Source organism: Tympanuchus pallidicinctus, unplaced genomic scaffold (genome assembly GCF_026119805.1).
Source record: "Tympanuchus pallidicinctus isolate F22 unplaced genomic scaffold, pur_lepc_1.0 scaffold17, whole genome shotgun sequence".
Taxonomy (NCBI): Eukaryota; Metazoa; Chordata; class Aves; order Galliformes; family Phasianidae; genus Tympanuchus; species Tympanuchus pallidicinctus.
Genome location: NW_026294690.1, coordinates 1,313,277 through 1,585,556, shown reverse-complemented (window position 1 = coordinate 1,585,556; position 272,280 = coordinate 1,313,277). Strand labels below are relative to the sequence as shown.

The 272,280-nt window shown below is 47.0% G+C and overlaps 10 protein-coding genes, 1 long non-coding RNA gene, 4 other non-coding genes and 1 pseudogene across 35 annotated transcripts; 10 read left to right on the top strand and 6 right to left on the bottom strand.

Annotated features, from left to right (window-relative positions):
• Positions 1-21,059: 21,059 nt before the first annotated feature.
• LOC128078632 (PHD finger protein 7-like) lies at positions 21,060-23,510 on the bottom strand (annotated as a pseudogene).
• A 13,430-nt stretch (positions 23,511-36,940) lies between these two features.
• LOC128078631 (PHD finger protein 7-like) lies at positions 36,941-38,623 on the top strand. The gene is made up of 7 exons (XM_052679021.1): positions 36,941-36,983; positions 37,131-37,222; positions 37,314-37,415; positions 37,672-37,796; positions 37,986-38,148; positions 38,239-38,345; positions 38,506-38,623. Exons 1-7 carry the CDS (start codon positions 36,941-36,943, stop codon positions 38,621-38,623), a joined length of 750 nt encoding a protein of 249 aa, XP_052534981.1.
• Positions 38,624-45,330: 6,707 nt separating this feature from the next.
• On the top strand, positions 45,331-97,015 carry STAB1 (stabilin 1). Of its 2 annotated transcripts, none has more exons than XM_052679281.1 (70): positions 45,331-45,430; positions 46,473-46,627; positions 51,843-51,976; positions 53,819-53,934; positions 54,476-54,561; positions 55,563-55,632; positions 56,337-56,432; positions 56,738-56,854; positions 57,349-57,545; positions 57,738-57,871; positions 58,936-59,063; positions 59,775-59,866; positions 61,032-61,154; positions 63,087-63,233; positions 65,006-65,068; positions 65,827-65,940; positions 66,335-66,388; positions 67,416-67,496; positions 67,784-67,942; positions 68,677-68,739; positions 69,950-70,051; positions 71,089-71,175; positions 71,592-71,703; positions 72,204-72,387; positions 72,625-72,718; positions 73,597-73,755; positions 74,579-74,674; positions 75,055-75,150; positions 75,743-75,790; positions 76,229-76,359; positions 76,713-76,824; positions 77,047-77,124; positions 77,487-77,588; positions 78,065-78,172; positions 78,688-78,819; positions 78,970-79,098; positions 79,556-79,612; positions 80,405-80,491; positions 81,585-81,780; positions 82,178-82,273; positions 83,050-83,095; positions 84,293-84,372; positions 85,148-85,273; positions 85,945-86,018; positions 86,398-86,472; positions 86,824-86,943; positions 87,872-87,919; positions 88,032-88,115; positions 88,968-89,114; positions 89,272-89,409; positions 90,007-90,066; positions 90,141-90,317; positions 90,941-91,027; positions 91,446-91,592; positions 91,684-91,749; positions 92,227-92,452; positions 92,899-93,048; positions 93,525-93,629; positions 93,791-93,898; positions 94,006-94,199; positions 94,688-94,832; positions 94,920-95,053; positions 95,327-95,492; positions 95,621-95,727; positions 95,804-95,923; positions 96,014-96,160; positions 96,257-96,376; positions 96,450-96,590; positions 96,694-96,843; positions 96,910-97,015. In XM_052679281.1, the coding sequence occupies exons 2-70, from the start codon at positions 46,547-46,549 to the stop codon at positions 96,955-96,957; spliced, it is 7,797 nt and encodes a 2,598-aa protein (XP_052535241.1). In that variant the 5' UTR covers positions 45,331-45,430; positions 46,473-46,546; the 3' UTR covers positions 96,958-97,015. The 2 variants fall into 2 exon arrangements, with proteins under 2 accessions (XP_052535241.1, XP_052535240.1); XM_052679280.1 differs by lacking the exon at positions 45,331-45,430 and adding an exon at positions 46,270-46,352.
• Positions 97,016-98,503: 1,488 nt separating this feature from the next.
• Positions 98,504-121,457, bottom strand: NT5DC2 (5'-nucleotidase domain containing 2). Of its 3 annotated transcripts, none has more exons than XM_052679330.1 (14): positions 121,117-121,457; positions 117,895-118,079; positions 117,065-117,139; positions 115,373-115,428; positions 113,572-113,665; positions 109,389-109,517; positions 106,485-106,545; positions 105,752-105,854; positions 105,244-105,345; positions 104,136-104,217; positions 100,942-101,028; positions 99,885-100,049; positions 99,600-99,664; positions 98,504-98,853 (listed from the first exon to the last, which is right to left on the bottom strand). In XM_052679330.1, exons 1-14 carry the CDS (start codon positions 121,391-121,393, stop codon positions 98,592-98,594), a joined length of 1,743 nt encoding a protein of 580 aa, XP_052535290.1. In that variant the 5' UTR covers positions 121,394-121,457; the 3' UTR covers positions 98,504-98,591. The 3 variants fall into 3 exon arrangements, with proteins under 3 accessions (XP_052535290.1, XP_052535291.1, XP_052535292.1); XM_052679331.1 differs by having other exon boundaries at positions 99,909-100,049; positions 121,117-121,451; XM_052679332.1 differs by lacking the exon at positions 121,117-121,457 and having other exon boundaries at positions 117,895-118,149.
• A 174-nt stretch (positions 121,458-121,631) lies between these two features.
• Positions 121,632-122,470, top strand: LOC128078332 (small integral membrane protein 4). The gene is made up of 3 exons (XM_052678427.1): positions 121,632-121,729; positions 121,865-122,026; positions 122,170-122,470. The coding sequence occupies exons 2-3, from the start codon at positions 121,876-121,878 to the stop codon at positions 122,235-122,237; spliced, it is 219 nt and encodes a 72-aa protein (XP_052534387.1). The 5' UTR covers positions 121,632-121,729; positions 121,865-121,875; the 3' UTR covers positions 122,238-122,470.
• A 2,898-nt stretch (positions 122,471-125,368) lies between these two features.
• Positions 125,369-186,496, bottom strand: PBRM1 (polybromo 1). Of its 15 annotated transcripts, XM_052678386.1 has the most exons (31): positions 185,381-185,500; positions 184,296-184,451; positions 183,384-183,481; positions 182,706-182,853; positions 180,383-180,514; positions 179,568-179,684; positions 178,905-178,973; positions 178,069-178,167; positions 176,834-176,919; positions 173,890-173,988; positions 171,431-171,522; positions 167,486-167,699; positions 160,923-161,064; positions 160,152-160,249; positions 157,393-157,669; positions 156,050-156,155; positions 153,962-154,604; positions 152,197-152,408; positions 150,480-150,665; positions 149,638-149,795; positions 148,803-149,069; positions 147,311-147,456; positions 146,841-146,998; positions 146,186-146,369; positions 145,319-145,529; positions 140,541-140,742; positions 136,336-136,494; positions 132,438-132,593; positions 130,134-130,204; positions 128,798-129,014; positions 125,369-128,449 (listed from the first exon to the last, which is right to left on the bottom strand). In XM_052678386.1, exons 1-31 carry the CDS (start codon positions 185,417-185,419, stop codon positions 128,277-128,279), a joined length of 5,115 nt encoding a protein of 1,704 aa, XP_052534346.1. In that variant the 5' UTR covers positions 185,420-185,500; the 3' UTR covers positions 125,369-128,276. The 15 variants fall into 15 exon arrangements, with proteins under 15 accessions (XP_052534346.1, XP_052534340.1, XP_052534342.1 ...); XM_052678380.1 differs by lacking the exons at positions 136,336-136,494; positions 185,381-185,500 and adding an exon at positions 186,400-186,496 and having other exon boundaries at positions 184,296-184,448; XM_052678382.1 differs by lacking the exons at positions 136,336-136,494; positions 185,381-185,500 and adding an exon at positions 186,400-186,492.
• Positions 186,497-186,516: 20 nt separating this feature from the next.
• Positions 186,517-194,635, top strand: GNL3 (G protein nucleolar 3). The gene is made up of 15 exons (XM_052678403.1): positions 186,517-186,630; positions 186,725-186,783; positions 186,869-187,006; positions 187,405-187,518; positions 187,701-187,787; positions 188,587-188,722; positions 189,560-189,663; positions 190,612-190,747; positions 191,231-191,318; positions 191,691-191,874; positions 192,319-192,461; positions 193,015-193,151; positions 193,623-193,828; positions 194,163-194,244; positions 194,333-194,635. The coding sequence occupies exons 1-15, from the start codon at positions 186,618-186,620 to the stop codon at positions 194,419-194,421; spliced, it is 1,716 nt and encodes a 571-aa protein (XP_052534363.1). The 5' UTR covers positions 186,517-186,617; the 3' UTR covers positions 194,422-194,635.
• On the top strand, positions 188,781-188,853 carry LOC128078794 (small nucleolar RNA SNORD19). The gene has a single exon (XR_008205805.1). It is a non-coding gene; the product is annotated as a small nucleolar RNA SNORD19 (small nucleolar RNA).
• Positions 191,069-191,141, top strand: LOC128078793 (small nucleolar RNA SNORD19). Its single transcript, XR_008205804.1, has one exon. It is a non-coding gene; the product is annotated as a small nucleolar RNA SNORD19 (small nucleolar RNA).
• On the top strand, positions 191,545-191,623 carry LOC128078795 (small nucleolar RNA SNORD69). Its single transcript, XR_008205806.1, has one exon. It is a non-coding gene; the product is annotated as a small nucleolar RNA SNORD69 (small nucleolar RNA).
• On the top strand, positions 192,168-192,240 carry LOC128078791 (small nucleolar RNA SNORD19). Its single transcript, XR_008205803.1, has one exon. It is a non-coding gene; the product is annotated as a small nucleolar RNA SNORD19 (small nucleolar RNA).
• A 1,431-nt stretch (positions 194,636-196,066) lies between the features above and the next one.
• GLT8D1 (glycosyltransferase 8 domain containing 1) lies at positions 196,067-201,321 on the bottom strand. Of its 2 annotated transcripts, XM_052678423.1 has the most exons (9): positions 201,158-201,321; positions 200,953-201,051; positions 199,863-200,079; positions 199,049-199,166; positions 198,483-198,567; positions 198,155-198,267; positions 197,827-197,993; positions 197,533-197,645; positions 196,067-196,918 (listed from the first exon to the last, which is right to left on the bottom strand). In XM_052678423.1, exons 1-9 carry the CDS (start codon positions 201,171-201,173, stop codon positions 196,728-196,730), a joined length of 1,119 nt encoding a protein of 372 aa, XP_052534383.1. In that variant the 5' UTR covers positions 201,174-201,321; the 3' UTR covers positions 196,067-196,727. The 2 variants fall into 2 exon arrangements, with proteins under 2 accessions (XP_052534383.1, XP_052534384.1); XM_052678424.1 differs by lacking the exon at positions 200,953-201,051.
• A 279-nt stretch (positions 201,322-201,600) lies between these two features.
• SPCS1 (signal peptidase complex subunit 1) lies at positions 201,601-203,216 on the top strand. Its single transcript, XM_052679020.1, has 4 exons — positions 201,601-202,077; positions 202,150-202,209; positions 202,529-202,615; positions 203,070-203,216. Exons 1-4 carry the CDS (start codon positions 201,601-201,603, stop codon positions 203,190-203,192), a joined length of 747 nt encoding a protein of 248 aa, XP_052534980.1. The 3' UTR covers positions 203,193-203,216.
• A 2,584-nt stretch (positions 203,217-205,800) lies between these two features.
• On the bottom strand, positions 205,801-222,318 carry NEK4 (NIMA related kinase 4). 3 transcript variants are annotated; one of them, XM_052678393.1, is made up of 15 exons: positions 222,138-222,318; positions 217,933-218,199; positions 216,720-216,917; positions 215,820-215,927; positions 215,066-215,220; positions 214,238-214,379; positions 212,870-213,289; positions 211,311-211,454; positions 210,838-210,978; positions 210,407-210,473; positions 209,958-210,064; positions 208,657-208,745; positions 207,831-208,036; positions 206,782-206,915; positions 205,801-206,110 (listed from the first exon to the last, which is right to left on the bottom strand). In XM_052678393.1, exons 1-15 carry the CDS (start codon positions 222,228-222,230, stop codon positions 206,018-206,020), a joined length of 2,364 nt encoding a protein of 787 aa, XP_052534353.1. In that variant the 5' UTR covers positions 222,231-222,318; the 3' UTR covers positions 205,801-206,017. The 3 variants fall into 3 exon arrangements, with proteins under 3 accessions (XP_052534353.1, XP_052534354.1, XP_052534355.1); XM_052678394.1 differs by having other exon boundaries at positions 222,174-222,318; XM_052678395.1 differs by having other exon boundaries at positions 217,933-218,213; positions 222,138-222,226.
• A 1,275-nt stretch (positions 222,319-223,593) lies between these two features.
• On the top strand, positions 223,594-247,325 carry LOC128078333 (inter-alpha-trypsin inhibitor heavy chain H3-like). Its single transcript, XM_052678429.1, has 21 exons — positions 223,594-223,731; positions 227,202-227,225; positions 228,295-228,461; positions 229,513-229,617; positions 230,037-230,199; positions 231,054-231,164; positions 231,769-231,894; positions 232,408-232,524; positions 234,063-234,231; positions 234,530-234,655; positions 234,897-235,078; positions 236,027-236,212; positions 236,817-236,956; positions 237,300-237,454; positions 239,711-239,737; positions 240,609-240,659; positions 241,266-241,379; positions 241,991-242,195; positions 243,580-243,752; positions 246,707-246,818; positions 246,936-247,325. Exons 1-21 carry the CDS (start codon positions 223,642-223,644, stop codon positions 247,063-247,065), a joined length of 2,673 nt encoding a protein of 890 aa, XP_052534389.1. The 5' UTR covers positions 223,594-223,641; the 3' UTR covers positions 247,066-247,325.
• On the bottom strand, positions 238,505-242,772 carry LOC128078339 (uncharacterized). Its single transcript, XR_008205587.1, has 2 exons — positions 242,698-242,772; positions 238,505-239,328 (listed from the first exon to the last, which is right to left on the bottom strand). It is a non-coding gene; the product is annotated as an uncharacterized LOC128078339 (long non-coding RNA).
• Positions 247,326-272,280: the final 24,955 nt, after the last annotated feature.

Below are 272,280 nucleotides of genomic sequence, written 5' to 3'. Positions count from 1 at the left end.
AATATCCATTTTGAAGGATCACAGCTTTGGATCTCTCAAAATTTGGATTTTCCTGCTGATGCCCTAAGTTTTATGGTCCAGCCTGTCAGTTCTAGGGCACAGTATTCTTAACCCTTAACCCTAACACAAAAGGGTAATCCTGAATGCTAAACCAAAAAAGGTAATCTTTAACCTTTAAATCCAAACCAAAATGTTCACCCTGAAGCCTCAACCCAAATGGATAACTCTTAACCTTTAACCTTAACCCAAAAGTGTAACCCTTAATCTTAACCCAAAAGATCCTAACTCTAAAGGAAAACCATTTACCCTCAACCCAAATATGTAAGCCAGACCATAACCAAAACCCCCAGAATTCTGGAGGAAACAGTTTGTGAGCTGCTATTCCACCTGTCTGCCACAAATCCGTGCGGCTGATGGCATCCACCTGAGGGCACTGAGGGAGCTGATGGAAGTGATTGCCATGTTGCTTTCCAGTGTTTACCAGCAGTCCTGGTCAACCAGGGAGCTCCCAGGTCCCAGACAGCTGGAGACTTTCTAAAGCGATGCCCATATGCAAGAAGAGTTGGAAGAGAGATGGGGAAACTACAGGCCCATCAGCCTGGCCTTGGTATGGAGAAGGTCATGGAGCAGATTGTCTTGAGTGGAATCACGTGTGGGCCATCCCTGGGATTGGGCCCGGACAGCGTAAGCTCACTAAAAGCAGATCCTGCCTGGCCAACCTCATCTCCTTCTATGAGTGGGTGACCCACCTGGTGGATGAGGGAAAGGCTGTTGATGTAATCTGCCCAGACTTCAGATATGCCTTTAGCGCTGTCTAACACAGCATTCTCTTGGAGAAGCTGCAGCCCATGTCCTGGGCAGGTACACTCTTTGCTGGGTAAAGAAGTGTCTGGAGAGCTGGGCCCAGAGCACGGTGGTGAATGGAGTCACATCCAGCTGTCAGCTGGTCACAGTGGTGTTCCACAGGGGTCGGTAGTGGGGCCCGTCCTGTTCAATATCTTTACTGATGACCTGGACGAGGGCACTGAGTGCACTCTCAGTAGGTTTGCAGATGACACCAAGGTGGAAGGGAGTGTCAATCTGCCTGGTGGTAGCGAGGCCCTACAGAGGGATCTGGACAGGCTGATTGCTAGGCTGAAGCAACAAGACCGCATACTGTGTTCTGCGTTTTGGCCACAGCCACCCCGGGCAATGCTACAGGCTTGGGGCACAGTAAATAGAAGATTGTGTGGAAGAAACTTGGGGGTGTTGGTCGACACTTGGCTGAACATGAGGCAGCAGCGTGCCCAGGTGGCCAAGAAGGCCAGTGGCATCCTGGTTGTGTCAGAAACTGGTGTCAGTAGGGGCAGGGAGGTGATCTTCCCTCTGTACTGAGTGCTGATGAAGCCGCACCTTGAGTACTGTGCTCAGTGTTGAGTCCTTCACTACAAGACGCTGAGATGCTGGAGCGTGTCCAGAGGAAGGCAGCAGAGCTGCGCTGTGGAGCACAGGTCTTACGAGGAGCAGCTGAGGGAGCTGGCGACACAGTTTTATGACTTTGTTATCAGCATTCCACATCATAACATCATGTAAAGCATGGGTAATCAAAGTGTTGATAGTCCAGTTCTGTGAACTGATAACTTTCTGGATACGTGGTACACAAACTTCCTTGGTTCCTCCTTGAGCCCTGGCCAGCATTTCTTTGTGTATGGGAAGAGGCAAATAATTTTTTATGCAGTCTTCATGAATTAGCTGTTATTCTGCAGTTCTCTGGTACTCCTGTGCTGTCTGTGCCACAGTTCTGCAGAGAGGTGGCACATACAGTGCCATTAAGATGAAGGCAAATGCCTTAATTTTCATTCTTCTGTTCATTACTGCATATGTAGCAGCATTGAAGAAAATGGCTGTCATGTCCCATGAACAGTTCAGAATACCTGAGCGGATTTTCCCGTTTCCATGTTACTTAAGATTGCCATGAGGTCACGTTCATCTTTTTTGCTCACACACAATGAAAAACCAAACCAACCAACTCTACCTCCTGTAGTTAATTATTCCTCCAGGAGAAACCCTTCTATACCTCCTCTTGCTGGACTGTTTACTCTGTCTGCCACAGAACTGATGTTTTAAAGTGTGTGTGACTTGCTGGGCCCTGTGGCAGATGGAAGTGGGCTAACGCAGAAGGGAGGGCGCTTGCTGAGCCAAAACCCAAAAGAGATGGAGCTTGATGGGCCAAAAGTAAGAAGGAATGGGGCTTTCTTGTGCGAAACGCAGAAGGAAGGGGACTTGCTGGGTCAATACACAGAGTGTAGGGGGCTTGCTGTTCCCGTACTCAGTAGGAAGAGGGCTTCCTGGACCCTTACCCTGAAGGAAGGGGGCATGCTGGGCCAAAATCCAGAAGAAAGGGGGTGTGTTGGGCCACAAATCAAAAGGAAGGGGTCTTGTTGGACTTGGTTAGTGGCTAGGGTAAGGTTAGTGTTAGGGTTTAGGTAAGGTTAAGTTTCACAATTAGGCTTGGGTTTACGGTTTGGGCTAGGGTAGGGTTAGGGTTAGGATTAAGATAAGGTCGAGTGTAAGGTTTAGGGTTAGGGTTAGTTTTACTGTTAAGTTTAGGGACAGGATTAGGGTTAGAGTAAGGTTGGGTTTAGGGCGAGAGTTAGCATATAGGTTAAGGTTAGGATTAGGGTTAGTGTTTGGGTTAGAGGTAGGGGTAAATACAGCATTTGTGTTAAGGTTCGGATAAATGTGTTAGGGTTAGGTTAAGGTTTAGGGATAGGATTAGGTTTATATTTGCTACATGTTGGGGTTACTTTTAGGTATAGGGTTTGAGTCAGGTTTAGAGCTTAGATATTGTATAGGGTTAGGTGTAGTGTCACAATTAGGGATAGCTTTTGCTTTAGGGTTAGTGTTAAGGTTAGGGTTATGGTAGCATTAGGGTTAGGGTTCGCGTTAGGGTTAGTTTTAGGTTTTTACTGTTAGTGTTTATATCATGAGTAAGGTTTAGAGTTGCAATCAGGGCTAGCGTTTGATTCAGGGTTTGGGTTTTGTTAGTGTAAGGGGAGGAAAAGAGTTGTGTTTAGGTTTAGGGTTAGTATTAGGTTTAGAGTTAGGCTTAGGGTTATGGTTTAAGTTAGTTTTTGGGTTAGGGTTAGGGTAGTGTTATAGGCATTGTTGGACAGAAACCGAGAAGGATTGGGTCTCACTGGACAGAAACACAGATAGAATGGGCTTAATCAGCACAAAGCCAGAAGAAACTGGAGCTGCTGAGCTGAACTCGTGAAGGAAGGAGGCTTGAAGTGCTGAATGCCAGAAGGAATGTGGATTGCTAGGCCCAAAGGCAACCCTAACCCTATCCCTGAATTTAACCCTAACAATTACCCTAACCCTAGCCATAGTACTAATACAAAACCTAATTCCAAACCCTAACCCTAAACGTAAATCATTGACACCCCCCAACCCCTTTTTCTGGGGGGGGAGGGAGGGGACTGTGGGCCTGCTGTTTGACTGTCACAGACACAGAGATACAGAGATAACTTGGTGATAGCAATAGAAGCTTCTAATATAGGCCTTTACTGAAATTGTAACTTTCTTATGAAACTGCTGCTGAAAGAAAGATGCTGAGTAGAAGAACAGAGAAGAAGCTAGGACACAGACCAGGATCAGAAATTAATACAGAGGGCTTGACCAATATGAACCAAGTTCAAGCACAAACACTGAGAGCCTTTGCAAAAAAATATGCAAGGGAAAAACTGCTAAATAAATATAAATACAGAATTAAATTTATACTTGCTAACACAGCATAATAGGGATAATAGATCAGGAATCAAAGAGGGATAATCACCTCCCTGTCCCTGTTGGCCACCTCTCGTGATGGAGCCCAGGATCCATTGGCCTTCTGAGCTGCAAGACCAACGGATTGTATAAAAACCGATCGGTGGCCTCTAAAAATGGCTTGGGTTTTACAGAGACTGGAGCCACTGAGAAGTTCCCCTATAACCTTCCCACTTATATTCTCTGACATTCTGTTGTCATACAAGAGATGGCAGCGGAGGGGCAGCCTGAGAAAATGGCGTCGGACACGGAAGAGTGTTTAGGCAAATGTGTGTTGCTGAACTCGTGAGTGCAGAACAAAGGCGCCTACTGATGTTGATTGATGCTTGCTGAACATTGCTGGAGGCAAGGCAATGCTTGTGAGCACAGTGAGGTGGTGGCTGGTACGTTTCAGCAGTGGCAACAGCAACAGTGCATCACCATGGCTGGTGCACATACTATGAGCGTAGCATGCAGACTGTTGATCATAGTTGCTTTAAATGCACAGCTAACAGTGGAGACCACTGAAAAACAGTGTTTTGTAGCTGACAACTTGCTATATCACCTAGCCTTATTGTGCTCTTTAAACCTGTTGTTTCTGAGGAAATAAAGGAGAGGCGTTACTTTCGGAGCTGGGAGGTGCAAAGCCTCAAGCAACACATGGAAAGACATAAAGGTGCTGTGATTCTGTGAATCTAGTCATTTATTGTAGCGAGAGGTAATGAGCAGCAAGCAACAAAAAGTCACGGGAACAGCTGAGCGCTTGGTTGGGACACTGCTGGAGCCACAGGCCCGGCAGCACTCAGGTGGGGCCAGGAGTGAGGGGCACTCAGGTGTCGCCCAGTGCCTTCAGCAGCACCAACACGCCGGGTTCCAGCGGGGCTGCGTCCGGCACCGGGCCCCTCGCCCTGCGCTGGCTGCAAGAGCCTCCGCCCTGCTGCCTGGGTGCCTGGGTGGGGTGTGATGGCATCACAGAGGGTGGCACGGAACGGCCACTGTGACCTGCGGGGTGCAGAACAGAGCCAAGGCTGCGGGGCCCAGGCGGAGCTCAGTGCGACTTGGTGAGGTGAGCAGGGAGGAAGGGGCTGCCTGAGGCTGCCCAGGGAGGAGGGTTCCCCAGCGCTCGGGGCCGGAGCTGAGAACTCAGCCTCATCCCGCTTCTCCCCTAGGTTGTCACGCAGAGGAGAAAGCCTGGTTTTGCTGGGACAGACACTCTGCGAGTGCTCGCCGTTTGTGCACACGATGTCCGAGGGGACTCAGGATGCCGCCGGCTCGAGGGAGCCAGGTGAGAGCAAAGTATCCCTGCACGCAGCCCTCCACGGCCACCAGCCCTGCCCCTCAGCTGGCACGCTGGCACACAGCAGCCCCTGGGACAGCCCTGGGGACACCTGGCCCTGCAAGCTGCTCACTGCTGTTTCTCTCTCCTCTCCAGCATGCGTGCTCTGTGGCCGAGTGGATAACCAGAAATCCATCTTCGGCAGGAGATACGAGATGTATGGGATGTGTTTCCATGCATTTTGTGTGGTGAGTTCCCTCGTGCCTCCTGACACCTTCCTCCAACCAGTGCTTCCCTTCTTTCTGCATTCATAACATCGTGCTCTTTCCTCCTCTACAGGGATTTGCCAACGGTCTTTGTCAACATGGAATAGACAATCAAAATAAAGGTCTGTTCTACGTTGAAGACCTCATTCGCACCATGAGGCAGGCAGAGCAGACGGTGAGCACCGCACCGGAACAGGGAGCTTGGTGCCAGCGGAGGCATGGCGAGCTTAGCCTGGTGCAAAGAAAGCAATCCCAGCCCTTCCAAGCAGCCCCAAGAGAAATCCCTGCTCTTGCAGACCAGCCCTGTTCAGCAGGCAGCTCTGCAGAGTGCCAGCCAGCCCTGCCCCCATCCCGTGCCCTGCACAGAGGTGCGGGGCCCGCTGCGTAGGCCCTGAGCCTGCAGCTGATGGGAAATGCTCTGCTCTTTACAGCTCTGCTTCGTTTGTGGCCAGCGCGGGGCCACCATCACCTGCGCGGAGACGGGCTGCGACCGCAGCTTCCATTTCCCCTGCGCCAACGAGGGTCAATGCGTCACCCAGCACTTTGACCGACACTGGTAAGGGCTGCCAGGCATCGCCTGCGGGCCTCCAAGCCCTGCTTCAGCACCAGCCAAAGAAGCGAGGAGCGCGCCGTGACGCCTCCCAGCAGCCTGGCAGAGCCAGAGCCAAGGCCTGGGGCTCCTTCCCGTTCCTCTGCCCTCCTGGCAGCACTTCTCACCTTGCCCGTCCCTCCCATCTTCCTCCAGGTCCTTCTGCTGGGAGCACCTCCCACAGCAGCCAGTGGAGACAGCGCCAACGCAGGACACGACCTGCATCATCTGCATGGAGCCCGTGGGGCTCTGCAGGTCGTACAGCACCATGGTGTGCCCTGCCTGCCAACACGCCTGGTTCCACCGCGCCTGCATCCAGGTAGGAGCTCTCCCCTCGCCCAGCAGGCAGGCAGGCGCTCAGCAGCACCAGGCCTGGCTCACGCTCACACTGCTTGTGTTTCTGCTGCAGGGAATGGCCAAGAGCGCTGGGCTGCGCTGCTTCCAGTGCCCTCTCTGCCGAGACAGAGAGGTGTTCATTCAGGAAATGATCAACCTGGGCATCCACATCCCAGCCAGGTGGGTGGCCTTCAGCCAGCTCTCGAGACATGAGGGCACAAGAGCTGTGCCTGCCCAAGGACTGCCCCAGCAGGCCTGGCCCTTCAATGCGGGGGTGGCTTTGCTCAGTCTTAGTCTACAGGCACTGGGAGCTCATCACATTCCCTCCTTTCTCTGGCAGAAAACCAAAGTGGGAGAACAACCGTGCCTACGCATCCCTGGGAGTTAGGCACCGGCGCTGCGATGCCAGCGACTGCCGTTACCCAGGCGGCAGGGAACGAGAAGAGCGAGAGGGGTGAGTTCCCTCAGCAGCCCTCTGGGCCTCCGCGTGGGATCGCAGCCTCACCACGGGCTGGGAGAGCACACACTGGGCACCAGAGCCGTGCCGGCGCTCCCTGGCTCAGCTCACTTTGTCCTCACAGCCACAACCCGCTGTTTTCCACAGGCCCTGGCAGCTGCTCCTCTGCTGCTCCTGCGCTGCACAAGGCACCCATCGACTCTGCTCCAACCTGAGTCACAGCGCAACAAGCTGGGAGTGCAACACCTGTGCTGGAGAGGGCATCGGTAAGAGGCAAACGGCCGCGTGCTGCTGGGCTGGGGCCAGGCGAGGCCTTGCTCAAGTCCCTTTGGCCCAGGAGGGATGAGAGCCTGTCCCACCCTGGGGCTGGACATCTGTCCCGCTCACCTTCCTGCCTCCCCTTACAGCCTCCAGCACCAATGCGGACAGCGCTCAACCCAACACCACCAGCCAGCAGGGCCTGGGGCCATCCCAAGGCCCTACAGGACAGGAGAGCAGCAGCTCCGACACCACCAACCAGGCACCATCAGGACCAGACCACAGCTCCCAGGTGCCTGAGCTGCTCTCCGGGCAGACACGGCGGGCCAGGACTCGGAGCCGCTCGCCTCTGGAACATCGGGCTGCAGAGACCAACAGCCAGCCCCAAAGACGCCGCAGGAGCCGGTCCAGGCGGCGACGGCCAGCCTGGGGCCGAAGCCGCTCCCGGGTTCCACGTCGGGCCCGGAACATCAACCGCCGGCCCCACTGATGCCATCGGAGCGGCCGTGTGCCAGCTCCAATTGCTGTGTAAAGTCATCAAAGTCCATCAATAAAACTGACAGTTCCATCATGCCACTGTTGGTTTGGTTCTTCTCTGCCTTTCCCGAGGTGGGCAGTTTTAGGGGCTGCAGAATCAGAATCGGAAATTCACAGAAATCACAAAATCAGAATCATATTCAGAAGGTTGGAAACGACCTGCAAGATCATCCAGTCCAACCACCCTCCCATTTCTATCAGTACCACAAGCACTAAACCATCTCTCGTAGCTCCTCATCCAGGCGTCTCTTGAACACTACCAGGGACGGCGACTCCACCACCTCCCTTGGCAGCCATTCCAGTGCCTGACCACCCTTTGAGAGAAAAAGTTTCTCCTAATATCCAACCTAAACCTCCTCCGGTATAACTTCTGGACGTTTCCTCGGGTCCTACTATTTGCCTGGGAGAAGAGGCCAGACCCTTTTGCACCACAACCTCCCTTCAGGAAGTTGTAGAGTGCAATGAGGTCTCCCCTGAGCCTCCTCTTCTCCAGACTAAACAGCTCCCTCAGCCGCTCCTCATAAGGTTTGTGCTCCAGACCCCTCACCAGTTTCGTTGCCCTTCTCTGGACACGTTCCAGGGCCTCAATGTCTTTCTTGTAGTGAGGGCCCCAAAACTGAACACGGTACTCGAGGTGCGGCCTCACCAGTGCTGAGTAGAGGGGGATGATCACCTCTCTGTTCCTGCTGGCCACACCATTTCTAATGCGGGCCAGGATGCCGTTGGCCCTCTTGGCCACCTGGGCACACTGTCGGCTCACGTTCAGCCGAACATCAACCAACACCCCCAGGTCCCTTTCCTCTTCACAGTCATCCAACCACTCATCCCCAAGCCTGTAACGCTGCATGGGGTTGTTGTGGCCAAAGTGCAGAACCCGACACTTGGCCTTGTTAAACCTCATCCCATCAACCACGGGCATCTCTTCTCCCCAGCACCCAACCCACTCCTTCCTCCCCCCAGCCCGGTTCAGGCTGAGCTGGGTTCTGGCCCCAACTCCAGCAGGCGCAACGTTTCCAACGCACAACGTGGCGGAGGCCAGGCTGGCAGCTGCAGCCCATTCTGGGGGTGTTTCTGTCATCGTGGGGATGCCGCTGAGTTTGGGACATGCGGGCAGCCCCACGGCTGCTGCCGGCTGTGGGTGGGCCGGGACCCGGGCTTTCCTCCTGCATTTGGGCAGTGCCTCAGGTCTGCTGCCACTGCAGTCCTAGAGCTGGGGTACACATCAGAGCTGCTCTCAGTTGAATACAGGCTCTTTGGCATTCTGGATTCCAGTCCAAAATTTCTCCTTCTCCTTTCACAGCTTCCTATTCCACGATCCTCCATCAGTCCACAGTTTGGTCTCCATAATCTACAGCATCCTGCCGTCCCTAAGGAAGCTTGCATTTCCCATTTATTTGGATTTTGGCTCTGGTATTTGACGTACGGCCTCCTTGCCCTCATCCCCAGGCTTTGGTATCCCCGGCGGATGGTAAAACCAACATAAATCACAGACTGACAAGCTATTGGTGCTTTCCTCGTGGATCCTCTGCATCCTGCAGAGCTCGGACAATTCCGGAGACTTGTTGCCACTTGTGGTATTCCCTCCTTGCCTCAGCACCTATAAGGAGTTCACCTGCACACTGGCGCAGTGTAGCTTCCAGCCGTTTGTGCCCTCGTCCCTCCAGTTCCTTAGCAAGCTGATTCCCAAGCATGATGGGGCTACTTGTAAAGCCCTCAGGGAGCACAGTCCAACACCACGGTGTTTTCCTTCCAGTCTGGGGGTTTTCGCACTCCGACACAAAGGAGGGCATGTGGGTTTTCCATAAGGGGATGTGCTTCCATCACAATTGGACTTACAGCCTTCGATCCTGAACCAGCTGACGTTCTGTGCAGTGAGGCTTTGTGGCTGGCAGAAGTGCGGTACTGCACCGTGAGCAGCATTCAGTGATGGTCCGTGAGTCACAGCACTACCAACCGGAGGCTGAGTTCCTCTCCTACCTTCCATTTTTGGGAGGTACTGGCTTTGCCTTGCGGGCTTAACTCCTGGCTTTAGGGGTATTCAGACTGCCTCTGGTGCTCTGGATCATCCTGGAATTTTAGTAGCCCACCCCAGTGGATTTACAGCAGACAGCACTTCATGGGGTCTACGATTTTATTTCATTGGCAGTTATTTGCGCATTCAATGTGTTCGGTAAGTGTCTCCCAGCGCCAGGTATTGGACACTGAAGGACATACGAGAAATCCTGGGTAAACACCTGGCTTCCAATCCTCTTCTCAACTGCCTTTGTCCAACCAGAAAGTAAGGCTGCATGGCTTTGGCCGTTCAGAAGCCTGCGTTTAGCCAGAGTATCAAACGCACTTAATTGCCATAGCAGATGTTCGCCCTGCAGCCCGTGGCCCGGTTTCAGCCCAGGTAGGGCTAACGTTGCACCGACGTTGGCTTGTTGGTGAGCAATGAGTGCGCACCCGCGGCCGGGCCGGGCCGCTGTGTGGGAAGAGCTGCCACCATGATGGCGTGGGGAAGGGGAGCCCATGCGCCGTGAGTTGGGCACGGAGAAAAGAAACCGGAGCCAGGCCAGAAAGCAGCAGCACAAGCCGCACCCCTTCTCCCACAGCACTGACATCTGCAGCAGCCGCCGGGGCTGCTCCAGCCAGCCAGGCCTGGGACGCTGCATGGGGATATGGGCGCCACGGCGCGTGGGCCTGGGGGGCCGCTGGGCTTCCTCCAAGCGGAACCACTGTGGGGGGCAATGCCTGGTGCCGACAGGCCAAGCGGGCTGGAGGAGGGGAGCGAGGCCAAGGAAGTAGGAATCCGCGTCTGCTCCTGGCGGCCTGTGAAATACAAGACCTGCTCTGAGAGCCTTCCCTGTCGACTGGCTCTAAAATTGGCTTGGCTTTTATTGAGGCTGGAGCCCTTTCTGCTCAGACGTTCCCCCGAAGGAGCTGCTGTTCTCTGGATCTCCTCGCCAAGGACGGCGACTTTGCCCACCGTCTGCCTCAGGGCTTGTGGGACAAACAAAGGCATTACGAACAGCAGGCCTTGCAGATGAGTAAACAAGCTGGGCCGCTACTTGCGCCAGGCGTAAACACACACGAGGCGCCTGGCTCCTGCACGTTACCAAGGGGCTGTGACGGGGCTAGGAAAGCTTGTAAGCACCTGCAGTAAAGGTCTTCGTTCTGCACCAGCAGCAGAGTCCGCGTCTCGCTTGCCACAAGGACCCCAGCCCTTCCGGCAGCGGATTGCTGCAGTTTTCAGCTGGATGCACGCACGGGTGAACATCCAGTTGTTCACGGTGTCTGCGCTGCTTTTCTGGTCGTCAGCTTGTAGCAATGTCAAAAGACGCACGCATTTCAGAAGGTGCCACAGTATCTAAAATAGATACGTACTTCTGCGCCCAGCGGTACAAAGGCTGCTCCAGAGGTATCTCCTCCTGTACGGTGATACTGGCCCATGGCATCAGGGGGGATGTCGGTGGGATGGCAGCAGGGCTTGCGCCTTTCTGCCAGCAGGGAGCACAGCGAGGCACTGGGCTGTGCGGGTCAGCAGTGCTGACAGCCACAGTGCGTTACTCCCGCTGGTGCAGGCTTGTAGGACTGCGGCATGCAGACTGTCCACCACTGCTGATGAAAATGCGCAGCTACTGGTTGCAACTACGTTGAGAAATAGCCCTTGGAAGTGCAGAATTTGCTCTATCAAACAGTGTTATTATGCTGTGTCTGGAGTAGTTTCAAAGGAAATAGGGCAGGCATTATTTTTGGAGTGACCTACCTAAATTTCTAGTCATTCCATACCCACGTGCTAATGACAAGGACGTGCTACCACCAAGTACTGGTGGTGAGTAAAAGATGTGAGTGGTGCTCCAGAGGGCTCCAGACTGAGGCCAGTGGGGAAGAAGCGCTGATCTGCTTGGGAGCCCTGCACGGGGATCGGGATGGCTGGCTGGATGGGCAGAGCCTCAGCAACTGGATAGGGCCAAGAAGACCAAGTGCTGGCTGCTGCTCTTTGCTCACAACAACCCCAGGCAACACTACAGTGCTGCAGCACCGTGCCCAGGTGCCCAGGAAGGCCGAGGGCATCCTGGCTTGCAGCGGAAACGGTGCAGCCAGCAGGAGCAGGGAGGTGATCGTGGCCCTGTACCCTGTGCTGGGGAGGCCACACCTCAAGTGCTGGATTCTGTTCTGGGCCCCTCACTGCAAGAAAGACATGGAGGCCCTGCAGTGTGTCCGTGGAAGAGCAACGGGGCAGGAAAGGGTCTGGAACAAAAGTCCCATGAGGAGGGGCAGAATGAACTGAGGTTGTGCAGTCTGGAGGAGGCTCAGGGGAGGCCTCACCACAACGTATAACTCTGCGAAAGGAGGCTGTGGCAAGGAGGGGGTCTGCTTCTTCTCCCAGGTAGCAGCGTTGGGACGAGGGGGAACGGCCTCCAGTTGCACCAGGGGATCCCCGCTGGATCCTAGGAAGAACGTCTTTGCTGAAAGAGCGGTCGGGCACTGGCACAGCTGCATGGGGAGCTGGGGGAGTCAGCGTCCATGGAGGCGTCCAAGGACCGTGGGGATGTGGCGCTGAGGGCCGTGGGCAGGTGGGGGGTGGACGGTGGGACCTGGGGATCTTAGAGGTCTTTGGCAACCACAGGGACGCTGTGATTCTGTGAATCGAGTCATTTATTGTAGCGAGAGGTAATGAGCAGCAAGCAACAAAAAGTCACGGGAACAGCTGAGCGCTTGGTTGGGACACTGCTGGAGCCACAGGCCCGGCAGCACTCAGGTGGGGCCAGGAGTGAGGGGCACTCAGGTGTCGCCCAGTGCCTTCAGCAGCACCAACACGCCGGGTTCCAGCGGGGCTGCGTCCGGCACCGGGCCCCTCGCCCTGCGCTGGCTGCAAGAGCCTCCGCCCTGCTGCCTGGGTGCCTGGGTGGGGTGTGATGGCATCACAGAGGGTGGCACGGAACGGCCACTGTGACCTGCGGGGTGCAGAACAGAGCCAAGGCTGCGGGGCCCAGGCGGAGCTCAGTGCGACTTGGTGAGGTGAGCAGGGAGGAAGGGGCTGCCTGAGGCTGCCCAGGGAGGAGGGTTCCCCAGCGCTCGGGGCCGGAGCTGAGAACTCAGCCTCGTCCCGCTTCTCCCCTAGGTTGTCACGCGGAGGAGAAAGCCTGGTTTTGCTGGGACAGACACTCTGCGAGTGCTCGCCGTTTGTGCACACGATGTCCGAGGGGACTCAGGAGGCCGCCGGCTCGAGTGAGCCAGGTGAGAGCAAAGAATCCCTGCACGCAGCCCTCCACGGCCACCAGCCCTGCCCCTCAGCTGGCACGCTGGCACACAGCAGCCCCTGGGACAGCCCTGGGGACACCTGGCCCTGCAAGCTGCTCACTGCTGTTTCTCTCTCCTCTCCAGCATGCGTGCTCTGTGGCCGAGTGGATAACCAGAAATCCATCTTCGGCAGGAGATACGAGATGTATGGGATGTGTTTCCATGCATTTTGTGTGGTGAGTTCCCTCGTGCCTCCTGACACCTTCCTCCAACCAGTGCTTCCCTTCTTTCTGCATTCATAACATCGTGCTCTTTCCTCCTCTACAGGGATTTGCCAACGGTCTTTGTCAACATGGAATAGACAATCAAAATAAAGGTCTGTTCTACGTTGAAGACCTCATTCGCACCATGAGGCAGGCAGAGCAGACGGTGAGCACCGCACCGGAACAGGGAGCTTGGTGCCAGCGGAGGCATGGCGAGCTTAGCCTGGTGCAAAGAAAGCAATCCCAGCCCTTCCAAGCAGCCCCAAGAGAAATCCCTGCTCTTGCAGACCAGCCCTGTTCAGCAGGCAGCTCTGCAGAGTGCCAGCCAGCCCTGCCCCCATCCCGTGCCCTGCACAGAGGTGCGGGGCCCGCTGCGTAGGCCCTGAGCCTGCAGCTGATGGGAAATGCTCTGCTCTTTACAGCTCTGCTTCGTTTGTGGCCAGCGCGGGGCCACCATCACCTGCGCGGAGACGGGCTGCGACCGCAGCTTCCATTTCCCCTGCGCCAACGAGGGTCAATGCGTCACCCAGCACTTTGACCGACACTGGTAAGGGCTGCCAGGCATCGCCTGCGGGCCTCCAAGCCCTGCTTCAGCACCAGCCAAAGAAGCGAGGAGCGCGCCGTGACGCCTCCCAGCAGCCTGGCAGAGCCAGAGCCAAGGCCTGGGGCTCCTTCCCGTTCCTCTGCCCTCCTGGCAGCACTTCTCACCTTGCCCGTCCCTCCCATCTTCCTCCAGGTCCTTCTGCTGGGAGCACCTCCCACAGCAGCCAGTGGAGACAGCGCCAACGCAGGACACGACCTGCATCATCTGCATGGAGCCCGTGGGGCTCTGCAGGTCGTACAGCACCATGGTGTGCCCTGCCTGCCAACACGCCTGGTTCCACCGCGCCTGCATCCAGGTAGGAGCTCTCCCCTCGCCCAGCAGGCAGGCAGGCGCTCAGCAGCACCAGGCCTGGCTCACGCTCACACTGCTTGTGTTTCTGCTGCAGGGAATGGCCAAGAGCGCTGGGCTGCGCTGCTTCCAGTGCCCTCTCTGCCGAGACAGAGAGGTGTTCATTCAGGAAATGATCAACCTGGGCATCCACATCCCAGCCAGGTGGGTGGCCTTCAGCCAGCTCTCGAGACATGAGGGCACAAGAGCTGTGCCTGCCCAAGGACTGCCCCAGCAGGCCTGGCCCTTCAATGCGGGGGTGGCTTTGCTCAGTCTTAGTCTACAGGCACTGGGAGCTCATCACATTCCCTCCTTTCTCTGGCAGAAAACCAAAGTGGGAGAACAACCGTGCCTACGCATCCCTGGGAGTTAGGCACCGGCGCTGCGATGCCAGCGACTGCCGTTACCCAGGCGGCAGGGAGCGAGAAGAGCGAGAGGGGTGAGTTCCCTCAGCAGCCCTCTGGGGCTCGGCGTGGGATCGCAGCCTCACCACGGGCTGGGAGAGCACACACTGGGCACCAGAGCCGTGCCGGCGCTCCCTGGCTCAGCTCACTTTGTCCTCACGGCCACAACCCGCTGTTTTCCACAGGCCCTGGCAGCTGCTCCTCTGCAGCTCCTGCGCTGCACAAGGCACCCATCGACTCTGCTCCAACCTGAGTCACAGCGCAACAAGCTGGGAGTGCAACACCTGTGCTGGAGAGGGCATCGGTAAGAGGCAAACGGCCGCGTGCTGCTGGGCTGGGGCCAGGCGAGGCCTTGCTCAAGTCCCTTTGGCCCAGGAGGGATGAGAGCCTGTCCCACCCCGGGGCTGGACATCTGTCCCGCTCACCTTCCTGCCTCCCCTTACAGCCTCCAGCACCAATGCGGACAGCGCTCAACCCAACACCACCAGCCAGCAGGGCCTGGGGCCATCCCAAGGCCCTACAGGACAGGAGAGCAGCAGCTCCGACACCACCAACCAGGCACCATCAGGACCAGACCACAGCTCCCAGGTGCCTGAGCTGCTCTCCGGGCAGACACGGCGGGCCAGGACTCGGAGCCGCTCGCCTCTGGAACATCGGGCTGCAGAGACCAACAGCCAGCCCCAAAGACGCCGCAGGAGCCGGTCCAGGCGGCGACGGCCAGCCTGGGGCCGAAGCCGCTCCCGGGTTCCACGTCGGGCCCGGAACATCAACCGCCGGCCCCACTGATGCCATAGGAGCGGCCGTGTGCCAGCTCCAATTGCTGTATAAAGTCATCAAAGTCCATCAATAAAACTGACAGTTCCATCATGCCACTGTCAGTTTGGTTCTTCTCTCCCTTTCCCGAGGTGGGCAGCTTTAGGGGCTGCAGAATCAGAATCGGAAATTCACAGAAATCACAAAATCAGAATCATATTCAGAAGGTTGGAAACGACCTGCAAGATCATCCAGTCCAACCACCCTCCCATTCCTATTAGTACCACAAGCTACTAAACCATCTCTCGTAGCTCCTCATCCAGGCGTCTCTTGAACACTACCAGGGACGGCGACTCCACCACCTCCCTTGGCAGCCATTCCAGTGCCTGACCACCCTTTGAGAGAAAAAGTTTCTCCTAATATCCAACCTAAACCTCCTCCGGTATAACTTCTGGACGTTTCCTCGGGTCCTACTATTTGCCTGGGAGAAGAGGCCAGACCCTTTTGCACCACAACCTCCCTTCAGGAAGTTGTAGAGTGCAATGAGGTCTCCCCTGAGCCTCCTCTTCTCCAGACTAAACAGCTCCCTCAGCCGCTCCTCATAAGGTTTGTGCTCCAGACCCCTCACCAGTTTCGTTGCCCTTCTCTGGACACGTTCCAGGGCCTCAATGTCTTTCTTGTAGTGAGGGCCCCAAAACTGAACACAGTACTCGAGGTGCGGCCTCACCAGTGCTGAGTAGAGGGGGATGATCACCTCTCTGTTCCTGCTGGCCACACCATTTCTAATGCGGGCCAGGATGCCGTTGGCCCTCTTGGCCACCTGGGCACACTGTCGGCTCACGTTCAGCCGAACATCAACCAACACCCCCAGGTCCCTTTCCTCTTCACAGTCATCCAACCACTCATCCCCAAGCCTGTAACGCTGCATGGGGTTGTTGTGGCCAAAGTGCAGAACCCGACACTTGGCCTTGTTAAACCTCATCCCATCAACCACGGGCATCTCTTCTCCCCAGCACCCAACCCACTCCTTCCTGCCCCCAGCCCGGTTCAGGCTGAGCTGGGTTCTGGCCCCAACTCCAGCAGGCGCAATGTTTCCAACGCACAACGTGGCGGAGGCCAGGCTGGCAGCTGCAGCCCATTCTGGGGGTGTTTCTGTCATCGTGGGGACGTCGCCCGGCACAGGGGCTGCCCCCGGCAATGCGACCTCAGCTGGGGGGGGGCGGAGAGGCTGCATCTGCGTCCTTCCGGGCCGGGGCCGGCAGCTCGGTGGGAGGCTGCCCGCTCGTGGCCTTGGGGACGTCGCCGCGTTTGGCACGCGCGGGCAGAGTCGGGACCCGGGCTTTCCTCGTGCGTTCGGGCGGTGCCGCGGGTCTGAGGGCTGCCGCTGCTCTGGGGATGCCGCCGGGCTGGCGGTGCTGGCCTTGTCTCCTCGCCCTTCCCGTGATGGCAGGGTGGAGTGCAGCTTCCAGACAAAGCTGCGTTGGCTGGCCCTCCTGCCCATCCTCTGCCAGCCCGATTTAAAACCTGGCCTCCCCCATGCCGTTTGTTCTGTGCTTCCTCTAAAAAGGGTTCCGCTTGTGGCTGCCCAGAGTGGGGAGTCCAGTGCCTGGCCTCAGTCAGAGCGCACGTTTGCTGGGGCTGCATGGCCAGCTTTGTTTTTAGGCACCGAATCACCGATCTGAGCGGTGAAGAGGCTGATGTGTGTGCTGCTCTGCCCTCTCTCTGACCTGCTGGCAGCACCGTGGATATGCGCTGTGGCACGGCAGCAGTGCTGCACCCTCCTACTTGTTTAGGGCATCCAGAAGCTCAGGTCCCTGGCTGGTCACTCCTCGTGGCACTTGCCAAGGTCCTAACTTGTCTCAGACCAACTTGCTTCAACTCTGTATAAGATGCGTCGCAGAATCTCAGCATGGTTTGACTGAGAGGGACCTTACAGCCCGCAGTCCCACCCCTGCCATGGTCTGGCTGCCTCCCAGCTTGGGCTGCCCAGGGCCCCTCCATGGCCTGGGGCACCTCCAGGGATGGCACCCACAGCTCTGGACAGCACTGCCAGTGCTTCACTGCCCACTGAGCAGTCAGTGTAAGAAGTCATTCTCCCTCCTATGTGAAAGCTCCCCTCAAGTACTGGAAGGTCACAGTGAGGTCTCCCTGGAGCCTTCTCTTCTCCGTGCTGATCACCCCCATCTCCCTCAGCCTGTCTCCATAGGAGAGGTGCTCCAGCCCGCTGAGCATCTTCGTGGCCTCCTCTGGCCCCGCTCTAACAGCCCCACAGCCCTTCTTTACTGTGGCCTCCAGGCCTGGACGCAGTGCTCCAGGTGGGGCCTCATGAGGGCAAAGCAGAGGTGGAACAATCCCCTCCCTGCCTGCTGCCCCCCTCTGTTGATGCAGCCCAGGATGCTGTTGGCCTTCCAGGCTGTGAGCGCAAGCTGCTGGCTCATACAGAACTTGTTGTCCATCAAGACCCCCCAGGTCCTTCTCTTAGGGCTGCTCTGAAAGAGCTGTTCTCCCAGTCTGTTCACAAATCTGGTATTGCCCCAAGCCAAGTACAGCACCTTGCCCTTAAACTTACTGAACTTTGTTAAGCTCTCATGGGCCCACTTCTCAAGTTCGTCCAGGTTCCTCTGGATGGTATCCTTTCCTTCCATTTTATCAGCTGCTCCACCCAAGTTGGTGTAATCCACAGACATGCTAATCCCACTGTATGTGTCATTGGCAATGATGTTGAAGAGCACTGGTCTTAAGGTGGTCCCCCTGAGGGACACCACTCGCCACTGGCTCCCACCTGGACATAACGCTGCCCACCAGCCACTTCCTTACCCACCAAAGAGTCCTCCCTTCAAATCCATATCGTGGGATAGACTGGGAAAATCCTGGGAAGATTTTGGGCAGTTGGACAAGTGGATCTGAGAGCAGGATTGGCAGCAGTCACCAGCTTTGGGCTCTTGTGTGGTGGCGTTAGTGGGTGCACTTGGCCTTCTTTGGCTTAACCCAGTTGTTTACTCCAGGTGCATGAACCCACGAGAAAGGGGGAAGTCCTCAGGTGGCAGCATCCTCCCCAGCAAGTTCTGTTCTAGCTGTTTTACCTCCGCTCTGGAGCTGGTGCCTGTGAAGAATGACCTCACGGGGTGCTGGGACGGCTCTGTCAAGGAAGAACTACAGGCTGAGCACTGGGCCAGACAAGTCCCAGGTTGCAGGTATGGGCTGAGCACGTATGAGCAGGACTGCTGTGGATCGGGGTGAGCGGGGCCTCACCTGAGATCACCTGCGTTCCAGTTGCACTTATCTTGCTGACAAGAGGCATAGCGGGGCTGAAACTGAATAAATCTGTGAGCTGAGGTGAGGTTTTGGGAGGGCCTTTCCTGCCCTATGAAGGACTCCACCAGCAGCTCAGGTCACGGTGCCCTTTCTTCAGCGATGAGAGGCTGGAGGGCATGGTGTTGCTTGTCTTTGTCCCATCTGACTCGGGGCAGATGGCTTCTCAGGTTCTGAGATCAGTCTTTTCCTTGGAAACGATCTCAGGTTCTGTGATCAGTCTTTCCTTGGTACCTGGTAAGCAGTCCATTTTCTCCTGGACTGACCAGTCCATCAGAATCGTGCGTGAAGATCACAGATGTGGGATTTGAGGGCTCTGTGGCACCCAGAGCTTTGTGACACAAGGGATAGCTTTGCACAGCGAAAGCTGATGTGAGGTGTGTAGGATTAAAGAGAGCTGTGAGTTTAGCCTAGATGATCTGTGTCTGCAAGCCTTCCTGTCTCTACATCTTTAGTGCAGTTAACCTAAAATGTTCCAGGACATCAGGAATTGTAACACCAGTACTATTTGTGTTTGTTTATGGGGGTTTGGTTTTGCTTTTAAATTGGATCCCCACTTTCAAATGTGAAGTTACTTTATCTGGCAGCAGTAAGCAGGGCTCCTGAAGATGTTGTCTCCCCCTGGGGAACCACTGGTAGCCAGAACCACTGGTTGCAGAAATGCACTCGCTCCACATTGCTGGGCTCTAGGGCTGTTAGTGAAGAGAGTGAGAAGGTAAATAACTTCTGTGAGCCATTGGGCCAGCATAACACTTCCCCACCATTGCAGCTCCACTCAGAGCCTGCTAAGACTTGGGGGTACTGCTAGACCTTTTACCTCTTAGGTGAGATCATTTCCTCCAGGACTCCTCAGCTTTTGGAGTACATTCATTTAACAACATACTACAAAGGCAGTGAAAGGGACCTGCCACGACAAACAAACAGAGAGCTTTTAGTCTCACAAGCCCATTTCCACACGTCCACCAATGATACACCAGTGCCGTGGGGTTAAGAGACAGCATGCTGAAAATGGAAGTACATCCAGCTCCCCGTGTCAACCCTGTGCTTACACTTCCTTTGCTTTCCTGGAATGGAGCCTCGCACTTCCCAGAAATGCTAATGCCAGCACAGTTCCATTGCATTTAGTGCAGGGACAGCTGCTGGGGGAAAGTCCACCTCACATGTGCTGCAGTATGTTGAAAAGCTTTCCTGCCAGGCTTGGCAGGAATGGTGCAGAAATGCAGCTCGTTCTGTTCAGAGCTCCCGCATCTCCTCCAACCGCTGTGGGCAGGAACAGCACAACCAGGGAACCCAGGAGGCCCGTGGCCGATGGATGCAGTGCTTCTCTTCTTGCAGCCACTCCATCCACAGCTGCAGCACCACTGCCTCATGCCTGAAGCGCTCCTGCATCAGTGCCCCATGCTCCCGCGGGACATGGAGAGGTGCTGGTAACGCCTCACAGCGCTGTGCTGCAGCTGCCGTGTCCCAGTAGCCCTGCACAGCACCTCCACAGTGCAGCCGCAGCACGTCAGTGCAGCCACACAGCAGCACGGCACAGCAACACCGTAACACCTTTTTACAACCACTTCTCACCTGCAGTCCCACACAGCACCTCCATGGTGCGCTCAGAATGTCTTCATACTGATGCGAATTGCAGTGATATAACTAGCTTGGTAATGCTCATTGATGAACAGCCGTGTAGTTTGTTTAGAAAACAGGAAGAACCTGTGCCCTTGTACCAAGGAGCAAACAATGAAACACTGAACTCCTTATGCCAGGCAGGTGAGGAAGTTCTGCTTGAGTGAGCTTATTTTGTGAAAGCAAATATTGCGCAGTCAAGGCAAGGAGATAATTGAATGTGTGAAGATCGGGTTAAACCAGCAACCACAGTGAGAGAGAGCACTGACTTCATCCACCACAAAAGACCCCCTCCTCCATGTGCCAGCAGAAGGCGTCTGCCTGTTGCCAGAAGCCCGGCTGTAGCTCATCCTCCTGCAGTTCCTCCCATACAGCCAGCACCACGTCGGCTGCCAACTGCTCCAGCACTGAGCTGCTTGGGGGAAACTACAGTGTGCTGGAACCATCACACAGCCACACAGCGTGTCACGGCACAATGAGCATGGATAAAAGAATTACAAGACAGACCAACCACCAAGGTGAACTCCTCCAAAGAGGTGATTGCTCCTGTTGCTGCAGGACACGGCAAAAACATTAAGGATACTGATCGTGAGTCAAGGAAGAAGAATGATAGAGTTAACAAACAGGGGGCCCAGTCCCCAGCCAGGAGGGGGAAGGGGCAATAGAATATATTGGACTGAGTGGATTTGATAGCGTGACACATCAGAACAGAAATATGAGGTGCCGGTGGACACTGGTGCACAGTGCACTCTAATGCCCTCAAGTCACGAAAGGACAGAACCAATTCATATTTCATCCCCAAGATGGCAGAAAAACACCCCCAGAATGGGCTGCAGCTGCCAGCTTGGCCTCCTCCACGGTGTGTGTTGGAAACGTTGCGCCTGCTGGAGTCGGGGCCAGAACCCAGCTCAGCCTGAACCAGGCTGGGGGCAGGAAGGAATGGGTTGGGTGCTGGGGGAAGGGATCCCTGTGTTGCAGCCCCTACAGCTGCCCACCTCGGGAAAGGCAGAGAAGAACCAAACCAACAGTGGCATGATGGAACTGTCAGTTTTATTGATGGATTGTGGTGACTTTATACAGCAATTGGAGCTGGCACACGGCCACTCCTATGACATCAGTGGGGCCGGCGGTTGATGTTCCGGGCCCGACGTGGAACCCGGGAGCGGCTTCGGCCCCAGGCTGGCCGTCGCCGCCTGGACCGGCTCCTGCGGCGTCTTTGGGGCTGGCTGTTGGTCTCTGCAGCCCGATGTTCCAGAGGCGAGCGGCTCCGAGTCCTGGCCCGCCGTGTCTGCCCGGAGAGCAGCTCAGGCACCTGGGAGCTGTGATCTGGTCCTGATGGTGCCTGGTTGGTGGTGTTGGAGCTGCTGCTCTCCAATGCTGGTGAGCCTCAGAATGGCCCCAGTCCCTGCTGGCTGGTGCTATGGCTGCCAAGATCCTAGTTGGTGCTGGGTCCTGCAAGGAGAAGCAAAGAGGTGAGGGGGTGAAACTCCAGCCCCAGGGTGGGCCAAAGGGACTTGAGCAAGGCCTCGCCTGGCCCCAGCCCAGCAGCACGCGGCCGTTTGCCTCTTACCGATGCCCTCTCCAGCACAGGTGTTGCACTCCCAGCTTGTTGCGCTGTGACTCAGGTTGGAGCAGAGTCGATGGGTGCCTTGTGCAGCGCAGGAGCTGCAGAGGAGCAGCTGCCAGGGCCTGTGGAAAACAGCGGGTTGTGGCCGTGAGGACAAAGTGAGCTGAGCCAGGGAGCGCCGGCACAGCTCTGGTGCCCAGTGTGTGCTCTCCCAGCCCGTGGTGAGGCTGCGATCCCATGCAGAGGCAACTCACCCCACTTCCTCTGCCTGCTCCCTGCCACCTGGGTAAAGGCAGTTGCTGGCATCACAGAGCCCATGCCTTCTTCCCAGCGATGCATAGGCATTGTTTTCCTCCCACATTGGAGTTCTGTTACATAAGAAAGAGAATGTGGTTAAAACTCAGTGTCACCAGAATAAGACTGAAACAGACCATATCAGTTCTTCCAGCCCAACCCCATTTCCACCCTGTTCATGAAGCAGCAAAGGGCCAGGCCTGCCATAACGTCTCAAGAGCTGGCTGAAAGACACCAACCTGTCTGGAATTCGGATCCCCACGTTGAACAAATCTCCTAAGAATGTGTCTCTGTCTCGGCAGAGAGGGCACTGGAAGCAGCGCAGCCCAGCACGCAGAGCCATTCCCTGCAGCAGAAACACAAGCAGTGTGAGCGTGAGCCAGGCCTGGTGCTGCTGAGCGCCTGCCTGCCTGCTGGGCGAGGGGAGAGCTCCTACCTGGATGCAGGCGCGGTGGAACCAGGCGTGTTGGCAGGCAGGGCACACCATGGTGCTGTAGGACCTGCAGAGCCCCACGGGCTCCATGCAGATGATGCAGGTCGTGTCCTGCATTGGCGCTGTCTCCACTGCCTGATGTGGGCAGTGCTCCCAGCAGAAGGACCTGGAGGAAGATGGGAGGGACGGGCAAGGTGAGAAGTGCTGCCAGGAGGGCAGAGGAACGGGAAGGAGCCCCAGGCCTTGGCTCTGGCTCTGCCAGGCTGCTGGGAGGCATCACGGCGCGCTCCTCGCTTCTTTGGCTGGTGCTGAAGCAGGGCTTGGAGGCTCGCAGGTGATGCCTGGCAGCCCTTACCTGTACTCTCCAAAGTACTGGGTGACGCATTGACCCTCGGAGGCACAGGGAAGGTGGAAGCTGCGGTCGCAGCCCGTCTCCGCGCAGGTGATGGTGGCCCCGCGCTGGCCACAAACGAAGCAGAGCTGTAAAGAGCAGAGCATTTCCCATCAGCTGCAGGCTCAGGGCCTACGCAGCGGGCCCCGCACCTCTGTGCAGGGCACGGGATGGGGGCAGGGCTGGCTGGCACTCTGCAGAGCTGCCTGCTGAACAGGGCTGGTCTGCAAGAGCAGGGATTTCTCTTGGGGCTGGCTGGAAGGGCTGGGATTGCTTTCTTTGCACCAGGCTAAGCTCGCCATGCCTCCGCTGGCACCAAGCTCCCTGTTCCGGTGCGGTGCTCACCGTCTGCTCTGCCTGCCTCATGGTGCGAATGAGGTCTTGACTACAGAAGTGTGCATTTCCATCTGTTCCTCGCTGTAAAAGGCCAGAGGAAAATGTCTGCAGAAGAGCAAAGTGTGTGATCTTGTTAGGACAGAAAGGCATAAGCCATTGCTTGCAGGAAGGAAGATGGCACTGTGAGGTCACTCACCACACAGAAAGTATGGAAATAGATCCCCTTCATAACGTATTTGTTCCCAGTGATGCCAAGCTCAACGTTCATTCGGCCACAGAACATGCATGCTGGAGAGGAGAGAGAAACAGCAGTGAGCAGCTTGCAGGGCCAGGTGTCCCCAGGGCTGTCCCAGGGGCTGCTGTGTGCCAGCGTGCCAGCTGAGGGGCAGGGCTGGTGGCCGTGGAGGGCTGCGTGCAGGGATACTTTGCTCTCACCTGGCTCACTCGAGCCGGTGGCATCCTGAGTCCCGTCGGACATCGTGTGCACAAACGGCGAGCACTCGCAGAGTGTCTGTCCCAGCAAAACCAGGCTTTCTCCTCCGCGTGACAACCTAGGGGAGAAGCGGGACGAGGCTGAGTTCTCAGCTCCGGCCCCGAGCGCTGGGGAACCCTCCTCCCTGGGCAGCCTCAGGCAGCCCCTTCCTCCCTGCTCACCTCACCAAGTCGCACTGAGCTCCGCCTGGGCCCCGCAGCCTTGGCTCTGTTCTGCACCCCGCAGGTCACAGTGGCCGTTCCGTGCCACCCTCTGTGATGCCATCACACCCCACCCAGGCACCCAGGCAGCAGGGCGGAGGCTCTTGCAGCCAGCGCAGGGCGAGGGGCCCGGTGCCGGACGCAGCCCCGCTGGAACCCGGCGTGTTGGTGCTGCTGAAGGCACTGGGCGACACCTGAGTGCCCCTCACTCCTGGCCCCACCTGAGTGCTGCCGGGCCTGTGGCTCCAGCAGTGTCCCAACCAAGCGCTCAGCTGTTCCCGTGACTTTTGGTTGCTTGCTGCTCATTACCTCTCGCTACAATAAATGACTCGATTCACAGAATCACAGCGTCCCTGTGGTTGCCAAAGACCTCTAAGATCCCCAGGTCCCACCGTCCACCCCCCACCTGCCCACGGCCCTCAGTGCCACATCCCCACGGCTGTGGGACGCCTCCATGGACGCTGACTCCCCCAGCTCCCCATGCAGCTGTGCCAGTGCCCGACCGCTCTTTCAGCAAAGACGTTTTTCCTAGGATCCAACGGGGATCCCCTGGTGCAACTGGAGGCCGTTCCCCCTCGTCCCAACGCTGCTACCTGGGAGAAGAGGCAGACCCCCTCCTTGCTACAGCCTCCTTTCGCAGAGTTATACGGTGCGGTGAGGCCTCCCCTGAGCCCCCTCCGGACTGCACAACCCCAGTTCATTCTGCCCCTCCTCATGGGACTTTTGTTCCAGACCCTTTCCTGCCCCGTTGCCATTCCACGGACACACTGCAGGGCCTCCATGTCTTTCTTGCAGTGAGGGGCCCAGAGCAGAATCCAGCACTTGAGGTGTGGCCTCCCCAGCACAGGGTACAGGGCCAAGATCACCTCCCTGCTCCTGCTGGCTGCACCGTTTCCGCTGCAAGCCAGGATGCCCTCGGCCTTCCTGGGCACCTGGGCACGGTGCTGCAGCACTGTAGTGTTGCCTGAGGTTGTTGTGAGCAAAGAGCAGCAGCCAGCACTTGGTCTTCTTGGCCCTATCCAGTTGCTGAGGCTCTGCCCATCCAGTCAGCCATCCCGATCCCCGTGCAGGGCCCTCAAGCAGATCAGCGCTTCTTCCCCACTGGCCTCAGTCTGGAGCCCTCTGGAGCACCACTCACATCTTTTACTCACCACCAGTACTTGGTGGTAGCACGTCGTTGTCATTAGCATGTGGGTATGGAATGACTAGAAATTTAGGTAGGTCACTCCAAAAATAATGCCTGCCCTATTTCCTTTGAAACTACTCCAGACACAGCATAATAACACTGTTTGATAGAGCAAATTCTGCACTTCTAAGGGCTATTTCTCAACGTAGTTGCAACCAGTAGCTGCGCATTTTCATCAGCAGTGGTGGACAGTCTGCATGCCGCAGTCGTACAAGCCTGCACCAGCGGGAGTAACGCACTGTGGCTGTCAGCACTGCTGACCCGCACAGCCCAGTGCCTCGCTGTGCTCCCTGCTGGCAGAAAGGCGCAAGCCCTGCTGCCATCCCACCGACATCCCCCCTGATGCCATGGGCCAGTATCACCGTACAGGAGGAGATACCTCTGGAGCAGCCTTTGTACCGCTGGGCGCAGAAGTACGTATCTATTTTAGATACTGTGGCAACTATTGAAATGCGTGCGTCTTTTGACATTGCTACAAGCTGACGACCAGAAAAGCAGCGCAGACACCGTGAACAACTGGATGTTCACCCGTGCGTGCATCCAGCTGAAAACTGCAGCAATCCGCTGCCGGAAGGGCTGGGGTCCTTGTGGCAAGCGAGACGCGGACTCTGCTGCTGGTGCAGAACGAAGACCTTTACTGCAGGTGCTTACAAGCTTTCCTAGCCCCGTCACAGCCCCTTGGTAACGTGCAGGAGCCAGGCGCCTCGTGTGTGTTTACGCCTGGCGCAAGTAGCGGCCCAGCTTGTTTACTCATCTGCAAGGCCTGCTGTTCGTAATGCCTTTGTTTGTCCCACAAGCCCTGAGGCAGACGGTGGGCAAAGTCGCCCTCCTTGGCGAGGAGATCCAGAGAACAGCAGCTCCTTCGGGGGAACGTCTGAGCAGAAAGGGCTCCAGCCTCAATAAAAGCCAAGCCAATTTTAGAGCCAGTCGACAGGGAAGGCTCTCAGAGCAGGTCTTGTATTTCACAGGCCGCCAGGAGCAGACGCGGATTCCTACTTCCTTGGCCTCGCTCCCCTCCTCCAGCCCGCTTGGCCTGTCGGCACCAGGCATTGCCCCCCGCAGTGGTTCCGCTTGGAGGAAGCCCAGCGGCCCCCCAGGCCCACGCGCCGTGGCGCCCATATCCCCATGCAGCGTCCCAGGCCTGGCTGGCTGGAGCAGCCCCGGCGGCTGCTGCAGATGTCAGTGCTGTGGGAGAAGGGGTGCGGCTTGTGCTGCTGCTTTCTGGCCTGGCTCCGGTTTCTTTTCTCCGTGCCCAACTCACGGCGCATGGGCTCCCCTTCCCCACGCCATCATGGTGGCAGCTCTTCCCACACAGCGGCCCGGCCCGGCCACAGGTGCGCACTCATTGCTCACCAACAAGCCAACGTCGGTGCAACGTTAGCCCTACCTGGGCTGAAACCGGGCCACGGGCTGCAGGGCGAACATCTGCTATGGCAATTAAGTGCGTTTGATACTCTGGCTAAACGCAGGCTTCTGAACGGCCAAAGCCATGCAGCCTTACTTTCTGGTTGGACAAAGGCAGTTGAGAAGAGGATTGGAAGCCAGGTGTTTACCCAGGATTTCTCGTATGTCCTTCAGTGTCCAATACCTGGCGCTGGGAGACACTTACCGAACACATTGAATGCGCAAATAACTGCCAATGAAATAAAATCGTAGACCCCATGAAGTGCTGTCTGCTGTAAATCCACTGGGGTGGGCTACTAAAATTCCAGGATGATCCAGAGCACCAGAGGCAGTCTGAATACCCCTAAAGCCAGGAGTTAAGCCCGCAAGGCAAAGCCAGTACCTCCCAAAAATGGAAGGTAGGAGAGGAACTCAGCCTCCGGTTGGTAGTGCTGTGACTCACGGACCATCACTGAATGCTGCTCACGGTGCAGTACCGCACTTCTGCCAGCCACAAAGCCTCACTGCACAGAACGTCAGCTGGTTCAGGATCGAAGGCTGTAAGTCCAATTGTGATGGAAGCACATCCCCTTATGGAAAACCCACATGCCCTCCTTTGTGTCGGAGTGCAAAAACCCCCAGACTGGAAGGAAAACACCGTGGTGTTGGACTGTGCTCCCTGAGGGCTCTACAAGTAGCCCCATCATGCTTGGGAATCAGCTTGCTAAGGAACTGGAGGGACGAGGGCACAAACGGCTGGAAGCTACTCTGCGCCAGTGTGCAGGTGAACTCCTTATAGGTGCTGAGGCAAGGAGGAAATACCACAAGTGGCAACAAGTCTCCGGAATTGTCCGAGCTCTGCAGGATGCAGAGGATCCACGAGGAAAGCACCAATAGCTTGTCAGTCTGTGATTTATGTTGGTTTTACCATCCGCCGGGGATACCAAAGTCTGGGGATGAGGGCAAGGAGGCCGTACGTCAAATACCAGAGCCAAAATCCAAATAAATGCTAAATGCAAGCTTCCTTAGGGACGGCAGGATGCTGTAGATTATGGAGACCAAACTGTGGACTGATGGAGGATCGTGGAATAGGAAGCTGTGAAAGGAGAAGGAGAAATTTTGGACTGGAATCCAGAATGCCAAAGAGCCTGTATTCAACTGAGAGCAGCTCTGATGTGTACCCCAGCTCTAGGACTGCAGTGGCAGCAGACCTGAGGCACTGCCCAAATGCAGGAGGAAAGCCCGGGTCCTGGCCCACCCACAGCCGGCAGCAGCCGTGGGGCTGCCCGCATGTCCCAAACTCAGCGGCATCCCCACGATGACAGAAACACCCCCAGAATGGGCTGCAGCTGCCAGCCTGGCCTCCGCCACGTTGTGCGTTGGAAACGTTGCGCCTGCTGGAGTCGGGGCCAGAACCCAGCTCAGCCTGAACCGGGCTGGGGGCAGGAAGGAGTGGGTTGGGTGCTGGGGAGAAGAGATGCCCGTGGTTGCAGCCCCTAAAGCTGCCCACCTCGGGAAAGGCAGAGAAGAACCAAACCAACAGTGGCATGATGGAACTGTCAGTTTTATTGATGGACTTTGATGACTTTATACAGCAATTGGAGCTGGCACACGGCCGCTCCTATGGCATCAGTGGGGCCGGCGGTTGATGTTCCGGGCCCGACGTGGAACCCGGGAGCGGCTTCGGCCCCAGGCTGGCCGTCGCCGCCTGGACCGGCTCCTGCGGCGTCTTTGGGGCTGGCTGTTGGTCTCTGCAGCCCGATGTTCCAGAGGCGAGCGGCTCCGAGTCCTGGCCCGCCGTGTCTGCCCGGAGAGCAGCTCAGGCACCTGGGAACTGTGGTCTGGTCCCGATGGTGCCTGGTTGGTGGTGTCGGAGCTGCTGCTCTCCTGTCCTGTAGGGCCTTGGGATGGCCCCAGGCCCTGCTGGCTGGTGGTGTTGGGTTGAGCGCTGTCCGCATTGGTGCTGGAGGCTGTAAGGGGAGGCAGGAAGGTGAGCGGGACAGATGTCCAGCCCCGGGGTGGGACAGGCTCTCATCCCTCCTGGGCCAAAGGGACTTGAGCAAGGCCTCGCCTGGCCCCAGCCCAGCAGCACGCGGCCGTTTGCCTCTTACCGATGCCCTCTCCAGCACAGGTGTTGCACTCCCAGCTTGTTGCGCTGTGACTCAGGTTGGAGCAGAGTCGATGGGTGCCTTGTGCAGCGCAGGAGCTGCAGAGGAGCAGCTGCCAGGGCCTGTGGAAAACAGCGGGTTGTGGCCGTGAGGACAAAGTGAGCTGAGCCAGGGAGCGCCGGCACGGCTCTGGTGCCCAGTGTGTGCTCTCCCAGCCCGTGGTGAGGCTGTGATCCCACGCGGAGGCCCAGAGGGCTGCTGAGGGAACTCACCCCTCTCGCTCTTCTCGCTCCCTGCCGCCTGGGTAACGGCAGTCGCTGGCATCGCAGCGCCGGTGCCTAACTCCCAGGGATGCGTAGGCACGGTTGTTCTCCCACTTTGGTTTTCTGCCAGAGAAAGGAGGGAATGTGATGAGCTCCCAGTGCCTGTAGACTAAGACTGAGCAAAGCCACCCCCGCATTGAAGGGCCAGGCCTGCTGGGGCAGTCCTTGGGCAGGCACAGCTCTTGTGCCCTCATGTCTCGAGAGCTGGCTGAAGGCCACCCACCTGGCTGGGATGTGGATGCCCAGGTTGATCATTTCCTGAATGAACACCTCTCTGTCTCGGCAGAGAGGGCACTGGAAGCAGCGCAGCCCAGCGCTCTTGGCCATTCCCTGCAGCAGAAACACAAGCAGTGTGAGCGTGAGCCAGGCCTGGTGCTGCTGAGCGCCTGCCTGCCTGCTGGGCGAGGGGAGAGCTGCTACCTGGATGCAGGCGCGGTGGAACCAGGCGTGTTGGCAGGCAGGGCACACCATGGTGCTGTACGACCTGCAGAGCCCCACGGGCTCCATGCAGATGATGCAGGTCGTGTCCTGCGTTGGCGCTGTCTCCACTGGCTGCTGTGGGAGGTGCTCCCAGCAGAAGGACCTGGAGGAAGATGGGAGGGACGGGCAAGGTGAGAAGTGCTGCCAGGAGGGCAGAGGAACGGGAAGGAGCCCCAGGCCTTGGCTCTGGCTCTGCCAGGCTGCTGGGAGGCGTCACGGCGCGCTCCTCGCTTCTTTGGCTGGTGCTGAAGCAGGGCTTGGAGGCCCGCAGGCGATGCCTGGCAGCCCTTACCAGTGTCGGTCAAAGTGCTGGGTGACGCATTGACCCTCGTTGGCGCAGGGGAAATGGAAGCTGCGGTCGCAGCCCGTCTCCGCGCAGGTGATGGTGGCCCCGCGCTGGCCACAGACGAAGCAGAGCTGTAAAGAGCAGAGCATTTCCCATCAGCTGCAGGCTCAGGGCCTACGCAGCGGGCCCCGCACCTCTGTGCAGGGCACGGGATGGGGGCAGGGCTGGCTGGCACTCTGCAGAGCTGCCTGCTGAACAGGGCTGGTCTGCAAGAGCAGGGATTTCTCTTGGGGCTGCTTGGAAGGGCTGGGATTGCTTTCTTTGCACCAGGCTAAGCTCGCCATGCCTCCGCTGGCACCAAGCTCCCTGTTCCGGTGCGGTGCTCACCGTCTGCTCTGCCTGCCTCATGGTGCGAATGAGGTCTTCAACATAGAAAAGACCTTTATTTTGATTGTCTATTCCATGTTGACAAAGACCGTTGGCAAATCCCTGTAGAGGAGGAAAGAGCACGATGTTATGAATGCAGAAAGAAGGGAAGCACTGGTTGGAGGAAGGTGTCAGGAGGCACGAGGGAACTCACCACACAAAATGCATGGAAACACATCCCATACATCTCGTATCTCCTGCCGAAGATGGATTTCTGGTTATCCACTCGGCCACAGAGCACGCATGCTGGAGAGGAGAGAGAAACAGCAGTGAGCAGCTTGCAGGGCCAGGTGTCCCCAGGGCTGTCCCAGGGGCTGCTGTGTGCCAGCGTGCCAGCTGAGGGGCAGGGCTGGTGGCCGTGGAGGGCTGCGTGCAGGGATACTTTGCTCTCACCTGGCTCACTCGAGCCGGCGGCCTCCTGAGTCCCCTCGGACATCGTGTGCACAAACGGCGAGCACTCGCAGAGTGTCTGTCCCAGCAAAACCAGGCTTTCTCCTCCGCGTGACAACCTAGGGGAGAAGCGGGACGAGGCTGAGTTCTCAGCTCCGGCCCCGAGCGCTGGGGAACCCTCCTCCCTGGGCAGCCTCAGGCAGCCCCTTCCTCCCTGCTCACCTCACCAAGTCGCACTGAGCTCCGCCTGGGCCCCGCAGCCTTGGCTCTGTTCTGCACCCCGCAGGTCACAGTGGCCGTTCCGTGCCACCCTCTGTGATGCCATCACACCCCACCCAGGCACCCAGGCAGCAGGGCGGAGGCTCTTGCAGCCAGCGCAGGGCGAGGGGCCCGGTGCCGGACGCAGCCCCGCTGGAACCCGGCGTGTTGGTGCTGCTGAAGGCACTGGGCGACACCTGAGTGCCCCTCACTCCTGGCCCCACCTGAGTGCTGCCGGGCCTGTGGCTCCAGCAGTATCCCAACCAAGCGCTCAGCTGTTCCCGTGACTTTTTGTTGCTTGCTGCTCATTACCTCTCGCTACAATAAATGACTCGATTCACAGAATCACAGCGTCCCTTGGTTGCCAAAGACCTCTAAGATCCCCAGGTCCCACCGTCCCCCCCCCACCTGCCCACGTCCCTCAGTGCCACATCCCCACGGTCCTTGGGCGCCTCCATGGACGCTGACTCCCCCAGCTCCCCATGCAGCTGTGCCAGTGCCCGACCGCTCTTTCAGCAAAGACGTTCTTCCTAGGATCCAACGGGGATCCCCTGGTGCAACTGGAGGCCGTTCCCCCTCATCCCAACGCTGCTACCTGGGAGAAGAGGCAGACCCCCTCCTTGCCACAGCCTCCTTTCGCAGAGTTATACGGTGCGGTGAGGCCTCCTCTGAGCCCCCTCCAGACTGCACAACCCCAGTTCATTCTGCCCCTCCTCATCGGACTTTTGTTCCAGACCCTTTCCTGCCCCGTTGCCCTTCCACAGACACACTGCAGGTTCTCCAAAGCTGCTGCCCTGGGCTTCCGGAGGGCAGGATTTGAATTACTCAAGATGCTGGTAGGGAGGGTCCCTTGGGATTCAGCCCAGACGAGCTAGGGGGTCCAGGACGGCTAGTTGCTCCTCCAGAAGGAAGTCTTATGCAGCATCTGATGCACGGACTCAGATGTGAATGATCCAAAGTGTTTATTACAAGTTCTCACATCTCTTGCATACCTTCATAAGTTTTCTTTTTCTTGCTTTCCCATCCTGCCCTACAACTTTCCCATCCACCCCTCCACATTGACAGAGCATTCTACAAAACACTCTTCAACCGTTCATGCAGACGCTTATCCAATCAGAGCCGTGAGCCGTTCTTTCTTCTTCTAGAGGTGTCCTTGGTTCTCATGCTGTTTATCTTGCTCCACAGCTGCTGCTCTGAACAGGTTTTCCTGTATTCCCAGTCTCAGAGGCCTAGGAGCAGGCTGTTCCCCTGTGGTTTAAAATGAGCCGGCAGAGAAGAGCAGGGAACTTTTGCTGAGGCTCTGGGAGAGAAGAAGAGTTTGCTTCCTGTAGAAGAAGGGACAGGCGACTCAGGGGGAGCACACAGAAGTGGTCAGGATCATGCGGGGAGAAACTTAGAAAGACGAAAGCCCAACATGAACTCAAGGTGGCCACTGTAGGAAAAGAGAACAAAAAACCTTTTTACAAATATGTTAACAATAAGAGGAGGGCTAAGGAGGATTTCATCCTTTACGGATGGAGTGGGGAACATGACTACTGTGGATAAGGGAAAGGTTGAGGTTCTCAGTGTCTTCTTTACACCTGTCTTTAGAAGTCAGACCAATTATCCTCAGGTACTCCACCCCCTGACTTGGAGGTCTGGGATGGAAGCAGAATAAGGCCTGTGTGGGTTTGTGAAAGGCAGGTCCTGCTCAATCAACCTGATCTCTTTCTATGATCAGGTGATCTGCCTGGTAGATGAGGCAAAGGCTGTTGACGTAGTCTAACTTCAGCAAAGTCTTTGGCACTGTCTCCTGCTGATTCTTCTGGAGAAACTGGCATCCCGTGGCTGGGATGGGTAAAGCAGTGGCTGAAGGGCTGGGTGCAGAGCGGCGGTGAATGGAGTTAAATGCGGCTGGCGACCTGTCACGAGTTGTGTTCCTGTGAGAGTTAGATTGTGTTTTTGCCACTGTTATGGTTGTATGATCTTTGTTATCAGTATTGCGCACCATAACAGCACTTGAAGCACCGGGAGCTAGAGTCAGAGCTCCGGTACCACGGGCTGCTGCATTGCCAGTGCCTGGTTCTCACAAGAGAAGAACTGCGTACCCTAGAGGGCCTTGTGTTTCCGTTTTCCATTCAGCAGGAAAGATAAAACTGCTTGCAAGTCACAAGACTGCTCTTTTTCTGCAGCTCGTCTCAGCAGTGCGTGCTCCCCAGCTGTCTTGCCTTCAGCTTTAGAGTAAGGCCTTTGGTTTTGGACGCTCTCATTTTATTTGATTCATTAGTCTCAACTCCAATTGTATGTATTGTATTGTGTTATCTTTCATTCCAACATCACAGTTAGTAAATCAGTGTTCTCCCTCAGCTCGTTGCCACTGTTTTGCTTTTAGGCCCATCTCCCTACCCTTCCCCCTGTATCCCATTCCCCCTTTCCCTGGGCGTGGGTCTGTGGGTCCCCTGCCCCATCAATCACAGAACCGGTCCGAATGGGCCTGTAAACCTTTGACACAGCCCCCCACCCTCTTTTTATTTTTTTTTTCGGGCTGTGGGCCTGCTGTTCCCCTGCCACGGACACAGACAGATCTAGAGATAACTGTGACAGCAGTAGAAACTTCTAATACCAGGGCATAGGCCTTTACTGAACTTGTAACCTTCTTAGAAAGCAGCTAAAGACGAGTTATTAACTGTTGCATGGATTGAACGCCTGGAGTACTTGGACAGTAGGAAACAGTAAAAACCTGTGATGGGAGAAAGAGGTATAATATAGTGTCCATATATATATGTATATATATATAATGAGAAGTGTTCAACTGACCGTGCGCCCAATGTCTCCCTTGCCATAAGGGGTTGCCCACCCACTGTTGCAGTAATGAATAAAAACTTTGCTGCTTCACTGAGATCATTTCCTGATCAGAAACCATTGGAGTTGAGCGCCTCTCACTTTCCCAAGGGTCGGGATTGGGGCCCATCGTGTTTAATATCTGCATTGATGTGCAGCTGAGGTCATCCCCAGGCTTCGGTATCCCCGGGGATGGTACAGCCAACATAAATCACAGACTGACAAGCTACTGGTGCTTTCTTCTTTGATATTCCGCATCCCACAGGCAGCACAGGACTTCACCAGACCGGGAGCATCAGGGTCCTCGGGGGATTCCACAGCAGCCGATGGAAGCCGGCCCAGGCAGGCAGGGTGGGCCCGGACTCGAAGCCCCCCTCAACATCCCTCGCTGCAGTGCCTGTCGCTGCCTTTGTTCGCTCTACACCCCTTTCCTAGTTCATAATTAAGCAAACGCCGTTCTGAAACAACTCCAAAGAAGGATGTTCCACATCAATGGAAACGATTTTGCAGGAGCACCACGCTAAAGTGGAAAGCTTCAGTTCAAGGCTACTTTTGGTGCGGGTCTCTCGTAATGTAGAAGGAGTAGATGGGGCTGTGATCAGTGACACAGAAACGTGGGACAAAGCGGGAGCGAGGCTGTTGGGTGCAGCTACGCGCTCCGACCCTGTGGCTAAAGACCTTTTGGGGCCCCGGAGATCCATTTGCCCTTTAGACACCAGACTGGTGAGGCCGAGGAAGGAACCAGACTTGCAACCCCCCAGTTCACAGGATGTTTGACATATGATCTGCAATAAATATGATATATATGATAAGTAATTTCAGTGATTTAACGTAAATAAATAAATACATACACTTCCCTCTGAAAGCAAGCAAGAAAGCAAGAAAGAAAGGGAGAAAGGGAGAAAGGGAGAAAGAGAGAAGGAAAGAAAGAAAGAGAGAGAGAAGGAAGGGAAGGGAGGGGAGGGGAGGGGAGGGGAGGGGAGGGGAGGGGAGGGGAGGGGAGGGGAGGGGAGGGGAGGGGAGGGGAGGGGAGGGGAGGGGAGGGGAGGGAAGGGAAGGGAAGGGAAGGGAAGGGAAGGGAAGGGAAGGGAAGGGAAGGGAAGGGAAGGGAAGGGAAGGGAAGGGAAGGGAAGGGAAGGGAAGGGAAGGGAAGGGAAGGGAAGGAAGGGAAGGGAAGGGAAGGGAAGGGAAGGGAAGGGAAGGGAAGGGAAGGGAAGGGAAGGGAAGGGAAGGGAAGGGAAGGGAAGGGAAGGGAAGGGAAGGGAAGGGAAGGGAAGGGAAGGGAAGGGAAGGGAAGGGGAGGGGAGGGGAGGGGAGGGGAGGGAAGGGGAGGGGAGGGGAGGGGAAGGGGAGGGGAGGGGAGGGGAGGGGAGGGGAGGGGAGGGGAAGGGGAGGGGAGGGGAGGGGAGGGGAGGGGAGGGGAGGGGAGGGGAGGATGAGAGGAAGGCAGGAAGGCAGGAAGGCAGGAAGGCAGGAAGGCAGGAAGGCAGGAAGGCAGGAAGGAAGGAAGGAAGGAAGGAAGGAAGGAAGGAAGGAAGGAAGGAAGGAAGGAAGGAAGGAAGGAAGAGGTTATGCTTGTGTTTTCACAGGTGCTGGACTGTGATGGGTTCCATCCAGTCATAAAGGCCTACTTAGCAGTACCATCAGCACCTACTGCTGCTTCTTCAGATCCATACCAAGCTTCTGGGTGTCCTCCCAACCAAAGCCTATGGAGCGAACTGGACTGTGGATACTGCAGCCAATCTCTCAGCATCAAGCAGTGCAACAACTACCTCAGAAAATTTCTGATTTGTAGGGCAAAAGCTACATGTCAGAATCTCGTGGGTTTGGTTTGGTTTGATGGGTGATATGAATGTCTCTGTCACTTGTTGCATGTTTGTTGGTAGATATTCTTTCTATTAATAAGGGGATGGACCAAGTGCTTGTTGCTCAAACTAATAAAGAAGGGGAATTTGCAGGACAAACAAAGGCATTATGTACAAAAGACCTTGCAAATGAATAAACAAGCTGGGCAGCTGCTTGTGCAACAGGTAAACGTGCACGAGGCGCACGGCTGGTGCAGATGACCAAGGGGTTGTGACGGGGTGTGAAGGGTTGTAAGCACCTACAATAAAGGTCTTTGTTCTCCACCAGCAACAGACTCTGTGTCTCACTTGTCACAAGGAACGTCCTCCCCTCCCCTCCCTGTTGACCACTGCTGATGAAAATGCGCAGCTACTGCTTGCAACTACGTTGAGAAATAGCCCTTGGAAGTGCAGAATTTGCTCTATCAAACAGTGTTATTATGCTGTGTCTGGAGTAGTTTCAAAGGAAATAGGGCAGGCATTATTTTTGGAGTGATCTACCTAAATTTCTAGTCATTCCATACCCACATGCTAATGACAACGACGTGCTACCACCAAGTACTGGTGGTGAGTAAAAGATGTGAGTGGTGCTCCAGAGGGCTCCAGACTGAGGCCAGTGGGGAAGAAGCGCTGATCTGCTTGAGGGCCCTGCACGGGGATCGGGATGGCTGGCTGGATGGGCAGAGCCTCAGCAACCGGATAGGGCCAAGAAGACCAAGTGCTGGCTGCTGCTCTTTGCTCACAACAACCTCAGGCAACACTACAGTGCTGCAGCACCGTGCCCAGGTGCCCAGGAAGGCCGAGGGCATCCTGGCTTGCAGCGGAAACGGTGCAGCAAGCAGGAGCAGGGAGGTGATCGTGGCCCTGTACCCTGCGCTGGGGAGGCCACACCTCTTCTTCCAGGTAACAGTGATGGAAGGAGTGGGAACGGCCTCCAGTTGCACCAGGAGATCCCTGCTGGATCCTAGGAAGAATGTCTTTGCTGAAAGAGCGGTCGGGCACTGGCACAGCTGCATGGGGAGATGGGGGAGTCAGCGCCCATGGAGGCGTCCCACAACTGTGGGGATGTGGCACTGAGGGACGTGGGCAGGTGGGGGGGGGACGGTGGGACCTGGGGATCTTAGAGGTCTTTGCCAACCACAGGGACGCTGTGATTCTGTGAATCGAGTCATTTATTGTAGCGAGAGGTAATGAGCAGCAAGCAACAAAAAGTCACGGGAACAGCTGAGCGCTTGGTTGGGACACTGCTGGAGCCACAGGCCCGGCAGCACTCAGGTGGGGCCAGGAGTGAGGGGCACTCAGGTGTCGCCCAGTGCCTTCAGCAGCACCAACACGCCGGGTTCCAGCGGGGCTGCGTCCGGCACCGGGCCCCTCGCCCTGCGCTGGCTGCAAGAGCCTCCGCCCTGCTGCCTGGGTGCCTGGGTGGGGTGTGATGGCATCACAGAGGGTGGCACGGAACGGCCACTGTGACCTGCGGGGTGCAGAACAGAGCCAAGGCTGCGGGGCCCAGGCGGAGCTCAGTGCGACTTGGTGAGGTGAGCAGGGAGGAAGGGGCTGCCTGAGGCTGCCCAGGGAGGAGGGTTCCCCAGCGCTCGGGGCCGGAGCTGAGAACTCAGCCTCGTCCCGCTTCTCCCCTAGGTTGTCACGCGGAGGAGAAAGCCTGGTTTTGCTGGGACAGACACTCTGCGAGTGCTCGCCGTTTGTGCACACGATGTCCGAGGGGACTCAGGAGGCCGCCGGCTCGAGTGAGCCAGGTGAGAGCAAAGTATCCCTGCACGCAGCCCTCCACGGCCACCAGCCCTGCCCCTCAGCTGGCACGCTGGCACACAGCAGCCCCTGGGACAGCCCTGGGGACACCTGGCCCTGCAAGCTGCTCACTGCTGTTTCTCTCTCCTCTCCAGCATGCGTGCTCTGTGGCCGAGTGGATAACCAGAAATCCATCTTCGGCAGGAGATACGAGATGTATGGGATGTGCTTCCATGCATTTTGTGTGGTGAGTTCCCTCGTGCCTCCTGGCACCTTCCTCCAACCAGTGCTTCCCTTCTTTCTGCATTCATAACATCGTGCTTTTTCCTCCTCTACAGGGATTTGCCAACGGTCTTTGTCAACATGGAATAGACAATCAAAATAAAGGTCTGTTCTACGTTGAAGACCTCATTCGCACCATGAGGCAGGCAGAGCAGACGGTGAGCACCGCACCGGAACAGGGAGCTTGGTGCCAGCGGAGGCATGGCGAGCTTAGCCTGGTGCAAAGAAAGCAATCCCAGCCCTTCCAAGCAGCCCCAAGAGAAATCCCTGCTCTTGCAGACCAGCCCTGTTCAGCAGGCAGCTCTGCAGAGTGCCAGCCAGCCCTGCCCCCATCCCGTGCCCTGCACAGAGGTGCGGGGCCCGCTGCGTAGGCCCTGAGCCTGCAGCTGATGGGAAATGCTCTGCTCTTTACAGCTCTGCTTCGTTTGTGGCCAGCGCGGGGCCACCATCACCTGCGCGGAGACGGGCTGCGACCGCAGCTTCCATTTCCCCTGCGCCAACGAGGGTCAATGCGTCACCCAGCACTTTGACCGACACTGGTAAGGGCTGCCAGGCATCGCTTGCGGGCCTCCAAGCCCTGCTTCAGCACCAGCCAAAGAAGCGAGGAGCGCGCCCTGACGCCTCCCAGCAGCCTGGCAGAGCCAGAGCCAAGGCCTGGGGCTCCTTCCCGTTCCTCTGCCCTCCTGGCAGCACTTCTCACCTTGCCCGTCCCTCCCATCTTCCTCCAGGTCCTTCTGCTGGGAGCACCTCCCACAGCAGCCAGTGGAGACAGCGCCAACGCAGGACACGACCTGCATCATCTGCATGGAGCCCGTGGGGCTCTGCAGGTCGTACAGCACCATGGTGTGCCCTGCCTGCCAACATGCCTGGTTCCACCGCGCCTGCATCCAGGTAGCAGCTCTCCCCTCGCCCAGCAGGCAGGCAGGCGCTCAGCAGCACCAGGCCTGGCTCACGCTCACACTGCTTGTGTTTCTGCTGCAGGGAATGGCCAAGAGCGCTGGGCTGCGCTGCTTCCAGTGCCCTCTCTGCCGAGACAGAGAGGTGTTCATTCAGGAAATGATCAACCTGGGCATCCACATCCCAGCCAGGTGGGTGGCCTTCAGCCAGCTCTCGAGACATGAGGGCACAAGAGCTGTGCCTGCCCAAGGACTGCCCCAGCAGGCCTGGCCCTTCAATGCGGGGGTGGCTTTGCTCAGTCTTAGTCTACAGGCACTGGGAGCTCATCACATTCCCTCCTTTCTCTGGCAGAAAACCAAAGTGGGAGAACAACCGTGCCTACGCATCCCTGGGAGTTAGGCACCGGCGCTGCGATGCCAGCGACTGCCGTTACCCAGGCGGCAGGGAGCGAGAAGAGCGAGAGGGGTGAGTTCCCTCAGCAGCCCTCTGGGGCTCGGCGTGGGATCGCAGCCTCACCACGGGCTGGGAGAGCACACACTGGGCACCAGAGCCGTGCCGGCGCTCCCTGGCTCAGCTCACTTTGTCCTCACGGCCACAACCCGCTGTTTTCCACAGGCCCTGGCAGCTGCTCCTCTGCAGCTCCTGCGCTGCACAAGGCACCCATCGACTCTGCTCCAACCTGAGTCACAGCGCAACAAGCTGGGAGTGCAACACCTGTGCTGGAGAGGGCATCGGTAAGAGGCAAACGGCCGCGTGCTGCTGGGCTGGGGCCAGGCGAGGCCTTGCTCAAGTCCCTTTGGCCCAGGAGGGATGAGAGCCTGTCCCACCCCGGGGCTGGACATCTGTCCCGCTCACCTTCCTGCCTCCCCTTACAGCCTCCAGCACCAATGCGGACAGCGCTGGCCCCAACACCACCAGCCAGCAGGGCCTGGGGCCATCCCAAGGCCCTACAGGACAGGAGAGCAGCAGCTCCGACACCACCAACCAGGCACCATCGGGACCAGACCACAGCTCCCAGGTGCCTGAGCTGCTCTCTGGGCAGACACGGCGGGCCAGGACTCGGAGCCGCTCGCCTCTGGAACATCGGGCTGCAGAGACCAACAGCCAGCCCCAAAGACGCCGCAGGAGCCGGTCCAGGCGGCGACGGCCAGCCTGGGGCCGAAGCCGCTCCCGCCTTCCACGTCGGGCCCGGAACATCAACCGCCGGCCCCACTGATGCCATCGGAGCGGCCGTGTGCCAGCTCCAATTGCTGTGTAAAGTCATCAAAGTCCATCAATAAAAGTGACAGTTCCATCATGCCACTGTCAGTTTGGTTCTTCTCTGCCTTTCCCGAGGTGGGCAGCTGTAGGGGCTGCAGCCACAGGGATCCCTTCCCCCCAGCACCCAACCCTCTCCTTCTTCTCCGTGGCCGGGTTCAGGCTGAGCTGGGTTCTGGCCCTGACTCCAGTGGGGCACAACGTTTCCATTATGCAGTGTGGGGGAGGCCAAGGCTGGCAGCTGCAGCCCATTCTGGCGGTGTTTCTGTCATCACGGGGATGTTGCTGGATTTGGCAGAGCCGCGGCTGCTGCAGGCTGTGGGGTGGGCCAGGAGCCGGGCCTTCCTCCTGGGCTAGGTGCCACCATCCCCACACCGCGTCCAGGACAGCTCTGTCGCGATCCCGGTGGATTCAAGCAGCCGTAAGCCAAAAAGCCTGGTCCGCTCTGTTGCGGCGCGCATGCGCACCGTCCCGATGCACGCTGGGAGCTGTAGTTTCGGCCGGAAGGGCGGCACCGCCTGTTTCGCGGTTCGCCGTGCCTCCCTGTAGCGCTCCGACGACCGCGGGTCCTCAGGCCGGAACGCTGATAGCAGATGTGGCCCCGGAGAGCCCGGCCTTGTGGGGGGCCTGAAAAGAATGCGCTTCGCCCTTCGGCTGAGCATACGGGCCGAGTGAGCAATGCTGTAGGGCATAAGCTCAGCGGTTGGGCCCTGCAGCCGAGGCCGGGGACCTCCGTGTGAGTGCGTGTGTGCTGCAGAACCATAGAATCACAGAATGGCCTGGGTTGCAAAGGAGCACAGTGCTCATCCAGTTCCAACACCCTGCTGTGTGCAGGTCACCAACCAGCAGACCAGGCTGCCCAGAGCCACATCCAGCCTGGCCTTGAATGCCTGCAGGGATGGGGCATCCACAGCCTCCTTGGGCAACCTGTTCCAGTGCCTCACCGCCCTCTGGGTGAAAAACTTCCTCCTAATATCCAACCTAAACCTCCCCTGTCTCAGTTTAACACCATTCCCCTTGTCCTATCACTATCCACCATTGTAAGCAGCTATATCCCCTCCTGTTTATACGCTCCCTTCAAGTACTGGAAGGCCACAATGAGTTCTCCCTGCAGCCTTCTACAAGCCGAACAAGCCCAGTTCTCTCAACCTTTCTTCACACAGAGCTGCTCCAGCCCTCTGCTCATCTCAGTGCCTCTTCTGGACCCTCTCCAACAGCTCCATGTCCTTCCTGTGCTGGGCCCCCAGGCCTGGACGCAGCGCTGCAGATGGGGCCTCACAGGAGCCGAGCAGAGGGGGTCGATCACCTCCCTCTCCTGCTGGCCGCCCCTTTTTCATGCAGCCCAGCACACAGCTGGCCTTCCGGGCTGCAGGCGCACACTGCTGCCTCATGGCCAGCTTCTCGTCCGCCAGGACCCCCAGGTCCTTCTCTGCAGGGCTGCTTCCAGATCTTCTTCCAGTTTGTATAAACACCTGGCATTGCCCCGACCCAGCGCCCTGCACTTGGCCCTATTGAACCTCATTAGGTTTTCATGGGCCCACTTCTCCAGCCTGGCCACGTCCCTCTGGATGGCTTCCCTTCCTTCCAAAGTATTGACCCACCGCTCAGCTTGGTGTCATCTGCAAAGTTGCTGAGGGTGCACTCGATGACTGTGTCATCGATGAAGATGTTGAAGAGCACCGGTCCCAAGACCAACCCTTGAGGGACACCGCTTGTGACCAGCCTGCACCCTGAGACAGAACTGTTGATCACAGCCCTTTGGCTGTGTCCAGCCAGCCAACTCCTAATCCATCGAGCAGGCCACCCTTCAATTCCACACCTCTCCAATTTAGAGAGAAGGATGTGGTGAGGGACCACATCAAAGGCCTTGCAGAAGTCCAGGTAGATGACATCCACTGCCCTTCCCCCATTCACCAAAGCCATCACTCCATCATAGAATGCCACCAGATTGGTCAGGCACGACCTGCCCTTGGTGAGGCCTTGCTGGCTGTCTTGAATCACCTGTTTATCTCGCATGTGCCTTAACATAACTTCTAGGAGGATCTGTTCCATGATATTTTATTCTTCCTGTGTTTCATCCTTGAAAACAGTTGTTCACGAGTGTATGCACTGCTAAAATGAGATGAACAAGGCAGACTGTGAAACCAGGGATATCATCCTCTGGTAAGATGGGGCTTGCAAATTTGCCACTAATTTATATTATGTCTGCTTTAACACGCTTCTCTGTACATAGTGGAATAACAAAGGAGAGTTCCTGCTTGCTCTGTAGTTTGGGCAGTCAGTTTTTCCAATGTTACCAGCAGGAACACAATTGTGCCTAAGATCACAGAGATATAAAACTTAAAATCTGTCCATTTGGACTTAATAAATGATCTGATTGTTCCCATTTGTGAAGGTTTTCCAGCTGACCGCAGTTAGCTTGCACAGAAAGTTCTGTGAAGTCAGTAGCTTTGTAAGCACTTTTGGTCACGCAAAGCTGTTCTGATTACTCCTCTGTTTCTGCAGGAGCGTGGTGAAGCCCTGCATACTGGTTTCTCTTTGGTAAGCCTTTATATTCATATATGTTGCGCTTTCAAGTCCTGTTCAACATTCAGATACTGAGTTAGGAGTGGATTTAGCATGTGAAGGCACCAACTTTTCCAGAAAATTTCTCAAACCAACTGAGACTTTCCAGCTGGTGTAGCATGTGCCAGCCCAGGAAGACCCATGCAGCTATGCTCTGTCTCATCTGCTGAGGATCTGCCCAAACGTACAACTTCCCTTCTACTGCAATTGGAAAGTTGTAAATGGATCTCACAAAGCAGGAAATTGAATGAGATGCTCCTATCCTGCCTGCACCATGTTCATCGCAGGCTTTGTTCCCAGCACCACTCTGGTGGCTGTAGATGTACTGAACAGTAATATATCAAGCTTTTTAATTTTTTTTTCTTGACAACTTTAATAAGGAACTTTAAAAAAAAACCAACCAACAACAAATAATAATACAAAATGCCACTTCTTGCATGCAGTGTCTGATGGAGATGCTTACTCCTACGGGGTTTATCTTCAGACACAGCTGGTCTCAGGAGAAGCAGCACCACAAGGAAAAGCGCACAGTAGTTCAGAGCAGGTGAATTTCCAGCTTCTGTTTCCTGCCGCCTACCTGATAATGAAGGGACATTTGCTAACCCTGTGAGCTAAAAATGGATGTGGAAAAAGGGGTATGAAACTCATTGCAGCGAGAAGGTGCTGAGATTCAGACGACACCTGCTTATGTCAGAGATTTAAGCTCTGAACTCATGAGCTCTGTGCCTAGTTTACAGCTAGCAGTACAGCTTCGAGCATCTGCAGAGGGCTTTTGTTGCAGCTGGCCTCAGGCTTTTCTCAGAACCTTGTTAATATCATGAGCTTCACATTCTCCCTATCTTCACAACCCAATTTGGCTCCCTGAGATCCTGAATCATGATATCTAACTCATATCAAATAGCTGTGGGGAAATGAGAAGCTAAATCCCAGGAGAATCCCAGAGCACTCCTTACCAGATGGAGAAGGCAAAAAAAGTAAAACCAAGAGATGGAACAGCACAGCAGGCTTTCACAGCAAAAGCATGCAGAAAGGAGCCTGGAGTTGGTAGTGATAGGTAGGACAGGGCCGGCAGCATCTTCACAATTCCTGTTCCTTCCAACTTGCCAACAGAGAAAAAAATAAAACACCAGGACTGTGTGCAGCAGCAGTGGGGTGTTCAGTGAGTACAGCACAGCCAGCCCTGTTCTTACACAAAGCACTTGTGGCTTGGCCTATTCAGTGCCTTGTAAGGCCCACAGCCTCCTGATGCACTTCTGATTCAGACAGGAGAGACCTTTGCTAGCTTTCCCAGAAGACTGGAACAAGATTCCACTGAGATAACCAAAGGGCCATCTCACAGAGAAGCAGCGTGGTATGGCAGCTAGGTGGCAAACCATTTCCCTGGGTTCTCTCATTTCAGAAAAGATTGCTCAAACAAGATTTCAATCGCAGGAAATTGCCCAAGCTAGCCAGGGCTGCACACTGCATGGAGAGGGCTGGTGACACAGCATTTTAAATGCACGGCCCTGCAGGGCTGGAGGGGTTTGTGTGTGAATCCTTTCCTTCACATAAGCACAGGATTTTTAATTTATTTTTTCCCTCTGTGAACAGATTGAGAAGTTTTCACCAGAATGGTTGTTCAGTTCTGAATGTTAAGGTGTTCATGGAAGAAATGTCAGGTCACAGAGACGATGTGCTTTGGAACCAAACTTTTTTACATTTGCCCCATTTCACAAGTTCCTTTAATTGCTAGTCACAGAATCATAGAATCACAACGACTTGCAAGATCATCTTGTCCAACCATCCTCCCATCACCACTGCTACCACAAGCACTAAACCAGATCTCGCAGCTCCTCATCCAGACGCCTCTTGAACGCTGCCAGGGACAGCAATTCCACCACCTCCCTGGGCAGCCATTGCAGTGCCTGACCACTCTGAGAGAAAAAGTTTCTCCTCATGTCCAACCCAAACCTCCTCTGGTACAACTTGCGGCCATTTCCTCAGGTCCTGTTTGTAAGTGATGTTCTTAATGCAGACCTGGATACTTCCCCTGAACATCCTGCATGGTTTAGAAGCATTAGCTTCTGCCAGATCTCAGGATACCTTTCACATAAATTCTTCTTAGCATCTAGTGTTTTCCTGATCTGTATTTGCCAGAAGAGAAAAGGATCAGAGTAAATGCAGCACTAATATGTATTTCTTCCTCCCAGCTGTTTCCCCTTCCTGTCACAGTGTCATCTCTGGCAGTGTTGGCAACTGGACTGCCTGTGTGAGCACACTGCATCGTTCCGCAATGAACTGAGCATTCATTCAGTCATTCTAAGATTCTGTGATTCTATGATTGGTAATGGCTTTTGGCCATCCACTCTTTTGGAGCTGGGTAGTTTCACCTGACACTAATTCCCAGGGTCATGCAGATGCAATGTTGGCACAGCTTTTGGTGTTGCAGAACTAGCAGTTGTGATCTGAGCAGTTCATACCCAATGGCTGGAACATGCTGCCTTTGCCGCTTGGTCAGAAAAGTACCTGGTGATAGCTGACCTTTGGATTTTATGCTTTATGCCCTTCTGCTGTAAAATGAGTTCCCAGTTGTAGGCTGTGTACTGCTGTTTTATCACACGCCTTTAGCATGAATGATGATCAGGTAAAGAGACTGGGAGCCTTTTCATTACTGTGTGTCCTATCTGATTCCACCAAGCTTTCCTTTCCTTTTCTTTTTTCTGTGCACTAGGCCAGACACAGAGATGATAGGCAGCAGTGGAAAGCCTTAGAAACAGTCTTTGCGTGTCTTTTTACTGCTGAAACATTTTTCTTTGGAAAACACACAATTAGAAATCAGGCTGGAGGTTTGGTAAAAAGGAAGAGTGTGCTCATGTGCTTCAGGATAAGCTATCTTCACCATGAAAGCTTGTCTATCTGTGGGTGCCCAGTACTTCCAACGTACCCCCTGTGTGACAGACAGCTCTGCTGAGCAGCGAGTCCCCTGCAGGCTGCCTGTTCTAGCTGCATGTGCCTGGCAGGTAGCACGGAGTAGAGGAGCATTGCTCAGTGCACACGGGCAGCCTGGTGCCGTGCTTGTAAATCCACACGGCGCTGTGCAGCCTCCATCCTAGCGCTCCCCCTCTACAAGCATATCTCAACTGACAGTGGATTGCCTGATCTTTACAGGTCTTTTCCAACCTTGGTGATTCTATGACTCTTTGCAATTCTGATCCCAGCAGAACTGGCATGCATTGTGTTGCCTCCTCCTCATTTCACTGCTCCACAGAGTACAGGACAGTTTTGGAGCTCCTGGCCTTGCCCAGAGCTGTGGTTTGTTGGGCTGTCCTCCCACAGGACGAGTCAGGCTGGGCCGTGGGCTGGTACATCTGCCTCTTGTACTTCCTGCCAGCTCGGGTGTACAACTTGCTTGCTCCTCGTCATGTTGGCTGCTCTGTAGGATGGGGGAAGAGGTAAAGCCCAATTAACAGCACTAGTAAGTACAGCAGCTCTTACATCCTTTCTGTCTTAGCATGCACGTCTGTGTGTTTGCGCAGGGGACGAGAAAATACGAACGTGCTCAATCTAAACTCAAAGTTGCTTCCCATCCTGGTATCATTATGCACTTTCCTGTACTATTCATGGCTCAAAACCAAAGGATACCTCATTGCTCAGGGGGGATTTGCTACTGGGAGAAGCAATCCTTAGGCTCCTCTGTACAGTGGGAAACAAAGGCCACGTAAAATCAGTTATAAATCCGTGGTTGTTTGTAATATTCAAAAGGAGAACTTCCATTTCTGGCAGCATCTCAGGTAGTTTTGTATTTTTTAATCACATTTAGGAATTTTCATCTTCTGAGTGCTATGGGGGAGCTCCTTGAGTTCATCAGAGTGTCAGCAGAGTCTTTGGGGATTAATGTATTTTGCTACTGCTGGCATAGCATCTACAAATGGGATGTTGGTCGTGCTGAGTAACTGAAACAACTTTAAATAAATATCACACGCTGCCCAAAGTGTTTCACTGATTGGTGGCATGTGCTCGTATTACTGCTCTGAAGTGCAACTCATGCTTGCATTGCTTTGTTCACACACACACTGGGATAGGCAATCACTGGGTGTACTTCTGCTGGGGAGGTTCTGGACATACTAATGTCACTGGTAAAATGAAATTGCTGTAACTTCATGAATTCAGGGTATCTAAATTTTGCCTTTTGGATTTGCCTTCAGTTAAGCACACAGTTAACCTCTTTTCATTCCAATTAGTTGAAAACTAAGGATTTCCTTCCTTCTGTTTTGAACTGATATGTAAGAGGAAATCCGTCGTCGTTCCTGTTTTGAGTAGACCTTTCAGTGAGGAGTTCTGCTTGTGTATTAAAAAAACAGAATAGAAAGAAAGAAAAAGGCAGCACTGATTGAGGGGTAACAGCAGAAGGAGTCATTCCACGTACAAAGGCTTTGCAGCCAAGGAGCACCACGCGAAAATGTTCTCACTCTGTTCACTTCTAACCAGTGCTTTGTCTTGGATCTGATTCCTCGTAGGAAGTCTTATCTTACCGAAACTGCAGCCTCTATCACCACCACCCCTTTGTGAAAAGGGTCCTGCCTGTAAAAGAATGAAAATGCATCCTCCTGAATTGCTGCTTTTCTTCTTAGCAGCGTGCTTCATTCCCACAGCCGACTGCGAGACTCCGAAGGTAAGTCTGCCTGCCTTTGTTTAAATGTTCCTCAAACAGCCCTTCACATATGAACGTTTGTGTGCTACAGAACAGTTCTCTCCAACCTCTGTTTCTCATGTGCATTTTGCTAGGTGCAGAATAGCATGCAGAATGGAACTTTCAGCCTGTAAAATACGTTCCTTGCTCATGGGTGGACTTGAAGGGAACAACTGTTTACAGGGTTGGATAGTGATAGGACAAGGGGGAATGGTGTTAAACTGAGAAAGGGAGGTTTAAGTTGGATATCAGGAGGAAGTTTTTCAGCCAGAGGGTGGTGAGGCACTGGCACAGGTTGCCAAGGAGGCTGTGGATGCCCCATCCCTGCAGGCATTCAAGGCCAGGCTGGATGTGGCTCTGGGCAACCTGGTCTGCCGGTTGGTGACCTGCACACAGCAGGGGGATTGAAACAAGATGATCATTGTGGTCTTTTTCAACCCAGGCCATTCTATGTATCGCCTAAAGGTCAGAGCCAACGTTAAGGTTGAAGCTAATTACTTGAATTTTTAGTCAGGTTCAGTTTGTATTTATGATCAGCACTGAATGCAGTGTAGAGCATCACTGGGGATCTTTGTCTTCTGCTATTTTCTGTACCTCAGGCATCTCTCAGCACAGGTCCATATGTGTTCCTAGAGACTTTTCTAAAACACTTCCAAAAATCTCATTGAACTGTTGATGTGCAGCAGGGAGAATACATTTGTTTCATGTGCATTTCCTTGCAGTTCCCCAAGGAAGAAAACCACATACTTTCAGTGGGAAGATTTCCTTCAATTTCTCTATTTCCACTCTTGTGTTTAGCTCTTGTAGTGCTAGGAGTGTAGGATGCCTCTGTATGTCTAAGGTCTTCACTCTGATGTGTATTTGTGTCGCCTGCTGCCCTTGTCTTTTTTCTGCTGTCGAAGGAACGGACTGGCCTACAAAGTCTGAAGCTGTGTGAGGCATCTGGAAATCCTCTTCCTTGGGCATCTGAGCTGTGGGAGGGTTACCTTGTGTTGAATGACAGATAGTTTTGAGGGGAGTGCACAGATGAGCTAACATGATTCTGAGTCTGGAAGACCTGACTTAGGAAAGGACAGAGTGCTGGAAAGGTGCTTCAGTGTGAGAAATTTAGGTAGAAGCTTCTGTTTATGTATATGGCACTTTCATAGGCTAATTCAAGGGCCATACATGGGTAAAAAGCTTTTAAATAAGGTAAGAACCTTGTGAACTTTTCAGACTTCCAGGATATTATGGTGACTTGAGCACAAGTATGGTTTGAAGAAGTGTCTCTACTGGTGCTCACTGTTGGTCTGACAGCATGATTTCCAGACAAGCAGGTCCCAGTGCAGCAGTGCATGCAGAGGCAGGGCTCCTTCAGCTGCTGCCAGCAGAAATGTTGGTCTCTTCACTTCGAAGAGATGTTGGTTTCTATAATTCCTGAGGTGTCTGGCTGGGTGTGAAGCAGTTAAAATGTAGGTAATGAGTGACTGCTCAGAGAGAGGTGAAATATTTATAATCACCTCTTGAACAGATTATTTACTCTAGGAAAAATGACCTTTCAGATCTCTTTTCCCAAAAGCTTCCTTCTCCTGGAGGGAGAGAAGAAACTCTTGAAAATCTAAAATGGGAAGCAAGGAAAAACAAGAGTCTGATGAAGTCTACTCAGATCACTCAGGACGGCCACAGAATGTGACTGTTAGAGAAGTGCTGAGGTGCCACCAGAAGCCTTCTGTTGCCTTGCAGGAGCTTCGCAGGGGTCACTGAGAGAGAAAAGAGAGGCTTTGTGGCAGCTGGTTTCCAGTGATGTTATCTCAGAGCTCTGATTTGATAACTCAGGTCTGTCAGCTTGATTTGGGCTTTGGTGTAAGTTGCAGAAGATACAGCACATGTGAGAACCAGGAGAGTTTCACTGTTGAGAGATCAGTCCCAGGTGATACTGGAGGAAGAACAGAAGTAGCAGGGGAAGGAGAGGAAGGCTCTTTGTCTTAAGTGTCTCCGAGCTGTTTGTCCTCATGCTGAGAAGCACTTTTCTTGGGCAAATGCAAAGTATTGGTATGTCCAGGAGCTGCTGGTCTGCTCAGCTAAAGTGCACCTGAGAACTTGTTATATGATTGTAGTGACTCAAGCAAATGTCTGAAGCTTTGTTTTGTAAAGGGCAAAAGCACTGGAAACTTGGTGATTCATTAGATAATGACTGTTTCCAGAACTGGCTCCCAGGATTGTTGGAGCCGAACACTGAAGTCCAAATATGTTTTTCTTTCTTCCTTGGAGTTTTGTCTTGCAGAAGGATTTGTGTTACGATTTGAGAGGAAGTGATAAGTGATAAGAAAATGAAGGGAATAAAAATAGCCCGTTAAAAAGTCCCCAGCTTATTCTCTTGAAATTGAATAAAATAAACACGAGCACCTGGAAAGTAAAAGAGAAAAGTGTAGGAAGCACTGCAGCATCCAGAAGCTCAGAAGTGTCTCAGTGAAGCCCAGAGGACCACGGCTGCTCCTGTACATAAGTGTGAGTGAGCGCAGTGAGAAAGAACCATCCTGCCCTGGCAGGACATTGCTCAGTGTGTGCAGGGGCTCCATGCCCATGAACCTTTTTGGCTACAGCTCTAAAAGCCTCCTTTATTTTTGGAGCTGATTGAGAACACCAGCTTTCCTGTTTGCTTGCTTTGCACCCGAAGCGTGGTGCAGTTCAGGCTCACCTCATCTGATGGGAGCAGTGCCTGTTGTCACCTCACCCCCTTCTTCCCCTGGCACAGCCACCAGGGGCTTCGTGGGTCCTCAGTGCTATGGGCAGCCGTGCTGCAACACAGAGGCAGACGTTCCCTCCTGCTACTTCATCCCCAGTGTTTTCAGCCTTAGGAGGAGTGGTCACAGATAAGGCCAGAGGAGCAGCATGGCTGTTTTCCACAAGGCTGTGCCCCAGGAGTGCCCTGTGACTGCAGCTGCAGCCTGCCTCTCATCCTCTCCAAATCCTGAGCATCCAAACCACCGCTTTTATGTCTGTCGATTCTTTCTTCTGCTTTCCAAACAAAGCAAACAGAGAAAAATGACTACTTCATCAGTTCTGTCACTCAAATAAGAAAGGACATTTTATTTTTTTTCATTTTCCACACTGCTATTTTCTTCCTCTTTCCTCCTGCTGGTTGCTGCTGACATGGGCATATTTCCTTCCAAAAAGGGGAAGGTCTTACTGGAAAGCTGCCTAAGCTTCACCAAGTGTCCTAGGAATTTAGGGTGGGGGGATTCCATGGCAACTGTCTTGCCTTAGAGGCCTTTGTTTTATTCTGAAAACGAACTGCAAATACTTACAGGTGCCACTGGGTAAGGAGGTGCTCCTCTCACAGCATCCTTCTCTGTTTAGAAATGGGGTACCAATGCTGGACAGAAAAAAAATGGAATGTGTGGCAGAGAACACGTTTAGTGGCCCAGGTGTGCTGACAGCCAGCTCCTGATACCTGGAAGTAAAGATGAGAGAGAAGATTGGAGGGCTTTAATGTAATGCCTTGTGCTTTACTCTTTGTGTGGGCTTTTTAATGTAGATGGGGAGGCTCAGACACCTGATAAGGGTTTGTGGGGAAGTTCTGACAGTGAAAGAGCATCTCCTGCAGTAAGGCATCCATCTGCGTTTCCTCCTTAAGCTTCTCCCTTCTCCTTTTCCTGAGGCATTGCCTGAGCGAAGGCTGAGGCTGGGATTTGAAGGGACCAGATGCACAATTCTGCTAGAACTGGGTGTCTGAGTTCATCTGGATTCTCTCAAAAGCTGAGCTTTAATCTGGAGTCCTACTTTGTGCTAAAATTCACTATTTTGAGCTGTTTCTTTCCTGCCCCATCAGTGGCACCACTGATCGTTCGAGGCATAGTACTCCAGAACTAGCTCCTCGTTTACCCATCTGTAGTGACTGTCTTAGTTTTGCTCCATAAAAGATGTGAGATTTCTGGCTACACTGTGTGCCTGTAGGGTAGAAACATAAGGAATGGCAATGCTGACCTCTATCCTGCTGGATAGAGTTAGTGAAGCTTTGGGTCACAGGGGATGGGGAGATGAATCTGGAGGATCTCAGATTGTTTTCAAGCTATTTATAATGCAGGGAAGGGAGTCCTTCCAAAGGAAGTGGTTATTAAAGCTCAGCAAGGAGTGTCCCACATGCACAACTAGAAATGATATCCACATGAGGGACCATCAGAAGGGTCGGTTGGTTTGCTGGGAGCATCTCTGCACGAATGGCTGCAGGTAACTCCAGGAAGGCAGGAAAAGATCAGCAGCTCCAGGCAGAGGGAACGTGTGTCAGTCAGGAAACTGTTGTGCAGAGATGTCCCTGCAGAGCTGGAACTCCAGGGTTATCTCTCAGGAGGTTTTCCTGACAGGGTCTGCTGGCTATCATATGGGAGGGCCTTCCTGGGCTGCTGATAAAGATGGGAATGGGAAGCTGTGGACTTCCTCCTTTGTTCTGAGGCAAACGTATGCAGTTGGGCTTACTCAGGTTCAAAGGAAGCAGAGCTGGACTGAGGTTGCTGGTGGGAACCCAAAACAGGGTGTTCTGGACAACAGGAGAGCTGCTGGGCTAACGGCGTTGTTCAGGATTGGCTTTAGAAAAATATCCCAGATTGAGATCTCCTCCCAGAATCTGATCTAATATTTTTATTTTTAGAAAATACAGTGCCTGTAGAGGTACATTTGAGGAGAGTTGTGTTTTTTTTCCAACTGATGAGCTTTTGGGACAAACAGAACTCCTGCCTCCCAGCTTTTCCCTGCCATCATCAGAGGTGAACATTTTCTCTTTTTAAAATGAGCAAAGACGTCTCTTGTGCAGTTGCTTGGCTCAAGTTGTTTAGGAATTCGAGGAGAGTCATCTGTGAGCTTCAGTGACAAGCTGGCATGCAATGATGCCTGCTCTCTGTGAGGCTGTATTTTTCTCATCTGCTCTGGCTGCATTTCTTTTGGAGAAGCAGAGCTGGTGGGTACAAGGGTATGGAAAAACCCTGCTAGGATGCCTGAGCCCCTAAGGAGAAGTTGTTCTGGTTAGGTGGAGGTACTTATGCTGAATTTATCACCAGCCATACTGATTATCCAAGTCTCCTCCCTGCTCTTCTTGGTTGCAAAAAGAATGATGCAGTGCTGACAAAGATACTAATAGTTGTCAATATGAAAACCACTCAGTTTTGAACTTATTTCATTTTTGTTCTGCTTTGTTTTTTTTGTTTTTTTTTTTTTTTCCAAGTTAAAATCAATGAAATGCAACGTGAAGATGACATTTACCTCAAGCACAGCATGTACATCTTGTGCTGTGGTGTCTAGGACATCCTGTCCCAAAGGCTGGATGAGGGCCACCGAAGGATTTGTGAGGGGCTGCAGGTAAGGCACTCCCTAGGCAGTCGTGGTTTTGGTTTAGCCCTGCTATGCAAAGGGGTAACAGTGATGTGTATGGTTTGTGAGTTCTAACAATCCAAGCAGTTTTGATTTCAGATACACAAAATGGATTTATGGCCCCCGTTGTTGCTTTTATTTCCTTGCAAATCCCAGGGACTTTGTCATGGTCTGAGGTTCTACATACCGAAAATAAGTTGTACAGTGATTACCTCCACCTTGCCCTGAACAACCTGAGTTTTCTGATTGTGATGTAGGAACTAAACAGAGCTCTGTGTACTCTGTAGAGGTCTGTAGAAACCCATTTCAGACTGCTGTGGTTTAACCTGGCAGCAGCCCAGTACCACAAATTCCCCTCCCAATGGGATGGGGGACAGAGTTGGGAAAGAAACAAAACAGGACTCACTGACTGAGCTAAATACTCAGTACCCTTCCAGTATTTGAAGGGAGCTTATAAACAGGAGGGGATACAGCTGTTTACAGTGGTAGATAGTGATAGGACAAGGGGGAATGGTGTTAAACTGAGACAGGGGAGGTTTAGGTTGGATATGAGGAGGAAGTTTTTCACCCAGAGGGCGGTGAGGCACTGGCACAGGTTCCCAAGGAGGCTGTGGATGCCCCATCCCTGCAGGCATTCAAGGCCAGGCTGGATGTGGCTCTGGGCAGCCTGGGCTGCTGGTTGGCGACCTGCACACAGCAGGGTATTGAAACAAGATGATCATTGTGGTCTTTTTCAACCCAAGCCATTCCATAATTCTATGATAAAATTTCTTTACTAAGGCAGAAAGGGAGGAGGGGAAAAAAAAGGAAAAATAATAATCTTAATTCTTGTCTTCCTTGCTCTTATTCTGTTGAGCATTTCTATAGCTTGAATCTAGCAGGAAAAGGGTGAAGGAAAACTGAATGCATCCATAAATTTTTAGACAATGGAACGCTATAGATTATTGTTTGCACATCTATTCAGTAGTGAATGTTATACAATATAGCCCCATTGTCTACTGTTGTCTGTATTGGCTATTTTGTAGAAACAGTTTAAAAATATCTGTAGCAGTTGTGCAGTAACTACAGACATATACAGGAGCCAGGCGGAATCCACAGCCAATTTCCAAGTTCCTTTTGGGGAAAGATGTTGTGCCAACAATAAACTAAAGTGTGAGAATAACCCAAGTGCAGACAGCTTTTGTGAATGCTGTCAGTTTGGGTGTTGGGGGGGTTGTTGGACAGACCCAAGTGCAGTTCTGCCCAGCACACACGCAGAGCAAGAGACAGTTTGCCACCAAGGGCTTACCTCTGCCTGAAGATAATGGATGAAGGGAAAAATGCTCCTTCTTAGGGATGTAGGGGGTATGTCCTAGATGGCATAGAGAGCCCAGCAAAAGAACACAGCTATTAAATCCAAATTTCCAGCATACCACTGTGGAGTCATTAATGAAAGATAAAAGGCAACAAGTCTTGCAAGGAAACTTTATTCTTTCAAATTTATTTTAGCTGTAGAATCCGAACTCACTCTGGAGAGCATTACTCTGTCTCTATGCCATCTAACCATTCGGCATCTGCAGCTCATGTCTGGATATGGTCAGACTTCCCCAGATCCTGTCTCACATCCAGTCCCTGGCAGAATTCTTACAGCCTGTCTTTGGAGCACAAGTCAGCAGGCATCCCTAGGGAAGATGTGGCCAGAGGGGAAATTCCATGTGTGTGTACTGGGGCAGGGAAGAGTTCTCTTCCGTTCAGAGCTCAGAGCACAGCAGTGTGCTTGCTGAGAAACCCTGCAACAAGTGTGTGGTGTGTTTGTGTGGTAATCATGAACCTTGGATTGTTCTCTTTAAGGTACACTGTCAAGTTAGGAGAAAATACCCTGTCCCTATCAGGGTGCTATCGCACATGTAAGAAGGAAATTGAGGAGAAAAAGTGCTGCCCAGGATTTTGGGGTACAGAGTGTTATGGTAAGTTTTTCATCCATCTGTAATACTTCCAGCTGTTCAGTAAGTCAAAAACAGTTTCAACAGGAGGCATTAAATATGCCTTGAGTTGATTAATTCTCATGATTCCAGTTCCTGCTTTCTAAGCACTCACGTGGTCTCCATTATCTGTCTAGGAGGTTTAAAAGATAATGGGGAAGCAATTTCTTTGCTTCACAGTGGATTGCGTCCGCTTACATTTAGCACGTAACATAACCCCTTTTGTTGGAACTTCCTTTTGTCTCTTCTTTAAAAAGAATGCTTTGGAAAGGGATGTTTTTGTTCCTCTTTAAGAAAGTTTCCAAAGGAAGAGGAAGGTATTTCTTTCTGGTGTCCCTCTGGTCTGGAGTTCTTGTGCCATATGTGTGTTAGTCCAACCCAAGGTGCAAATAGCCCTTATAGGACTTTGCTGGTTAAGAAGCCATTGTGCTTTTGCACAGCTAGAACGCCTAGGGGAAGAAGGGGTAAAACCAGGGATGCAGTTTAGGTTTTTCAATGTAACTTCATCTGTCCTCTTACCTGCTAGAATGTCCAGGAGGCTCTGAAAATCCCTGCAGTGGTCATGGGACATGCTTGGATGGTCTGCAACGAAATGGAACCTGCATCTGCAAGGTCAGCAAATGGGTTCTGAGGGGGTTTGTCACATTTGAGGGAGCAGAGCGCTGTCTGTGCTGCAGCCTTTGATGAAGGCCAGTCTTCTGCTTGGAGGGTCATTAGCAGAGTCTTTTATTCCAGCATCAGTGTCTGTGATTCAACTGGAGGACCATTGTGGTCTGCACCAGCACTAGGGCGCTGTTGGTGAGGTTATGGCATTAAGAAGGATCTCTAGGAAGAAATTAAGAAAGAATTGCATGAATTTACCCCTCTGATCAGTTGAAATAATCAGTGTCTGCCTGTGACTGCAAGAAACCCTGAGATCCTCTTGATGAGCCACACATTTACCAGAATTGAAAGATACAATTCCCTGATGTACTTCCTAAGGATGTACTTCACCTTGGTAGGCAGTTCCTCCCCCTCTCCAGATAAGGAAGAAAGGCTAAAAAGAAAGCTCATTTTGTTGTTTTTTTCCATTGCAGTTCTAGTCTTAATACAACAGAAGCACGAACAACTGCTGCGTGTGTGAATCATATAAAGCAGTGTTTCTAAAATTATTGGCCGAACAGTCTTGAAACTTCCCCCCTTTTTACAGCATCCTTAATTAATGGCATTGTGAAGAGACTAGCTAAAACCCTGCCTCTCAAGCCCCACTTTGAGAAAAGCTGATTTTGGACTTCTATATCAATTAAAATACACAGTTAAGGTCCTCTATCCCTATAAAATCAATGCCTAATGTCCCATGAGCATCAGTGAATTCCTTTTCCAGAGAGATATCAGCAGTTGATATGTTCTTGTCTGTGATCCAGAGATTGTTTCCTCAGAGGCAATCTGAGTTCTGATATTTTGCCCTCTGGGTGTGGGTTTACCCCTCTGTATGGGCTGTGGTACACCAGCACTGCAGGGCTTTGGCTGCCAGAGGACAGCAGAAATGGGGAGATACTTTGAGCTATGGCAACATTTGGAGGAATGCAGTGGTGTAGAAAAATAACATCTGTCACATTATGGCCCCCTTCTAGGAGCAGTACAGTGGTTTTGCCTGCCAGAACTGTCGAGACGAAAACCGTTTTGGCCCAGACTGCCAGTCAGGTAAGGAAGACTGAAACCTCCGCAGAAACACCTGAGAGCAAGTAAAGCAGAGGGGAAGCTGAGTGAGGGATGGTGCTGGCTGAGAGGAGGGGATGACAGCTGGCAGTGTTTAATAGCAGATGTCCTGACATTTTGTCTTCATGCTGTCCCATTACATAAAACGATTCTCAGTGTTTCATTCAAATTAGTCCATTCTTCCTATTGTAAAGCCTCTCTCCCTCTCCCATTACCAGAACTATCTCAGTTTCCTCACATCCCACATGCTCTGGAGCAACACAGGCTCCTTTCCCAGCTGTTCTCAAATTCCTGTCACTGCTCCAATTGTCTCTCAGCTTCCTTCATATTGCGGTCCCTACAAATTAACACAGAAAATACTGTTACTCACATACATCATTTTGAATCAGTTTACAACCAGGGCAGCCTTCCATCTCCTGTTTCCTTTGTATCCACACAGATGACATAAGTGTGATCCCAGTGCTTGCGCTCACAGAATGACCCCAATGCTTGGATCTCTCATACAGTAGATCTTAACACTGCTTCCTTCCACATTGGCATGGCATTACTTTTGATACAAGTTACACCTGCTGTGGATAAGTGGTGGGTCATCAGGGTGCCAGTTTCCAAGGCAGATAGGCAATGTGAGACTGGAGCCCTTCACACTGCCTTGAAGCTGAAGACCAGGTTTGCTTGGACTTTCCTTTCAGTGTGTGACTGTGTGCATGGGGAATGCAACAGCGGTGTCACTGGGAACAGAAGCTGCACTTGCTATGGAGGCTACACTGGCCCCAGATGTGACCAAGGTAAACGCACCACTAGCTGAAGAGGGGCTGTTAGAGGTAACTGTAAGATGGGCCTGGATACATGTGTCCCAAAAGGAGATGGGATTTCTCTGGAAACTTGGTAGATCACCCCTTCCTTCCAAGCCTTGTGGGACCCCACTGCCCAAGCTGCAAATCCATCGCTGCTTATAGCCCTGGTTTTTATGCTACCTTGGGCCTGTAGAAGCCACATTCCCATGGCGTTTGCATGCATCTTGTAAGGTAAGCTGTGTCTTCCAGCAGTGCCCTGCTTGCTCAAAGGGCAACTCTTTGCTGTGTGATTTCAGAGCTCCCCCTTTGCAGAGGTGTGAGGTGTGAAGCCAACAGTGAATGCGTGGTTAAAGATGGGACTGCGATGTGTAACTGCAAGCTGGGCTACAGAAAAAGCGGCAGCGCTTGTGTAGGTGAGAGACATGATAGGTCCTCTGCCTGAAAAAACACCCCTGCTCTAGCATCTGTGGGTAAACGCGGTCGCCATGAATACGGGGTCGCTGCAGAAGTGTAATAGCCTGGTTTTTAGGAATCCCTGCAAGAGCAATAGCTCCTTTTTCACTGGCTTTTTCCAATTCTTGCTGACCGAACTCGGCTTGTAGAAATCCTCAGATATGATGAAAATTCAGGAGTAAATCCAGGCCTCCTCTTTCTGTCACTCATATTTGTTTTACTGTATGTGGTATGAAGTATGTGTCATCCAAATTCTTCAAATCAGAAAAAAAAAAATCAACCCAAACTGCTATCTGAAGCTATTTTATTTTCATGGGAAGCTGTAGAACCTTAATCACATAAATCCCTTATCCTCCATTCCCACTAGCTTCTGGCATTCCGTTGTGCATCATTAGGTTCTGTATTGAAAACAGAAATGTGGATATTCTTACACCTCATGTCTTTTCATTTTCAGCTCAGGATCCCTGCACTTCTTCTCCATGCTCCCCCTTTGCTGTATGTAAGTTTCTTGGTCCAAGAAAGTATGAGTGTACGTGCAGAGAAGGATACCAAGGAGACGGGAGGGTTTGCCAGCCCATAAACCCCTGTGTTGATAACAATGGAGGCTGCCCAGAAACCTCAACGAATTGTATTTACAATGGCCCAGGAAAGGTAAGGGCGATAATGGTGTGCCAGCAGCCTGCAAGGAGGGTGGCCGTGTGGAAGTTCTCCCAGTGATCTCACCGTTGTGTGAGCTCAGATCTGCTCTCCTCCCCTTCAATGTTGCAATCAGACTGGTTATTTTTTTTTTTTTTCTCTGTAGGGTGAAATAATCTCTGTAATCAGTGCTTTGTCTTCCGTTAGGCGTCCTGTGTTTGCAAGCCTGGCATGATCGCACGGCCTCCTTCATTAGAATGTGCTTCACTTGCCAATGACTGCCAGACGTATTTTTGTGGTTTCTCTTCTAAGTGTGAAATTAATTCCCATGGAAATCCCAGGTATGCCAGTTTAAGGATTGCTTTTAAAATTTGTTCTGCAGCTATAATGGAAATCAAGTGCGGATTAGCTACATTTTGAAGAAACAGAGATTGAAATGAGAAGCAAGAAGTGGAGTTGCAAAATGACAGAGAAGAGGGAAGAAATGCCAGATCTCATTTAATACTCCCAAGTAAAATGTTTAGAAATTGATACCCTGTAGATGAGAAATGATGGCAGACCTAGGACCATTTTTTGGCCTACCAAAAAACTGTGTGTGATCCAGGGCAGAGCTGAAACCATGGCTTTCTACTCTGAAGACAGGCCAGCAAAGGGCAGAACTCCGTGTTCTGCACAGCCCCTGACTTCAGCTGGCGCTCAGCCCTCAGCGGCCGGAGTGATGTCAGACCTCCCTTTGGGGTCTGGTGGCCCCAAACCAGCGAGCAGAGCTGGTGCTTGGACAAAACCCAAACAGGAAAAAACGTTGGTTATTGGCCAGCGATCTCAAGTAATCTCTGAGCAATGACCTTACGGTGTGTGGATCAGGATGGATGTTTTCACATGCAGATAAACTGTTCTGCAAAAGTCATTAGAGTGTTTAAGGCCCTCCTTAATTCTAGAGCAACCTGAAGCTAACCAGTGTGCTGGGGTCAGTATTTCTCACTGATGCTCAGGGGTCACGAGAGCTGTTCACAAGATTTCCACTTAGCTTCGTGGGGTTTGTGAATTACCACATGTTTTCAGATGCTGTAGTGATTGACTCTGGCTGAATAACAGGATAGAAAGGCGTTAATAAATACACTGGCTATCTGTACCCTGAACACTAAAGAAGACTGTTCTGATGTTGATTGCATCTGAGAAAGCATCTTCTTTATTTTTGGTTAGAGCCAAAGCTATCTGCCATCCAGAGGCCTGCATCTTATTTCCCATCCCTTAGATGAGGCAGTAATTACTAAGCTCTGAATTACACCTTAAGGTGGCAATTACTCTTTCAAATGCAGATGCTACTTTTGTCCTACTCAGATTTGTCAAAAGTGGTGTGAGAACTTCTTCATAATGTTTAGTTAGCCTTCCTTCTTGTCTCTAGCTGCGTGTGTAAAGAAGGGGAGATTGGAGATGGGAGAAGCTGCTACAGAGATCTCATGAGTGAAATAAACAAGCATAATTCTCATGGAATGTTCAATGGGAAATTAAATGTTGCCAGGAAGATGTTTGGTAAGTGCCTTTTTGAATTTATTTGGGGAATTAAGCCAGGGGGAGAGAGGGGCAAAGCATGTCAGCAAGAGGCTGAAAGCCTCTCATCATAACAGGACTTTGGCAGTGCATGCTCACGGCCTGCAAAATTAAATGCACTGCATCTCAGAACTCAACCCACATTACCAGTTTTGGCTTGTGAACTGAGGAGGTACCTGCAAAGAATGGTGTGGATGTGTCAGTTATTTGACAGCCCAGGTGAAAAAAGAAGGAGAACTTGCTCTGGGCTGTGAGTCAAACCTGTTTCCCTCAAGCCTGCAGCGCGCCTCCACCTGCAGTGTCTCAGCAGTGTCTCCACCTCAGTGTCACCTGCAGGCTCAGCTTCAGCTATCATGGGATTTTCTCCCTCTTATATTCCAGAGCTGCCAATACTTGTTTTTAAGTGTATTTTCCACACTGATCTGCAGTATGAGCACTATGAGCTCTGGGTTCCTAACTCCAGCACAGCAGGACTTCAGCAATCTTGTGGTCAGATGCTTAAAATGAATAGCCACATGCTGAGCTGTGAGAAGGTAGCAGTACCAAGCTGCCTTTAGTTCTGTGTAAGCAAGTACTAGTTACATGCCTGCTGCTGAAAATGTGCAGATTGAGCAGTGCTGTTAACATGAAGAATAATTATGGCTGGAGTTGTGTAACTTCTGAGTAACTTTGCTGCGTTGTCACTCTTTGCAGTTTCTGGTTGTTCAGTGTTGCTGACTAAATATGGGCCTTTCACTGTCTTCGTACCTTCCCTTCTTCCAATTAATAACAAAATGGAATTAAACGTAAGTTTGCTTGCTTTTAGCAAATGTTTGCTGTCTTAAAATTTCTTCCTGCCCGAGTTCTGCAACCTGTAAAAACTGATGACAAATGAGAGAGTATTAAGAGAAGCAATCCCTTGTAAGGACTGCTTTTTGTCTTGTTCAGCTGCAGTCTCACAGAGGATGTCACGTCCCTGGCATTATTTTTAAAACCCCTGTCTGTGCCTTCATTATTGACAGTCCTTTGTTTTTAACGTCAGGAGCTGTAACTTCAAAAAGTTTCAGTTCTTCTGGTCGTGCTTATTTAAAGCTCCAACCTTCCCTGTGTGACCATTCTCAAACATTTATGTGGCTTTTAACTGCTTTAGTGTGGGGTTTTCAGAAGGTTCAGAGATCTGCATCAAGGCGTTGGATGTGGGGCAGTTCCTTGGTATGGCCCTAGGTATGAGTACAGCGTCAGCTTCTCAGGAGGAGTTCATCTTACTAATAGGGAAAGCAAAGATGACAAGACTAGAGAAAACTCCTATGGGAGCAGGGACAAGAGTTAGAGTTCTGGGCTTCAAGAAGATCCTGTGGGTCACGTTACGATTTTATTAATTTTAATTAAATTCTGTTCATTGCAGTAGTTTTTGTGCAGTTGCTTAATACCTTGTTGAGCAGAGCTTTCTACTAGCACAAGTCCATCCTGTGCTGAGGCCATAGTGGCAATTCCTGTAATCGTAGAAAATAGATGAAGACAGACCCTTCTAGTCTACCTGCTCCTGAAGGATTAGTCCCACCTCAGTCAGTATCCACAGCTGATTGTCTTTAGAAATCACTAGTGATGGAAAACCCTGAAAACAAAGGAAGAAACCAAAGGTAAAGTCAGCAGATTAGGCCACCTGTATGGACCAACATAAACAGAGACTGTGTGTGCAGAGCTTTAGGCAAGTCTTGTAATCTTGGCCATGCGGGAATAGTTTTAAAACTACCCAGGTCCCATAGGTTTCTCTTCAGGGATTCTTCTAAAATCACTCTCAAATGAATCAACCTCTCTGTGTTTGCTTCTCCAGTGATGCAAAATGAAGAGGGAAGCTCAATGTTATATGCAAAGCTTTTTTGTTATAGTAGTGTTAGGGCTCTTTAATTAAATGAAGTTTTTGAAAGGGCGTACGGTTTCCCTTCTCTGTGTGCCCTTTACTCCCCACAGGGCACCGCTGCTGCAGATCTGTGCAGGATGCACATTGTTCCTGGTCTGCATTTGATAGAAGACATGGTTAAAGCCAAGGCTATGTGGACCTTGTCAGGACATCAGCTGACATTCAGTAACCAGGTAAAGGAACTCCTGAAGTCCAGGACTGCTGTTTTTGTGTTGGACTGACCAGAGTTTGGGCACATCGTTTCCTCAATGTCCTTTCTTAATGAGAAAACTGTTTTTCTCCAATCAGCATGCCTGTGATCACAACAGTTTTTCATTTTCACTTCTTACAGAGAATAATGAAGTTTTGAGAGATGGGGATGTCACAGATTTCTTAGGTTATAATGTACTTATCAGGACAAAAGTCTTCTTTGGATACTTCTCCTGTATCTTTATGTCTAGTTAAAAATAGTCACTTCTCTGCTCCTTGGCTCTTACCATCCACTTGAGATGTGCACACAGGTGTGGTGTGAAACTGCTTGCATTTCTTTAGCCTGGAGAAGCAAAGTCGTTTTTGAGTTTTAAGGTGGATGCACATCTGAACACATCTGCTTGGTCGGTTGTGGATCAAGCTGTCAGAGGCAGACTGTCCTGATGTATCCTGATAGTCCTGGGGCAAAAAAAAAAGTATGCAGATGGGAAGAAAAGGCTGAAAAGTTGTAATTGTTCTTGCTTAGCAAGAGTCTGTATCGAAGTGGTTTCCAGTTGTTCCTGTTCTAGAGGATGCTCTTTTATCAGCTTGTTGTTGTACAGGCGTAATGCTGCTGTCCCTCAGAAAGATCCTTTGTGAGATCCAAAGCAAGATGTTTTAAGGGCTGACAAGCAGATGTTTCTGCAAACAACAAGTTAGGCAGAGCCTGACTCCTAAACCTGGTAAAGATGTTTCTGCAGTCTGCATATGCATTCTGGAGAAGAAAGCTTTTCCCTGCAATGTTACCAACTGCAGTATTTTGCAGCAGTCACCCTTTGGGCTGAATGCTTCTCCTTGGAGCTCATGTTCTCAGACACAGCTACATGCTGACTATCTCCTCTTCCAATTACCCAGTTTGTTCCTTTTCTCCTTTTCAACTGACTCATGTTTTCCAGCATCCACTGTTCTCTCTCCATCCTGCACATTTCCGGTATGCTCGTCCACAGCTGGCCGAGGCAGAGCTGGACATTTCCTCTCTGAGGATCCAGCCTTGGCCTCAGGGTCTGGGTTGTAATACATGCACCCTGCCTGCACCGAAAGTACAAAGCGTTATTTGGAGCTGGGGCATCTGAACAGGACTTATCAATGGTCTTCATACATTTCTTTCCTGTTTGTTTACTCAGGAGCCTTTTGATCCAGGAAGCCTTTGTTTCAGCTGTTCCCAGAGATGTGAACTGAAGTGAAGGTCAGGGAGGAAAAGTTCAGAAAGAGCACAGAGAAGCTGTGCATGCCTGTACCCGGGTTATGGCTGCACCAATACCTTGTACCTTGGGGTACAATACTTGTACTTGGGGTACAAGCACCAATACCTTGGGGCTCACTTTAAAGGTGCACCTCTGTTCACCCACCTTCAGTGCAGGATTGTGCACAGTATGGAAGGACCAGACGCACACCTTATAATTTAGAGAGCCTGACTGTTTGGGCTTTGTCATGGAACACCTTGCTGCTTTAGGAGCTGATAAAAGCTTCAATCAGAGCTGTAGTTTCAGGACTGCTTCCAAATGCTGTGTCTGGGTGCCCAGGAGGCAGCATGCCTCTCTGTGCTTGGCAGCTCAGCACAGCAGGTTGGTGATCGAGGCACCCTGCCATGTTCCACAGCTGGGAGAAGCATTCACGCTCACACAGACCTGAATCTAGAGATGACTATCCCAGATTAGGTCTTCTTTCTCTGATAAGGTTTCAGAATACTCCAGGATGGACATACTGCCCACACTCATGTAGGAGTGAGATGTTTGTTCTGCACTGAGGGCATCCCTTATATTTACTTTTTCCAGAGTAAACCCAATTGTGTCTTCACTTTGCTAACCCAATGATTATACAGATCTGTTGTGATCCCTTGAACATATACATGAAAATAACCTTGCAATGTTACCCAGGGACACAGCAAATCATTTCGATACCAAGATGTGCCAGGGGAGCTGTACAATGTTCTGAACTCAAATCTCCCAGCAGCCAATGGTATTATACATATTGTTGACACCCTAAGGAAAAAAAGTACTGCTGACAACATTGGAAACCCACAGGTATGCACTCGTTTCTACTTCTTCTGTTTTACAGTATGGTAGAATAAATGCTTTAAAAATATCAATTTCCAAGGCTGCGATCCTTTAGTCGAGGTATTTTTAAAGGAAAAAGGCTGTTCATTTTGTTTTCAACTCCAGATAAACATACCTTTAAAAGTAGCTAACAGCACAGCACAAGCCAGATACGGTCTTTGCAGTGATGCAGTGCTTGGATAAGTAGAGCTCTTATTTCATGAGTAAGGTCCCTCCCTTCATAGCAAATAGGCTCTTTTGCTGTTGTACCTTACAGGAGAGTAATGGCATAAATACTGAAAAATATAAAGCATATAAAGTTGAAATTAAGATTTACTTTCTAAGGGCTGTACTGCATTTTGAAATTATATTCAGAAATGTTAACTTTGCATTAAAAGTACGTAAAATGAAGACAAATCATCATTACAGACCATTGCAATTTGAAGTAGTGTCTTGTGTTTTGACACTGGGCAGGGATTTAGGAGTTATAGGTTCAGTCTCTGCTTCTGCTGAGCACATTTTCCTGTAACTGGGAAAACTTTTTGCTGTAGCTCCTTCACTGTTATGTCTGAGCACTTTCATCTTGTTTCTATATGCAGAAAAAAGGCCCTGGTACCTACTGGCTTGTTGCAAAAAAAATTTAAAAAAATCACATAGAATGACATGAGTTCTTTGATTTGGTTGTTTGCACCACTGTCATTAATCTGTAAAAATGGTTGAATTCTGTGATATCTTGTGTTTAAAAAGTAGATAGAATACTGTGTTAAGCATTAGTAGTTGCCGAGCTGAAGTGCCCTGAGGATGGTTGTCAGTGGCATAAGTTTTGGGTGTATATGTGGACTTAAAAGTGCCCATTGCTGATGAACTGAAGGTGCTCACAGTCTTACCACCTGCATGAGGATGTCTTCCAAAAAGGGCTGTCTGAAATCCAGAGGGGTCGTGGGGCTGAGCTCAGCGTCTGCAGAGGAGGGTTTGCATCTACTGTGGCTGCGGGCTGAGCAGGCTTTATGAATTTCTCTAAGTTTTGGGTACTCAGCACAATGGTGGCTGTCACAACACTGCTGATGGACATGCTCGAATTGTGATGGCTGAAAAAAAACCACCAACAACCTTTAAGAAGATGGCACAATTTTTTTTTGTCCTACAAATGGTGATCCTCATCTGCAGTCCAAGAGGAGCGCGCAGGGAGGTGCGTGGCACCAGGGGATGCCAGAAGCTGCTTTGGGTCAGGGTGTGAGCAGGGGGCTGGTGGAAACCAGCAGCATCCAAGTACATCCAGAGGCAGCTTGCTCAGGGAAGGCAAGACAGCAAGAATCTCCCTGAAGGCTTCTACTTCCAATGTGATGTCAGGTGTATGCATATGGACTGTATTTTCTCAGTACTGGGGCTTGTTTGCAGGTGGCAAAATGAACTCTTGCCCCCAAATCAGAAGAGGTTTGGGATGATAGAGCAGATCCTCAGTTTACCAGCCCAGTTCTGCACAACTACAGGTTTCATCTGCAGTTGGGAGTCAGAAAACAAAAGAGTGCTCAAGTGCATAGAAACTCTGGTTTGCTGCACATGACAACAAGTCTGTGTCTAAGCTGCTGTAGACTCAGTCCTTGCTTGGCTCACTGGCCAAAAAAAAAATGTCTGAATCCACTGAGGCTTTCTGTAGACTTGAAGCATGCCAATCCTTAAGTAGCAGCTGGCATTCCAGTTTGTGCTCAGACTTTGCTGCAACCCTGGTCACTTTTCTCACTCTTTGAATCTTCTCACAGAAAACCATTGGGGAGATCCTTGCTTCCACAGAGATCTTCAGTCGATTTGAAACTATACTGGAGGTAAGCATGTTTCTGTCTGCCCCAGGAAGATGTGGCATTGCTGCTGTGCACTGCCTGCTAGTGCTTTCGTGGGAATTTGGGGTAACATTTAAATGCATCTCAGTTACTTGTCTTTCTGGATGCTTTTGTCTGACTCACTTCTTATTTTGATTATTTTCTATGCATATGTAATGGAAACATCAGCACAGGCAGCAAGCATACAAGTGTCTTTACCACTTTCTTCCCCACCTTCCCATCTTCAAATCATGATTAGTTCTTGACCATCGTACCTGTAAAAGAGCAAATGTTACATGCCTGCCCATGTCGAGATGGGCTGAAGCTGCCTGTTGGCCTGGTGTAGATGTCTATGTAAATACAGTCCTCAGGTTATAAACGTTTGAAGCTGCTGCCCAGTCTTCATTTAGCTAATATTTTTACAATATTAACACAAAATTGACTAAGTTCAACTGTGATTATAAGCTTTCTCTCTTTTTCTTCTTCCACAGCAAAAAGGTACCAGTTTAGTATCTGTACTTAAAGCACAGGGAGTGTTAGTTCAGTGCTCTTTTTCACACAGCTGCACTCACACCAGTGACTGCACTGCTCAGCCTGTTTTTATGGCATTTACATCTGCTTAACACAAGCCTTGTCTCTTGTCCACACCAGCTTTCCAATCTCTACACCTGGTGGGTTGCTTACAGTTTCCCCTCCCTTTCAGATGGATCTCCCTTGCTAACTCACGTTGTGTCCATTGATGAAGTCTTTTATTATTTTTGCAGAACTGTGGCCTGCCAGCAATACTGGACGGGCCAGGCCCCTTTACTGTGTTTGTACCCAGCAATGATGGCGTGGATAAATTAAGAGATGGAAGGCTCATTTATCTTTTCACAGAGGTGAGGGCTCGTAATCCTCTAACACATGTTGAACGAGGTGTGTTGCAGGGGGCTGTGCTGGCATAGCTTGTGCAAGGTGTCTGGTCACTGCTGCGAGTTGTTTTTCCTGCAGCTGGCTAATCCATGTCTCTCTTTCTGTGAGGCTTTGGGAGACAACTGAATGCTGGTGGAACCCGTGATGATATTTAGCCAGATTGTTTAAGTCTGGTTTTGGGTTTTCTTCCCCTCTTTGTGTAGGGGAATATGAAGGGATTTATTTTCCGAGTGAAGTTGCTGCTGGCAACTTCAGTCATTTTGGCATTTTCAGTCATTTGTTAAAAGAAAATGTAATTGCCTCTTCTCACTCCTGAGCATTGAAGGACTGTCCAACTGTTATGCTCTCTTCTTTCCTTAGGGCATAAATAAGCTCCAGGAACTTGTGAAACACCATATCTACCCTTCAGCAGCGGTAAGGCAGGCAGCACTAATCCTAGATAATTGGAGCCCTTTGGGCCACCTATGTTGTTTGGCATGAAGGTTGCAGTATTGCAATGGAGGCAAGATATTTACCATGAAAGTAGTTGCCCAAAGACTGGTGCACTTCCATCATGACACTGCTCCCTTTCCCTTCTGCTTGGGCCCCATTGGTGGTTAGTGATGGAAAACTGTTGTGAGTGAGCCTATGCTGTGTGCTGGCACCACGTTGCTGTGTGGCAGGGTAAATAAAATTAATGCATGCATTAACAAGACTTCTTCACTTATGCAATGAGCAAGATAAATGTTTAAAATTATTAACTTACACTGAAGGTTTTGTGTGCACTCCAGCATCATCGTGCAGTATTCTAATCGCATATCAATGTTATGCCAGTCTTTTGCTGAGGAGGAATGTCAGTCCTTAGAATTTTCCTAATTCCTACACAGAAAACAAGCATCACTTTGGCAAAACAGCAAAGCACAGTTTTCCTTGCAGCTGATGAATGACATCATCAGCAACAAGCTGAACTAGTTATCTTAATAAATTGTTGGGCACAAAAGTAGTGATTATCATAGCTTTTAGAATTTCTGTCAAACCCTTACGTTCAAGTTTCTGTGCAGTAACTGCAGTTTACATTTCCTCTGCCTTTAGAAATAAGCTTTTTTATTAGATCAGAACAAATTACCTACTATGCTTCTGCTTTACTTGTTCATTCAATATGCCCTGTATACCTGTATCAACAGGAAACACTACTAATAGAAACTTGATTTCAGATATGCTGGACACAAGGAATGAAAACCACTGCTGTGGATTTTGTATTGCAAATGATTCACACCAAGTCCTCGATTTCCCTTTGGGCAATTGTGTGTGTTTGAGATATTTCATTAAATGTAAATGGTAAAGTCTAAATCTTCAGAAGTATTTTTAGGTGGAGGAAATTCTGACAGAACTCCATAAGCTGTACTAAAGCTCTGCTTATTCATGATGCTGTCCCTCCGTGGCATTGGTGGTTTTTTTTCAGATAACTGTGGAGAAACTGATGATGACGCCGCACATCGTTACAATGGCTAACCAGATACTGTCTGTCAACATCAGTGCAGATGTAAGTATGGGTCAAAACCCACTCAGGCAAACCTCCTGTTCTAAGAAAAAGTCTTAAGGTTCTAAATAGTGAGTTTTCAGCCTATCTCCATTTCCTCCTATGCCTTAAAAATAGACTTAAATGGGGTCACTGAATTATTTTTCCTTCTTATCCAACTAGTGACTTCACTGGATGGCTTGACTGTGTGTGGTTGCACTTGATGCCATCTCTTTCCTGCTTTGGTGTTACATAGTTAATACACTCTAATGGGATAACATTCTGATAAATTATTTGTGTTTCCACATCAGGGAAGAATTGTGATGGATAACTCAGAGATCCCCTTAAACATGAGAAACATTGTGGCATCAAATGGCATTATTCATACCGTGGACGGCATCTTCATCCCTCCTTCAATAATTCCCATTTTGCCTCACAGATGCAACGAAGAACAACACAAAATTGTGACTGTAAGTCAACTTGGCCCATCCTCATCTTAGCCATTGCTGTAGACCCCACACTCACCTGGAGGAACAGAAGCAGAATGTGTAAATTACACCTGGGCAGTGTCACTTCGCCCTGCTTTGTTGGCAACCGGCTGTTTTCTTTTAGTCTTTCTTTTCCTTTCATCCTACCTTTAAGGCCTTACACTCTCCATACCAGAGTTACTAATCCAGCTGGGAATGCTTTGTTCCCATTACCATTGGCATTGGCCTCCTGTCATTGTGTATGGGGAACAGCCATTTGGTAGTGGAAGCGCAAACAGTGTATGGTATTCTCACATAAAGAGTTTTGTGTGCATTACTTTAGGTGCACGTTCCCCAAATTGATGATTGATATGTTACTACAGAAATACAGCTCTGACTAGGGAAAAAGTGTCTGATTTGGAGCAATGTGAATTATCTGAACTGACCAGAGGATCGATATCACTTTGAGGTTGCCACGTGGATGCCCAAAGTGTTTTATTGCATAGCTGTGTGTCTCATGGCTCACAGGGTGGAGTCAGATGCAAAATCGTAACTATAGAGCCATTTGATTTGAGCAATAAACTTACCCTGTTTCAGAGTGTGGAAATTCTCTCCTAAGAATGCTTCTGACACATGATGTTTTGGATATACAGTGGAAATGGTACTCTGTGTCATTCTTGGAACGGGGAGGGGGTTCACTGGGAAGATGAAGATTTCCACTCTTGTTTTCTTAACAGGGCTCTTGTGTGGATTGTGAGGCTCTCAACAGCAGTGTTTGCCCACCTGGCAGCAGAGAAATGGTGATTATTTCTGGGTATTTCTTTGCATGGTGACATACAAGCACACTGTGACAGATAATTGCAAACTCAAAGCATTTTCAAACAAACGCAGTGCAGGAAAGTCAGCTGGTAGAGGAGAACAGCATGACTTGTTAGAGGATCCATGTCCACCACAGCCATGGCGAGGGAATCACAGCAAGCTTTATTCACTGCAGAGAGTGAGAAACAATTTATCCTTGGCCTGTGCTCACTATTGATTCAGAATGAGCAGAATTAGGTGAAGGTGGAGTAAGGAGGAGCAGGCAGGGTGCTGGCGTTAAGGCTCATCCCACGCTGGGTTCTGCAGAACAGCAGCTTCCAGGAAATTCCTTTCTGAAGGCCAGGCCTGAGTCATTGCTGTGAAAGTCAGACAGGTGTGCACCACTGTTAATTGTCACGTGTCTTCTGTTGGCTCTGCATGTTGGGATTGCTTGCTTGTGCTGTGTCAGCATGAATCATAGAATGGCTTGGGCTGGAAGGGACCCCAAAGATCCCCGAGTTCCAACCCCCTGCCACAGGCAGGGCCACCACCCTCCAGATCTGGTACTAGGCCAGGTTGCCCAGTGTCCCATGAATGTAGGAAGTGGAGCTCTGCAAAATCTACATCCACTTTTTCCTCAGGTTGAGGCAGGTGTGGCAGAATCATGCTGGGCCCAATGCCTGTGTGTAACTCCTGGGGTATTTAGGCAGACGTTATTTGCAGTCCTTTCCATTCCCCATCCCTCTGTCTCACCTTGACACCTATGGTCATCTCACTCCCCTCCCCTCCCTTTCTTTCCCATTCTCACCCTCTGTCATTCCCTCTCTCCCTCTTCCGAACTCTTTTCCCTTGCCTTTCACCTCCTCTTCCCTCATTTCCCCAACCTCTTTCTTACCCTCTTATTTCTCCCCCACTTCATTCCCTCTCTTTCTCCCCCACCCATTTCCTCTCTCCCCATCCTTTCCCCCTGCTTGTGCTCCCTTCTTTATCACACATACAGTTGTTAGAACAAAAGGGCAGTGAAAGGAAGCCTCCTTTCGTGCTGGGCTCATGTTCTGGGATCTTTTGTACTGGGATCGTGTTCACCTTGGCTCCTTTGTGAACTTCCTTAGCTCGGGGTCAGACACAGTTGCTATCTGCGGCAAAAAGAGCAGAGGGGAAGGTTACCACGCAGATACAACCAGGCAGCACTGACTTGACTTGTTTCTACAGGAACTAACACCATTCCCAAAAGAATGTGTCTACGTCCATGATCCACAAGGACTGAATGTCCTGAAGAGGGGCTGTGCCCGGTACTGCAATCAGACCATTGTGGTGAGTGTGATGGAAGGCTGTACCCCTTTGAAAGGAGCTTAACTTCGCTTTGCCTGATCCATGGAGAAGATGTCCAGCTCCTTGAGTTGAGCGAGGATGGGGTGGGAGCCAAGGGAGGGCCGTCCCATGCAAAGGTCTGTCCCTAGGCCCAGCAGGTGGGTTGGCTGCCCACCCTTCTTCGGTAGGCAGGGAGAAGAACACAGCACTAGCCTGCTATGAACATCAGAAAGCAGCTCAGTTCAGCTCCAGTACGTTAAATAAATGTACTGTGCATCAGTTTCAACCAGCCAAGACAGAGGGAGCCATGGACAAATGATGCTGTGTTCTCTGAGTTTTAACCACGTCTCCCAGAGGAAGCAGAGCCCAGTGAAAGTGCCATAGGCTGTGAAGTGATTGCATCCTGTTTATGAAGCACTGTCAGATGGGTCAAAAAAGTGGTCTTGTAGAGTTTACAGACCTCAAGTTTGACTGCAGATCTTGAGCTGTCCCAGTGCCAACTATACAGAAAGATTTGCGGGTGTCTCATTGAACAGCGGGCAGATGTTTGTCTTGTGATTCCTCTTTTGTTGGTCATTGCAACAAGGTTTGCAATCCAGGACTGCTACCTCTCTCCCAGAGAAGTACCGAGCGATGATTAATGAGGAGCAAGTGGGACAGTATTATTAGTGAAATAAAGAGAAACGTGGGCGTAAAAAAGCCATAAAAAAATGAAACAAAAAACAATTAGAAAGTAGTGGTTTATATTGAAAAGAACTGGCTGCAGTCAGAAAGAGAGGAATCTGTGGAAAACATTTTCAGAATTAGAGCTAAATTTTATGTTTGGACTTGATCTTAAAGGTCTTTTTCAATCTAAATGGTTGTAAGTATGGTAACAGTTCTAAGTAGGGTTGTTTTTAGAAGCGCAGACAACAAACGAGGCGGTCTATTTCAGCATAGCCTGTGATCACAGGAAGGATTTTGGAACTGTGAGAGCAGGACAACTCCAGGCAATGTATTCTATGTCACTCGGTGCTTTAAGGATTTTGCTTTTGTCTCAGAAACCTGGGTGCTGTGAAGGATTCTTTGGTCCAGACTGCACGCCGTGCCCAGGGGGATACACTAACCCATGCTATGGCCGGGGAAACGTAAGTATGAAAGATCCTGCTGTGCTGCAGTGAGAAGTTGAGTCAGGGTGGTTAGAAAGAGCAGTTTGCTTATTTCTTTTGGAATATAGGGTATTTTTTCTTTATGGTAACAGTTGTTCTAGGTAAGTGTAATTCTGGGTTTGTGCTCCAGGCTTGAGCCCAAAGCATTGGCTACAGAACATCCAAGGAAGATGGCACGTACTCATCAGTGGGCTTTAGCTTTTCAGCTCTAATGTGAATCCTGTCGTGGCTTTTGAAGGCAGCCCTGACTAAGTGGGATTTTGTATTACTACCATTACTCTCCAAAGTCCTGTTTTTTACTGCAACTGTCAAAAGGGCTTTTGATAAATATCAATACCTTGGCTTTCCCTTCGTTTGCTGAGTTTCTGTGTCTTTTGCATTTTGTTTCTTTCCAGTGCAGTGATGGCATAGATGGGAATGGCAACTGCCAGTGCTTTGAAGGTTTCAAAGGAATAGCCTGCCACATCTGTTCAAACCCAAACAAACATGGCGAGAACTGCGATGAAGGTTGGTGGTTCTGTGAGAGAGACTACAGCAAAATGTAGGGCAAAGGTACAGAGCAGGTTTGTGTATCCAGGGTTCCCCTCGTGCAAGACCAGTGCTGTGAAATAAGGGATGGAAATGTCATTGCAAGTGTCCCATCAGACAGCAGTAGAGAAAACATGGCTAATATGACAGTAGTAATACAGGTCTTGGAAACCGGACAAATGTAGGTGTGCAACTTTGGTGCATATCTCTCCTGTTAAAAAGAAAAGGCATTTTCATTTCCCACTTAACAAGGGCCTTGTGTTTGATGATCTAAGTTTGAGCCTGTCTTTAGAAGCCTCTTGGAGCCAGGCAGTCCCAGTGTCTGCTCCCTAGCCATGTTTTGGTGAATGTCTCTCAGCTGGCATCCCTCTGTTAAGAACTGGGATGATCATGTGATGTCACAGGGGACTGTGAAGGAAAGATGAGAATCTACAAAACCCCACTGGTGTGGTGGCTTCAGGTCTGATCTTTCTTGACAGATTGTGGCTGTGTCCATGGGGTGTGTGACAACAGGCCTGGCAGTGGGGGTGTGTGTCAGTCCTGGTCCTGTAAGGAAGGCTATACTGGAAAATTCTGTGACAAGACCTCCAAGAACTGTGGCCCGAGTGGGCTGTCCCAGTACTGCCATCAGAATGCTGTCTGCAGCCTCAATGACACAGCAAGGTCAGTCCTTCTGGCACACACATTCAGGTGGGCATGTTGTCATTGTATGTACAGTGGCTGTGAGTCTGCCAACCCTGCAATTGTGTGTATCTTTGTGTACTTGTTGCACAGAATTGCTCAAGTGATGCAGCCAACCTGTGACATTAGAGATCAGGTTCTTGCTTTTTTGCAAGGCTCAAATTTGCTCTCTGCTGCCTTAAGAAGGGGTTGTACTATCTTTTGTCCTTATATTTTAAGGTGTATCTGCAGGGATGGATATGAAGGTGATGGGTTTTCCTGCCAGCCCATTGATCTGTGCAGTCGACCAGAACGAGGAGGCTGTTCTTTGAATGTAAGTGGGGTTGGACTACCAAAGTGTGCAGAAAGAGCACTGAACAGTCAGAGCAGAGATCCAGGACTCTCAGATTTGTTGGGCACTGGTCTTGTGCCTATCTTTCCTTATCTGTAAGGTGGGGCATAATAACAGCTACCTCAAGACAATCATTGTAAGGAGATCAGTCATTTGGTTGGTAGCCAAATGCAACACCCCAGGGATGAGTTGGCTGGTTGTCCAAATGTGTTGGCAGCCACAGAAATAAGCTGCACAGGTTTTTGTTTTGCATTCCTTTTCCCCTCATGCTCTCTTAATGTGCTGTAGCTTGTAGCTCAGGCTGTAGCTTGGCTGTGAGTTCCAACTCATATTTCTAGTAACCTCCAAAACTACATCCTTAGTAAAGAGCTGTGGTTCTGCACAGTGGAAGCAACCACCAAATGCTCAGATCTCTCTGTGATTTTGATCCCTCAGTGAGAGGAAAGCATAGAAGGAAATAGGATGGCACTGGGTATACGGTAAATCTTTGCAGACAGAGAGCTGCAATCATTGTTGCCTCCATGTCTGGGCAGAAAATTGCACTCCTCCTCTTCAGGGAATATTTTTTCTGTAATGGAGAGCTTTTGGGGGTGACAGGGAATGCCCCAGGAGTTCTGAGCCACCTTAAACACAAGTGTCCACCTTTCTGAAAACACGGAATGTTTCCAGGATCACTATGATGGTATCCTCTAGGCCATTTCTGAACAAGATGCTTCCAGCCCCCGTCCCCGATGCTGCAATCAGAGCTGATCATTCAGAAACTCTCCTCAGTCTGATGAAGGAGATTCGTCTCTGCACCTGCACAGCATTCCTTCCTCTCCTCTGCTGAGTGCAATGCTTTTCTCTCCCTTCTCCTGCAGGCCCTGTGCACCAGTACTGGCCCAGGCAATGCCACCTGCCAGTGCAACGTGGGCTGGACTGGAGACGGGAAGGCCTGTGTGGCCATAGACAACTGCATGCAGGAGAGCAGAGGGAACTGTCACATCAATGCTGACTGCATTTATATCGGCCCTGGTCAGGTATGGGCTATGCTAAGCAGACTGATGGTGGACCTGCATGATTCCTAAGCTGTGGGATCGCTGAAGATAGAAACTGGGCTGGCCATCAGCAAAGCCTGATTGTTTGCTGCCAGAAACACAGCTCCTGCTAGGCCCTCACAGGGTACTTGGTGCGGGGGGGGGCACTGGTATTTTTGAGGCTGCTATACTACTCTGATGCTTCTGTGCAGCTAAGGGAAGGGACTACAACTTCACAACAAGGCATTGGTTGCTGTGCCCGACTTGTTCCCAGATCTCAGCATTGTCTCTAGGCAGTGCTAAGACGTACAGAATATCCCACGTGGCTGTTTGGAAAGTCAGATAGGGCATCTTTGAGGTTGGAGAAGGTTATGTGGGAAGGAAGCTTGTTTCTCAAACTGGTTGATGCTTTTCCCCACTGAGCAAAGGGAGCATTGGACCACAGGCTCAGAAATGGTGCCAGATCTTCAGCAGAACATAACTTTTCCAGCTGCCTCATACGCAGGAAGCTTTGAAATGAACTCTCTTCTCATTCTGTTCGCAAAGTCTGTGTTGTTCTCTGAAAAGCTGGAAACAGATGGAAACTGTAATTCCCAAATGTCCCTCTCACTGCCAAGCAGTGCAACAGATCAGTGCACTTGAGTAATCATGCAGCATGCGTGCTGTAGTAGAGTATGATGCCTTGCTAAGGAACTATCTCTGCATTTTCAGCTCTTGAGGAAGAAAACTAGGTAAAATCAATTAAGAATAGATTTTGCTGCCTAATAACTGTTTTGGGTTGCAAACGAAGATGCTCTGATAGATCTGAAATGTCTCTTTCCTGCAGAGTAAGTGTGTCTGCAAGAGAGGTTATGCTGGTGATGGCCACAACTGCAATGCAATCAACCCATGTCTCCTGGACAACGGCGGCTGCCATGACCTGGTGAGTAGCTGAAGAGGCTGGCATGGCAATGGAGGTTCCTCTGGTTCTCTGTCACAGCTGTTTCCAGCCATGGCACCCAGAGTATTGCAGGAGTTGATGTTGCATCATCCTACTGGCATGCCTCTGAGGTTATAAAGATTTTTTGATCTCTGATCTACCTAGGGAGATCCTCTGATTTCTGTGAGTACGCAACACAAAGCAATCAACTAGGCCTTGCTGTGTAAGGTATAAATTCAGTGGCATGTGAAGGCAAGAGGAGGAATATGTTTGTGGGTGCTCCTTTAGCCCAGGTGTGGGAGGCCAGTGTTTGATTCCTAGGTCAGTGTAACACTTCATAACCTGTGTTTGCTCTCCAATTTCTCCTTCTGTTGTGTTTGCAGGCCATGTGTGTACCCCTTGGAGGAGGGGAGAGGTCTTGTGCCTGCCCTGAAGGCTATGTTGGAGATGGCATGACATGCTATGGGGATGTTCTGAAAGTGAGTAAAGAATAAGTATCAGAGGTCTTGTTGAGGTCAGCGAGAAATGGCTCTCTCCCCTCTCTCTTTTCTGTTGACTGAAGCTGACTTCTCCCAGTGCCAGACAACGCAGTTTACTTTTGCCTAAGACCACAGAAGCACTAGTAATACCAAGGCTGAGGTGTTCAATAAATCATTGACAGTACTTTCCAGGCTGTTTTACCCCTGTCTGTCCTATGCAGTACTCTCTATTGGAAAATTTTTCAGTTCGGAGTTAGCTAGGCCTATTTTCTGCCACTAGAAATATCAAAGTCCATTGTGGATTCAATCCCTGTCCCTGGTAAACAGCAGCAATTGCAGACAACGTGAAAATAACTTATTTAGGTATATATATTTTTTAATGGGTAAAATACACATATTTTTAATGGCTGGAGTTTGGCCTCAAGAGCACCCATCCCTCCTTATGATACAAGGTGCAGTTATGGTTGTGAGGTGGAAAAGGAATGCCAAAGTCACTACTGATGGATGGGCTCCTGTCCCCTGCTGTGGGACTCCCAGTCCAGCAGCCCTGGTGCTCAGTTGAGGTAACCCTTCTTTTGTTTCTCTTTGGAAGGAGCTGGCCAGGAGTTCCCACTTTGCAGGTTTCTATGACTGGGTTAAGGTAAGAACTTTGGATTTTATGATGGAGTAAGGCTGTGAAAAGACAGTGATGTATGGCATCTCACTGAGCCTTTGTTCAGCCGTACGCACAGCTTTAGGGAGGGATAATTTCGGTCCTTCCTATAAAAGTAGTGCTCAGTGTTCAGAAAGAATTTATGGATTTGATTGAAGGGATTTGAAAAGTAATTGAAATGTGAAAGTAGAGCTTAAAGTTGCAGACTTCTCCTCGGCAAACAGGTGTCAGGTGTTTCAGCTAAACTCCCATTTGATTGCCAACAGCTCTCGTACCACATGGCAGGAGAGCCTGCTCTGCAAACACTGTCTTTCTGCATGCCCATCCCACAGGACTGCAGAAGCAGGGTGGCTGTGGGTTATATTTTATGGAACAGATGTGGCACTGGCACGTCTTATTTGTTCATCTTTGTGCTTTCGACAACAGAAATCTCTCTTCAGCATCCCAGCAGGAACCAATGTCACTGTCCTGGTGCCATCAGAGGAAGCTATCAAAAGCTTGAACAAGAGTGAGAAAGATTTCTGGCTGACCCCCTACATGCTGCCATTTTTAGTCAGGTACGAGCAGAGTCCTGCCTTTGCTTTCCTATGCCTGACAATGGTAACAAAACTGTACATGCTCAATAAAGAGTTATGGAGAGCTAAACACAGAAACATAGTTAAATGTATAGTGGGCAAATAATAGAGTATGTATTTGGAATGTAACAGAGCTCAGGCAATTGGAAGTGGATGTGCAGGAAGAGATTTTCCCTGTCATAAGGATGTGTAAGGCCAAGTAATTCCTTGTCATTCTAACCACGTGCTTACCTGCTTCATATGAGAGGTGTGTGAATGGTGGGTGAGATGACCTGATCTCACGTTGTTCTGAACAGCATCCTCACCGTTTCTTTATCTGCCTGCATTCCCTTCAGGGCCCACTTTCTTGAAGGTGTCTTCACTGAGGAAAAGCTCAGAAAGTACGACAGGCCAGAATTACCCACCCTCAACCCGCGGACCAAATGGCAGATAAACACTGAGAGTGGTGTAAGAGTTTCTTCTATAATGAGCGTGTGCAGCATCAAATTAAATCTCCCAAGAACTGCTGTAACCACTGGAGTACATGGCTGGGTCACTGGTGGATTCCAACATAGGAATCTTCTAAAAACTGCACCCAGATTCATCGTGTGCAGCCTTGAACAATGTATCAGGTTTGCATGTGCCTGGCGATTTCTGATGCTTCTGCTCCTCTCTCTGATAATTTTGCAGGTATTCACCATTCAGAATGCAAGTCTAGTTGTCAGTGACATCCCTGCCAGCAATGGCATCATTCACATACTCAGCAAGGTATGTTGGTGTATGTCACACTAGGAAGTACACTTGCAGCAAGTTCGTGTTGGCAACATTTGAGATGGAGGCAAGGAATAATATATATGTGGACAGTTAGAACAATAATGACAAAAATACTCTTGATTGTCACAAGGTCCTGACAGATGTTTCCTGTATACTGGTGTTTAAGTATATATCTCTGGGACAAGTGGGAAAGGAGTTCCTCTTCTCTCGGCTTATAGAAGAAGAAGAGTTAAGACTTGCAGAATTGTGCCAAATGAGGCACAATGTCTACTTGCTTTTCTTGCAAGCGGGGCAGAAATTATTTCCCTCAGACTCTCTTGCACGAACTTGCTGATGAGCTTGTTTTTTTTCTGCAGGTTTTGTTGCCACGTTTAGAAGACATCCCACCCAGTCCTCCAGGGCTGCAGGAACAGCTCGATGCAGTTGCCTCATTCAGCACATTCAAGAAGCTGCTAGAGGTAAGCAGCTCTGTTGTGGTTGTCAGAACAGATGTCAGCAAGTTCCCAACTCACTCTTTGCAGGTGGGCCTAAACTTTGACCAACTGGTGAGTAAAGGAAGACCATCTGTTTCCAATCATCCCAAAGTGATCTTCTAGAGAAGATCTTTTCAGCAGTCAAAGGACTTATACTTACAGCTAGGTCCCTATATCATCTTATTACAATGGAAGATGACCAATCTACTGCAGACACTCATATGCTTGTAGGAGGTAAAGAAACCTCGAGGAAAAGGTAGACTTGTTAATAATCAAGGAAGTGTGCTCTGGTTAGCCTGGGGAGGGAGCAAGCAGTTAGACACACGTGACTGCACAGAAGTTGTATCCCCATTTTTCAAGCATTTCCTCTAGTGCTTTTGCCTTTGTAATTGATTTCACGTGCAGTCTGGCTTCAGTAAGTACAGGTGTAATTGCTAATATCAATGTGTGGCCTTTTTTAGCAATACCAGCTCATTGGAAAAATTGAGTCCTCTGAAAAATACACAATCTTTGTTCCTGGAAACCATTCCATCGAGGAGTACTGCCACGCTGCCAATGTCACACAGTTGGTAAGCTCACTGCTTGCTTGTAGCCCAACATGTACTGCGGTTTTTGCAGGGGCATCTGTACTATCAGATCATAAACTTGAGCTCAGAAAGATTTGAGTATGGATAGGAGGATCTGATGCTATAAGCCAGGAGAAATGTGGCAGAGAAAAATGAGAGGGAGGGTTTCCTGTGATGTTACAACGGGATGTGAAAAGCCTGCTGGGACTCCACATGCAAACTTATGAATAAATTTGCATATGATGGATGGCAGAAGATATTCTGCATGCTGGCTGGCCATGGCACGTATCTGCCAATTTAATACCTTTTGAAAGGCTCCGAAGAACTTTTGTGGCTTCATCCAGTGAAAGAGCCATCACGGTGTGATCAGTAATTACTATGCCCTGTGGACTTCATTAGCTCTAGAGAATGCTTATTAACTCTTCTTATGCCAGACCTTTGACTGAACGGTAGTCTAGGAAGTCAAGAGTCCTATCATTTGTTTTTTTATTTCATTTTCTTTTGTTTTGTGGATTTAGGACAATGAGACAGTGCAGTTCCACACTGTACTGGGAGAGAAACTCTTGCCGACAGATTTGAGAAGTGGAGTCCATAAGAACAGCATGTTAGGGCTCTCCTACTGGTTAATGTTTTATCAAAACAGCACCCAGGTAAGGAGGGAAGGCTCTTCTGCCTCTGATGCCCCCATATCTGTTTTGGATACTCTTACATTTCCAGACTGTGGCTGTCTGTCAGTCATCAAGCAATCCATGCAAAAGAGTTGAAGGTTATCATCTCAGTCCTTTCCTTCTCCTTTGCAGAAGTTTGTCAATAATATTCCTTTGGATGGAAAAGTCTTTGAGACGAGGAATGGCATTTTAATCGGGGTTTCACAGGTCCTCCAGATACAGAAGAATCGTTGCACTGCCAATACCACCACTATACAAAGGGTAATGATGATTTCCAGTTTGCTGGCTGCAAGTTCCCCTACAAAATGCATGGGAGTCACGACCAAAGTCCAACCTCCGTCTATCTTGTGGCTTTTGGCCATCTGAAGATTGTAGGGTCAGATGAGGCAGAACTGCATGCGGGAACCTCAGGTTGCAGACAGTCCTACCTCAGCTGAGAGGGTCGGGAGGGGGATGATGTGTTATCTTTTCAGCTTTGTTTAGTGGTACAGTCTCACTGCCAGAGTGCAGAAATAAGACCTTGTGTGGAGCCTTTGACAGCAGCCAGGAGCAGGGGGACCGGCACTGTGATTTTTCTTCTTTCAGTGTTTTGAGTCATGGAGATGAAAGCATCTTTGTCCCGGCCAGCAGCCTGTTCAGCACCATTTGTAGTGCAGGTGCCTTGGTGCTACACGGGCAGAGGGCACACATGTGACTTGTCCTGTTCTCTGTGCCCTAGTCAAGGTGCGGCAAATGTGAGAAGGGGATCAAGTGTCCTCCAGGATCAGTTCTCGTGGTGAGTTCATGTGGCATCTCACAGGCTGTTTGCTGGTAGTGCTTTGATGTCCTTTTATAACTCCACGGGTGTCATCTTATTACCTGAAAAGTTCTGTCCTTGAGTCCTCCGTGGCTTGTTAATTAGCAAAGCTTGAAAGAGAAAGCAGAAACCAAGGGAATTTTATGCAGGAAAAAACACAAATGTGAACTGTGAGACTCCTTACAGGGGTGGCACTGAGCCTTTGCCTGAATTTCAGGACTACTTCAAAGCAGCTTCAAACCAGTGGAGAGCTTCCCCTGGTAGGGACGACAGTCAGATTTCTTCTTTGATCTCTTCCTCTTTGGATGTTATCTCCAAGGACAGGTGTGCCAATAGCAGCTTCCTAGGCTGTGGATGTGTTCATGGAGATTGGCTGGTTGAACCTGCAGCTTGTTTGTGAGTGAGTGACAAACAGGGAGGAACACAATCACCGTTTCATCTTTCTGCTGGCTGTGAAATGCCACATCTGATTATTTTTAGGCTTCATTACTCTATGCCAAAAATTTGCCAACCACTTTTTCTCAGTTATTCGTGTTGACATGCATACCACAGATCTGTCAGGTAACGAGGCAGGCCGTGTGGGCAACCTCACACCAGGCCCAGAGATGGCTCGCTGCCGTCAGCCCACAGTATCCAGATTTTAGGGCTGTTCTTGGAGGGTAAAAAGCTTCATTCCTCTGTTAAGCAAGAGCGCTGCTGTATGCACCTGAATGGATACAGTCTGTCTATTGCAATGTTTGCTATATGTATCTATATTAATTATATTGGCAGGAATTTCCAGGAAGCAAGAATCTCCCTCGCTGTAATCTGCGCTCTGGGGACATTGGTTGCCATTTCATCTGTGCAAAAGTTTCTCTGGTAAGAAAAAATGTTTGGTTTTCAAATAAAAGCAAGTAGGGCATTAGAAACACAGCTGTGGAAACAGCCTGTGCTGGACTGACATCCTGGCTGAACGTGTGCCACTGCACAGCTGAGACAGGTTTGTCTGGGCATTGCTCTCCATCCTGGAGATAGAGGGCACCGGAGGGAACAACTAACGGAAATGTCTGTGCAGTGAGGGACTGTGGTCTGCTGCTCTTTCATTGTTACCTTGGGTTTTGCTGTAGAGGAAAAGAAGGAGTTGAATGTTTATAGTCAGATTTCCTAAGGAAATGAGGCATGACTGGTGGTATTTGACTTGTGCATGTGCCCTTCTGAACAACCGATGAGTAATTGGAGCTAAAGTGAGGAACAGGTTTCCCCATTACTGTGCCCTCACCAGTTCTGTGAAAACATAGATGGGGAGAAAATTCCTGAAGAGGAAATGGTAAAAAGAAAGACCTGTGTGAATTTGACCCCTCTCTTGGTTGCTGAAACAACTCCCTGGGAAGTTTGGTGGGAATGGAAAATTGGGAAGAGACAAAGGCAGTTGGTAATACCGTGCCCACAGCCAGAGCTTCAGTCATCCCAGCCCCCTCTGGGCACTTCTGCCTCTCCCCTGGATTATGTTTCTCTTCACTTCTATTTCCCAACTAGGTCCCATCGTGGTTGCCTCCCTCTGTGGGTGAACGCAGAGAGAAAGCAGTGAAATGAGGCTTCAGAACCGAAGCACTCTCTGTCAGAACCTCTTTCTGCTCAACACAGTCTCACACTGATGGGACGCAGGGAATGCAGGCAGGAGATGAGCTGGATGGGCATAGGGCTGGATGTTTGTGTCACCAAATGACCAGCATTGCTCAAGCAGCCATATACATCCTTCACATGAGGTCTGGGCAGCAGAGAGCCCCATTCTGGGGGGGTCATTCCACCCTACGTGCATACAGCTGCTGTTCTCATGTGTTGGCACAAGTGATGTCTGTTGCATAGTTAAAGGAGCAGAGTGTCTTCCTCAATAAAGCCACGAGCCTGGGGGACATGCTACATCTGTGCTACATCAGACAGCTCACCCCAACCTGCTTTTGTTGGTTCCCAGAAGTCTGTCTGCTGCCCCGGCTACTACGGACACATGTGTGAGATGTGCCCAGGAAAGCCAGGCCGGTGGTGCTCCGGGAACGGGGAATGCCTGGACGGCATCGAGGGCAGCGGGGAGTGCCAATGCCTGGAAGGTTTCCACGGCACTGCTTGTGAAATGTGTGAAGTGGGCCGCTATGGAGCTGACTGCAAATCAGGTGACAGCAGTAGTTATTTTGCAACTCATGTTCTGCTCGCAAGGGGAGAAAAGCGGGCCCACAACCCGCACAACAGGCCCACAGCTGGTGGCCCGACAAGGAAGGGTTGTGGGAATGAGTGCTCGTGATCTTGTGGCCCCATTTTCATCCTTGAAGGAGTAACCACTGCTCTGCTGCTCATCCTGCTGCTTCCCAAACTGCAGGGAGTAGAGCTGGTCTGCTCCTGGTCACTGGGATCTGACAGTGAAGGAACGAAAGCCAATGCTCCTGTAGCGTTTTCTATATGGCAGCTAGAGGCACTGGATTAGGAATAGAGCAGACACTGAAGTGGCAGTGAGATTCTGCTTTTCAGACCTGGCTGGTTTGGTAATGATGATCATCTATTCTTACTCCACAGAATGTGCTTGTGACAATGGCATATGCAACGATGGACTGCAAGGGGACGGGAGCTGTGATTGCTTACCTGGGTGGAAGGGCCCAAGCTGCCAAGAAAGTACGTGAATGTGGTGGGTCTGGTGGTGTAACATCACTGTTTTGACAGAGAAATCAGAGTAATTCTCTTTAGCTGCTAGAGCAATTCTGTGTTGGCTGAACAAGGTGACCACAGTTGTGTGTGCTTGCATCCCCCAGAAGGTTTGTTAGGCTGTGCTAATTCATGCTTGCACATCTGTGGTGTGACTTCCCCAGCAGCACATAAGCCTTAATGTTATTTGTTCTGGGTTGGCCATGACTCCTGTTACTTGCCTAAGAAAGTGGCAGTGCTTGATTTGAAACTTCCAAAGTGCCCCAGTGTGTCTGCTGGATTGCTCACGGGCTCATTGGTTTAGGTGAGCTCAGCCTATGGTCTACAGCTCTCAGCAAATCTGTCACTGTGTGATAGTGGTATGACAAAGATGGTTGTTCTGGGATTTGGGATCATTATTATCACAGGGATAGGGGGATTTTAAATGAATTCACCCAAAGCTCGAGTGTGTAGTGACATCAAATGTTTAGGGAACATTTAGAAATGGAAACTGAGTGGAGCTGTCCTATTAATCCAAATGTAAAACACAAAAGAAAACCATGTTTTACTTTGAATGGAGCAAATCCAAAGGAATAACAAGATTTCAGTCCTTGCTTCGTTCCTAGCAGTTTTGAGGCCCCATCACCAATCAGGGCGTGAGCATGACAGGGAGAATGTTTGGAAGGAGCTTTGCTGTAGATGGCAGAAACATCCTCAGCGAGTGCTGTACTGGAAATGCCACGTCACGTTTGTGTTTTCTCTTGCAGGAATTGAGGTGGATTTATGCAATAGCACTTGCCATCAGATGGCTAAGTAAGTACAGCCAGAGGACTGGGTCATTTTGTGCTTGGATATGCTTTACAGAAGACTGATTCTGTGTGTCAGGCATCTCAGAGGGTTTGGAGACAGTTTCTGCTCTTTTGTGGTGCATAAATGTCTGTTTCATTCTTCAGTCTTTTTGGTGCTAAGCCCCATCCACTTTCCCTTAAGGTTTTATTTGAATATAAAATCTTTCCAAACAGATTCCATGCGTGCGGATGAGAGAAAGCAGAGACTCTGAGCAGCTCCAAGCCTGTCCTTAGTCGTGCAGCAAAGCAAGCTGCTGACAAACCCCTCTGTATCTCTGGTCCCCACAAAAAAATCCTGTGGGCTGATGGGTTTCAAAGAAGCTCTTGCTGCCTTCTCCATCCATTACCTGCTCTCTGATTTTGTGGGACACAGCCACCTGCATGGCACCAAGCATGTGTCTGGGCAGGGGGTGAAGCCTGTGCCCGGGTGCCGGCTCCTTGTCCTGCTTCTGCAGTGGTCCCAGGTGGTTATGAGAGCCTCTGTCAGACCTGCCCCAGAATTTAGGCATTAGGTCTGAGTGACAACAGATGTCATTCAGGCCCCAGTGAGCAGAGGGTTCTCTTTGGGCATGTACCAGCTTATAGTCCTCCCTGCAGTCTGATAGATGGGCAAAGCATCCTGTGGAGATCTGCTGACTTGTTTGGCTCCTTGCTGACATGTATGAGACCCAGCAGTGCTGCCCAGGAGCTTTGTTCCAGATCTTTGTGTGACTGTCCAAGGCCACAGGCTCATTTCTGGATGCAGCCAGATGGTTACAGGGTCACAAAGTGGCTATTGCCAGCCAGCTATCACCCCTCACCTGCTGGAGCACTCCAGTGCCTCTCCATAAGCATAATGAGCACTGGGTAGCTGGGGCAGAGAGGAAGGGGCCAAGCTACAGACAGGAGGCTCTGTGTTCTATGAGGAGTGCAGCTGTTAGGCAGCCTTTGTTTTGTGCAAACCTCTGCCACGCTGCCACGACGATGGGTCTCTTCTTCAAATGCTCTTCTTAGGTCTTGGGGTCTGCAAGACCTTTTGAGAGGAGGCTCAGGGGAGACCTTACTGCTCTCTATAACTACCTGAAAGGAGGCTGTAGTGAACTCGGGGTTGGCCTCTTCTCTTCCACTGACCAAGCAAATCAGAAGATGTACTCAGTGATTATTTTTCTCCATCTTGTTTCAGCTGCCTGAATGCCTCTGCAGATTCCCCACCTATGTGCTTCTGCTCTGCTGGGTACACAGGGAATGGGACACATTGCACAGGTATGTCAAACACGGCCAAGATTTAAGGTTTGCAAACATCTGTAGAGTCTATGCACATACAAAGGTTTTGCAAGAGAGAGACAAAAGGCAGGTGTAGCAGGGCAATTCTTACTTCTTATGGACAGAAGTGTATGTGAATGGATTGCACTCGTTCAGGTATAACAGCAACAGTGACAAAGCTATAGTGGTTTCAGCCAACATCCCTGTAATATGAATGCTTTGATTCCTTAAAATGTCACACTCCTCATATTTGTTGGCCATGCTGAAATCAGGTAGAAGCAGTGCAGCATCTGTGCCAAAATGAAGTAGGATTTCAGGGAACTGCTCAGGAGCTGCATGTATCTGACTGTGTCAAATGAGAGACAAGAGCAGTAATGTTGTAGCTCAGAGTAATATTGTAGCAGAGAAATCAAAACATTGGTAGATGTCCTAGTTGATTTTCAGCATTGTCTTTTTTGAAAAGGCTGAAAGGAAAAAGTGAAAATGCATGTGCAGTGTGCAGGAAAGGATTTTTTGCTGGACTAATCATTGGTCATCTGTATGCAAACGAGATGGAAAGACTTCTTAGTCCGGTGTGGGGTTTGTTTGAGCTCAGCATGACTTCTGAACTGCCCTCTCAGACCCAGGTGAATCCCCTGCCTTTAAAGTTTCATTGAGAAAGAAAGGGATTTAAATAAGACGATCTGATTTTTGTTAAGATGAACGATCATCCTGGCCCTGTTTATCTTCCCTAGATGCTCTAAGTTGGTTCTGCTTCTTTTGTTTGCCATCACAGAAATAGATCCATGCGCTATTGATCACGGTGGCTGCTCCATACATGCTGTGTGTACTAAAGTGTCCCCAGGAGAGAGAACCTGTGTCTGTAAGGAGGGCTATGCTGGCGATGGGACACTCTGCAGGGGTGAGTGCTCAGTTCATGTGTTGGTGATGGTGGCAAGACATGGCTCATGCAAAAGGGAATTTCAGGCAAAAAGCATTAACGTTTCAGGTCAAAACACCAAATCACTTGGCTGTTCTTTCTGCCTGTTCATGCAGACATTATTTCAGAGTCAGTAATTAGTGGCTGGCCTTGATTCAACCATTTCTGCCTTTTGCTGGGGTGCATGCACACATTTCTGTGCACTTACGTACGTATCTGCAGGGATGTGCTCAGAATTTTCCCAGGTCCTGAGGAGTGATGTGGTCACTGCTGCCCTGACACAGTGCCACCCGGAGATGTGCAGAGAGCCCTGGCTGCCCTCTGCACCTGTATCATTGGCTGGCCAATGTTCTGTGGTGCTCTGAGATGAGGCTGGAGCTGCAGGAGAGTCCAGCCCTCTTCTATCATTCCAAGCATGCTCAGATGGACATGGCATTCTCAGGGGGCAAATTTATCACAACTTAGAGACTCATGTGTGGCAAGAGTCAAACTCGCACTTCTTGCCTGTTCCTTTGCTTTTGCAAGTTGCTTTGCCATGAGGGTATTTCCAAAGCTGGGAAGGTCCTCCCTGTTGCTTTACCTCTTTGGATCGCCAGTTCCCAGCTGCCTTGAGCAGCCCTCAGCAATAACGTGGCCTTATTGTTTTGCTGCAGAAATTGATCTTTGTCTTGAAAGCAGTGGGGATTGCCACATCAACGCAGAGTGTGTTAAAACAGGCCCAGGGAAGGTGAGTAATAAGATGGATGTCAGGGCAGAGATACTATGGAAGTTGTCACAGATGTGTCATTCTCCAAAAGACTGTCCTTCCCATGGCAATGCTAGTGTTGTACTTATTGCCTTCCACAAAGAACAGTTGCCTGGGCAGGACATGAAGAGCCTGCTGTTTCCTCAAAAGCAGATGCTTTCTGTTGACCAGAGGCTGGAGGTAGTATCAGGTTATGGTTGGAGGTAGTGTCAGGTTATGGTTGTTGACACAAACATGACTTTCTTCATGAAGGAAGTGAGTGTGGGACAGATGTTACAGCACATGTTTTCCATCCATTCAGCCATTGTGTGTTTTCTTTGTTGGGTCCAAGTTTCAGACCAAGCATTTGTTTTCCCTCCAGGTTGCCTGTAACTGTCTTCCTGGTTACAGTGGGGATGGTGTGAGACAGTGCAACCCCATCAACTTATGTGAACAGGTTTGTCTGCATTTTCCTATTACCAGGGTAAGGGTCACAGCCTTGAAGCACTTCTTTACCCAACAATTAAAAGCAAAGATGAGGTTAACCTGTTTGTTTAGAGCCAGCTGTCTTGCCTTCTTACACACATAAGGAATCTCACAGTGTCTGTGGTTTCTATTGCTTCTCACAATGACCTGCAAGTATCTCAGCCACGTGGCACTAGGATGGGGTGTCCCTCTTTTGGGACAAGCAGTGCAGGAAGAGTGAAAGAGTGACAGAGTGGAAGGCATGTGGGCCTGTTTCTCTGCATCCATTTTGTGTGGAATGTGCTCAAAATTTGAAGTGTAAGCCTTTCACTTTTCTTGCTAGAACAATGGAGGCTGCAGTCCCTTTGGGCTCTGCAAATACACAGGCCCTGGCACTCGAAACTGCTCCTGCTCTTGGCACAGCATTGGAGATGGCTTCACCTGCCGTGGTAAAGTCTATCAGGTGAGAAACATGCACAGCATCTTTTATGTTCAAGCCTCCTGCCCCACAGCAAATCTCCCTCCAAGCACAAGCTGCAGGTCTGTGTGAGTATCACTGTGTGTGTATGGTGTAGGAGGGAAGGTAGATCTGGGGTTCTGACTTAGGGTTGCAATTGTAGTAAAGCAACTTTGCTCCAGAGGGAGCTGCAGTGTGGACACCTTTGCTGTTCTGTTGGCAGCTGTGGCCATGCCTCCAATTGTGTCATGTTTTCTAACTGTGACAAGCGACTCTTTCGCTGGGAAATCCACTTCTCTCAGTCTGTGGGGTCAAGGCAGTTGTCCCTGGTTGGCAATAGCAGCATGTGGGATGCAAGCTAGAGGGAGGCATGGTCAGGATTCTCTCCAGCTCTGTTGCCAACTCAGCGACTGTGCTTGGAGGAACTGGTGACCTTTCTGGTAGCAGCAAATGAAAAGCTATCAGAGATGATCAGTTATCATGCCCACACAGAGATGGGAGAAAAGAGAGTGGCTCAGTTTTGTGCTCCTGTTCTACTGTGTTGTGTGGAGGAGGCCTTTCTAAGCCTCTGTCAGCCACTCAGTACAGCATCCCAGAACTGCTGGTGGCAGCATACTGTGATTAAAAGGGATGTTCTATGAAGCACTTGAGGTGCCCCGTGAGCCACCCCTGCAGAAGCTGCCAGCTTTCCATCCTCAGCAGTCCCTGCCCTCTTCATCTTGCAGCATCTCAGATGTGAATGGTCGGGCAGAGGTCACTGCCTGCTCTGTGACCTCCATGCCCACAGTGCTGACAGGGTGGGAAGGCGATTCTGGTGTCAGAAGAACCGATGTCTTACCAGAGTGGAAGAGTGACTTGGAGTGGAAGGGGCAGGTCACAGTGCTGGCTGGTTGGAAGGAGCTATGCTAACACCAGCTGTTTCTCTTTGTTTAAGGAACTCGCAAGGATAGAAGATGCATCTGTGTTCTTTAAGATGATACTGGTCAGTGACAAATAGCTTTGCCTTTGTCTGTCAGTTTCACCTGGTATTTTCTATAGAGAGTTTTGCTAACTGGAACTATGTTTGCTGTCCCACAAATGCTTCCTTGCCACAGGCAGAAAAAAACAAGGAGCTCAGTGGGGCAGGGCCTTTCACTGTCTTCATCCCACGGGCAGACTTCATAGGAAACTCTACAACTGTAAGTGTCCTCCCATCCCAGACACCCTCAGGATAGGCAAGCTCCAATTATTGCAGTGCCTTGAAGCAATGGGGTTGCACTGAAGAGTATTAAATGCATCCTCCATTCTCCATCAGTGTGAGGTTTGAAAGCCTCTCTGCTCCCAGTCTGGGCAGTCTGGGCATGGGTCCTGCTGTAAGGAAATGCTTGCTGGAGGCCTTGTCTTGTAGTCCTCAGAGATGCTGCCAAATCAGTGATGTGCAATGACTTTCATTGCCCGTGGCTATGAGGGGTTGCTAATAGCAAGGCTTTAGAGTATCTGTTATGAAGACAGATTATTATTTTTTCCTTCCCCATGCCCCATACCCTGCCGTCCCACTTTCATTGGCTTCTTCCCTCCAGTCCCAAGAAGAGGAGACCTAAGGGAGGAGAGATCCTTATCCACAACCCCATGAACAGGACAGTTCTTGACCAGCAGCTTTTTGGTGTTGGTGTGATGTAAGATCCTAACACCACCACCCTAAGTCCTGTTGGGCAGTTTCACACCTCGAGTCCCAGCTTTTTTCCCATGCACTACACTCTCATTAAAGGAACAAATCCCAAGAACTGTGTATCACGGGCATTAATTGCTCGTGGACAGTGTACTTGTATGTTTTCCAGTAAGGCAATCTTTGCAATGTTGATTGAAATTTCCCCACATTCCTGAATGGATGTGTGCATTCACTGTGTTTTGGGGGAGCCAGCTTTCCTGCAGGAATGAGTCAGTGGGGCAGGCCAAGCAGAAAGGCTTGGGATAATCCAGGTCTCCCTCATTAAGTCTTTGCCTCCCTGGAGAGGCAAAGTGCCCCCAGTGTTCCTGTTTTGTCTCTGCAGTTTGAGGAGTGGAAGAGCAGAGGTCTTCTCCAGGAGCTGCTTCGCTACCACATGGTGGGATGCCAGAAATTGCTGTTGAGTGACCTGGAAGCCCAGGAGTCCCTTACATCTTTATCTGGTCACACGATAAAGATCACTGAGAAAGAGGTAGTTCACTGCCACCATTTTCCCTTCCCTGTCCCGCTTGACAGCTTGTCACTTTTGCTGTCTTTTGAAGGCCTGCTGGTTGTAACAAGTAATGCCCACGGATGGCTCAGAGGGCAGTGCCCCACGGGAGCACCTCATTGCGTCCCTTCTCTCTCAGAATAGTATCTATCTCAATGATGAAGCCAAAGTGGTCACGAGTGACATCGTCGGTGTGAATGGGGTCATCCATTTCATCAACAAGATCCTCATTCCAAGTGACCTGGTGAGCCGTAACATTTCCTCACAGCTCTCACAGGTAAGTCCAAAGCCCAAACTGCTGTGCTGAAGACAGGGCTGGGATCGTCCTCCCAGCAGCTCTGACACTGCTGCCCCAGTAAGCCCTGCTCCATGGATGCTGCTCCCTGCTGCTCCAAGCTGTGCAGGTGATGTCTGAGCACACAGGTCTGGCTTGTGAAGTGAAAGCATTTGTGGCACAGTGGTATTTGGGACAGAATACAATCAGAAAACAGTACAGAGTGTGGGGAGGAATCTCATCTTTGATGCAAACCAGCACAGTCCTATTCCAGTGCAAAGACTGCATGCCAGTGTCTCTCTGGCACTGCTAAAACAAGCATTAGCAGTGCACAGCCACTGGATTTTACAGTAAATAACACACTATCTGTATAGCACAGTGAAAGTCATCCCAGTTCCCACCACAGCAGTCTGACCTGCACGAATCAGAAAAGTGGTGGCTGCTGCATTCCAGCATTTGCAGGGCCAAATCCATGGCACAGCCACAAGGAATGAATGCATTGTGTTTACCTACTGTGATTGTTAACTGCCTAGGGGGACAAACTGGCACAGCAGCTCCAGTCCCAGAGGCATTTGGTGACAATTTTTCTTCTCGCTGCAGCTGAACATCACAGAAGCAGCAGAGACCTTTGGGTACACCATTTATAGCAAGTTGCTGAAGGTGAGCCATGCCTCCTGGGGAGCTGCTGTGAACACTTTGGCCTTTTTCTTCATATCCCTTCTTGTCTTGGACAGGATGCGGAGCTGCTGCCGCTGATCAGTAACCCTCTGCACAGACCTTTCACCATGCTGTGGCCTACAGATGCTGCATTTAATGCCCTCCCAGAGAAAAGGCAGCAGTGGCTGTACCACAGGGAGCACCGGGGCAAGCTGGCCTCCTACCTCAAAGCACACATGATCAGAGGCACGAAGGTAAACATAACAGCAAGTAGGCTGAATGCCTCCCAGGTCACACATCTGCCTGTAGCTGCTCCAGAGCGACCTTGCCCAATATTTTGCCATGTGGAACATGCAGCGTATCAGCTGCATACCAGCTGTGCTGGGAAGACCAGGCCCTGTTTGAGTGCATGCAGCACTCCATCACAAACCTCAGGTGCAGTGTGGCTGAGCTGAACCTTTCCTGCAAAAGCTGCAAGGAGGCCACATCACTCCCAGCAGCCAGCGCATGGCTCGCATGAGCTCTTCTCTAGGGGGACGATGCATCAAGCTGAGCCCTGCCAGGCCTGCTTGCTGCTCAGGACAGGACTAACCATTATGCCATTGCTCCCACACTAGCAGGGTGTGCTGCCACATCCACCTCTTCAGTGTGGCTTCTGGCCCTGTCCCTCACCAGGCAGTGCTCCTTTTTTGAAATGCAAACTGTCAGTTTTGCCTGTCTTTCCTGGCATTCAAGGCCAGGCTGGATGGGGCTGTGAGCAACCTGGGCTAGAGGGAGGTGTCCCTGCTTACAGCAGGGGTCTGGAATTACATGGTCTTAAAGGTCCCTTCCAACCCAAACCATTCTATGATTCTGTGTTGATCATTTTCCTTCTTAGATTGTTGCTGGTAACATGCCCCAGGTCAATTCCATACGGACCATGCATGGCTCCACTGTCTCGTTCAGCTGCAGCAGAACCCATGTGGTATGTGAAGGTGGTGCTTGGTCCCACTTTGCCATGGGCAGCAGATACTCATACACCAGCAGGAGGGTAAGATGGAGTGGGGCTGCCCTCATTCTGGGATGCCCCATTGCAATGGCTGCAGCTGGGCTCAGGCTCAGAGACCAGCCAGCAGGAGAGGGCAGAGGCATGTGGCCCTGCAGATACATGCAGCGATGGCCCCTTTGCTGCATCAACCTGCTGCTGCCATGACCTGGATAGACCATTTCTTAATAGAGGTGGCTGTGAAAAACAGTATTTGGGTGGATAAGGATATGAGCATGGAGGTTGTGAAGAGTTCTTGGGGTGATTGAGAAGTGGCAGCCAGAATGAATGATGTCCAGGTGGTGCAGCCAGGGTGCAGAATGCACCAGGATAATGAGGTGCTTTCTTCCTTTGGCAGGGAGAGCTTCTGGTGGGAAATGGTGATGCTGTGGTCATTCAGAGGCACATGGAATTTGATGGGGGCATTGCTTACGGCATCGACAGGCTGTTAGAGCCACCAGATCTGGGATCTCGCTGCGATGAGTTCATCTCTGTGGAGCTGCAGGTGAGTAGTTGGGGTGATGCTGATGTGGATCCACGCTGTCAGAAGCAGAACCCACACTGAGTGGCTGTGGGGTTTCTTTCTCCCTCCACAGGGATCGATGGAGAGCTGCGGACCCTGTGGCTTCGAGCCGCCCTGCCCTGCTGGCTCAGTGCAACGGGTAAAGCTTTCACCTTTGGCACTGAGGCAGCCTGCCGAGGGTTGCTGACAACACCCCCCACATGTTTTAGCAGCATAACGAAGGCGCGTGTGTGTGCTGGGCTCAGCAATGCCATTTGGTGGAGCAGGGTGGAACAAGCAGCATGGGCTTGGGGAGTCTGGCCAGTCCCCGTGTGGGTGGCAGCGGGTAACGAACCCAGCTCCATCCCTGGAGCAGCACAGGGAGCCTTGTGGGGGCCTCAGGGCCAAAGAGCTCTGCCTGGCTGCCGGGGGGGAGGGGGTTAACAATGTCCTGGCAGGAGCATCTCCCGCACTGCTGTCACCCCACAGTTCCTTTGCCTCCCACCCCATGCTAGGGAGCCTCCATTACTGGTTGTGGGATCAAACAAGGGGCCTGGGAGGGTCGAGGTGAGGTGGAAGGGGCATGGTGTCCAGCGATCAATGTGGCAAACTCTGTGTTGTGCCTGTTTCCCTGCAGGGGGGAACCTGGGGCTGCCACTATTTCGAAAACCAACTGTTCAGGAACACTTTTCTGTTTCGCCATAACCACCCATTGCGGCCGTCCTGGTCTTTCTCCCCGTGGGAACCCTTCAGAAGACACTTCTCTTCCAGGGGGCCTCTGAAACGAGGCTGCAGAAGGAAGTGCGTTTCCACCCAGTGGGTCCCCCAGTGCTGCACGAACCACTACGGCCGCGACTGCCAGGGTAAGGCAGCGTGCATGGATCCCTAGTGCCTGTGTAGCAGGGCAGGCAGTGCCCAGGCAGAGAGCCTCATCCACGGATGGGGAAATGTGGTGAGGTTGGAACAGGGAATTCCCTTTCCTTGGAGAAAGCCCCAGTGAGCCACGGACTGCTGAGGGCCGTGGGCAGTCGCATCACTTGTCCCTCTGCACCCAGCACGTGGCCACAGCTGACTATAGGCTCTGTGCTTCCTGCACAGCAGCTACTGGCCGCTCAGTGAGGCCAGGCAGCAGAGCCCAGCCTGGACACACAGCAAACTTCTTCTTCAAGCCCCATCCCAAGGACGTGGGCTGTCCCAGGCCACTAAATATGTCATATGTGGCAGTGTGTGTCACCCCTGTGTGAGTGGTGCTGCCCCAGAGCACATCAGCTCCACATCACCACAGCCTCATGGAGGTCTTCATCTGCAGCGTGCCCAGGGGGGCTCGAGGCGCCGTGTGGGAACCGTGGGACCTGCGATGACAAAATCAGTGGCTCGGGGCGATGCAACTGCAGCCAGGCCTTCATCGGGACCAGCTGTGAGCTGTGTGCACCGGGCAGATATGGGCCCCAGTGCCAAGGTATGGGGAGCTCAGGGAGACTGCGCAGTGCCTTTGTGCAGAGGTGGCTGCAGGATGGAGGGGGATAGGTGCTGGGTGAGCACAAGAATCAGTGCAGAACACCTGCACCATGCAGGGGATGTGCAGGGCTCGCTGCAGTCCAGATGGTGCTCTGGGTGTGGTTTCTAGAAGGCCCTGGGCTCAATGGTTCCTCCTGGTTTACCAGCCTAGTAGGGCAGAGATCCTGGGGTGCATCTGACACAGGGAGGGAAAAGAGCCCTGAGTGGAGGAGCTTGTGTGTCCCCTGGAACAGAGCAGGACAGGGGGTGCTGAGTGATGAGGGGTTTGGGTGGTGGTCCCTCCTGCATGGGAACATGTGGAGCAGACAGTTGGGTCTGGAGGCACAGGGACATGAGTTGTGTGCACTGGCACACTGCTGTCTGTGGCCCTTCCTGCCACTGCAGCAGAGCAGTGACAGTGGTGTTCCTGCCCCTCAGAGTGTAATTGCACTGAGCATGGTGTGTGCAACGGAGGGCTGCATGGAGATGGCTTTTGCTTCTGTGTTGAAGGCTGGACTGGCGAGCGCTGCGAAGTCCCCCTGGGTGAGGGCTGCCAACCCCTGAGCTTCCCTATGTGGCTCACGGCTGGGCCCAGAGGCTCATCCCCCTAACAGACCTCCAGAGAGGCTCTGGGGCTGACAGCTGTCCTGCACTGCAGCCCTGGGAGCACACCTGTGGCTCTCTAACCTGCACTCTGTTTTCAGCCATGAAGCCCACCTGCACGCCGCCGTGCCACCCCCAGGCCTCCTGCCGTGCTGGCAACCTCTGCGAATGCGACATGCACTATGAAGGGGATGGCAGAGCCTGCACAGGTGGGGCCTCGGGGTCAGAGCAGCTCCATGGGGGTAGGCCATGCCGGGGGTGGTGCACAGGGCAGGAGAACGGAGCTCCGGTGCTGGTAATGCTGTTTTCTATGCAGCCATTGATATGTGCAGCCAGGACAACGGTGGCTGTGCCACGCATGCTGCCTGCTCGCAGCTTGGTGTCAACGTCTCCTGCACCTGTGCTGTGGGGTACTGGGGAGATGGCTACGTCTGTGAGCCCATTGACCGCTGCGCAGACGGCAGGAATGGGGACTGCAGCGAGCACGCACACTGCATCAGCACCGGGCCGGTGAGCACAGCCCACACACAGGGGCAGCATCCGTGCTGTGCAGATCCCACACTGCTGTACTCAGGCCTGCACAGTTCACGGGGCCGAGCTCCCACTGGTGTCATGCTGGGGCCGTTTCTCCCCCACCTCTGCCCAATGGGCACAGGGTTTGCCATAGCCATGGCATTTCAAGGATGTTGGATGGTCCCTCAGGGACAGTGAAGGCCAGCAGTAGAGGAACAAAGCTGCTCACTATGGGGAAAATGGGGCCAGACCTGCACTGCAGTGCTGGAACGTGCCACATCCCTGCAGCTCAGCTGGAAGTGATCTGTGCAACACTTTAGGGGGGTTCCCGTGCAGCTGGATGCAGGCTTGGAACATGGGCCGCCAGCCCATGGAGGCCACACATTCTGCTGCGATTCTGCACAGCTGTGGCAGTGCTCAGGGCTCACAGGAGCACAGCTCAGCAGCTGCTGCTTGCACGATGGCCAACACCCTGTGTGCTGCAGAACAAGCGGCGCTGCGAGTGCAAGAGGGGCTACATTGGCGATGGAATCCAGTGCCTGGAGGAGGCGGTGCCCCCAACGGACCGGTGCCTGGACAGCAATGGGCAGTGCCACCGGGAGGCCATCTGCACAGACCTGCACTTCCACGGTGAGTGCCTACGGGGCCACAGATGGGTGCAGGCCGGTGTGGCGTGGGGTTGGTGCTGTGCTGATGCTCCGTGGCTCCATTTTGCAGATAAGACCATGGGTGTGTTCCACCTGCAATCGCCCCGAAAGAAGTACGACTTCACCTACGTGCAGGCGCAGGAGGCGTGTGCTGCAGAGGGGGCGGTCCTGGCCACGTTCCAGCAGCTGGGGGCCGCGCAGCAGGTGGGGAGCAGCAGTGGCAGGGGGCCATGCTCTGTGTCCCTCGCAGGAGGCTGCCCTCTTCCTTAGCCCCCCAGCGGCCTTTGCCACCTTCCCTGTGCGAGGTCCACACCGCAGTGGGGTCTGGAGCGGCTCACAGCCACGAAATTGGGCCTCGCTTGTGCCAGTGGGATGGGGCACACCTCAGTCCTTTAGATGGGAGGAGGGTACAGCGTGGAGCCGCACAGCCATCGCAGACATCCTCACCCTGGCTCCTGATGCTCTGCTTCCCCGCAGATGGGGTTCCACCTGTGCCTGGTGGGCTGGATGGACAACGGCACCGCGGGTTACCCTACGGCATTTCCCACCCCGAGCTGCGGCTCCAACCACGTGGGCATCGTGGACTACGGCCCTCGGAGCAACCTCAGCGAGACCTGGGATGCCTTCTGCTACCGCGAGAAGGGTGAGCGGTGCGGGCACGGGGCTGGGCCGGGGGGGGCGGCGATAGGGCGCCCAGGGCGGTGTGGGGGGCGGTGGGCAGCCGGGGGCGGCCCGGGGCACTGCGAGGCGCATCGCGGCGTTCCCTTGCAGACGTGACGTGCGTGTGCCCCGACGGCTTCGTGGGGGATGGCATGTGGTGCCGCGGCCGCCTCCCCGACGTGCTGGCCGAGGAAGCGCGTTTCTCCACCTTCTACTCCGTAAGCGACGCGCCGGGAGTGGGACCGTGGCGGGGCCGGCCCGGGCTGCCCGCAGTGCTGATGGGATGCTTTCCAGCTGCTGCTCGCTTTTGCCAACGGCTCGGCGGAAGGGCTGGAGTTTTTCACCTATTTGTCCGACGACTCCACTCCCAAAACGCTTTTCGTACCCGTGAATTCTGGATTCGCAGAGAATGAGGTACGCGGCCGCGGGGCGAGCGCGACTCCCGGGGATCAGCGGGGCTCCGTGCGGCCCCGACTCCGTCCAGCCCCGGCCCTCTCCCCGCAGACGCTGTCGGGAGAGGAGCTGCAGCTGCACGCTTCGGCTCTGCTGCTCTTCAGCTTCGACCTCACCGCGGGAACCGCCGTCCCGTCCCGGGCGGGGCGCGACCTCCTCGTGTCCCCCTTCCCGCCAGGCAACGGCACCGCGCGCTCCGTAGGTCCGACCTCGACGAGGTCACCTTCCTCCTTCCCCCCCGCGCTGCGGGTCCGAGCCGCGGGGAGGCCGCTGCCGCTCTCTTCGCCGCCGCAGGAAACCACGTGGATCAACGACTCCGCCGTCGTGGAGTGGGACATCGCGGCCGCCAACGGCGTCATCCACGCCCTCGCCGAGCCGCTGCGGCTGCCCCCGCCCGCGGTGCAGCTCGAGCAGGCGAGTGGGGGGGGGCACGGAGCGCTCGGCCTCCGCCTCCCCCCGCCCGCCGTGACGCCCCGCTTCTCCGCAGGTGGGCGGAGGGACGCGCGCTGCCGGCGCCGCAGCGGGGGCTCTGGCGGCGCTGTGCGTGGCGCTGGCGGGGGCGGCCGCCGCGGGCACCGCGTACTGCGTGAAACGGCGCCGGCGGGACGGGCAGTTCGGGTACCTCCAGGTGCGGTGGCGGCGGGGAGGCGGGGGGGAGCGGAGCCCCGTGCCGGTCCCGCAGACTCGGGACGGGAGGCGGGGCGCCGCTGAGCACAGCCCCGCGCCTGCAGGCCGACCTGCGCGAGGAGGACGAGGAGGACGAGGAGCGCTCGCGAGCGAAGGCGGAGCCGCGCGCCGCCAGGCCCCGCCCCCAGCGCCCATTGGTCGCCATCCCCAACCCGCTGTACGGCGGCCACGCCCCCGACTACGAACCGCTGCACGTGAGCGCCGCCCCCACCCCCCCTTCCGCCGCCCCCCGCCCCGCGCTCACGCCGCTCTCCCGGCAGGACGCGCTGCTGCTGCAGGATCCCGCGGGCACCGGCGACCAGCAGTGACGGACCCGGCTGCGGCGCGGCCCCGCGGGCGCAGACAAATAAAGAGCTCCGCCCCTCACCCTCAGTAGCGCCCGGTTCCGCGGCTCCGGTTCTCGCGGCACCTCGCGGCACGCGGCCCGGCCCCGCTCCCAGCGTCGGGTCTCGCCGCCCTCGATTTGCGCGGCAGCCTCAATGGCTCCCAGCCGTCCTGGGGCCCGACTCCGGGAGCAGCCTCCTTGTTCTGGCTGCCCGCGGTTTGGACGGGCGTACGCTCCGCTGCGAGAAACGCTGGCTGAATGGCCAGACCCAAAGAGCTGTGGTCAGTGGAGTTAAATCCAGTTGCCTGCCTGTCACAAGCGTTGTGCCCTAGGGTACTGGGGCTGCTACTATTTAACACCTTTATTAACCATCCTGGTGAGGGATGGTTACAACCTCAGTAAGTTAGCAAAAGATAGGGAGGTGGGATGGAGTGTTGATCTGCCTGAGGGGAGAAAGGCACTGCAGAGGGACCTGGATAGACAGGATCGATGGGCCAAGGTTAACTGTGTGAGTTTCAATAGGGCCGAGGGTCAGGTCCTGCATTTTGGTCACAACAACCCCAGGCAACCCTACAGGCTTGGGGAGGAGTGGCTGGAAAGCTGGCTGATGGAAAGGGACCTTGGTGTAGTGATGGACAGTGGGCTGAATATGAGCCAGCAGCGTGCCCAGGTGGCCAAGAAGGCCAATGGCATCCTGGCTGGGATCAGGAATGGTGGCCAGGACCAGGGAAGTCATCCTGCCCTGTACTCAGCACTGGTGTGGCCTCGAGTGCTGGGTTCAGTTTTGGGCACCGCAGTACAGAAAGGAGATGGAGGTGCTGCAGCAGGTCCAAAGAAGGGCAACAAGGCTGGGGAAGGGCTTGGAAAATACAGCCTTTGAGGAGAGACTGAAGGAGCTGGGGCTGTTCGGTCTGGGGAAAAGGAGCTGAGGGGAAACCTTAGCTCACTTCCAACATCTGAAAGGTGGTTGCAGTGAGAGCGGGGTTGGTCTCTTCTCCCTGGTGACAGGACAAGGGGAAATGGCCTCAAGTTGCTCTAGGGGAGATTGTTTTATTTTGCTTATAATGATACGTTTGGGGAAACACTTATTTACACAAAGGGTTGTTAAGCACTGGAATGGGCTCCCCAGGGAGGAGATTGAGTCACCATCCCTGGATGTGTTTAAAAACCATTTGGACATGGTGCTCAGGAACATGATTTAGCAGAGGCTTGTTGGAGTGGGGGTAGTAGGATTAGACTGAGGTTGGACTTCATTACCTTGAAGGTCTTTTCCAAACTGAGCAATGCTATGATTCTATGTTCATCACCTTTCCTCCTCTGCAGGAGGCAGCACTGTCCCTTTCCACTCCCTGCCCCCAGCAGCAAGCACCTGGCACTGCCAGTCCTTCTCCCCAAGGACAGCTCGTGCAGCCAGCACTAGTCACAGCTCACACAGGTTCTGCTCCCCGTGCCCCAGCAGCTCAGGACTCCGCTTCTGTGCCTCTCTAGGCATAAAGCAGGGAGCAGCAAACACACGATCTACACCTGAACATAAGTGTCAAACATCCTTTAGTGGTACACAGAGGTGCTGCTGGCCACACGCACAGACTCACTCAGTTGGCTGGAATAGCTGGCCCTTCACCGAATGTGCACCATCTCCTCCAGGAAGGGGGTTTTCATGCAGCCTGTGCAGAGCTGATCCATCCAGAGTGGGGCCTCATGCTGCAGAGGGGTGCGCCGTGGGTAGAAGGTGAAATTGACATCGTAGTTCAGCAGGCAACTGATGGATGCCATGTAGATATCAGAGAACCGCACCAGCCGGCGTGAGAAGTACGTGGGGTTGTGGAAGGTGCGGAAGATGCTTCCAAACTGGGGGTTGAATAGGTTCTTTGTCAGCGACCTGAGGGGAAAAAAATGGAGCTCTGTAGGACAAAGGCACTTCTCAGGCTCAATCTCTGCCCAGAGAGAGCCACTGTGAGTGCCATCTGCACTCCAGGTGCTCCACAGCCTCCCAGGCTTCCCAGAAGACTCTCACAACAACTATGCTCATCAGAATTTGGCAACTGGCAGTTTGGCAATTACTGCAAAACAACAGAGGCCCCAGCAGGCAAAGCCCTCTTGGGCCCAACATGAATTTTGCCAACACAGATAAGAATTCATGCCTTTCCAGCTCACAGCAGACCTCCCAGGTCCAGTGGTGTGACCCCAGGTTCCTCCCGAAAGTTTTGCAACTCCCCAAAGTTTGCCTTCCACTCCCACAGGATATTTCAGGATCAGCCTCCCACTGAGGCCTGAGGAAGACCTCCCTTGTGCACTGAGACCACACTGCCTTCCTCCCAGCTATTCCTGCTAGAGGTGGGGACCTACTTGCAGTGCCTGCAGTGCCAGGAGTCACAGCAGTCAGCCCACAGGCCCTTCTGGCACAGGCTGACACCACCACCACCCCTTTCCCAGCCTGTGTTCATGCTGTCCAACCTCTCCTGCTGCAGGACTGCACTGCTGCAGCCCAACACAGACACGAGGCAGCAGGGAGGGCCGTAAGCCAAGAGCTGCAGCAACACCTTCCACAAAACAGGTTACCAAATAGGCTCAGTGCAGACCTGAGAGCCCCCGAGAGCCCATAAGCAAGCATAGCAATGCACTGACCTGATCTCCTGCCGCTCCTTCATCCATTCCAGCAGTACTTGCTTTGACTCCGCATCCTGATACATCTGCAGAGACAACAGCAACTGCCAGGTCACATCAGCCCTGTAAGTCACACCTCCAGTCCCCTCCAACACCCTCAGGGTTTTCACATAACTCACAAATCTGTGAGGCCCATGCAACTTTGTTTGAGGAGAATAAGATTTTCAGAACATGGGAAAATTATGATATCCTCTGATTCCTACACCAGTCCTAAGTCTCAGACTCGGAAGAAGGCATGTTAAATACCCTGCTCAGACAGGAGCTCTTTACCTGCATCCTTTCCAACAGCCCCGTCAGAGCCTGCTGCCAGGTCAGGGAGTGCATGTACTGCTCTGTGTTTATGATCCGAATCTCTGTCTCCAGTTCAGGGACTATGGCTCCAGTCCTCCAGCCGTGACGCAGCATGAGGTCCTGGAGGTCAGGGTGAAAAAACAACTGTGAGTTCAACATGAAGACTGAAAGCCAAACACAACCCCATTTTCTTGGAAAGTGGTCTGTTCCCATTGCAGATCCTCAGGGGACAGCCATCCTAACAGTCCATTCTGGGTCACACCATAACTCCTATCTCCCAGCCACCAGGACCAGCTACAAGCAGCATCTAGAAACGTGAGCTCCACATGAACTGCTCTCAAGTTCACAGACCAGCAGTCATTCTTCACTGGCAGAAAGTATCTCAGGTGTCCTTTCTGCACTGCTTCCTTTTGCATGACAGCAGAGTGGGATGTTACGTCCAGGAAGCATCCCAAAAGCCACAGCCTACAGAGCACCAAGCAAGTATGCTGAGACCTGAATGCTCAGAGCAGGGCCCTGCTTTGCAGACCAACACGACCACAAGTCATACCAGCTTGCTGCCGCCTTGCTGCATTCCCTCCTCAGCCATTTCCTGTCCTTCAGCAGCCACAGCACCACCTCCTCCTTCAACAGGACCACAGCACTGCCTCTCTGATGCTCTCCGGTTACCACAGGAGGTAACCAGGTTGTTCTGCTTCACTCCTCACTTCAGCAGCACTCTAACAAGCATGTTCCAACCTTGCTATCATCTGCTTTTGGGTTTCCCCCCTCTCCAAAGCAGCTTTAGGCATTCTGGGACAATTTGGGCTTGTAGAGCAGCAGCAGGGATTCACTCTGAAATACACCATGATGCCAGACGTGCAGAAGTCTGGCCACACACACCTCCTGGATGACTGACTACCCAAAATGCTCAGCCTGGACACAGACAGATCCTCCTGATGTACCACAGTGCTCATCACTCAAAGTCCTGCTATGGGAAACACAGAAGCAGCACGCACAGCTTTTTACTCACCGCAAGATCACTGTACAGATGGTCACCAAAGTAGAGCACCTTGGATCCACGCCAACCTGTCAGCCTCAGAAAATCAAAGAGATTACCCTGCAGGTAAAAGGAGAACGGGAAAGTGAGCACAGGCCAGACATCTTCATCCTCAGTGTGTGGAACGGGGCAGCCACCTCACCAGCACTGTCAACACAGCTGGCTGTGTCACTGTACCATGGCATGCAGATGTGAGCGCTCTCAGGAGATGTTAACCTCATCACTCATCCACCATCCCAATTCAAAGGCTTCCATCCTTCTCTCTTACCTCACTTCCACTTCCCATGTGACAACTCCCTGTACAACTCTTGGCCTTCCTCAGGCTGCAGAAAAAGCTAGAAGCTCTTTATACCCCATTAAGCAAGTCAGGAAGTCCTGTGCCCTAGGGCACAGCAAGTCAAAGGGAGCACATGGACAACAAAGGAAGCTTAGAGATGGGAATAAAAAGACGAAAAAAGAAGAGACAAAGACAAAAAGAGAACGAGACCAGAAGAAGCTTAGAGATGAGAAAAGCTGAATGGTGGACAGAAGGCAGGCAAAGTGCCCTGGGCTCAGAAGATTTCACCTCAGAGGATGACTGGGAGGCAAGATGAGCAAGCAAAGGATGTCAGAAAGGACCTCTTGAGGCTGTTCTCAGATCACTGACTGCCATCTCAACCAAAGCACATAAACCCAGGCGTTCACAGCAATTGCTTACCCCACCCACGAAGCCAAGCAGCTTGGGCAGGCTCACAGCTAAGTGAAAACAAACTAACCCACAAAGCACCAGCTAAAGCTGCTTTCAATGCTTTCCAAACATCCTGCCAGCACACAGAGGAGACTTTAGGGATTCCCATCTCCACACAAGTTTTCCACATGAGTCACAACGGAAACAAAACCCACTAGGAAAGCAAAAGGCCCCATCAGTGCCAGCAGACTGATGTGCCAGCACCAGCAGCCACACCAACCTGCAGGCTGCTCAGCAGCAATACCTCCAGCCCGTGCCTATCTCTGCTGCCAGGCAGCATGCCTACTGTTCACTGCTGAGTGAAGGCTGGCAGGCCTCTGCATTTCTGGGACTTCCTCTCCTCAACTCACAGACCTGGAGAAGGAGCTTGGAGGAGCCACAAACAGAAAAGTCCATGTTTTTCAGAAAGGAGAGAGACAATAGGCAGGATTGGAGGGCCATCATTTGAACTTCCTAGTGCAGAGTCCCTAAGATCACACAAGTGCCATACAGCTGTGAACCAGGGGACAGAACAAGGCACCTCAGGAGCCTGCAGCAGTGTGCTGGCACAGCAAGATCCATGGTGAGGGACACTTGCCAGGAAAAGCATGCTGTGAGAGAAACCATAAATGCTGGAGATGGGATGGACTACCGCCATAATACACTGTTACATCCCAAGAACCACACTTAGGCAACAATCCCCACGCTGTGAGATTAATGTGATGGAGAGGGACTCTCCAATGGGACAGGAGAGGACCCCCACACCCCACTTTCTTCTCTCATCTTCTCCTTTCCCCTGATGAGTGCAGCACTCATTTGGTTCAGCAATCTGTGGCCACAAGATGTAGGTGATCGAGAGCAGAATTAAACTCAGCATGCCCGAGCTGCTCTTCTTCTGAAGGAGCTGCTAACCAACTGAGAAAGCTTGCCCACAGGAAAAAGACTTTCTATGGGCTCCGCTTGCATGTTCCCAGCTCCAAGCTCCTGGCAGAGTGCAGCAGCACAGTGCTTTGACAGCCCCACTGTACAGGCCAGAGGCTTCTGAACAGCACTCCAGGACACAACCTACTTTTCCACTGCAGGTCAGGGCACAGCTACTTGACTGCAATCTCACTAACATAATTCTTCCCGTGGGATCCAACAGCTCACAAAACCAGGAACAAACGGTCCTAATGACAGAGGCCACTTTATCTCAGGGGACAGATCAGCTGCAAGAACACCACAAGGCAGCAGGTTTACCAGGGCCCATCCTTTGGATACCCACATCTTTCGGGAAGAGCCAGGCTTTGGACCCTTTCTGATCACCCTTTTTCCTCCTCCGTGAACCACCTGAATGTGAAACCTCTCCTCACTTAGGAAGATCGTCCTTTCCAAAAATTGCTAAGCAGTCTTTGCTGTTGCTAAAAAACCTTCAGTTTTCTATAAAAGTGCAGCCAAAAGAGACTGAGGCAACAACACAACTAAGCCAGACAGCTTCATGCCATCTTTCCCAATCTTGTGGCAAACAACTTGGAGTGAGATGTGGGATAGCTCTGCACAAACATCAGACTGCAGGCAGTTCTGGACAATCACACTCTTAGGACCCCCTTAAGGGCAAAGGTTTTCAGGACTGGGACATCAGAAAAGCTACACGTGCAGGGCAGGTTCCCCTACTTCCCACTTTTCACATAAACTGGACAGCAGTGGGGAAAATCTCAGCCTAGAAGAGTGAATTCAGCACAGATCCTCCTGAGCAGAAAGCCCTGCTCCTGCCCTGGGGACCCTCCCTCCCTCCAGTTGGGCTGGGTGAAATACATCCCTCCAGCTATGTGCCATTCTGCAGCATCACCAGCACGTGGAGCTGCATAGGAAATCGTTTCAGAGATGCAGACTGGTTTTCTCAGCAGGCAGCTGTCACACCTTGTTTCAGCTCTGCTTCCTGCAACTGTAACAAGCTGCAGTTGCCAAGAACACAGCCTCTTCTACACATGGCATGGACCATCTCTCACAGCTCAGAGGCTGGTTTGCCATATGCTAACAGGCACAGCGGACCTTGGCAGGGCTTTCTGATGTACAAGACCACCCTTAATCCTAACACACACATCTGAAAGACTTTACAGAAGCTTGCAAATCCTAATGAGAGCTCCACAAGGTGCCAAATGAAAGCATTTAGGGGAGCAGTGTCATACTGGCCAAGTGAGAGCTCTCTGCACGTGGCCAGAAGACAAGCCTGGCTGCCACCAGCCACCACAGCACACAGAGCCTAGGGCATGCCTCCTTGCAATTGCTCTCTACCTCCATTACAGATGCTCTTTTCAAGGATCCATTTTTCACTTTTCAAACACCCACAATTATCTGTCAAAGCATCCACTCTGCCTGACAGAAGTCTTCTATCTCCAGGCTTTTCCAGTGTGCAGGTGTACTGTAAGTCCCCAGCATTTTAGACTCCTTTCATCTCCCTTATGCACCCAGGTCACTTTACCTCTTTGTAGATCTTTCCTTTCTCCAGCTGGTTTATTTTGTCCCATTGCAGTGAGCCATTATCATCCAGTTTTCTAAAAGGTCTAGAAAAAAAAAAAACAACAAAGGGAGAAAATTCAATTTCTTTTGATTTTTAGTGACTGTTGCCCAGCAACTACAACATTCAGATCAGAAAACTCATTTCCATATGTCAGAACCCTGTTCATTTCACTGGCTCATTGTGTGAAAGGCCCTCAGGCACCGTGCAGTCATACATTTTTATCTCCAAAAGACCCAGGTCATTACAGCTCCAGTCCACATCCTTATGACACTTCACCCACATCCAGTGGAGAGAAATGTTATCAAGTCAGCTCAGTATACAGATTTACTCCCAGTTATGCTGGAGTGGTCTGGGGGGTGGGGGAAGGAAGAGGAAAGAACAGTTGACTCCCTAGAGGGCTGAATATAGAATATATCCTTGATCAGTCACAAACAGAGGCAACAAAGCAGGCACAAGTTCTCCAAACCAACAAACAAAAATGCAAAGCGAGCGCAGTGGTCTGCCTGTCGGCTGGTCCCTTTACATCTCCTATCTGATCACAAAACCCAGCTGCCACGTACCAAGGTTTCCAGAGCTACCAGTTACAAAACACCATCATACTCAGTAACTAAAACCACAGATACTTGCTTTCAGGAACAGGAAAAGGAATTATGTTGGCACTCTCTCAAGACCTACTGCCAAGAAACAGCCAGCTGTCATACATACCATTCCACTTCTCTTTTCTTTCCAAAGATTGAAGCACACTAATACCTCTAAAATCTAAGTTAAGCCCAGGCCATGAAATAACTCTGGAGGTTTAAGGTAGCTAATTTTAGGAACACGCTTTCTGTTGGCATTACCCATAAGATACTTATTTCCAGATTGGTTGTTGTTTTTTGTTGATCAAGACAAAAGCCTCAGAAAGTACCTGAGACAGCACTGGAAGGTTAGTGGCATAGTGGATTTAAGTTACACACAGAAAACCATAAACTGCTCTTCAGGAGGGTAGGAGAAGCTGTGCACTCCAGACAGCAGGGCATAAAACCTGGGGCCCCCACACAACACTACAGCAGTGCACTGGGGCACCTACTTTCGCCGGTCGGTGAAGAAGTTGGGTTTGTCAGCTTGCACAATGACCATGTCGAATAAATCCCGCCAGTTCTTGCCAACCATGTGTTTCATTCCTTTGTCCCTGGGAGAAAGAAACAGCCAAGTTAACAGACCGTTTTCACCCAATGCTACATCTTCCCAACGGTCTGTCCTGAAACTACCCTCATTTCAGCAACAAAGAAGAAAGCACAATATTTTCCAGAGAATCACAAGGCTGCCTGATTGCAGGCAAGGCTGATGTAACACTTTGACCAATTCCAGGCATCCCACCCTTCTCTAGTTACATAGGAAGTCCAGAGAAGCAATTCAAAGTGGCAGCTCTGTAATAACATTGTGGCCAGACACAGCCTCGTAGCTTCTTGGAGAAGTGAAAGCCCATGGTGTAGAAAGAGCAGCAGGGTGCCATGTTCACAACTGGTCCCCACAGTGGCCTCTCATCACTACAGCCACAAAGCTCTCTAGCTTGGATATGTACTAATGGTACTCACACAAAGCTAAAGGGACTGTTTGTAATGAGGAAGAGTTTCTTCTTGTGGTTTACCAGTCTGTTCAGGACAGCGTAGATTTCATCACCGTGCAGAATATACTGCTCTAAATTGGAATAAAACAGACAACAATCAAGAAACGTTGACAGAATTCAAGAACACATTTCCTTAAGATACAACAGAATCAAACTTGACCCCTAAACCAACAGGGATGGCAAAAGGACCAAGTTGGATCCATCTCAGACAGGACAGGTAGTGAACCACTATGGTGATAAAATGGCCTTCCTCATCCTCATCAATCCCTTCTGGAGGAACGAAGGAGCCTGAGGAACTGAAAAGGCTGGCAAGAAAGAGGGCTGATCCCAAATAGAAAGTCATAGCTGCTCCATGATCATATTAAGAGCTTCTTTCCATTATGAATGGAAGGAAGCCTCCTCAGCCTTCCCAGGCAGTGCCTGTGCAATGTTCACACTATGCAGGAACTGCCAACCCTTACTTAAAGGCAGAAGGAAAACAGACACAAAAGCAACAATGTAGCTGTTTCCTCCATTAGAACAGGATCCTCCATCAGACCCTAAATATCACCTGGTCCCTAATGCCATTCTAACCCTTGGCTGCCTTTAGGCATGCCACAGCCAAGACTTCGTGTAGGACCCATGCAGCAACCTTTTGCAGAATGCCACATAGCACAGGACACATAAAAAGAGATTTTGCAGCAGAGCTCTGCTCAACTCACCCATATCTTTTTCAATCCATTTGTACATCACTCCTTTCACGTGCACATCTCTGATAGCATCCTGAAGAAAGGGACAGGGAAAAAAAAAGTCTCAGTTTAACGAATGGCGTTTCTGCTTGCCAGCCTGTTGCAACCATCGAGGAGGAACACACTAATGACACTCCCTGCCTTCTTGCTGAATGAAGACTTACTGCTTGGTATCAGCAGAGAGGATCTTGCTGAGTAAGGCTTACTCACATGGTGAAAAGAACACAGTGAGTATAGTAAAGCTGACATAATAAAGAGAGAAACCTCAAAATCTTCCCATTTGGGAACTGATCTTGGGAGCCTGGGGAGGTTTCATTCAGCTGAAAACTGGAGAATGTTGCCCGGTTTTCAGGAAGGGCAAGAAAGAAGGCCCTGATGATTACAGGTTTATCAGTGTCATCTCAGTGACCAGCAAAATTCTGGAGATTTGGTTGGGAATTACTGGAAAACACTTGAAAACAGAACTTGAAAACTTGGTCACAGCCAACACAGGCTGACAAGGGAAAAGTCCTGCTTAACAAACTCAACTTCCTTTTATGATGAGGTTACCCACCTAACCGACCAAGGGAAGCCAGCTGATGAAATCTTTTTGGTCTTTTGGTACTGTCTCTCACAGTACCCTTCTGGACAAGATGCTCAGCACGCAGCTAGACAAAACAATAACATGATGGGTGAATAACTGACTGGCAGATCAGGCTCAAAGGGTTACAGTAAACGGGGTTCCATCAGGCTTGTGAACAGTCACTGATGAGGTTCCACAAGGCTTCAGTTTAGGGCCCCAGGTAGGCATTGGGCACAGAAGCATCCTATAGGAGTGATGATGGGTTGGGTTTGCTTGTTTGCCAAAACAGAGCTGCCCAATTTTCAAGAGGAAAGCAAGCTAAAACAATGTTGTTAAGAGTATCCAAATATCCTCTATTTTCCAGGCAAGAGGCCAAGATGCAATGCATTTCTGGACGCACCCAACTAAGATTTCTCACAAGCCTCCATCCAATGACACGTGCCAAATACACATGGCCATTTCCAAACATATTTATAACTAACAAGAAAACAACTGCATCTTGACCAGCACTGGCATTAAAAGCAAGCAATGCCTGGCATTTGCGTCAAAACCACATTTGCAGAGCAGAAAGAGATTCCAAGGCACTCTTCCCCATCCCAACAGCAATGTCAAAAGGAGCAATGGAAGAGCTGTGCATTTTCTGCAGGACTTAAAAATTCCTTCCAAGGAAAGCTTTCTCACTCTCCAAGATGAAGGAGCCAAACTGGTACGTCAGGAGCACAGACTGACACCTCTGCGTCAGCCTTTACTGCTGCCTTAGGGACTGCACTTTTGACTCAGTGTCTCTGGTGCTCCCTCCCAAACACACCACGCTGCAGTTAGGGTCACCACCAAGAAATATAGCAGAGTATCAGGTTCAGACATGTTTTAACTCACTGCAAGCCTGAGATACAGTAGCAGATGAGGCTTGGACATCTGTCTGTGCAGGCATGGAAGGGTCTCTGTGCTCATGTCCACAAATAATTTCTTTGTGCTTGCACTGCAGGGGGATTCATTTTGCAAAAATGTTTATTGCCACTGTACAAAAAAGAAAAAAAAGCTGCTCTGGTATGAGTACAAATCAGCTGCCATCTTTTCAGTAAAAATTTCAGGCATTGGCACAGATTTTCTGTCACGTCTCACTTCTCTGCCTATCTCAGTCACTCCTTCAGGAACACCACATCCTTCAGCAAAGGATGCAAATTGCCAGGATTACTACTTGGGAGTTTGAGGGCTTGAGCACACTGCCTGTATCAGTTTGTATCAGGCTGTGGCAACCACCCGCCTGCTTTTCAGCTAGAAACAAATCACTTCTGACCTCAAGAGAAGGCTCAGAAGACACACTTGATAGAAGACCTCTGGAGTCAGCTGTGCTCCCTCTTTTCATTTTCCCCACTCCATAATCAAAAACTGTTCAGGTCTTGTGGGGAGCTGGCAGGCCTGCTCTTATCAAACACCAACAGCAGGTCAGAATGCAGGCAGCAATCCTTGGCTGCAGCAAAGCTGACAAGGTGGATCCTTATCACAGAAGCAGCAGCACAGATGCAGCATTTCCCTCACAAGAAGGCTGAACAGTGTATGTACAGGCTGCTGCCAGAGTACGAACATAACATTCCCACAAGGTACAAACCCCAAACCATTTCTCCGTGGAGAAAAGCACAAAATGAGGCTTGACTACCAGGGGCTACACATCATCTGTCAACAAATGCCACCTAGGACAGCAATTTCAAGCACTTGCACCTCATCTGCAGCATTAATCAAGAAGTCAAATGGTATCCCCCAGCAGTGGTGATAATCTTACATAGACCTTTCAAATGCTGAGAGTGAAGTTGGTGGGCACAACCAGCACCTTGGGCTAACCAGCTCTTGAAAGAAGTTCCAGGCATGCACAGAGAAACATCCCCAAGAGGATCAGCCTGCCCTGCAGATGCAAAGCGAAGGGGTGGATTTTCAGAGCAGGATTTTCAAGACAACCCCTGTCTAAAGTAAACTATGTGGTCAGATCAAGCCTCTGTGAAAAATAAGATGTTAACAGAAAGACAGAGCTTACCAGTTTGCAGAGCTAGAAAATGTTTACTGAGCTTTATAGCATATTTCCCAGAGAACCTTCAACCTCACTGGCCTAAACACTTCCACTAAAGATATACATACAACAACACTCACTCTGTAGTGCAATCACTGGCCTAACATGTTCTAGAAAGCTCTAAAGTGGCAGCAACAGTCATACTGGACTACTCACTGATGGCCCTTTGGTTTGGGAACTGCAAAGCTCACAGGCAAAAGAGCTTGCAGCTCTGATGTGGTATGAGCTATGGGGCTGCTGAGATTTTACTTACAGATATATCCTTGTAAAGATGGACCTGGTCAAACTCAATGCCATGAGTTATGAAGTAATCGATGACTGAAGAGAGCAGCGTCATTTCAGGAAGAGAGAAGATGTCCATAAACTGTTTAAGTGAAGGACCCTAGAAAGCAAAATAAATAAAAAAAATAATAATAATACAGAAACATTTTTTTGTTCAATACATTTAAGAAAAAAAAAAAAGAAAATGCAAATCCAAAAAAGGAAACTTATCACCCAGTATCATTTGGGACAACAAAAGCACGTAGGCGAAACAAACAATTACATCCTGAGCCAGTAACTCACCTTGCACTAGGTAGTGCTGCAGCTCTCCCATAATTTGTTATTCCCATAGCAGAACAACCATACACTTATCAGCAGATCAACAGCCCAGTTTGGCTTCAGAGAGATCAGCCACCCCATACAATAAAGCAGAAGACTTTACTGAGTCTCACGAGTAAACTGAAACCAGTTTTATCATTGTCACCAAAATGCCAGATCTGCCAAGGGAACACCTATTTAGATCTTGTATGTGAAAAGCAATTTGGAAGCAGTCTTCTCAATGAACTCAGCTGCCAGAGGTGCCTGGCAACCCAGTCACGGCATGCCTGCGCATGTGAGCTCTGAGCAACCCATGGCTGATGGCTGCAGTCACAGCTCTCTGGAGTAACACCAGCCCACGTCAGAAGGCATTTTTTAGAGCTGTGTGAAAGACAGACATGAAAGCAGCCTCCAAGAGATCACAGAAGGGACTCCAAGTGGAGTTGTGAGAGGGAGCATGCTGCCTCGTGCCAAACACATGACCCTTCTCATCAGGATGCAACACCCACAGCACCTTCCATGCAGTCCGTACCAGCCATGGTGAGACAGCCAGCACTGGTGCTGCACGATCTGAAGGCAGTACTGAGGCAACACAAACTGGGGGCAAGGCAGAACACGCAGAAGGGCAAAGAAACAACAAAAACCATTTTGCTGGGACCAAAAGGTATGGTGGCATGCTGAGGGTTACACAGTTCCCATCTATCCAGCACAGGACAAGCTGACCTACAGCAGGAGCAGACCCCCTTTGGTCTGGGCTACGCATTGCACAGTAGTGCTACCAAACAATATTTGCTGAACCCTTTCAGCAGATTTTTGTGCACTTGGATGTGGTTTTACTAAAGGAGCATTTATCCTAGCAGGAAAAACAAGATTTCCTGAAAATAGTCCCCATCTTTTTTTTCTTTCTTTTTTTTTTTTTTTCTCCTTCACAGAATTGTTTAGGGTGGAAAGATCATAAAGTCCAATCACAGAATCATTAAGGTTGGAAAAGACCTCTAAGATCATCTAGTCCAACCAAGCCATCACCCAAGGCCACTAAACCATGCCCCAGTTACTACATCAATGCTCTCCTTAAGCACCTCCAGGGATGGTGACTCCCCCACCTCCCTGGGCAGCCCATTCCAATGCCCAACCACTCTTTTGGAGAAGAATTTTTTCCTATTATCCAACCTGAATCTCCCCAGCACAGCCTGATGCCATTCCTTCATCAACATTTCATATCTATCACAACTTTTCCCCAAACATTCCCTGTAACTGTTAAGGGATTCTGGGAGAGAAGCAGGAGAGATGCACACAGGCAGTTCCTATTCAAATCACTAAGTATAGGATTTAGCAGAACTCAGCAGAGCAATTACCTGCCCCACCTCTGAAGACCTGAAGCTTAGATGAGACAGTTAAACATTCAATGTTAACTGCAAACTACCTTGTAGTTAATTGTAGTCATTACCCTGCAAGGTTCCTCTTAGCAGCCATGGCCTCATTATATCAGAAAAAAAAAACCTGACATAATTCAAGATGAAAACTGCACCACAGGTTTAGAAAGACTCTCATGTACACTTTTTCCACGCTCATAAGTTCCCTACCTTTCTTAACTGCTAACTAACACTAGTCCTGCCTGTAAAAGGCTGCACTGCCTGATCCTAGGTAAGATCTGTTCCTACCTACTGCAGCTGTTGTGATGCCAGCACCTATCCACATGCTCCTGCCAACAGAGGATCAAGAAAAGCCTTAATGGAGAATACTAACATGCTTCAGTTACATCAGTACGATTTGTCTTATGCCTGCTGTCTCTCATCTCTGACTTTGCAGCTGTTCCTTGAGCAGTGGGCCTGGGTGAACTTCATGAGGTTCAACAAGTGCAAGTGCAAGGTCTGGCACCTGGGGCATGGGCAACCCCCCCTGCCAGTACGAGCTGGGAGAGATGTAAGGAAGGAGCACAGCTCTGCTGAAAAGGACCTGGGGTGCTGTTGGATGGCAGCTGGACGTGAGCCGGCGCTGTGCCCTCACAGCCCAGAAAGCCAACCGTATCTTGGGCTGCATCCAAAGCAGCACAGCCAGCAGGGCAGGGAGCTGATCCTGCCCCTCTGTGCTGGGACACCTCACCTGGAGTGCTGTGTCCAGATGGGGAGTCCTCAGTACAGGAGAGATGTGGGCAAATGACCCAAGGGATGGAGCACCTCCCTACGAGGACAGGCTGAGAGCTGGGGCTGTGCAGGTGGAGAAGAGAAGGCTGTGGGGAGAGCTGAGAGCGGCCTGTCGGTACCCAAAGGGGCTGTAAGAAAGAGGGGGACAGACTCTTTAGCTGGGTCTGTTGTGACAGGACAAGGGGAAATGGTTTCAAACTAAAGAGGGGAGATTTAGATTGGGTATAAGGAAAAAAGGTGGGGGCTTTTTTGGGAGAGGTTGTTTTGTTTTGGTTTAGTTTTATTTAAATAAAGGTGGTGAAGCACTGGCAGAAGTTGTCCAGAGAAGCAGTGTCTACCTTGTCCTTGGAGAAATTCAAGGTCAGGCTGGACTTGGCTCTGAGCAACCTAATCTACCTGTAGGCGTCCCTGTTCATTGCAAGGGATTTGGACCAGACGACCTGCAAGGTTCCCTTCCAACTCTAGCGACAGGAATGACCAAGCCAGCAAGCTATGACATCAGTTGGGATGGCATTGTCCTGGTGTTAACAATGCCTCAGAGATGCACATGACAGTCAGCTCTTGCACTCCAGGTCTCGCTCTAACCTGAACCCCTTTTGGAATGACCACTTGTGGAAGCACAGTGTGACTGCCAAGCACAAACTACAGGACCAAAGACAACACAACTGCTGTGGTACCTGCAAAGCACAGAAAGGCACCTGGTCCTGCAAAAGCTCACAGCTTGAAGCAGACTGCACACTTGTGGCTATTTAAAAAGAAGGGTTAAATCATCCCAGTTTGCCAGGAGTGAGGAGGGCGGTATGGCAGGAGGAGAACTGGGTGCACTTTATGCACAGATATCAAATCCTAAACAGAGAGATTATATTTCAAAACTGGAAACAACGCTGAGCTATAAACAGAGAATATACTCATCCAGAATGCAACTGCTCAGATTAATTGCTCCCAAGAGAGAGAAATCAAACAGTGGCATTGCTGGAGGCTTCAGACTGCAGACTCAGAGGGGTATTTAGCAGAGGAAGCCTGCTCTTCTTCCAGCTTCCCTGTAGGCCACTGAACTAACAAAGGTCAAGAAACAAAGCAAGCCTGGGGGGAAAGGGATGTGAATGGCCCTGCTAGCCCACAGAACCACATCAGGCATTTGTGGAAGAAAATCCCTCTCCTAACTTCCTCTAGTTCAGGCAACCAAAGGATCTTTACAGATCCTATGGGCGTTACTTCAGTCTTTTACTGCGACAGTAATGATTTTCTGCCCCTGAAAGACAACAATCACAGATGCCAACCTTACAGACAAGTCACTGAAGAGGTCTGAAGGCTTGTAGCAGGGATCCCTTTCACAAAGAAAAAGGAAAACCCTATACCAAATCAGACCACACTGCAGCCACCCTGCTGCTATAGACACCACACAGCCCTTCCCCCACCGCAAACACCATCCCTGCAGTCTGCCCTGGTGGCTCCGGAGCAGGATTTGGCAAAAGAACAAGAAGGGAACATCTTCCTATCAGTCCCCAGAGCCATTCAGCTCCAGGCCAATAGCCCCGGTGTTCAGAAATGCTTTGCAGATGGCTTTCACATGTAAAACTGCTAAATAACCTCTGGGGCGAATTCCCACTGGAACAAAAACACACACTGCAGCTCCCTGAGTCCAAGGGAGGCTGGGGTCATTTATATGCTCACACGATGAGTTTTCCTATCCACCAACAGAGCTTACAATACCTTGCCGTAGAAGTCGCTCATCTGATACAGGGGGATGTGCTGCGTACCTCCATAGAGTTCGATTACCTCTTCATCAGGCACTGGTTTGAGCCCCCTGGACAAAAACCAGCAAACAGTGTGTCAATAATCACCAGTCTGCACAGAGCTACAAACTGCAGAGAAAGGGAAGCAGAGACAGAGAGACTCGTTTGTAAGACTCGCACATTTTTCTTGCACAAAAGCAAGCCTGACAGGAACATGATCCTTTGGATTCACATAAAACCTTACCCTGACATTTTTCAAATACCTTGCCTGTTCCTTTAACTTAATTGAGGGGCTTTATCCACATTCCAGCAGAGTTCAGACAGAGGTTTTCCCTCCACATGCCATCAGTCTGCTGTGGGACTGCTCCATCCAACAGCCCCCACCACCCAACTCTCAGCAGCACCAGGAATCTAGCTTTGGAAAGGTTGCTTCCATGACGTTTATCACCACTAAATGAGAAGGTGGAGGGAAAGAGCTTTCTGAAATGGGATTTCCATCCCATTCAGTTTTCCTGAGCAAAGCCAGCCCTTTGCTAACAGAATATTCAACAGGGATTGTTCTTCTTGCCCCAAAATACTGTAACCACAGCCAGGGCTACAAGCTGCACCTTAACAGATTTTCTGGCTGCCAGAGGCTTTGCCTCTTGCACAATTTGTGATGGCTCTTTACTCAAGCAGTCAGTGACTTTCTATTTCTCCTTACATATTCTATCAATGTACAACCTCTACGGAACTAGAAGTTGCCTAAGTTTTCCTCAAAAGCAAAGGGCAGTTTAGGAAAAAGATGCAAGGGATACTTACAAGAAGAACACTATGAAATAACACTTAAATGTGGGTTTTTTTTCCTAAAAATCTCTTTATAAAACTGCAGTAAAACATGTGGCAGTACCAATCCCCTCCCCCTCAAACAAAAACACTCAAAGAAGCCAATTCTCTCTAGTTATGAAATTCCCTTCTTAATATTCTTAAGAGTATTTTCTGTAATTGAAGCATAACAGCAAAAGGGCAGAGTGCAAATAGCAACCAGTGGTTTCCACGCTCAGTAAATTCAACACAGATTTACGGCAGCACTGCTGTAGATATCTAAGCACTGCTACTTCTGATGCACCAGTCCCACTCCGCACTGCTGCTGGGCCTTCTCTCAGTTTCCAGCCTCATGCCTTTCTGGACACAGCACGTGGAAGCAATCCCTTTATGCCTTTCCTCTCAGTTTGGCCACTTACAGCAACGCAACACTCAGAGAACAGTGGAAGAGAACGAAAAACAGGGCAACCTCAGCCTCCCACTAGGCCCAGATTCGGATGAATCATTACATTAGTGACACTGCTTTGAGCTTATTTGCACGTCCAGACCACGCTCCTCTCAGCTCTGTGACAAGCCAAGGCACACTGCAGCTGGGATGTGCTGCTGCTTGGAACACATAGGCACAAACGTGGACGGCGTGTGCTGGAGGCCTTCCCTGAGCGTGCTGTTTACTCATGTGTGAGCACAGGCACGCCGTGGCTGCAGCTCAGATCACACAAAGACGTGATCAGATGGATCATTAAGTATTACAAAAAGCTCCAGGTCCTCCCACACTTGGCTTGAAATCCTTGAGAAAAAAAGCTCCCTGCAATTATATGCCTGGCAAGCACCTGAAGCAAGTGGAAACAGGATAAGCCAGACAAGACTGCTCTGCTCAAAGGGAAAAAAAGCCCATATACCATGCATTGTGGTTACTCAGACACAGCAACCTGCATACAAAGGCATTTAGAAAACAATGTTCAGAACTGACAGACCTATATGCTGTCCCGAGCTGGACATAATGGAAAGCATCGATCTTCATCAGAAGACTCTGTGAGAAGGGAATGAAGGACAGATATTTACCATAAGAACTCAGCAGGTATACACCGAAACCATGTTTAAGTTTCAAACTCTAAACAAATTATGTTTAGAAAATAGAATTCAATGCAAATATCCCACATCTATGTACTTAAAGCTACACCCTTCTACACACACTTAGCAACACTAAGTGTGATTTTTTTTTTTATAAGCCCCTCTGGCAAAGGCCCATCTTCCTGTGAGCCAAAACACCACTGCCTGCTATGCCCTCAAGTAGGTGGACAGGGATGGAGCTGATAAAGAGAGAGGACAATGTTTCTGTAACTTAGAAAGTCTCTTATCTCTTCCAGAAGCACACACATTCCAAAGGGGCTTTGAGTGCTCTGGAGATCAATTTCTCATCTCATTTATCTGAAGCAGAACTAAGGGGGCAAGCTCTGCCTTGGAGCACAGCTGCATCCAGTCATCCCCCTTACACAGGAATGCACTCCTTCACCACTTGTCCCCCTCCCCAGCACACACGTAAGCTGGGATGCTCACAAGCACACCAGGCTTGTAGCATCAGAGCTCTCTTGGAGCTTTCTATACTGCCTCATTCACGAGTCACCTCCTGCCCATCCATCGTCCTGAAAGCATAACTCAAGTTCTCAGCACACAGAAAGCGCTCCAACCCAGCACCGTTCTGCAAATAAAATCAGGACACAGCTTTGAATCCCTTGTCCTGCTCCTGCGGTGCAAGGTAACCCGTTCCACAGAGCACTCACAACCTCAGGCACACTGTTCCACCAACACAGCACACAGGAGCAGCGTGGTGCCCACAGGCAGAGGATCGCAGGTGAACCTGCTGGAACATTCACTCAGACAGGCACTACCCGGTTCTTCATGTGCTTTGCAAAGTCTGATCCCCCCAAAAAAGGCAGTTCTCACCCTGTACTTACTGAAAGGGCACTTTGCTTGGCCAGGCCAGCTGCCTCTGTGTTTCCCCACACATCAGCCACAGATTTAAACACGGAGTTTCTCACAGACTGCTCCCACCTGACCGCCTGGCTGCACGGATGACATCACTAGGCAGCAGGCTTTCATGGAATGGGTCCAAAGCACTGGAAAAGGTTTAAAGCTTGTGCTCTGCTTGCCTGCACTCCAAAGAAGCATGCATCTCAAGTAGTTTGGATCTTTTTCCAGGCAGTCCTATTATTCGGGCTGGGGGGTTGGGGAAGGCTTCCTAAAGCATTCTCCTGACAAGTCACTTCTATTATTAGGGTAAGACATAACTCCTCTGCTCCTGGAAAGTACTTGCTGGAGACACGGGATTTAAATCTCCTAAAAGATAGCAATGATCAAGCAAACAAGCTAAGTTTTTAATTAATTAGTTTGTGGAAATAACTAACTTTTTAAATTGGCAAAGCTGTTTACCAAAGACCTTTTGCTAGCCTGGCCCATTCTGCTGCAGGCTACGCAAACACAAAGGACATCTCAGCCCTGCAATTTGTAAACAAGAAGAATCTATGTAATGGAAGCCACCTGGACTGTGCATTTCACTGATAGTCTGCTGATCGATGTTACTGCAAGCATTGGCAGAAGGTATTTCTACTCAAACTACAACACGATGAAAGACAAAGCCCAGGAGGTTGAACTTTGTACAGCTTTACCTTTTGTACATCATAGTGAAGTCCGCGTATGGCAAACCCTGGAATGTAGTCATACTTCCCAAGCCCTTCTGGATACTAGAAAAACAGACAGCAATATTTTTAAGAGACACAGGCACTGATTATCAACAAAAGCATTTCACTTGCTGAGCTGGCTTAGGCCTACCAGTCCTCTCACCCCAGGCATAAACCAACTGAGGGACACGTGCACTTTGTTTTGCCCTTCAATAAAGAAAAGCAGATGAATGGAGCTCCCAGATTGCTGCTCTCGTTTAAGGGACACTGACAAAACCCCAACTGCTCAGGCAGCATGGACTCCCAGTAAGCTCCATTCAGTGCACACATCTGGCAGAGCAGTGGCACTGCAGGGTCCCTCTAAAAAGGAAGACACGACTGGAAGAAAACGCACAGAGCCTACTGCAAACAGGGGGCCCATTACCAGGCATCCACCCGCATTGATCTGCACTGCCACGTCCTGCACCCCTTCACTGCTGGCCCAGTGCTTATCCATGATGTGTATCACAAAGCTGGAAGTCCGCAGGCATGACTTCCACAGTCAGGAAAAAGACAGCAGTTTATTTCCAGACTGAAGTTCCCAGTCCGTATTTACAAAACCTCAGGAATGTAGAGCTTGGTAAATTGTTCAACAGGAAATTAATTCCAGATACAGACAAAACGTTCTGCAATCAAAGACTGAAATGTGAAATTTATGTTAATAATTAAAACAAAAAACCAACAGTGCCACATGTGCACAGTGCTGCATTTGACAAGCACATCTGAGGCACTGCAAAGATCTGTATGATTAATTGAAGGGAAATCCTTAATGCAGTTACCTTGAACTGTTCTATGAGGATGTCTCTGGCAGTGTTGAAAATCATGGAGTGCAGTAAGTTAGAATACTGTGCTAACGTGTAGTCGTAGTCAAAGCCATATATCTCAACATCTCCCAGGCTGATCTCGTTGTTGGCATAGATAGCTGCTGGGTTGAGGAGATTGCAGACTCCTGGTGGAAGGAGATCTGAGAGAGAAGAGAAGGGGGCAGAGATTACAGAAACCGAGAGGACCACCACCATTTCAAGTCGTCTGCCAGCCTACACAGAGCAAAGCAGGCCTGCTGGTCTGAAGCAGCAGATGTGCAGCCCAGCACAGCTCACCGACAGGCAGGGCTGCAGAGCACAGCAGGGAAGCACACAGCCCTCCCTTCCCAAGCAAGGCGAGCAGGAGAGCTCCCCTCCTCAGAGTGCCTGCATCACCCAATGACCTGTGGGCATTTGTTCCCCACAGAGCAGCCTTTCAGACACCCTCAGGCATCTTTATTTCCTTTTTTAGGAGCAGAACGGAACACAGCTGTGTAGGAGCACCAACTATGCACGTATAGACACACATTTATATAAACAACAAACAAACAAACAGCCTAAAACAAAACAAACACCAAACACCCCACGCTCTGGGAGCGCATAACGCTGATAGCAAGAAGTAATCTGCGCTCTGCTGATAAACAGCTGTGGGAACAGGTCAGCTGCTGCGGTTTGTCACTCCAGAACAGGGCTGCTGCTTGTGAGAGCCCAGCAGAGCCAGGAGCAGGCCCTGCCCATGCTTCCCACTCCATGAGAGCTGCTCTCTGCAAGATAAGAAAGAGCAGTAGGACTGGCTCCCTACAGCAGGATCCCTCATCACATCCACACTGTGGAATGGAGAGGAAGGAGACATTTCCCCCCACACGAGGACAGGTAATGTTCTCTTGGAACGATGGCAAAAGCACCGATGTTTTCCTGATCCCACCCAGCATCAGCCGGCAGCGCTTTCTTCCCCTTCCTACCTTATCTTATGGCTTTTAGCAAGAACCCATATCGGTTCCTTAAGACTTTCTCGCTATCTCATCTGAATCTATTATCAGAGTGCCAGCAGCCATTCTTAGTTAAGACTTTGCCTGGAACAATTAGAGAATTTACAAAGGGTGTTTTTGGTGGATGCCCCCATTTGCAGGTGTCAACCTAAAGAAGCAGCACAGACCTGCTTTCCTCTCCTAAAGGGAGGAGAATTGTAACAGCCAACGCACCCCGCTGCAGCTGCCATATCCCTACAGAGACCAACACTCACCGTTCAGGATGCTTGGGACAACATGTTCTGACAGTCCGAGCAGCACGATGCTCCTTTTATAGGAGAAGTGAGGCTTGCTTAGATTTAAAAATAAATAAATAAAGCCAGCTGCAAAAATGCAGCCAGTAAAAGGCACGGGAGCTGGTGTGATTTTGTAAGGCAAGGGGATGAAGGCAGGTCAGAAGCAGAGCAGTGGCTGTGTCACGCCACGCTGAGAGCAGGGGCAGTGCTGCATGGCTGCCCATTCCCCACACAGCTCTCCTCCTCTCAGACATTTTGTCCCCAGCTTACACAGCGCGTTCCCTCTGGCCTCCTAAAGGCCAAAGGAAGATGTGTATGCCAGCCAAAATGCTTTCTCATCATTGCCTCACAAGTGGCACGTTCCTTACAGACGCTCCCCTCCCTGCTGTGCTTTCTGTCACCGCTGCTACCAACACAAACCCACGGCCTCCCATCCCCACTGCCACCCGCTGCCTCGAACTCATGGCAGTCTCCAAGTCCCTGAGGAGAAGGAAGAGCTGCTGCTGCTGCACGGCTGGCACAGCATCAACACCGACGTGCAGCATCCTGCAGAGACTGCATCCACAGCGCTGCTGCTGCACCGCTGCTCCTACCAGCCGAGCAGAGCCCAGTGCGGATGCCTCTTCAACAAGAACAGCAGCTTTTGCTTTTTGCTCTGCAAAGAGGGGTTGCTGGCCAGGTTGAATAAGTTACAGCAAGAAAAAAAAAAAAATAATTAAAATCAAAACTAGCATTAGCTGTCAAAACTGAGCTATGATCCAAACTTCTCTGTCCAAGCACTCATCAGGAAGGAGGCAGCAGTGCTAACTCAGCACTGCACCCGGGAAGTGTGAGCAAAGGGAGAACTGTGTGACCACCCAACTCAGTGCTTCTCTCTCCGAGCCACACTCATCACACAGAGGTAAGAAGTTGGAAGTTCTTCCAAAAGTTCCCCCAGAAGTATCTACTGTAGCTACGTGCTCTAGGGATAAAACACTGAACATTCACATTTCCTTACAGCCAAACCTTCACTTGTTTTCCAGATCCACTCTGTTTCAGGACTGTGCATTTCCTAGACAGCAGGATTCTGGAGACTCGTTAGGAACAGTGCCTTATCAGCCTTCCTCCACACCTCAGATACACAAACACTGACAGCCCCGCTCAGCACAGCCCCTCCAACACACACCTGTGCCTGTCCTTGGGCAGAGGGGAGAAGGCAGCACATGAAGCAGAGGATGTATTCCTTATGGGTGATGCCCATGGCACAGCCACAGCCGTTTTCTTTAACACCACTCTTACAGAGAACAAAGGCCCAACTCAGACCCGTTGTCCCACCATCAACAAAAACCAAGGTGGGCCAATTGTGCCTCCAACCCTCACCCATCCCCATTTCGCATCCAGCTCTGGAGGTGCTGTGCTGGGACCAGGAGCGCACACCCTGCGGCCAACTCCTCTTCCGAGGCTCACCGAGGGCTTCACGCTTTATGCCAGAGCCGGGGGAGGCGGCAGTGACAGAAGCTGCCCATCTCAGAACCGCAAAACGGCTCTTCCAGACCCTCCGACTGCTTTTGTTTATCTAAGGGCTGGAGAAGGAAAGCGAACAGAGAGCTATTTAATGGCAAAGGGACGCTTCCTAGCTGTCCACGCTGCCTCCCTTCGGAACTCCAGGAGCCGAAAAATCTGCAGGAAAAAAGTTCCCTGCCCTTACGGCGCACAAGTTGTTGTTTCACGTTATTACGGATCTTAACGCAGCTGAGATCCACCCGCCGCAGCCCCAAAGCCCACGGTCCCGTTGTGCACACGGGCACATGGGGCAAAACGAACGGCTTTCCTCCCGGCCGGGACAGAGAGACGGAGGGGGCGGACGGAGCGCACGGCCACGTTCCCGCCGCCACGGAGCCACGCTGCGGCGGGGCAGAGCGCGGACAAAGGCTACGAGCAGGGCCGGTCCTTACCATAGACCAGCTTCTTCATCTCGTGGTACCTGGCCCACAGGTAGCTCCGGGTGTCGGCGCCCTCGGACGGGGCTGGCTGGCCGCCCGCTGCGGGGCCGGGCTCGGCGCCGCGCCGCGCTCTGCCGCCGGGCAGCGGCTCCCGGGGCTGGCCGTGGCCGCCGTCCGCGGGGCCGGGGCCGCTCCTGGGGCGGCAGCCTTGGCACGACACGGCGACGGCGAGGAGCCGGGGAGCCGCACCGCCGCCCCTCCGCAGCGCCGAGATGCTCAGCGCCGCCATGGCCCGGACGGACGGACGGACGGAGCAGCCTCGAGGCACAGCCGGGGCCGAAGCGGCGCTGATCGCGCTACGAAGCCAGCCCCGGCCGCCCGCGGCGGCGGCACCGAACGGGCGGCCAATCCCCGCCTCGCCGCGCCAGGGGGCCGGGCTTGGGCCGCCGCGCCCCGCCTCGACCGAGAGCCCCGGGGCGGCGCCGGGAGGGGCGGGGCGGGGCGGGCGGTGGCCTCCCGGCGCGGCCCCGCCCCCGGAGCCGCCGCGGCCAATCGGAAACGGGCGCTGGCACGCCGCTTGTCACGTGACGCCGAGCGCGTCCTTCCGGCCCGCCGTCCCGAGGAGGTGAGGGGCGCGGGGTCGCGCCGCGCTGATTGGCTGCGGCCTTCGGCGGGCCGGAGGCGGCAGAGCAGGGCGCCGTCCCGGCCGGCTTCCCGCTGACCTTCACGCATCGCCCCGCGCTCCCCTCCTGTTTGCTAGGTGACCCGGCCATGCTGATCAGCCGCCGGCTGCGGCGCCTGCTGCGGTTGGTGCCGGGCCGGGAGCGGTTCGGCGCGTACCGCCTGCTGCCCTTCTTCTTCGTCCTCGGCGGGGCCATGGAATGGTTCATGATCAACGTCCGCATCGGCAAGGAGACGTTCTGTGAGTGACCGGAGCGCGGGAGCAGCCTGGGCTGCGGGCAGCGGTGGGGCTGCGCTGTGAGGTCCCTTCAGCCCGGCCGAGCCGGGGCAGGATCGGGGTCGTGCTCCTCTTGGAAGAGCTTACGAAGCCTTTTTCTGGCACAGATGACGTTTACCGAAGGAAGCGATCTGAGAGACAGTACAAGGCGAGGATGGAAAAGAGCGAATCTTAGCTGAAGGCTCCAAGGGACGCATCTCAGTGTCTGCACTTTGTGCGATAGAAGCACTGCTGCCATGTGCTGGGCGGGAGGGGTCTGTGCGCGAGGAGCTGCCGGCTGGCACTCGGTGGTGTTTGTTAGCAGGTTGTGCTGCACTCTTTTGTATTTAACCGAATTCATCGGGTTTCAGCCTTTGCCATCTACTGAATGTTGGTTGGTACTTCTAAATAAACTACAGTGAGTGCACAGTCTGGCTGCTGCTTCTCTTTGCTCGAGCAGACACCATTCTGAAAACACCAGGGTATGCTAAGCTGTATGCCATGGATGCATGGTGGCAGGAAGGAAGCTTTCCATTTCCATTAGATTCCTCTGGACTGGTGGAGGCTGCTATTGTGTCCAGTTTGTGTTCTTTACAGTGTAGTGCAATTCCAACTCTGTTCCATAGGACAGGCGTACAGCTCGGTGTTTGTTCTGCCTGCTCTGCTTTGGAAAATCATTTGTGCCCTGCTCTGCTGTGCTGCCTGCAGTGGTGGCTCTTATGAAGTGATGCACGGGCAGAGGGGAAGAAAAGGTTGATGTAAGGGAAGGAAGCCACGATGCTGCTGTGCTCCAAGGCCTTGATCAGGAGGACTGAAGCCACTGGGGCACCTCCAGGGGTGGGCACCTCACAGCCTGCCTTTGTGCTGTACTTCATACTGAAGCGCTGTTGTACTTCAGTTCCATCTGCCTTTAAAGCCTTTGGGCATTTTTTGTGCTGCTGCTTTGTTTTCTCATTTTTTCTCCATTTTTTTAAGAAAGCCTTGTGCACCAGCAGCATCTCAGCAGTCCACCTGCTATGGACATTCTCCCTGTGACTTCTCATAGCGCTCCCATACCAGTAGTGGTGTCTCAGCAAATGAACTTCCAATTTATTGCATCAGAGCTTTCTTAATCCACCTCAGTGAATCCACCAGGCACATAGCAAGTTGGCTTCAGCGTCTCCAGTTAAGGAACACAGAAAGACAGGAGTGCCAGTGGCTCACAAGGAGTTCTTAGTGGGGAGTTCAGCAGTGCCAGTCTTTGTGCAGGAGAGAATCCTCTGAGCTGACTCTGTACCATTTCAGACACGAGGCAACACGGAATTGCAGTGACAGAAGATGATGACTACTAGAAGCAGAGCAGCTGAGCTCTGCTGATCCATTCCAGTGCCAAGCACGCCTGGTGGGGATTTTGGATCGGTTTTACTCCACACCCACTCTTTGGGTTGAAGGATTGCTGCTCATTCGCAGAATCACAGAATGTCCCGGGTTGGAAGGGACCTCAAGGATCAGAAGCTCCAACCCCCTGCCACACGCAGGGCCACCAACCTCCACATTTCATAGCAGCCCAGGCTGCCCAGGGCCCCATCCAACCTGGCCTTGAACACCTCCAGGGACGGGGCATCCACAGCCTCTCTGGGCAGCTGTTCCAGCACCTCGTCACTCTCACACTCTGACATCCAACCTCAATCTTCCCTCCCATTCCAGCATGAGAACACAGAGTTTCTGTTAGATGCTACGGGAGCAAGCCAGGACACAGCTTTAAGTGTCAGCCTTGCCAGCTGTGGACTCAAGCACATCTGTTCAGTCTGCAGGGAGTTCACCTGGCGCCAGCACAGCACCTGCAAACAGCAACTCAGCAGTTCTTCTGGCAGCAGCCACAGCAGGAGGCTCTGAGCACAAGCAAAGCATCACCGCTGAAAGCTTCCTGGGTGGTGAGTGAGGCCCAAACTGCGCCTGCACTCTGGTTATGGCTAGCAGCAGCTGCTCCTGAGAGGTGCAGACACCTGCAGCAGGACTGCGACTTCCTAGGAATGTCCTTAAATCCTTCTTGGGTGTTTGTGCCTGGCACAAAGCATGAGGATTATTTGCAGTCCTCCTCAAACCGTCTGATAGAAATGGGTTGCAGACTTTGGGATGCACAGAGCATCCATCACCATTTTTTGTCAAAGGCTGCAGAGCATCCTTTGTGTAAAATGAGCAGAGACAGACCAGCAACTGGTGCTGCTGTGCAACTCTGGGGATCTTCCTTTCTGATTTCATGTCTGTCTGCTGCCTGCTTTGATAGAGGTGAAGCTGCACATCTACAGCACGGGATTTCTGAAAACAGGAGAGCTGATCGAAGGAGCGGCAGACTCTTTGCTTAGGACCACTGGATCCTAGCGCACTGCAGGCACTTGCAGAAGGCCTGCTGATTTGTTTTCTTTTTTTAATGTATTTACTTTTTGCTTCCCTTTTGTTTGACGGTCAAATTAAACTTGCTGAAAAATGCAGCAAGCAAAAGGAAGATGGAGTCCCTTCATTAGACCTGGCAGTGAACCAGAAGCCCTTCCTTGCTGTTGAAAGCACTCAGCTACTTTGAAACACCACTTCCACTCCGTGTTTGGTGCTGGAAGCAGGCTGGGCAGATCTGAGTGACCTCCAGAACGTCACGCTGACCAAATACTACGTGAAGAATGACCTGAATTAGTCTCCCTGTGTGCCTCCCCGTGGGCTTCTAGGAGGGTGGCAGTTCTGCGTGCCAGGCAGTGTTCAACCCTCAGGTGAAAGGCATTAATGCGCATTAATTAAATGGAACAGTAAGCGTGTTCTGGTTAAGTAGCTCTCTGCGAAGCATGGCAGAGGCTCCCCAACACAAAAGAAGGCTGCTGTCATTTAATTTCCCTTGCTGTTGTTGTTGTTACCAAAGAGAACTTCCATCCCAGTTTTCAATTTTATTGGGTAAAAGATGCGTTTTCCACATTGCTTTTCTAATTCCCTTCATTATCCAGCTACGTCAAAGAAGTCCTGAACCAGGTTAGCTTCCAACACGAAATTAAGGCTTGCTGTTTATTTCCAAAGCAGTTAATGTGGAGGCAAATGGACCCGACCGCATCCTATCGCCTCTGCTTAGCACACCATGTATTTTGCAGGGCTCCCTTCGTGCTCCTTACAGCTCATTTTTCAACACCACTCTTCTTAGCAGCAGCAGAAGAGTCTCGCAACACAAAGGAGAACAGAAAAAGATTCTTCACCCACACGCATGCATGCATGCAGGGAGGATTCCATAGCGTCAGCACCAACCAGAATTACTTGAAGGAAAATCCCACCAGAAGCCTGTTGGGACACTCAAACCTGGTTAATCCAAAACACTTTGCAAACTATTTTTATTCAAATTAAAAAGACTCAGGTAAACAAAGTGATGGTACATACATGTTACACACCTGGTTATCAGCTTAACCCTCGGGAGTACAAGATGGAATGAGCAGCCAAACAGGGACTGACCAGGTCTGAAACCATGAGCTGAAAAAAAAGTCACCAACATCAACTTTTTTTTTTTTTCTTACAGAAATGGTAAATTTTCTCATAGAAGAGAAGAGCTGAGGAAGAGAACAAATAATTATTACTCATCTCCAACTGGTTTATGAAAATGCCGGTCCTAGGTCGATCTGTTTCCACTCTCTCTGAAGCCAACCATGTCCCACACATACATTTATTTCGATAGGAAAGTTTCATTTATGCCGATACAGTGAAAAGCAGAGGAAAACAAACGAGGGGTTCAAATGCCCACAAAGAGAGGAAAAGACAGACAGACGTCTTTCCTTGTCTTGTTTTTAAACCAGAGTCAAAAAAACAGTTTCTTTTGCTGGTTTTGAATTCTAGACTGTAGCCATCATATCCCAAACCTTCCTGCCATCAACTGAAACGTCTCCTATGCAGAGACACGATTTTGAAATAAATAAAGCTTATCAGAATTGATTAGGGCCAGCCCCGTGGCTCAGAGGTAGCGCTCTGCACTGCCTTTACAGGAGGAGCCAGGCTTCGTGGGATTCCCAGCCTCTTGCCCCTGGGCCAGGGAGCAGTGGGAGCACTGAGAGCAGTGGGAGCAGCATTTCGGCTGCCCGGGCAGAACAGAGCCAGTGCTGCACGTCTGCTCACCGCCGGCCTTCAGATAAATTAAACATCTGAGTTACACGGGCTCCAGAGGGAGTCCCATCCAGTCCTCCAAAGAAAATAAATAGAACAATAAGTTAACTAAAATCCATCCCAGGTTCTTTGGTGTAGTTTTTGTTCATGCTGAGAACAAGACCATCTGGTGGTATTTCTACAACCCACGGTAATTCCAAGTGCTTGGAAACCAGGATTTGCTGCCCGATTCTCTTCAACGTCTCATCTGTGTGGCTAAAACTGCACAGCCTACGGTAACTGAAATGTGGTCTAAGATGACAGTGTGTATGTACAGGAGGTCTAGGTGTACTCCTACCTCATGAAACAAACGTGGTTCTTTACTGGCCTTTGTAAATGATTTCTGTACCACAGGTGCTCTACTGGTAGAGATGTCCATTGTAATTTCCTGTAAGATTTTGCTTGGCTCCCTTTTCCTCGCATCCCAGTGTACATCTGTCCTAAAACATCCCTAAGTGCTCACCTCTAATTATAAGGTTTTCTGTGCAAGGAATGTAGGGCTGGAACAGGAGGGGAACTAGCCAGTACCATTTAAGAATAGTTCATACTTGCCTGTCCCTTCCCTCATCAGTATTCAATTGCATTACCAAATAGAACCCAGTATCTGAAGAAAAACATGCAACCTTCTGCCAGTATGAACTCAAAAGTGCTCTGTATGAGCAGACTTTGAAACACCTTTCCAAATGATAAACATTTCTAGAAGCAGTATGAAAGCATATCAGCAAATTATTCTTTTGGACTGAGTTGCAGAGACCATGTTTGTGCCAACAGCTTTTTGTTTGTTTGCTTTTCAAATTAGTGCTGTTTTCCCAGTTAATTTGTGCAATCCAAGAGCTCTAAAGTGGAGCTTGTGAAAGCAAACAGCTTTGCAGCCCAAAAGGTTGGTTAGTTTGCTACAGTGAAGTCTTCAGCAAAGGCAGTCACAACCTCAACATTTGGCAAGAGGAGCCTACATGACCTTACTGAGCTAAACGACAGAAGCACAAAGCCCTCTGAAGGCTGCAATGCACAACGCACTCTGTCTCCAATGCACAAGGTATGCTGAACTTACAGTACTGTTTTGAAACTGAATTCATGTGTTACATTTCAAATTTTGCCTTGTAAAACTTTCATTAGTGTGAATCAATACACTTAATAGAAAAACGTCTTACGGTGCCCAGTCATTAACAGAATATGTGTGGATTTAGAAACCATGTGACTCTACCAACAAAAGAGCTTCCCCTCTCCTCTAACTTACCTTCCATGACCCACAGTGGTTCAAAGTTGTGGCCTCTCCCACATGCAGACTGCACTGCACAGGTAGAGGTGTTCCCTTCCTGCTGCCCAGCGTCAGGGACATCTCAGAACACCCAAAGCAGGTCACAGCAGACGAAAGATTTCACCTCCCACAGGCATGCCAGCACACGTATTCTGCTACTGATCTGGGGTCACAGTGGCCTTGGCTGCAGCTTTAATGCCTGGACAGGACTGGACAGCATTAGCAGTCAGGTTAGCCTTGTCCCATATCTGCACCTGCACTTCCACGATCGCTGCGGCCCATTCAGCTGCCTCAGTATTTACCTGCAACGTGGTTTTTCCCTAGCTCCAATGCTCACCTTACCTTCAGCTTCTTTCAAAGAGATCCTCCCTGCTCATATCCAAGTCAGCTTCCTGCTGGGAGCGCCTAGCACACACAAGCACATGTACACACATTCCTCTAGGATGTAAACTATGACTAATTTCACATTCCATTGTACCAACCTGTAAATACTTTGTTTTCTTTTTTTCTTCTTTTATATAAAAACAATGGCATCAGATTCTCAGCAATAAAGTGTAAGAAAGATGAATCCTCCACTACAGTTAACCAAATATGAAATCGCCTTTCAAACAAAGGAAGCATATGCAAAAATCTGTGTATTTGATAAAGTCAACTTAATATAACAAAAAGTGAAATATGCTTATTAAAAGTGTCCTTATATAAAAATGGTCTCGCAATGTACAGTAAAATGCAATACAAATCATCGTTGGTTATCTCTCCCCACCCAGTAACTAAAACAGCTATTGTTCCACAAAACTCTATATGCCAGTATCAAAGAAAGAAGCAAGAACGCGACTACACATTTTCTATGTTGTACGCCTGACGGATGTTCAGGGTGTCTCGCAGCATCAAGTCTCGCAGGCGCCACAAAGCATCGGCCATGGTGGTGTGAGCCCCTTTGCTCTTCAGCCAGTGGGACGGGAGGCGGCTCTCCTGCTCCTTGGACAAGTGGACATCTCGTCTTCGTGCTGAAAGGGGAACAAACAGCCTTGTTATCCCTGGCTTTGCTAAGCTGGCTTTGCCCTTCATATCTGCCAGCATTTTTCTAAGGGGAAAAAAAAAAAAAGGGAAATAATTCTTCGCTATTTCTTTTGTTCGAGCACATGCAGTGGATAATTAGATTTATACCCAGCGATGGAATTAGTCCACTGACAGCATATATTCCCTGTCTGTGGATTTTAATGAAACTGACACACACACGCAATTGTGAAATAATCAGCAGATTAATTTGGTATTTTCCGTGAAAGCCACGAGTATTCAGTTACAAGGAAGTGAGTTCCAGACGGAAACACCCCGTTCTGTGCCAAAAACCTTACCTGCAAGGGTCTGGTCCCACTTGCTAATACTGTTTGATTCAGCACTGAGCCCCTCGATGTATTTCAGATAGGCTTCAGAATGAAGAAGCCTCTGTGTCTTTGGTGGAGGGGAAACAAACATGGGAGTCGAGGGCTGCTGCATAACAGGCTGCGTGGCGGGGCTCTGGCCGGGATACGGGGGAGGTGCCTGCTGTCCTGGAGGACCGAGGATTCCTATCTGCAACGGCAAAGCGATGGAGAGATGGCATCTGGGGGAGCTGCAGGGATGGATCACACCGTGCCTCACAGCATCCTCACACAGCAGAACTTTGGTTATAAGCAAAGGTGTAAGAGATTTCCCTAGAAGGCAACCTCCTCCAGGCAGCCTTACCTGTTGAGGTCACTGACACGTACACAGAGATGTGTGAACAAACCTCATTTAACAGAAGGCAGCTTCTCATCACTACCACCATTTCTCCTCTCTCCCACTCCCCTTAATTACTCCCCTTGCATCGTTTTTATTTCATGCCTTCTGAAATTTGACTAGAAAATCTGTGATGTGCAAAGTGCGGAGTTTAGCTTGCTTTAGAGCTCTCTATAACATATCATCCAAAGCAATCCTCATCCAAGACCAGGATGCTTCCACAGAATAAATGCTAATCTCGGTCAGACAAAAACTGCAGTCACACGAAAGTCCCCAAACTATGGAATTCCCACTGCTGCCATTCACCTGCAGTACTGAGAACTCTTAGCAGAGCCAACCCATGGTTTAAGGAACTCACTGAAATGACATACTCGCTCTATTGCCTTCTCACTCAACTTCTGTACTCCTTTACACCCTCTCACCAAATGCAAGTGCAGTCCTTAAAACTCAGTGTGATGAACATTTAATCTACATCAAGAATGAACATCTGATCATCACTGGCATCGAAACTCCCAGATGTAAATGGCCAGTGAACATCTGCATTGTTGGTATGTGAAATCTGGGAGAAAATAAGCAGTTTTTATCCACTTAGCCATGGCTGAGAAAACGGACAGCATCCCCTCTGCCAGCAGCTTAGCTGTGTGTTTACATGACTTATATTAGCTCAGCAGAAAGGAAAAGAAGCCTGTTTTGCTTATTTTGCAGAACTTACCTCACTGGGCAGAACCCAATTAGTCCAAAAACAATTCAACCAAGAAATACAAACAGGCACCGAGAGAGAGGTATTAACTGGTTCTGAATATAGCCCTGTGCATTTGTGGTTTCTGTTCTCTCTGCATAAGGCTGTGTGCATTCCTTACACGTCTTAATTGTTGCAATGCTAATCCAGAGCCTGGGAGCCTCATAAATAATGCAAAAAGGACTCACACTCACCTGCTGTCCAAACGGACCTGCACCGGGGGCTGGAGTGCCTACCATGGGGGACACGTTTTGGCCTATAACACCTATATTCCAAAATATACAACGATTAGTCTTACTTCAGAGCAGAGAGAAATACCGCTTCGGTCGAATTTGCAGTGCAAATTTATACTCTGAAATCATTGCTTAAAGCAGTTTTGGGAACATTCTAATATCCCACTCTCCCACAATAAAAAACGCTTTGGAATTTTCTCAATGCAAAAAAAAAAAAGGCACCAGAACAACGACCCAGCATCGATGTATGCCCTGCTGAATCTCATTTAGCTACAGAAATGCAAACTCCTTTTTTTCCTCCTTTACCCAGTGTGGCCTGACTACATCATTTCCTTCGTTATACCTTTGGCTGGACACAATCCTCCTGAAATCCTCATCAAAGGAAAAGCTGATTTGCTTTAGCAACACTGAATATTTCCTGGTTTTTAATGGTATAAAATACAACCGTGGCAGGAAGTAAAGCCAAGCCACTGCATAGATTCTGTATGTAAATATGTACATAAATAAGATGCCACTTACAGGTTCAGCTTAAATAGTCTCATATGAGAGACAGAAAAATATTTGAAAAACAAAGCCACAAAGGCAGGTTTGCTTTTTCCCCATATTTTTTTTATGAAGAGGCTTTTCCCTACTGCATGCCATGCAGCAGAAGCCTCCCACATACAAATCACAATGTGCAGTTCCTGCTATTTGACATACATAAAAAGTCATGCGTGTTGCTGCTTTTCTTCATGCCATTTTTTTTTTTAATTCCTTCATTTCAAAAGCTGCAAAATAACCAGAGTCTTCCTAAGGCTTGAATTTGCAGGCATTCTGTGTCAGGGACCAGAAGACGTGTCACTGCATTTTGCAACCTAAAGCACATATCACCTTAATTTTCCATTTGACTACAACCCCCCATCTTAAATGCATCTGTACTAAGTCAGACATTGGGAAAAACACTGACAATGCAAGCTGTGGGATATAGCACTGATCTTTGTTTTGGTACGAAGTGAATAGGTTTGGAGGGGGCACCCTCACCTGCCCAGCAGCACAGCCTCATCCTGAGCCCACCCAGCCCCATCTAACACATGGGACCACATCCCACGTGCTCCTCCATCCCTGGCACTGCTTTGCTCATGCACAGCCCAGCTGGAAGCACTGTGCAAAGAAATGCATTGTCCCAGAGTTGCCTCCAAACATTTGTAAGCTGCGGCTGAGTGCTTACAGGTCAGCGCTGCGGTGAGTTGCAGGCAAGCTCAGATACACAGCACTTCTACTCTATGTGAACTGATGGTGAATCTCGCCTGCTGGTGAAGATGCAAGCTAACACTGACGAGTTGAAAAACAAACAAAAGCAAGCAAACAACATCCAACCATCACAGCGATCTGCAGACAGATACGGCCCCAGCAGGGCTTCCGACCAAAGTAGCTGCAAAGGGGGTAGGGAGACAAACTGAGCGCTTCTGCCCACAGCTTGTTTAACTGCTGAATGGATGGCATGCACATCTCTAAAGGCCACTTGAGTTATCAGGGGTAACTACCTGGGAAGAGCCCACAGACAACAGAATGAGAGGGCAGGCGAGTGTATTTTCCCCACCAAATGGCATTATTGGCATTAATGCCAGAAAGTTTGGTATCATTTGTTCAGCCTTACCTGTCAACAACAGGGTGGCAAAAAAAACAGCAAATGCATAATAAACATATGTTCAAAAAATAAGAATTAGGTCACAGCAGCACAGCCAGTTCACCTTACCCCCAAAAGTTTCCAGTTCCAGCTACAAGGCACAATCTGCACACTGTTCTGTAAGTAACATATGATGGTGCGCAGCGGCCGAGGGCTCTGATGCAGCTGGGTGAATCAAAGCGCAGCCGGAACGCGCGTCAGCTAACACTGCCAACGAGCTCAGTAAGAAAGGAGAGCAGTGCATCTCATTGCAAACTTCAAATGACACAGGGGTATGAAGGGGCTGACTGCCCTTTGTCAGACCTTTGATAAACTCACGCCATTCTCAGGCTTGTTTTGGCTGGTGCAAAGCCACTGCTGGAGCAGCCCCACATTTCTCCAGCGGCCTTTTGCCGTTCCTTTATTGGATGTGTATTCTGCCAATGTAATCACTTTGCACCCCCCTGCATTCATCTGTGCTGCAGTTAAACAAACCTGCAACAGTTTAGGCACAATCAACTGCGCTAGGAACAAAACAAGCCACAGACAATTCCTGTAACAACCAGTTAACAGCAAGTACATGACAATGAAACACAGAGCGAATGAGGATGAGTTCTTACCGGGCGGTGGGATGCCTGGGATGCCTGGCATACCTGGCGGGAGTTGGTGGGGTGGGGGCACCCCTGGGTGAAGTGGCTGCATGCTGCCCATGCTAACAATGCCATCAACTGGGCCCTGCAAAGGTGGCAGCACCGGTGGATAGCCACTTATCATGCCTTGAAGGACACAACAAATTTCAAACATGCATCAATGACATGCAATATGATCTATACAGTAAATCATGCACTATCCACAAAAAATAAAATGAAATCGAAAGCACCCTTAGTAGAGCAAGACGAGACTACAATTAGTATCTCGCAAAAATGAAATCAAGTTATCGATATGAAACACTGCACTGTTGATGAATTAGTATTTAGTGTATTCGTAGGCTTCTCATGGGGGCAATAAATGCTGAATACTGAGACATGTTAACACAAGGGATAAATTCAGCCACAATTAAATGTTACTAACAAGCGATTTTAACGCGGCTTAAAGCTCTGCCATCTGCATACAGGTTACAGACACGACACTAACTACACGAGCCCTGCACACAGCCCTGCTGTGTGGGCTGGCTCAGAGACCTGACCAGAAAAAATAAAGATCTACACGTTTTTTCTGCAGTGAATATGCAAAATTTCCATTTAAAAGTCCATATGCTTAAAATCAAAGGCAGTGACAGGGATGACTGTTCTTATACCATTTTCAGTACAAATCAAGGAAATCACTACAGCGTGGGGCCGGAGAGCACTGGCTGTGCTGGGCTGCAGACCTGCACTCACAGCACTTGACTGAAGGTAAAAGAGCTGACAAGGACTCATCTGGCCCCTGGCTGAAAATCACATCGTACCCCACTGCTCTCAAAGCATCTTAATAGGGAACACAAAGATACTGCACTGCTGCTCATAATTTTGTTTTTCAGCATGTGAGGAAGACGACTTAAGGGCTGATTCCAGTTGTGACTCAGGTTCACTGCCATCATTTAAGTGCACCCAGACAATGCAGGTAATGCTAGCTGCTAGAACTTAAACTTGCCTATTTTCTTGTTTGTTTTCTAGGCCTTTAAATCAGAGAAACAAGGAAAGGTGTTGGAAAAGCAACAAAAAGATTGAGAGGGGACAGAAGCAAGTCTAAAGAAGAAAGGTAAGTTTAGGAATAAGAACTGCTGGGCTTTCTGTAACCTGCTCCAAGCAATAACTTACAAAGTCTTTGCCACACTCCAAGTAACCCATAAAAGAAACTTTCAAAGCAGAGATCTCTGGAATAAAAATGTCAGGAAAAAAAAACAAATCAACATCAGCTCTGACTGAACATTTTTCAGCAGCAAAGCTGTTGTGAGCTCAAGATCCGAGCAGCTTGAGTGGCTCCAACATGTGAGCCAGATTTGTCACCTGCCCAGCAAGGGTGACAAAGGTGAGAAACCTGCAATTCCAAAGCCTGACTTGGAACAAAGAACTGATCTTCAAACATTCATTTTCTTTGAATACACAGGACACCCAGACTGACACTGATTTTGGATACTATTTCATATATCTAGAAGCTTATCTGTTCCACCTTATCAATACAGTGCTATCTGTACTGCTAATGGCAGAAGTAAAAGAAGAAAGTATAAAAGCATCCCTGGAATAATGTGCTTTTACTGTAGCTGCTGCCTGGTACTTGCAGTGCACCCCACACTGCAGTCACACCATCAGTGTATCTCTGTAAGCTTCTGAAGCTTTTAAAGAGAAGAAAAAACAAAACAAAATCCAGAAAAAATACAAAACAGAACCAAATTTCCAATGAAACAAACCCATCTTTGTCCATCACAAAAGCCCATTCCTGCATTTCCAAACAAAATACTGAGCAGCTGATTAGATTAATGACACCGTAGAAAAGTCTCCATAGGAAATCTGTTTTTTTAGCTCATCACAAGGTTATACAAACAGCCACTGTCATTCCTCACGTACAAATTATCACTTTGATTTTAAACTAGTATACCTGGTGAACTATTTTCAGCTCCCACAGCTGTGATTTACTGCCTTTCAACTTACTCTTCCTCCCATTTCTTTGAACTGTAACAATGTGAGATTAAATAAGCTATTGTAGCTCCTGAATTTGAAAGCAACTAGAGCACTGTGTGCTGAGAGAAATGCACCTCAGAAGGCATCATGATTTCTTGCACCTGTGGACTGTAAAAAAGTCTTACGATGAAAAAGATCTCAGAAACAGAGAAAAGCAACCGTGACTTAAAGATGGGCTTAAAACTGTGACTCAAAGATGGAGGAAGGTTTGAAAAGTCTGCATGGAATAAGAGGCTTGTGGAAACCAAAAGAGGAAAGACTGCAAATGGGACAAAACCAGCAAGAGTTTATAAAGATCCACTCGGTCATCCTCCTAAAGAAGTATTTCACAATGGCTGAGTAACGAGACTTGAACTTCTAACTGCTTGAACTGTAAGATGACGGCCTTGAACAGACGTGTGCTTTTTGAGGAGGCTGCTGCAGGATGGCAGGGAACACACATAGTTGGAAATGTGACAATATGAAAAAGCAGGAACCAAACCAAGATAAAAAACAACCATGAGATGATGACATTCCTAGTCATCGCCACCTCATCTAGATCAAAGATTGCTCACAAAGACGACCAGAACTGGAGCTAGTTTTCCTTCTCTTTCTTTTTGAAATCTATGCACACGCACACAAACACCACCGCAAGACACGAAATCTGAAAGGTGTTCAAAGAACAAAGGCGTTTCTTACATTTTATTTTTTTAAGGCAAAAAGAAATATCAGTATAAACAACTGCTTTTGTAACCTGGAGGTGGTAAACTATGTAAGAGATATGCCTTCAGTCTAAGCATCCCTCCAACCAATGCACTGAAAAAGGGTTTAGAAACCAGGATGAAAAATACTTCAGGCCATCAGTTCTAAGCATGGCCACAGCCTGCAAGGCGGGAAAGAAAAAAGAACAAAAGAATAAATGGAATAATTTGAATGCCTTAAGTTAAAAAAAAAACCAACAACCAAGAACTCACAAACCAAATCAAACCACACAACAAAAAGAAAACAAAAAACTAGTCATTCATCCAAATATTCACTTTTACCTAACTCAGGACTATTTCAACCTTGACTGATGCTACCCAATCCTTCCTAATCAGAAATGGGAGAAGAAAAGCAACCCATCAGGTCAGACCTAATCCATCCTCTCGCAGATGTACAGCTGATTCTCATAAAAGAACTTCCTATGGACTATGCAGTCTTCACGTAGGACCTGGACTCACTGCCTATGAGTCAAGTTGGAGTATGACTGGCAACAAGAAAAAAAACCAACAGGAACCACAGAGAAGAGTTCTCAAAGCTTAGGTCTATTCTGCAAATCACCTGATAAAAACCAGCAGTGCTGACATTTCATACTTGGTTTTGCAATGACTCCAGAACCTGGCCAGCTGCACTCATGTCTAATCATAATTCTGGAGTTTCGATATTAAATTTGGTTTGGATTTTCTTTTGCCTCTCACATCCCGACAACAAAAACAAGTCCTCTGTCTCCTCCTGAACCACCTCCGCTGATGCAGCTTACACTCAAAGAGTATTCAGCTCCCAGCACCACTGCTGCAGCGAGATCAAACACGACTTCTGCAAAGTAGAGCCAGTAAACATAACTGCATACATAACTGCATACAGCACATACTGCAAACAGCACAGGCCTGCCTCACAAGGAGGAGGCTTCTTCCCTGTGTTTCCACCAGAACGCCCACTGCTGGGGCAGGGCACTGGGGCTGCCACCCTACTGCTGCAGATACGCATATTCACCGTGAAGGAAGACTGAAGAGGCCGAGCGTTTTCCTCCGTAAGAACAAAGTGACCCAAGAGTGTGTTCAGTTATGAAGGGGGTTGATATAGTGGATGAGGAAAAATGGTCGTAGCTCCTACGTTTTACCTGCAACGGGTGTCAACTGCTGATTGAGCATCCCCATTGGTGTTGGTGGCGGCACCACCCCCATAAGAGCCCCGACAGGAGTGCCTGCCCGGGGGGAGGGATTCTGCTGCTGTGCTGCTCGCTCTCTCTCCTGCTGCTCAGCAACTTTAGCTGCCCGCTCTGTAAAAGTATTTTAGATTTTCAGTTCTGTTTTGTAACCCAGAGTTTCAAAATATTATCTGTTCATTAAAAAGGTCTAGTCAAACACTGGCATACTTTAGTAAAATATAAAGTAGAACAGATGAATCTTTGTAACCAGCATATGATTTGATTTCATGTGGCTGCAGCTAAGACTTCTAGAGAACCCTGAATGAAAAATATTCCACAAAGTTTTATCTTTTTCTTAAAAAATAATATTGATAATAATAAAAATAATAAAATAAAAATTTTAAAGGAACAAATTGGATAACAACACCAGTGTTACCAATGTGAAGCAGCAGTCCAGCACGAGGCTAAGTCTGCACCAGGACAACATGGCAAAGCCTCCCCTCTTTGGACACCACTGGCTCAGCTGGACCAGCTTCAGTCAGCACTGCCAGCCAGTGCCCCAGAGCAAGGTGCAAATAGCAGCCAGCAGTGCCAGTGGCCCATTTCTTTTTGTGCTCCCCACTGCTGTTTCATTGGTGGCGGTTTTGCTGTTGTTGTGCTTTTTTTTTGTTGTTTTGTTTTTTGTTTTACTGATACAGCTGAAAAATGGTGGCAAAGTTGGGAAGCATTTGCAAAGTTTTCTTAGAGTAGATAGGTTCTTTAGCATTTGGAATATAACAAGCAGCAGTTTGATGAACCAAAAATATCTGCTCTGCCTCTGTCATTTTCCCCGTTTTTGTTCCCTCAGATTTTTTAATTTTATTTTTCCTGAAGATGTCTAACTCACACTGAGCTGCTCACTGGAGGCCATGTGTGTCCTTTGTATGATTAATCTGGTCATTATCTCAATCGAGTTTCTTGCCATGACTGCAGGAACAAAAGAACTACAGCAGGGGAATCTGACCGGAGGACTATTTTATATCGAGGGAAGGGCAAAGGGTCATGGGAAGAAGAAAGAAAGAAAGAAAAAAACCACAACAAAAGAGAACCAAAAAACAACCCCAAGCAAACAAAAAAGAAGGTATACCGAATGCCCACTGAAGGTGCTTCTGGAGCATGCAAGTTGCTGGTTGTTCACTCTGAACATCATCTCTTACTGACGCAATGAGGAACAACAAAGGATAAATGAATGCAGCATACATCTCCAGCAAATGTTAACAACAGTGAATGCAGGGCTGGAAGTTCTCTTGCAGTTGGTGAAAGATGAGAACTGTCACTAAAACAGCAACCAAGGTCCTCAGTCAAACAAGGCTAAAAAGTTCATCAAGGAGATCACGTTATACATGCATCCTGCCAAGGCTACTTAGTTTTTTCAAGTACGTGACTGCAAATGTTCACCATGCATTGGTGTCCCGGAGGACCTGTGCAACACCTAGCACTACTGCCATGCACTGTCAGACTGGTTTCATTTCCAAAGGCATTTCCTTCCTTTTCACTTGTGTCATTTCAGAAGGAGATGACGACGCACAGGAACTCCTACGTACACTACAGGCAACTCACATGTGACTGACCACAAAATACATGAGACGTTTAAAGGCAAATCCTGAAGTAGAAAATGGAGATAATCATCTTAAGAGTACAGCAAGCATTTAGAGAAAAGATAAAGTAGCTGTTCTGCCTCTCAACTACTCTTGGCCAGTGAAAATAACAGTCAGACAAAAGCAAAAGTTTTGAAGACATTTTGATGAATGAGAAATTCTTGTTAAGCATTCAGTTTTATCAGATTTTGGAGTGCTGAGCCTCTGAGAATGTGACATAGGACAACATTCAAGTTTTACCTGATCTGTCCCTGTCTACCATTGAACTAACAGATGGAACAATACTGCCAGAGGGAACTTAGGAGTTCTGAAAGTTTGGCCTGGAGCATTCACCTTCACACTCGCATCATTCAGGCTAGGACTTGAAATCATTCTAATGCCATTTCCAATGCATCTCAAGAGACAGGAAAGAGACATTCTGCTTTGAACAGACCTCTCCTTAAAGACAAGCCTTGGCCTCAAACCCCACATACTCTTTCATATTAAGGAGTTCTCATGGTGCAGTTAGCCATGCAGGCACTTCCAATGCAGCCAGCTCTTTATTTGCCTACTGCTAAAGAACAGCCATCACTCTGTGCATATACTAAATGAAATTTTCAGTAGATCAAAATGGATCAAAAATGCAAACTGCTTTCCCAGCAGATCAGGGAAAGGCACTTTACTATTGAAATGTCAAACCATATCTGCTCCCTACTCTCGGCCCACCCTGGAGTGCATGAATTTCACACTGTCACAGTGGAAGGAGCAGAGTTTCTCTCCTTTCATGCACAGGAGTAAGCAAAGAGTTTGGACCCTGAGGAACAGCACTGCAACCCTTCAAAACCAAATGAAAGCAAGCCTGTCCCTGGGCAGACAGCAAGTCAGAGAAACTGCATTTCAAAACTCAAAAGCTTTGGAAAAAATGTAAGTAAGGAGGAAGGCTGAAATGGAAGCACGTGGGCTTACACAAAGGACAGACGCTGCTGCTGTCACATTACGGTGGAAGTGCGAGCAGCAAGCTGCTCTACGCTAGAAGTGAGGACATGCCAGCCATCCTACTGCTTGGGCAAGGCTGCAGGGAGGGACCTGGCAATAAGATGTATCAGACGCACCTAGAATGGTGAAATAGGAGACTACAACAGGGAAAAGAAAGACCATACTACTTTCACATACAGCATTACCACTTCCCTTGACAACATTCGCAAAGGCAACTCGCATGCAGTCCTGCTGTATTACCCTCCAGCACTTCAGGAAGGATTGAGGAGGCTGAGGGTGTGAAGTGACAGCACACAAACTTCTAGTCTGAGGATCAAAGTGTACCATAAACTGTAAGCGTGTAAAAAAACCTAACCAAATCTCACCTCTTAAAAGTAATATTGTAACTTAATTGAGCAATACCTTCCTAGGGTGTTGAAACTTCCCTAACCGAAGTAATATCTTCTCCCAATAAAACTGCAACAGTTGCTTAAAAACTGGGCTTTGTATTAGAAATGCTCAGACATTGCTAACTAGAAAAATAACTGAATGTCAAACCACTGTATTGGACTTCATAGGGCCTGCTGTTAAGGATCAACTGTATTGAGACTTTGATCAAATAAAATGACACACAGTAAGCAGTATCAGTGAGGAAGAAGAGAATGAAGGAAAGGACAAAGGAGAGGATGGAGAGGATGAAAGAGAGGATGAAGGAGAGAACGGACTTTCTAAAGTAAATCTCACACTTATGAAATTTACTGGCATAAGGTTTCAAAATCTCTCAGCAAAATTACAACACGTGATTAATACTGAGACTGAATAACAGGTCATATTTACAGCACTGCAACTGAATCTATACTTCTTTTTCTTTTTTTCTTTTTTTTAAACAGAACTCTTTCAGACTCTCAGTACAGTTAACTGAAGAACTTTTTCCCACTCCACTGTAAGCTTTCTTACCTGGCACTACAGCTCCAAAGAGCTTCTTGTCCAAAGATCCCTTTCTTGCAGCCCCCTCGAAAGCCCTCCCATATGGAAACTTTTACAAGCTGTGTTTTCAGCTGATAAGGGCACTGAGCCCTTTTGCTCCTCATTTTCCACATTTCTTTTATCTTGGCTCATTTGATTATTTGTGGCAAAGACATCTGAATTATCAGTTGTGCATTGCACAATTTAAGCCTCTCTTTGCTCCTCTTCAGTCATCGCTCAATACAACTTCTCTTCAAGGTACTCCCAGAACACAAACGTAACTGCACTCAGAGGGCAGTGAGGCCCTGGCACTGCTGCCCTGAGAAGCTGTGGGTGCCCCAGTGCTGGAGGTGCTTAAGGCCCGGTTGGATGGGGCCCTGGGCAGCCTGAGCTGGCGGGGGGAGCCAGCCTACAGCAGGGAGATTGGAACTAGAGGACAGTGAAGGTCCCTTCCAACACAAGCCATCCTGCGATAACTATGATTTCTACAATTCTATGACTTTCTGTGATTCTGTGATAACCATCTTCTTTTATAAAACCGGTCATCTGAGTAACAGTAATGAACATGTTCAGAGAGAAAAAGTAGAAAAAAAAAAGTTTAACATTTTGTATTTTATTTACCTTCATATTCTGCTTTCTTTGTTGCTTCCAGGTTTCTCCATTCAGTTCCTACAAGCCTGCTGAGCTCTCCAAAGGAGTAGTCTGGGTGCTGAGCTTTAATCACAGCTCTCATCTCACTGCTAAATAGGATGTAACCACTCATGTTGATCTTCCTTTTTGATCCCTCCTTCTTGGTGCTGCCCTTAACAGACTTGGGAGTGGACTGTGAGAAAAAGCAGTTATGACCACAAGTATACAACAGAGAAGTTTCTTAACATTAAAAAAGTAAAAGCTGTAGGAAATAGCATGTAAATATATCCCCAATTTTCTCTCTTGTACATCCATACGAGGGCCAGCCAACCTTACAGCCTCTCAAGAGAGACTACGCTTCCCAGTGAGCGACAAGAACACACGCATTTACAGAAAACACTCAAGTGGGGAAAAAAACCCCACAGTAACAACAAAAGTAAAAAGCAAAACACAATAACATGATGCTTTTTAACCCTTCCAGACATAAGGCCAACCTTATAACTGCGGCTTCCAAAAGCATGCAGTAACTCAGCACAGAACAATTGCTATTAGCTGAGGTCATTTCAAATTAACCCACAGGGCTCAGAAGTACTGAATAGGAAGCAACTATTTAGAAGGCAAAAAGAGAATACAAGCAATTGTACTAATTTCATATGTCATCTATTTTGCTGTTCAGAAATACTGCCAACACGAGCCAAGTAGAACACTTCATTTGCCATCACACATTCTATGAAATGGCTTTCACGTTTAATCCTGGGCTTTTGCACCTCTCATCTCCTTGGTGCCATCCCCTAATTTCGCATTTCTGAGGGCTCTTCATTTTGCCTGTCAAACTTTCCTTTCTACTGCTCCTCTCACATTTCCTAAATACCCATTTATCCCTGGAAATGAAAAACAGTGCCCAATTTCACTGCCACCTGCACACAGGTTCACAGCCCTCCCTGTTGATGGGTAACTAATCCTCTATTCCACTAAAGATCTGTCTCCTTTGCTCTCATCATCCAGACTGCTCCTGCTGAGAGCTCTTTGACATCTCCAGCCATCAAAAAATTCAACCTACTCTGACAACCAGCAAGGTAACACCTGCCATTAGATGCAGGAGACCATAACCCACCCACTGTGTGACCAGTAAGGCCCAAAATGCTTCATCAGACCAAAACCTTCAGAAGGCTCTCCCCACGTCTTCAGCATTACAAATTTCTCACACTGTGAGCAGTACAATCATTTCCAAACATCTGCAGGGGAAAAATGTCTAATGCCTATCTCTCAGAGAAATGCAAAGCTTCAGCTACACCAAGACTCTGAAAGCCCTGTTCATAATTTAAGCCAAGTGGTGCATGAACTGAGGCATAACAGTATGTTACTACAAACATCACTGCATTCATTTTCAAATAGCAATCTACCCTTGCTGTTTTCATTACAAACCAGGGATAACACTTAGCTTTTTGGGAGGAATTCTTTAGATAAGTCTCTATGATGGAGAACGAAGGAAAAACCCCACACAGTGCAGGCAGAACATAACCTAGCTTCTCAGAAGTTCTCAGTTCAGAAAAAGGAAAATCCAGTTATACATATGGAATATGTATTCCAAATCCACCACACCTGGTGGATAGGGAAAGGCTGTTGGCACAGACATCCTTTAATTCAGCCGAGCCTTTGACACTGTCTCTCCCAGCACTCTCCTGCAGAAGCTGGCAGGGCTTGGACAGGCGCACTGTGCTGGGTAAAGAAGGGGCTGGAGGGCCGGGCCCAGAGAGTGGAGGTGAATAGAGATCAAAATTCAGCTGGTGACGGGTCATGAGTGGTGAATCCACACCTCGAGTGCTGTATTCAGTTTTGTGCCTCTCACTACATGAAAGATATTGAGGCCCTGGAGAATGTCCAGAGAAGAGCAACCAAGCTGGCAGGGGCTGGAGTGCAAGCTTTATGAGGAGCAGCTGAGGGAACTGGAATTATTCAGCCTGGAGAAGAGGAGGCCCAGGGAAGACATTATCACTCCTACAACTCCTTGAAAGGAGGCTGTGGCAAGACGGGGGTCAGTCTCTTCTGCCATGCAACTAGGGATGGGACAGGATGGAATGGTCTCGAGTTGCACCGGGGGGGGCTCAGACTGGATATTAGGAAGAATTTCTTCTCAGAAAGAGTGCTGAGGTATTGGAACAAGCTGTCCAAGGGAGCGGTGGATTGACTGTCCCTGAAGGTGTTTAAGGAAAGGGTAGATGTAGTACTTAGGAACATAGTGAGCAATACTGGTGGCAGGTAGATGGTTGGACTAGATGATCTTAGAGATAGTTTCCAACCTTAATAATTGTATGACTTGGCCTCTGCACTTAGACAGACACAAATGTATCAGCTGGTTTTGCTTTGCGATGCTTGCAGTAGTGTATTAATAACAGTCGTGTTATTACACTTGAAGGTCAGGCCATCAGTTTGGGAGAGATAACAGGACTTTTTTTTTTTTTTAAGAATTCTAAATTCAATTCTTACGTTTTCCATTACTCTACATTGCTGCTATGACAATTTCTAACAGAATATTTTCCACTCCAGCCAGGTAACTGTTTTAGATGTGTTATGAGAAGAAATAAACCAAGACCCTCTCGTACAACATTTCACAGCCATATGATAAAGCAAAAACCAAAACTAAAATTGCACTTTTTTTTTTTCCCTTCCCATTCTGCTTCTTGATTCACAGCAAACAGCAGCGGGAAGGCAACATCCACTCATCTGTCAAGCTTGACTTGGCTTGACTCATTTAATTTTCAGGAGTAATACTTGCTTCTTTTGTTACCAGGAAAAAGGGGTAAAAACCATCAGGGTTTTTAGTTGTTAGATAAATTGCATATCTTTAAGAGAACGTGAAGCAATCGTGTGCCTTTTACCTAGGAGCTCTGTTTAAAAGAACTTATTTTAAAGGGGACAGAAATAGAACAGATTACAATAGGTCAACAAAGATGGTTCATTTCTGTGCTATGCGATTGCAATCACTCTGCCACAGTTATATTGTCCTTTGTGTAGCAGCTCAGACACAGCGTCCTTTATTTTCCACATCAGCAGCATCAGGAATCTCCCAGGGGCCCTTAAGAATCGTTCTTTACTTTCAGCCTGCATTGCTCTTTGACCCTTTTCAGTTTTTCTTACTTTCTTTTCCCACTTCAATTTCTAGTCTTCAGAGATCACATCTGGCTGAAGTACAAAGACACACGTTGGATATTTCCACTGATTTCTCAACAGTTACCCTAGAAATCCCATTATAAACAATTCAAAGAAATGCAGCTTTCAAATATGGCTTTTTAAAAAGACACTATATATTAGTTCCTCAATAAAACATCTCAAGAGATCTGAACAAAACAGCCATACTGGAAGACAGAAAGCAAAGGAGAGCAGAAGACAGCGAATGCTGCAAAAAGGCAGCGCGAGGAATTCTTTAATGTCCAGCAATTCCTACTTAAACTGCTTTCAGGAGCTGCAATGGTAATATCTTGATGCATAAGCAGCCACAGTCCCCTCTCCTACAAAATTATGTTAGTTAATACAGATTAACAACACAATATCTTTTTTTTTTTTTTTTTTTGAGCACTTAACAAGAATTCTTATGCTACTTAAGAACACAGCACTAAAAAAGAACAGAACAACAGCTGCACCAAATGCATTTGGTGGTCTGCTCACACAGCAAAAAAAATAATCACAAACAAACCAAGGTAAAGCAGTGAATTTCATCAATGTGTGTACATGTGTGTCACATCCAAAGACAGTTATTTCTACCCAGTGGTCACATCGTTTCTTCAGCTGCCAATGAGGCTGTCACTTCAGAATTAGTATGACACAGCAGAAATCCAGACTGCTGGTTACAAACACATCCCAAACTCCCTCTTGTTCCCAGCACATCACTCCCACTGCCTTCTTAAGGCTGGCATTAACTTAAATGTGAGAATGTGATGAAACAAATAAAATAATTTCATCCAGTTGCAAACAAATGTTTTTGGTTAGATTAACTCGCAGGTAAAGTTTCCCACTCTACTTCAGTACTCAGCTACATAAATACCAGGGCTTGTGTGAGAGAAGCAGTAAGAGAGGGAGGACTGAAAATGCCCTGTTTAAGCAGCAGCAATGACTCATGGCACGTTCAAATGCCACGTAACCACATGGTTTCTGATTTGTCTCCTGCCCATGTATCAGCACATTAAAGTTTCTGCGATGTACAGCAAGACACATAAAAAGTTTTCATCACTTTTTTTCCTCTCAAGTTCTGACTTTCAAGTATGAATGGTAACTGAAAGGAGCGATCTTTTTTCCTTCAATAATGATGTGCAGCATTTTCTAAAAAATGAAACATGTCAGAACTCCAACACTCCAGTCCAGCTTTTTACAAGATGTAGGGAAAAGCTTTAAAATGGATGCCAGGTTACCTAAGTATTACAATTAAACTCTTGCATCCTAATCTTATAGTTGATAAAAATACCTATTATTTCATAAGAAGTGTCACAGAAAACATACTAATGGAAAAAACAACACTGACATCTACAGAACATTCCCTGCGAGATTTTCCTCAGCTGAATGATTTCCTTTAAAACTATTTTAACTGACTCAATAATTAGAATATGGATATCGTATTGGACATGCTAAAACTGCTCTGTGTGATCACTCCACAGACCAGTAAATCAAACTATAAATCTGTAGATGTGATAAAACACTATTGCATTTTGTTTAATGGGGTTGAGGTAAGAATGAGGAATATCAGCACTTAAAGGTCCCTCAAGGAACATGTTTACCTGCGGTGGAGTATAAGGCATGATATCCAATTCACTAGATAACGGGGTCTGAAGCTGAGGCATGGAAGGTGTTTCAGTGATATCACCTTCCTCTTCTCCTATCTCTTCCATGTCCTCATCGCCTCCTTCCAGCTCAGCAAACTTTGCTTCTAGCTGCTGGATTTTCTTCTCCAGAAGTGGAGATGGTTCCTTCTGAGGAACTATGGGTTTTCTGAAAGGTACAGGAGGAAGACACAAGGAAGTTGAGAATACACTCATACTCAACAAGGCACAGCAAATATTTTGAAGAGAAAACCAACTTCTCTCCACATTTTCAAAGTGAGCAGGCTGGGAACAGGCAAAAAAGCTGTGTGGGGGGACAGGCAGGATAGCTGATCCCAACTGACTAAAGGGATACAGAACCACAGAATGGTACCAGCTGAAAAGGAGCTTGAAGGTTCCAAGCTCTGCCAGGGGCTGATGGCCACCCACTAGAGATCTGGCTGCCTAGGGCCCTCCCAACCTGGCCTTAACCATCTCCATATTCAACTGACTGAAACGAAGGTGATGGATGTGGGGTTATGGCATTTGCCTTTCCATGAAATCACAGCTTGTGCTGAGGCCCTGCTTTCCAGCAAGCAGCTAAACATCTGCCAGCTGATGGGAAGTACAGAATTCCTATTTCGCTTTGCTTGCATGCATAGCTTTGCATCAGTAACTATACTGCCTTTATATTAACAAAAGACTTTCTTGCTTTTGCCCTTTTCATTTTCTCCTCATGCTATGGGAAATGTACAAGTGGCTGCATAGGGGCTCAGCTGCTGGGTGGGCCAACACACCTCAACACAGAGTGCTCAGGAGATCTCCACATTCCCATAACATTTTTACCTAAAATAGTATATTTCATCATCGACAACTTTTGCAGAGAGTGAAAATCTCTTGAGCCCCTTAAATTTCTTCATTTGTTTGTCGCTTTCGTTGTAGCGGCTCTCACACAGGAAAACATCATTCTCAGAAATTTCAGTTGGTCTGCAGCAGAGGAAGTCCTTGAACGACAGAACAGCACACTTGCCTGCAGAAATGAACAGAGCTGGGTAAGAAGGCAGATCCTTTACAACAAGGGGTGGAAATTCAAATTTTCACTAGTCATGTAAGTATCAGCCCATCTGACCCAGCTGTGGAAAAATACATCAACTGACATCTCTGTTAAATAATGTCACTCATGAGAAACCTACACCAACTGAATGCAGCTTTTGGAGTATTTTTTTTTAAAGAAAAAAAATAAAATTAAAAGATTAACAAAAGAAAGCCATTGCCAGTCACAATGCATCTGAATTACAGAATGAAGTACGTAACAGTCATCTTATTCAACAAACCAAATATCAGCCTCCTTCTGAGCTGACTTTCCAGGTACATATACTGGAATAATTACATGAATAAGCAAGAATAATGGAGTTTTCTACTCTCTGACTTCAGATTTTTGTTTGCTTTTTTCTTTTAAATGTACAGAGTGCCCAGTGGGTTTAAAGTCGCTAGGAATTACCCAAAATGCACGACATAGGACAGGTCTCCTCCAAGTTACTCAGAAACACTTCCTTCTTGTAGAACATTTTAGTTGGCTCATGTTCAGTTTCTTCAGGATGGATGAAGATTGGGCCAAAGAAATACGCAGCTCCATCTCGCACCCACATCTTTTCAATTCTGGAAAGAAAAACATATCACTGACATCAGTGCAAGGCCATCCTTACTAAGGGAGTAAGCTAGATACACTGGGCTGTTCAGGAGGACTGTGGGCACGAAACAAGTACTGAAGTGCAGCCTGCTCTGACTGCGCAGCCGTTACCTTTTTTAACAGGCTGACACAATTCCACCTCAGCCCAGTAAGAGCTTCTAACACAGTCTCATTCAGAAGATTTTTTTCTCCCATCCTCTTCTACATTTTTTTGCAATAATCCAGTCTTTTGGCCAATGTATTTTGATAGACACAAACTGCAATAAAGAAGTGTTACCCACCTCCCTACCCGAGGCCGCACTAATCCGTGCGATTTTATGAAGACGCAGTCCCCAACCTTAAGCCACATGTCGTTGTAACAGAGCTGCTCAAAGTAATGGCAACCAGGCTCCCCATTAGACATTTCTACTGGTACATCTTCTTTGTCCTGCAAAAGAAAATGCACTTAGAAACTTGTGGGACAACGGAAACTAAACACAATGATGCCAGGTGCAAGGAGAAGAGTATTTGCTCCACCTTTATGTCACCAATAATAGGCAACACACCAACTAGACAAGTAAAAGCAAAAATTAGGGGACTTGGACTTTAGAAAATGAAATATCCAAGCCAGAACTATCCCTCTATGTACGTTGCAAGCCTTTCTATTTCATAATCAAAGCTGTAATTTTGCCAGTAATTCACAGATCCTTTTTTGTGCTATTACTACAAAGTCATAAACTTTGAAGCCTTATCTGTCTACTTTGATGGTTTGTTTTAAAGGACACTAAAACTTACAGAAGGCAAGAATTCAGTATTTGGTGAAGTTAAAAGAAATAAAAGTGTAATGATCATTTATCACAGTTACACAACTGCTCCATGCTTTTAAGAACAGAATCATGCAGTTTGCTCTATTTTAATTTCTCTTTGGTGCCTCAAGCTTCATTTGACTTCTCTGTTTGTTATTTCAGAAAGCCAATGGAAACACAGGATATCCCCTCAGTGTGTGTCAGGAAAAGACTTTAGAAGCTTTCATCCTCTTGGTAGAAAGGATTTCTTCTTTTGTCGTGAAGCAAATAAATACAGTAATACACACAGTGTATACTAAGTGGCAATGCTGGACATTCCATTTTGAGGCTCTGTTAGAGTGCTCAGAATGTAAAGTAGACTCATCTCATTACTCCAAATTTATTTCATATAAACAATTAAATTTACTGCAATTTAACACAATTAAAAAAGTATATTTCCTTATAACTTTAAATACAATAAAATAAACCAGTTTTCCTAGTAGGTTATGCAGAAAAAAGCAGTTTGAAGGTAAACTACTTGGTTGTTAACCACAAACCAGCCACAGTGTTTATTATGTACTGCTTACTGCTGCCTTGCAACTAACAATTTTATTGAAAGACTACTTCAAAAAGCAGGTTAGGATCAATGTCAGTTGAAATTAGACTTTTAGATCCACTGATTCTCCAGGATTGCAACAAAGTTTTTAGTAGAAATATTATGTTCTACTGAAGCAGTAAAGGAAAAAAAAATAACCCTTACCATGGTCACAAGAAAGCATTTTGTAAAGCCTAGCAAATAGGTACACAACTCACTTTTTGCTTAGTCGGGTTATAATTTGTTTGTGTCTCTGTAATGAATGTAAAATAACTTTAAACATGAATATTATATACATTTTTTCCCGGGGCTGGATGCTGAGAAACCTAAGTTGTGCAGGCTTAATCATCGTTCATCATTCGTTCATCATTCGTTCATCATTCTTTACCTGTCAAACCTTTCCATCTTGCATACCTTTTCGAGATGAAGGATACTTTCTCCCACCTTACTGTCATCTAACGTATCAGAGTGCTTCTCCTCCTCTGCTTTGTCTGTATTAGCAAATACAGAAGCAACACGGACCACAGGCAGGGGCACATCCCGTGGGACGAATCTTACAGAGCTGACAGGCATAGTCCACAGTTTAATCTTCTTAAAAGATTTTGTCTTAGCGGAGTAACGCGACTCGCAGACATACACATCCTCATCTCTAAAGTTTTCAGGACACAGTTTAAAATATTCCTGCAGAACGAAGAGGATGGCATTTTTAGGTGAACTATTTCAGCAACGTACCCACACCCAGCAGCCACCAGAATTACAGCGTACTCCCTTTCATGCGCTCCAGCTTTCTCTATGCTTTTATCAGAAGCCTTTTCAGACTGATACAGCCTGCCTGCCGAGTTCTTCTCGTACAGTTTCACAAGAACAATAGGGTATCAAACATGGGACAGATAGCAGAGACTTCATCTTCTTACCAACACTGCACTCAAGGGGAGTCTCAAGTATTCTTCAGCCTTTACGACATTACCTGCAATTTCTCTAATAGATTCTCTGAGAAAATCCTTATCTACTCATCTAATTCGTAAGTGATTCCAAAAAGCAACCAGCACTGAAAATCAGTGTCATGTGGATGAACTACGGAGCTTACAAAGCAATCAAAAAACACAAGCAGTACATGGGAGCGAATCCTTTTTAAAACTTTATCTCAGTGTTGCTAAAATGCCTACAGATCAGAGCACCTACACCTCCTCAAGAAAACAGCACAGAGCATATTAAGTCAATAAACAAATTAGTCCAAAGAGTTTCTCACCTTAACAAACATGACCACACATTTACCCAAAATTTTGCTAACTGGAACTTTATTATAATAGTCACTTTTAAAAACCTCTTTCTCCAAGAACTTTCTTGTTGCAAGATGAAATGTTTCATTTGGTCGATAAAACCAACAGCCATATAGCCATTTCTCTCCTTTAAAAAAGAAACAAAAAGAGAGGAAGAAAGGAAAAGATCTAAAAACGTGTATTCTCTAGTGCATGAAGAAGCAAAACAGACTGCAAACGGTTTTCTTTATCAGATAGCCACATAATAATCAGTGAAACAAATTTAACCAATTTAAGAAAGAAAGATTCCTTAACTGCTTTGGGTAAAGAAAATTAGGTTTCTTAGAAATCCTGCAAACTTTTTTTCCCCCCCAGAAGAATTAATTTCATCTTTGTTTTGCTGAGATCTACAGAATCGATCATTTACAGGAAACAGACTCTGCAACTTATTTATAGCTATCTTTTACTTCCAAGCCTTCAAATGGCTTCCAACATTTGCAGTTATACGTGTCCAACTTTGGTTCAGAAATTTCTATTGCCATCCTTCTGCATCTAAATTAGAAGAAGCTCAATCCACTTCAAAATGCCTATTTTCTGAGATGCTGACAATTTGGGGATGAGTTGAGAAGATAAAAAAAAAAAGCATGTGTTGATCCAAGAACTTTCTATTCATAATTATTTTGGGACAGAGCAACTCAGAAACAAGAAAAAATACTCAGCAGTCCACGCATTTCTGCAAATCCAATAGTTAACACAAAAAAGGCTCAAATTTGAAGATGGAAACAGTAATAAGCTTCACTGTATTGTCTTTCTGTATGAAAAGCACCCTTACCAGCAGAATCTTCCCATAGCCTCTCAATACAGACTATGTGAGGTTGCAAGTTGGCTTCAGCAGGCTCCACATAGACGTAGTCTCCTACGTGGTACATGCTGTTCTTGAAGCTGCAATCCTGGCTGTAGGTCCGATGCAAGCATGACAGCCCAGCTGAGCCAGAGGAGTCTTCACTCTTTTCAGCTTCTGTTTTCAAGAACAGGTGGAAAACAAACATTGCTAATTCTACATTTACATGTTAGCCATGATTTCTGATGTGAACACTTGCACCTTTGCTTGGTGCTGAATAACTCACAAAGAGCAATAAAAGTGTGTCCTACAGAACAAGAGAGGGACTCTAACATCAAGCTACCAACTTCTTCATCATTTAGGAATTATGTTTCCTGTATTGAATCAAATAAGTTTTGTTCAGTGAATTATTTTAAAATTGTAATGAATAGAATTACTTATAAAACAGTATTTTTGTCAGTATTGTTGACCATAACACGTATGCAAGAGCAAGTAAATGTGAAGAAAAGCAGATGGCTGCAAGCAGGTGAATGACCACAAACTGGTAATGCTTGTTGGCTACGAGTGTAGTGTTGAGCAGGCATTGAGCTCTGCTCTCTGGTGAGGGAACAGCACAGAGCTGCTGTGTCAGGGGAGCGTTGGGGTTCAGCACCAGGGGTTGCTGGGCTGCCCAGGGCAGTGGTCACAACCCCAAGCCGCCAGAGCTCAAGAAGCATTTGGACACTGCTCTCAGACATAGGATTTGGATTTCAGGTGGTGCTGTGCAGAGGCTGGAGCTGCACTTGATGATCCTCGTGGGTCCTTTTCAGATTTGGATATTCTAAGATAACTGAGTAAACGGAACCACCTGAGTTTTACTGAGTCCTTCAGGTGAGGAAAGATAAACGCTGACAAGACTGACCTCAAAAGCCTTCAGAAAGGCATGTATTGCTTTCTTTGGGTTTTTTTAATTCTCAGTGGAAGACCAAAAAAGGGTATTAACAGCTGCTGTTCCCTTACGGTACTGAGTTAGTTGGAGCAACCAGCTTTACTGCTGCTGACCTTAGTGCCACACAGGAAGGCAAACTGTCAGAAAGACAACTGAAGGACAAGGAACTAACAGCCCTGCTCAAATCTGTGGAACAGAACAGGTAGAGAGCTGTGCTGAGTCCTCATGTGACATGCTCCACCAGCCATTATATGTGCAGGAAACGTGAAACAAAAGATCTTCACAGTAGGTATCTTGCCCCATGAAAGCTGAAAGCTTTTTTCCTCTTCATACCCACAGCAGCCAAATAAGAAATGCAAGAGGCTTACTTTGATGTCATCTCATTAGTAACAAGAAAGTATGATCAGAGATAACACCTTCAGCATATCAAGGAAAATTATATTTACCAAAAAGTTAATGACTCAAAGGTCCATTGGTACAGTCATTGCTAAGTTTATTACCAGCTACAATAAAACCTACCCAATTATTTTATTTTGTAATATAACTGGAGTTAGACTACTGTTTCCTCGTGTGTTCTATTGAAGAGTTTACTTAGGGTTAGTGTCTACATTTCTCTCTGTTTCAAAGCCATGTGGACCCAGCTGATAAGGATCAAAATAAAATAAATCTCTCATCACCTTAAAATATAACCTTCAGTAAGTGAAGCTGCAGCAACAGCAGAGCACACACGATACACATAGGTATATTCTCAGTACATTTAATACCAATGAAAATAGCTACCTCTTTTCTCCTCCTCTCTTTTGAGTTTATCCTCCTCTATTTCTTTGGGTAGCTTTTCCTTCTTCTCTTTTTCTACATCGTTGTGAAGGTGCTTGGTGGTATAACTGAGAGCAGGCGACAGAAGAATCTCTCCATTTTTACAGAGTTCATCTCGAATTTTAATGAAGAACTGCTGAAGTTCAACTGCATCCTCATAAATCTCTGAATCCGTCCTGTACAAAAGCAGGTACAATATAACATGGCAGAAACATAACTTTGTGCAGTCAAACAGGATCCTAAACACACACACACCCCTGTGGACCTCCATACTTTGCAATAAAACTCCTCTTCAAAAAAATAATGCTCTTTTACATCATATCTATGCACTTCTGTAGCCTGTCTGTAAAATTACCCCCACCACAGATTATTTCAGTATCTAATTTGGCTACTAGCTTAAAACGGAAAGTGTAAGCCTAGGAGGCGAAGCCTTGCTTGTCACCTACCCTTTATTTGAAAGAATTTACAAAATGAAAGTTCAGCAAATTAAGCTTAACCTGTGCTACTTTTCAAATTTGAGTAGCAGATTACATTGTATTTGAGCTACAGAGTTCATCATAAGGAAAGAAAAGGTATTTTTACAATGAAGAAGGTTACAAAGGGGTATGTTTACATCTCCTGGAAAATGAAACGGTGATTGACTGTCAGTGGCCAAAGTGAACAGTTTCCAGTCAAACACAACTGAACAGTTACAGGTCGTTCTTATCTGCAGAGGTATTCAGATGAAGATGGCCTTTGCCTTTTTTGAAACTTACTGCAGGTTTTCCAGTTGCAAAACTTAAAAATCTCAGTGAAGGTGAAGAAAAAGGCAGATTAGAGCAATCACCACCACCAGATTGCTCGACCGCCACACAGATATCAACTTAGAGAAGCATCTCATGATCCACCTCAAGGTGGAACTCTGACAAACTCGAGAGAGAATTTGCAGCGTAAAGCACTGCTGACTTCTTTGAAAAAGAATGTGAAAGTAAAAAGAAGACAAGATCATTCAATGTAACTCAGGTTGATACGGTAAAAACGAAACAAAAAGCAACACCCAAATAAGCAAGCAAAGCAAAGGAACAAAACAGAAGAGACTGCTTCCAAGGAAATAATGACAAACTGTAATCAAAATCATATTGGGCAAACTGCCTCATACTGACGGGATGGGTGATGCATGCTAACGCTTCACTTTACTAACAGATTTCTGTGCTTACTCATAACAGGTGGCACCACAGACACTGGCAAGTCGTGCTCCATCTGCTAGTATGATGTCAGTTTGTTTTACAGTTTATCTAAAAGCAGTATTTTTTTATACACAAGTTCTAAAATAACAGAAAAATGAAAACCAACTGCTTGAGACTAAAATTACTTGCCAGTGGCCCCTGCCAGTCTGTTCATTTTCAAGCATTACTTCTGGGAACTTAAGGAGTAATAGCAATATTAACAAAGATGTCTTTCCTAATTCAAGTTAAACACTGCTGGACGTTTTAAAGGGCTCACAGCTTTGGAACAAATGTGGTTTTCATAAGGTTAATCTTTAGAGCATTAGCATCAAAATTATAGCAGAAGCCTAAATATTTCCTTGTTTATAAAAGAAAACTTACATTCCTTTGAAGACATGAACGAAGTAAAATTTCTGAGCGCTCACTCCAAGAAAAGCAAACACTAAAAATAAAAACTTGAGTCTCCCTACCCAACAAAACACGCTGTATGACAACAGATATCTGCAAAATGTGGTTTTGCTCACCTGTTCATTCTCCTTGCCCTCTCCAGTACCTCAAACATGTTCTCCTGGAACAAATCCAGTCGTCTATAGCGATTATTTTCAACGTTTTTTCGGATAATGTCAAAAGTCAGAGGAGGTTTATTTGGGAAGTTGGGATCAACAGCAGGAATCTCAGCTAGGGAATCACTGTAGCATCTGCCCTCATCATCCTGGTGGCTCATAACAGATACAAAAAGGTTATGGATAAGTTCCTGAATTAGCAAAGTCACATTGGGCACATGAGAATCCTCATCTCCTTCTATCTCTCTTCGAGTTTCAAGCAAAACTTTATGCAGGACCAGGGCATCTTTGTAAATCAAAGATTCTGGCTCATTGTAGGTGCAAGCGTTGTTGAACATCATCACAAAGTCTTCTACCATGGAATCGATATCCTGGTATTTATTGGCCATCATGTGACTTCTGATCTTCTCCATGTCAACCGGCTTCTTAATGGTTATGTAGTAGTCGGGCAGCTCAGACCGAGACGGCAGCCGCAAGAAGATGGCGCTCAGCCGCCTGCCCCGTTTGTCCGTGTAATTCTTAACTGCCTCATACACCTCGTTCAATTTCTGCTGCATCGGGGTCATGTATTTCGATTTTTTGGGGGAAATGCCACTTTTTCTACCTGTGTAAATAGAAGAAGAAAAAAACCATTACAAAAATGAGCATCAGTACTTCTTTGTCCACGCCTTTCTGTTAGAGAAATGCCCAGTGAAGAAGCATTTACAGTACAAGCAAAGAAACCACTGAGCCTAAGCCAAGTTGCAGCTTCTTTTCTTATTTCTAATAATTGCATGGCATTTTTTTTAATGCTACTTTTAGTAAACTCTGAAGCATACATTGCTTTAAGGCCCAGCAGGCAAAGGTCTCTTCAGCCTTCGGCATGGAAAATAATTTTTTCCTCACCTTATCTCACTTTTACTAAGTTGCTTTACATTCAATTTGGCCTTATTAGCTCCTAATGTATTTTTCCTCCATGTCCATTAAAAACCCAGGTTTTCACTAGTGCCAAAATTAAGCATAAATCAGAAACATTACCAGATCCTTCTATCACAGGTTTATGCCAAATTAGAATTTCTAAGGTAAAATAATGCACCTCCTTGGGTTACCAGTCAGAGGAGCTTCTTGACATATTCAAAATCTCCACTACTGTGCTGCATAGTACCTGCCTGTGAATTCCCTACTAACTGTAGTGTAGCAAAGAGGTGCACATTTCTGTTTTCAACAGTGCCCAAGAAGGACTTAGGTTGGATGTCAGAGGGAAGTTCTTTCCTATGAGAGTGGTGAGGTGCTGGAACAGCTGCCCAGAGAGGTTGTGGATGCCTCCTCCCTGGAGGTGTTCAAGGCCAGGCTGAATGGGGCCCTGAGCAGCCTGGGCTGGTATGAAATGGGGAGGTTGGTGGCCCTGCGTGTGGCAGGGGGTTGGAGCTTCATGATCCTTGAGGTCCCTTCCAACCCTGGCCATTCTGTGATTCTGCACCTTCTCACAGTTACTCTCTTTAAATCTTTCTGTGCAATGTAAATCTTCTCAGCTAACTTCTAAGCAGATCTGAGTAGTAGCAAATTAGTTTTTACGGGCAACAGCCCCAAGAATGGACACTGTCACAAACTTTGCTTCTGTGTTTTCAATATTCTCCAATTAGATGTCAAATTTCCTTCATCATTCTGTGGAAATCCCAGATATCTGACCAGGGAAACTATGGTTGACTCAGTTTGTGAAGCATCTTACTTGTAAGCACACATTACAGAGGTGTTTCTGAGTACACAGTGGGTCATCTAACATTTGGATAATACGCCACATGCCACATCAATCCAGCAGCTCTAAACTTTTCCTCCTTCATTCTGTTACTTTTCTTAGAAATTGCAATATGCAACAGCACATATAAAAACTAACATGCATGTATAAAAACCACAGCTGGCATCATCATTTTGAAAATAAAATCATGCTTTGCCTGACAGTGTAAAAACACAGACAACATCTCCCATTTCAAAAGGATGAGTCTGCCAGTCTGTATTCCTGGATTGGGCAAGTGTTCAGTGGAAGCACAGCAACTGATAACGTTGTCTTACTTAGCTTTAGTTTAGGGGATGCAACATCATCATCTTCAGGCAGTGGTCCCAGTTCTTTCCTTTTTTCTTTGAGGATCTTTTCCAGCATATGGGCATCATTATATACCTATTGATCAGTCATCAAAAACAAAACAAACACAAAAGCAGGTTTACTGTGTTTGCCTCACACAGTAAGAAGAACTTTCCTGACGCACTCTAGCATAAGGTGATTAACTTTATGGCAGTAATTCCTGCTGTCTCAGGGTGCTGAGATTTAGCCAAATCCAGACCTTAAGGACAAGTTTAGTACTAGTCCTCTTGAGACATTTAGATGCTATTTTGAAAAAAATGAAGGCAAAATCAACTATGTGGTTGAAAAGAAAGCATTATTTCTCAATTATACACACTCAGCACATATATGAAGGTAAGCAGAATTGATAAGCATAAATCAGTGAGATATAAAAGTTTGATAAATTAGCCAATTAAACTTTCTTTTCCAGATTAGAAAACAAGGTTGCCTTATCAACTTCCCTATCAAATCATTCTGTTCAACAACTATCTCTCCAACTAACGCAGCTCCATTATAGAAGAAATGCCTGCAACAGCCCTCCTGGGTCTCCAAATCCAAGTCCAGCGCAGGCAACTGTTTCTGTATGTCATCTGATCATGTTTTCCATTAGCATAACCAGAGTTTTCTTACTGTCACTCTGTTCTGCAACATCAAGCTTGCTCACCTAGAAAAACACTTTTAGCTCCCAAGCATTCTCATGACCGTCTATGCCCCTTTCTGCCCAACATCACCTTATACCCCTCTTTTAGCTGTCCATTAAGATATATTCATAAGTGAAAAGCATATTCATCTCAGATTACTTCTGCTATGCTAACAAGTCCATTCCTCTAGTCTGATCTTCCACATTCTCTACTTCCATGATAATGACCTTGTTTTTCTTTCAACTAATAGATGCCTTTTCAGAGGTTCTGAGCTCCTGAACAAGTGCTGGTGACCCTCCACAGTGCAAATACCTTAATGTGATAAATAATTAAAATTCAATAACCAGCTCAGAGTTATTATTAACATACAGGAGATACTCAGCTGACAGTTCTTTGTAGTGAAGCAATAAGCCAAGTGAACAGGAAGTAAGTGCAATCTTCATAGTTAAATAATTAAGGGAGCATGCTTCTCTTCATATTTATACAATTACATAGCAAATCAGAATTGAAAACTCAAGGAGAAAGAAAGTCACATTTCCGTTCTATCTAAGTAAACAATTACCATAAATACTGGAGCTAATAGTCAAAGCTAAAAAAATCCAACTACGTATCTGCAAATAAGGTTAAGTGTGACTGCAGAATCAAAACAGTACCTGGGAGCCTTCCTCATTATAATGCCTTGCATTTCGGAACATGAGCTTCATGTCGTCAATCATGGCTTCTTCCCCTACATACTTATCATTACGGATGTTGTGCTCTATCATTTTCAAGTCCATTGGCTCTAAGATAATTTTATAGTAATCTGGATAGTCCTTTTTGGATGGCTTAACCATAAACAGGTCGCAGAGCCGTCTGCCTGTGCCCGACTCCCGAGCTTCCAGAACTGCGTTGTACAAGATCTTCATTCGTTGCTTTCGCATGTTCTTTTTACTGTTAGGTCATGGAGAAGAATAAAAAGGGAAAGAATAAATGCTGAAGGCTCTTCCAGCACTCCTATCAAAACGACATTATTCTCTAAAATAAGAAAACAAGCACAACTTTAAGACAGAGTAGTAGAAATGCAAGTCCGTGCTGGATTTCCAAATGGATTTGCAAATAACAACAGCACCACTATCAGTATTCTGCTAAATAAACAGGAAACCATCTTTAGGATATTATTTCCCCCCATTTCCACCTTGTTTTGAAACATTCTACAGAATAAAACAAATCACTCGCTTTAAAAAATAAAAATACAAAAGATCAGATGGAGTTCTAAGCACTTTCCAGCTGCAGGGAGAACAGATCAGTCAGGAGCGAACACGTGAATCCAAGAACTCAAAAAATACAGCAATCACTGCCTTCCTGACCACCTCTGCTGAAAACAGAACATCAAAGATGTGAGACATTAATCTATGTGTATTTCAGCACCTTTTGCAGTAACAGATAGCAAGGATATTGAGAACATAGGAGGAAGATGGCCTGAATTACCAAAACACATCAACCACACTCAGAGCCACAAGTCAACCTTACCAGTACTGCAACACCCACCCTGAAAAGTGGTCACACCTCCATACTAACACCACAAATTCCACAGCCATCCTATGTGTGCTGTAAAGATTGGGTCATGAAATCTGACAGCATAACCAGGATGAAGATTATTAGAAGGAAAAATAGATAAATCAAGTCCTGCATGGCTCCCTGTACATACACTACAGGGTCTGTAACAAATCGGATGGAAGAAGAAAGCTAGTGTTACTATTAAACTCAGATACCGTGGCACATTTAGAAATGCATTCTCCACAAAGCATTTTTGAACCATCTTTCAAATTGCAATCTCTATGAAACACCCATTCAGGTAGACGTAACTTCAACTATTTCTATAGACATCAGCAAAAAAACCATCTACATTTGCAGAATGTATAAAACATCACTGTAAAACAAGCCAAACTGCATCGTAGTTTTTCCATCACCTGGCTCCTTCTCAAAGATATTCATCTGAAATACACCTAATCTTGTATGGCTTTGTGCCTCTGACACTGCCTGCAAATAACTAACAAAAGTAATGTTCCAACATGTCAGAAAAATCAAAATGGATTGCCTATATAAAGCACTCCCCTCTCCCTTTCTACCTTCACTGTTGGATGCTGCTAATTAATGGTTCACAGCAGCAGATGAACAATACCAGAACAGTTACACGGCCCTTGAATTCCATCCACGCTTTGACACGCTTCCAAAATTTACCATTTAGTCTAACAAAAGTGGGTGATGCAAAAACAAAACGGAAACATCAAAAGCCTTGTCTAGACAGCCCTTACATCTGACAAGTAAAAGGGGAAATTCAAACAACACCATCAGTAGAAAACACTCTTACTTTCCCAACAGGACGCATTTTGCCTGGTGCATTAACATTTTCTTTCAATATCTTGCAATTCCTCCATGCTGCACCTCTGTTATCATCAGCTTTCACAGTCTTCTTTTACTTGCTACCTCTCAGCAAGTCAATGTGATAGCAAATGCTGAACTGACAGCATCAAAAGCACTTTAGGTTAGACATAAAATACATACAATTACCTCCCTTACCTATGAAGACTTTTTCCTTCTTTTACCCCTCTTAGATGACAAGGTCTGACAGATACTCTCTTTTAAGCATTTCAGTATTCTCTTGCACAGGATCAAAGCACTGAATTTCAAGAATACTGATGACAATTTGACTTGGTTCATCAGATACTGAAGATCACAACAGTGACAATTTTTGCAATTTTTTCCTTCTTGATCTTCATTTGATGTGGTGGTTTGCCTTACCTTTCTGCTTCTTTTATTTTTTGCTCACATCTCTGGGTTGCACCACCTCCTAAATCCATGCTAATGTTTTCCCCATGCAGATTTTTATTCTGTGTAAGCGATGCACTTGATTGCTCTTAAGTAGATCTTTACTCTATTCATTCCCTTCCTCCCCCCATAACTGCTGTCATTTTGACATTAGAAAGAACTAAAAATAGGGGAGGCTGAACATCTAAGAGGGATGTTGAACTGCAGTTTCACACATAGTTGCTACACTTGCAATCATGTTATTGAAAGTCAGAATTTCCTTCAAAAGATAAGGAGAGGCAGAGAAACAGTCCAAACATTTCTGCCAAGATTTTCCCAAATGGTTTAGAGAATGGAAGAAGGAAAATGTATGCAAAGAGACATCAGTGCTTCCAGTGCCCACTTATTACAGTTCTGTTGATATCTTCTAACTAGCCCAAAAGGAAACTAATGTCAGCAAACAGTTTTTAACTAGAACAATTAATGAGATTAAGTTTCAGAGCTATTCAATCACTACACAAATGCTAGAACACAGTCTAGTGTTCTCTAAGAATAAGCAAAGAAAATAATAAATAAACAAAATAGCAATGTTAAAGTCTACAGGAGACTACAGAAGCACACACACCTTTTCCTTTTGGAGCTTCCAGTATCAGATGTAGCAGAAGAAATCATGCTGTCCCCATCCTCAATGTCATCTCTCCGAGCAAGCTCCTTCTTCTTTGCCTGAAGAAAGGACAAAGGACTGAAGTCATTGCTGGACACGTTCAGAACAATATTAAAGACCAGATCAGATGCACAAGATAAAATGCAGCTATGTGTTTTCTGCACATAAAGGCAGATGCACCATCAAAATATTTCATTTATCTATTTCATGTGAGTTTGCAGACAACAAAATGGTCACTAAAGTTCTTAGGGGAACAATTTGAAATCTAAGCCATTTCAGATTACAGCACGTAGCTGGATCATCTAATGAAATCTTCAGCATCCTCCACCTCCCTGTATTTAACTGTAAACTGAAATAAAAAAGGGGAAAGAGAGAAATACAAACAGCATTTTTTTCAGTTTTCCTCACAACTTTATCAGGTTAGAAGCTGTGATAAGGAACAAGAGTGACCAAGAGACCAAGGTAACAGTTATACTGCAGGAATCACTCCATGCTGCTCTTCATTCCCACACATCACCTCCTAATCATCTACTTTTGGAAGCAATTTTCAGACTACTATTTAGACATTATAGGACACTATGGAACACACAAGCCAATCACAGCCAATAAAAACACTACTGCAAACACTACTGCAAACATGAGTCTTGTTAGAAATTGGTTTGGAAAAATATTACTTAGGGAAACAAATTCATATGAAAAGTTGCATCCTTTTGATTGTTCTACTGCAGGTACCTGCATAACCTGCTGCATTTTCAGAACTCTCTTATAGATGGCAGAATTGGGGACATTGTAACGCTTGGCATTTTCAAACATTAAGTTCAGGTCAGCCTCCAACTGATCTAATGTTTCATACTCGTGGTTCTTCAGTTTAGCTCTGCAAAAGAAGAAAATTACAGATTACTTCCCACACACAGCACCAAATCATACTTCAACAGCTTCATTTTTGTGAGAAATCCATATCCAGACAGCTCTTGTTATCTTCTTCCGATGCCACAATATCACCTTGCCATTGTAACAACACTAGATAAACACTTCTTTCTGCGTTCCCCCAAAGATGGCTGTTTGTTGATTGGTGCCTCACCTGCTGAAATATGCTTCTGGAGAAAGCTGGAAGGGCCAACAACACAAACAAGCTTTTCACACGCTTTGAACACAAGAGAACGCAACAGAAAATAGTAACACAAAGCAAAAAACAAGCAAAACAAACCAAAAATAATCCCCCCATGTTCTCTTCCAACTACAGAACTGCTGAGAAGTGCTCACGGATTTCTACCACAACAGCACTGTAGAATCCTTCTGCTGGTAACATCCAACCAACTGCTAATTTCCTGGGCTCCAGCTGCATGCCCTACTGAACAGTAAGCGCCATCTCACAGCTGAAGAACTAGAGAGCTCTCAGTGGCTATGAGAAAACAATAAAAAGCTTTGGACAAACATCCTAGATTTAAGATGTGGAGAAAATTACTTGTTATCCTCATCCATAACACACCATCCTGGGTCCCTACATACTGCTAAGATTCTAAGACATTGGTGTCTTGTTAACGTTTGTGTATTATTTTCTAGCTTATTTTTGGTATTTCCAACTGAAGTCACGCATAACAGAATCACACAGAAAGGTTCTCCTGTCAGCATCACTCACTGCCATTCCAAAAATGGACAGTTACCAAGACAGCTTTCATTGCAGAGCGGCAAGAATTAAAATAAATAAACGGGGAAAAAGGGGGAAAAGGAATTTTTGTACCAATGAAACAGTCATGAAGCAGAATCCATCTCCATTTGCACAATGTAAAACTCCAACAAAAGCTATCTGCCTATGGTAACAAGTATGTTACAGTATTAAAAATGACTAATATTAAAAAAAAACAAAAACCCAAAACGTGAAATTCAGGATTTCTGTCCCCAAAACCCCTGGCTTATGATGCACGTACTCATAAATACTCAGGACATAAACACTGCTTCATGCTCTTGCCATCGTCCACTAACAAACTGTACAGGTATGCCTCATCTCCTCCAGCTAGCCTGACTGCTGGCTGGTATGGAAAGCAAAATCTAGGGAGCAAAGCACACAGGGAGGCTCTGCAGTCCAAAAGGAACACTGAGAAGCCACGGCAGGACTGCAGCACACGAGGCTTGTCCATACTGCAAAAGATAAAACTTCGGTAAGACAGCACGCAAGAAAACACAGAACAGAAATACTTAAAAGAAAACTTGCATCAGAAACTCTCACCAGTAATCCCAATTTTATCACAAACATTGTATGCTCTTATTTTTTTCAAAATAGTGTGATTTGTGATTTAACAACACTCCAATCTGTCACGTGTGAATAGCAGTTTCCAGCAATTTCCTCCTTTACTGGTGCTAGTATAAGTGTTCATAAATCATTTAAACTTCCAAAGGATTAATGAGCAACTAAAATGATGTCCAAATAAACACAATTCTGCCTCTTTGAATGGAAAAAGAGCAAGCATCATCTAGAGTACTTAGGAAACAAATTGAGAAAAGCATGTCCTGTGCAGAAATGAGTTCACAGAGAAATGCCACCAGAGCTCCTCTCCTTGGGACACAGGTAGCAGCTGCACTGCCTGTTTCCAGGGGATCTCTCAGATGGAAGTGATCACTCACACTGACAAAGTCGCAGAACTGGGCTCTAGGCATCTAACAATGTGAAGACCACCTCAGCTGCCTTAGCTTTGCATATTAAATACTTCATGTCTAAAATACCTCAATACTTTTCACTGCTACAGACAACCATTACAGGAAAAGCAGCCATGCTCCAGCAATCAGCTATTACTAAGCCTTTTTATATTACAAGATCTGCTCTTGGTTCATCCCCTGAAAGCAGGCCAGCCTGCACACATCATGCCTGCCTTCCACCTCTGCTCAATTTCTGCTTCAGTATCAGCAGCACGCAGTTTGTCAGCATCCTCACCGTGTTTCCTTCTTCCAGAAAACTAAAGTTTAGAGGGACTCAATGGCAGAAAGAACTAAAGAAATTGCTGGTCTCCCAAGTAATATAAGGAAACAGAATTACAGAATCACAAGTCTGAACTCTGCACGAGGTATAAGGCCAGCTCCTGAACAAGAAACACAGAAGGCCACCTCTCAACAGAAGTACCACTCTTTCAATTCAGATTGCTTCTCCTCACTTTCCCTTAGCACCACTTCTCTTTGTTTGGAGTTGTTCTGCCCACAACACAAACTGCACTATGCCCACATCAAAAAAGATGAAAGTAAGCTGCAGGCAGAACAAAGCAGCAGCATTTCTTAGGGTATGTATCCTACTAGCAACAGTTTCCTTTCCTTAAAAAGGGACAAGGGAAGACAAGGAAAGCTTTTTTCAGTTTGCTTTTATTTTCTCACTGCAGTGGTCTGATGGTAACAGGCAATAAACTAAATTAATCTCCCAGTTCTGGGTCTGCCCAGCCCACAAGGCAACCAGTGAGGAACATCCCTGGCCTTACATCAATCCAGGAGCATTTTCCATCACATCTCCTCCCTCCACTGCTCTGTGGAGCAGCAGTGGGACTGCAGCAGGTGGAGCTGAGCTGCCTGCTGGCATTATGCCGCCATAGTGGCAGACGGAAGGAAAATTTGCAAGGGATTTTAAATACTAAAGAGAAGAATTTTGTCTTCAGAATATTTTCCCAGCTGGCACATGCATAAATTAAGCAAACTGCAATACAGTGATATATTATTTTTCCAAAAGTTATAATAAAACCTTAACCTAAGTGTTACTTTCAGCTATTAGTTTCATAAAACATTCAATTTAACCCAGAGAGCAGCCTCTGCCCCTTCAAGGTTAAGTCCCACTGATCAGACAAATATGTTTATTCTATTTTCAACTTGAATATTAAATCTAGAAGTAACAAGAGCCAAACAAATTCAAGCTCCAGGAGAATTTCAACCCAGTGAAACAAAGTTCATATTCCTATGACACATAAAGTTGGATGAAGGTTCATAAGAAAAGCTCACAAGGTTCTTAAGTAGCGGATGTCACGCAGAACAAACTGCTTTCCATTAGACCACAGAATCATAGGGTGGTATGGGATGGAAGGGACCTCTAAGATCACGCAGTTCCAACCCCCTGCTGTATGGGAGGAACACCTCCCATGGCCCAGGTTGCTCACAGCTCCATCTGGACTGGCCTGGAGAGCTTCTAGGGAGGGGGCACCCCCAACTCGCTGGCCAACTTGCTCCACTGTCTCACCACCCTGACAGTAAAGATTTCTTCCTAATATCTCGTCTACACTTACCCTCTTCCAGTTTTAAGCCATTTCCCCTCATCCTGTTGCTACATGCCCACATAAAAAGTCCTTCCCCAGCTTCCCGGAGCAGAAGACACTGGGGCATGCCTATGAAGGCACTCATCTCTCACATGCAGACAGGAGAGAACAGCTGTTAGAGAAACCCCCAGTGGAATAAAGCCTCATGAACTTGCCTTCAGGATCATATTTACTGATGCTGTAAAATTTAAGGAGAAACACAGTTCTGGTAAGCATGTCAGTATCTGACACCTGCATTCCATGTAACAGTAAGTTTGGTGTGTTCCTGCGTTAGTTCCTGACTACTTCTCCGGGCAATGAATTACTGAATTACTTTTAACAGTGCTAAATAACCTCCATACTGCAGAATTCTAACATATCTTAAAGTCAAAGTCTGTTTAAAGACTCTGCAGCCCTGCACTTTGCTCTATTCAAGCTGAGGCAGGGAGTATCACACCAGTGAAGACAAACACCCCATGGGAGGGAATGAAGAGTGAACCAAACCTGTCTCATCCATGTTCACTGTCAGAATAAGGGCACAAAAAAGAGGGAATTCCATCTGAACACGAGACTCCTTTCCTGAATCTATGATGGTTGCCAAATGCTGGCATGGTTACCCAGGTTGGCCGTAGAGAATGGGCCATGTGCACAGTGAGGTGGGTGGTAGGTGGCTCCATTCCAACCCTGGCTTCTGTACAGAGGAAACAAGGAGGACACTGCAGGCATGGAAGGATCATTTCCTGCAGCCAGAACAGCCTGAGAGCAGCACCCAGCTCATGCCACCAAGGATCACAGCGCTCAGCGAGTGATCAAGATGCTGGGATAGCTGTTATCTGCTCGTTAAACCAAATACACATAGAGCTGTGATATGCTAGAGATGATAAATCATTTAGTGTGGATTTTCCTGCATTTAACACACAGACTCCTGAAATACATGATTAGCTGCAAAAGCTCCTATGGCAGTAGACACTCAGCCACCCATTTCACAGTGCACTCTGGCAGCATAGCCCAAATATCCAGGTGCCAATGCAGCAATCACTAGGAGACTGGGATGCCAGGCTGTACACTAACACCCTTACTTTGTCACTACAACAATTAACCTTCTGTTAATTGTCCCCATCTTGTCCCCCTCTAGACCCATCACCTTCTTGTCCTCATCTAGGACCATCAGGTGCACACCTTGAATCTGCATCTTCAAACATGCAAACCAACAGTAATCATCTACTGTTCCCTCCCCTCTAAAAAAAAATCCCCTGCCCCCTCCCCCCCAAAAAACAAACAAACCCAAAGCAAAACCAAAAAAACCCTTCCATTCCCTAGGAATACCAACAAAACCATGCTTGTTTCAGTTTTCCCTAATGAACAACAATTAAGTACACATATGCATGACTTCAGGGCTTTTATGCATAATAAAGGAGAACGCTACGTGGTATTTAACAAATAACTGAATTTCAGAATTTGCTAAAGCTACTTAGACAATTATAAATACTTCATATTATAAATATTATAAATGTGTACACACACTATTTCTAAAAAAACTGTGCTTTATTTTCCAAGCTCTCAGGTAATGAGAAATATCATCTTCTTCTGAATTTCTTTATATATTTGCATGCCATCTTTGGACTGCTCCAGCAGCCAAGGGTAACCTGACTACTCTGTAAGGGAAACAGAAAAGCCTAAGGCAAATTATCATGTACTAAGCACATTTTCAAAGCAACATTTCTCTCAGTTAAATCCATATATACATAATTAGAACCAGTGCCCTTCTGTACACTCAGATTAAATGCTCCCTATCAATGATGTTCTAAATTTCATCTTTTTTTCCAAAAAAATGTGCTGGGTGGTTCCTTCAACAAAAAATGCCTCCTTTGTCAAGTCAACAGCTGTACTAAGACATAAAGAAATAACTGCTTTAAAGCCATTGACGGATAGCTAACCAGTGTGGGATTTTTTCTATTTGCTTCCCAAACCTTTATCCCATGACAACAGAGTAGGCTGGCTGTTCCATGGACGGGGAACCAAGCACACGAAGGTGGTCAGCAGGGCAGAGACCTTGCCAGTCGTGAGCAAGCAGGTTCAACCTAGAATCCAGGCTGAATTTTGGTGACTAGGCAAAGGCAGGAAGCCAGGCTGGCAGGTCAGAGTCCGATCCAGGGATGGCAGCCAGGGTCAGACAGGACCTGTGCTCAGGGACATAGCAGGCCCAATTTCAGTCTGGGAAATCAGCCTGCAGGACAGAGTCTCAATAAGTAGGGGGATCATCGTGAGTGCATGGCCAGGCTGTGGTGTGCTGGAGCACACACTGCTACCACACAGCCCAGGGCAATGACTGGAGCCCAAGGGCTGAGCTGTAACAGGGCTCCTGGGTCCCAGGGCAGGAGACTTGGGCCACTATCCTGGGCCACTAACACTTCTCATGCACTCAGCACCTTGACATATATCCAACCATAATAGCTCCATCATAATAGCTTCTCTCACACCACTCAAGGAAGATGATGCTCGCTGTTCTTCTTTTTAACCTGGTTTTTACCCAGTAACTGTGCTCTGAGAGCTGATGAGCTTCTACGGCTCATAGATTTAGGAATGGTGTGTTGCATGAGCACTCCAGACTAGCTAGATCATTAATGAAAATATTCTCCACAGTTGGACTGTGTCATAGACAATTTGCTTTGCTGAAGACTATTAATGTACAAACCACGGCAGTAAGAGGTAAGCAAGCCACTGGGGTCAAGGAAAGTGCATAACCTAGGGCTCTGCAGAAACTTTCACCTCTGCTGGCTACCAACCCTCCAGAATTATTGATATGGCACAGCACAAATGAAACACCATGTAAAATAAACCCGTGGACGGCAGCCATTTATAAAAGATGACCAGAAGACTGATGCAGGCTGGCGTGAAACAAGCACCAATCAAAGCACGGAGGAAAGATGGTACACGGTGCATCAGCAACCTGACCACAATATAGGACTTTGGAAACAGAAGAAACCCTTAAATATTTTCCCATCAGACGTAGTTTGCATTCTGTTTTCTTACCTGATCTGCTGCAATGAAATAGGTGTTTTAATTTGCTGGTAATAATCAGGATACTTTTTCTTGGAGGGCAACTGGAAAAAGGGTTCAGATATTAGCTGGCCCTGATTATTTCGGCAACTTCTAACTGTATCATAAAGCTGATAGAGAGGATTAGAAGTGTCCATGAAGGAAGTAATACTCTCAGCTTCAGACTCTCCTTCATAACGAGCAGCAGCTGCACAGAGAGAAAGGAAAAATGGGAAACTCTCAGCGAACAAGTCAAGTGGATTTCGTTGTTTGACTTTTCAAATAGAGAAAGAACTAAACAAGAACAAAAGAGTCCTTCAGCTGAGGGCATTCAGCCACTCTGGCAGTCAGATTCACATCTTAGAAAAGGACACCACAAATGGCTGTACCTCATGTGCCTCAAGCTGATGGGAAAACAGAAAACAAAAACCACCACAACACATAGCTAGATAGCAAGCTCTCTTAGCACATGAGACTCAGCTCAGTCACTGGTAACACACCCTGCATACAGAAGCACTGAGAAGTATGTATACAGGAGAGTACACACCAGGACCACTCAACCACATGCTATTAATAGGGCAGCTATAGAACATCCTTATTTACCCATTTAAACACTGATGTCAATATTCGTGCCAAATATATTTGTGCACTGAGCTACAGTCATGCTGCTGCCCAACTGGAGTACACTACAAGAACATGAATTGACAAACCACATCTCAAATCTGCAAAGGTGCTCAGACAGGGAAAATGGCTGAACTAAACACGATGTTTTTTGTATGCATGTGAAAAGAAGTGACTTCAAAACTTCTGTTATCCTTTAAACTCTAACATTCACAGCCCAATTAAGAAAACTGAACTTTAACTGACAAGACTGACACTGAAGGTCACCTTTAATATGCAGAAAATGAAGAAGTACACATTTTGGAATGATTATTATGAACTATTTCTGCTAATTATAAAAAGTATTTATCAATTTTATAGAGACTTTGCCAGCTAACTTGATGAAGCAAACAGTAAGTTTCAGGATTAGAACAAACAAAAAGGATACTGTGATGAAGTAACATTTACTGCTGACAAAACCAGGAAGCACACAGCTATTTATTCCTTAACTTCCCCTCTTACAAATTCCAGTTTAGATGGAAGCTTGGTGGATGACACGCTGGATAATTCAGTTGCACAAAAGACAGCTCTCAAATGCTCATGGCATTTTCATTATTGCTCAGTAGTGGCTGGCAGTGTTTCAGGTTTTCTACTCAATTTCAGTAAAGATATATTGAACTGATGACAAAGCCAGAGGGCATTCTGGCTGCACGCAGCACAGTGTTAGCATCTATCCTCTGCAGCCTGACACTGCACGTCTATGCAGACCTGCTAGCCAAGACAGATGCAAGCTAAAACACAAGCAGACCTCAGTAGATGCACAAACATGACAGAGATGTTCATTACTGACTCAGAGGAGATACCTAAAATTATCATGTGTCCGAATGCCAATCAGCATCAAATAATTGCACAGCATCCACTGCAGTAGCCTGCAAAGCAGGAGCTGGACAGAGTAACTTCAGCAGGAAAAAGAGACTGGAAACAGTGCTTTGTTTTCCCTGAACCTCATCTATCAGCCTGACCATGGAGAGAAATCCTTGCAGCAAAGAAAATGCTACCAGGTACAACAAGTTTCCAGACTAATTATGCAACAGAAGTAGGCTTTGCTTTTGTTGGCTCAACACTGCAGCTCTCACTGCTCCACCAAAAATGAATACAAGGGAAAAAGGAGAGCTGCTTCTAAGAAGAGGAAAAAAAAACACAGGAAAGAAGGACTTTAATATTCTGTGACATGGTAGCCAGCAAAGAAGCAGTTCAATACTCTGGTCAAGACAGGTCCTTCTTTTGCAGGCATTCCCCAAAATGAAATCTAAATAAATTAAACAAGCACTCAGAGGAGAATGTGTACATAACACCTGAATGAACCTATACATATTTTTATTACAATGTGTATGCTCTTTCAAAGACATGGCAATCACTATATATCCAGAGGTATTCAGAAAGTGATAATGTCCTCCCAGCAGGAAGCATTAACGCATCTTGACGACTGAAGATGTATTACTCAAAAGACAAAAATCCTTATTTGGCTACACAACCAAGCACATAATGCAAGACCACAGGCTCTTGAACATCCAGAAGCAATAGGTCCCATAAGAACACATTAGAGAGGAACAGTTAGCAGGTACAGAGGAAAGAAAACAGAAATAAAAATTTCAGGCAGTAACTATATGTGTGCCCTTAGTGCTGACAGAGGAAAGAAGCAGAGTGAGGAAAGCACAGGAATGTATACAAAAAAATAGTCTTTAGTTATTAAGTAACTTGCTTTCATCAATGTCATGCACTGAGACAACACGAACGCTTGAAGCCTAACAAGATAGATGCTAGTAAAATCAAAAGCTGCAACCAGTCCTAAAGGCATAAACCTTATGCCTTTTTACGTTTATAGTGAGGATAACTTGTAATGGAGCTGCAAAAGCTGCTCATGTCTCAGTACGTTTGAGCTAGAAATCTTCCACAAGCTCCATCACACCACGACACACTCTGAAACTGTGAGGATAAACTCCAAGTTGGAAACAGTTGCTTAGGCAACTGCTGCACTCAGAGATGCTCACAAAGACTGAGCTCTCTGTACCAAGGAGAAAGTTCTCTACGCTCTTTATGTCCAACCCCCATTTGTTTCAGTAAGTGTTAGGGGAAAGACAGATACCAGAGCAACCAATAAAAAGACTGCTTGCTTTTAAGGAAAATCTTGTTCACTCTAAGAATGAAAACATAGAGATGTCCAAAGATATGCTGGAAAGACTGAGAAACAGTGACAGATATCTGCCAAAAAACTGCCCCTTTGATGAATGCAATAGGATAACTTCAGCAGTACTAAGGCAAAAATCTTAGACACACACAAGGCCCTGTGCAAATGACATCCGTGTCCATGGCAGACGTGACATCTGAAAGCAATTAAACCACTTGAAGCATTTAAATCCTGAAGAAGCAGAAAGCTGTATGCTCCTACAGCACTGAGGTGTGGAAGGCCTGCAACTGACAAGCACACTGAGCCACAGGAATGAATATTCTCTCCACCTCTCCCAAAGAGGGGAGCCAGAACTGAAGCCTAGGCTAACCAGGAACACAGATACAATTCTAACATGAAATAAAACACACCCTATGTTAAAAAAAATGTAACAAAAATATTAATAATCAGATATCTGCTCTGAGATAATGTAAGGAAATTACAGAGAATGCAACTATTGAGAAAGACTAACTTAAAAGACAGACTACAGTAACGTTGGCCAATACTGAAATATATGACATAATGTGCGTGTTATAGCAGATGTTTATAATACAATGCTATAGCATGCTTATGAAACTAAAGGTGCTGTCTCAAGGCATGCCTTTTTATGTACTTTTGTTTGAACATGAGTCCTCACGCAAGATCACATTACTGCCAGATTACACAAGATATTTGCAAATTAAGTTCTATTATTTAGCTTTCCTTATATCCCATATAAATAGTCTTAACCTTAAAAAATAAAACCTGACAGGCTCTTAGAAGAGCCACCGGCACAAGCCAGCATGAAGTTTCTCTAGGAAAACTGCCACATCTCTTAACCCACAGAACATGTAACACTGTTTTCAACATCTCCTTGTCTGTTCCACATCAGAAGGAACAAAAACATGTAACAGTTTCCCAAAGCCTTTGGGAGGGAGGATCAGTTTGGCCAGTTGAGCCTATCTCTTAGCAGCTGCACATTTATAACTCAGTACTAAGATGAAACAGTGACTGGACTTAACAGAATTATATGCTCAATTTTGAAACAGTAAATATAATTCTGCAATAGAGTGATATTTGAAGATATCTTTAATTAAAGAAAATAAACAGATAAATTGCATATCAGCTCCTACCAGCCAAAGCAGCATCCTCATCACTTTCTGATCCATACTGCAATGCCATGGTTATTGCTGATAAACGATCCCCCTGGGCTGATCTTTTGTTACTGTAAAAAGAGGGAAGAAAAAAAAAAGATTTCAGAAGTAAAAAATAACAAAAAGTTCTTCTTATTAAATCACCATTAACAGCCATCCTGAGTGAACCAGTAAACCAGTGAAGCTCATGACAGCTGCTTATCAGGAAAACAGAGATGGCTACAGAGAAAGAACCATAGAGCTCACCAAGCTGCTAACATCCCTTGAGACAGCCTTCATTTTAACAGGCCGGCCCTCTAACCAGAAACTGCCCATGCAGTCCAAATGTCAGAGCTCAAGCTATGTATCTTCCGTCCTACTTCAAATACTTAAGTATTTGTGTTACTAATTGGCACTTATGGGAATAAGGCTTCCCAATTATCCCAAAATTATATAAACAAATCTCTTATTTAATCCTGTTTTATAGGGATTGGTCTACATTAAGAAATTTAGCACGTTACTGGTTGTCTCCCTTTCCTCCAGCCCTGCCTGCACTCGTTCAGCATGCGGAGTGGTTGTAAGTGAAGGAGCTCTTAACTGGTCTCACAACATCTTCAGCATCAATCTTTCTGCCTTTTCTCCCAAATCTGGGGCACAGCATCTCAGGTGTTGCTTACAATGACACTGACTCCATACAGGCACTCAATACCTGAAAGAGCCGTGCTGCTGCTGGGCATTAGGCCACAGTTTCAAGGCCTACACAGAGAAGACTGGCTGCTTCCAGACAGTAGCTAAGCCTGCTGGCATAAAGCCTCTGCTACATACCAAACATCTCAAGTGATGAATGAAGAACAAACTGGACAGCCTGCAGTAAACCAGTCTGCCTAGTAAGTCTGCCATAAGCACATCAGCAACTCAGTATTAATGGCTTGCAGGATATCACATATCATAGAATCTTTTGAGATGGAAGGGGCCACTGCAGGTCATCTGATCCAACTCTCTGCACTGAGCAGGGACACCACAGCTCCACCAGGTGCTCACAGCCCCTCCAGCCTGACCTTGGCTGTCTGTAGGGATGGGATATCCACCACCTCTCTGGGCAGCTGTGCCACTGCCTCACCATCTTTAAAAAGAATCTTATTTTTATCCAATCTAAAGAGGAGTCGGGATTGCTCAGTCTGGAGAAGAGGAGGCTCAGGGGAGAAGTTATTGCTCTTTATAACTACCTGAAGGGAGGCTGCAGTGGGCTGAGGGTCGGCCTCTTCTCTCGTGTAACTGGTGACAGGACCAGAGGGAATGGCTTCAAACAGTGCGAGGGGAGATTTAGGCTGGACGTTAGGAAATGCTACTTTTCTGAAAGAGTGGTCAGGCAGTGGAATGGGCTGCCAGGGAGGTGGTGGAGTCAGCGACCTGGAGGTGTTCAAGGAACGTTTGGATTTTGTGTTGAGGGACGTGGTTTAGTGAGTGCTATTGGTGATGGGTGGATGGCTGGACTGGGTGATCTTGTAGGACTTTTCCAACCTTGGTGATTCTGTGATTCTGTAAAACTCCTCTCTTTTAATTTGAAACCATTTTCCCTTTTCCTGTCACAACAGACCCAGCTAAAGAGTCTGTCCCCCTCTTTCTTACAGCCCCTTTGGGTACCGACAGGCCGCTCTCAGCTCTCCCCACAGCCTTCTCTTCTCCACCTGCACAGCCCCAGCTCTCAGCCTGCCCTCGTAGGGAGGTGCTCCATCCCTTGGGTCATTTGCCCACATCTCTCCTGTACTGAGGACTCCCCATCTGGACACAGCACTCCAGGTGAGGTGTCCCAGCACAGAGGGGCAGGATCAGCTCCCTGCCCTGCTGGCTGTGCTGCTTTGGATGCAGCCCAAGATACGGTTGGCTTTCTGGGCTGTGAGGGCGCAGCGCCGGCTCACGTCCAGCTGCCATCCAACAGCACCCCAGGTCCTTTTCAGCAGAGCTGTGCTCCTTCCTTACATCTCTCCCAGCCCGTACTGATAGTAGGAGCTGCCACAACCCAGGTTTTGTTGGTTTCTACTTCCATCTCTTAAATATTAATTCCTACTTATTTCTTTCAGTTTCCAATATCATTTTCCTAGACTTACAGTTTATTTCCTTGTGATTTTTCACACACTTTACTTTGTAATGAAGTCTAGCACATCAATCTTCAGAATATTCTAAGGAAACATCTGTACAACGAGTATATAATAACAAGTGTTTGAAACATGAAATATAAAAATCAAACACAGAAGTGTACTTACAGTAAAGTACCTTCTTAAACTTACTTCATAGGAAGGAAATATATTTGAAATTTCAAGAATATTCGAGTCAATATTGAAAATTAAAGAACAGTGCCAACTTAAAAAAAAAAAGTGCATATGTATTTTTTATTTTTCAAGTCAGCATTTCGACGTGACGATGACCCAGCTTTTCCTCCAAGTCCAAAATTTACTTACCGAAAATATTTGTTAGAAGAATTTCTCTCATCACCCACACTGCCTTTACCCTGTGAGGAAGGACCTGTCAGCTTGGAAGCAGTCAAATTTGATGGCGTCCTTAATGCAGGAGAGATAAGCCAAGGAAAGGGGGAAAAAAGAGGCCCACCTTAGACCCAAGACAAGATGCAGCAAGGCTACAGCTCTGTACAGAGTTACTTCGATAGGTCAGACAAAAGCTTCAGAGACAGGCAAAAAAAAACATTTTAAAGCTAAAAGTAAAGCAACACCAAGATACATTTAGTGCCCCAGCATTCTGATACTGATTTTGTTTATAAAAAGCCAGAAGGTCACGTTTAGATCGAGGATTAACAGCTATACACACAGCTCAGCCTACAACAACACGTGAGCAGCCAACAAGACACTCCTCAGCACCAACATAAAGCTACCCATACCAAATCATGTTTGATCAGTACTTCATAGAAGTCACAGTGTGCACAGTCAAGGAGTTTTATTTTGTCACTTGACTGAAGGGAGGACAGCTAAATGCACCGAGAAAGAGCAATTAGTGTGACAGCAGACATGCAGGACTCTGTGCTGGGAGAGCACAGTTATTTGACACAAGTTAGTGGCATGAGAAGGAGTCTGAGCCTGATCCACCAAAGAGAAAGTGACATAAATTCAGAAGAAAAAAAAAATTAAAGGAACTTATGGGGGTATTCTACCAAAATCAGCAATAGGTAAAAGAGACTGTCTGTTGAGACAATCAAATCAGGAAAAAATGAATGATTCTGTGATGTAGATTCAGCAGAATACAAAAAAAACCAAACATGGTTCAATTAAAAACAAAACGAGGCAAAAAGAAAACCACCAGGCAGTGAAATACTTCAGAACAGCAGGTGGGAGGTTTGGTTTGGACTACACCTTTCTCTCACCCAATTCTTTTGCACTAAAAAATAAAAATAAATTAAAAAAAAATAAAAAAATAAAAAATAAATAGAATAGTTTTAAGAAAGACAAAAGCACCCCACATCCCCTACTATAAAGGGCAGTTCACCATTACTGTAGCCTGTTTCAGGCACTACCAATACTTTTTGCCAAGTTACAGAGACGAAGAAAGGGAGCAGTCAATTAATGAGACATTCAGACTACTTCAAGCCTTGCAGATCCACAGAGAGCAGAATACACGAGAACGTAAAGAATCAGGAACCTTAGGAGTAGAAATGGGTTGGCAGTGCAAGAGAGGAATTCAACTAACAAATATCAGTGTGATTTATCTGTCATCCCTTTTGATGCAAACAGCTTAAGTTTGAAGAAAAAAAAGTAAGACTCCAAATTAAATACAACTTGTGATATAAAGAATCACAGAACCACAAATGGCTCAGGGCAGAAGAGAGCCCAAAGATCAGCTAGCTCCAAGCCCCACCACGGGCAGGGCTGCCAGCCACTCGGTCAGGCATCAGATGGAGCTGCCCAGGGCCCCATCCAAGCTGGCCTTGATGGAAACAAAAACACCTCCACACACGGGGCACCCACAACACCCTGAGCTTCATCAATGCAGCCCAACGTAGCAAAATAAAGAAATAAAATCACAACTTATATTAAAAGTTTCTGGGCATATATGGAATTCCTGTTCCATCCAAGCTAACACACACGGAAACGATGTGTCTGTAGAACCAAGATCTCCTGGCACCACACGTACTTGGAGGAAAATTATTACAATGTGCATCAAGAATTACTCCTTAATGCTTCTGCTTTTGTCTGTTCCTTTACACGAGGTGTTTTGCTCACCGCTCTGGCTGACACCTCACCCACGTATGGGAAGCATGCTAACTCTGCGTGACTCAATCAGAAAAACCACAATGTAATTGAGCACTGAACAGTAATATCCAAGCAGGTAACTTTCATTTCTTTCAGACATAACAGTATTAAAAGTAAAGTCTGTGGCCAACACCTTCTAAATATTTTTCAGGGGAGAAACAAAACATAACCACCAGTACAGAATCTGCCTCTCAGTCAACAGAGGGTGCTGGGGTTCTCAGCTGTACAGCACAGACCTTTGCAAGGAATGAACAGCATTTATTTTTCAGCATGGAGTGCCAGCAAACAACTTATATAAATACTTGGTCCATCCTAGAATGAGTTTGCTGACTCCCTGGAGGACCTGCAAGACAGTGGTTTGTTTTTTATATATATATGACACAGCTCATACTGAAAAATAATATTTAAGCTTACTTGTGACTGGTGACTCAAAAGTAAAAATATAGAGAAGAATAAATTCAATTGCAGTTTAGATCAGAGACACATGTTACGACTGCTTTACTTCTTTGTAGGTAGCAGCTTCTTTTCAGGTAGCAGTATTTCCTGATTAAGCTCTTTCTGTGAAACAAATACAGCTGTCAAAAGCATTTCATATCTGCCTGCCTAAATACCAAAACTATCCCTTTCTGATTTTAAGTCCAGATTTTCAGTGTCTTGTGCCTCTTTTCATAGCCAGAAATAGGTTTTCAAATAAGAGTTCATATAACATGGCCTCTGTTCTACATATCTGTTGCCTCGGGCCTTGTTGCTGCATTTCTGTCCCTACCCAGATAACTGTGAGCTCTCAGCTCTCAGCTCCTTACAAGGTGCAACACTACTCAGTACTTTTGGCACAGCAAAGCAAAACAACGCAACGTTTTCCATCACTGCTTCTCCTCTGTTCTTACCTTACAAACACACATGGAAGCAGTTGGCCAGAGCTTAAGAGAGCCATGAAACATGTACAGAAATACTCATCATGGATGCATTTGAGTAGGAAAAAAGAAACAAACAAAAAAGAAACCACCTCTTTCCAAAGGTTATAAACCACAGAAGAACAATAAATGTTCATGCAATTATTTCCCAGGATATTCCCCACAGCAAAATTAAGGGAACAACTACAGAGATTTTCACAGCCTTACAAACAGAACTCTATTTGTGGTACCTGAGTCGGAGACTTGACTTGGCCAGCTCGCTGTGCTCAATTTCAGCCTTTTTCATATTAAATATTTTTTTAATTGCATTTGCATCCTGTCAATGAAAAGAATGTGCTTGTTTATGGATGAAAACAAAGAATGTTATTTTCAGGTAGAACCATTCAAGGATCAGGAACAAAAACGGGTTTTGGTTAGGTTTTTTATGTTGTTAATTTTTGTTTTAAACATTTCTAAATGCTTAAATGATTTGGACTAAGTATTGAAGTACAGAACAAAATCTCCATGCAGTGGCCATACAGTGGCTGTAGAAACATAAAAGCTGAGTAGCTTGAGCTCATTTTCTCTCACATGTTTAAAAAAAAATTAAAAAAATTAAAAAAAAACAGGAATATCACACAAGCAGATGAGTTTCCGTGCCTTTGAAATTATTCAGCTACGGCTATTGCTGAGCTTTAGGATGTTCCTTCTCCCTCTCTCTCAGGAACAGAGTTGATACTTGAAGTAACAGTTCAAAAAGCAAAGATCACAAGATTTGAACAGGTTACAAGCCTGGGTAACTGAAGCCACAATCCTGAAAGCAGAGCAACTGGAAAAGTCCCATAACCACCGGCACAGGAAAGTCACAGACATTGCAAGGTCTCCTACCACGAAGCTCATAGGAACATACAAGCAGTTATTTGTCACTGAAATTCCCTTATTTTCAGAAGTACATGGAAACAGTAATATCATAACTTGCACACAAAATGCTGGTGAACTGAAAACTAACCAAGATTGGAGGCGTCATAAAAACACAGCCAAAAGGAAAAGAACCTTGGAAAACCATACAAAGAAGGCACTGCTCCACTTCTCAAGCTTATGATGAAAAGTGCAGTCTGTTCCCAATACCTGTAATGGGATGATAGCTGAGCATTGCCACTAACATTTTAATCTGCAGTCCCAGCCATTCCCATTTCAAGCACAAATAAAAGGATCCCCCATACTTCCAAACAAGTCACGTAATTCACATCTTGATATAAAATTTAGTTGGAAAAACTCGTAATTCAGGATAAAAAGATATTACAACTATTTAAATCATATATATATTACATACATAGTATTATATAAGGAAATTCCAACAAGAGATTTATTTATTATGGAAACAGTTTTTAGGGCCTTACACCAAGGATTTGTTCAAAGACCAACAGCACAGAAAACAGTAAAGAAGCACCTAACTTTGATCTAACTGTGAGTGACTGAAACTAACCTTGAACACTTGGGATCCAGGCTCATTGTAGGTTTTGGCATTCTTTGCGAGAAGATCGATATCCTTGGCCATTGCATGAATGCTTTTATAAGTTCCATTCTGCAACAGAGTAAAACAGTTGCTTTGTGGCAACCTTCAGACAGCATGGAAAGTCAAAAGCAAAGGGAATTCATAACAGATAAAGAGAACACAGACTAGAGAGAACAGTTTTAGAACAGAAGAAGAGTACTTAAGAAAAAAAATAAGAGCACTAAGGTCTTCTTGATCTTTAAAATGCTAAGATTGGAAAAAGTTTAACACTACTGCAATACTATCTTAATGTTGAAGGGTCTGACAAGGTGTGATTTCAGCTTTACTCTCTAGTTCAATTAGACCTTGTGCTGTCCTTCACTATTACACAAAATAGAGAAGAATAAATAATAGAATTACTGAACAGCATTTCAGATTGCTGGAAAGGCAAGATGAAAAATGAAGCAGTACAAAATCTCTATTTACAGCAGTAGAACAGAAGCAGGTGATGCTAATGCACAACCAAGCTTCAACAGATCAATGTTTGATGTCTGTAAGATTTGCCAAGGAATTACTTTAAACCATTAAACATCAGGGAACCCAAGATACTCAGGTTCAATGCCAGCATACTCTGGTTTACGATGCCAGATCTTCAACACAGCTACCACTGCAGTGTTAAACCAGGACACAACACTAAATAACTACAGCATTTTGAGTTTTCAGTAGTGGGCAGAAATACTCTGCTTTTCTTATTAACTTCAGCAATTTTAGAATGTTTATTTTTAATCAAGTCTAAACTGTAGTGTATTAATAAGTTTGTATTGTACCTGAATCCTTTGGGCAATAGTTTTAAGATCTATGGGCTCCTTTATTATTGCATAATAATCTGGATATTGCTGGAAAACAAGAACAACTGATATGTTATCATGAACAGTCACAAAGCTCTTCTAAACCATTCTATGAGTTCTTAGTAAAGATTAACTGTAGATGAAGAATAGCGTAAGCTTCATAATTACAGTATCAGGCATCAGTTTGGAGAGACAGATGATAAGGCAGATACATACAATTATGTCTCATCCATAAACTGCCATAAAGAAACAGCTCTGGCTGAAAACAAAATACACAAAATGGTTTTCGAAGTACTTCTTTTGCTGGTTAAACCTGTTACACCACAACCTGAAACAGAACAGTAAAGTCAGCCAGATTAAAAACAAACAAACAAAAAAAAAGATTAAGTCTCAACCAAGAAAAACAAACCAAAACCAACCAAGTAAACTAAAGTTGCAGAACAGAGCAAGCCCCAGCCTGCAATGATAGGCCTGGGAATGAGCGGGTAGGAGCAAAGCAGCTCTAAAAACTGCTGGAGACAGGTAAGACAGATGAGACAGTAACAAAAAACTGCATCCTCAGTCTGTGCATTATGGTGCTCATGGGCAGTGATACAAATTTCCACATCCCAAATTCAGGATGATTATTACTGAAACACCCACCACTTTAGAAGGTAGCTTCTGGAACAGTTCACTTATCAGGCGTCCTGATGGATTCGTGGCAACAGCTACAGCTTCCAGAAGCTGTTCAAGAATCTCCTTCAGATAACCTGGAGATGACTAACATGAGAAATTGCACCAATGAAATGAGGTTTCAACAACAGCCAAATAGAGTGCTTCAAACTGCACTGAAATACACACATTTATTTTTCAAAGACAGAAAAAAAATGAAAAAATCAACTATGCATGCAGCCTTGAAAAACAACATTCTTTACACATTCAGGTAAAGCACATGAGAGTCTGATTTCACATTTACACTAAAGACTCACGTACACATTACATCCTGTCAGAAGAAACTTGATTGCCAACCTTAATGCAATCATGCATCCCAACGTCTTAAAAAAAGAAAAAAAAGAGACAAAGCCAAGCTTCCTATTGTCATATCTGCATTAAAAAACTGCTCCAGGAAGAGTTGCAGTAACTGTGTAAGATGCACACAGGAAAACAATGTCATTGGACATTAGACTATCGGGAACACAGCTGACCCAGAACTGCATTTTGTCCCTAAGAGAGATGCCAGAACTTTTTTTCCTAGACAGAAGCAGAACACGTACACAGTGCTGTGAAATAATTAACTGGCAGCTAATAAACATGCATTAAAAACAAAAGCAAAACCTGCAAGGAAACACCTGCAGGGGCATAACTGAACAATGAAAAGACTTGATGCCTTTCCACACGTGGAGGCCAAGCTTCAGCTCAGTCAGCTGCCACACAGAGCAATAGCTTCCTCCAGCTGCAGCTGTCACGCCTGCACTTACTAGTTCTTGACTGTCATGTCCTTCCTCATCTTCATCCTCCTCTTCAGCATCTCCTTTTTGAACAAATTCATTTTTTGTGCGCAAATACAACTCCCATAACTTGCAAGCAGCTTTATATTCAGGAGAATCGGGCTGAAAGAAACAACCACACAAATCAAACAGCATCAGCACCCTCAAAATTCACAATTCTCTCATCTAGAAAGAGCTTATAAATTAGTCTCTGAATTGTATTAAACTTATTGAGTAACACAAAACATCAGAAATTCCTGCTGTTCTTTAGAGGTGTTAAGAATGGTAATAAGAACTAGAAAATATCACTTCTGTCACTGCAAAGCATTCCAGCCTTCTTGAAAACTTGGCAATAAAACTGCTTTGGGCAGAGGCACAGACAAGTACAAGATGAATCTCAGGAGATCTCTAGGCTCTGCTGCAGCACGTCAGTGCCAATATTTAAAACATAATAAATGCCATTATGCCAGAAATGTAATTTAAGCCAACACTGCTGCCTTTGCACAACACTTGAAAACTCAATTCTACCAAAGAAGAACACCAACGAACGCACACACGTCTCAGTAAGCACTGCAATGATTTGCACTGTTCAGTAATAACTGTGAAATCCCAAAGAACTTGAGAAATGCATTAGTCAGCAAAAATATTTCAAATACAGAGCAGCAATCAACCATCAGCCTATTACTGCCTAAAGCAAATCGACAGAAAGAAAGGACTGCTTTCCCACTCTTTTGTGCTTTTCCTCCCCTTTCCCCTGCCATCACCACTATTCCAGGAGCTTGGGCAGAAACGTTGTCTTATTTCTGTGGATTACACTCTTCTTCACTCTCTCAGCTTCTGACAGCTTGAGAAACCAACACAATAACTGTTCTTACGCTTACCCTACCAGACATAATATTCTCAAGACATCAGACCAGGTGCTGGTTGTGAGACAGAATAAGGGATACCCTGCTCTGCTAGTCTGCTCCTTTCCTCATTACTGAGCAAGACACTCAGAAGTATTACTTGAACAGAAACACTGAACAAGCAAAGGCTTCCATTTCAGTCTGGCACTCCCAATAAAGCACCTACTGACACCAACACCTCGCCAATGAATCAGCCTTCCTTGCATCAAATTAATTTAAACTATGTGAATAAAGGTAAAAGATGAAAAAAGATGAAGTTACGTTTGTGTGTCATACCTTCATCTAATGGCTCTGTATTTCTCTGGTAATGACAAAATTCCTGCATTCTAGTAAGATAGCTATCTGCTTCCTATGCTGCATGCAGGATTGCTACAATACGGGCACAGATCTGAGCTGAATATTGTGCAGGCAAAGGCATCTGACGTTTGGGAAAATGCTAGTAATTGTTTCCTGCCATCCATTCCTTATTCCTCATATAAAACAGAAAACAAACAAAAAAACCCACCACACTAAGGGGAATGTGTCTGCTAAAGCACACCACGAATATGCAGGTCTCTGTGCTTTTTCTACTGTAACCACAACGTAGAAAGATGTTAATCCTTAAACCTGGTTGTTCCTCAGAAAGCCACAAACAAACACAGGCACCATTTACCTGAGTGTCACCTGACTACAGTGCCTGTCTGAATTACAAAGCAATTAAGTGGACAACTTCCAAAGACCAAGATTTATCAAAGCTAATATCAGCACTGAAGTTTTAGGTTTGCTATCTCAGCCACAACACACAGTGTCCCTTTTTTAGTACGTAAAATGCTTCCATTAAATGAGATCATTCCAGTTTTCTTTCCCCCTTTCTTAAGGCAACTGCAATAGAATCCATTAATACCTAAAATAAAACACATGTTGGGTTTGGAGGAATGGAGACGTGGCTTGCAGCCTCGGTGGAACACATCACATACACTCACAATCTATCATCAGAAACCAGAGTAATCAGTGTGCCTTTTTTCACTTTAGTAACTGGACAATGGAAGAGAAAAAGTCAGCAATCATACTGCAAAACTCCAAAACAAACTCCTCCTTTAGGGAGAAAAAAAGTGTGTTTCTTTTCAAAAGGTCACATGGGATATCTCATAAAATGGGAAGGTTTTAATAGATCAGTCTTTTTCTCTGTTGTTGTTGGGTTTTTTTGCTTTCTCTCTCTCTTGGAAAATGAAAAAAATACCCTCTCCATGTTATTTTATGGCATCCCCACAAAAAAGCTACTATAGCAAGACATCTCACAAAGATATGGTCAACATTATGGGAAAATCCACAAACACCTGCAGTAAAGAAAGCTTTCTGCCAAACCAAATAAGAACCTCAGTATATCTCCATCATTGATAAATTCAAGCCTTTGTACCTATTTTCCTCACCTTGTAGTAAGCCTTTGCATTGTTAAAGAGAAGCTGAAAATCAGCAGTCAGCACATTCACATCATCATATTCCTCCATCTTCAGCTTCTGTTGGATTTTCATTAAATCAATTGGCTGTGAAACCACTTCATAATAGTCTGGTTGATTTCTGTGGTAATGACAAAGGCAGGCATTGTATTTCAAGCAGAAAGTTTAGACACAGAGACAACAAAATGAAACAAAGACTGTTCCAGGTAAAAGATCTGGTCAGCGTTCTGTTAGTAAACTTGCTGTAATACCTGCTCCATTATCACTCTCTGTTTTCTGAGTTTAAGGTACATTCAGTCTCTACTTATATTTTCAAGAGCCATTTGAAGAGTTTATCACCCTCCCAACGCACACCCTCAGCATTACACTCCACCACTGGTGAGGAACATCTTCAGGTCAGATGTTTTAGACAGGTGTCACAAGAAATATCTCAAATACATTCAAGGTTGCTTTTCTTTTTTTCCCTTTACTGAAAACAAGTACCAACATCAGCAGGTCCCACTGAATAATTACAACACTCACTCACATCATCATACGCTGCTGTGACACAGTGATGAGCATAGCTGATTTGGTTTTTTTTCCATATTTCAACTTTCTTTAATGGTGAAGCATTCCTTAAAATCCAAGGCTTGACAAGAACCATCGCCTTACCTTCGTTTCGGTGCCCTAATGAAAAGCTCACAAAGGAGCCTGCCCTGTTCATCTTTGTAATCTCTGATGGTGTTGTAAAGTTCATGGCATACAGCAATCTAAAATTCAAGAACAACACAATAAAAAGCAAGTCAATTTTAAGGAGATAACAAATCAAGACCTGCTTATAACAAGAAGGGGAAGGCAAACTGCTCACGTACGGTGCACTCCAAAGCAAGAGAGTGAAGAACACTGCATGTCCTGCATTAGTATGATCTAGCAGGTCAGTACTGCAGAATGTTAGGGTTGCCTGTTTGGTTTTTGTTTTGTATTGTCTGATTTAACAGAGTGAACTTTCTTTCAGTACTAATCCTAGGTAGAACATTCCAAATGCAGGCTAATTCAGTACAACTCTCTTTGTTACAGACATTTAAAACCATGACAGAGGTCCTTTTGCCCTGCAATTATTTAAAATCAGACTGCTAACTCAAGGCATAACAATGACATCGTATGCTTCAGCATGTATCGAAGAGCTGTTCTCCACTTATCTCTCCCAGCATTTGCTATTCAGATGCAACTCTCAATTTCTGCACTTTATTACTTCAGCCCTCTCTCTGCCCAGTCTCTTTCCATCTGCTAAAACCATCATCAAAAAAAAAACCAGCAGCAAAAAGGAAAATGGAAAGGGAAAAAACAAAAACGAGGAGAGCAAACCAAAGGTGAATGAGATCCTAAACACAGCTTAGTCAAGGCAGCAACAGTTTCAGGACCCAATAAACTCAGTGTATACGTGCCAAATACGATTGTCAAATACGCAGGAAGCCAAGAGCATATGCTGTAAGGGGCACTACCATCCCACAATCCAGCATTTCTTAGACAAGAATACAGTAAACCCAAGAGAAAGAAAGGTGTGCACAACAAGAAGGTACTAACAGGATCCACAGTCGGGAGATTTGAAAGCCTCCTTCTCTTCCTGCTGGGGCCTGGGATATTCGTGGAGTGGTGGCCATCATCGAAGTCCCCTCCGCTCACACTGCTGGACGGCGAGGTTGCTCTTCGCCTCTTGGAACCCATGGAATCCAACTTCTTCTATAATGAAGAGAAATGTTCTTAAACTCTTGGCATTGCAACCAAATCCTCTGACGAGAGAGAGCTATTAAGTGAGCTATGTTTTGCAACGGGTCACACGTGTTTCTTACATCCACACCAGACATGAGCTGGGAGTACAGGGAAGGCAAAACGGCCCTGCAGGTTTACACTGCCAACACCAACGTCAGAAACCAAGGGCTTACAGGTACAAAGATGTATCAGCAACTTTTACCAGGACACATTCTGAAACCGTTCACGTTTTGGTTCCTCGAGCTATGAATGATCACAACGTGAGAACTGCTATTTTATAGGAAAGAGCTGTATGGAGAAAAGTAGTTCATTCTGTCTCGAATTATAAAACCAACACAAAATAAAAAGGATGCCACAAAGAAGACAAATGACCAACTAAAACATGAACTGCTACTGAATACCTTGTGTAAGATTCAAGCCAGAAAAGGGCTGGGTCCTCGTGTGACCACAATTCCCACTGTGTGTGTAAGACGAACGGCACAATCATCAAGAAGCAGAAAAATCCACTCTTGTTTCAGTCACAGTTTCTAATTTATCAACTTAACAGTGACAAATGGATAACAACTGTCCAACGACTATGGGGATTTATGGACCAAGTCGCTGGCTCTTCCCTGGTTTCTAATGACAGCATCGTAACACCATCTCCATTTGTAGCTAACTCAAAGGACAGCACAGATTCATCTATCCCAGCCTGTACCGAATCAAGGGATCTCCTAGAAAGTTACAAGGTATGGCAGTACAACATAACTGCACGAGAGCATTTATGTTAGCAACAAAATGTTGAGCATGCAAATTAGATGAATAAGAACGAGGTAGGAATAATTAACAGAAAGGGAAGGCCTTAATGCAGAAGAACGGAGAGCATGGTGTACATACAATCAATAATTTACCAGATTTACCAGAGTACAACCAGCACCTCGAAAAGCCAGTCTCCTCATAGTGTCTGGTGGGCAAGCACAGATACTAGGAGAAGGGGACACCCAGAGCAACAGGTCAGCAGTGCTGTTAGTACAGCCAGAGCTGAAAGACAAGAACAAGGAAAGAGAGGAGAGAGCTGACAGCAGATAGGTTATCCAAGTCAAAGAATAAATGGAAGAATTCAAGTTGGCAGACAGAAAGCAACAAACAGGAGGCAACTTTTGCTTTTTAACCTTAGCAGAAAGTCCAGAAAGCAGCTCCGCATGCACAACACGAGGCATTTCTGTCACAGTTTCTCTGACGTTTCTCAACAAGCAGTGCTGGTTTCCCAGCCACCTGCACAGCAACGAACCACCGCACATCTGATCTGAGAGTCTGAGCTACAGAGCAGATAAGGTGGATGCAGAGCAGCACAGCAACGGTGCAGCGATCGGCACGGCCAGAACGCGGCCAGGACACGGGTCAGCCTCTGGCGGGCAAGAATTGCGTCCGTCTGCCGAGCAAACGGCTGCTATCCGCCAGGAAGGAGCGCAGCGCGCCCGGCCACACAGCTTCTTTACGGACGAATCTGCTTCCATTTACAAGCGCTCTCCAGCTCCGATTTCCCCCCTTTGCGTACAACGCACGGCTCGACGGCAGTGCGACGGCCTCCATTGAGCTCACGCAACTTCTGCTCGGAACCGAACCCGGGGAAGCGGGTTCCTCCTGCGGCGCTCGGGCTGCGGGCCGTTCAGCGGGGAGAAGCGCCTCCTGCAGCGCGGGTCGGGCCGCTCCGAAGGCCGCTCCTCCCGGTCGGCGCCGCACCCCGCGAGCGCGGCCGGGTCCCGGCACGGAGGGCCTCGCTCCGCGGAGCGGGACGGAGAACAGCGGAGCGGGCCGCCGGCAGGGGTGGGGGTGGGGAAGAGCGGCCCGCCGGCCCGCCCCGCGCAGCCGCCTCCACACAAAGGGAACCCGCGGCCTCCCAGCCCCGCTCCGCCGCCCGGCCCACAGCGCCGCTCACCCCGCCGCCGCCGCCTCTCCGTGCCGCTCCTCGCCGCCCCTCGGCGCCCGCCGCGGCCTTCCGCCCCGCGCCGCCGCTCCGCGCCGCCACCAAGCCCGCCCGGCCGCCAAGCGCGCCCGGCCCGCGCGACACCTCCGCGAGGAAGTGCCGCCTCGCTTTACGGCAGCGCCCGCCGGCGGGAGGAAGGGGCGGGCGGGCGGCTCCGCGTGCGCGGCGCCATGAAGCGACCGAGTGAGGAGCGCGGGAACGGGTGGCTGGGGGGGATGGTGTGGGAGGCGGCCGAGCGGGGCTTACGGGCGCTACTCTGCTTTGCTTTGCTTTGTAGAGCTGAGGAAGGCGAGCAAGCGGCTGACGTGCCACAAGCGGTACAAGATCCAGAAGAAGGTGAGGCCGGGCCGGGGGGCGCGGCGGTGCGCGAAGCCGCGCGGTGCCGCTGAGGCTCTGCCGACAATCCCGTGTGTGCGCTCAGATCCGGGAGCATCACCGCAAGGTGCGGAGGGAGGCGAAGAAACGCGGCCGCAAGAAGCCACGCAAGGACCCCGGCGTGCCCGGATCGGCGCCGTTCAAGGAGGCTCTGCTGAGGGAGGCCGAGCTGAGGAAGCAGCGGGTAACAGCGGCGGCAGCGCCTGTGTCTGTGTGCGTGTGTGTGCAAGTGTACGTGCACTTGTGTACGTGTGTGTACATGTGTGTGCGAGTATGTGCACGTGTGTGTGTCTGTGTGTACATGTGGGTGTGGGTGTGCATACGCGTGTGCGTGTACACATGTGTGAGTGCAAAAGTGTGTGCGTGTGCATGTGTGTGTACGTGCATCTGCATGCATGCATGTCTGTGCATGTGTGTGCATGCATGTATGCGTGTGCGCGTTGACGCATGTGTAGTCGTGTGTGTGTGTGTGTGTGTGTGTGTAACTGAGCTGCACCAGTATCCCTGTGGGCAGAAGGGTGACATCCTGTCTCTCCCTCACATGCGTTTTACCTCTGTTGGCTCTTGCTTGTTTGCGATCAGCTCGAAGAACTGAAGCGGAAGCAGAAGCTTGACAGGCAGAAAGAACTCGAGAAGAGGAGGAAGCTCGATGCCAAGAGGAGTGCGGCTGCGATCCAGGAACAAACTGATGGAAAGGTTGGTGTCCAGTGTGATTGTTGTCACATGAAGCTTGTGGAGGCAAAGATGTCATCCTAAAATTACACCTCTACAAGTCTCGTGTTGTGTTCAGACAACACAGCAGTCTTCAGACTGTGTGCACAAATATAATAGAGTAATTCTCAGTTAAATCATTTCTTTTCTTCTTTATTTGCATGCAGGAATCCTCTGGCAAGTCTGAAGCAAAGAAGACGAAGAAGGCGCTGGATAAAAATGCAAAGAAATCACTTCACAGTGAGCTTGAGAAAGTAAGAAGCTTCAACTTCTTATGATTTTATGTAATTTGATGATAGGTAGGCAATGAAACAACTTAAAATCATAGAATGGCTTGGGTTGGAAGTGACCCCAAAGATCATCAAGTTCCAACTTCCTGCTCCTGGCAGGGCCACCATCCCTGTCTAATACCAGACAAGACTGCCCCATCCAACCTGGCCTTGAACACCTCCAGGGATGGACGGGGCATCCACAGCCTCTCAGGGCAGCTGTCCCAGCACCTCACCACTCTCTCTGTGAAGAACTTCACCCTGACATCCAATCCAAATCTTCCCTCCTTGAGCTTAAAACCATTCCCCCTTGTCCTGTCACTGTCTATCCAAGTAAAAAGTTGATTCCCAACGACTAGGAAGTGTAAAGGTTGCTCGTGATAAACCAGCACTGAAGAAAGTGATATTACTGTAAAAACCATGAGGGTTTCAGTCTTGCCCGGTGTTGGCTACTGAGATTTTGATCGTTCTGAAGACATCTAGGACCAATGTCAGTACATAGCGACCAGTCAGAGAGCTCTTTGAGTTATGACATATTCCTGTCCAGGAATTTCTTGACTTCAGAAAGCTACAGCAATTTTCACCTTTTTCTGTCAATTTGCCTTTCAGTAGATAAGAGTTGAAACAAACAGCCTTAAGAAACCTCACCTACCAAACGTTCTGTAAGATTCAGTAGTCACTGTTGTAGGCTACAGCTTGGCTATTACAGAGTTACCATCTGTCAAATTACTTGCCACCTCTTATTTGAAAACTCTCTATAATCTTTTTTTCCCCCCTTACGTAGGTCATTGAGACCTCAGATGTGATTCTGGAGGTTTTAGATGCGAGAGATCCGATGGGCTGCCGGTGTCCCCAGCTGGAGCAAGCCATTACTTGCTCTGGAGGAGACAAAAAGCTGTTGTTGGTGCTGAACAAAATCGGTAAGAAACAGATTTTCTTGAAGTGTTACTGTAGTCACTGGGTGGTTCTGTTTTAAGTGAGCTGTGAAGAAATACATAAAGAAATCTCAGATTCTGCTGAAGTCATAAGATCCAACTCTGAGCTCGCTGCCTTAGGGAAGTGGCCATGTTCCCTCTGCTGAGAAAACACCACGACAGGTAGCTGCACATTGGCCCCTTGCTTTTACAATGACTTCTGGCCAGTGTCAGCCAGAAGTGGAGATCTAGTAACATTCATGTGAACAAAGAGGAAGTGAGCAGGTAGCGATGCTGAACCCACTGAGATGAGTTAAGCATCAGCAAATCGGCACAAGGGTTGTCTTTGAAGTTTGGCTCCCGTTGCTGTATGAGGGAAACCACACAAAAGAGGATGAGATCAGCTGGGAAAGCTGGTTGTTAGTGGGTTAACTGCAGTGCAAAAAGAAGGAAGTGTGGAGTGAAAGAACAACAGGAACTTTGTCTTAGCATAGTTTTTGCAGGGATGATGGACTAGCCCACGTAACATCACCCCTCGTACCTGCCATCTCCTTGTGATACTCCAACATGAAAAACACAGGGTCTGAAAATGTAACTGTGGGATGTTCTGCTTGGGGCAGAGAATAAACACTAAAAGCTGCAGCTGTGGGTGGCTGTACTGTACTGGAAGTGTACATAAAAGCAAATACAGAAGCTGTGGAGTGTTCAGCCAAGCGTTAATTGTCATGAAGAAATGTGCAAAGTGGACGGGATCCATCCTGGTTTCTGATTCCGTGTTAGATTTCTCCAGACAGCAACACAACATTCACAACAGTGAGGAGAAGTCTGTGCTCTTTGTTTCAGATTTAGTGCCAAAAGAGAACTTGGAGAAGTGGTTGAATTATTTGAAGAAGGAATTTCCAACGGTTGCCTTTAAATCAGCGACGCTGCTGAAGGACAGGAATATGGTAAGAGCTCTGCGTGCTGGCTCAGATGACTGAATCAGACACGTCATTGTATGTGTTGAAGCATGTTGAAGCAGATCTCTTGTTCTTTATAAAATTCATTTTTCCTGTATTTGATTATACTGCTTCAACTAATGGATGTTCTGTCACACATTGAGCTTCACAGTGCAGTTGGGGAATACGTGCTGATGAAATACATATTGTTTTGTACGTGGGATGCTGAACTGGGGAGTGAAAGTGGGCTGTTCTGCTTAAGCAGGACAGCAAGGGGGGGGAGATGAGGAATTTTTTATCTATCCAGGATGGTTGCACATTGGATTGTAGGTGAACTGATGCAGAGTATGCAGCATTCATCTTACTTCACTGTTACTAAAGGCCACAGTTTCTGTTATTTCGTGGAAGATTATCAAGGAGTTAAGCTCCCTGGGGTTCCAGTCTCAGCTTTGTGAATATGCTGGCTTGAAACAACGGGTATTGATGCATTTTGCTCCACCTGCCCTAACTCTGATAACAGTGTAGCCAAATAGACCCTGGTGTGAAATGCCACAGAAGCCCAAACACAGAGAGCGGCTTTAAAGTTATGTAAAAAAGAGATAATTTTTCTTGGACAGTTCATTGAGTGAATGTACAGATCAAAGAACTCCACCCCATGAACGTACATGGTTCCTTCCTGCTCACACAGCCCATCTGCAACACAGCCTGAACTGAAACAACAAGCCCTGGAGGTTTGTTCAGGCTGCTTCAAGTGTTTGAGTGCTACTTCTTTTTTATCCACCACTTAACTGCTAGATTCACCTTAGCTAAATTCTTACTGAACTAATTGCATTTCTTTAGAAGAAGGACACAGTAACATCAGCTAACGAAGCACAGGAGGTTAAAGCGTCACAGTAGATGAATAAATGTAAGACTAACGCGTTTGTTTTGTTGTTTCTTTTCCTTTGAACCCTGTAGCAGGAGACTTTCCGGAGAAGAAGGGCACGTATTGATTTATCAAGACACACGGAAAGTTTTGGAAGTGGATGCCTTATGAAACTTCTCCAGGAGTATGGCAGGACTCAGAACAAAGCCATTCAGGTTGGGTTAGTAGGTAAGAGTTTGGAGAGATGGCAGAAGTTTCCTTTTCCTCCCATCAGAGCTCTGGTATCCTGAGTAAAACACCCAATGTGTGACTCGCTTCTGGGCCTTCTTGGCAGGGTGCTCACTTTCAGCTGAGACTCAGCACCTCAGCTGGTAGTGATCTGTCTTGTACTTCAATGCAGAGTGTCTGTGACCCATGGAATGCACGTTTTATGAGGCCTTAACTGATAAAGCAGCTTTAGGTTACATACTGCATAGCCTACGCTGCCTCTTCCTCCCATCTGGTGAGGTTTGTGGTGTGACATTCAGTGATGTCTTTCTATTGCAATGTGAGAAATGAGGATACAGACTTTGTCTGAGTTCTATATGAAGACTTCAGATCCAACTCTGATCTCACACAGAGGATGTTACCAAAAACACATGATAAGCTGTTAAATAAGCTGAGTTTTCAGATTTATGAGGATTTCTGTTGTTTTTTTTTTTTTTCCCCCAGGTTTCCCTAATGTGGGGAAGAGCAGCATAATCAACAGCATTAAAAAAGATCGTGTTTGTGATGTTGGACCAGCCAGAGGTGTCACCAAGTAAGCTGAGTGTTAGCAGCTGTTTATTTTCCTGTCAGTTCTGATTACCTTGAGTTGGTGGTGTACAATTCCCATGCCATCAGTAGCAGTCAGAGCATGCCTACGTTCAGTTTTAAATGCATATTTCAATTTGTGTCGTTCAGAACGTGATCTTTCATCCTGGCACGTTGCCACAGGAGAATACAGTGCATAAACTTGCTCTTACTGTACACTTGCATTTCTGTCCAGCACAAAGCATGTGATGAGAAAGCACTGAAACTGATTCTGTATGAAGTGCATTCAATCCAATGCTGAGCTTTGTGGCTTGCTGCCTTTGCTGCTATCGGTCCTTAGTTTGATTTGCCTTCAGACGTGGCCTGTTTCTCTGACCAGGTCCATGCAAGTTGTGCGTATTGATAAACACATGAAGATTTCAGACAGCCCGAGCATAGTTGCAGATGCTACCAACAGTGCTGTGACTCTGGCCCTGAGAACTATCATACACAGCGGGGAATCGTGCTCACTGAACGTGATTGAAGCAGTGGATGCAGTCCTGAATCACTGCAATAAGCAGCAGGTAACTCCTGTCATCCTTTCACAGCGTTCAACTCCTCTCTGGCTTTCTTAGGCCGATAACAGAAGATCGTTTCACTTCACACAGTTGTTCTGCACTGTTTTCTCCTTAACCAAACTTTGGTTAGCGTATCCAGAGCTGATGTGACCTTTTACCCTTGTATGTGGAAGGTGGTTGCAACGCACCAGGATCCTGTTGGCCACTTTGTTTTCCCAATGAGTTTGCTGATTTAAAGAAAAAGTAAAAATCCATCAACGAACCATACTGCCTGTATCACCAGGCAGCGATGTAAGAGTGAAAAATGAAGATAACTTCAATGCTTCTTACTACAGTGAAGACTTCAGATCCAACTCTGATTTCACTCTAGTTTCAAATAGATTCACATAAGCCTGATCCCCTTCCAGTTCTGTGATAACTGCTTCCTCCCACTGTTTTCTTTTGCACTAGGTAATGATGTTCTACAGTATCCCAGATTTCAAGAACACTGAAGAGCTTTTAAGTTTACTTGCTCAGAAAAGGGGTATGCTGAAAAAAGGAGGTGTTCCTGACATAGAGAACGTAGCTAAATCACTGCTTTGTGACTGGACAGGGTATGTCTGCTATTAATTTTGTTTTGTGCTGCTGACCTCCTTGATTTTGACACTGTTAAATCTGCTGTGACTCCGTAGCAGAAGCATTGAGTCCTGAGAACTGCTTCCAGAAAGGAGAGGCTGCTTTTGATTTTGAGCAGTCACGCTGGCTTGGCCAAGAGAGGACACCACCCAAGGATAATTTTCTAAACTACTAAAATACACAGAGAGAGAGTAAAAGCAAATTCCGTGGAATTCCTGTAGTGCTCTCTTCCATCAAGAAGGAATCTTGCAACAGTTTCTTTTTTTGGAACCTTTAGTGATCCCTGCGTTCAGCTGAGCATGGAATGAATGAATTCAGAATCATTGCACTTGCTGCAGTGGTTCAGGTGCTTCAGAGCAGGCTATCTTCAGTTCTGTTACTGACAGCTTCCGAGGCCCATTTAAACGGTCCTTTAACCGCTGCTAAACAAATAATACTGCAAGAGTGAGGAGCTGAGGAGTTTGGGAGGTTTGGGCTCTGGGTTTTATTCTGAAAAGATAACAGCTAAGTCACCATGTGTGGTTTTTGCAGAGCTAAAATAAGCTACCACTCAGAACCACCAGCACTGCAGATCATGCCGCCATACCTGACAGAAGACAAAATAGCTGAACTGCAGAGGGGCTTTAATTTAAAGAAGCTGGAAGAAGAAAACAGCAGCACGGTTCAAGGTACTGCACTGCCAGCACTGAGAGCCACTGAGCAGCTGTAATGGGAGACCACGAATGGGAGTTGTCCTGGGGTTTGTATGATGGCTGTGTCAGCATGCAGCAGGCACAAACCTTCAGAGAATGAAATGCATTCCAGGGCAGCAGAGCAGTGGACTTGGGTGCTGTCCTCACGCAAATTACCCCTGCTGGATTACGCCAGTAGTTCTCGGTTTCTGCTTATCTGATTTGATCTTTCTAAATAGCCACTGCTTGTGGGCCCTTTCATGCTTTTGCCCTCCCCCATTTCCTAGTCAGACCAACAAAATGTATTTCTGCTCAGTACATCTTAGACTCAGGACCAAGTTCTTCATCCTAGCAATCTTTTTGTTCTCACTTTTTCTCCCTGATGTGGGAAGGTGATCATTTTAATGGGTAGGCATTGTATCTCCTGCTAACAATAACGTAACAGACAGCTCTGTATATATTTCTCAGCTTTAAAGTACCCCAGTCCAGCAAGCAGCATTGTTTTCCAATCAGCTGGCATGACTAATGGGAAAATAGTGCGAAATAAGGTGGTAGAAGAAGAATCAGAGTGGGAGGATTTGGAAACAAGCCACGACGAAGAGGATTTCATGGAGACTGATGATGATCAAGATATTATAGAAGAAGAAGAAAAAGAAGAGAATAATGTCAAGGAGGTAAACCAGGGTTTCATTTGTTTTCTACCTGCTCGGGCCCTGACACCAAGTAGCCAGTTAGCATCCTGTTACGAGCAGCGTGCAAGCACTGCAGAGCCACCTGGGGTAACACACTGCCTCTAGAGCCACGCTTCCTCTAGAAAGAAGAGCTGAGCATTGTGCTCAGTTGAGAAATCAGCAAATTAAGAAACCTGTGTTGCTCCCAGTCAGTCAGCACGTTCCTGGGCAGCAGCTGGGACAGCCGCACTGTCCTCAGCCTCTGTGTTTCATTTACATGGGAAGTTTCATTAGCGATGTCTGAGCAAACTCGTGTCTGACCTCCAACCCATTGCAGGATGGCAGGACTCGGCTGACGGGGAGTGCTGAGCTTGGAACAGGACAAACAGGAGATGCACATTCAGAAAATGAGATGGCAGGTCTGTGCTAAAACCCACGGCACAAAGTACAGCCCGCACTGCTCCAGTACTGCATTCATGTCACTAACAAACCATTCCTTTTTCTCAGAAACTGGACTTGCCAGCTCACTGCCGTCCAGCTTAGACAAGGCAGCGGGTGAAGACGATGCCTACGATTTTAACACAGACTACGTGTAACGAGATGTGTGAAGAGAAGCCTTTCAGAACAGACAGGTTTCTGTTACAGAAGGGGAGGAATGCCATGTACCATAGCTGCTGCCAAGACCCCAGTAACGTATATAATGCTGCCTCTCTCCATGGCTGCAGATTTTGTACAGTTGCAGTTGATGCTAAAATCCTACACGTTTATTCCTGTTTAAAAATAAACATATTTTAAAAAATATTATACTGCATTAATCTGGTCTTTATGCCTTACAAAAATATTTCAAAATTACAAAGTCTCTGGTGTTTTCTTTGAAAAATAATGGTAAGTGTTTAATTCTAGCAATTAAATTTTATTCTCCCTTCATAAAAGGCAAAGAGTTTTTCCTGCAGGGTTGCAGAGGCAGCACCTCTACAAGAGTGCCTTCTGGCAGCAAGTGTTCCTGGTTTTGTGAAGGTAAAGGCTGGTTAAGTAACTCTGCTTAGTTCATCTGGCTGTAACATTTTGTGTAGGCATGGCTTTATATGTTCAGTAGCTTCATTAGCAGAGGTCAAGTGAGAGCGTGGTAACTGTAATGACTTCACTGAGGTGGAAACTCTTGAACAAAAGATGGAAGTGCAGCAGTGACTAACTGGTAACTAAAGCAAAACCTGTTCCTCTGTGCAATTGTATAATCAATGAATATTAAGATGTTATAATTACAAAATAAACAAGAGTTTGGCAAAGCAGACTGATAACAAGAAGAGAATAGAGAGAAAGCTTACCCCTATCCTGGGCTCACTTACAAAACTTCAGCAGAGCAGATCTCCAGAAGAGATCCCTCCCCACAGGTAGCCAGCTCTTCAATAGGTCTAGGAGGGGTGTAGCCAGGCTCCATCCCTTCCTGCAGCCCAGCTGAATTGCTTTCACTGTGCTCCTCTGGCTGACTCAGTGCTCACCTCAGGTGATCAATCAGAGGTTCAGGCGTGGCTCAGCAGTTCCCATACAGCAATAAAGACGTGTCCCTGCAAAACAGTTCTACCATCTCCCCACTTCAGTGTACAGAGATAACATTTAACTTCACGGGTCAGTAACAAACCAGCACCCAGGGCAGTCAGAACTGCATGCAGCAAGATGAAAAGTTGGAGATCTTTTTCACTTACAAGGCATTAAAACATGTTCATACACACAACTGAGCCCTTGAGCTCCGTGATGGTTTGCAGCCCACAAAACACCAAGCCAGTCTTGACATCTTGCTCCCAAGTATTATTATTCAATAAAAACAAGAACCCGAGTTCAGTTAGTATTGAATGGAACAGTAAGCACAGTAGCTGCTGGTCTATGTTAGCTAATAACAACCAGCACCCAGCCACCCACTGTACAGCAATGTAAAAAAAGCTGATGGACTGCAAGCTGCAGAAGGTGGCAGCAGGCTGTTGCTTGGGGAATTCAAAGCATGAGAACAGGAAGGGCACAATGGAAGGACTTCTGGCAGAGAATGGTGAGGAACTGGGGATCAACACAGACCTGTTTCACAGAGCCTGATCCCAAAAGTAAATACTTAGAACATTCTTAGATTATTTCCCCCAAAATGAGATCAATTGGCTTTGACCTCAATTAGTACTTAACACTGAATTTAAAAAATGAAGCACGCTTCACATATCAGCACAAGTCACAAATCAGTACTGCCAGGAGCAGAGGTTAATGTCAAAAATGTAACATCAGCTTTTATTTTAAGACATTTTCTCCACCAGTTACGGAAAATGTTTGTGTGCACTAGCAGTTCAGACCACTTTTTGCATAGTCAACACTTGAGCAACCCTTCAAATTCAAGATCTGATTTTGCAGAATTGTGCAAGGAATGCTGACACAAATGGATGGAAGCAATTTTCATGCAAGAAAGGACTGTTGATGAAACTATTTCACAGGGTAAGAAAACAACAACAGAACAAACTCCAAGCAGCTCTTAATTACAGTACATTGCTGCGCAGAGCTGCATGGTACAAGCTCCAGCTGAAGTTCTTGTTTCTGGTACCATTTATAACTGACAAAACAGTTTCCCCATGAAGATTGGTAGTGAAGAGCAGGAGGACACACAGCAGACAGAAATGCCCTCAGAAGCACTGGTGCGTGGAGGGGCCCCTTCACTCCCTGCTGGAGCAGCACCCTCAGTCACACAAGCAAAGTGAGCCTCCTTTGGAACCGTGCAGCTTGGAGCTGCACCACTACACCTGGGTGAGTGCACCTCCCTGTGCTCCAGGAGGTGAGGGCTGTTCTTTGTACAAACAGTGAAAAAAAAACAAACCATTGCTTGGCTCCACAAGTGTCCTGAGAAAATGCTGACAGTTACTGAAAACGTCCTCTACTTTGCTTCGTAGGCCTCTGGATGCCTTCGGATCAGGCTGAACTTGCCTGTAGGATCAGGGACGTACCACTTCTCCCACACCTCGGCGTATGAAGCCGTTCTTCCCCACGGTTTGAAGTGTCCGTTCCAGTGGAGCAGCTTGGCAGCTTTCACAAACTGAGGAGAATATCTTTTTCCAGCATTAGACCCTTTTATTGAGAAAGAAGCGTTAGTGTCTGAAATACAGGCAGCAGAAAAACAAGCATGCGATTTGTCAACCTGAAAACAAAGATTTTTCATTGGGAATGGGAGGCAGAAATCAGCAAAATGGAAAGTAATTTGGATGCAGCTAAAGGACGCTTTCACCTGCTTTAGCATGTATTTAAATGAACTGCTTCAACTTCCAAGTTCTTTAAAAGCCTTCTAATGCCCGGGCGTATTCAGCAGCGTATATTTTACTCATTTGAAACAGAGACCTCCCCCAGATTTATGGTTTTATCAGTAGCAGAACAGAGAATGACTGCTTGTTCCTCTCAACAAGCCTAGGAGGCACCTAGATACACATACATACAATGCATATGTGGAAATACTGCTTCCAATTAAAAGGAATAAAGTATTTGAGAAATGAAGAACAACCTGCCTGGCAGCTCAAAGAGGAACACGAAGGATTAAGCCCACAAAATGCAAGAGGAACATTAGGTGGTTTTTCTTAAAGCACAAGCACACGGAAGGCAAAGATCCACTTATCATCAGCTGAGGGTCCAGCTACAGACCCTCGGCGGTGGTGGCCCCTGGCCAAGCACCACAGCTATTTCAGACATACCAAGATGTCGGACGTTCCACAGGGGATCAATGCTGGAATGCTGCTTGTAGAACACTATGAGCAGTGGAGGTGTAGTGATGCTGCCAGCCAGAGTTCTGCTGTACAGCTCCTCTCTGAAAGAGAAGAGGGAAAGAAGTTGGGAAAGGATCCTCACCTACATCAGCCGGCTTTCACTTGCAGCCTCATGACAGGAATCCTCTGATAAACACACAGCCCACCATCTATTTAACACTTAAATGCCACCACCATGACCCGGCTCCTGACCTGCACTCAGCCCCACCTCGGGGCACTTACGCTACATTAAGGGCCATCCACTTCTCTAACTGCTTCGTGATGTTCTGTAATTTCCATTCTGTCAGATTAGCAACAAAAACTCCTGGATTGAAAGAGCAGGTGTTGGCTTTCATCGCAAGCTTTCGGATGGTTTCTTTCTTGTAATCCAGAAACCCAATGTAATTGTACTGAAAAAGAAAGATCACAATCAGCTGAGCCACGTGATTTGGGTAGGAACAGACAGGTTCCCTGTGTTTGGAAGTCAGCCTCAAGAACAACAAAGCCAAGCGCCCTCCTCCAAAGCCTGGAGCCTGCAGTATTGTTACAACTGAACCAGAACAAAACCAACCTGATTCCCTGCTCCACGGACAGCAACCTTATTGGTGGTAGAGTCACAGTCATCTGAAAAAGCAGCTGCATGTCCAGGTTTCAGTGGAGTATTGTAAAGCTCAAGGATATCATCTGGAAAATGGAAATCCGCACAGAAAAATTAGAAGTAATCCTGCTTAAGCTCTGAGTGAGCCTTTGTTCAGCAGATAAAAACATGAAGTTTAATCCAGTCATACTTGCAAAGTTTTTACATCTTTCCTTGAAGCAAAAATGCTTGGCTGCTGTCAGAGGTGGCACACTGAACACATAGACCATGGCAAAAAGCATACTATAAAATGGTCCCATACCTTGCACTATTATGTCATCATCCACATAGATGGCCTTCTCTGCATGAGGTACCAAACTGGGCAAATAGAATCTTGCAAACGTTAACTGTGGATGCACAAAAAGCAAAAAATTGCATGGAAAATGGTTCAAACACACGTGAAATTAACGCTCCAGCCTGTGGCAGTGGTGTGCACAACTTCTATCCAGGAAACAAACCAGGTGGCAATATCTTAGAAATTGTTTTAAATGGGCAGGTTCCATCAATTCCTGGTTTCCTGTGAGCATCAATAAACTAACTTTAAAAATAGTCTCTGAGTTTCTTGTCTCTTCATATGCATCTGTGGCATCTCAGAGGCCAACCAGCCGTGTTTCGCTGGAGATATCGGTAACGAAGACTGGACATGGAGATATTCAAAACCAGCCTGTGCTATCTGAGAAAAATATTCTTACTGGAATTTAGAAACTTAATTATAAAATATTTCCTTGGGTTTTGAAAGCCAGCTGAGTTCTAAAGCCATTGGAGACTAAAATCAAAGCACACCGTCACTGAATAGTAACTGCAGAAGGTAATCAGCATCATCCTTACTGGCTTTATGCTGTCTGCCTTCTGGGGATCCACTTGCACCTTCCCTTCCAAGACACGAGGGTCAAAATTCAAAATTTGGTACCTCAGGTTTTTCAGAGCAGTGTTTGTTAACCACAGCCTGCAAACAGGAAGAGTACAAACTTGATTAAATGAAAGAAAAAACAACTGATCCAATAAAAAGAACTCGTTCTGGCTGCTCTTTTCTCTACCCAACAAACATAGCAGTAGAGAGCAACCTGCATCAGCCTTCAGGAGTGTTTCACATGTGTGTGCAGGGGCATGCCCACCATCAGCACACTACATGGCTGTGACAACTGAGAGGTATGAGACTGCTGCTTATTCTTTTAGAAATACATCATCCTGTTACTACAGGTGCTTCAGAAAACCATCAGCACGAACAGAGCTGTGCAAAAATGAAAAAGAAAAAAGGAGAGAGAAAGGAGAGAGAAAGGAGAGAGAAAGGAGAGAGAAAGGAGAGAGAAAGGAGAGAGAAAGGAGAGAGAAAGGAGAGAGAAAGGAGAGAGAAAGGAGAGAGAAACCTGATTCCATGCATTTAAATTGGTCAGGTGAGATCCAGAAAGCAAGCCCTCCACTGACACACTCCAGCTGGATGTCTCTTCTCCATCACTGAAACACTACCAGAAGGAACAACTGGTACTCCCCATTGCAGCTGTGCCAAAAAGATGCAGCAAGCAGCAGCAGACAAGACAGCAAGCAATGCAGGAGAGCAGTATCAGGCAAATTCAGCTCTTTTCAAAGAGACTTAGGTTTTACAGGACTGTGGGAAGCTAACAACAACAAAAAAAAACATTACCTCAAGTGGTCCACAGTGTCGTTCAAAGTAACAATATAGAAAACCACGTTGGATCTGGTGTTACGGTAAATGCTGTTCATGGCTGCAATTGCACCTCCAAGCCTCTCATCTGAGGCTGCAATGACCACAGAAATTTCCTTATCATTCCTTTCATCTGTCAGCCTCTGGGGAGCAGCAGGTATGAAGTCTATAGGCTGAAGTCCTAACGGATTGGAGTCTGTGGAGAACAAATGGCAGCACATGCTTGTTTTCCATATGTGAAACGCAGGAACTATTACCATGCTAAATCCCCCCCCTAGAATTGTTTCTATCACACGAGTTGCCTCAATGTCTGAGATGAGAAACATGGACCAGAGCAGCCCAGCACCAAACACGCACACGACAGACCCCGTGTTGAGAATCCAAGCCATTAACATCCGTGGAAACGTCCCGCTTGCAAATACAGTGCGTGTAACTGCTTTAAGTGCTCACACACAGCACAGCAAGGTGCTACGTGGCGGCTCCAGCTACAACAGGCTATGCTCCCCTGGGTCCCATTCGCCACACCTACAGCCACCCTCCTTCCTCCCTGCTGTTACCCCAACCACCCCCCACCAGTCACACTGACCTTCCCCCTCCTACTTTTGTTTCTTTTCAGGTAAAAACTAACGGACAAAAAACCCCATATTCCAAATTACCACCATTGCTGCAAGATTCTTCCGCCCGATTATCAAGGCGTCACACGCAGCCCATTTTTATTCCAAGCATCACAGATCCCATTACCTCAGCTGAAGCAGCAAGAATTTATCCTCCCAGCACAGATAGGAAAACGGGAGACAGGCAGCTGAAATGCAGGGCCACATCAGCTGTAGGAGTTACAAAAGCTGCAGGCTTTTGTAACGCTGCCCATATAACTCCAGAACACCTCAGCAACGTGAGGAACAGAGCTGCTGGAAAGCGGGGAATCGGGGGTTCACAGGGACGTGGAGAGGCTCTGTGGTGCTGGGAAGGGCAGAGAGCAGCAACAGGGGGCAGAGGCACAGGGACGGAGCCCCGTTAGGAGAGCAGAGCTGCATCATCGCACAGCCCCGGGCACGGGGCGCACACACACCTGTCAGCTCGCGCTTCAGGAGGTCGCTGAGGCCCAGGAAGTTGTGGTGCAGAACGAGCAGGAAGAGAACGATGGCCGCCACGAGAATGGAGACGTTCACTGAGGATTCAAAGCACAAAGACGACGGGATCGGGTGGAGAGAGGCCGGAGGAGTCGGCAAAGCGCGAAGCGGACCCGAAGCGGCAGCCGGGCGCGCACAGCTCACCTTTCCTCAGGCTCATCGTGCTCCGCCGCTCCGCGTCCCGCCACAAACGGCCCCGAACGGCTCCGAGAAACCGCCGCGCAAAGCTGGCGGGCGCCGGGCCGAGGAACCGCGGACGCCCGGCTCCACTCCGCTGCCCGGCCCGCGCCTCCGCCAACTGCCACCGCGGCACCGGGCTGCCCGCCGCGCCGCCTACCGGCCACGGGCTGCCGAACCGCGCAGCGCCCGGCCCCCGGTGCTCCGGCGGCGGCCGCGGGGACTCGACCGGGAGGGAGCGCGGACTGAGAAGGGGCGGGAGCCGCCCGCAGGCCGGCAATGGGCACCGCGTCCGAACGGGCGCAGCGACGGACACTCCGCGCCCGCCGCCCGAAGGGTCCTCGCCGCGGGGTCCTGCAGCCAACACCGCCGTTGCCGTGGAGACGGCGTCCACCACCTCGCCGGCACCTATGGAGGAGCGGGGCGGCTCCGGAGAGCTGGCTGCAGCCGACGGCGGAGACCAGGGCGAGGCCGGGGAGCGGGCCGCAGACGACGGTGGGGAGTTGGCCGAGAGCGCGGGAAACGCTTCGGAGCTCCGGGGGGATGGCGGAGCACAGCGGCAGCCAGAGACGGGGCGCGGGGCGGACACTTCCGGCTGCGTGCGGAGGCACCTTCCGGTGCAACTGCGCCTGCGCGGCAAGGATGTGGCGTGTGCTGCCATCAGCGGGGAGGAGCCTGGTGTGCGGGGGGAGGGGGAGAGCGAGAGCGAGGAGGACGTCGCCGGCGACGCCGAGGAGCAGGAGAAGGAGCAGGAGCAGGAGCAGGCCGAGGCCAGTGAGGAGGACGAGGAGCGGGAGCAGCGGGAGCAGGCCAAGGCCAGTGAGGAGGACGAGGAGCCGTGCCCCGCCACCATGCTGGACGTGTTCCGCTCCATCCCCACACAGATGGTACGGGCGGGACGACCCCGCGGCGGCTGCCCGGCGGGGTGCATCCGCTGAGCGAAAGCTTTGTTTCCACAGGACTACAAGGGCCAGAAATTAGCGGAACAGATTTTCCAGGGCATCATTCTTGTCTCTGCCGTAAGTACACGCGGTGATAACGAGGGGCTCCTTGGGTTTGTTCTCCGAATTTAGGATCTCTGATCTTCTCCTCGTTGCTGGGCCTGGCTTGGCATTAACGCTTTAGTTCCGTATTCCGTATCTTTAGTTTTGAAATTGGCCTTCAGTTTTGCAGACGAGGTTAGAAAGGCGCACCAAGTGTGCTTTCAAACAGAAAAACCCACGCCATCATTTGTTCTTAACTCTCCTCCACACCCCCAGCCAAGCGTGGCTTCAGCAGCCTTTCTGTGTGCTTGAAATGTATCAAAAACGTGTGTGTGTGTTTGTTGGTTTGTTGTAGGTAATTGGTTTCATCTTTGGATATGTCACTGAGCAGTTTGGATGGACTGTCTACATAGTTATGGCCGGATTTGCATTATCCTGCTTGGTAAGGGGGTTTTCTTGTGCCCCAACCGGAAACTATATCCACTATTTAACCTGAAGCAGCAGTTGAATGACGGGGCTGCAAGCACAAATGTTTGCCGTTTAATTCAGGTAGCAGTGCACATCTCTGCTTTCTTTGAGCTGCAGAGCAAGCAGTTCTGTACTTAAACTTACATGACAACACGTTAAGATTTTACAGAATGCTGCAATTTCATGCTGCTGCCTACACTGAATTGATTTTCCATTTCAATTAGATGTTAAAGTTCATCTGAGTCTGTTGGTAATAGAAACGGCTGTGTGTTTCTCTGGGTACTCAGAGAAACGGCGAGCTGCTGCTAAAAGGAATGTGGAGGCCCAGATGGAAAGCACGAATGTCCGTGCTGCAGTTCAGGTCTCAGAAGCTGCGCACTTCTTTAACTCCGTGCTTTACGTGTTTTGTTTTGTTCCTGTTCTCTAAGCTGACGCTCCCCCCGTGGCCCATGTACCGCCGCAACCCCCTGAAATGGCTGCCTGTGCAGGAGTCGGGCACAGAGGATAAGAAGCCAGCAGACAGAAAACCAAAAAGGCATTCTAAAAGCTAAATAAAACGGTTCTTTGTTATGGTATGCTGTGGCAATTAACTTTTTTAAGCTTTAATATATTTTCCCGGGAGATGCTTCTTGTCTCAGTATTGTAGTTTCTCCCCCTTATTGGTTTGCACGCTGTCATGAGTTCATTAAGAGCTGCACAGAGCACGAAGGCCCTCTCTGCTTTGGCTGCAGTTTAAGGGAAGTCAGGGAAAACGGTGCGGGGGTGCTGAATTTCAGGCTGAGTTCACATTCTCCTCGAAGTGTTTTAGCAAAAACGAAAACACTGCCCACACTCCAATCGAGCGTAGTTTGGCTATTGCCATGACTGAGGAGGCAAAATACAACTATGCTTCTTTGAAAGTATTTCTAACCACGTGAAAAACAAGCTGTCAGCAGTGCCAGGTTGAACCAGGTCGTGTGAGACCGTACATAATGCTCGGTTTTGGGAAGTCATAAGGGCTTGTAACTGATGGAGGGTATGAGATGGCACTGACAGCTTTGTTAGCAGCAGATTCACGTGGGGGGAGAAAGCAGCGTCCTGTGAGACGCCATAGGAAGGTATGAACGCTTTTGTCTCAAAGATGGCTGTAAGATGCACGCACAGCTGGAGGCATCTCTGCCTACACAGGGCTGCCAGGAACCGGGCCTCGTGTGGGAGCCCGGCAAGCGCGTTGAATGAGCCTTCACTGAGCAACCCAAGAAGAACCGCACTACAACCTCGATCGCTGAGGTTCGCTGCTTAGGCGACTAATGGCGACATACGGGGGGGTTTCTGCCGGTTCCTCTATGAAGGGAACCGCGATATAACAGGGCAGCCCGGCAGCTCTCGCGAGAGCGGCTGGCATGAAGTGGGCGTTGCCAGGGCGCGTTGCCGCCCAGCAGGATGGGCGCTCAGCAGTCAGCGGATGTGTGGACGGGTCGCTGCTCTCTGGACGCACCGAGGTGCAGCCGTGGTCACCGCACGGCGGCGAGCTGCTGCTAGAAGAGCGTGGAGACTCAGAAAGCACGAACGCCCGTGCCGCAGATGCTGCAGTTCAGGTCTCGAGCTGCGGAGGATGCCCGGCCGCGTCAGTGCTGCAGCGGGGATCCCGGCTGTGTGGGGTGCGAGCAGCTGGGCGATCTGCTCAGCGCGGTGGGAGAGCTGAAGGGAGAAGCAGAAAGGCTGAGGGACGTCCGGGACTGTGCGGATGGGATCGAATGGCGGAGTCGCACTCTGCCATCCCTACAGGGGCGGTGCTGGGAGATGCTCTGCTGTCTCACAGTCAGGCAGGAAGGGGAGACCTGAGAGGCAGAGAGAGATGCAAACAAGTCCCTGTTCGGGGCAGCAAGCTGACTGCCCCTCCGCCTGTCCCACCTTCCCAGGTGCCCTTACAGAACGGCTGTGAGGACCTGGAGCTGGAGGGACTGGGGGATGTGGATGGCGGTGAAAGTCCGGCCATGCAGCAGAGGTTGCCCAAGGTGGTCAGCCCACTCCTCGTTTTGCTACGGGGACTCCCTTCTGAGGGGAGCCGAGGGCCCGATATGCTGCTCGGATCCGTCCTGCAGGGAGCTGTGCTGCCCGCCTGGTGCCGGGGTGAGGTGTTGCCAGGAGCATCACTTGCCTGGTCAAGCCCTCTGATAATTATCTGTTACTGGTTTTCCACACTGGAAATGAAGAGGTAGGCAAAAGAAGGCCTCAGGCAATCAAAAGGGTCTTCAGGGCTCTGGGAAGACTCCTGAAGGATCGGGAGTGCAAATCGTGTTCACCTCTGTCCTCTCTGTTGGTGACTGGGATCCACAGAAAAGGAGTAGGGTGGACATGCTGAATGAATGGCTTTGCCAGTGGTGTTGTACTCAGGGCTCATGTCCAATAATTCACAAGATCACAGAATCCTTAGTTGGAAGGGACCTTTAAAGGCCATCTAGTCCAACTTCTCTGCAGTGAACAGGGACATGCACAGGTAGGTCAGGTTGCCCACAGCCTGATGGAGCCTGGCCTTAAAAATCAGGGATGGAGCAACTACCACATCTCTGGGCACGCTGGTCCAGTGCTTCAGCCCCTTCGCTGCTCCCACCCACAGCTGCACCTTCCCCATGCAGGCCTCAGACCTGTTGTAGAGAGGCACCTGGGGGGTGGAGCAGGCAAGGAAGGGTTTCATTTGCAGCTTCAAGCAGACTTTTGTCCATCCACACCCTTCCTTCCCTCCAGGAAGCATTCTTACCAGGAATACCAGGAGGTATTCTTGCCTCCAACCGTTTTTCCTTCAAACCTGATGCGATGCAGGCTGCCTGGGTTTTGTGTTTTTGCCTTTGAAATAAGCTGTCTGTGCATGGGTGAACTGTGCTTTCCCTGCTCTTTCTGTCTGTCCCCCACACCACAAGTGAGAGCTGCTCCTCCCCCATAGCTCTATACAAATACTTGGGATAAGGTTTGGTCTCTCACACCGTGGCCTCAGCATGGATTCTGGTATCACCACCACCATCACCTCCACCATCACCTCCACCTCCCTCTCCCTCTCTCTCTATATATATCACTATCTATATATACACATCACTTTAGCCCAACCTTTTGCTATGATAAATTCACACACTTTTTTTTTTTTTGGACATTCCTTTTATACAAAGCTTAGTGTTGCAGCCCTATAGAAAAAATGAAGTTTAATTAAGAGAATAAAAACTAAACAAAGTTTCTCTTCCGAGAAAGCATTTTAACATGAAAAATATTGCTACAAAGTATAATGTTTTTTTGCACGTTTGTGCAGCCAAGGAGGTCAGTGGAAAAACACGCTCTTCAAGCTGATCCAATGCATCAGACAAGATGGACAGCTCTGTCCTCTTTGCTCCGGAAAAGGCTCTGCTCAGAACTCCCCATTTTCTTCAAGGAACTTCAGGTGGCGTGCCTTCGCACTGTAGCTCACATACTTGGCTCCCATGTGCTCCCACAACTGCAGCTGTTTAGAGCACAAGGAAGAAAAAAAGAAAATACCAGCAAACTTACTGAAAAAAGCAACAGCAACTGAAACATCAGCAAAAGGAATCAGGATGTAAACCAAAGCACTCAGCTGAAAGCAGCAGGTGAAGTTTTATTACACAGGTGGAAGGGGGGAAATGGGAAAAGTCCATTTTACCGTGAAAGCAAGAGATGCTCCAAATCCCCCCTGGCAGTTTTAAATACTCGCTGGCAATGCCTGCTCATGAGGTATTTTTTTTGTAGTAAAGCTTTTAATCAGAGGAGTCAAACATTTTGCTCATTCACCTCCATTAGGAACAGGCATTAAACTGTTTCTCACTTTGAAGCAAGAGGAACATGAAGACACAAAGTTGTAGTTCAAAAGGAAGCCCTTAATGGAGAAACAGCACAGAGCCATTACTTACACCCCTCACATCTTCCTCAAACTCAGGGACAGTTCTAAAGCTCCTCTGGTTCCTCAGGAACATGTAGCTGAATGCCATTTACATTCAGAACCAATTTTTGTAATGTTGAACACACACTCAGGCTCTTGCCTGCCACTGACCACATCAACACTTTCTGGAACTCAGGTTTGCACTGTTACCTCAATATCTAAGAAGTGGTTTGTAAGAAATCAAACAATTCTAAAAATCTGACTTGTAAGGCATTCACCTCTCTCTTCACTTCATCTTCTTCTTCCATAATGCTGTACACCCTCTCAAGAAGTTTCACACCCAGTCCTCGCACCACATCAGACCTCAGGACCTCAACCATTCTCCTCATCTTTTCAGGACCTGATAACATGTCTATTAAAAAAGAAAAAAAGAAAAAAAAAAAAAAAGGATAAGATCACTGCAGTCACTTTCAATTTTCATACTACACACCTAGAAGAACACAGAACCACACATTGCCACAGAACTGCAGTTGTCAGTTTGCATGAAATAACCTTTTATCTGAAGGAGATCATCCACAGTGATCTGTGAGAGCCATTCCAATGCTCAGTCTTCAGGCTCCGTACAGCACAACATCACTGCAGGCAGCTCACACAATTAGGCCTCTAACTTCATTTCAGGCAGTTCTTCTGCAAAATACTATTTTTCATTCTAACAATTCTCTACAACAACAGAAAACCACTCAACTGTTTTAAGAATAATTTCTTGCAAATGAGCTTCTATATGAGCCTGTGGATGCCCCATCCCTGCAGGCATCCAAGGCCAGGCTGGATGTGGCTCTGGGCAGCCTGGGCTGCTGGTTGGCGACCTGCACACAGCAGGGGTTGGAATGAGATGAGCACTGTGCTCCATTGCAACTCAGGCCATTCTGTGATTCTATGATTCTATCTTCATAAAAACCTCCGCTGTCTTTAATGCTGAGTTGTGCAATTCCAGCTTTGTCCACAATTCACAACAAGTGCTTTTACAATGCTCAACTCCAACTGTGAACTGTTCATTCTGGAAACTTCTAAATACAAGTCCCAGCACAGATCAGCTTTCTTCATTAATAATTGCACATAATTGACTGACCCTACTGCCTTCACTGGCATGTATATCACAGCTAGAACAGTTCTGTACCCAGCATTATTTGGAAAGCTGGAAGAATGCTTTGGAAAGCATCTGGAAGAAGCAAGAGTGACTGACTGCTTTCTGCCGCCCACTAGGAGGTTTTCTTTGGTAATTAGCAGCTGATAACCAATCATTTAAGATAGTAACACAGCAACAGACCTGAAGGAATCTCTTCAAATTCGAAGTCCTCTGATGGCTCTGATGATTTTCCATGCAAACTCAAAGTGTCTCGGTATTTCCTATGCAGTTTAAACTCCGGGGCTGGAGTTGAGGTTACAGAGCACTCAGAGCTCTCCTTGGGGTCCACTCTCAGTGTGCAAATCATCAGCTGCATCAGCTCATTCACTTCATTCACACTGCTTTTTCTAGGAGAGGAGAAACATGATGTAATTCAGTTACCATTTGTGATGCAATTTCCCCTCTGCCTTCAGAGGACTTTCAATAAATAGGGCGAGGTCCTGCTAAGCACCCCAGGTTAAATTCACATCTTGCAGCAGCATTAGCAGTATTCCATCTAACAACAGCACCAAATGCATCCAGCTGGACAAAACCCTCAGTCCTATCAGCTGCTGCTACCTGTGCAGCTGCACCTGCAGCGACGCAACAAACAGCATCTCTTGAAGAAGTTGCTAACACTGACAAAATGTGAAACAAATTATTTCAGCCCCCTTCAGAGCTGAAAGAAAACACACGGACAGCTCTGCACTCATGCTTTCAAAGCACCCTGGGCGGTCTTTATCCTCTGATGCTGCAACACTGGTTTACTGGGGAGCTTCATTTGCTAAAATACAGCTACACAATTCCATGTCCTAAGAAGTACAGCACAAAAAGTTTATCATCAGAGAGGGACAACGATTAAATGCTATGTATCATGAGATTCTTCAATCACTGTGTAAAGGGAAACTGGGAAAGCAATGCCTGGAATTTTTCTCCCCACTCCAAGTCAGGGTTTAATACTCTCCCACACTGTACACAAAATACTTACTTCTCCTTGCAATCTCCATCAGACTTATCTGTAGAGCTTGTGGAAGAGCTCAGCTCATCATCAGACAGGCAGTGGGTTTCTCTGCTTTTCTACAGGAAGAGGAAACAACAGAGGAAAACCCTGATTTTCAGAATTAATTTATCACTATGGCACTAACTAGTTGCTCTACACAAAAAGGAGCCCCATTCAACTGGAACAGTTGTTGCATACTGATATATTCAAAGAGTTTCAACTTCATTTTTAAACAAGCTAATACACATCAGAATGTGCTTCCTGCTTGTCTGACGAGCACCACACCATGGCTCAGTTTCAACAACCACCAATGCTTTACCAAGTGCCTCATTTTAAAGCAATTACATCGTGCACGATTTCCAGCTAGCTACACTATGCATGATTATCCTTAGCTCGTCTGCTGATCTTTAACACACACATCTTCAAATCGTATTGATTTCCTTTATTAGTTAAGGTTTCAGCACCCCTTGAAATACACAAGGACTCTGTGCCACGTGTCCCCAGGATCTTGTGCTCAGTGCACAGCACACAGCACCACTACCAGCAGTGCACACAGCATTACCAAACATTACTAAATCCACTAAATAACAGTTACAAGCATACACAAGCAGGCAAACCATGCAAAATACATTCCTTGCAAGCGCAGGACTGAGGAAAACAAAGCCTATGCTTTGGCTTTTCAAGTTTCTTCCTTTGTTTTCCTGATGTTAATAACGTCCCATGGATTTGCAGAAGATTTTCCCAATGTATGTTCATGACCTTAGCCTATTTTTTTTTTTTTTAATTAGGCAACTAAAAGAATACCACCAGAAACTATTTAGTTTTCTTCTGGAAGCTATTTCTTATTGTGAGCACATAAACATACTCAAATACAGTATAGAAACACTACTAACAAAGCACAGTGAGTACAAGGCTAGAGGTAAGGTGTGAAGGCTGAACTCCAGCAGGCGATTCACCCACCACCAAAACAGAGCTCATGATAGATATGTTCTTATCCACAAACCAAAAAACCCAACTAGCAGTGAAATCACACGTCAGTGCTGCTGGGGGACCTCTTAGGCTTTACCTCTGACAGGTGCAGAAAATGTGTAGAAGTGTTAAGCTGATCTAGCCGAACAAACAGGCAGATCACAGAGCTGTACTTTCCCTCAGGACTTACAACACATGCAGATAACTGAGCATTCTCACTGAGTTTCTTCCACACAGAGGTTTGTTTTCTTTAAATACAGCTAGGTTCCCAAACGGTGCCTCCACTGAAATACATCAAAAGCGTGACGACCTCAGTTTACCTGAGAAGCACTGGGATCTGATGAAGACTGAGCAACTTTAACACGATTTTCCATATGAGATTTTCCTTCAACTACTGCACTACTTCCTGTTCGTCTTGCTGGGATCACTGGAAGGATGACATTTTGGCAATATTTACAACTCAGCTGTATGTATTTTGAATTAATTTCATGCTCATGCAAGAAAAGGTTTGGATAGGCAGGCATTCTGCTAACAAAAAGCACTGCAGTTTCCATTGAAAAGTGTACATCCTGAGCCTCACACACATTTCAAATACAAGCCGTCACCCCTGAATGCGACTGAACATAATTAAGAATTAGAAGAATACAGAAACGTTTGTCAGAACTGCAGCTTTAGTGCATCTTTCTCAGGATGTCACTGAAGAACAGACAGCGAGTTCGAATTCATTCTGGCAGCAGCCCATTTCTAGAGCTCACGTGCAAACAATTACCAGAGGGAAACGTCTCCTCCCGAGACTGCTTCAGCCGCCTCCGCTCTCTGGCTGACAAAGGCCGCCCCTTTAAGATAAATCAGTACGGTATTCATTAGCAATTGTCACAACGACCTTCGCTATCTACAAAACAAAACACGTTCTTTCATACGACAAAGAGAAAGCTGCTTTCTAATTCTAAACGCTGTATTATTTATTACAAAACGGTTTTGGGAACCACGACTAACACACACTTTAAAAAAGAAGCCTGAGACTGGCTCAGCACAGAAGCATCTCTTCCAACACCAGCCAGATGGCTGACTGAACTTCCACACAGGAAGCTACTCTGCATTTCTGCACTGTCTGTACACGTGCTCCAGGAACAGCCTGCTCAGAAGAGAGACAAAAACAGAGTGACACCGTGTTTGGAACCAACAGCATTTGGAACCAACCTTTGCAATGGCATCTTGACTGGTTTTGGCGCTGCTGGCAGGTGCAGAGATGTTGGCAACACGCTCCTCTGCACAGCTTTGTGCTGCCTTCACACTCACATCAGTAGCAAAAGGTAAAGGCCGAGGAGAAACTGCTCCGAACTTGAGAGAGAAATGAGTAAGAAACTACGTATTTACATTAAGTTCTCTGCAATCTGAAGGCACTCTTGCATGGTAAAGCTGGATGAGAGGTTTGCATTCTACGTGTCATCTCCCACTCTGCACTCCTGCTTGCGTCCACTTCCCCTCTCTCCATCCCTAAACCTCATCCCCCTCTTTCCAGACTACTTTTCACCCAGTGATTTTGCTGATCCCAGCCTCAAATACCCAAACTGAAGAGAACAGCATAAGGTATGATTCTGAACAACAAAGGAGGTGTCTTTCCCCAAAAAGCCACTCAGCCCATTATGGAAGCAGTGAAAGGAGCCCTGTACCTTCTCTGAACAGACTTCAGCCAGCTCTCTTTTCTTCTGCCATTGCTGCCGTGAGACAGAGGGCTCATGAGTAGAACCATGAGGCTGTAATTGAGAGAGAACTTTTTCCTGAGCATCTCCTGAAGCTCCACGATAGACAACATCCTAATAAAGAAAAGTACTTTTTCAGTTTGTAGGCACTTAAAAAATAAGAAAATCAGCACAGGCTACTCGACTGTTTGGCCTACATCCAACTTAGCACATGACATTGCAAACACAATAAGCTGGTGACAGCCCGAAAACAGTATCTGCTGCACCACCACATCTCAAGAATGAAGCACTCCAAAGACACTTGAATTGCAACAGGAACAAATGGTTCCAGCAGATTTTCAGTAGAATCCAAACTCTGCAATAGATGATTTCTCATTTTAAAAGTGCATGAAAATCTTCTTGTAGAAAAAAAGAATTACAAGGCAATCAGCACCTAAAGTAAAATGGCTTCAAGCGATTGTGCAGAAGTGACAGCTGTGCAGCCAGGGAACAGACGTAAGACTAAAATCCAAGCAGCAATGTGAGGGGAAGAGCCATGTTTATATCTGACACTTAGAGATTCAACAGGATGAAATAAGAATAGTATTTTTGCAGTTGCCATAACAAACCTGTTTAACACTGGGAAATGCACATGGGGAAAAGAATTAGGCAGCATTTGTGTCAGTTACCATCTAAATGGCAGCACTACAGAAGCCCAGGGAGAAGCTGACATTTCCTTAGACTACTGATTTTCCAGATCACCAACACAAGCAGTGAAAGAATAAATGAAATTAAGGACAGCAAGAGACAATCTGCCTTCAGAAGAAAGGAAAGCAAGACAGCTAAATGCTTCAGACTTCCACATCACTATTCAATTCTCCCTTCTTTTACACCTCTTTCCACCACTTCATCACCTGCCTGCCTTAAATCACTCCTGCTCCTCACCCTCACTTTTTTCTTTTGAAACTTCAACATTCCATTGAGTGTCAGACTATAAAGAAGCAAAAAGGAGACAGGGAGAGTGCACGTGGTGTATAAATCAGGCATCAATCCCAAGCACTGTTTAATCTATCCTCCACTCTCTGACAAATCCAGTACCCTGGCCCCAAGCCTACCATTTATCTATTCAGATCATTTAGTTGAGTGCACTAAATAGTCAAGAATGGAAGAGAAAAGCCTCTCTGAGACCCACTCGACTGGCTGTCTCCTCCATTTGCCGTTTGTCATCTACCCACACCAGGACCAACCCAAGAAATCAGCCAGGCCTATTCACAACAAAGAAGTCCTAAAACCATTCTTGCCATCTCTCTTCTTGGCTCGGAGATTCGAGTTCCCTTCAGAAGCAGAATTACCATCATCTGAAACTCCCCCACCACACAGCATCTGCAAATCTGAAGCCAAGGCTCCCAGCTATTTAGAGCACACCAATAATGCCATCAGCAGAATCCTGCTTGGGTAGCAAACCCAATACGAGCAGCAGCTCTCTGAGCTTTAAGAGGTGTCTATTAGTTACACCCATTTCAAAGTCCACATCAGCATAAATGCATTACCACGTCAGTTTGCTTTTGGTCTTTCAATGCAGGCTGCAGGAGTTTCAAAGTGTCATCATCATCTTCCACAGCATCAACAGAAGAGTGCTTAGAATCAACACTTCTCCCTTTAGAAGCTTGCTTTGTCTTTTTCTGTAGTCCATCAGTTTTCATTGGAGGATTACTGGATATTATTTCAGAATTCCCTGAAGCATTCACACTCTTTGCTTTATGACCCTCTGGCATATGCTCACTCTTCTCACTTCCACAGTTTCTCTTTTCATATGGTAAGATATCAATGTTCACTCCACTAATCGTAGCCAAGGAGCCTCCCAGGTTGTCCAAATCATTACTGCGTGGTTTTGTACTCAGCTCAACAGCTGGTTTCTCTGATGGACAAAACTTGCTGGCTTTGTATTTGACGGCACAATCTTCCTCATTCTAGAATAAAAACAAAACAAGAGAGTTGCTTCTTGGTATTACACACTTATGAAAGAACATCCCAAGCACCTGAGGAACACTGTTAACATACCAGAGCTCATAAAGTGTAACTAAATTATGCTAGCAGATTGAGAGCTTCAAAAGTGCCACAATCCACATTTTAAGAGATGCAGGCTGTATGTGCAGATTACATTTCAGGCAGGGTGCATACATATACTGCTCACCCACTTTCACTGGTGCCACAAAAGAAAAGCTGTAAACCCTTGGCTCTTCCATGAGGGAGAAGCCAATGAGTGCCAGCAACTCTCCAAGAGCTGCTCCACCACATACATTTAGCATTTCAGCTCTAAAGCCTAAACCCACGACAGCAGACTAATTTCAGAGTACAAACAAACAAAAAAACCAACTGACCACATAACCACATACAACATTAATCTCTTTATGACTCATTTTAACCACTGGAAACAATGAGAACAACAAACAGTTCCGTGGTAGAGCAATAATTAATTTTGCCAATCAGAATCATGTCACTGAAAACGATTACCACTTGTCATCAAATATTTGAAAAATATTTTACCTCAAATACTCCATGAGCAGAGTGGAAATACTGGTATATAACTGTGCTTCACACTAAAGGTAAGTCTGCAAATTCAATTGCACGTTTACATAGAAGTAGTTCATACAGTGGCCCACAGGTAGAAAATCAGATGTTATGCAGTTACCATCTTAAAGTTAAGGCACTACAATTAGTTTTACTGACCCACAGCTTTTTAATTACTTCTGTTATTAACCTGAACACCATTCCTTCATCAACGTAAGTTGTACACACCACTAGGAATCTACATTCTCACCAGTGCTCATGGCATGTCATGAAAAATATAATATTTTTCCTAGGAGAAAAGCAAGCTGATTTTCAGTGTGCAGGAGAGGAAGAAAGATGCATCTTACAACTCTGCATTTGCTGCCTCGCTCAGAGGAACTGCTTGGGGGTGCAATGTCCTTGTTATGACATTCATTCTTCACTGGGACCACAGAAGAAGCATCTTTAAGTTTAGAATCTGCCATTTTCTTAGGACTTTTGGCTGCTTTCCTGTTAGAAAAAAAAAGAAAGTTGCTCACTCATTGGCCACAAGACCTTAAGATACTTCTTTAGATTCCATGAATTAAAAAACAATCCAGTACACAGGTAACAGAGAACACACAACAGGGGGCTTTTTCAACAGGCTGTATTTAACATTCTCATTTTTCTCTCTATAAAAAGAGCTTAGAAACACCATTTAGACTCTGACAGCAAAGTACATTTGTTCAGCACAGCACCAAAACCACTCTTATCTGGGAGCAGGAAAGTAACTGACCAAACTTACCAAAGAAAAACAATGGTATCAGTGAACACCAAAAGGAAATTGCAAATACAATTCCCAGCTGGTAAATGGCCTCAATGAACCATACAGCATAACCTGCAGCACCCAGTGTTTCCTTGAAAATACTGGAGTTTCTCGTTTCTTTCCTCTGAATAAGCTGATCAGTTCTAACTGCTGCATAATTTAATTTGCCTTTGCAAAAAAACAAAAACAAACAAGCAAACTCAACTGGTTTTCATTCTAGCTCTCCTATTTCTCAAGGACTCTAAGCCAACTAATATGTTTGCAGGCTTTACAATGGCACACAGAGAACTAATGTTATCCTGCTACAAAACCAAAATAGGAAAAGCTATAAAGCAAAGATGAAAGCAGCAAGAAAGTCTTGCATACAGTCACTCAAGTGAAAACATCTTACATCTTTGTGGCTTCCAAAAACAACGAAATTTGGTGCTTGATATACGGCTGTCTCAGGATGCTTCTCACAGTAGGCCTCTGCTCAGGCTTTTTACTGAGCATAGTTTGTATTATTTCTACCAGCTGTGGGCTGTAATCCTTTGGCATGGGTGGCAGCTGTAACAGGAGTGGAAGTCTGATATTATTTAACATTGTCAAAGCATGCTGCAAAATCACTGATACATAACAGCCAAATTCAAGCTAAGTACTCTGTATAAAAAACAGCCCAACTATTCACACGATACATTTCCCCATAGCTGTGCTTTGCCTGTCAATTTTTGTTATTGCTTTTAATTAACACTGAAGTTGAAATTCTGTGAATAGGTGCAAGAGATTTATATATAATTAATCTGTTTTAACCTCGTCATACAGCCATGGAAATAAGACACTGAAGTTAGAACAGGAAAAAGACTGATAGTGATGGAATTCTTGCACAACATGTCAGCCAGAAGCAAATGAAAAACGCTACTCAAAACCTTGAGGATTAATCTATACAGCACAGTACAGAAAGGAAATAAGAAACCCCAAGCAATATCTAAAAACAAACTTCCTGGGTGTGCTGCTCTATCAGAGATTACCAGGAAACACCAACCTTACAAACGGCCATGACGACGCATGTAACATCCAAATACCTGCAAATCCCTGCACAGCTTCTGATTGCAACGGTTACCTCAAGTTATCAAAAAAACCCCAAGAACTGATAAAAATATTTTTACCTTTCCTTCAATAATTCGATAAACCAAAGAGTTCATGTCTTTAGCATTAAATGCATGTTTCAGTGTGGCCATCTCATAAACGCAGCAGCCTAAAGCCCAAACATCAGACTGAAAAAGGGAAAGAAAAAGTTTGAAGAGCTTTGCATTAAAGGTAGAAATTTTATCTCCAGGCTTAGCCACATGCTTTCCAAGAGGCTTTTCATCACAATAAATGATTTAAGATCAAAATGCGCTGCAAACTTTCGGCCTCAGTCTCACTCTTTGTGATGATTTCTACGACGATTATTTCCTTATTTCCTCCCAACTTTAACCAAGTGGATTCTGAAAATAACTGTAAAAGTTGCAGTTTGTAGGGTGGTTGTTTTTCTTTTTAATTACAACATTGGCTCTAACCAGAGAAAGAAAATCTTGTTTTTCCTAAGAACAGTTTCCCTTAGTTGTTGCTCACAGACACCCAAACTGATGCTCCCCATGGTTTTCAACGTGTGGAACATCAGAGCACAACCATCTTACTTCAGTTCAAATTCAGAGATGCTGCACGTTCCTCTATTTTTTTTTTAAATGTTACAGTTTAGTATAAAGCATCCTGTCTCATACATAATACTTTTAGAAAACACATCTACATAACCCAGACTAAAATCTTTATTTTGGCATGCTACTATTGGTACAGGCAGCCTGATAAACATCTGATTTATGATAACTTATCACGTGCTGTTAATTCTCACTCACTGCAGCAAACAGCTCCATAAAGGTGCTGCCCAATATCTCATTTTTCCTTTTACCTTTTGTGACATTAAAAAGCAATGAATTAAAAGTAGTGCATATGATTGTAATGTTCTCAGGCAAACAAAACAAGTTGCTTAGCAAAGCAGAAACGACATTTGCATCAACTTACTGTACCTTGTAGTTGTAGGGCTTGTTAGAGAAGAGCTCAGGGCTCATGTAGTACGGTGTGCCTATGAGAGTGCTGGCCATGTCACACTGGTTTTCCAACACTCTGGCTATTCCCAGGTCACCCACTTTGATTATATTTGTTCTTGTCAGAAAAACATTTTGAGTTTTAAGATCTCTGTGAAGAATGTGTTTTTCGTGTAAATACTGGGAGGGGAAGAGAAAAAAAACCATATAGACTGAGTTAAGTAACACAACTGGTTCTCCATGAGAAGCAAAATCAGGCAACACAAAGGAGGGAAACGCAAACACAGCAAAGACAGAGATATCACTGTCTAATAAAAATGATTTATCGCTGCTGAAGGCAGCATTGGTACATTAACATCATAATACAGGCACAGAGCCAAAACTTGGTGCTGCTTTATTGACATCTCCCACAGGGTTTAACAAGCCAGCAGAAAAGAAGAAATAAAAAAGCAGGACTGTGCTCAGACTAACTCACTTCTGATGGCTCCATTTCCTGGCAGCCAGATCTTAGTCTTTAGTTAAAACTTTTGGTGGAAAATGTCATATGAGCTTTGTCTAAAGAATGGGAAAAAGAGGAGGCTTCCAATTAGCAAGAGTAGACATGGCTGTGCATACACATGTACTCCTGTATATCTGGCCACAGGAACCAACTTTTAAGGAGCAGGACAGAAAATTCTTCTTTCTCAGTGTGAATATTTCCGTCTTGTCTTTATGACCACAGTAACAGTTTTGAAGTTTGATAATCTCCGATGCCAGCGGAGTCAGATTATATTTAAGAAAATGATGAATTAGCAGTTTAAACTTACCATTTAAAAAACAGCAAACCACAGAAAACAAAATGCTTCTGAAAGAAGCCTTTTCTTTTAAAGAAAACAGAACAACAGCTACACTCTTTAAGTCTGATCCAAAAACCACAGAAGCGTTTCAGACTACAAACACCTTGGAAGTTACCTCTGTCTGCTGTGACAGAGATGTAGATATACCAAGCGATAGCAAAATCCTGTGTAAAACAGTAAGTTAGTTTGACTGCAGTGACCTGCAAACAGGTCATTAATGGAACTGGCAACCATTGTACTCAGCTGTCAACCCAGCCAAAGTGGATTTCAAAATCTGTAGCCTGACTCTGGAATTCTAAAGGCAGAAAGATACAAACTGGATTTCTATTTTAAAATGACCAAGTTACATTTTCTTTTACCTGCAATGCCATGGCAATCTGGACAAACCATTCTACCACCTGATTTTCTGGCAGAAGTTTGCCCTTTTGCTCCTTGAGTCTGTGATAGAGGTCTCCTCCTTCGCAGAAGCCCATAACGATATACAGCAGCCCATCCTCCCCCTGCCAGGATTCCCGGTATGCCACTATGTTGGGGTGCTTCAGCTGGGAGAGCAGCTGTGCCTCTTGCTCCGCTGCCTTCCTCTCTCGGCTGGAAGCATGCTTAAGGTTTAACTTCTTGATGACGTACTGGAAAAGAAATTCTAAATCGTCAGAGAAGAAAGTTACCACATAGAAGCTCTAGAAATGACTCAAATCTAAAGGAAACACAGTAATGGAAATCTCCATACATTATTCTATATGGAAACGACAATTTCTCAGCAGTTATATACCACATAGACAATTATGGAGGCAAGGGGAGGCAACAGCTGTAGCTGTTCTTAGTCTACCTGAATGACACTGCACAGGAATTCTGGGACACTTTGTTTTGTCTATGTTCACATTTATTATCTTTTTCTTTTCATTTAGAAACACATTTATCATTAACCTCTTAAGCCAGAAATGTCTTACAGTGCATCACAGTTACTTCTAAAAGTGTCATTTTGAAGTAATATTTCCACAGTAAGTACATAATATAACACTAAGGAAAGCAGTTGTATCGGAAAAACAACAATGAATATCTAGAATAAAATTCACCTGAATATAGATCATGCTTTCAAAATGAAGTTTAAAAGAATTTGATTAAAAAAAATCCCTATTTCAAAGCTTGGATTCCACATTTTCATATCCACAGGAAGTATCTAAAAGAGCTGAACTTCTGAACGCACAAAATAACGCAGCTAAGCTTTTTAGGTCTGTTTATCCTTTTCTTAAAAGCAAAACAAGCAGCCCTAACAGAAAAGCACCAAATAAAAAACAAGCACCCAGCAGCAGAGACAGAACGGACTTAGGACTGTTCTGTACAAAAAGCCTAAAAAGCAGTTAACCATGGAAGAAAACAGGCTTCCACTGGGAAAGCAATGGTGCAAGCAGAGCAGCAGTTGGAGGGCTGCCCAAAGTATTTTCCCCACAAGCTGAAAGCAGATGTCATTTACAGCTCCTTCAGAAACATCTTCAACTTTGCCCTAAAACGTATCTGCTGCAGGTATGAGGTTCTGCACATGCAGGTTGAAGCCTGTGCAAGAAGAAATGAATCAGAGTGAAGCACAGCCTCTTGGTCATACTGAAAGCCAAAAGCTCTCTGGCCCATATTCTGTTTTACTGTTAGTATAAATGTATTTTTGTTTTAACACTTGAAAGCTGTTATTCTCCCTCATGTATACCACAACAAACATTTCCTAAAGAATTTCAGATTTAAGGAAAAATATCACTGAAGCCAAGTGAGAGAAGAAAACATGGAACACATATGGAGCATGCGCTCAACAAACAGAGCGGCAATATTTAGGGCCAGTCCCTCACTGATGTAAATTTTGAGGCAATCCCTTCTAAGGAAGCAGCCTTCCATGGAAGAGCCATGTCATGGCACACATCTGACTCCACTCTCACCTGGGAGTTTTTCATTCAAAACCATTACAACAATCCTTACTCAATTCCACTGTCCTTGGCAATTGTTTGGTTATCTAATTCCCAGGCTGGCCCTATTAATTTAATTCAGCACGTTTAATTAGCGTTGAGGAAGACTGCCCCTAATATACCACAGGAATCCATGATGCAGAAAGCAAGAGTACCTCATGACTCTGAGCATGGTTTGTCTTCAAAACTCTGCTGGATATTAGAAAAGCTCCTCAGTTTTAATAACCAGTGGCACAGGGCTCCCATGAGAAACACAACAGAACTGTGTGCAGCATCATCTGCATTTGAAATAAAATACAAATACTCTAGCTATAGTAGTAGAACTAGTGTTCTATATGCCTAATCAACTACAATCACAGAACGCTTCTAGTTGGAAGGGATCATTACAGGCCATCTGATCCAACTGCCCTGCAATGAACAGGAACATCTATAGCTTGACCTGTCCATCCTGGTCTTGACTGCCTCCAGGGATGGGGCACCACCACCTCTATGGGCAATTTGTGCCTGTGCCTCACTACCCCTACTGCAAAAAGGTTTTCGTTATATTCAATCTAAAGCTCTCCTCTTTCACTTTGAAACCATTTCTCCCTGTTCTGTCACAACAGACCCTGCTAAAGAGTCTGTCCTTTCTTAGAGCCCCTTCAGATACTGACAAGCCATTCTCAGCTCTCTCCGCAGCTCTTCTCCATGCTGCACAGTCCCAGCTCTCAGCCCATCCTTGTAGGGAGGTGTTCCATCCCTTGGATCATCTTTGTGGCCCTCCTCTGGACACGCTACAACAGATTCATAACTTCTCCCGCGCTGAGGACTCCCACATCCTCACCTTCCAACCCATTCCCTCAAGGGCTGTGTGATGAGTAGTTGCCAGTGACTGATGCAAAAAAGCTGCTGAGTACCTCACCTTTACCCTCGTCCAGCCTGCCTGTATTACTCACTAGTGGACGCATGCTTTCTTGGACTAACCTTTTCTAGTTGAGGTACACACCTTTCTTGCTCTCCTTACCAAAACCAGTTCCAGTTGAACTTTGTCTTCTTCACTACATCCCTGCACAGCCTAGCAGCATCCCTATACTCCCATGGTACTGGTCCATGTTTCTACTGCCTGTGCATTTTCTTCTTGCTCTCTAGTCTATCCAGCAGATCCTGGTTCTGACACCTGCCGGTCTCTTGCCTTCCTTTCTTGATGGCCTACACCTGGGGATGGAGAGCTTGTGTCACTACAGCCCAGGCAGCCTCCAATCCTGACGCCTCCAATCAAATTCACTCACATGGGTGGGCAACAGGTTCTGTTTTGCATCCCCCCTGGTGGGGCCATCTATTATTTGACTCAGGAAGTTGTCCTCAGTGCATTCCAGGAGCCTCCTGGATTGCCTACAGCTGACCACGCTACTTTTCCAGCAGATATCATGGTGGCTTAAGTTTTCCAGCAGGTTGAGAGCCTGCGAACACAATGTCTCTTGTAGCTGGAGGAAGAAGGCTTCATCAATAACCTCTGTACCATCAGGCCCCAACCACTAGGCTCCCTTTTCTGCCTCATTCTCTAACTCACCCATAGGCTTTCAGCTTGCTCATGGCCATTCTTCATGGACAGATCTTCACACTCTGTACATCTATTGATGCACAGGACAATGCCTCCTTCCCTCTTTCCTCACCTGTAGCTTCTAAACAGCTCTAGCTGTCAACAGCCACACTCCAGTCGTGGGAATCATCCCACCAGGTTTCAGTGACTACACCATAGCTTTCTAGTAGCATGGTGGCGTCCAGCTCCTACAGTTTGTTTCCCAAATTGGCTGTTTTGGTACAGAGGGACTTCAGCTGGGCAGCCAGCCTTGTTGTCTTCTTCGAGGATAACTCATATTTCCTTTGAAGCATTTCCAGACTTGCCCTCTTCTATTGCCTCAGTGGTATTTGGGCATGGAAACCAATAGCTTTTAGTTTTATTTCAGTGTTAGTCAGTATGACCAGAATGCAAAATAGAGGCACATAGCCTAACTTGAAACTCAACATTGCTTAAACTTGGTTTAGTGAACATGCTACTGTGGTAAGATTCCCATTAAGCCCATTGTAATCCTCTTCTGCTTTCTGTTGTGCAAATTAGACTTTTTTCATTTTAAACACTTGAGCCACGTGACACCCATTAAAAAAACAAAAAACAAACAAAACAAAACAAAACAAAACAAAACAAAAAAACCCCAAACATTACTCTGGCAGCAAATATACTTCAAATACAGTTTCTTTTGCAGGACACATATCAAGCTCCAAAAGCCACAACCAAAAATCTTGCTCATCCTGCTAGTGAAAAAATGCTTATAACAGTTGGCAAGAGATAAGACGCAGGCCAATACATCAAATATTTAAGTTAAAACAGAAACGATAAGGAAGCCAGATCCTGGCCAATGCTAACGATCTGCACAGAAAGCGGTGACATGCAGGGACCTGCGTAGAGCAGAAAGTCCCCTCCCGGTGCTGTTTACTTTTAGGACGGCGAGGTTAGCAGAACACAGGACTGCGCACCGCGGTTAACGGGCTCGCATGGTGCTCGTGCTGCCATCGCTTTGCCTCCGGGCCCCCGCAGCCAGGCCCCGGCCGACCCGCTCCCCTCAGCCCCTCGCTACCTGCTTGCTGTCCTGCCGGTGCCGCACCAGGCTCACCTCCCCGTAGCTGCCCTTGCCCACGGCTCGCAGGAAGCAGTAGGCGGCTAGGGGCATTCTCTCGCCGCCGGCCCCACGGCGGGCTCCCTCAACGCCCGGCGGCGCCTGCCGCCACCCGGGGCCGCCCGCCCGGCAGCGCGGTGGCCGCTGCCATAGAGATGCCGTCGGCTCCCCGCCGCCACAGAGAGTGAGACGCGCAGAGCGGCCCGCCGTGCGTCTCTATGGTGCGAGCTCTGCGCCGCCATCTTGGAAGCGGGCGAAGCGGCCATGTTAGGAGCGGGCAGGGCGCCTGAGGGAAGTGCGAGGCCGAGTGCCGCCGCCATCACGAGAAGCAAAGCCGTCCCCTCAAAAACAGCGGCCGACGGTCCCCGCGGTGCTGCCTGTGTGGTGTGTAGACGACCAGGCTGCTCGCAGCTGCTGAGCGAAGCCATCGTGTCACCTTCAGACAGCAAAGATCTGCTTAATAAAGCTCTAGCCTGGTTTACAAGGCGCTCCTTGTCCTCTCGAGCCGTGTTCCTGCCGAGCCTCAGAAAGCTGGCTGCAGGGAAAACTGAAAATGTCTCAGAGCAGGGGAGAAGGAAGGGAAATAAAACTCACAGAGCACATAGGGAAGAAAACAGTGCCCAGCCCGTCCCGTGCCGCAGCACAGAACGGCACGGCACAGAACGGCACGGGGCTTCTCTGCTTCCCGCTGCTGATCCGTTCACGTGTCTCATTTTAATGTAAAATTTTCATTTTAATTTTATGTTTTGCATTTGGCAATACGAAATAAATGAAAAATGACATTTGGCATAGCTCACTGTGTATCTCCAGTGTTTTATTACTGAGGGTTTACCTCACAGACACCAAACTTGGGGTTTTCGTGCAATGGAGGAGATGGAACCAGTTAAAAGATGAGGAATCAGCGCTGTGGAGATAACAAATAAAGTAAACGGGCCTGGCACCTGCAGGCTGAACGGATATGAATTGTGCAAGATCTGCGAGCGAGGACCTGAATTCCAGCCATCCAAATGACCAGGAAAACATGAAGTTTCTGGGATAGCCAAGATATGCGTCAGATACTGGCGCCTCAGTCGAGAGCCGAGTGGCATGCAGGGTTATAAAAGGCAGTTTATAGGAGTATGAATGAGTATAAATGAGTTTAGAAGACTGCGAGCTTTGGAACAGCTGTGGTGAAGCTGAGGCATGACAGCTTTTCAGAAGATATCAGAAGGAATACAGAAATTGCTGTTGGAGTTCTGTTTACAGGTGATATTACATAGAAGATCCATGGCTGAAATATTCTCCCAGCTCGACATAAATATTTTGTAGCAATATTCTGTAGATCACACAAATCAAAATTCAGTGTTTAATTTTTTCTGTGCGCTTAATCCCACTTTTCACATGAGGTTATCTATTAACACTCTGTAAACAAAGCACTGTGTATTTATTTGTGTCGTTCAGATGAGAATCTTACTTTTTTTCCAAAATGGAAAGTCACCTATTGCTTTACATTTTATTATTGATTCCTGCCTTTGCATCATCAGACTTTTTGGTAACACATGTCAGAAACGTTAAGGTAAGTAGTCAACCGTGTGTGCTGCTCCCATTCTTCGTAGATTAACTTCCTGCCATTTATCATCATTTTCCAGGGAGCTCGTACAGTGCTGCCACCAGGAGATTTCTGTTCTCTGTTATCGAGGAAAACCAGCTCAGATTTGGGTCTGGAACTTTAATCAGCCTCAGTTTTGAATCAGCTATGAAGAAGCTCTCCTATCTCTCTTCCTATCTCTCTTTTTCAAAACATCACTTTCCTCTGTTTTCCCTGTCATTGCTGTATAATAGTAAAGCGTTCTAGAGCTTTTACATTCAGATGTGTAAAAGATTCATTGCTGCCATTTAACTCATTATAGCACCTGAATGGCAGTGACAGTGAAAGATGGCTCCAAAAAGAAGTAATGTAACAGGAATGTAACGTGGCGTCCTGATAAACATTTCCGTGGCCCAAGTGACTTAGTAGGATTTTTCTCAAGAGATTTGTGTTAGCATAACATGGAATATATCTGTGCCCCACATTCTGCTTTTGGCAGATCTCTGAATAAGGCAGTGCTTCCTGATATTCTGAGTAATTATCTTCATTTAAGTTGCAGACCACTACTCAGTAAATGGCTTTCCTCTCCCTCAGCGGTTAAATCCTATGAAGATTACAGAGGGCAGATCTCTTCAGGATAATAACATGTCTAACTTTTTGAAATCACCTTGAGATTTACAACTGTAAATTAGAAATGCCAAAGATTCTTATTTAGCTCATACTTATCCCAGATATAATGTATTTTTTTCCCTCTCAATTTCTATACCAACCGTAATTCTCTTAATGCCTTACAGTGCTAAAGCCTCCCTAAATAGATGACCAAGGCTCAGTGCTATGTTCCATCTGTACGTGCACAGCACTTCACAGAAAAGATATTTGATTCTGCCAGTTTATGCTATATATTTTTTGCAAATGTCATTTTATTGAAATGGAAACGATTGTTGTGTGTTGTGATGGAGTCAGTCCAAATCTCTGTACTAGCTCTTTTGAGCAGTTAGTTCACCACTGACGGGTGGTGAAAGATGTCTGCAAGTCTATCTGGTACCTTCAAGTTGTCAAAGCTACCTTTAAGGCTACAGTCAGATAAACTCAACTGGCAGAGCCAAGTCTGCTGAAAACTGAGGAACAATCAAACAACCAAAAAAAACAACAAAACCAACCCCAAATCTAAGATGCCTGAGTACATTTGTACTTCTTTTTGTATACACATAACTATTAAGGGCGGATTTTTTTATTTTTATTTTTTAAATAAAACTATTCAAAGCATTCAGTGCACGGGTAGCAGTGATGCAGCTTTCCTTCTCTACCCTCTCCTTCTGGCAGCAGCAAGACTCCTGTGTAGGTCATAAGCAAGTTTCAGTTTAGCATAACTTAGTTGAGCCATTCTCTCTTCTCTGTGATTTCCAATTAGCATCACTTGCAGTGATGAAATCTTTAATGTTGTTGTTGATTTGAAAATAATTTTTTATGCCTTATTTTTCCTATGCAGTACATAGAGGTTTACATAAATATGTTGTGCAGCCATAGGTCACTTCAAATTAACTGTACAGTCTTTGCTGAATCTCTTAGTCATGCTGTATTTCAGTTTCCCAAGCTATAAAATCACGGTTTCTTTCAGTAAGTACTGAAATGGAAGCCCTCTTTCCCCACCCTTTATTCTTGGGAGTTCAAATTTCTTTTTTCCTCTACTTTTGGGTTTTAGTAGATATTTTGCATCTGTATTTTTTGCTGTTGCCACAGTGGAGCATTCTACAGAAGAAGAATGAATATCACTGTTATTAACTAAAAGAAAACCTTTCCAATAGTTGGCGCTACTGGCAAAACTGTGGAAACACTTGGAAACATTGTAAATGTGACTTCTGACTGTAATTGCACAAGTCAGGGAAATCTCATTTCTTTCAGAATTGCGTAACACTGTTTTTAATGGGATGTTACTGTTTTCTGCCTGCTGAGCTCAAAATGACGAGGTCTCCAGCTTTCCATCTAAGTGAATCACTAAGAATGAGAAATATCACAAAATAGCAGAACCAGCAAATCTGGCCCCGTGTCAGATCAGGCTCTGTTCAAGCAGGCAGCCCACGATGATGGGGTCTGAGTATCTCTGCCCAAGATTCGCCCAAGCCACGATACCTTTCACTGGAAGATTTTCCTCTACTTGCTGTTTCAGCGAGAATGACAGCGTAGCACTAAAAATATTGACAGAATCAGAGCAGAACTCATTCAGAACTACTGTGGAACCCGTAATTTTGCTAAAGAACGTTCAGATCAGCAGTTCAGGAAAAATGAAATGCGTGTGAAGTATTAGTTTAGGTAGTAGTAGTCAGAATTGCAGGATTTGTAGCTAAAATGTAACACATTTTTAAGAAAAGGGTGCCGAACAAGCAGACTTTTCAGATACTTTTTTTGTTTCTAAGGTCTATACTTTGGTTTGTGGTTGGTTTTTGTTTGTTTGTTTGTTTTAAGAAGATGAAATGATTGACTGTAATGAGAGTATGGATACAGAAAAGATAGATTTTGTAAAGGAGTGATTTGAAGTGGTGGGTGCACAACACAGGCATTAAAAAAGCCCACGTCAGTTTGTGAAGCAGGGGAGACATGCATGCAGAAATCACCTGTGTGGCAATAGCAGTTTGAAATACGGATTGCCAGACTCTTACAGAACTAGAGAAGCTTTCTCCAAATCCCTGCATTACCACTGACTTTATATATAAAGTCCTGGGGAAAAAAAAAGAAGAAAAAAGAAAGAAAAAAATCCCAGTCTTGTGTGTCTCTATTTTCAACCTGTAGAAGTCCTAAATGTGAAAAGTAACAAAACCCATGAATGTGCCCAACATACATCTCTGATCTGATCTCTCTGCGTCCTTACTGCTCTGTTCAGTGGAGTGTGCAAACACGAAAAGAAAACTTGTACAAAATGTGACCCATGAGGCCCTTGGAGCCAGATGAGATAAGGACTTGCAACCAACATTACGGGAACGCAGTTACACAAGACACTATCGTAACATGAGTTCCCAAGTATGTTTCAATCCTGTTATCTCTTTCAGGTCATGAGAGCACGTGGTATTTCTGTAGAGCTGCTGATATTTGCAGTCATTCTGAGAAAGAGCAACTTTCTTTTTCCCCTCCATGCAGCCTTTCAGAGTATGCTCCCTCTCTGTGAGCCTGCTGATTTGCCATCTGATGTTCCACTGTTAGAGTGAGAGGCTGGTGGGGTGGAACGGGTTAAAAGCATCAAGATCAGTCTGCCTGATGATTGGAGAGTGTTTGTGACTGAGTATGCAAACCATTTTGTATGCTTTGATATAAAACCTATTTATCTCCCAAAGGAAAATGAGTTGGAAAAGACAAAATACGTACTAAAAGACCTGAAAAAACATTCCCAAGAAGATGCCTAAATGAGGCTTTCCTACTTTACTCATGACTTTTTTTTCCTTTTTTTTTTTTTCTTCTCTTTACAGAAGCGAAATTCTGATAATGACTTGGTGAGTAGTCTTCTCTTATATGAAGGGTTGGTTCTGATCAGGCCGTGGCTAAAGATTGTAAGTGACAAGAATATTCTTCGCAGAAGATTTCTCTGAGTCCAGTCTGAGCAAATGGGCATTCCTGGCTGTGTGGAACGTGAGAAGGAGCCCAGAGCTGCTTGGTTTAGGCACTAAGACTAACAAGTCTGTACTTTTCAAAGCTCAGACAGGGAGTCCTGCACAGGGAAGGAGTGTGAACAAATAATTTGCAACCTCATGTTGTATTTTAATAAATAGCAGTGTCTCTAACACTGTTTTTATTTTATGTTGTAGTTATTTCTAAGGAAGTCAAGAGGCTGCGTCTCTGAGGCTGATTCCACTTGGCACCTGGATGCCACTTCAGCAATGCCGAATATGTTTTGATCTCGGGGGGAGAAGTTCTTAGTAACCCACCAGAGATCAGGCCTTGCACAAAATTCACAAGCTTCTTTTCACTGCTGATTATGTTGCAATCAGATCTTGTTATTGCAGAGCTGCCTAAAGAGGCACATGCGCTGTTTCCTGTGTTTTCCTGCAGTCTCAAATAACCTTATTCCTGAGCATTCAAAACAAACAAGTCATGCCCAACTCATTTCATTTCTTAAACAGGAATGAGCCTCAGTGGTGAGGAAACTGAGGATAATAAAACAGGATTTGAAACTCATCTGGAACTGGTTAGATCTATTTTTATACAAGATGACTCCTTCCATCCCTGCTCTGGGAGTCAGCCACTCGGTTGATACCAGCAGTGCAGTGCTGACTACGGAAGTCTCAGTCTCAGTCTCAGTGGAGAGAAAAAGCAATTCTTACAGTGGCATCATCTTTGCCAAGGTGGCAGTATTTTGTTAAAGGAGCTGTAGATATGCCTCATAGAAATAACTCTGTCAGTTCTGTAGACACCCAAGGAAACACTGCTGTGTCCCACGTCTGATGATTAGGTCTTCCTGTTTCACTTTGGAATGATAGAATCTCCTGCAGTAATTTCTTTCTATAAAATCATGACAGACATCACTGTAACAGCTGGCTCTGTTCTTTCATCTTCAATGTACAGGTTGTCAATGGGATAGAAATATACAGAATGAAAATTGATAGCAAAGTGACCTCCCGATTTGCCCACAACGTCATCACCAGTCGAGCCGCCAATCGTGGAAATGCACACAAAGAAGTCTTCTTCGATGTCGAGCTCCCCAAGACAGCCTTCATTACCAACTTCAGCATGTGTGTAAATTTTATAATTTTCATACAGTAGCCAAGCCAAAAAGTTCAGTTTTAATTTGCTGTTTGATAGATTGAGTAATTTTCTGATACTGTTAACTTCAGATGCAAGATACTTGGAGGTAGGCAAACATCTATAGAAAAAAGTGACTGATTTTCAGTTATGTCTCTTTGTTATCACGGACCTTGGGGAATTGGAGATCCTCTCCATGGATACACTCAACTTTTCAGAAACATCACTTATTTTACTCTGCTGTTATCAAACCCCAGAAGTTCCATCACTTAATTGGCATTCCATTACTGTAACTGGCATTACAAATTTCTTTCTTCACGTTGAAAGTGTTCAATTGAGAGATAGGAAATAGAGGAAATTATTCCTTAAATTTGTGTCTTTAGATGCAGTAATATGCAATTTTCACACTTCTATTAGGTTTCAGCTTAGAAGTGTTCATCTCAGCTAATCACACTAGCCCTGTGTTATTTTCAGTGAAAAGAAACAGATGCTTTTAGGGTACAATCACTCTAAGTTATGCTAGAACTTTTATTTTAGGATGAGATTCATCTCCTGTGAAAAATGCTTGCTTGTTGGTGTGAGTAGTCTATGGATGAAATTTTCAGCTATAGACACCTGCATTTGGGCAGATGAGTCTCATCCAGAGAGTCATCCTGCTGTGAGATGAGATAGATGGGATGGGATGAGACAAGATAAGACGAGACGATCAAGCTGCTAAAGTGCAGGTGCAAGGTGTGTTGCTGTCAGCCTAGTTTTTAGATCTAATTCATTTTCAAGGACAAAAATATTTCAGATTCTCTTCAGTGCTAAGCACAGAGCTCTTCATTCCAGGTAAAGCCTCTGGAAAGACTTGTTCATTTGTGCTTCATTACTTGTGCTCAAATCTTGGCAATTGCAGGATCCTGAAAATGCTTTTGAGCAAACCAATTAATAAATAGAGATTACAGATTATACAATTATATAATATATTATATGCCTATAATAACTTTCCATGTATCAGTGCAAGCCAATCAGCTAAATAAGGCACTTTTTCACCCACAGGACAATTGATGGCATCACTTATCCTGGAAATATAAAAGAAAAAGAAGCTGCCAAACAGCAGTATGAGAAAGCAGTTTCAAAGGGACAGACTGCTGGTCTTGTCAAGTAAGAATGATGTCTGGTGTGGCTTCCATGCCATTACCCTATAGGAAATTGTGAGATTCATATCTTGCTCTGGCATATTTCTGAAGTTTGTTTTCTTATAGGATCAAGAGGACAAGTATCATTAATTTAGAGTCATTTTAGCATAAATTATAAAGAAGGAAATACAGCTTCTGGCAGGTAGTATCTGCAGTTAAGAAAAGAAAGTTTCTGTGTCTTTCACATGATGTGCATATCCAGTTCTGGGACAAAGCTCCTAGGAAAACTTGGATAAACTCTATGCTGTTTGATTATGACTTTAGCAACTGATGAAAATTCCCATCTTTGTGTTACTTCTTTTTAAAAATTGTACTGCCCCAACCAGATCCAAGCAAGAAATATTGTGAAAGAGGATAATTTTTTTCTTACCCACTTAAACACAGGGCTTCGGGAAGGAAAACAGAAAAATTCACTGTTTCAGTCAACATCGCAGCAGGCAGTAAAGTCACTTTTGAACTCACATATGAAGAACTACTGAAGAGACAATTTGGAAAATATGAGATGTTCATCAAAGTAAAACCGAAGCAGCTTGTCAAAGATTTTGAGGTAGATGTCAAATTTAATTCTGCAGCTTAAGAGATGGTGAGATTCTGTACATGTGTAGAAAGAGGAGCACCGTGATCATTCCCACTGGCCTACAGCTGAACTGAAGGCCCCCATAATATTTGTAATGAACCACATGGGGAGTCCCCACCAATATGCTTTACTGCAGATTTTGATTGATGGGCTTCTGAGCTAGCTCAGCTAGTAAGCTTCCAAAAGAAATGCCATACAGAAAACTGAAGAGCTATTAAGATATTTTGGAGCAAAATAGCTTTTATAATGCCTTCATTGCATCACTACGAAAATAGGTCTTTCTCACATCACTATAAAAATATGTTGTGCTAAATTACAGTGATGCATATATTGCATTCTAGAACACTGGCTTTTCTGTGCTAAAACTTGTCTTTGATCACTTCTGTCTGCTTTGTTAAAACTCAGCCTTACCCATCAAATGTTGTGTAAAAACCACTACAAAACTCAGTACCTGTATGTTTAAGAGCATTATTTCAAACATATTAAGATGAAAGGCAAACTGAAATATATATCAAACTTGGCCATGGCTCACAGCTGGATTATATTTTTGAAGGACTTAGGTATTTATTTGACATTTGACAAAATTCCACCAACTAACCATTTTACTAACCATTTCTATAGAGCTTTGTTTGTTTCTAATTTGTCTTTTAAGTTCTATGTAGAAGATACATTGGACTGCTGTTATTAATTACAAAAGTAAACTTGTTTTCCTTTTAAGAAAATCCCTCCTTCATATCCTTCATTTCCTTCAGATCCTCCTGTAAATGTCTAAGTTGATACACTGTGGGATAGCCAATAAAAACAATTTTCTATTCATATTTCAGATTGAAGTAAATATCTTTGAGCCACAAGGTATCAGCGAGCTGGAAGCAGAAGGAACATTCATCACCAATGATCTGCAAAATGTCATAAAGAAAACTTTCTCACATGGAAAGGTACAGTAATGCCTTCCATATTTTATTTACTATGTAGAAGTGCTGCAGTCACTAGCAGTGAAAGTAAGAGGCTAAAAATAGAGTAAATAAAGCTTTCTCTGTGCAAATTAACTCTGAATTCCAAGCTAGGAAGCTGAAGGCTGTCACCATGCAGTTGGAAAGACACTTGCAACTATCAGCATGGAACTGCACCTTTGTCCCACAACAACACGTGGAAGCTTGGACACCAATTGGAGTATTTCCTGTGGAAGAATGGTGTCAGTAACAAGTAGTTTTCTCATGTATGAAAGTGATAGAAGTCCTAACACACAGACTGCTCAACATTCTTATCAAACGTATCATTTGGAGTGAAGGGCTGGAAGGAAGATGGAGCCAAGGAAGATGAGGAAGAAAACATCTGAAGAGAGACCTAGGCAGCAACCCTGAGCTATTAGTTATTTATACAGATATACTAATATACTAATATACCTAACCATATAAAACAGGTCATCCTTATGTCTGTGAATCTAAATATACCAGCTCTACAAACTTGCAGACCTATTTGTGTTCTGTAGAAAGTTTTCAGCTATTAAGATTCAGATCTAAAGAAGTTTCTCCTTTTCAGGGGCATATCTCTTTCAAGCCATCTCTTGATCAACAGCGAACCTGTGAAAATTGCTCACAGTCACTCTTGGATGGAGATTTTATTGTTAAATACGATGTGAAGAGAACAACTCCAGATAATCTGCAGGTAATTTTGCAGATAAATGTCTGGCAGATTTTCACTGTTGAATGTGCTTATCTTTCACAGATAAATGTTAGAGTAGTCAAGGTCAATTGTTCCCTAAAGGGCAGGAAGCTGGCTATGACAGCTCAACCTCACCAAGATTCCAGTCCCAGATTACTTAAGGCAGACTAGAGATGGTATTCAGATTCAGCCAAGAGTCCAGATCATCAGGCAAATTTGTCAGGATGAGGCAAGCTGTGGTGCGAAGTCAGAATACAGAGTGGGTTCCAAATCAGTCCATGAACAGATGGGAGCAGGCATAGTTGTGACACTGCTAGAGACAGGTGGAAGTCAAGCGGGCTCAGGTTTGAACTTAAACAACGCTCCTGGGCTCATGGATGGAGGTAAGATTGGTAAGAATTTGTTAGTCTACTCAGGGACCAGAGTCTAAATCAAAGTACTTTCTTTTTCATCAATTTTATCTTTGTAATACAGAAAGCTATTGGTTTGCTAACATCTGATGTCCTTTCTTTTTAGATTGTCAATGGCTACTTTGTGCACTTCTTTGCACCAACGAATCTTCCAAAGTTGCCCAAGAACGTTGTTTTTATAATAGATATCAGTGGCTCAATGAGTGGAAGAGAAATACAACAGGTAAGTTATCACACTACTTTAGAGTCTCGGTGGAAGATCCTCTGTCATGATGTAAAGGACATGGTGACGTAGGGTGCCTTTGACATGGTCCCACCTAACATCCTTCTCTCTAAATTTGGGAGATATGGATTTGATGGGTGGATTGTTCAATAAATAATAACTGGTCATTCGTAGAGAGTGGTGGTCAATAGCTAGGTGTTCAGATGGAGATTAGTGATGAGTGGTGTGCCTTGGAGACCAGTACTGGGACTGGCAGCCAGTAGTGTGCCCTCACAGCCCAGAAAACCAACCATATCCTGCACTGCATCGAAAGCAGCATGATCAGCATGTCAGGAAGGTGGCCATGCCCCTCTACTCCGTGGTGGTGAGTACTGCATCCAGAAATGGAGTCCTCAGTGCAGAAGAGATGTGGACATTTTGGATCTAGAGGAGGGCCATCAAATTAATCAAAGGGATGGAGCACCTCTCCTGTGAGGACAGGCTGAGAGCTGGGGCTGGGCTGCTCAGCCTGGAGAACAGAAGGCTCTGGGGAGATCTGAGAGCAACCTTTCAATTTTTAAAGGAGCTGTAAGAAAGAAAATGAAAGACTCTTCAGCAGAGTCTGCTGTGACAGGACAAGGGGAAATTGTTTCAAACTGAAAGTGGGGAGATTTAGATTGGGTGTAAAAAGGAGCTTTTTATGATAAGGATGCTGAGGCACTGGCACAGATTACCCAGAGATGTGCTGGGTGCTGCATCCTTGGAGACATTCAAGGTCAGGCTGGAGGAAGCTCTCAGCACTGATCTAGCTGCAGATGTCCCTGTTCATTGCAGGAGAGATGTACTGGATGATCTTTAACTATCCCTTCCAGCTCAAACAATTCTATGATTCTATTATTCTGAGTTATACCAGATGCTTTTGTGCTGTGGCTTCACAAATTCTCAATACTGTAAAAACTAGCTTGAAGTCTTGCTGTAGAATAAAACTCTATACATTTAGGCTATGTTTTGCTTACTTAGACGTTATTATTTCAAAACTTTCAGACTATCAGCATTTTCAGAGAGGTCAGATGTGTTGGCCAGTTTCAAAATTAAAAATATATATATATAGTGCTCTGTCCATTATCAATGTTGTTCTTTCTCTCTCCTCTTGGGAACAGCTCTTTTTGTAGTTGGGACTACTCAATCCAATCTAATGATCAGAACTCTCAAATTTTGGTGCTGCATTAAAATATCCACGTTTGCTTATGACCTTTTCCACAAAACTGTAGCTACCTTATTTTCCAGCATTTTAATTTTGCCATGCCAACAATCTGTGATGTAAGATTTGATTTTCCTCTCAGCTAAAACAATTTTCCAGATGTAATTGCAACTGGATAACTTCATTAGAATTACTTTGAAATAGACACAGGAATAGGAAGGGTGGATCAGGCTGGATCCACAATTCTCTGTATGAAAGAAACAAAAGAAAAAAGCACTGGAGAGATTAGTTATGTAAAAGCTGCAAGCACCCATTTCTTTATAGTTGAACAATTAAATTAAATTTCTTCCTCTTACAGACGAGAGAAGCACTTCTAAAAATCTTAGATGATATTAAGGAAGATGACCACTTCAATTTCATACTGTTTGGTAGCGATGTGCACACCTGGAAGGAAACATTAATCAAAGCCACTCCTGAAAATTTGGATGAAGCAAGAAAGTTTGTCCGGGGCATTGATACTGAAGGCTGTGAGTACTTGACTTGTAGGCTGTTGAGTGTCTTAATTCTCCAATTCAGTCTGCGAATGCAATGCTACCACTTTAAAAATTGTCAGTGGGACACTACTAAACTTGAAATTGTTGCAACAGATGACATCTTTTCATCCTTATGTTTGCAAAGCTCAGTTATTTTTGTATCTAAACATCCCCTTGCTAGCAAACTCCAACTTTTCATTGTCATACTACAATCAGGTTTTCTCAGATTCCCATGAAACATGGTCTGTTATTTTAACTGTGTCGAAACCAGATTTCTATGTCTATCTTACAGTGACAAATTTATATGGTGGAATGATGAAAGGAATTGATATGCTGAAGGCTGCTCATGAAGGAAACCTTGTGCCCAAGAGAAGTGCTTCAATAATTATCATGTTAACCGATGGCCAACCGAATGTAGGTAAGTTTGTGTTGGGTGAAATAACAGAGTGAATTAACTAACAAAAATCATTTTAAATTAAAATAGGCCGTCATCTTTGACTTCTGCTTTTTCCTTTTTCACGATTGAAATGCTACTACACCATCATCATGTGACCAAACAAGTTTTTGATAATGTCTCTTAAGAAATCCAAACACCTCTAAACACATTTAATTTTATCTATTTATGAAGAAACTCAACCTTTTTTTCTTGTTTAATGTAGGGATATCAAATACTCAGGACATTCAGACACATGTGAAAAAAGCCATTGAAGGAAAGTATACTTTATACAATCTTGGTTTTGGTTATGGTGTTGATTACAACTTCTTGGAGAAGATGGCACTGGAAAACAAAGGATTGGCCCGTCGGATTTATCCTGACTCTGATTCAGCTTTACAACTCCAGGTACAGTAATCACAACTTAAATTAGATGAGAGATGTGTTAATTCTGGCAAGTATGCTAACTTTTTTTTAATTCTGAAGTAATCAAAAAGCAGAAAGTGTACTCTGGTACTGAGGCAGTCAAGTATGCTGTAGTCAGAACATTGGTTGCATTTGATTTTCTTCTTCCTTTCTGAAATAATGGAAAAAAAAAAAACCACTAAAGAGAGACTCCCCACACTATGGAAGAGTGTTCAAAACTTGGCACAGGTGACACAAGACAGACATGGTTCTGAAGGACACCTTGGTGTGTGCCACATTATATAAGCAAAAGTGCTGCAGTCACTCTACCTTCCATATCTCACAGATTATGTCAAAAGAGGAGAAGGCCGACAGAGGTTAAAGGCTCTAGATATTCTGCATTTAGGGACTTTCTGCAAGCTAACTTATTTTACAGTACTTCTGAAACATTCTGAATTATATATGACATCAAAAGACATCAGTGTAATGTGGAACTGAATTTTTGGCTTTTGACGTGGAAATAGCATCCATTGGAAAGACTGGCCAAAATGTTGTATGCTGGATTTAATTACAAGATCAAATGCCTCATCTTCTTGGCTGGTGTTATCATTTCAGTCTCTTCAGGGAGTTGGTCTAGAAACTTACTTTATGAAATGAAAGAACCTTGGGATCATGAGATCCCAGTCTCATGATGAATGATGATGGAACTCATCATCCACAGCATGTTTTCTTGGGTATTTTCCCTCTGTTTTAGTGAGACCAAAAAGTTGGTGTGTCCTTCCTCATTTGCCTTGTAGACTTTAGGTTTTGTATTCTGAGATGTAACTGAATATTTACATATTTCCTCTAAAATGCATTCTAAATGTTCACTGCTGAAATAGCACTGGTTACAGATCTACACATAAATTAAAGAAAACATGGTGGTTAAATATTTTTCTTTTTATCCTACAGGGTTTTTATGATGAGGTGTCCAATCCTATGCTAATGGATGTGGAATTGAACTACCCAGAAAATGAAATTGCAGACGTAACTAAAAACAGCTTTAAGCATTTCTATGATGGGTCTGAGATTGTGGTGGCTGGGCGCCTTAGAGACATCAACCAAAACAGTTTGACAGTGGATGTGAAAGGTGAAGGTGTAAGTATGGATTTCTTTGACTATTTTCTTGTTCCACAAAGTATCTGTGTTCAAAGGTGGCACAACTTAAAATAGTCACACGTATGTCTTCACCTCAGTGAGAACATGTATTGCTGTGTATGTGAGAAAGCAAGAGCACCAAAGGCATTGCTTTTACAAGTTCCTTAGGCAAGTTTCTTGTCTAAGTCTGTTAGTTACACTTGGGTTAATCCAGAACAGCTTTGTGCAACGTGACTGAATAAGCTTTGCTAACTTATTTTGTTTTCTTTACTCTCTGAATATCCTATCCAGTTCTTTCAGAAGCCAGATGTTCAGTGCTCGTAGGCAGTAGTCTTCATATTGAACAAGTTGCTATATAAGAATCATAATCACGATTCTTTAAATCCTGAGTAGTCAAATTCTAACTAATCAAATGTCATTTGAATTTGGAAAGTGCATTATGTCTCATAGCATACACTACTGAGCTTTTCAGAAGCTAAACAATTCCTGGGCAAATTCTTCATTGGACCACAATGTTTTTCAATTAATTAAGATTTTCAGGTGTTAAGGTTTTGATTTTGGAAAATACTGGGAGTCCCTGGCTTATTTTCCTTATTCCTAACAGGCTAATGATGCCCTATCATTTACTTCACACCAAGATAAGGAGCAAACAGCTAAAGCTTTCCAAGAGCAGGAATATATATTTGGAGATTTCATTGAAAGGCTTTGGGCTTATCTCACCATTGAACAACTCCTGGAAAAACGGTAATTATCCCAAGAGTCACACGTTCAGTGAAAGCACCAAGCTGTGGGGCTGCTCCAGCCTCTAGGATGTAAAGCTGGGATTGAGATCTATTTCCTTGTTTTTGCTCATCATCACACTGAGATGCCAATAGGAAAGCATAAAGAACAATAAGGAAAATCTCCACAACCTCAGCATTTGTTTTACAGTTAGCAAATTAAACAGTTTTAAATTATCATTAATGGAAAACGCAGTTTTGTCTTTTTAGCTGCAGAGAGATTACTTCACTTTTAAAAATAGCACTTAATTCAGAGTTCAACAGTAATTTGGCAATCACTGATGCTAGGAGTCTCTCCCTGTATTCAGCATTTCAGCTACAGGAGAAGAAAAGGAGAATCTTACAGCGGAAGCCCTGGATCTATCACTAAAATACAAATTTGTGACACCACTGACGTCCATGGTGGTAACAAAGCCAGAAGACGACGAAAATCAAGCAGCGATTGCTGATAAACCTACTGAAGGTACAGACATCCTCACAGTTTTATCAAAGTTGCTTTCATGTTCATCTGAAGAAAGACTTGTGTGAGCACAGTTTCAAACACATACTGGAAAAAACTGTTTTCTGTGCCCTGCAGATGTATGGCTTGTGCAAAATTAGTTTTCCTTCTAAAGCTCATTTCTATCAAACCATCCTTCACTACCAGTTCATATGGGGAAAATACTATAAATTTAAAAGCAGTGTATTTAAAATTAATATATAAAATATTGCATCACAAGAAAGTAGCATTTCTTATCTCATAATTCAGTTAAATTCAATTCTGTTCACATCACTTTCCCCTTGATTGTTTATATACTTAAAAGTAAATGCAGGAGCATCTTTCTGTGTGAAAAGGGAATATTGCCAGATCTTCCTTGTGCAGAATATATCAGAGGTGGTGATACCTGTAAAACATGGTATTCATATATGTTGCAGAAGGAAAAATAAGTAGTATTGAAAGTGCACCATTTATTCTCATCTCCTTTAATACTTTGGCTAATTATTAACTCCTTGCTCAGTAAATCATTGTACTTTCATGCAATTCAGCCTCTTTGCTTAGCCTACCTGAAGTGGAATTACTTTATTCCTCTTTATTAAGAGCAAAGGGAGACAAATTCTATCTTCTCAGTGCACCCCAAAGCCACTCTGTCATCAGATATGTGTTGTTTGAGCCATTCTCATCTCTCCCTAATTCCACAGATCTGACAAGCCTCCTGCGAGGCTCTCCAGTCTCATCTCTCTACATCTGTTGTTTTTTTTTTCCCCTGAAACTTTAGCCTAGTGCCCCTAGTTTTGTCCCAGTTCCTAGTTCTAATCCATTTGCTGGCTTTTGCATGAAAAACATTCTTACCTTCTGAATTGATATGATATGATAACCAGGGCATGATAACCAGGACTGACTTTAAGGTGATTTAACATAACAGAAATGCTTCCTGGTGATTAGTAAGAGTTTCTTTCAAGTGGAATAAACCTTGCAACCACTTAATTGCTAGGTGCCCTACAATATGGAATAATTCGACAGGCATTCTGCTGATAAAATTGCTTGTGTTATTTATTCAGAAATACCATGATGGAATACTGACATAAAAACGCTTCATAATTAATTTAGCATTCAAGACATTATGCAGCATAATGATTTTGTAGTTTACAGATGGACACTACGAGATATAAAACATAAGAGCATCTAGCAGATGAGGCAGGCATTCGGAGTGACCTGAGTGACTCACAGGTCCTTTTCTGAATCTCTTTCCAAGAAAATCCTCTATCTGTGTGATAATAGAAGTAATAGAACTACTCAGAGCACTCCCAGCTTGTAGAAAAAGAACATGATTTTTACACATACAGGAGTCTAGATTTGTAACTGTTATAAAATACTGAAGATGTACAGTTGAATCTGACAATTCAACAATAGGGTTTTTTTTGAATGCATTCAATTGTACAACTGAAACTGTAATTTTCTCTTTTTCTTCCTTTTGCTTCTCTACTCACGATAACAGCTGAAGGTACGTACATTTGTTATTAAATTCACCTGACATTTTTTAATCATTAGATTTAGATTTCCTTAGGTTTGGATTTATTCCCTGACAATTGTATGAAAATATTGCACCATAGATTAAGACTATTACAATTAGATTAAAAACGGTTGGGATTGAAAATTTTGGGGATACTGCTTTCAGTGTGGATCCTCAGAATTGCAGTGTGCCACCATCATGAACTTCTGGCCCAGTACAACTAAGCTGCTTTCCAGGGCTAGCACTGTTGGCTCGCAGGCGTGTAGACAGGTCTCCTCACAGAGATGCCTTCAGTGTTCTGTGAATGCTGCTTCTTCAGCACAAATACCCATCTACAAACACTGCTCTGTAGTTTCAAATAAACAAGACAGAAAATATGTGGGAATGGGTGGATAAATCTTACTGACATCACAGTATTAGAGTTAGGAACAAAGCACAAAGGAATTAGAAAAGGAGCAGATGTCCCCAGCCCCTTACAGGACCTTTAGAGAAGTAGCAGTTTTGCTGTAAAGTGCACTGGGATTTCTGTCCATGACACTGTGTTGAAGCAAATCACAGTTTGCTTTGTTGCAGCACAAAACCCAAATAAGCTGTTGTGACGGTTTTGCTTTTTCAGGAGTGTTAAGAAATGTGTACATAACTACAAGATCTTGGAGTTGGCTTTGGTGGTGGGAGGGATTTTCTTTTATTCTTTCTAGCCTCTAAAATAATTTTTGTTTCATTCACAGCTCAGGCTGCCCCAGTAGTTGCACAGGGTAAGTCATGAGTGAGCATTTCTACATGAAGAAGCATCTGTCAAAGGAAATGATTCAGCCATCTGAAATCACTGGAGGGATGGAAACTGCCTTGTCTGAGTTTACAGCTGTATTTTGACAAATATTACCTGTTTTTCCTCACTATGCTAAAACCATAAAGACTGAACAAGACCAGCTCTGATTTTTTTTCCAGTGAAACAGCTGTCAGGGAGTAAATGCCATTTCATCACAACAACATTTTTTTTTCTCAGATACAGAGGATGGACTTGAGTGTGCATCTCTTTAGGAATTACGTAAAGCAAGAGTGTGAGTGAGATGTGTCAGCATCTCTGGCTAAATTATTCAGTTACTTATATGAAGATGGTTTTGTTGAAGAGACTGAGATATCCACTGATCCTTCAGATTGCTGGGAATGGGGGAGTTGAATTTAACATTTTGCTCAGATTAGTTTCAATCTCTCTCAATGTTTCCCTCCCTCCCTTTACAATTTTCTGGAGTTTTTTGGAAAGCCTCACATTCATTGCACTGAAAATAAATGACAAAACCTCAGGAGTTTTAGATGTGTGGTGCTGTTGCTCCTAGACCTGCTGGTAGGCAGTGTAATCCTTGCATCTGTGACATCTGCCTTCCTCTAGCTACATTGCTAGGAATTTGTGTAAACACTGAAAGCAATTTAGATTACAGAATAAATCCTAAAGCTTTGCTTGATTCTAAAGACACACACAGTCATTCCATTTAGTTTAAGAACTAGGGTGACACTAGCAATTTACCTAGCATGTTAACTTCCTGACATTCAGCGTGGACTTTGCATACAGTGCATAAATATTCCATTTTGATGTTTCTCTAACAGTTATTTTTCTGCTCTCTGCAGCTTCACCAGCACACTATGTGTATGCATCAAGCCCTACATGGTATACTAGTGGTAAGTAGTTTTAATTCTTTCTATTTAGAAGGAAAACATAAGTGGGTGTTTAAATAGCACAATTCTCAGAGTTTTTAGATAATTTATTTCCACAAAAACAACCTTTCTTCTTCCTCCCAGAGGACTTGTACTTCTATTTACTTTAAATAGCCTTGAATGTTTTTCAACAGATGAGTCACTGTGATTGCATATGGTCATTTTCTTAGTCCTCTTCCCACTTGCTAGGCTTTGTGATGGTGGTTGTCTATTCTCTACCCCTCCTGTCCTCATTAATAATTCCATCCTCAAAGATAAGCACTCACAGGTGCCCATTCTGATCCTGTAGCCCGGGTACCAAATTCTGCAGGGTCACAGGATAAATGGCACACACCTGGAAAGTTAGGGGGAAGAAGGTTGTAGTTCACTTTGGAGATATGGTAGCAGCTTCTCTGGGACATCCCTGCTCCACTTGACAGCTGGGCTGGACTAAGCTGGGCATACAGCTTATGCAGGAGCCAGTCCTGCTGGACCCCTCTATCAGCAGATCCACTGCCACAATGTTAAGTGTTCACGTGGAACTTTGACCTTGTGCATCGCTATACAAATAGCTGTGACTTGCCTTTACAGTTGATGGAGATCCACACTTCATCATATCAGTGCCACAAAAAGAAGATGCCATTTGTTTCAATATCAATGAAAAACCAGGTGCTGTGTTAAGGTTGATAAATGATCCAGTTACAGGTGAGTTTGTCACTTTAAAATGCAGTAAATCAAAATACTTACATTGAAAAATCTTTTTTGTAAAGGCTACTTCTCTCTTTTTGTACTGCACAAACCATCTTTTCTGCAAAGTTATCAGGGGCTCCTATCACTGTGATAGGATACTGTTACCATGACTGTTTTCACTTCCTGGAATTGAATGATCTTTTAATTGTTTGAAAACTCTGTGGGAGTTGAGAGATGTTATTTGCCTCGGTAAGTAGAGATAGGCTATAAAATAATCCTCAGTTTGCCATTTCATGGAGCATGTGGAAAAGAGATCACAGAATTGTAAGGGTTGGAAGGGACCTCCAGAGATCACCGAGTCCAGATGGGCTGCTTCTGCCCGTCACAGAACTTCTGTGGTCCAGGAAATACTGAGTTTTTATCAATGAAATAATGGTTGTCATTGCAGACACCTACAGAACAGCTGTATTCCCTTACTGTACTTTTGCACAAACATGCTTAAGTGATTCTGAACTATTTTTCAATTTGGATTTGTTTGGTTGAGCTGCAGATATAACTACCTCAACACTTCTTGACCTCAGCTGATTATCTGTAAAACAGTATTTGATGTTTCCTTTTGATGTTAGGCATCACAGTAAATGGAGAACTCATTGGTGACAAGAAAGTAAATAACGATGCAAAGATCCAAAATACATATTTTGGAAAACTTGGCATTGCAAACAAGCACCTGAATTTAAAAGTGACAGTAACTCCTGAGAAGATCACTATTCAGAATGAGACTGGAAAGACAACTTTCACCTGGCTTGACTCAGTCATGTTTCAACAAGAAAGGTAATGTCAGCAGAAAGAGTATAGCAGATTGCTGGCTTATTTTTTTTTTACACTTTTGTGGGAGGGTTGATCAAAAAATGTGCTTTTAAGATATGTTGCCTGATGATGCAAACAAACTCACCCTGATCCAAATAGTGCTGAATTCTGCTCTCTACTTCATTATGTAACTGACAAATTATTGCATTGGTGATTTCCACTGCTTGGAAGGGTAAGTGCAATTTGCCCTGATTTTCCAGTAGTATGACCAAGGTAAAATCACATTCTATATTGTGCTTAACACAGTGGTGACTTCAGCAAACACTGCAGGAATAATTTTAGTCATGATATCGAGAGCAGGAATGATAATGCTTAGCAACAAATTTCCATTTTGAGACATGGAGATTGTGATATTTATAGGATAGAGTACTATCAATCAATATTAAGATGTTATAATTATGAAATAAACAAGAGAGTTTGACAAAGCAGATTATGATAACAAAAAGAGAATAAATGGAAGGCTTACCCCTCTCCTGGGCTCACTCACAAAACTCCAGCAGAGCCCATCTCCAGAAGAGCTCTTTCCCTGCTGGCAGCCAGCTCTTAAATAGGTCTAGGAGGGGAGCAGCCAGGCAGCCCAGCTGAATTGCCTTCACTGCTCCTCTGGCTGACTCAGTGCTCACCTCAGGTGATCAATCTGAGGTTCAGGCCGTGGCTCAGCAGTTCCCATACAGACAGGTACATTTTGTGCTGTCAGCAGGGATATATCTCATGAGATTTATCTGTTACAGAATTGTTTTCCTGCAGAAGAAAGCTTAGAAAAAGAACAGCAATACCTCCTCCTCTTTTTCATTTACATTGAGTTTCTCAAAGCACGACGCTGAAACAGAGCACTACAGCAATGCTGTGATTGATACAAGATACTTTTTTTTTTTTAATGGCAACTAATTTGATGATACAGTTATCATAATGAGAAGCAAATCTTTATCCTGGTGCTAACCAAGGCATTTCAGGAGTTGTCTTTTCTGTAGAACAAAGGGAAAAGATCTCGGGTAGCATCCAGGCAAGAAAGTGGTGGCTTTATTAACACCATCTTTACTACCAAGCACGAGGTGCTACACTAAATCTCACTAACCTACCTGTGATTAATTGTGCTGTTACAGGAAGAGTTTTGATGGAAACATCTTTCTGTAAAAGGCTTTTGCAGATGTGATGTAGTCTGAGTCTTGAACTGTCCATGAACACACAGATTCACGTAGACCAAACAAAATACCTTAACTTTAAAACACATCAAGTAATTAATTTATAAAGCCATGCTTGTTTGTTGGACATGTTTTGTTTGTCAGCTTTCCTGTGACAGCTGCTAACTCTGGGAAGCTCAATGCCCTGTCATTTTTTTTCTCCTCAGTTTAACTTTGATAATTAACAAGAAAAAAAGCCTGGTGCTCTCAATGGGCAGCGGCGCATCGTTTGTGATAGTTTTGCACCAAGTATGGAAGAAACATCCTCTGCACAAGGATTTCTTAGGACTGTATACATTGGAAAGTCATAAACTGTCTGAACAGACGCACGGATTATTAGGTATGAATTCTTTCAACATCGTGAACATGCTTTCTTTCCTTGAGGCTACATGACTTGCAGACACCACCTTGTACTTGGCCTTTCTGAACTGAGAAAGGGGATAAAATTGAGGCTATGTTGATTAACCATATTAACATTTCTGGAAAAATATTCTGGGCTCAGGCTTTGTGCAAGATTGTTTCTTAAATTCTTCTGCTGCTGCTGAGAACAGTAGCATCTGTTGTTCTCAAGGACGTCTTCAAGACTCTACCTTGCTAAGTCCATCCACAGACCGTTTTAATAATTATTGCATCAGTTCCCCAGTCTCTTGGATGGATTGTTTTCTTCCTCCAGCGTGTCCATTTTCTACTAAATACAAGCACTCTGAGAAAGTAGTGTTTGCAGATCAGTTAAGATGTGCCAAACCACAATTAGTGCATCCCTGGTAAGAAAACTAGCTGGTTTCGTAAATGCTACGAACGCAGGGCTGTTACGCATGTGTGCAGAGATAGGATGAGGAAAGCCAAGGCAAAGAAGGAGCTGAACTCAGGGAGGGATGTGAAAGATAACAAGGAGGGGTTCTACAGGAACATGGGCAGGAGGAGACAGGCCAAGGAGAGTGTTCCCCTCTGGTGAAAGGGAATGGGTTCATTATGAGTCATTGGTAAGGCTGCAACACCTGCATCATTTCAAATGTCTTTTGTGTGTGTGTGTGTGTGTGTGTGTCTCAAATGAACTCTCAAAACTTAGGTGTTACTTTAGAAAGCTCTGCCTAATGACCCAGGGTCACTTTGAATATTCAGATTTGTATTCCCACCATTTGGTTTGCAAGAGCTAAAAAGGCCATTAATAGGCTTCAGAAAGAGCTGGGGTGGTGACAAGGACAATGGCCTGGGTTACTGTTCTTGCAGCTGCCACAAGCCTCACGTGCCCCACATGACAACGACTGGCAGCCACATTGCACTGCCATACCTGTCTGTGTTAGGCTCAAGAGTAGACACCAAACGCCTCAGTTGCTTTTGCAAATTGGCTTCATGTGCCTGTTCACAAGAGACAAATTCTCCCATCAACAGAAGATCACACAACTTCAGTTCCAATATAACATATTAAGGTTTAATGACATATATTATTAACTTATATTAAGTCCAAATATATATTATATCTCTATATCTATATCTAAAATACATTATATCTCTCTATATATGCTATAACCTATATATGCGCAGCAACATGGGCCCTGTGCAAAGATTCCCCTTCCAGATGTTCAGTCCTGGGTCTCATTTTTTCTTCCTCATAAGCCACGTTCTTCAATTCAGCTTTGCCCTTTTTGCAGGCGGTTGCATCTTGATGTCATCATCTTCCATTGCTTTCCTCTTCCTCCTCATCCTCATAGTTTCCTCCAGCCTCAGACATTTTGCTGGAGGTTGCCAAACAAGGATGTCATCTTTTTGGCTTAATTTCCTCTTCCTCGCCAGCCTCACGTTTTCATCCATCCTTGGACGTTTGGCTGGGGGCTGCCACACACGTTTCCCATGCTGTTGGCTCAGCTTCCTCTTCCGCCTCAGCCTCACAGTCTCATCCAGCCTCTGGCGTTTGGCAGGAGGCTCCCAGTTGCAGCAGGACTTTGGTGCTTTTCTCTTGGTGGGGAGCAGAAGCACAGGCATCCTTCTCTTCTACCAGCCCAACTCCCAACGGCCAGCAGGCCTGAACCGTTACTGCGTGTGTTGTGTTCCAAGAACCCATGGCAACGGGCGGCGTGGTCTCCTGACATCATCACCTGCTGACTGTGACCGTTCAGCCCTTCTCAGAGCATCCCACCACCTGCTCCTCCACTCCAAACTCCAACAGCTTCTCTAGGAGGAGCCAATGGCTGACAGTGCTGCAAGTGCCCCTCAGGAGCAGGTAGACATAGCTGGGCACTGCTCTCTGGAGCAGGGAGACAGAGGTGACTGTCCCTGCCTACTCGGCTGTTGGGAGGCCCCATCTGCAGAAAACTAGCTGCTAAGGTGTATCTTGGTTGACTGTCATGTATGAAAACCAGAGAATGCCTTGTATTGCCTAGGATTTCTTTCACGTTAGGTAACATTACTCTAGAAGAAGGTAAAGTTGGTAAACGAAGGATGAAACTTGTGACTTCATTGAATCCCTGTTTCCTGCAGTGTAGTGGGATTTGTGGTGCATTCTCTTCTGAAAAATACGCTGTGGTTTCACACTTCCATTCACACACAGCCATTTTCCTTGCATCCTTATTTTCTCCTAGAAAATCAGGTAAGGGCAGCAGACCTGCATTTTGGGTCATTGTGGTAAATAATGAGCTGCTGTGAACTCATCTGTCAGTCCTGGTGTGCACTTGGAGGGGTGAGGAGAGTGAGCCAAGCTAACTGTGGATGAGGGTGTTGGGTCTGTCACTCTTGGCAAATGCTGTAACGAAACAGAGAACAGAATAAGGGTGCAATGTCAGCACACTTTTCTGTTCCGTAATGTGAGGGAAGAGTTGTGTTCCTTAGGGAAGGAGCCCAGAAGGTAATCCTGTCCTGAACAGGATCCCTTAGATGTCAGGCTGGTTCTAAGCACAGTCTCATCAAGTGATTTCAGAGATCAACAAACGCATTATTTGATTCAAAGAAAGCTGAAGGCTTGGATAGTGGTATGTCATAAATACAGCGAGTAGACAGGACACCAAGTGAGGTAACCTGAAGGGCCGGCCATCTGGAAAAGGCCAGTTTTACCTTACCCTCAGAAGGTGGAACCACATCCAGATGGTCTGCAGAGAATTCCAGTTTCTGCACAGTAAATAACATCGTAGTCATACATGCAACTTTGCACAAAACTTGGTGTTTGCTTGTGCATTCAGAGCCCTGAGGGACCTTGGTAAGCAGCATGGCAATGCAGACATTCTGGGGGCTCTGTTCATTTTGTTTCTGCTTCAGTATGTGCAGCGTACTTGACATGTTAATTTTGGCTTCTGTTTTTAGGGCAGTTTTTCCACCCCATTGACTTTGCCATACTTGAAATGCATCCTGGGTCTGATCCCAAGAAACCAGATGCCACAATGATATTTAAAAACAAGGAACTGATAGTAACCAGGTAAAAAAAGAAGAAAAAGAAACAGAAATCAAATCCTTAGAAAAGACAAAGAAAAGCTTATTTTGCCAATTTGTATTTTCTGCTTTGATACTTGTGTGGCTGTATTTTGCCTTGCAGGGGCTGGCAGAAGGATTACAGAAGAGATCCTGAGCATGGCCTCGATGTTCCCTGCTGGTTTGTTCATAACAATGGAGCTGGGCTAATAGATGGTGTTCATACGGACTACGTTGCTTCCAGTCTGTTTTAAACAGCAGCACCTTCCAAAGTCATGGGTGCACAGAGTATTTTTTTCTGGAAAAATAGTACTTTTCACTGCTGAAGAAGTGTTAAAAATACTCAATCTTGCCATTGTGTGACAGTGCCAAGATCGACCAGAGTCAGATCTTGAGAGGGAAACTGCACTTCTGCCTGTGTGCACAGACATCCCCAATCCCCTAGCACGTTCCTCCAATTTGTAATTAGTAGCTGAGTGTCAGGAGCAATTGAAATAAAAGCATCACCATTTCATGTCCTGTTCCGTTATTCCAATGCCCGTCAGTGCTTTAATGCCTGCTTCTCCAAGCTCAGGGCGTCAGCTGTATTTTGGGACAGAACACAGGAGGGCAGCTGACAGACCAAAACATAGTGCAGATCAGTTCAGCAACACTTACAGTCACTGACGTAGCAGTGAGGGCTGGGCTAGTGCTGTGACTTGGGATGGCTGCTGGCAGTGTGCTTTGAGTCCAGGACAGTGGTTTCTGTGGGAGGTAATAAGCTACTGAATATGGCAGAAGGCAGGCAGAGAAAGAGGAGGGAGGGAGAAAGCTCAGAGCGTTGAGCCAAGGAAGTGGAAGTTCACAGGATTCTGAATTTGTGTTCTAAAATAATGCCTTAGGCAGAGGGAAATAATATCTATGTAAGAGCAGTGATCCACTTTGGATCCTGTAGCAGGAGCTGTGGGGCTATGCAACCAGATGGGTGTCGCGCTCACTTGTTGTGGTGCCAAAGCAAAAATGTAGCAGTGGACAACAGATGTTGAGCTGCCTTGGTGAAGTTTAGGTGCAAGGCAGCCTTGAGTGCTATTTCAGCCAGAGGGTTTCTGTTGGATTCATGGGGCTGAGGCAGATCACTGGAGGGAGCTGGAATCTTGTCAGCTGTGATTGATGCAGCTGGAAGTTGGCACAGGTAAAATTTACTTCCACACAACAGAAAATCGGAGGCATTCAAGTTTGGTACCAAAGGTTTCCTTGTTTGTCAGGTGTTTGTATGTAGAAATGGGGGACAACTTCTGCAATGAAAACTATTCTAAATCATCCCAAGTATTCCATTAAATCGTTTAGTCAGAGTAATAAAGTCTTTTTTGTTTAAATCTCAGATAGCAGCATTACTCTCCGTCTCTGTATTTCCCCACTGCCATCTGTTGTCTGCTTCTTTTCACACAGCACAAATCACTGCACAGCATCACACGTGGAGATTCAGACCCTGAAGATGCCTCCAGGTTTGCCGCAGCTGCTGCTGCCCGCTTCTGATTGCTCACATGTCACTGATGCAGATTGTCACCTCGACTACTGAAAACACAGGGAAAAGCTGAACTTTCACTCCGGTTGATCTGAGGAAGAAATAATTATGAGAAGCAATTGGTTGAATGAGATTTGTAATCCGTACGTGCAAAGAGTCTGTTGTGTTTCCGTGGAAAGAGAAATCAGTTGAAATAACTACCTGCCATTTTGCTCACCATACCGGAGGAAAAACGACCCAATGTTGCCAAGGTCATGAAAGCCAGCAGGAGAAATGTAACTGAGTCCCAGTTCCATTCTCTGGGGGCTCCCGTGCCTCTGCCACACCAACCTGATGCTGCACCGGGGATCTTTTTGTTATCCGCATTGTGGAAAGGAGATATTTGTGTTCCTGAAAGGAATCCTCTCCATTAGCAAAACAAAACCAAAACAAAGCAAACAAACCAAAAACCACACACACACAAAACCCACAAACCTCTTTGTAAGAAAAGAGAAGTGAATCATATGATGAGATTTAGAGCAGACATTAGGAAGAAATTCTTTCCTGTGAAGGAGGCGGTGAGACGGTGGTACAGGCTGCCCAGTGAGGCTGTGAATGCCCCCTCCCTGCAAGCACTCAGTTCCAGGCTGGATGGGGCTGTGAGCAACCTGGGCCAGACGGAGATGTTCCTGCCTACAGCAGGGGGTTGGAACTACGTGATCTGAAAGGTCCCTTCCAACCCACAGCATCCTGTGATTTGATGGTTCCTCGGTGCCTGCTGGTGATCTGCGCTGTGACTGAACAGCAGGTCAGAGCCACCTGCCAGTCGGTGGTGGGAAGAGGGAAGAAAACTTCACGAACCAAAAAACCCCACAACCCAATCATTGCCGTTAATAACTTCAAAAAACAGGTCACCCTTGAAGAAAAACCTGCATCCCTGCTATGTGATGTTGCCAGAGAAAGGATTTCTTGCAAGAGCTGAGGAGAGATGAGATGGGAGCGATTCTGGTAGAAGATCCCCTCGTAAGATGGATTTGTAGTCGAGATCTTGTAAGACAGAACGTAGCTCTGTCATGCAACCACTCATCTCTCTGCACAGCCTTCATATAGAAATGCAGACAACAAGAGTTTCTTTAAAATGCGCCGCATGAACAAGAACAGAGATAAGTGGGAAAATCCAGCAAATGCAAACTAGGGAGAAGTCGAGGGAATCAAAGTCGACTGGAAAAGGAAATGGCACAACTCTGTTTTTATTTTAATTTTGAAACAAACACACATGCCAAAAAAAAACCAACAACCAAACCCTTCCAAAATACTCCACGGGTATCTGTGTTAATAGATTAACCTGTGTATTAAGTCAGAGACACCACAGCACTGCAGCTGAAGCACGGGATTAGAATTGCTCTTCAGTGTGCAGCACAAACCAACCCTACAGAAGCTTTAGCAGTCACACACACGTGAAAGCAGGAGTGCTGCAATACACCAGGTATCACCAGTATCATTCCATAACCTGGAGCAAGGAGGCAAAGCAGGGCTGCGGACTCTCCGGGACTGCAGTGCTTACTCTGGAATAATCAGCAGCCCAAATGATACAAGCCTGTTTTCTTTCCAAGCACCTTCCTTTTCACAAGTCTCCACTACTGCCAACTTTCTTTGTCATCCTTTCTTTTTTTCTGTCATCTCCTATTTTTAATAATGAAACTATAACCCCCACATCCACCCCAACCACTGCTCTGGCTTCCATGTGCCTGGGAGAAGTCCAGCTGATCTCGGAATGCTCATAAAAACTAGAAGGTGGTTCCAAATCCAGGAAGACTGGCAGTGCAAGGCTGACACACACAGCAGAGATCTTGTTCACTGTGCATTGCAGTTAGTGAGAGCAGGTGAACAAACAGAAAACTGTGCCTTCCCTATCGTGCCATGGAATACTGAGGTGCATCTGGATCCCTTCATCACACAACCTCTGAGACAGGCAGTATTCTATTCACTTCACACCAAGGCAAGGACTTCCCTCAGGCACCTGCAAGAAAAAGCACACAGAGTGGAAGAAGCAATCAGATTCACCTGTTGAGTGCTTTCCTCTCTTTGTGTGCTAAGTGGGAAAATGCTGCTTGCATGGAGGGATTTCAGTTTGCAAGTTTCTATTTCCTGCAGCTTTCCTCAGCTAAATAATTTTACTACCTTGTGGGATTAAATAATTACTCAATAACTTTATTTATTTACTATTTATTTATTATTATAATTTAATAATAATTAAATCCTACGAACGCAGGGCTGCTGTCCGTGTGTGCAGAGATAGGATGAGGAAAGCCAAGGCGCAGAAGGAGCTGAACTCAGGGAGGGATGTGAAAGATAACAAGGAGGGGTTCTACAGGAACATGGGCAGGAGGAGACAGGCCAAGGAGAGTGTTCCCCTCTGGTGAAAGGGAATGGGTTCATTATGAGTCACTGGTAAGGCTGCAACACCTGCATCATTTCAAATGTCTTTTGTGTGTGTGTGTGTGTGTGTGTGTCTCAAATGAACTCTCAAAACTTAGGTGTTACTTTAGAAAGCTCTGCCTAATGACCCAGGGTCACTTTGAATATTCAGATTTGTATTCCCACCATTTGGTTTGCAAGAGCTAAAAAGGCCATTAATAGGCTTCAGAAAGAGCTGGGGTGATGACAAGGACAATGGCCTGGGTTACTGTTCTTGCAGCTGCCACAAGCCTCACGTGCCCCACATGACAACGACTGGCAGCCACATTGCACTGCCATACCTGTCTGTGTTAGGCTCAAGAGTAGACACCAAACGCCTCAGTTGCTTTTGCAAATTGGCTTCATGTGCCTGTTCACAAGAGACAAATTCTCCCATCAACAGAAGATCACACAACTTCAGTTCCAATATAACATATTCAGGTTTATTGACATATATTATTAACTTATATTAAGTCCAAATATATATTATATCTCTATATCTATATCTAAAATACATTATATCTCTCTATATATGTGCTATAACCTATATCTGTGTAGCAACATGGGCCCTGTGCAAAGATTCCCCTGCCAGATGTTCAGTCCTGGGTTTCCTTTTCTTTTCCTCTTGAGCCTCGTTGTTCAGTTCAGCTTTGCCCTTTTTGCAGGCGGTTGCATCTTGATGTCATCATCTTCCATTGCTTTCCTCTTCCTCCTCATCCTCATAGTTTCCTCCAGCCTCAGACATTTTGCTGGAGGTTGCCAAACAAGGATGTCATCTTTTTGGCTTAATTTCCTCTTCCTCGCCAGCCTCACGTTTTCATCCATCCTTGGACGTTTGGCTGGGGGCTGCCACACACGTTTCCCATGCTGTTGGCTCAGCTTCCTCTTCCGCCTCAGCCTCACAGTCTCATCCAGCCTCTGGCGTTTGGCAGGAGGCTCCCAGTTGCAGCAGGACTTTGGTGCTTTTCTCTTGGTGGGGAGCTGAAGCACAGGCATCCTTCTCTTCTACCAGCCCAACTCCCAACGGCCAGCAGGCCTGAACCGTTACTGCGTGTGTTGTGTTCCAAGAACCCATGGCAACGGGCGGCGTGGTCTCCTGACATCATCACCTGCTGACTGTGACCGTTCAGCCCTTCTCAGAGCATCCCACCACCTGCTCCTCCACTCCAAACTCCAACAGCTTCTCTAGGAGGAGCCAATGGCTGACAGTGCTGCAAGTGCCCCTCAGGAGCAGGTAGACATAGCTGGGCACTGCTCTCTGGAGCAGGGAGACAGAGGTGACTGTCCCTGCCTACTCGGCTGTTGGGAGGCCCCATCTGCAGAAAACTAGCTGCTAAGGTGTATCTTGGTTGACTGTCATGTATGAAAACCAGAGAATGCCTTGTATTGCCTAGGATTTCTTTCACGTTAGGTAACATTACTCTAGAAGAAGGTAAAGTTGGTAAACGAGGGATGAAACTTGTGACTTCATTGAATCCCTGTTTCCTGCAGTGTAGTGGGATTTGTGGTGCATTCTCTTCTGAAAAATACGCTGTGGTTTCACACTTCCATTCACACACAGCCATTTTCCTTGCATCCTTATTTTCTCCTACAAAATCAGGTAAGGGCAGCAGACCTGCATTTTGGGTCATTGTGGTAAATAATGAGCTGCTGTGAACTCGCCTGTCAGTCCTGGTGTGCACTTGGAGGTGTGAGGAGAGTGAGCCAAGCTAACTGTGGATGAGGGTGTTGGGTCTGTCACTCTTGGCAAATGCTGTAATGAAACAGAGAACAGAATAAGGGTGCAATGTCAGCACACTTTTCTGTTCCGTAATGTGAAGGAAGAGTTGTGTTCCTTAGGGAAGGAGCCCAGAAGGTAATCCTGTCCTGAACAGGATCCCTTAGATGTCAGGCTGGTTCTAAGCACAGTCTCATCAAGTGATTTCAGAGATCAACAAACGCATTATTTGATTCAAAGAAAGCTGAAGGCTTGGATAGTGGTATGTCATAAATACAGCGAGTAGACAGGACACCAAGTGAGGTAACCTGAAGGGCCGGCCATCTGGAAAAGGCCAGTTTTACCTTACCCTCAGAAGGTGGAACCACATCCAGATGGTCTGCAGAGAATTCCAGTTTCTGCACAGTAAATAACATCGTAGTCATACATGCAACTTTGCACAAAACTTGGTGTTTGCTTGTGCATTCAGAGCCCTGAGGGACCTTGGTAAGCAGCATGGCAATGCAGACATTCTGGGGGCTCTGTTCATTTTGTTTCTGCTTCAGTATGTGCAGCGTACTTGACATGTTAATTTTGGCTTCTGTTTTTAGGGCAGTTTTTCCACCCCATTGACTTTGCCATACTTGAAATGCATCCTGGGTCTGATCCCAAGAAACCAGATGCCACAATGATATTTAAAAACAAGGAACTGATAGTAACCAGGTAAAAAAAGAAGAAAAAGAAACAGAAATCAAATCCTTAGAAAAGACAAAGAAAAGCTTATTTTGCCAATTTGTATTTTCTGCTTTGATACTTGTGTGGCTGTATTTTGCCTTGCAGGGGCTGGCAGAAGGATTACAGAAGAGATCCTGAGCATGGCCTCGATGTTCCCTGCTGGTTTGTTCATAACAATGGAGCTGGGCTAATAGATGGTGTTCATACGGACTACGTTGCTTCCAGTCTGTTTTAAACAGCAGCACCTTCCAAAGTCATGGGTGCACAGAGTATTTTTTTCTGGAAAAATAGTACTTTTCACTGCTGAAGAAGTGTTAAAAATACTCAATCTTGCCATTGTGTGACAGTGCCAAGATCGACCAGAGTCAGATCTTGAGAGGGAAACTGCACTTCTGCCTGTGTGCACAGACATCCCCAATCCCCTAGCACGTTCCTCCAATTTGTAATTAGTAGCTGAGTGTCAGGAGCAATTGAAATAAAAGCATCACCATTTCATGTCCTGTTCCGTTATTCCAATGCCCGTCAGTGCTTTAATGCCTGCTTCTCCAAGCTCAGGGCGTCAGCTGTATTTTGGGACAGACACAGGAGGGCAGCTGACAGACCAAAACATAGTGCAGATCAGTTCAGCAACACTTACAGTCACTGACGTAGCAGTGAGGGCTGGGCTAGTGCTGTGACTTGGGATGGCTGCTGGCAGTGTGCTTTGAGTCCAGGACAGTGGTTTCTGTGGGAGGTAATAAGCTACTGAATATGGCAGAAGGCAGGCAGAGAAAGAGGAGGGAGGGAGAAAGCTCAGAGCGTTGAGCCAAGGAAGTGGAAGTTCACAGGATTCTGAATTTGTGTTCTAAAATAATGCCTTAGGCAGAGGGAAATACTATCTATGTAAGAGCAGTGATCCACTTTGGATCCTGTAGCAGGAGCTGTGGGGCTATGCAACCAGATGGGTGTCGCGCTCACTTGTTGTGGTGCCAAAGCAAAAATGCAGCAGTGGACAACAGATGTTGAGCTGCCTTGGTGAAGTTTAGGTGCAAGGCAGCCTTGGGTGCAATTTCAGCCAGAGGGTTTCTGTTGGATTCATGGGGCTGAGGCAGATCACTGGAGGGAGCTGGAATCTTGTCAGCTGTGATTGATGCAGCTGGAAGTTGGCACGGGTAAAATTTACTTCCACACAACAGAAAATCGGAGGCATTCAAGTTTGGTACCAAAGGTTTCCTTGTTTGTCTCAGGTGTTTGTATGTAGAAATGGGGGACAACTTCTGCAATGAAAACTATTCTAAATCATCCCAAGTATTCCATTAAATCGTTTAGTCAGAGTAATAAAGTCTTTTTTGTTTAAATCTCAGATAGCAGCATTACTCTCCGTCTCTGTATTTCCCCACTGCCATCTGTTGTCTGCTTCTTTTCACACAGCACAAATCACTGCACAGCATCACACGTGGAGATTCAGACCCTGAAGATGCCTCCAGGTTTGCCGCAGCTGCTGCTGCCCGCTTCTGATTGCTCACATGTCACTGATGCAGATTGTCACCTCGACTACTGAAAACACAGGGAAAAGCTGAACTTTCACTCCGGTTGATCTGAGGAAGAAATAATTATGAGAAGCAATTGGTTGAATGAGATTTGTAATCCGTACGTGCAAAGAGTCTGTTGTGTTTCCGTGGAAAGAGAAATCAGTTGAAATAACTACCTGCCATTTTGCTCACCATACCGGAGGAAAAACGACCCAATGTTGCCAAGGTCATGAAAGCCAGCAGGAGAAATGTAACTGAGTCCCAGTTCCATTCTCTGGGGGCTCCCGTGCCTCTGCCACACCAACCTGATGCTGCACCAGGGATCTTTTTGTTATCCGCATTGTGGAAAGGAGATATTTGTGTTCCTGAAAGGAATCCTCTCCATTAGCAAAACAAAACCAAAACAAAGCAAACAAACCAAAAACCACACACACACAAAACCCACAAACCTCTTTGTAAGAAAAGAGAAGTGAATCATATGATGAGATTTAGAGCAGACTTTAGGAAGAAATTCTTTCCTGTGAAGGAGGCGGTGAGACGGTGGTACAGGCTGCCCAGTGAGGCTGTGAATGCCCCCTCCCTGCAAGCACTCAGTTCCAGGCTGGATGGGGCTGTGAGCAACCTGGGCCAGACGGAGATGTTCCTGCCTACAGCAGGGGGTTGGAACTACGTGATCTGAAAGGTCCCTTCCAACCCACAGCATCCTGTGATTTGATGGTTCCTCGGTGCCTGCTGGTGATCTGCGCTGTGACTGAACAGCAGGTCAGAGCCACCTGCCAGTCGGTGGTGGGAAGAGGGAAGAAAACTTCACGAACCAAAAAACCCCACAACCCAATCATTGCCGTTAATAACTTCAAAAAACAGGTCACCCTTGAAGAAAAACCTGCATCCCTGCTATGTGATGTTGCCAGAGAAAGGATTTCTTGCAAGAGCAGCAGTGCTGAGGAGAGATGAGATGGGAGCGATTCTGGTAGAAGATCCCCTCATAAGATGGATTTGTAGTCGAGATCTTGTAAGACAGAACGTAGCTCTGTCATGCAACCACTCATCTCTCTGCACAGCCTTCATATAGAAATGCAGACAACAAGAGTTTCTTTAAAATGCGCCGCATGAACAAGAACAGAGATAAATGGGAAAATCCAGCAAATGCAAACTAGGGAGAAGTCGAGGGAATCAAAGTCGACTGGAACGAGTGGAAAAGGAAATGGCACAACTCTGTTTTTATTTTAATTTTGAAACAAACACACATGCCAAAAAAAAAAAAAAAAAACCAAACCCTTCCAAAATACTCCACGGGTATCTGTGTTAATAGATTAACCTGTGTATTAAGTCAGAGACACCACAGCACTGCAGCTGAAGCACGGGATTAGAATTGCTCTTCAGTGTGCAGCACAAACCAACCCTACAGAAGCTTTAGCAGTCACACACACGTGAAAGCAGGAGTGCTGCAATACACCAGGTATCACCAGTATCATTCCATGACCTGGAGCAAGGAGGCAAAGCAGGGCTGCGGACTCTCCGGGACTGCAGTGCTTACTCTGGAATAATCAGCAGCCCAAATGATACAAGCCTGTTTTCTTTCCAAGCACCTTCCTTTTCACAAGTCTCCACTACTGCCAACTTTCTTTGTCATCCTTTCTTTTTTTCTGTCATCTCCTATTTTTAATAATGAAACTATAACCCCCACATCCACCCCAACCACTGCTCTGGCTTCCATGTGCCTGGGAGAAGTCCAGCTGATCTCGGAATGCTCATAAAAACTAGAAGGTGGTTCCAAATCCAGGAAGACTGGCAGTGCAAGGCTGACACACACAGCAGAGATCTTGTTCACTGTGCATTGCAGTTAGTGAGAGCAGGTGAACAAACAGAAAACTGTGCCTTCCCTATCGTGCCATGGAATACTGAGGTGCATCTGGATCCCTTCATCACACAACCTCTGAGACAGGCAGTATTCTATTCACTTCACACCAAGGCAAGGACTTCCCTCAGGCACCTGCAAGAAAAAGCACACAGAGTGGAAGAAGCAATCAGATTCACCTGTTGAGTGCTTTCCTCTCTTTGTGTGCTAAGTGGGAAAATGCTGCTTGCATGGAGGGATTTCAGTTTGCAAGTTTCTATTTCCTGCAGCTTTCCTCAGCTAAATAATTTTACTACCTTGTGGGATTAAATAATTACTCAATAACTTTATTTATTTACTATTTATTTATTATTATAATTTAATAATAATTAAATCCTACGAACGCAGGGCTGCTGTCCGTGTGTGCAGAGATAGGATGAGGAAAGCCAAGGCACAGAAGGAGCTGAACTCAGGGAGGGATGTGAAAGATAACAAGGAGGGGTTCTACAGGAACATGGGCAGGAGGAGACAGGCCAAGGAGAGTGTTCCCCTCTGGTGAAAGGGAATGGGTTCATTATGAGTCACTGGTAAGGCTGCAACACCTGCATCATTTCAAATGTCTTTTGTGTGTGTGTGTGTGTGTGTGTGTGTCTCAAATGAACTCTCAAAACTTAGGTGTTACTTTAGAAAGCTCTGCCTAATGACCCAGGGTCACTTTGAATATTCAGATTTGTATTCCCACCATTTGGTTTGCAAGAGCTAAAAAGGCCATTAATAGACTTCAGAAAGAGCTGGGGTGATGACAAGGACAATGGCCTGGGTTACTGTTCTTACAGCTGCCACAAGCCTCTCGTGCCCCACATGACAACGACTGGCAGCCACATTGCACTGCCATACCTGTCTGTGTTAGGCTCAAGAGTAGACACCAAACGCCTCAGTTGCTTTTGCAAATTGGCTTCATGTGCCTGTTCACAAGAGACAAATTCTCCCATCAACAGAAGATCACACAACTTCAGTTCCAATATAACATATTAAGGTTTAATGACATATATTATTAACTTATATTAAGTACAAATATATATTATATCTCTATATCTATATCTAAAATACATTATATCTCTCTATATATGTGCTATAACCTATATATGTGCAGCAACATGGGCCCTGTGCAAAGATTCCCCTGGCAGATGTTCAGTCCAGGGTCTCATTTTTTCTTCCTCGTGAGCCTCGTTCTTCAATTCAGCCTTGGCCTTTTTGCAGGCGGTTGCATCTTGATGTCATCTTCTTCCATTGCTTTCCTCTTCCTCCTCATCCTCATAGTTTCCTCCAGCCTCAGACATTTTGCTGGAGGTTGCCAAACAAGGATGTCATCTTTTTGGCTTAATTTCCTCTTCCTCACCAGCCTCACATTTTCATCCATCCTTGGACGTTTGGCTGGGGGCTGCCACACACGTTTGCCATGCTGTTGGCTCAGCTTCCTCTTCCGCCTCAGCCTCACAGTCTCATCCAGCCTCTGGCGTTTGGCAGGAGGCTCCCAGTTGCAGCAGGACTTTGGTGCTTTTCTCTTGGTGGGGAGCTGAAGCACAGGCATCCTTCTCTTCTACCAGCCCAACTCCCAATGGCCAGCAGGCCTGAACCGTTACTGCGTGTGTTGTGTTCTAAGAACCCATGGCAACGGGCGGCGTGGTCTCCTGACATCATCACCTGCTGACTGTGACCGTTCAGCACTTCTCAGAGCATCCCACCACCTGCTCCTCCACTCCAAACTCCAACAGCTTCTCTAGGAGGAGCCAATGGCTGACAGTGCTGCAAGTGCCCCTCAGGAGCAGGTAGACATAGCTGGGCACTGCTCTCTGGAGCAGGGAGACAGAGGTGACTGTCCCTGCCTACTCGGCTGTTGGGAGGCCCCATCTGCAGAAAATTAGCTGCTAAGGTGTATCTTGGTTGACTGTCATGTATGAAAACCAGAGAATGCCTTGTATTGCCTAGGATTTCTTTCACGTTAGGTAACATTACTCTAGAAGAAGGTAAAGTTGGTAAACGAGGGATGAAACTTGTGACTTCATTGAATCCCTGTTTCCTGCAGTGTAGTGGGATTTGTGGTGCATTCTCTGCTGAAAAATACGCTGTGGTTTCACACTTCCATTCACACACAGCCATTTTCCTTGCATCCTTATTTTCTCCTACAAAATCAGGTAAGGGCAGCAGACCTGCATTTTGGGTCATTGTGGTAAATAATGAGCTGCTGTGAACTCGCCTGTCAGTCCTGGTGTGCACTTGGAGGTGTGAGGAGAGTGAGCCAAGCTAACTGTGGATGAGGGTGTTGGGTCTGTCACTCTTGGCAAATGCTGTAACGAAACAGAGAACAGAATAAGGGTGCAATGTCAGCACACTTTTCTGTTCCGTAATGTGAAGGAAGAGTTGTGTTCCTTAGGGAAGGAGCCCAGAAGGTAATCCTGTCCTGAACAGGATCCCTTAGATGTCAGGCTGGTTCTAAGCACAGTCTCATCAAGTGATTTCAGAGATCAACAAACGCATTATTTGATTCAAAGAAAGCTGAAGGCTTGGATAGTGGTATGTCATAAATACAGCGAGTAGACAGGACACCAAGTGAGGTAACCTGAAGGGCCGGCCATCTGGAAAAGGCCAGTTTTACCTTACCCTCAGAAGGTGGAACCACATCCAGATGGTCTGCAGAGAATTCCAGTTTCTGCACAGTAAATAACATCGTAGTCATACATGCAACTTTGCACAAAACTTGGTGTTTGCTTGTGCATTCAGAGCCCTGAGGGACCTTGGTAAGCAGCATGGCAATGCAGACATTCTGGGGGCTCTGTTCATTTTGTTTCTGCTTCAGTATGTGCAGCGTACTTGACATGTTAATTTTGGCTTCTGTTTTTAGGGCAGTTTTTCCACCCCATTGACTTTGCCATACTTGAAATGCATCCTGGGTCTGATCCCAAGAAACCAGATGCCACAATGATATTTAAAAACAAGGAACTGATAGTAACCAGGTAAAAAAAGAAGAAAAAGAAACAGAAATCAAATCCTTAGAAAAGACAAAGAAAAGCTTATTTTGCCAATTTGTATTTTCTGCTTTGATACTTGTGTGGCTGTATTTTGCCTTGCAGGGGCTGGCAGAAGGATTACAGAAGAGATCCTGAGCATGGCCTCGATGTTCCCTGCTGGTTTGTTCATAACAATGGAGCTGGGCTAATAGATGGTGTTCATACGGACTACGTTGCTTCCAGTCTGTTTTAAACAGCAGCACCTTCCAAAGTCATGGGTGCACAGAGTATTTTTTTCTGGAAAAATAGTACTTTTCACTGCTGAAGAAGTGTTAAAAATACTCAATCTTGCCATTGTGTGACAGTGCCAAGATCGACCAGAGTCAGATCTTGAGAGGGAAACTGCACTTCTGCCTGTGTGCACAGACATCCCCAATCCCCTAGCACGTTCCTCCAATTTGTAATTAGTAGCTGAGTGTCAGGAGCAATTGAAATAAAAGCATCACCATTTCATGTCCTGTTCCGTTATTCCAATGCCCGTCAGTGCTTTAATGCCTGCTTCTCCAAGCTCAGGGCGTCAGCTGTATTTTGGGACAGACACAGGAGGGCAGCTGACAGACCAAAACATAGTGCAGATCAGTTCAGCAACACTTACAGTCACTGACGTAGCAGTGAGGGCTGGGCTAGTGCTGTGACTTGGGATGGCTGCTGGCAGTGTGCTTTGAGTCCAGGACAGTGGTTTCTGTGGGAGGTAATAAGCTACTGAATATGGCAGAAGGCAGGCAGAGAAAGAGGAGGGAGGGAGAAAGCTCAGAGCGTTGAGCCAAGGAAGTGGAAGTTCACAGGATTCTGAATTTGTGTTCTAAAATAATGCCTTAGGCAGAGGGAAATACTATCTATGTAAGAGCAGTGATCCACTTTGGATCCTGTAGCAGGAGCTGTGGGGCTATGCAACCAGATGGGTGTCGCGCTCACTTGTTGTGGTGCCAAAGCAAAAATGCAGCAGTGGACAACAGATGTTGAGCTGCCTTGGTGAAGTTTAGGTGCAAGGCAGCCTTGAGTGCAATGTCAGCCAGAGGGTTTCTGTTGGATTCATGGGGCTGAGGCAGATCACTGGAGGGAGCTGGAATCTTGTCAGCTGTGATTGATGCAGCTGGAAGTTGGCACGGGTAAAATTTACTTCCACACAACAGAAAATCAGAGGCATTCAAGTTTGGTACCAAAGGTTTCCTTGTTTGTCTCAGGTGTTTGTATGTAGAAATGGGGGACAACTTCTGCAATGAAAACTATTCTAAATCATCCCAAGTATTCCATTAAATCGTTTAGTCAGAGTAATAAAGTCTTTTTTGTTTAAATCTCTGATAGCAGCATTACTCTCCGTCTCTGTATTTCCCCACTGCCATCTGTTGTCTGCTTCTTTTCACACAGCACAAATCACTGCACAGCATCACACGTGGAGATTCAGACCCTGAAGATGCCTCCAGGTTTGCCGCAGCTGCTGCTGCCCGCTTCTGATTGCTCACATGTCACTGATGCAGATTGTCACCTCGACTACTGAAAACACAGGGAAAAGCTGAACTTTCACTCCGGTTGATCTGAGGAAGAAATAATTATGAGAAGCAATTGGTTGAATGAGATTTGTAATCCGTACGTGCAAAGAGTCTGTTGTGTTTCCGTGGAAAGAGAAATCAGTTGAAATAACTACCTGCCATTTTGCTCACCATACCGGAGGAAAAACGACCCAATGTTGCCAAGGTCATGAAAGCCAGCAGGAGAAATGTAACTGAGTCCCAGTTCCATTCTCTGGGGGCTCCCGTGCCTCTGCCACACCAACCTGATGCTGCACCGGGGATCTTTTTGTTATCCGCATTGTGGAAAGGAGATATTTGTGTTCCTGAAAGGAATCCTCTCCATTAGCAAAACAAAACCAAAACAAAGCAAACAAACCAAAAACCACACACACACAAAACCCACAAACCTCTTTGTAAGAAAAGAGAAGTGAATCATATGATGAGATTTAGAGCAGACATTAGGAAGAAATTCTTTCCTGTGAAGGAGGCGGTGAGACGGTGGTACAGGCTGCCCAGTGAGGCTGTGAATGCCCCCTCCCTGCAAGCACTCAGTTCCAGGCTGGATGGGGCTGTGAGCAACCTGGGCCAGACGGAGATGTTCCTGCCTACAGCAGGGGGTTGGAACTACGTGATCTGAAAGGTCCCTTCCAACCCACAGCATCCTGTGATTTGATGGTTCCTCGGTGATCTGCACTGTGACTGAACAGCAGGTCAGAGCCACCTGCCAGTCGGTGGTGGGAAGAGGGAAGAAAACTTCACGAACCAAAAAACTCCACAACCCAATCATTGCCGTTAATAACTTCAAAAAACAGGTCGCCTTTGAAGAAAAACCTGCATCCCTGCTATGTGATGTTGCCAGAGAAAGGATTTTTTGCAAGAGCAGCAGTGCTGAGGAGAGATGAGATGGGAGCGATTCTGGTAGAAGATCCCCTCGTAAGATGGATTTGTAGTCGAGATCTTGTAAGACAGAACGTAGCTCTGTCATGCAACCACTCATCTCTCTGCACAGCCTTCATATAGAAATGCAGACAACAAGAGTTTCTTTAAAATGCGCCACATGAACAAGAACAGAGATAAATGGGAAAATCCAGCAAATGCAAACTAGGGAGAAGTCGAGGGAATCAAAGTCGACTGGAACGAGTGGAAAAGGAAATGGCACAACTCTGTTTTTATTTTAATTTTGAAACAAACACACATGCCAAAAAAAAACCAACAACCAAACCCTTCCAAAATACTCCACGGGTATCTGTGTTAATAGATTAACCTGTGTATTAAGTCAGAGACACCACAGCACTGCAGCTGAAGCACGGGATTAGAATTGCTCTTCAGTGTGCAGCACAAACCAACCCTACAGAAGCTTTAGCAGTCACACACACGTGAAAGCAGGAGTGCTGCAATACACCAGGTATCACCAGTATCATTCCATAACCTGGAGCAAGGAGGCAAAGCAGGGCTGCGGACTCTCCGGGACTGCAGTGCTTACTCTGGAATAATCAGCAGCCCAAGTGATACAAGCCTGTTTTCTTTCCAAGCACCTTCCTTTTCACAAGTCTCCACTACTGTCAACTTTCTTTGTCATCCTTTCTTTTTTTCTGTCATCTCCTATTTTTAATAATGAAACTATAACCCCCACATCCACCCCAACCACTGCTCTGGCTTCCATGTGCCTGGGAGAAGTCCAGCTGATCTCGGAATGCTCATAAAAACTAGAAGGTGGTTCCAAATCCAGGAAGACTGGCAGTGCAAGGCTGACACACACAGCAGAGATCTTGTTCACTGTGCATTGCAGTTAGTGAGAGCAGGTGAACAAACAGAAAACTGTGCCTTCCCTATCGTGCCATGGAATATTGAGGTGCATCTGGATCCCTTCATCACACAACCTCTGAGACAGGCAGTATTCTATTCACTTCACACCAAGGCAAGGACTTCCCTCAGGCACCTGCAAGAAAAAGCACACAGAGTGGAAGAAGCAATCAGATTCACCTGTTGAGTGCTTTCCTCTCTTTGTGTGCTAAGTGGGAAAATGCTGCTTGCATGGAGGGATTTCAGTTTGCAAGTTTCTATTTCCTGCAGCTTTCCTCACCTAAATAATTTTACTACCTTGTGGGATTAAATAATTACTCAATAACTTTATTTATTTGCTATTTATTTATTATTATAATTTAATAATAATTAAATCCTACGAACGCAGGGCTGCTGTCCGTGTGTGCAGAGATAGGATGAGGAAAGCCAAGGCACAGATGGAGCTGAACTCAGGGAGGGATGTGAAAGATAACAAGGAGGGGTTCTACAGGAACATGGGCAGGAGGAGACAGGCCAAGGAGAGTGTTCCCCTCTGGTGAAAGGGAATGGGTTCATTATGAGTCATTGGTAAGGCTGCAACACCTGCATCATTTCAAATGTCTTTTGTGTGTGTGTGTGTGTGTCTCAAATGAACTCTCAAAACTTAGGTGTTACTTTAGAAAGCTCTGCCTAATGACCCAGGGTCACTTTGAATATTCAGATTTGTATTCCCACCATTTGGTTTGCAAGAGCTAAAAAGGCCATTAATAGGCTTCGGAAAGAGCTGGGGTGATGACAAGGACAATGGCCTGGGTTACTGTTCTTGCAGCTGCCACAAGCCTCACGTGCCCCACATGACAACGACTGGCAGCCACATTGCACTGCCATACCTGTCTGTGTTAGGCTCAAGAGTAGACACCAAACGCCTCAGTTGCTTTTGCAAATTGGCTTCATGTGCCTGTTCACAAGAGACAAATTCTCCCATCAACAGAAGATCACACAACTTCAGTTCCAATATAACATATTAAGGTTTAATGACATATATTATTAACTTATATTAAGTACAAATATATATTATATCTCTATATCTATATCTAAAATACATTATATCTCTCTATATATGCTATAACCTATATATGCGCAGCAACATGGGCCCTGTGCAAAGATTCCCCTTCCAGATGTTCAGTCCTGGGTCTCATTTTTTCTTCCTCGTAAGCCTCGTTCTTCAATTCAGCCTTGGCCTTTTTGCAGGCGGTTGCATCTTGATGTCATCTTCTTCCATTCCTTTCCTCTTCCTCCTCATCCTCATAGTTTCCTCCAGCCTCTGATATTTTGCTGGAGGTTGCCAAACAAGGATGTCATCTTTTTGGCTTAATTTCCTCTTCCTCGCCAGCCTCACGTTTTCATCCATCCTTGGACGTTTGGCTGGGGGCTGCCACACACATTTGCCATGCTGTTGGCTCAGCTTCCTCTTCCGCCTCAGCCTCACAGTCTCATCCAGCCTCTGGCGTTTGGCAGGAGGCTCCCAGTTGCAGCAGGACTTTGGTGCTTTTCTCTTGGTGGGGAGCTGAAGCACAGGCATCGTTCCCTTCTACCAGCCCAACTGCACACGGCCAGCAGGCCTGAACCGTTACTGCGTGTGTTGTGTTCCAAGAGCCCATGGCAACGGGCGGCGTGGTCTCCTGACATCATCACCTGCTGACTGTGACCGTTCAGCCCTTCTCAGAGCATCCCACCACCTGCTCCTCCACTCCAAACTCCAACAGCTTCTCTAGGAGGAGCCAATGGCTGACAGTGCTGCAAGTGCCCCTCAGGAGCAGGTAGACATAGCTGGGCACTGCTCTCTGGAGCAGGGAGACAGAGTTGACTGTCCCTGCCTACTCGGCTGTTGGGAGGCCCCATCTGCAGTACTGTGCCCAGACCTCAGGCCCCCAGCACAAGAAAGACACAGAGCTCTTGGAACGAGTCCAGAGGAGAACCATGAAGACGATCAGAGGGCAGGAAAAAGCTCTCCCCCCATTGCTGTGCTGCAGGGCCCTGCTCCCCCTCACTCCCATCTCCACCTGGCTTCCCATTGAGATGAGAGAAAGGCAGTGGCTGTGGTCTTCATGCTTCACGGCCTAAGTGCCATCAGGCGCCAACTCAAGAACAATTAATTGCTTTCTTTATTACACGGACGGTGGAAGGCAGCAGCCCCATCCCAGGCAGCACTGGCCCTGCCACCTCACGGCCACCTCAGCAGGGGCAGCCAGCAGCTCCAGGCACCACCCCGCAGCTGGCACAGCCACGCTGCAAGAGCACAACGCTGGTGGGCCTACGCTCAGCTCTGCAGCTGCTGAGCAGGGGCTGCGGGGGAGGGCAGCACAGGCAGCACCGGCTTTTTTGTTGCTCTTCTGTCTTGCAGATGGACACAAAACCAGACCACGGCAGTCTCTGCCAACCATCTTGTCTGCACCCGATCGAGGCACCGAGCAAAGCACAAGGAAAGTGCACGGCCCACCCTGCACCGCTCCATGCTCAAACAGGACCTGAGGATCTGACCGCATGCACAGAGGCAGCTCCACAGCAACTCCCGGCTACAGACCCCGCCACGGACCTGCACACACACACACGTTCTGATGAGCAGCTGCTCACTGCTCACTTTAGGATGGAGTCAGGGCCTTCAATATGGCACACATCAGCATCTCCAGGAGCCGTGTGGACTGTCTACAGCTGAACTTCGAAGATAAGGAAGGAAGAAGCTAAAAAAGGATGGATGAGCCTAACAGAAATACCAACCCAGAAGCACTGGGACTAAGCATGCTCCTGAGACCAGGGGGGAAAGTTTAGAAGCGATGAAGACTGACAGCCTTCCTCCCTCGACCCCCAGATGAGCACCAAGAAGCAATCACAGAATTAAAAAAAAAAACAAACATCTTCAAATTACGGTTTCTGATTCATTAAACACACAGTGCCTCTTCCATTTCACGACATCTACACCACCAATTTCTGGGGAGGTTTCCTTATTGTCATCACCTCCTCCAGTTTATGCATCTGTATACCAAAGAATCACAGAAAGTTTGGGTTGGAAGGGACCTCTAAGATCACGTAGTTCCAACCCCCTGCTGCAGGCAGGGACACCTCCCGTAGCCCAGGTTGCTCACAGCCCCATCCGGACTGGCCTGCAGTGCTTCCAGGGAGGGAGCAGCCACAACCTTGCTGGGCAACCTGTGCCAGTGTCTCACTACCCTCACAGTAAAGATTTCTTCCTAATACCTTGTCTGAATCAACCATCTTCCACTTTAAAACTGTTTCCCCTCATCCTGTAGCTACATGCCCACATAAAAAGTCGCTCCCCAGCTTTCCTGCATTTTGCTCACATTACACACGTTGAGGTCCTTTCCAACCCATTCTGTGATTCTGTGGTTCTATGACTAGTCCCACTCCCCTGCGCTGAGCAGGGACACCACAGCTCTATCAGGGCTCTGAGCCCCTCCTGCCTGACCTTGGCTGTCAGCAGGGATGGAGCACCATCCAGGGATGGAGCCTGCGCTACTGCCTCACTACTCTCATTTTCAAACACTTCTTCCTCATATCCAACCTGAATCTTCCCTCTTTAAGCTTGAAGCTATTTCCTCTTGTTCAGTCACAACAGACCCTGCTGAAGTGTCTGCCCGCTTCTTTCCTACAGCTCCCCTTCAGATACTGAAAAGACATTTCTCCTCTGCATTTTAAAAAGGCCAGATTTTCAAAGAAAACTCACTTAATCTTAATCAGTTAATGAGTGACTTGTGCTTGGGAACATTACCTAGACTTCGGAGAGAGGTGGAAACTTAATGTTTACCTGTTAAACATACGTAAAGCTTGGACTTGGTTAAAGTTTATTTGAACAGATCTTTGCTGTTCAGTGTTTTAATGTTTGATAATGCATGAACTAAGAAATGCTTATTTTTTCTGTTGGAATTGAGATTCCACTGGGGCACAGGAAATCCCAAAGGCAGCTGAACAGGTCTGTGCAACAAGCTGCCTTCTTGGCTGCAGGGATCTCTGCCTTGCCCCACTGTAACAACTTGGGGAAACAAAAAGGTAAAAAAATAAAAGCAATAACTGACATCACCTCAAGCACTTTGAGACCTTTGGAGACTGCTGAGACACGCAACATCCACATGAGATTGTATAGCTGGTGTCTTTTTCAACTCTTGCACCTCCCTGCCCACCAGCCCATGAGATATACCGAGAGGTCACAGAATCACAGAATCACAGAATCACAGAATCACCTGGGTTGGAAGGGACCTCAAGGATCATGTAGTTCCAACCCCCCTGCCTAGCAGGGCCACCAAACACACACATTCAGATCAGGTTGCCCAGGACCCCGTCCAACCTGGCCTTGAACACGTCCAAGGACGGGGCATCCACAACCTCCCTGGGCAGCCCGTTCCAGGCCCTAACTACTCTCCTTGTAAAGAACTTCCCCCTAACATCCAACCTAAATCTTTCCTCCTTCAACTTGGATCCATTTCCCCTAGTCCTGCTGTTGTCAGCCCTTTTGAAGAGTTTATTCCCCTCCTGGGTGTAGGTTCCCTTCAGGTATTGATAGGCTGCAACGAGGTCACCCCGCAGCTTCTCTTCTCCAGGCTGAACAAGCCCAACTCCCTCAGCCTGTCCTCATAGGGGAGGTGCTCCAGCCCCCTGATCATCTTAGTCGCCCTCCTCTGGACCCTTTCCAAGATCTCTCTGTCTTTCTTGTACTGAGGGCTCCACACCTGGACACAGTACTCCAGGTGGGGCCTCACAAGAGCCGAGTAGAGAGGGACAATCACCTCCCTGTCCCTGCTGACCACCCCTCTCCTGATGGAGCCCAGGATCCCATTTGCCCAGGTCCTCTGGAAGCATCCTTCTTGCTGCCTCTCTAGCAGACACAAGCCTCACTTGCCCAACAGCTGTACCAACTGTTTGATCTGTAGTGATAAAATGAGAACAGACTTTGCCTGGGCTACCTAGAGAGGTGCTAAGCCTGTGTGCATCATATCTCAGTGTACAAGGAAGCCATAAACTACTCAAAAATCAGTGCGGCAACAGCTGTATGCAGGTGCACATCTGGCCTTACCCAGCCCTAACACAGCTCTGATGCCTCCAGCCATGAATCCTGCACAGTTGCCTTGAACCTGTGCATCCAGTAGGGCTGTTTGCACAGCAGCTCAGCTCTGGGAGAGCTCTGCGCCAGAACTTACCCTGTAAATCGGGTGGGATGGCTGTTTTCATCTCCTGTATTAAAACGAAGCCTTCATCCAAGAGGGCCACGAAACAGTTCTCAAGAAGTTTTTGTTGGTCTAGGATTGAGCTGTAGCCCCGGAACAATGGATTTTGTCACATCTCCATATTTTCACATGTGAATAATTATGGACAACATTATACTAATGTGACTCCTAAGATACATGGTCACTCACCTGGCATTTGGGTAGTTTCCTATCCAGAGAGAACTTGCATGATTATTTCAGGAATACTCCCCCATGTGAATAGTTGCTATGTCTTCCTCTTTTCCAAAGCATTTCAGATATATTGTGGGGAAATAACTGTGTTTTTTAAGCATCATGGTAAACAGACAGCAGGAAGAACCCCGCTTCCAAAGGCTGTTTCTTCTGCTTCACCACTGAATGCACCCTCAGCAAGTTTGTTGATGACACCAAGATGAGTGGTGCAGCTGACATGATAGAAAGAAGAGATGCCATCCAGTGGGGGCCTGGACAGGTTTGGGAAGTGAGCACATGAGAACCTAATGAGGTTCAATGAATGCAAAGTGCAAGGTGTTGCACTAGGTTTGGAGCAATCTCAAATATGTGTACAGAATGGAAGAAGAACTCCTCGAGAGCAGCACTGCAGAGAAGGACTTGAGGGTCCTGGTGGATGAAAAGCTGGGCATGAGCCAGCAGTGCATGCCTGCAGCCCAGAAGGCCAACTGCATCTCTCAGAAGGAGGGTGGCCAGCAGGGCAAGGGAGGTGATTACTCCCCTCAACTCTGTCCATTCAAGGCCCTATGTGGAATACTGGGACCTCAGAAGGACATGGAGCTGTTGGAGCAGGTCCATGAAGATAAGAGGGCTGGAGCACCTCTCCTATAAAGACAGGCTGAGGGAGCTGGGGGTGTTCAGCACGGAGAAGACTCCAGGAAGACCCCATTGCAGCCCTCCAGTGCTCGAGGGGAGCTAATACACAGGAGGGAGAATGACTTTCTACACAGTCTGACATTGATAGGAAAAAGGGGATTGTTTCTAAACTGAAAGAGAGGAGTCTCAGGTCAGACATTAGGAAGGAATTCTTCATTCAGAAGGTGGTGATGCCCTGGCACAGCTGCCCAAAGCTGTGATGCCCATCCCTGGAGCAGCACTGGGCAGCCTGAGCCGGGGTGGGAGGGGAAGGGGAGGGGAGCAGCCAGCCCACAGCAGGGATTGGAGCAGGGCAGGCTTTAAGAACCCTTCAACCTAAGCCAGTCTATGATCCTATGATTATATGTATGTCACTTCAAAACTAAGACCTCAAATTTATTTCTATGGAAACCACAGCAGATATGAAGAGCACAGTAACACTATTAGGTAGAGCAAATTCTCAGCTACAAAACCCTTTTTTCCAGCATAGTCACCACCATTAGCTAGGCATTTTTGCCAGTGGTGAACAAGAGCCTGCATGCTGTGCTTGTGAAATTCTACATGGCTGTCTGGAACGTGGCTTGTCTTTCCCATTGCTGTTATCACTGCTGAAATGCACCACCCACCTCACTGTGCTCACAGCCACTGTTTGGTCTCTATAAACACTCAGCAAATGTCAACAGATGTCAGTGGGTGACATTTTTTCTGCATGCAGGGATTCAGTTCCTCACCTTTGCTCCATATACATTTGCATGTCAGATGCCACTGTGTCAGGCCGCCCCTCTGCTGCCATCTGTCACACAGCAAGAACATGTAATGGAATACCAGCAGGAGGGTTGCCTGTCCACTGCCATCCCACCAACATCTGCCTTTGACATTGTATATCAACATCATAAAATGGGATAAAATACTGTCAGAGCAGCTTTCTCAACTGCATGGCAGGCAATGACATTTGTTATCCAAAATGAGCACAAATGACCTGCACAAATGCATGCATCTATGGGCACTTCACTGATATTTTAGAGGCAAGTACCGTGAAGAAACCTCACAGATGCTACAATAGCGTTGTCAGCGTATTTATTCATTGCGCTCAGCAGTCAGGATGTAGCTGTGATGCCCAAATACCCACAAGATCAGTGTATGCCTGAGTTAAAAGCAGTCACCACTCTGTGCCAGACCGTGCCCAGCAATCATTTTATTTACTAAACCATTGTAGCAAACATCATTCAACACATAGAAAGAACGCCCGTAATAAAAACTAAAATGGAAGTTGCACGCTTTGATATTGACCCACTCCCTTTTTAATGACTTAAGGTAGAAATTGGGTACCCTTGGCTATGGTGAGCTCAGTGCAAGGGGTAGAAATCTGGAATAATGTCACAACAATCATCCTGGTGAGGTTGTGCAGCTCAGCTCTCAACCAAAGACGCTTTTGGGTGGCTCATCTTTAGACTTCTCAAAGACCGTTTCGTCGCCCGTCCGAGCGCGGCTGAATATGGAAGGTGCTGCAGTGCCCATTTGTTCTTGAAAAAGAAAACCAGGAGAGCAGGCAATCAGTGAAGGAGTTCTGGCAGTAATGCTAATGCTGCTAAAGCAGGGAAACCTTTGAGAAATATTTCATCAGCCCATCAACTTTCCAAACCCAGCGCTCCCATTCCAAGCACTGGGCAGCTTCCAGCATCTGAAGGTGGTCATCACCATCAGTGACCCCAAATCCCTGCAGGTGATTTATAAACTATGGTGAGGTTCAAGATATCGCCCTGAATAAGGGTGTTAATTCATCATTTCTCTTTGTAATCTCCCACTGGTGTAGAAAAGCAATACATATATCTATATATATCTACATATAACCCCAAGTCTAGGAGAAAGGATCCAGATTTTCAGTTTGGGCAACCACTCTTTGACTGTGGGACCAACATGTGGTCGGAACTCAGCCCAGAAGGCAGTCAGGGCTCTCCCTTCCACTTTGTCCAGACGAGGAGAATGACCACTTGAGGCAGAGCCTGGGTGCCACCTACTGATGCCATCTACTGATTAAATGGTTGTGCAGCCAGGCCAGGGGGTGTAAGCACATTGCTGGCTGCTCATTTGGAGCTGCACTCATTCACTGACAATAGCTTTAAGTTCATGCTTGACATTGGAAGGGTTTTTTCATTATTTCCATTAAACAGAAGAGACTCACCACACTGCTTCATGACTTGGTAGGTTTTGGACTTAATTTCCTGGTTTTTGGAAAGGTTTCCTCTAGCTCCTTTGAGATCTTCCTCCTTCACTGGAGGACGCTTCTTTTTCACTGGCTCTGGCTAATAAGAAAAAAGTATCACCCACACATCAGCATTTCATGTTTAGGACCCATAGGGAACAGAGCTGCCTGGATGCAATGGCTACCACATGCAGAGCTGCTAATCCTGTGTTCTACCTATAATTCTGTACTCCACCTCTAAGACCATACACAGCTGCTCCATGTTTTACACATCCTCAGCTCCATATCGGGGCAGGATGTCATTACCCCTCCCAAAATGGTCACCATTACCATTCTAGTTCAGAACTTGCCCTCTGATTGCCCACCCTATGGAGACGCCTGGTCCTTCTGCAAGTGAAGACCAAGATAGATCGGAAATCAAAGTATTTGTCTGATGTTCAGGAAGGGATAGAAAAAACAACAACAAAACAATGCAAACCTGCTTACAGTCTATCATGCTAGCAGGAAATCAGGGTAACACAGAAGAGTATCAGCCTCTCCTCACATTCAGTGCTTACAACGTGCATTAAATCCCAACACGACCCCCATCGGCACCCTCAGCGCCCCACAGCGCATTCACTGTGTTTGAGGACTGGGCAGACCACGCAGTGGGGTGTGGGGAGCTCAGTTTCACCACCCTCACAGCAAATGTCATCATTTCGTCATCATGTCATCAAACAGATGGAACACGCATGCACTCCGACAGCAACATGCATGTGCATCAGCAAGAAACTTCCCTGACCACCCGCCCACATGCAGGTCCTGTGATTTGGATTTTGGCAGCGGTGGAGTCCGGTGGAACATTTCTGTGCCACTGCTTGTAAAGCTAAAAAGGGGTTGTGGAGAAAGAACCCTGCAGTGCACAAGCTGCTGGAGCAGTGGGTGCCGGGGGGCCTGGCCGTGCTGGGGCTCTGGCACAGCTCCCACTGGCTGTCAGCTCCCGGAGAACTCGGAGCGGCTCACTGCCAGCCCCACAGCGTGCCGTGGGAAACAAAACAGCCACGAGATCTCCGGGGAAAACACTG

Bases quoted from the DNA above. Each gene is read 5' to 3' on its own strand.
- LOC128078631 (XM_052679021.1), top strand. From the start codon at position 36,941: ATGTCCGAGGGGACTCAGGAGGCCGCCGGCTCGAGTGAGCCAG. The intron at 37,223-37,313 runs GTGAGTTCCCTC...CCTCCTCTACAG, and splicing joins GCTTCCATGCATTTTGTGTG to GGATTTGCCAACGGTCTTTG. The intron at 38,346-38,505 runs GTGGGTGGCCTT...TTTCTCTGGCAG, and splicing joins GGCATCCACATCCCAGCCAG to AAAACCAAAGTGGGAGAACA.
- STAB1 (XM_052679281.1), top strand. From the start codon at position 46,547: ATGAAAATGCATCCTCCTGAATTGCTGCTTTTCTTCTTAGCAGCGTGC. The intron at 53,935-54,475 runs GTAAGTTTTTCA...CTTACCTGCTAG, and splicing joins TTGGGGTACAGAGTGTTATG to AATGTCCAGGAGGCTCTGAA. The intron at 66,389-67,415 runs GTAAGGCAGGCA...GTTTTTTTTCAG, and splicing joins ATATCTACCCTTCAGCAGCG to ATAACTGTGGAGAAACTGAT.
- NT5DC2 (XM_052679330.1), bottom strand. From the start codon at position 121,393: ATGGCGGCGCTGAGCATCTCGGCGCTGCGGAGGGGCGGCGGTGCGGCT. The intron at 115,429-117,064 runs GTAAAGCTGTAC...CCCTTCTCACAG, and splicing joins TTCACTATGATGTACAAAAG to AGTCTTCTGATGAAGATCGA. The intron at 99,665-99,884 runs GTATTTAACATG...TTGTCTCTGCAG, and splicing joins AGAGCTCCTGTCTGAGCAGG to ATGTATCAGGATGCGGAGTC.
- LOC128078332 (XM_052678427.1), top strand. From the start codon at position 121,876: ATGCTGATCAGCCGCCGGCTGCGGCGCCTGCTGCGGTTGGTGCCGGGC. The intron at 122,027-122,169 runs GTGAGTGACCGG...TTTCTGGCACAG, and splicing joins CATCGGCAAGGAGACGTTCT to ATGACGTTTACCGAAGGAAG.
- PBRM1 (XM_052678386.1), bottom strand. From the start codon at position 185,419: ATGAGGAGACTGGCTTTTCGAGGTGCTGGTTGTACTCTG. The intron at 161,065-167,485 runs GTAAGAAAACAG...CTTCTTTTGCAG, and splicing joins ATTTCATTGCAGCAGATCAG to AGCTAAACTGAAGAACCACG. The intron at 146,999-147,310 runs GTGGGTAACACT...TTTTCTTTCCAG, and splicing joins GTGCGGCCTCGGGTAGGGAG to AATTGAAAAGATGTGGGTGC.
- GNL3 (XM_052678403.1), top strand. The intron at 191,319-191,690 runs GTAAGCTGAGTG...TTCTCTGACCAG, and splicing joins CCAGCCAGAGGTGTCACCAA to GTCCATGCAAGTTGTGCGTA. The intron at 193,152-193,622 runs GTACTGCACTGC...TATATTTCTCAG, and splicing joins AAACAGCAGCACGGTTCAAG to CTTTAAAGTACCCCAGTCCA.
- GLT8D1 (XM_052678423.1), bottom strand. The intron at 199,167-199,862 runs GTAATGTTTTTT...TCCTGTTTGCAG, and splicing joins GACACTGTGGACCACTTGAG to GCTGTGGTTAACAAACACTG. The intron at 197,994-198,154 runs GTTGGTTTTGTT...TTTCTTTTTCAG, and splicing joins TCCGTGGAGCAGGGAATCAG to TACAATTACATTGGGTTTCT.
- SPCS1 (XM_052679020.1), top strand. From the start codon at position 201,601: ATGGAGGAGCGGGGCGGCTCCGGAGAGCTGGCTGCAGCCGACGGCGGA. The intron at 202,210-202,528 runs GTAAGTACACGC...GGTTTGTTGTAG, and splicing joins GCATCATTCTTGTCTCTGCC to GTAATTGGTTTCATCTTTGG. The intron at 202,616-203,069 runs GTAAGGGGGTTT...CTGTTCTCTAAG, and splicing joins GATTTGCATTATCCTGCTTG to CTGACGCTCCCCCCGTGGCC.
- NEK4 (XM_052678393.1), bottom strand. From the start codon at position 222,230: ATGCCCCTAGCCGCCTACTGCTTCCTGCGAGCCGTGGGCAAGGGCAGC. The intron at 218,200-222,137 runs GTAGCGAGGGGC...TTTCTTTTCCAG, and splicing joins ACCGGCAGGACAGCAAGCAG to TACGTCATCAAGAAGTTAAA. The intron at 215,221-215,819 runs GTAAAAATATTT...CTCCTGTTACAG, and splicing joins ATCGAATTATTGAAGGAAAG to CTGCCACCCATGCCAAAGGA.
- LOC128078333 (XM_052678429.1), top strand. From the start codon at position 223,642: ATGGAAAGTCACCTATTGCTTTACATTTTATTATTGATTCCTGCCTTT. The intron at 232,525-234,062 runs GTAAGTTATCAC...TTCCTCTTACAG, and splicing joins GTGGAAGAGAAATACAACAG to ACGAGAGAAGCACTTCTAAA. The intron at 236,957-237,299 runs GTAATTATCCCA...CCCTGTATTCAG, and splicing joins GAACAACTCCTGGAAAAACG to CATTTCAGCTACAGGAGAAG.